Here is a 229,491-nt window from a genome sequence, read left to right on the forward strand (position 1 = left end):
CACAATAACAACCTTGCACTCATCATCAGTAAGACCATGGAGCTGATTGTGCACTTCAGGAAGGGGAAGTCGAGGGAACACGCACCAGTCCTGATTGAGGAATCATCAGTGGAAGGGGTGAGCAGTTTCAAGTTCCTGGGTTTCAACATCTCTGAAGATCTATCCTGGGCCCAACATATCGATGCAGTTACAAAGAAGGTATGGCAGCAGCTATATTTCATGAGGAGTTTGAGGAGATTTTGTACGTCACCAAAGGCCCTGGCAAATTTCTACAGATGTACCATGGAGAGCATTCTAACCGGGTGTGTCACCATCTGGTATCGAGGGGGCCAAGTCACAGGATCAGAAGAAACTGCAGAAAGTTGCAAGCTCACCCAGCTCCATCATGGGCTCGAGCCTCCCAAGTATCGAGGACATCCCAAAAAGGCGGCATCCATCATTAAGGACATCCATCACCCAGGACATGCCATCTTTCCACTGCTACCTTCAGAGAGGTGGTAGATGAGCCTGACGACAGACACTTTTAGGAACAACTTCTTCCCCTCCGCCATTAGATTTCTGAACAGACAAAGAACCAACCCATGAACAATAAATTTCACAACTTACTCAGTGATATTGAACCTGATTCTGTATTAATTGTTGCAATCTGTTAATTGGCCGCAAGGACGGCACATAACGCCCATCTCCATTGCCCTTGTGAAAGCGGTGTTGAGCTGCCTCTTCGAGCATTGCAGATCCTCTTGTGGAAGTCCTCCTGTAGTGCTATTGGGACTTAAGCCCTGCAATGTTAAAGAATTGACAATATATCTCCAAGTCAAAATGCTGTTGTGAATTGGAGGGAAACCTGCAGGTGATGGTGTTCCTGTGCAACTTGGCTTTCTTGATTGAACGGATTTGCAAGTTTGGGAGTTGCTGCTTGAGTCGTCTGGGCAATCAGCTGCAATGCATTTTCTCTATCCTGCATTCTGCAGCCTCTGTGCACCAATGGTGGAAGCTGTAGTTATTTCATCAAAATAGTAAAACACTCATTGGATGTTTTATCATTGAGCAATAAAACTGCTTGAGGTAGGAACAAAATAAAACAATATAAACTATTTAAAGCAACTATATTTCTTTCTTCCATAATAATGATTAACATTTTATATATTTAGACCTTGCAAATATAACCTATGAAACAATCGACAAAGATTGGAAGGGCATGGAATTCCCCAATAAAATTATGACGGGAATATTCCAGACTCCCTTATCCTGAGAGTCATTCAATTAGGCCATGATTGATCTGTATATCAATCTTTGTACCAGAACATTTGATACGCAACAAATATCTGTCAATTCCTCTCCATTCAGATCCATAGCTTTCCTGCAGAGAAAATTCCAGATTTCTAAAATTATAACAGGAAATGTTGGAAACCCTCATTGGGTCAGGGAGTGCCTGCAGAAAGAAAAATAGTTATTGGTTTATGTTTTAGGTCTGGGACCCTTTGTCAGAACTATTCTGATGAAAAGTCCTGGACCTGAAACATAAACTCTTTTTAACATAAACTCCTCAATACCCAGAGCCTGGACTGACACCAGCTTACTGCCCTCTACTGTGCCTATTGTCCTGTTTATTATTTATTGTCATGCCTGCACTGTTTTGTGCACTTTATGCAGTCCTGGGTAGGTCTGTAGTCTAGTGTGGTTTTTTTTTTTCTGTGTTGTTTTCAAATAGTTCAGTGTAGTTTTTGTACTGTTTCATGTAGCACCGTGGTCCTGAAAAACATTGTCTCATTTTTACTGCATACTGTACCAGCAGTTATGGTTGAAATGACAATAAAAGTGACTTGACTTGACTTCTTTCCACAGATGCTGAATGACCTCTGCTTGTTCAACTGCATCTGTCACAGTATGCTATAATGTGCTATTCTCAACATTGCAAACTCCAGATACACTTTGAGGAACCTCCTTCCAGAACATATCTGTTATATTCACAAGGATGGTTCTTAGCTTCCTGATACTTGTCTCTTACCCACAATGCATTTTCTATTCCACTTGCATTCTTACTTCTCAGTCTTTTGCTCCTTACTCAGTTTCAGTGAAACCCAACATAAGCTCAAGGCACAGCATCACATCTTCCCAAAGGGGTTCAACATTATATTAAACATCCAATCAGTCAACCTTTCCAACTTGAATCAGAACTGGCCTGGTCTATGAAAGGTCATCAATAAGTAGAACTTTCCTCTCTCCACAGCTGCTGCCTGACCTGTTGAGTATTTCCAGTCTTTTCATTGATTTCAGATTGCCAATACCTTAAGCATTTTGTACCCTAAACACCAGTATTTTTTTTAAAGTTTTCTCTACTCTGTTATCATCTGTGAATCGCAGGCATTTGGCACCCACTTTCGGCAGACACAGCCTTCTTTTGTGATTTCAATATCTTTTGGCCTCCAACGACAAACTATCTGCTGGAGGAACACAATGGGTTGAGCAACATCTATGGGGGAGGGGTTGTCAGCATTTGTGTTGGAACCCTGTATTAGAATGACATCACAAGGAGCCCAAAACTCATTGAGGTGTGTGTGCAGGGCTGCAAAGATGAGGACTCTGGTGAGTACAAACTGCTCGGCATCAAAGATAGCGAGGTTGTTTGTGGGTAATGGTGAAAACCCAGCAGGGTTTGGCTTTGGGCAAGGGTTAGAAATGGGAAGAGGGGCTTGGGAAGGGAAGTGGTGAGGGGAGGGTGAAGGGGGAGGTGTATTGTGGAGGCTGGGGGTGGGGTAAAAGTTCAGAGGGTCAGGAGCCACAGTGAGAACAGTGGTGGGGGAAGGAGACAACACACAAATCACAAACCACACACCCCAATAGTTTCTTTATTTTTGCTGGCCATTTCAACCATAATAACTTAGAAACAGTCCTGCCTAAATTCTATCAGCGCATTGACGATGCTACCAGACATGAGAACACATTGGACTTGGTTTATACCAACATCATTGGTGCATACAAAGCTGCTCCGCATTCCCACCGTGGACTGTCTGACCACTTACCTGTTATGCTAATTCCTGCATATGAGCCCCGATTAAATGCGTCAGACCAGTTCAAAGGCAGATAAAGACCTGGCTAGAAGGAAGCAACCTCAGCGTTACAGGTCTGTTTGAAAAAATGGACTGGAACTTGTTCATGGAGATGGCCACCTATGACCATCACATTAACGTCAATGAATATGAGAGATCTATGACAGGCTACATAGAGAAGTGCTTTGAGGACATCAACATTATTAAACACATCTACATGGGGGCAAATATGGAGCCATTGCTGACAGCAGAGGTATAGACATGGCTGAGAAATCGGAATGCTGCCTTCAGTTCGGTGGGGTAAGACAGCTGTCTCGGCAAGAGCAGAACCTTCCCATCCCATCAGGAAGGCGAAATGGGATTATTCACAGAGAATATGCAGCCATTTCTGTGACATCAGAGACAGGAGATGCACGCGGCAGGGCATTCAGACCACAACAGACTGCAAGCCCATCCTGTGCGTCAATTACAGTGACGCTTCTCTTCCTGATGGGCTGAATGTCCTTATGCTAGGTTTGAGGTACCGAGGCCCCCTTTTCCCATGAGGCGCAGGCACTCTGTCTGGCCATAGCTGATGTGAGGGAGACCCTAGGTAGAGTCAACCCACATAAAGCTGTGGGGCCTGATAATGTATCTGGCCGAGTGCTGAGGGACTGTGCAGCCCAGTTAACTGAGGTTCTAACAGACATCTTCAACATCTCTCTGGAACAGCCCACTGTCTCCCCAGGTTTCAAGGCAGCCATCATTGTCCTGGTGCCAAAGACGGTGACAGTAACCTCCCTCAAAGACCATCGTCCAGTGGGACAGACTCCAACAAAAATGAAGTACTTTGAATGGCCAGTTATGGATCACTTTAAACCCCATCTTCCTGCTACTTTGGACTTGTGGCAGGAAGCAATGATTGGGAATAAAAGGAGACCTTTCTGGTTGCCCAGTGACTAGTGGTGTTCCACAGGGGTCTGTTTTGGAACCAATTCTTTTCACTTTATATGTAAATGATTTGGATGATGGAATTTACGGCTTTGTGACAAAATTTACAGACGATATAAAGATAGGTGGAGGTATGGGTAGTTTTGAGGGAATAGGGAGGCTACAGAGGTCTTAAACAGATTAGGAGAATGGGCACAGAAGTGGCAGATGGAATACAGTATTGGGAAGTGTATGGACATGTGTGTAATGTTGAGACTTTGTAAAGCACTAGTGAGGCCTCACTTGGAGTATTGTGAGCAGTTTTGGGCCCCTTATCTTAGAAAGGATGTGCTGGAACTGAAGAGGGTTCAAAGGAGGTTCAGAAAAATGATTCCAGGATTGAATGGCTTGTCATATGAAGAGGGTTTGATGGCTCTGAGCCTGTATTCACTGGAATTTAGAGGAATGAGAGGTGACCTGATTGCAACCTATGATGAAAGGCCTTGATAGAGTGGATGTGGAGAGGATGTTTCCTATGGTGGGAGAGCCCAAGACCAAAGGACAGAGCCTCAGAATAGAGGGGTGTCCTTTTTGAATGGAGATGAGAAGGAATTTCTTTAACCAGTGAGTGGTGAATCTGTGGAATTTGTTGCCACAGGCAGCTGTGGAGACCAAGTCTGTATGTATATTTAAGGCAGAGGTTGATAGATTCTTGATTGGTCGGTGGATGAAGGGATACAGGGTGGAGAGAGGCAGGAGATTGGGGTGAAAGGAAAAATGGATCAGCCATGATGAAAGGGCGGAGCAGACTCGATGGGCTGAATGGCCTAATTCTGCTACTATATCTCATGGTGTTATGGTTTTCTCAGGTCATGTATCAGCCAAAATTAGTCCCATAATGATGTCATAGCCTCTACACTCCACTCCACCTGGAAAACGGTGCTTTATGTGCCAGGATGCTGGTTATTGACTTCAGCTGGGCATTTAGTATGATCATCCCTCAGAAGCTGGTGGGTAAACTGTCCTCGAAGGATCTCAACACCTTCCTCTGACATTGGATCCTCAACTTCCTGACAGAAAAGCCACAGCCAGTGTGTGTTGGCAGAAATGTCTCCAGCTCCATCACACTGAGCATTGGCGCTCCCCAGGGCCATGAGCTCAGCCTGCTGCTGACACGTGACTGCCCTGCTAAATCCAGTTCAGACCAAATCATCAACAGTGGTTGTCCTCATTCACACTGATGACGAGACAGCGTACGGAAAGGAGTTAGAGCAGCTAGTAGAACGATGCAAGGCCAACAACTTGAGTCTCAGTGAGGACAAGACCAAAGAGATGATTGTGGACTTTAGGGAGGTGCTGGCTGACCATTCCTCACTGTACATACACAGCTCCCCCGTGGAGAGGGTTTGGAGCACCAAGTTTCTGTGAGTGCACACAACAGGTGATCTCACCTGGTCCGTCAACACCACCTCCTTGGTGAAGAAAGCACAGCAACATCTCCACTTCTTAAGGAGATTAAGGAGAGTGAGGCTCTTCCCTCCGTCCCCCTTTTAAAAAATCGCAGCACCATCGAGAGTGTCCTGACCAGCTGCATCACTGTCTGGTACAGGAATCGGAAGGCATCTGGTCACAAGTCCGTGTCTTTCTCACCCATTAGAGGTATTTATCAGGAGCACTGTGTACGCAGGGCCACTGCATTGTCAATGGTTCCTCCCACCTGTCCAACAATCTCTTTGACCCCTTTCTATTGGGCAGGAGGTACCGTAGCATTGGGACAAGAGCTGTTAGAATGAGAAACAGCTTTTTACCCTGGGCCAAAAGACTGCTGAACTCCCCGCCACCACCCAGGTCTCATCACGCACGATGCGCCAGTAGTTTTATACTGTTTACGTTTAAACTTGTATTGTATATGCACCTTATTATTTGTTAATTCATTTGTGGTGATGTTACGTGTGTGAGTTATATGTACTGTGTTGTGTACCTTGGTCTGGAGCAACGTTGTTTCGTTTGGTCGTATACAGGTGTATGGTTGAATGAAAGTACTCTGAATTTGAACTTGAACCTAGGGAGAAAGGACCCTTGGAGTGCTGTGAGCTTGAGGCTGGGAGGTAAATCTTTGTGGTAGCAATGGAGCTTCAAAAGCCTGAAATCAGATGGCTTTTGGCCCCCGTCCTATCAAAGCCATTTATTTGTTCCCTCCACACTCACCACCCCTGCATACAACATATTCAGTTTATAACTTTGACACACAAGAGACTGCAAATAATCAGAATCGAGTTTATTATCACTATCTTTTATGATGTGAAAAGAAACATCCTGGCCCACTGAGTTCCTCCAGCAGTTTGATTTGGTCCAGTTTTTAACATTTCTTTGTGTCTTATCGACCTGAAACATTAACTCTGCTTCTCCTGCCTTTAGGTGTTGCTTGACCGGCGGAGTATAGACAGCATCCTCTGATTTTACTCCAGACAGCAGTCTATCAGCCTGAGACACTGCAATTGCCACCAGCCCCGTATTGAGCTACCGCAGTGATCAATTGAAATCCATCCAAATGAGAGGTAACAGCCATTGTTAGAGCTGGGAGGGAGATTGGCTGGTGATGGGGGTGAGCAGTGGAATGAGCGAGGGCACCTCCTAGATGTAGTTTGTCCAGCAGACCTGGTTGGAAAATTGTCATAAAGGGAACATGCAAGGTTGATTTGTTCATAATATGCCAAGATAGAAAGTTTCAATTTTAGTTAGGGTCATGAGATTAATACTCTTTAATCTGATTTGTGTACATCATTCTTCCACAACCACTGAATGAAATGTATCGACAAAGTAACTTGAGAGACTTCGGCAAGATTGAACAAGGCATGGTCCAGTGATCTTTGTCCATGTAATGTTTATTGACTGAATGTGTTTGAAAGCAGATACAGTACATTGTGGAGGTCTTCCTTTGTTCAATACATCCAAAGTCTAGAGACACCTTGACATTCCCCTTCAACTAGGAAATCAAACTGCTGCAGTAATAAGATGTGTGATTCAGCAAGTGTGTAATATCTCATCAGCTTGGTCATTACCAGTTGCCCACTTGAGTCAACATACTTCCTTACTCCCTTTTATTATTCTGACAATAGATTCCTTCAGCTAATGCAGAGGAGGCTGATGGCCCTTTGTGAGAGTTTTCTGGAACAGACGAAAGAATTATGTGGCGATCAAGAGATGAATGCTTTCCGAAGGCTATGAGCCATAATGTTTAAAATGAATCAAAACAATTAGATAGGTAGGCAATGTTCTTGCTGAAGTTTTGCTGAGCGCATATTCTGAGGTTTTTCATTTTGTACACATAAGTGGATTCCTTCCTCAGGAATAAAATATTTCAATCAAATAGCACCCCCCCCCCCTTCTTGATTCTATCTTCAGCTCTTCAGCAAGTGAAGATGTGGATATAGGGTGATTACTACCTTACAGTCTGAAAATTGACTCCAGAGGTGGCTGAGGGTGTTTTCATTAAAAGCATTCTGTACACCAGTAAAGGTCAAGGTTTTGACCTTCTGGGATTTACAATACTGTTTTTGCCATTGTGTTCAATGCGGCAGCATTGATTTGCCAGGATTTTGAAAAAGCACAAAGTACCTGGCAGATACCTAAGAAATTCCACTCAATTGAATGCTGGACCTCAATAGCATAAATAGTCCAAATGCTAGAAAGTTCAGGATTTTAGTAACCTTGACCTTCATGAGCAATTTTATCCAGGCACTGGGGTGGGAGTGGGGGGGGGCGGGGGTGACATAACTGTAGCTCTGCCCACAGGAATTTACAGATCTCTGGTCTTACTTAGAAAGCCTTAGCTTTCAGTCACACTACTCTGTGGAGAGATGGAGAGAAGAGGATAGTGTTCTGGACACAATAAAGGATGTTGGTAGGCAGACATGTGTTCTACTTTCCTTCCTCCCTCAGTGTCCCCAACAAGTCTTCCCTATCTATAACGCCCTACCTGCTGCAACTCATTCAACGCAAAAAAAAGGATCTAGTGTTTCCTGGGGTAAATGATGAATGAATAAACTCTTGTCAGACTTCCAGCTGGATTTAGGTATCCATTTTAACCGACGTTTCAATGAGAAACTCTGCCATCTTCGTCAGGGATGATGTCTGGGCACGTCTAGTCCGGTGGTATTTATACCCCCATCGTCCATTCCTCCTGATTGATTAGTCCTCATCCAATCTGGTTTCTGCTGTCCCACCTGGTTTACAATAGATTTCCAGTTCTTACATGGAGCAAGGCCTTCATCTTTGTTAAAATTCTTTTCCTCTAGTTTGATTTCAGTTGCTTCCTTCACCATTCAATGCACACAACAGTATCACTCCAGAGCTCCCTCAAGAAGTAAGTAATAAGTGAGAAGGGACACCAGATCTTCCCTAAAGTCACTCTGTGACCTTGCTGCACCCTTCCGAATTACCAGAGTGTTCTTCAGTAGAATACAAAAATATCAGATGGGTGAGTAGCCCTTTAAATAGCTCTGCTACAGTAAATGGAGCACTGTGAAAACTTGCTGAGTGGCTGGCCATCCCTAAAGCAGAAAAAGTGACCCAATTTTATCTGGCATTGCTCAAACTAAGCATTTCACGAGTGATATCAGAACTTGAAGCACATCCTATGTGTAAGTCGTCAGCAGAAATGCAACTAGAAGCGTTAAATTTCACAAAATACATGACGCTCACGTATGAACAGGGTTTATACAATTTGCTCATAGAAATTCAATAAAACGCAGCACCATAAGATTCAATTTCTAGACAGATGTCTGCAGAAAATTTGGATAAATGATTTTCTATCCCTTCACTTAAGTCATCTCTAAATACAGTGATGCCCAAGTGGAGGGTCCTATGGGAAAACCAGCACTTACATCTGCAAGTTAGTCATTTCTGCCAAGTCCTTCTGGGTGAGTACCAAACAAAATAGGTACTCAATTAGTACGAAGGATCTAAACGTGTGTCCATTCATACACATCCTTGTGGGAAAATTATACAGTGCTGGCTGCCATATCTTTGCATTGAGGCACTTTGACAAAAGGTTTTAAGCATGTCATCGATTATCTATTTTACGGTATGTATTTAGGCAGTAATGCATTCAAAATTAATAACATCTGCTATGTATGTTGTCATAATAGCTTAGATTTTATGATCAATGTTATCTTAAATAGATTTCTGTCAGTGCTAATATATCTATGGAAAGATCCATTGTGATGGAAGTAACATTGTACTTTTTGAGGTGAAGTTACAAGGAAAAGTCAGGAAATTGCACCTGGGTGGCTTTGGGGCATCATAATTAACCTTAGACACATAAATCAGAGTCAGGGAGCAGATACCACCTCTCCTCCTCACTACTGGCTGAATAGGCTACTGAGACTGTTATGGGTCATCTATGAACAGGGGTTGATGCTTGAGCAAGGTACTGGTGGGCGAATAATGCTGCTGGCCTCTAAACCAGTGAAGGATAAACAGAGTACATTTTTGCAAGTCAAAGAGATGTAATTGTAGGGCAACACCTAAAGCCAAAGTCTCCAAAAGCACGATCTGAAAATAAGTCAACTCCGTATGTACAATAGTCTGTTTTGGAAAATGGAAGTAAAACTAGACAGCTGACTTATCATACACACACAATGTCAAGGTTACTTGACCTTTCTGAAGGCAAACAGTTACAATATTATGGATAGATAATGGGCAAAGCAACTTTTTTCAGAGTTTTGGGGGTCCTGGGTAGGGTGCATCAGTGAACTTTCTGGAAGACTGGGAGAAACTTAATATTAATATTGACAATCCTGAAGCATCCATCTTAGAAGGAGCTCTTTGAGTTTGACACTCAGAGAAGGCTACAACCAATCGAACACAGCTTGGCCAGTTCATCTTATATGGGCAGTATTTAAACCCAAGGTGCAATTTTTAGTAAAATAAGGGATAAGCGAGAACTTATTTGAACTGAGTTATACAAGACTCTGACTGGAGTATCTTTTTGCGGCCTATCAGTTGTCAACTCATACGGATAAAATGTCAATAAGGGGTTGGGGGGAAATCTGGAGTATCGAGTTGATACAAAAAATGTATTGTTTTCTTAGGAACATTGAGCTTGCTTGATTTGCTTAACATAAAAGAGTAATTAAACATTATTTATTTTAGAAGGTAATAAATATACATGTGATAGCTCAAAATTTATGAAAACAGATTGTATGATGATGAAAGAATTTTTTTTTTCAGTGGTGAATGAGACTTTTATGATAATAAAATCTCCATTCTGACCTGTTGAATGGTGAAAGGCCTTGATAGAGTGGATGTGGAGAGGCTATTTCCTATGGTGGGAGAATCTGAGACCAGAAGACACAGCCTCAGAATAAAGGGGCGTCCTTTTAGAATGGAGATGAGGAGGAATTTTCTTTAGCCGGAGAGTGGGGAATCTGTGGAATTTTTTGCTACAGGTGGCTGTGGAGGTCATGTCATCAGGTATATTTAAGGTAAAGGTTGATAGATTCTTGATTGGTCAGGGCATGAGGGATACGGGGAGAAGACAGGAGATTGGGTCTGAAAGGAAAAATGGATCAGCCATGATGAAATGGCGGAGCAGACTTGATGAGCTAAGTGGCCTAACTCTGCTCCTATGTCTTATGGCCTTATAAGCACTCTGTAATTTTCTTTAGAATCTGCAAATTGAATACAATACAAATTGTGGTAACTAAAAAGAAAAAATTATAATAAATAAGTGAACAATTAAATTAACCAGTTTTCTGGATTAATAATTTACTTAAACTGATATTTGTTCAATCTCTTTACACTGTCCAGCTGACAGCTCCTTCTACAGTGACCTTTATTTAAATAAAATTATGTAAAAACAAAATGGAATAAATACAATATCTTACCATGTTTTAGTTCTTCATCATTAATTTCAGTTTTTGCAAGGGCTCTGATGCTGATGAGGAAATGCACTTACTAAGTTTTTAGAGGCATTTTTCTTTTGTGTTCTACATCATGACATCGCTGAGGTGCGTATTCACAAATAAATCATCTGAAGAATTAAATTATAAATTAGAATAAAAATCGAAAATGCTAGAGGCAAACAGCAGTGGAAAGAGAAATATAGTTAACATTTCAGGTCAGAGAACTTTTGTCATAACTGGAAAGGGGGGTAAACATGGTACTGCTATTATAAGTTCAATTGAATGTAGTGGGAGGAATGGATAGGACAGAGGAAATATCTTCGATGAAGTGAGAACGTAATTTAATAGACATTTGGTGGTGATTATGTTTCTTTGTCTGTGTTATATGTTGCTTATGGCATGGCTATGAGGCATACACAGCAGGTCAGATTATACCTATGGAGAGAGAAAACTGAGCCAAAGCACAGATGGATAACTAACAGGTGAAATAGTCAGTTCTGATAGAGACCGAAATATTGAGATAGCTAAATTAGGAGAATTCATTACCGAGTCTGGAAAACTGCAACATGCCAGACGAAAGATGACAGGTTGGTCTTTAAACTTGTTTTGGAGCTCATTGCAACAATATAGGAAGCCATAGATATAAAAGTCAGAGTGGGAGTGGGATGGAGAATTAAAGAGTTCTGAAATTTATCTAGCAAAAGTTAGAAGCACACAAAAGTCCTGAAAGTTTCAGGAGAAAAACAATGGTCATTGTTTCTGGTCGATGACTGTTCATCAGAATTAAGAGTTAGTTTATCTGACTGAAAAATGTGTAAAAAAAAAGAAATGAAATTAGTTGCATTAATTTATCTGATTGAAGAATGTTAAAAAAAATGAAATTATTTGCATTTTGTTTTCCAACTCTGAAGGAAGGTTTGTACGAGTAGTAGTTTTATGCATAGAAAACATTTCAAAATTCTGCAGAGTATCTCTAACATCAGAACAGTGCAAAATGCCTAACCTAGCCAAAGAACTAGGTCACTTCAACTAAGCAGCAACAGTCAAGAGTTTGTACTACGTTATATAATAGGTGGTAATATGCTGGGAATAGATAACTCCTATTACATCATTTAGAATGTGTATAATGTCATTCCAATTAATATATTGAAAATTTAAGAACAAGGGTTGAATAATCTTTAAAAATACTTGACATGGTTTCATTCTCATTCCATCAGCAATAAGTGATGCTATTTCCATAAGTCTGTTGCCGCCAAATGAAGTTATGATGAATGTTAGTAATATTACACAGTGGCATGCAATGCAGAATACTCATTTTTGCTGCAGGATATTTATGGTTTTCTTGTTCGTTTTTAAGGATCAGATTTTGCGGTTTTGATAGTAAGTCAGACTGCTCTGCTAATTTTGTTTATGGATGGTTACATTTCTATAAAGAGTAGATTTTTTTTCAAAATTGAAGTCTCTTTAATTCTGAATATCTCATGACATTTATTCTGAGATTTTTAAAAATATGTTATCTTTATAATTTGCATTGAGACATTTTCAGCATAGGAAGCACTCTTTAAGTACCTGTTACTAGGAAGTGCTACTTGTCAGATCAGAAACCTAGATTTTTCTCAACTCAAAGTACTTGAGTTAATATCTGAACCTGCCCCTGGAAACGTGATGGAAGATATTTTTCATTTGGCCTTGCCAAATATTGATGTTGGCCATTGTGAGTTCACAATTTATTGCTGAAATTCTGGTGCATAATATGAGAAAAGTAAAACCACACTCCTCCTGAAAGTGCAACATTTACAATGGATACATGAGAAGATAATATGGGATATTCTGAGTATCCTCCGACCTAGTCTATACGGTCACATTTGGAAATGATGGTTTCCCTGCAAGAATAATGTAATTCTCATAAATGTATCCATCTGTACTATATTTACCTTGGGACAACATTTATTTCTAGATATTTTGAGCTGATTTTTCTCTGGACTTCTGCTCCTTCTCCACAAGCACTTTACCAGAAGGAACATTATTTATATGCACATGTGACTTTTCCATCTAACTGGTGGTGGTAAAGTTGCCTGAAGGCATTGTTCAAGGGATGAAGTCCAAGTATCGCGCAGGATCTGGAGAAAGGTCAGCACACCAACTCACCGTGGTTGTTGAAACTCATCAATTGGTGAAGTGATTCCGTTTGGAGATAAGGAGGATATAACCTCCTCCACCACCCCTCCCAACCCAGTGGAAAGGTAGGTTCAGATATGGTGGATGTACACTTTTGTTGAAACTCAAACCTGAATACAAACGGCTTCAAACATGTCAGTTTTGATTCTACAGAAGGGTGGCACGGGTACAAGTAAACACTCCCGAGAGATAGGCTACTTCTTTAACTATTTTGATGAGGCTGCTCTTTATTTCTCATACACACTTGAGAAAAACTAACCCAACAGATCCCAACCTGGAGTAGGCGACCTCTGCAGAGGGGTTGTGGAGGGGTTGTGGTTGGACACCAATGATGGCCTAATAGTACAATGCAATTGAGCTCCATGAAAAATACTGGCAATATATTTAGCATGCTAACTGTCTCAGCCACAGGACTGCAGGCACTCTTGGACAATCCAACTCCAGGCATTTCTGAGGTTGCGTATATATTTTACTAAGAGTGAGCAAGTGGGGCTTTCTTCTAAAAGTGTTGGGAATTTCCGAGCTAAGTAGAGTCCACTGCTGTTTGGTGGAAGTAAATATCTTTCCAAAACTGCTTTGCGCTCTGAAAGGAATAGGATTGTTTCCACACATCCCCCTCCCATCACAACACAGTTCCTAAAACTAACCTGCTTCCCTCAGCATGTTGCCCTTTCACCCCACAATATGACCAAGATCCCTTATGGTTACTAAGAAGCCATAGAATCCAGATCTTCTGGTTGACGACACACCCTGACAGTGATCTTCTGCTGCTCCCACACTATCTCTGATCGTCCACTCTGCAATATGCTCCCGCTAACACCGCCAGTCTCCGCATACTTTGTTCCAGCAAAACAAGTATTATACCAATTAGACTGGCATCTGGACAAGCATCTGCTTTAAAAGAACACACACAACGTTGCCACATGTAAGGTAAAGTTTGGGGCAAAGACTCTGATAACCTATTGCAATCCACGTTTATTTGTTAACTGTGTTTAAAAAGATAAATACAAACTTTTCAATCTAATGCACAGTTACGTTGGTGTCATTTCTTCACCAAAACAGTATGAGTCAAGGTAGATTAACCTTTAGAAAACTCATCTCCTTGCCATTGAGTTTTGTAGAACAAAAGCCAGGCAACATCTAGTGTGTGCAATGCATCCTGCCAGGAAATACCTATAACATAAAGATGATAAATATTTCTTCAATCTGTGATTTCTTCATGTGAATTTGGAGATACATATTTTGGTTGGTATTACATCAAAGCACCAAGTAGTGTAATTCCAGCAATGATGAAGTCTGTCAGAATGGTCATGTAAGAAGAAGGCAGCTCTGTTGCAAATATTAATTTAATGTTGATCATTGCATGAGAGAGGAATCTCAGATCCTATTATCATATAAGACCCTCTGTTGGTTGGGTTCGACCATGGATGTTCTGTCCTGGCTGTCTGTGTGGAAATCAATACGCAAGCCTGGGCAGTACCACCTGGAGAACAAGCTGTTGCTCCACCTCTCCACACAGCTGGCGAATCCAAAGCAATGGCAGAAGTCGACAGAGTTTGGCACCAATGGCGCCGCAGGAGCTACCAGTCAGCGTTGAACTCAATGTAGGACCCCTATAGCCACTCCAGCTTCAGGATTTACTCCCAAAACCTTCCCCATGAGTGGGTATTGCTGCAAAGCAGCGAAGTTTTGAGATCAGAGTTTTCCTTCTTCTAGGTGAGTTGCCAATTACCGCTGATGAGCTCTGTCTGCCCAAAGCGACTAGTTTTAAGGCACCAGTAACCTGCCTTTGCCCCTTCTCCTGTCAGTAGAATTGGTTCCATTGGGTTTAGTAAGTATGCCACACATGAAGGGCAGGAGCTGGACTTGGTTGTCAGAGGCTATTTGAAACGCACGCCATTGGGAGCATTGAATCGATACTGGGAGCTTATCCCCACTATGATCCCACCCTGGCTATGACAGCCTCAGGAACATATTCTAATATCATTAAAGGAAAATAGAAATATTCATAATTACTGCAAATTTACTGAAGACTGCTTGCATAATGTTGATAAAATATTATAAATTATACTGCACAACAATTTTTTTAATGTGTTGCTTCCTCAAAATTTTATTTTGTTTATGACAGACCACTTGAAGTTGAATGCAAATATCATTTCAGGCTACTTGTATCATGCAGGAATTTGGAGAAATAAGAGATTAACTTTTATTGAATATAAGTTGTTTAATTGCATAACCGTGTTGACAGTTTGCAATAGTTCAATTAAGCTAAAGATGTTTTGTTGATGATTTTCATTTGTACTCATTGTCTGAGGCTTCTTGCTTAAGTGTTGAACAACAATCAACCAGCATTGATGGATTCCAATTGCCCTGATACCATTTCTCCATGACCAGAACTTCCACCATTTTCATTAATGACAGTGCCAAGATTTGCAGGGAGGAATTCTAAATGAGAATGCAGAAAATGAATGTTTAGTGACATTTTGCACTTAATAGTTTTGCATGCTTGGACCATGTTGTCAACCAGCTGCACGTAGTTTGGTGCTCTGTAGTTGCCAAGAAAATTTCAACAACATCCTTGAATGCCTTCCATGTGATTTTCTCCAGTCCCACTAGAAGTTCTTCCAATTGCCCATCTGCTTGATTGTGGACAAAAAAAAAAGCCTTCCTTAATCTTGGTATCATTTATTTTAGGAAATATCTGACTCAAATATCCAAATCCTTCATGGAAATTTTTGTGTCTGGTGACCACTGATTTAACCCTTGCAGTCTTGAACCTTGCAGCCTTTGACAAACTCACATCTCTGACCAGCTCATTTAACTCATATTAAGTAATCAGACACTCAACATAAAAGGTTCAAAATCTGCATCAGAATCAGTGTCATTTTCCATTCCTGGGCTGTCATCATAGCATCTTTGTCAGTCTCCTCTAGACTCCATGTCTTTTGTGATTTTGGTACTGGAAGACTATTGTCATGCATCGCAGGTCTCATGGCTGATGGGAGATTGTGGCATTCAGTGGATTTTAGCAAAGGACCGAGACTCACAGGTCAGACAGAAGTAGTAGTCTGTCACATGATCCTTCTGCTCTTGCCGTATAATTGGGAGAGTAAATGGCATTGACTTCCGAGTACCTCTAAGCCAAGTTCTAAGGTCAATAGTGCATGTTGCGCAACAAATGTGAGGAGACTAGGGTTTGTCTTGGTCGCTAATTTTATACCAAAGTAGGGCTTAAGTTTCTTAATAAGATGAGTCATGCTCCATCTTTAAAATTTAAGTGTATACTCACCACTGATATAACAGAAATACCATGTGTGTTGCAACATTTTGCTATCACAATTACTCCTGAAAATACTATTGTAATGAGTACAATATGCTACGTGCGCAGAGTATGCGCATCAACGTGATTGCAAATTGAGATACATGTGAACGCAGCACATAGAACGGTTTGTGCATGATGCTTTTATAGCCTTTCTAAAACCTGTCCTGCCATGCAGCATTCACCCTGCCTGAGCATGCCCAGAGATGCCTAGACAAGATAGAAAACTTTTCAGCTTGCATTGTGGGCAACATTTTAATTGATTTGAATTATGAATTGAAATAACAAACATAGGTGACTTCAAAAAAATGGTCCGTGATAGGGAAATGTCATGGTGATTTTCATGATCATCAGCCCAAAATCCATAAGATACACCCAGAAGTATTCAGGAAGCAACATCTTTATTGTCAGGTGTTACTTTAGAATTTAGACAGGATTTGACAAAAAGATAAGTTTTCCAAAGCTGAGAAGATCATATAATCACAGGTTTATACATTTGTCTAGCAGGTGTAGGTGATTCACTTTTGTGTAAATGGTTGTCCACTTAAAAAAAACAGACACTAATGGTGAACTCGAACAAACATGTAAGGTAAGAGCCCAAAAGCTAATAGAGGCCAAAGTGGAAATTAATTAATTAATCACCAAAGTGAGGTACTGTATATTTTCTATTTTTATTTTAATTATATATAGGACTATCTGGATGGTTTCGATTAATTCAGTAGAAACTATTTTCAAGAGATACTGATACTGATACTGGTATTGGGGACACAGAGTGTAAATGTGAGCCAGTTTGTTTGATCTAGTAATTAATTACTCAAGGAAATCTGATGAGACATCTATTGGTTGAAGATAAGCAAACAGTATGTGAGAGAGAAACATTAAGCACTGGATATGCCTAACACTCCAGATCTCCATTATGTGTGATCAATTTTGAGTAACAGTTCTGTATCCAGAGAGCCCTCAGGCTGAAATGCAAATGAAACTTTTCACCATTTCCTTAATTTAATGAGTCAAACTTATTGCTATGTCCCTGTAGTGAGGGATAGTATTGTGATTATAAAATGCTCACTTCAATGGCTCTATAAGAAGATGACGGATATAATCCTGAAATTACTCATTATTTTAGGCTCAGAAGCCTAGCACAATAGAAAGTTAAATATTGATTTAACATCTCATTATTTACTGATTTATTTAATTACACCTTATTTAATTGCTTTTGTGCAAATTGCTTGCAATAAATATTTCATGGTGAGGTTGAAATGGTTACCAGCTTGTCTAATTCTACTTTGAGAGATCAGGAGCACATGGTGGGCAATGAATGTTATATTTGGTGTAACCCTGCTGTGAAAGAACAAGCAGGTTGCTCTGAATGCGTTCAATCCCCATTCACACTAGACATTAGATTAAGTTATACATCGTGGAAGTAGACCCTTCGGCCCGACTCAGCCGGGCATACTAGGTTGCTTATCTGAGCCAGTCCCACCTGTCTGTATTTGACCCATGTCCCTTTCAGCCTTTCCTACCCATGAATCCATCCAAATACTTTTTAAACATTGTATTTGTATTCACCTCTACCACTTCTATTGGCAGCTTGTACCACATACCCACCATCCTCAGTGAGAAAAACTCACTCCTCAATTCCCTTTTAACTTTTTTGCCTCTCACCGTAAACCTACATCCACTAATTTTTGACTCCCCAACCATGGAAATAAAGTCTGTGACCGTCTACCATATCACTCCTACATTTCAGGGTAAAAGGCCCCAAACCTGTTGAGGTCTCCTTATAACTCATGCACTCCAAATCCAGCAACAATCTTGTGAATATTTTCGGCGCATTTTCCATCCTCGTGACCTCCTCGACTGTGAGTTCATGTGAGGTATACTCTGGATAGTGCTTTTTGCCAGGAGTGTGAGTACAGTTTGTGTGGAAGTTGCCTGAAATATAACAAATTCTCCTTTGTATCTCGACATGTTCTCTGCCTTGCTTTGTGATTTAAGTTAGCAAGGTCTTATTTCATTCTAGTTTCTGAGGCCGAGGAAATTTGACATATCTCTGTCAAGCTTGAAGAATTTTTGTTGATGCACTCACTGCCTACGTAAAGCATATTCAAACACCCCACCCACCTTCTTCCAACGGGCAGAAGATCAAAAGCCTCGGAACCATATATGATTAGGTTAAAGTACAGTTCCTATGTCACTGTTATAAGACTATCAAATAGTTTCTTAGTACAATAAATTGGACTTTTGACCTCACAATGATCTTATTAGGACCTTGCAGCTTTATTGTTTACCTGCAAAGCTCTTTCTCTGTAACTATTATACTTCATTCTACTATTATTCTTCATTGCCATTGTTAAATGTTAATGCAATGTGTAATGACCTGTACACGATGCAAGAAAAGCTCTTCACTGTATCTCAGTAAATGTACATGTGACAATAATAACTCAATTTCGATTCCAGTTGCTGAAGATGCTTCAATGTGCGGAACCTCTGCCAAATTGTCTTGACCAACTTATCAGTGGTGAGCAAACGGTGTTCAGATGGTGACTCCTGTGGCGATTGTGAGTTTATTCAGAGATGGAAACACCACTGGAGTGACTTCCTCTGGATTTCTCTCATTAAATTTAACACTTCAGGTAGAAACTCACAGGACGGGTAACACCATCAGTCTTTGGTAATATTGACTTAAAGTTTAATTTACAGTAAATTCATCTGAGTACTACTAGGAATACTAAGTATTGATCTGTTTTAAATTTGCTTTCCAGGGGAGAATCTAATAAATTGGTATTTTTGTCAATTTCATTGAAGTGTTTAACCTTTCATACAGCTTCTATTATCCCATTTTCTAACTGAGGAAGGAATTATTTTCAGGGGCTGCTTATGAGGAGCTGATGAGAACTGGCAGAGCACACCGAATCTTCCTGTACATTAGCATGAATAATTAAGATTGTGCAGTCATCTGTGAATATCCCTCATTCTGACTTTATAGTGAAAGACAGATCATTGATGAAGCAGGTAAAGATGGTTGGGTCCGGAACAATGGCTTGAGGAACTTCTGGTATGATGCCCATGATTGACCACTAACACCCACATGCATCTTTGTGCAATGCACTGTATGACTCTAACAACTGGGGTGTTTTCCCCATTTTCTTCAAATTTACTAGGGCTCTTGATGACACATTTTGTCAAGGGTTAACAATCTCATCACAGCTCTTCTGGATTCAGTTCTTTGGTGCTTGTTAAACCAAGGCTGGTTCTAATTGGTCTTGAAGAAACCCAAACTGAGCATTGGCTTTTTGGAGGGAAAGTGCCTTTTAACATCCATCTCATTTAATTTCCCTTGCAATGATCCTTTGAAAAACTTCTTTATGCCAACAAAAGGAGTGATGAACGCGGTGCTCATTAACACAAGAGATTCTGCTGATGTCGGAACACACACAACATGCTGGAGGAGCTCAGCAAGCCAGGCAGCGTCCATGGAGCAGAATAAACTGTCAATGTTTTGGTCTAGAACCTTCATCAGGACTGGAGAGGAAAGGAGCAGAAGACAGAATAAAAGGGTGGGGGAAAGGGAAGGAGTACAAGCTGGCTGGTGGTAGGTGGAGCCAGGTGAGGGGCATTGTGTCTGTACAATGAAATTAAATAAAAGCACGCACGAGGGAGGTAGCTTAAACTGGTGTGTTCACATTGCAATGAGACAGAGAAAGATAGAACAATACACCTGCATAGACAACAGCGCATGCACAGGCATCACATCAATACATAGTACTAAGGGGGGGGGGGTCATTGCTGTAAAAGAAGTAGATCCATACATTACACTTCCTCCCCCTTTAGATTAATGTAACATAAAACTGTATATGTACAAAACATTCAATTTCCCTTCCATGGACCCATATTCCGAAAAAACATGCTTTCACAATAACAGTCCACAACTAACTTCATAGTTCCAAAAGTTAAGTCTTTTGGGTGGTGCTCTGTGTTTTTCAGGATAGCGCTTTTGGACCGCTGGACAGGCATTAAGTTTGGTAGGTGTCTTGTGTAAGGTAACGTTCTCGGTTTCCATTATCACATTGCTGTCAGTGACATGATCATTAAGAGGTAAGTCCGGTGACTGTATGTGTCCATCTTGTTGGATGCAGTCAACTCAGGTGTGTTCTTTGGTTGAGCATCCAGTATCTGGTCTCCATACGTCGCCATTCTGATCTCCAACATCCACTGTGCACATCAGTGGTCCAGTTCTTGTAACTATCCTACTGGGTGTCCAATTGTTTTCCTGGTTCTTAAGCACTAGGACTTCCTGTCCAATCTCGAAGCTCCTTGCTGCTTCACTTGCCAACTGGCTGAACTGTTTATTCTGCAATTTCCTCCGTAGATTTGGTATCAGGAGGTCAATGTGAGATCTCAGATTCCTGTTCATGAACAGCATTGCAGGGGTTTGATTTGTTAGCACAGGAACAGAGTTCTGATACACTAAAAGGAAACCTTGTGTTGTGTTGTAGAGAAATGTCCCTCTTGTCCATCACATTAATGGACTTCTTGAAGGTTTGGATAAACCTTTCAGCTAACCCATTTGCTGCTGGGTGGTGAGGAGCTGACTTGAAATGTCTGATGTCATTATTCTTCATGAGCAGCCGGAATTCTTCTGACATGTATTGTGGTCCGTTGTCTCTCACAATTGGTTCTGGTAGGCCGTTTCTGGCAAAAATAGATCTTGAGGTGGAGACAGTCCTTGCTGAGGTGGTTGACTTCTTTGGTATAACTTCCGGCCACTTTGAATGAGCATCCATAGTAATCAGATACATGGAGTCCATGAATAGCCCAGCAAAGTCAATATGTACTCTTAGCCAATGTGACAACTGTTACGAAACCAGTAACTGGTTTCACTTACCAGCAAAGATAGATATGTCAGTTGAAGTCCAATGGTACTATTTTCAAAAGTTTTATTAATAAAGGGGCACAAAAATTAAGGTTAATACAAACATTCAGATAACATGCGTCAATACTCAATCTAAAACGCAGGTACATTAATAATCACTCAGAAATAAGCTCTTTCGTTGTCTAGGGTATAATACTGAGTCCAATTGGAAATATAAAGAGTCACTCTGAAGTCTGCAGGCTTTTCCCTTTTGGTTTCACGTGTTGGAGAGAGAGAGAGATAAAACGGAAAAACTTGCCCAAAAACATCCGTGGAATCAGGGGAGCGATCTTCCCCGTTGTTAGTTAAAAGCGATCTTCCGTTGGTTCCAGCCACAAACCCCGCATTCGGAATTTAACGCACGTGGCTTACTTCAAAATGGCTTCCCGTTCCCACGGGAAGCGGTATCGTGCTTCTTGGTGTCTCCTTGGTGCGTCTGAGGGTCGTCCTCTTTCAGACCCTTCTTTATACTGCCTCACGGGATCTCAGGTGTCAATCAGGTTGCAGGTGAGGCAATCTCTCTCTCAACCAGCCCACTTTGCCCGAGGGCTTTACAATGTCCCTGCGAGTTGGCACGTCTGCAGTTCCCAGGTGTCTCCTGAGAACAATGCCACAGTCGCCAGCTTTTGTCCCAGTGGAATGCGGTATCCAGCACGTTGCTGTCTTTCCATTTCCTGTGTCCATTCAGCCTGTCTCTCTCTCTCTCTTGCTCTCTCTCTCTCTCGGGTCATTGACCCCCCTTTTACTAGGGCTCTTGCAATTCTCACAAAGGAGGGGGCTGGTATCATAACACAACAATCACTCCCATGGCTGTAATGATACCTGTGAGGGTGCATTTTGAACTTTTTGGCATCCCAAACAGCTTTTGGCCAAGTCTTCAATTTACTTATCTGTTCCCAAACACCACACGTAGCTCCAGGCAAGATTCTTCATCTTGACTCTACCCAGGTGTCCTTCATGCAGATTTTCTAACACTCTGGTGCACATTTTAGAGGGAACCACAACAAGAGATCCACACATCAGTGTTCTGAAACATTTCAACAGTTCGTCTTGTCTTGCTGAGAATCCTGGAAACATAGTTGGCCATCTTTGCATAGTGATTTCATAGACTTTTGACAACATTGGGTCACACGACCGTGGTGGGTGTCATCAGCAAGAACGACGAGTCAGCTTACAGAGAGGAGGTGCAGCGGCTAACAGACTGGTGCAGAGCCAACAACCTTTCTCTGAATATGAACAAAACAAAATAGATGGTTGTTGACTTCAGGAGGGCACGGAGCGACCACTCCCCACTGAACATCGACAGTTCCTCAGTAGAGATTGTTAACAGCACCAGTTCAGTCTAGTTTTTGTACTGTGTCATGTAACACCATGGTCCTGAAAAACGTTGTCTCATTTTTACTATGTACTGTACCAGCAGTTATGGTCGAAATGACCATAAAAGTGATGACTTGATTCCTTGTTTTTCTTTGTATTTCTGAATTTGTTACTGGCAACTGGTCCACCAGTGTGGCGTGGCGTGGAACACTTCTGCTGGGTCACAGTCTGAAGGTTTTTCTTCTTCAGTTGCCAACAGTGGAAGCCGTGACAGGTCATCAGTGTTGCTTATTGTTTAGTACCCTTGAACTCTTTGTCATAAGAACAATAAAAACATAGGAACAATGCCCAAAGTTGTAAATGGGTAGCAGTCATCAATGGAATTCCCTTCCTGGGATTGTAAATGGACACTAGGGGCTGGTGATCTGTTACCAGCATAAAATTTAGTCTGTAGAGGCAGTGGTGGAACATTGTTATTTCCCATACTAGACTAAAGGCTTCTTTGTCGATCTGTGCGTAGTTGCGTTCTGCATTTATCAGTGATCTTGAAGCAAATACAATCAGGTTTTCAGATCCATCTTTCATAGTGTTTGACAAAATGGCTCCAATGCCATAAGGGGACACATCACATGCCAGTCTGATTGGCAGAGAAGGGTCATAATGGGTGAGCAGTTCATCAAATTTTATTAGTCTCTTTGTTTCCTTAAATGTTTTTTCACTTCTTTCTGACCATTCCCACTGTCTGTAAGAGTGCGTTCAATGGGTGCAGCACTGTAGGAATGTTCAGGAGGAACTGGTGGTAGTAGTTTACAAGACCCAGGTTGCAACACATTTTCCATTTCGGATGCCTGTAGCACTGCTTCAATCTTCTCTTGTGACATATGTAAGCCATACTTGTCAATGACATGTCCACAGTGTGAGATTTCATTCCTGAAAAACTCATTTTTCTCTCTCTCTGTGCAGACCTTACTCATGCAGCCTCTCACACTGAGAGATTTGGCTGGGTGTCAGTCCAGTTTGATTTTTCTCAACCATTCACATCCAAAAAGTGCTGTTCCTCCACTTTTCAATATATAAAACTCTAATTGTTGTGTTTGGCCTACATACGTCACATTTACTTTCAGTTTGCCTTTGGGAGACAGTTATTCACCTGTGTAAGTCTTTAGCATCATTGAGGCGTTTTCTAGTGGTAGCTTAGAAAACAGTCTGTTGTAGTCAGTCACTGGAATTATGGACAAAGCTGACCCTGTATCCAGTTTTATACTGGACACATTTATTGTGATCCAGATGATTTTGTGATTTGATTCAGTTATTCTATGCAGTTCTAGGCATGAACAGTTCACCTTTGTCAGACTCTATGTTGTCTGATTCTGTTTTACATTCGGTTACTTTATGCATTTACTTAGTTTTGTGTTTGAGAATTTTCACTTGGTTGTGCTTTTTGTCTGCCTTGCACTCTCTCTATGTGACCTTGTCTGTCACACTTACTGCAAACTTTTTCTTTGAACCAACAGTCATTTGTATCATGGGAGGATTTGCCACATCAATAGCTTCCTGCACCACTCAAGTACATTTTGTGCATTTTATATTCTAACCTCCTTTTCTGTAGTTCTGCTACATCCTTTGCTGCAGTCTCTAATGAAATTGCAATGGTCAATGCCTGTTCTAAAGTTAGGCCACTTTCTGCCAGTTGCCTCATTTGAGTGCTTTGACTATGCATGCCACATACAAACCTGACCCTTAATGCATCAATAAGTCCATCTCTAAAGTCACTGGGAAACTTTGTGCAGTTCTGCAATACATTCAAAGTGCTTTCATCTTTTGACTGGTCCCTTTTGTAAAATCTAAGTCTCTCAGCTATTGACAGCAGTTTAGGGTTCAAGAAATTTTATAAAATTGTAGCACATTTCACTGGACATCTTGCTTGTTGGTTTTGCAGAGGTTACTAGATTGCATAAGAAACTGTACCTCCTTGTACCCATTAAGTTAAGAACTGTAGGGGCTTTCTTTTGTTCCTCCATGTTGTTCGCGTTACAATACAGTTCAACCCTTTTAATATACAACTTCATTCGCCCTATCAAATTCATCAACTTTTCTGGCTAAAGCCATCGCCACGTTATTTTCACTTTAAATTCAGCGCGTCTTTCACTGTTACACACCAGTCCTTCGGCTTTCTCATGCTGTTTAATTCTCACTGTTTCATCCCGTAACTGTTGGTGCAGTTCATGATATTTTCGTACTCGTTGCCAATTCGTCATGTCTGTGCAAAACTACATCTCAATGAAATAAAATCACGCATGCGAGAAATGACTTTAACTGGTGTATTCACATTGCAACAAGAGAGAGAGAGAACGATGTGCATGCACAGACAACAGTTCAATACATAGAGCTAAGTGAGGGGCATTGCTCTAAAAGGAATAGATCAGTACATTTCAAGGGAGAAGGTGGGTTGGTGGGGAAGGGGGGATGAAGTAAGAAGCTGGGAGGAGATAGGTGGAAGGGTAAAGAAGAAGGAAAGGACAGTGGACAATGAAATAAAGAGAAAGAGGAGGGAAACCAGAGTGTTCTTCACCCTCCCTCCTTCTTTCTTTTACCATTCCCCAAACTGGCTCCCCCCTCTTCTCTTTTTTATCCCTATCTCATCCCTCTCATTCCTCTTCACAGGAAGCTTCTGTCCCCTTCCTTTCCGATCTCGATGAAGGGCTTCAGCCCAAAACATCAATGTTCCTCTCCAGTGATGCTGCCTGATTTATTGAGTTCCTCCAGCACTTTGCGTGCGTTGAACATGAAGTTCAGTGGATGTGAGACACAACCTTCTTATCTACTCATCTGTTACTCTGGTCTGGAACTGCTAATATCTCTGGCTTGTAGTCTTCAACTCTTTGGTTACTGTAAAACCTTTGTAAATATACCCAGAACAAGATTTTTATCACCAATTAAATCTTCCCTCTCTAACTATAATGCTAAAATGAATTTCTTTTCGTAATTTTCTGTAAATATACATAGTTCTGGACTTTCCATAATCTTTTAGGCATTGTGTGTTTCTCCCATTATTTTCGGCAGAGGAAATTGATTACATTGCAGTATCAAGACCAATGTAAGCCATAGTGAGCTGACTCACACTCACGGCTGGCCAGGAGTTCAGCAGTGCCTCGAAACAGTCCAAACTCCCACGCCCGCACACACAACCTCCTGCCCCATCCCTAGGCTCGTCCTGTAAAAGTTGGGTTTAGCTATTTTTTGCTTGTTTTTTTCACTGTACATTTGATTAATTTAAAGTTATGTAGCATTTTTACATTCATTACTTTATTAATTTTGCTTTACCAATACTTCAATCACTTTTGATAATGAGCAACGTTAAAGGAAATTAAACATGCTTTGACAGTGTCAGCCATCAGGACAGAGCTGGGGCAGGATCCTAGAATGCACCACCTACCCTCAACACCAATCCAAAAACATTAATGAACTCATCTTCGGTCAGCATCTTCTTCAAAATTTAGTGCATGATTAGATTTAGTACAATCTTTATGGCAAGGATTATGGTCTGAATCAATTGGACCCGCATTCACTCATCCCATTACCTACAACCCTCTCTCTGTCTCTTGATCAAGTGGACTATCTTCTTCTCCATCTTGCATTTGCACCGTTTCCTCCTGCTAGCACTAATGACACACTGTTCTCAGTCTCACAGCTATACCCGTGTTGTAACAGTTCTTCCTGTACTTGTACTGTTTGCAACACTCTTTCACAATCTCCTGTACTTCAAAGTAATCACCAGACTTTGACAACTTTTCCTTTATGTTTGAAACAGCTGTTAAGATAGTTTTCAAATTACTAAAATATGGTGGGTTCACGGATAGAATATAGAGTGCCACAATTTATAATTAACTTTTCTGAGCAATGAAACAAAATGTATTGAGTAGCTGTTTATCTGATTAAGGAGAGAAGCGAGTGGGAAGAACAAAGATGGTGCCATACTGATCATTCACTGGTACGTCAAGAAGTTTCCTCAATATAATAAATGATTTCATATTTATTAAATATTTGCACGAAGGAGTTTCACATTAATGTGATCTTACGTGACCTAGGAATTTTGCGCAGAAAATTCATAAATATAATTGGTTTCAATAATTGACAAAGTTAACTAAAGCTTTCATACCTTTGAAAAGCAGCAAACAAGAGCACTGGTACAAACCAGAGTGAGTTACCTGAAGTTGTTGAATCCAGTATTGAGTTCAAAAGGCTGCAAAGTGCTCACACAGAAGATGTGCTCTTTCTCAAGGTTAATTTGGGCCTCATTATAACAGTGCAGGAGATAACACAGAGACAGGTAAAAATGGAAATAGGATGGTGAATTAATGTCACAAGTAATGGAAGCTCAGGGTCTCCTCTGTAGATGAACACATTATGTTCTGTAGATGAATCAGCCAATCTGTGTTTAATTTCTCCAGCTGTGAAGAGACCATATTGCATCACTAAACGTAGTACACAACGTCAGAAGAAAGTGTATCATTGTTTCTCCTGAAATGACTATTTGGGTTCCTGTATGTTGAGAAGGGAAGAGATAAAATTTGGGCTCATACAGCCCTGGATATAGACCATTATTTAGTGACACATTTATGAATTACCTTTGATTGGAAAATTTTCTGAGATGCTTTATAGGAGTGAAAGAGAAAACAAGCTACAGGAATATCATGGAGAAATAAATTAGGAGGGTTGACCAAAAGTGTTTGATAATCTCTTCAAAGTTGATGAGAGCAGCAACTGAAGTGTGCAAGGTGGCACCTGCTCTGATGTTTAAAGATCCTAACACCAGTGGACTTGCTCAAAGGACAGATAGCTGCACAAAACGTTTGGTGGAGATTGCAGATGGAAATAAAAGCTTGTCAGCAACTGAAAAGATTGAATTGATATTAAACTGTGGAATAATTTGATGGACAACACAAATAGGTTGAACTGAGTAAAATAGATGAAGACTCGTGCAGACCCACAATGAATAGAGTGAGTGTTTAGGATAATGGGGGGAGGGGAGTGGGAGATTGGGGTTGTTGGTAAGTGGTATTCTGTTGTTGATAATATTATGTGTAGGACAAACTGGAGTTAATGTGGAGCATATTGTACTTCTGATAGGTTTGGGATGTAGAGCTATCTGAGTAAGGGACTAGGTGTCCTACATATACAGAAACAACTAAACCTAGTGACACCATATCACTTGCCCCTTATAAGATTAATCACCTTTTCTTGCAGAAATTCAGACTTTGATTCACCTGCAAGTCTCATGAGGGAAGATAGTTTCCATTTTAAACCCAACTTTTTTAAAAACATATACGCCTTGCAATGTATGATGAAAATTATAAAATCTGACAAGGAATTAGAACACAGAACATAAAACAGTACAGCATAGTACAGGCCCTTCAGCCCACAACATAGTGCCAACCCTTTAGCCTACTCTAAGATCAATCTAACCCTTTCTTCTCCATTTTTCTTTTATCCATGTTCCCATCTAAGAGTTTCTAAAATGTCCATAATGTATTTACCTCTACCACCATCCCTGGCCACGTGTTCCATTCTCTCACCAGTCTGTGTGGGAAAAACCTTCCTCCCACATCTCTCCCCCTGCCATACCTTCCGCAAATCACCTTAACATTATGCCCTCTCATATTAGCTACTCCACCCAGGATAAAGTCTCTTTCCATTCTTTCCATGCCTCTTGCAATCTCATACAGCTCTATCAGCCACCTCTCAATCTCCTTTACCCCAAAGAGAAAAGCCTTAGCTAACTGAACTTACCTTCATAAGAAGTGCTCTCTAATCCAGGCAGTATCCTGATACATCTCCTTTGCATCCCCTCTAAAGCTTCCACATCCTCGCTGTAATGAGGGAACCAGAACTGAACACAACACTCTAAATATGTTCTAACCAGTATTTTTTTGAGCTGCAACAATACCTCTTGGCTTTGGAACTCAATCCCCTGACTAATGAAGACCAACACGCTATACACCTTCTTAACCACCCTATCAACTCGCATGTCAGATTTGAGGGATCTGTGAACACGGACCTCAAGCTTCCTCAGTTCCTCCACATTGTTAAGAATCTGCCCATTAGCCCTATGTTCTGTCTTCAAGTTCAACCTTTCAAAATGAATCGCCTCACATTTTTCCAGTCTGAACTCCATCTGTCATTTCTCAACCCAAGTCTGCATCCTATCAATGCCCTTTTGTAACCTATGAAAACTTTCTACACTATTCACAACACCACCACACTTCGTGTCAGCTGCAAACTTACTAACCCACCCTTCCAGTTCCTCACCCAAGTCATTTATAAAAATCACAATGAGCAGGGCTTGCAAAACGGATCCGTACGGAACACCATTGGTCACTGAGCTCCAGACTTTCCATTTACTACCTCCCTCTGCCTTCCATGGGCAAGCTAATTCTGGAAACATGCAGACAAATTTCTCTGGATCTCATGCCTCCTGACTTTTTGAATGAGCCTACCATGAGGAACCTTCTCAAACACCTTCCTAAAATCCATATTCAACACATCCGTGAGTCTACCTTCATCAATTTGTTTTGCCACCTCCTCAAAAAATTCAATCAAGTTTATAAAGCATGACCTTCCCCTCACAAAGTCATGCTAATGATCTCTAATCAGATTATGTTTCTCCAAATGCTTGTTAATCCTGTCTCTAAGAATCGTCTCCAATAGTTTGCCCAGCACTAACGTGAGACACTCTGTTCTATAATTGCCAGGATTATCTCTATTACTTTTCTTGAACAAAGGAATAACATTTGCCACCCTCTAGTCATCCTGCACTATTCCTGTGGCCAGTGCGGATGCAAAGATTATCACTGAAGGTGCAACAATCTCTTACGTTGCTTCCTATAGTAACCTGGGGTTTATCCCATCTGTCCCCGAAAACTTATCTATCCTTAACGTTTTTCAAAAATTCCTGCAAATCCTTTTTCTTAATGTTGACATGTTCCATCAGATGAGCCTGTTTTCTGCTGTCTTCAGATTCGTCAATGTCCCCCTCACTGCTGAATACTGAAGTAAAGTACTCAATAAGGGCCTCCCTACCTCCTCTGACTTGAAACGAAGAGCTCCGGCAACTGGAAGTACATTAGATATACATAGCCTGCTTTGAAAAGTAACTGAGAAACAGAATATACAGTAGTTTTCAAGAAAGAATTTATCTGAGGGCTATTGTTGAACAGAATTTACCCGGGAAATTTATATATCTGTGGTTGATACTAGGTTTTAGAACTAGAATACCTGACAATTAAGTAATCAATGAAGAATGACAGGGATGGAAAAAGTCATTGGAGTCTAGACTCTACATGTTGATTTACTGAGACAGTCGGCTAGGAAATTAATTGGGCCTACCTGCTTATGCACTCTGAGAGCAGTGATCAAATCTTGAATCAGCACAGTATCTTCCAGGCCTTAAAACTCATTTACAGAGATCCAGAAGAAAAAGATTATCAAGCTGAAACGTTAATTATGTTGCAAACACGAGGAAATCTGCAGATGCTGGAAATTCAAACAACACACACAAAATGCTGGTGGAACACAATAGGCCAGGCAGCGTCTATAAGGAGAATCACCGTTCCAGCTCTTTGCTTCATCCCACCCCCTCCGGTCTTCTCCTATCATTTCGCATTTCCCCTCCCCCCACTACTTTCAAATCTTTTAGTATCTTTCCTTTCAGTTAGTCCTGACGAAGGGTCTCAGCCCGAAACGTCGACAGCGCTTCTCCCTATAGATGCTGCCTGGCCTGCTGTGTTCCACCAGCATTTTGTGTGTGATGTTAATTACATTTCTCTGTTCACAGATAATTCATGACCTGCCTTGGATTTCTAGCAATTTGTTTATATCTAATTTTAATTTGCATGCGGGTCCTGGCTGGGTATCATTGTAAATAATTAATTTTAAGTTGTCTGTGATGCCAGCAGTAGGTTTCCATTGATCTCTGGGAGTTGAGGACGATGACTATAAGAACAAAATGAATTAACATGAGTGATGAGTAGAGGAGGTGGGTAACAAGTAAGCAAGGAGATAATAACAAAGTAGAATGAAAGAAGCAGTTCATTTTCAAATAGCGCTCAAAGGAGACAACCCATGAACCTGCTGTTTCAAATTCATATAGCAAAGGTGCATACAGATCAAATGTTGGCCATTTTGTCAAATTGCCCTGATTAGGAGGCATTAGCCATCTTATTTAATGTACCAAGGGGCTAATGCTTATTTCAGGTCTGGAGTCTGAACACCATTGATGGTAATTGTAAACAGTGCGCTCCTAGCATTGATAGGCATGCCATTTCCTTTGTTTTGGATATTTTGACATCTTGAAAGTGGCAGAACAACATTAGGTTTCAAGGTCATTATGCTCGATGTTGCATAAAACCCGAGACTATATGATCGCTAATGATTTTTTTCTGTTTCAATATCACCATTCCCCTTATATGAACCAGACTCCACCCTTAAACGCTGGGATAGGGGATGTGCTGGAGTGTTTCCTGGCAGATATGGAAGAGGGTTTTGAGACTGAGTTGGTATTTGTAAGGCAGCCTAGTAGAGCGCAAATAAATCAAAAAGAACATCAAAGAATTCTGTCAGATTTAGTTCTGTTAGCACTATGGCAAGAGAATGTTGATTGACATGCCAAACATTTTAATTCCCATTTCCATTCCTGTTCTAACGTGTCAAACCATGGTCTCCTCTTGTGTAGCGATGAGGCCCCCCTCAGGGTGGCAGTGCAACGTCTTGTATTCTGACTCGGTACCCTCCAACCCGATGGCATGAATATCGATTTCCCCTTCCACTGAACAAATGTTAACCCCCCCAAGACCTTTTACTTCTTCTCACCTGTCTATTACTTCTATCCTCCTTCCCTTTCTCCTATGGTTCACTCTCCTCTCCTATCAGATTCTTTTATTCTCCAGGCCTTGCCCTATCCCACCCACCTGGCTTCACCCATCACCTTCCAGCTAGTCTCCTTCCCCTTCCCCCACCTTTTTATTCTGGCAGCTTCATTCACAGTCCTGAAGAAGGTTCTCAGCCCAAAATGTCAACTGCTTATTCCTCTCCATAGATGCTGCCTGGCCTGTGGCATTCCTCCAGCATTTCGTGTGTGTTGCTTTGAATTTCCCACATCTGCAGACTTTCTTGTGTTTTTGACTGACATGCACCTCAAGTGCTCACTAAGCAATGTGTTGAATTACATTGTCAAGGACCATTCCATGGCCATTAATGTTGAATGAATTATGATTCAATGATTATCAATATTATGATCTACAAAAGGATGTAAGGGAAAAACTGAAATAATAAAATACCAAAGTTTTAAAAAATCATAAATTGGTTCATGGGATAGCAATTCTAAGCAAGAAAACTTATGTTTTTTAGGACCAGATAAATTGTTCTGTGATAATTCCAAGTTAATACCTCCTGAAAATTCTGTTACTTCTTTGTTTGACAAGGTTTTAATGTCTCATTGGTGTTTACAGAAGCATACTTCATGATTATTTGAACTTCACACCAAATAACTCATTTTGTTAAAGATTCTGCCACTTCTCATTTTGTGAATACTCATCTGGGTAATTTTTGATCTATTTAGGCATAATAACTAATTGAACAAATTGAAAATCAACAAGTGTGGTCTTGGACTATGACCCCAATTCAACAGAATAAATTTACCCCATTTTATCAGTGTCACAGAGAAAATAAAAACTCTATCAGAATGATCAGACTGGTAATTTACTACATTTTCTATCAAATACATTCACACTAAGTCAGAAGTTTCTTGACAAGCCTGTGCATGAAACATGCATTTGATTTGGGAAAACCTGCTCAGAACTCATCCACTGTAAGTAAACTACAGGAGAGTTTTTTCTTTTTCCTTGTCTTAGAGCACTCAACCTCAGACTAGTACCACAGTTCAATAGTTCCACAGTTCAATAGTTCCATTTAATATCAGAGAAATGTACACCATCCACACCAAAAATTATTCTTCTTTGCGGATATGTGCATTAATCTGTAAATAATAGGCAAATATTTTGCAACAGACGTCAGCCAAATAGAATAGACCAGCATTGCAATTAAAGAAAAGGGCTGGGCCAGTTTAAATTGATAGTTAACAAAGTTTGGATGAAATGAAATGTTTGACATCCTTTAGAACATAGGGGAGATGAGGACTCTATCTGAGGAGAAAGAAAACTTCGGTCTAGGATCCCAATTGAGAAGTTAGTGTCCAAACTGTGAAGACTCATCAGTTGAAATCTGAAGCATCTTATGCTGAAAGATTAATTTTCTACCCAAGTTACTGAAGACAATCTCCATTCTACATGTTGACACATTCCTGCAATTTCTGAGTGAAATTGTTATCTGAAGAAGCTGTTAAATTATGGAAAAGGACACTTGAGTGATAATCGTTAAAGAAGCCTTCCATCCCTTGGTCCTGCTGCTTTCAATACAAGAGGGATGATTGCTGAAATCCTCAAATGAAGCATAAAGGCAGATTCTGAAATTTTGTGCTGTTCTATATGCATGTTGAAACATATAAAGTGAATATTTAAAGTCAGGAGGTGAAGAGATTAAAAACCTTGTAAACTTACTTTTAATGCAAATATAAAGCAGTTTAGTATAAAGAAATTCATTGTCAGTTTCATGGCTTCATTAATCCTGAGAGCAATTGATTAAAACAGAAAATATTAAAAGCCATGCTTCAATAATCCAGATGTGTATTGATCAATCTTAAAAGCAACAGTAGAATGAAAGGAGTTCTGGAGGGAATATCAGCTGACTAATGCTCCAAGTTACAATAAGATGCAACTCCTGTGTTGTGCTTTGAATCAGAGGTGGTACTTGCAGGTCCAATCGTACCTGAATTTCCTGGGGATAGTGAGTGAGAATACACTATCAAAGGAATCCATAGGGTTTGCTTCCTTTTAAATTTAAGGAAGAAATATTGGCGGATTCCTTTACAGGATGGCCACCTACCTTTGCTGTGTTTTAGTACTGGCTCTTTTCAGGAAACCTATAGATTGGACCCGGTAAATTTCCCTCAAGTTCAAAAATCCCTCTTGTTCCTCAAGGTTAAAAGAGTGAAACAAATAATTTATCCTGTAACTGTGAATGAGTGATCTTACTAAACAAACACATTACATTCTCCTGCTGCACGAGCAGTCCTCCAGTGAATGCGGTGGCAGCAACCCTCTACCTTTCTGGCCATTGGCACTGTGCCATTATCTTCCAGGACTCATAATGTTCAAAATTCAGACAAGTACTAATGGACAAGGGCAGCTTTTACTGTAATTATTAAAATTGCGCACACAAAGTTAATAAAAAAAACAGATTGTGTGGGTAATATAGAACTTCGGCATAAGTGTCTCACTCACAGAGGCAATCAGATTTGTGTAATTTTGATGCAGAGTTACCTTTATGCCCAAGAGCCTGTGAGTGGCACAGAACACTCATTCTGAGGCAAGTCTTCGTAAGGTAGGCAAGGCATCTCTATTGTGACTTAAAGAAGAGCATTCTGAGGTGGTGTCTGAGCATGGGCCTTCCTGCTGGCAAGTCACCATTAAGATCATTATAAATCAATGGTTTTAAACATCCACATTTCCACCACCACTACTCTACAGATCTCCTCCATTTACCTATCACAGTAATGGCATAAAAATAAATACATTAGCGATCAATATTAAACATGTTGTTTAATTTTGAGTCCTAATATATTTTTCATGACACTACTGTAGTGGCAGAAACTAATTTAGAATCAAAACAATTGCTGCTAGCTTGTGACCACCACGGTGTTGTTATACCTCCGTGACACACCCTCAGCTCCAATGAAATGATTGTTCCAAAGAGTCCAATTCTTAACTTCAATCCTTTACTAGCAATTAGCAAACATACAATCTTGAAGCAATATTAAGTGGTCAGAAAAGATGTGACCTCTGCCAGTCCCAATCTACAAACAGCCACGAAATAAGCAAGAGGATGTAATTTATTTCCTTCACTTTTACCTCATCCCACTCATGTGACTGGTTACCATAATAAGCATAATAAACTTCTCAGCACAGAATACAGAGCAGAAAGAGAACAGATACATGGGTCCCACAACTACTGTGATAGGTAAATGGTCTTTTATTTACAAAGACCAAGCAGTCAAGCCAATGGAGCTCTGAGGCTTCAACGTGAAATGGATCAGGTGAGAGGCATCAAACCACAGAATAGGTGCTTATCATGTCCAGCGCTTATATATGGAAGTACACTACACTTTGCACTCAATGATTCTTTTAATAAATAGTTCTTTTTCAAATTAATCAACTGACTACTGATTTTTGTCTTGGAAATTCTTAAATGTTTTCTTGTAAGTCAAATCTGGTGACCAGCTTCCCACTCACCTGCAGAAGAGACAGTCTCTGTACTATCTTCTGAATAACCATGTTCAGCACAATCATTCTCTTGAGACATGATGTCTTCTGTAATTTAAACAGGTGTTGACCTTTTGGAGGACTAAGCATCACACCATTGTTAAGGAATCTGCTTCAGATAATGAGGCACAATCTAACACATCATTTAAATGTGATTGTACTTTGACCCAGTCATGTACATCTCGCACTGGAACTGTGTAATCCATGTGCATGCCCCTACTTTGTCAACAACCCGGATATCACTCAGAGCCTTAAAGGGTGATGACAGTCTCATTTTTTCACATGCTTGGTTCATTTTGTGAGGGCTTTTCAACATTTGGTCATGATCATTGACCTGAATTTCCAATAATTTCTGACCTACCAAAGTTCAACGAACTGGCCTACAATTACTCATTTTACCACTTCCTCCCTGCTATAGGGTTCATATATCTATTGAGATGCAGTGCGGAATAGGCTCTTCTGGCCTTGCAATCCCCGATTTAACCCTAGCCTCCTCACAAGAGAAATTACAATGACCAATTAACCTATCACTGGTACATCTTTGGTGTGCGGAAGGAAACCAGGGCACCCAGACTAAACCCACGCATCACAGGGAGAATGGTTAAACTCCTTACAGACAACGGTGGGAATTGAACCCCGGGTCACTGGCACTGTAAAGTGTTGTGCTAACCACTACCCTACTGTGCAACCCTCTGGGTACCATTGCTTTTGTGAAGAGGGTTAGAAGGTGCTGGACTTGTTGCAGTTTTCTATCTCACTTCTTTAGGAAGCCTGGGATATATTTCATTTGGGCTTTATCCACTTCCTCAGTTTTCACATTACTTTACTTGTTCCTAACAATGCTCACAGTTTCCACAACTATACGTTGTTCTTTATGTAATTAAATAATTTTTTTTTTGATTTTACATGTAAGTACTTTTTCAGCTCCCATTTGGTTTTTAACATCCCCTTATAATGTTTCCCAAAGTCAGAGGCATCGGTGCAGATGGAACCCCACCAAAAGGTGTGAGTTCTTTCTCCTTGTGTGGGTATTTTTTAAAAAACTGTTTCCAGTGTGCAGGCGCGGGAAGCATCAGAGGCATCGATGACAGTGGAAGGCAGGCAGAGCACCACCGAACGCTGTGAGTTCTTTCCTTGCATGGGGGCTTTTCTTATTTTGTAAACCATAAAACAGAGATAGGGTCCAGCGGAGTGGCCATCCTTGGAGTGGGGGCTCGAGTCAACGTGGGAACTTAGAAGCTTTGACTTGAGAGGCTTCGATGAGAAGAGTCTGAGGCTGAGAAAACAGGTAAGAAGGCAGGTTTTTCCTTGCGTTATTGCTGATTTGGTCTTGGTTGCCCATAATACAGTGCACAATGGAATGCTCCTCCTGTAGGATGTGGGAATTCATGGACCCTGATGGTCTCCCTGGTGGTCACACCTGTGGGAAGTGCAGCCATCTTGGTCTCCTGAAAGGCCACATTAAGGAGCTGGAGCTGGAGTTGGATTAACTTGGGATCATCCAGGAAGCAGAGCAATCGATAGGTAAGACTTTCGAGCAGGTGGTTACACCCAGAGTGCAGAATTCAGGGAGTAGATGGGTGAAGGGGGGAAAGTCAGTGCAGGGTCCCCCTGTGGCCATTCCCCTCAGCAACAGGTATACCCCTTTGGATATGGCTGAGGAGGAGGACCTATCTGGGCAAGGCGGCAGTGGCCAGACCAATAGCACTGTGACCGGCTCTGAACCTCAAAGGGTAGGGTGAAGTCAGGCGGAGCAAAAGTCAAAGGGGACTCAATAGTTAGGAAGACAGATAGGAGATTCTTTGGCAGCAAAACAGACACCAAGATAGTGTGTTGCCTCCCAGGTGCTAGGGTCCAGGATGTCTCTGTGGATGTAAAATATTCTTGAAGGGGAGGGTGAGCAGCCAGAGATCGTGGTGCACGTTTGTACCAACAACATAGGCAGGAGAGGGGTAGAGGTTCTACGCAGTAAGTTTAGGGAGTTACGAAGGAGGCTGATGAGCAGGACCTCCAAGGTGGTAATCTCTGGATTACTCCCAGTGCCTCAAGCTAGTGAAGGTCAGAACAGGAAGGTAGTGCCGATGAATGAGTGGCTGAGGAGATGGTGCAGGGGGCAGGGTTTCAAGTTCTTGGATCATTGGAACCTTTTCTGGGGAAGGGGTGACCTGTACAAGTAGGATGGGTTGCATCTGAACTGGAGGGTAATGGGAGGGAGGTTTGCTAATGCTACTGGGGAGGATTTAAACCAGATTTGCAGGAGGGGCAGGAGCCAAAGTGAAGAGGCAGAGGATGGGAGGGCTGGCACACAAGTAGAGACAGCTTGTAGGGAGTTTGTAAGGAAGGACAAACAGATGATAGAGCAAAGATACATGCAGCCAGATCGTTTGAGATGTGTCTATTTTAATGCAAGGAGTATCATAAACAAGGTGGATGAACTTAGAGTGTGGATCAATATGTGGACTTGGACGTCTCAGGGGCAGGAATGGTTGCTGAGTGTGCTGGGCTTTAGATGTTTCAAAAAGGACAGGGAGGGAGGCAAAAGAAGTGGGGGCATGACATTGCTAATTTAGGGTAGTGTCACGGCTGTAGAAAAAGAGGAAGTCATGGAGGAATTGTCTACTGAGCCAGTGTGGGTGGAAGTCAGAAACAAGAATGGGACAAAAACTCAACTAGGTGTTTTTTATAGACCTCCCAATGGTAACAGGGACATTGAGGAGCAGATAGGGAGGAACAGTGCAATAATAATAGGGTTGTTGTGAGGGGTGATTTTAACTTTCCTAATACTGACTGGTATTTCCTTACAATAAGGGATTTAGATGGGGTGGAGTTTGTTAGGTGTGTTCAGGAAGATTTCCTGATGCAATATGTAGATAAGCTAACTAAAGGAGAGGCTGTAGTTGAACTGGTATTGGAAAATGAACCTGGTCAGGTCTCAGATATCTTTGGTGGGAACGCAATTTGGAGGTAGTGATCATAACTCTATCTCCTTTACCATACTGCTGGAGAGGGGTAGGAGCATACAATTTGGGAAAACATTTAATTGGGGAAGGGGGAAATATAATGCTATTAGGCAGAAGCTATGGAGTATAAACTGGGAGCAGATGTTCTCAGGGAAATGCACGGTGGAAATGTGGCAAACGTTCAGGGTACATTTGCATGGTGTTCTGCATAGGTATGTTCTGTTGAGGCAGGAAAAGGAGGTTAGGGTAAAAGAACCATGGTGTACAAAGGATGTAGAAAATCTAGTTAAGAAGAAAAGAAAAACCTATGAAAGGTTCAAGAAACTAGGTTCTGTTAGAGCTCTAGAAAATTACAAGGTTACAAGGAAGGAGCTTAAGAATGAATTTAGGAGAGCTAGAAGAGGCCATGAGAAGGCCCTGGTGAACAGGATTAAGGAAAACCCCAAGGCATTCTACAAGTATGTGAAGAGCAAGAGGATGAGCTGTGTGAGAATAGACCAATCAGGTATGACAGTGGAAATGTGTGCATGGAGTCGGAGGAGGTAGTGGAGATAATGAATACTTTGCTTCAGTGTTCACCAGGGAAAAGGACTTTGGCAATTGTGGGGATGACTTACAGTGGACTGAAATGCTTGAGCATATAGACATTAAGAAAGAGGATGTGCTGGAGCTTGTGAAAAGCATTAAGTTAGATACCGACACCAGATGAGATATACCCCAGGCTACTGTGGGAAGCGAGAGAAGAGATTTCTGAGCCTCTGGCGATGATCTTTGCACCATCAATAGTGATGGGAGAAGTACCGGAGGATTGGAGGGCTGCAAATGTTGTTCCCTTGTTCAAGAAAGGGAGTAGAGATAACCCAGGAAATTATAGACCAGTGAGTCTTACTTCCGTATTGGGCAAGTTATGATTGCATAACTTTTCCCCAGTTTCTTTAGCTAAAGATACCCTGGTTGGTGGGTTAAATAGCAACTTTAAATTTCCCTTTATGTGGGTGGGTAGTAAGGGAGGATTTTATGGAGACGTGAGAGCCAAAGTGGGATTAGTGTGGATGGTGCTTAAAGGTCAGCATGTGGACCAAAGAGCCTGTTTCAGTGCGTCAGGTCTGGATTCAGTATATGCCAGTGCTGTACAGAAGGAATGTTTAGAGTGTTGATTGGGGTGTCAGTTTAGTGGGTTGTTATATCCTCAGAACATTCATTCTCTTGACTATTGTTGGAGCTGCATTGAGGGGAATTCTGTTCCTGATTTGTGAGCTTTAGTAGTCAAGTTGTGAGCCAGTTACCAGAAGGTGGATAGCTTCTGGTTTCTTCTATGGTTGTTTTAGTTGAGAACCCAGAATGTTCATAATAAGAGACTTGGTAATTTTCCTCACTGTGGGTAGGTTGAGCAGGATGTCAGCCTCTCTCACATTTGAGACCATCTTTACCCAGCACTTGTGTGCAGTGAATGTAACTTACCTATGGTTGTACACTGTCTAAATGTTACCACTCTGGCCTACAGATTGTGCTGTGGAAATCCTGCACTAACACTATTAGGTTCAATGATGGGCCTCCGGTAACACAACTATTTTCCTCTGAGCGAGCCACCATTCCAGCTGTAAAGGGTTCTCAAGCGTTGCCTCTGGGTCATGGGCCATCTGCTTCTACTCTACTGAGCTTTCAGGTGCCTCATGAAGGCAACGTTGGAGTGCAGACTGGCGTGCAGGTGGGGCAGATGACTGATGGGGTGAATGGGTGCGGGGGCTGCATGAGACTTTGGGCTCTTTCTGCCGCTTTTTCAGGGCTGAGCATTTGCTCGACTGTTGAAAGCACCTTTGTCGTCTTCCTGGTTATTGACAGCAGGTTGGGTGGAAATGAGTTAGAATTTTCATGCTCATTGTGGATGGAGTTGCCTGTGGAATTCAATCAGAATCAGAATCAGGTTTATTATCTTCAGCATATGTCGTGAAATTTGTAAACTTAGCAGCAGCAGTTCAATGCAATACATTATATAGACAAAGAAAAAAATGCTAATAAATAAATGAATGACTCAATTACAGTATATGTATAATGAATAGATTAAAAATCATGCAAAAACAGAAATAATATATATTTAAAAAGTGAGGTAGTGTTCACGGGTTCAATTCCATTTGGGAATTGGATGGCAGAGGGGAAGAAGCTGTTCCTGAGTCACTGAGTGTGTGCCTTCAGGCTTCTGTACCTCCTACCTGATAGTAACAGTGAGAAAAGGGCATGCCCTGGGTGCTGGGGGTCCTTAATGATGGATGCTGCCTTTCTGAGAAACCACTCCCTGAAGATGTCCTGGGTACTTTGTAGGCTAGTACCCAAGATGGAGCTGACTAAATTTACGACCCTATGCAGCTTCTTTCAGACCTTTGCAATAGCCACCCCCCCCCCCCCCCCCCGTCAGAATGCTCTCCATGGTACATCTATAGAAGGTTTGGAGTGTTTTTGTTGATATATCAAATCTCTTCAAACTCTTAATGAAGTATAGACACTGTCTTGCCTTCTTTGTAGCTACATCAATATGTTGGGACCAGGTTAGGTTGGCAGAGATCTTGACACCCAGGAACTTGAAACTGCTCACTCTCTCCACTTCTGATCCCTCTATGAAGATTGGTATGTGTTCCTTCGTCTTACCCTTCCTCTTGGATCTTTACTAGTGGGAGAGGTATGGCTATTTCTAGAACAGGTTTTCAGTGTTTTGTCCAGCATATCATCCAGTCCTGGATGCTTAGCTGTATCCAGCGTTGCCAGCATTTCCTCATATCATGTGGAGTTGACTGGAATTTGATAGTGATGGTGGGGAACTTGGGAAAAAATTACATACAGTATGCATATGCTATGAGTTAATAAATGCTAATATTATATTACTCTTAGATTTATCTTCAGAGGAACTGAAGGCCTTAGTTAAACAGACCACGGATACAAGGCATAGTGTTTATTAATGAGCAACTTTGACCTTAAAGGTTTTTACTGTTTTCATCCCAGAAGAAGCCATGCATCCGTTCTCTCTCTGCTTTGTATTCTATGTTATGCATTTGTTATGGTAACAGGTCACGTAAGTGGGGGAGCAGTAAGAGCGACGGAATTAAGTTATGTATTCGTTCTTTGCTCGTTGCATTTTTGTTTAGCTGGGGACCAATTGATGTTGTATCTTTTGTTGACCGCTCAATTATACTTAATTTCTCTTAACTTCCATTGCATCAAGATGGTACATTTGCTAATTGTAATAAAGGATCAAATACATATCTTCAACTTTTGGAACCACCATTATTGGAGCTGAGGGCACATCATGCAAGGATAACAAATCCATGGGGGTCACCGGCAGCGGCAATTTGGTTTGGTTAGAATTAGCTGCTACAATCCCTTTTTGAATCTTTTATTGGTGTCTCATCATGTGCATAATATAGAGATAAATTGGCCCTTTAAACAAATTTTCTCACACAAAATGCTGGATGAACTCAGCAGGCCAGGCAGCATCTATGGAAAAAGGCATAAAAAAGCAAAAATGCTTTTTTCCCGAAGATGCGGCCTGGCCTGCTGAGTTACCCCAGCATTTTGTGTGAGTTGCTCAGATTTCCAGCATCTCCAGATTTTCCCTTGTGAAACAAATTTTCTCCTTTGTTTTATGTTTTGTCTGTTATTTTCAGTTTTACTGTTGGTGGTCACGGCATATTGTTGCCTATTTTACTTCCAAGTAATTTGTTTCATTCATTGTCGAGTTTTCTTTTCCAAAAACCTGATATGTACTGAGCAAGCTGGATTTCATTTGAATGATTCCTAGAGGCTTTACTTTTTCCATTCAGTATCAAGTTTGGTCTCTTACCAGAAAGTCTCATTTCTGCATGTCGCAACTGTCTAGAATTCCTCCAATGAAGACAGCTGCACAATGGCTCTCTGACTGCATCCTCAAAATGCATCCTCTCGCCTGCATCCATTGTTCCTGACTTCTATAGACTGCTTTTTATCTTATACAAGCAAAACTGAAGAGAACTGTTTTTCTTCCATATCTACTTTTCGAGGCTGATCACAGAAGTCTGGTCCAATGTTATTTAAGAAATAAACCCCCATTTAATTTTTAGTTATTTCTGCAGTTTTGAGGGATGTTTCTCTTTTAAAAAAATAATTTTCTCTGTTTCATGATTATGATACCTTGTAATTATTAGTCTTATATTGAATCACACAGAATAACTGTTTGGGAAATGTAGCAGAAACAAAATAAATTTACTTTCTTCGATGTAGTGCAATATATAACTTCTGCAAAGATTAAAATGGTAATATTGACAGAAAGCATATGCTAAGACAAAGGTTGGGTGATCTGTTTCCATGTACCTGCCCCAGGTTAACAGCAGAATACATAAGAGGAAATTGATTTCACACAATAGCATTCTAAGATATTGTGTCAGTTGGTCCTTACGTTATTTTCTTTTGACATTAAATCTACAAAACAGAAACAGCTGTAATTTATATTTCCGACACTATGTCTTTTTTTTCTCACCTTGGCTTGCAGTCACTATAACACTCTCTTTTAGGGCACGTCAAACCTCCTTATAAGAGCATTACTTTTATTTATTGCAATGCGTAGAAAGTTGTGTATTGTTACCAAAGAACTTATGATTATATTTGTTGATCGGCCACTGGTTATGTTAGAGATTTCCCTGTCAGGCAAGGCTCATAGTCCAGGAGAAATAGTTCCTCTGTGTACTCTTTAACAAATACTTTAAAGCTGTAGAAATCTTCCCTACACAAGATGTGCTGATTAAGAAGAGAGTGATTAACACTCGTTACTGAACTTAGTGCATCTGAGAGGTAGGATTTCATCTGAGTTATTGTGAAACTGATCATTCGCTTTGAGCTGGTATGTTTTATTTACAGATGAATGCATAATCAATAATAATTAGTATTCCAATACTTCCACCTGCTAATTGATATTGGTTTTCCATCCATTGAAAGGCATCTGCTCACTCAAATACAGCTTGACCACGAACACCACCTCACTATCCCCTTTTGTTCCATTATTTATTAATTTTTGTAATTTATCATAATTTTATGTGTTTGCACTCCACTGCGGCTGTAAAAGAACACACTTCACATAACCTAAGTCGGTTATAATAAATTTCATTCTGATTCTGCCATAGGCATCCATGGTGCATGTAGATCAGCTGGCTACAAGACTGGGAATGCAGGTCATGGAGCATCGCTCCCATTTCACTGGACCAATATATTTGTGTAGACAGGGTTGAGAGGAAAAGTCTGCGGCAGGGTCTTAAAAAGGTATACTGCGCTTAAATGAGAGCGAGGCGGCAAGAGTATAAAAGAAATCAACCCAAGCAACAAGTCTTCCAGACATGTGCAATTCCATGACATCACTTGTTTTATTGTAATCTATGGACATCATGCCACTACAGCACTTTAAAATGATTTTTATCCTTTGTAGTGCAGGATAAGGTTATCCATAGAAGCCATCTGACCCCCCCCACCCCCATAAGGTGGAAATCACAAAGGCTGACCAGCTGGGGGAAGGAAGTCCTCCTCTTCCTGACCATTACCTTGCCACAACCAAGGGTGTCACGTTTCAGGCAATTGTGCAACTTTCCAGTCAGCCTCTTCGCACATTTCATCCTTCATAGCAATGAATGGTTCTATCTCTGTACATTTTTCCGCAGTACACCAGTAGTACATGCATATGCCGTAATGATGCTGTTTTTGTTTTAAATGCTTTAGTCACTCACACTTTACAGGAAGAAGAAGGACGCCCAAAAATGGGCAAAGATCACCACTGCACCACCCCACCCCACCTAACACCAATTCAGACAGTGGTGCCAAGACAGTTGAAGAGACTACATTAGAGACATAGGTTCCATGTGAAGAGATATCTGCAATTTGCACTTATAATTAAGGTTAAGGGATAGGAGAAACTAGTATTCCAGGTGCCAGGCAGCAGATGAGTTCTATCCCAAAGAAACTGGATGAGGATTAAAATACAGAAACTCATGGGCAAAACTCTGTTGGATACAGTACATGTTGATTGTTTTTGTTCCATTGTTCATCCTATCTAACAGCATGGAAGAGAGGTCTAATGTGGTACACCATCTCAAATCCTTCACAAGGGTTTCTACAGAGTCAGCTATATATCCTTTTCATTTGGGAAGTGGTACACACCTCAGTATTCGAGGGTGTGTGACTGATGGAGCAGTGTGATTGAAGGAGCTATCCAATCTCCTCATGCCTCAGAGGACCCTCGTTCTAATACCTCAGAGCTTTTCTCAGTCAAACCAGGGACAGCCTGTTGATGTTCATCAGCATAGTGAAGCACTTTTATCAGCAAGGAGTAGACCGCTGACATCTGGGGGTTCACCTGTTGTCGCAGATCTTGAGCCAGTGACTGCAGCAGTTGCACATCTGACAATTTTTAGCCTAGCATTCTTATCAAGAAGAAATACCTAATTTTGTTTTGCATTCTGTACTCCTGAAGGTTCTTGTAAATTTGACCATAATTTGACATGCAACCTAAATCTATAAGAATCCACCTTTCATAAAAACCCACCCTAATTATAACCAGATCCTTTCTACCCACATTAAGAAAATGGCTGGATCTGGTTCCCGCGAGCTACTGGATTTCCAGCTTTCATACATCTGTTTGGTCCAGCAGAGGTAATCTGTAAGTTTACATAAATTATTTTAAAACTTACAAGAAAGTTCACTGGGATGGGGTTAATTACAGCTCTTTTTTTTACCTTCAGTAAGATAAAAATAAGTATTTATTTTTTGTTTGTTCACGTTCCCAGACTCCTACATCTAAGCATATAGATATAACTCACATTCCTGTTCCGACACGTTGGTCCATAGCTTCCTCTTGAGATGAAGCCATCCTCAACGTGGAGAAGCAACACCTCATATTCTGTCTGGCTAGCCTCCAATGTGATGGCATGAACATTGATTTCTCCTTCCAGTAGAAAAATCCCCCCTCCCCTTTTCTTCGATTCTTCACTCTGGTCTCTTACCTCTTCTCTACCTACTTATCACCTCACCTGCTGCCCCTCCTCCTCCCCTTTCTCCTGTGGTCCACTCTGCTCTCCTATCAGATTTCTACATCTCCAGCCCTTTACCTTTGCCACCTGCCTGGCTTCACCTATCACCTTCTAGTTATCCTTCTTCCCCTCTCCCCACCTTTTTTATTCTGGCGTCTTCCCCTTCCTTTCCAGTGCTGAAGAAAGGTCTCAGCCCGAAACATCGACTGTTTATTTGTTTCTATGGTTGCTGCCTGACCTGCTGAATTCCTCCAGCATTTTGTGTGTGCGTTGCATCAGCATAACCTTGCCTATTACCTTCTATTTACCAGCAGATAACTTATCACATATATTTCATTGTAGAAGCTGTTATACAATCATTCATCTCTTATCTTTGCCCATCAGTGGTTGAAGCCCATGTTCATATCTTTATTATCTTCAGCTTTTTCTGTCTTCTCGATTGCCTCTCATCCTTCACACTATAGAAACTTCAGCACACCTGAAGTTCTGCTCCTCTCGTCCCAAGTTGCACAAAGACCTACTCACCTAATCTTGCATCTATTTATTTCATTTGGCTCTGACTTTGATCTACTGGATATGCCTTTGATAGCAACACGAACCTCATTGATGTGCTTCACATAGAAACTACTGCTCATGACATTCTTCTGCATACTTTTTTTAATCACACATCTTACTATTTTTCTTGCCCCTGCTAAAGTAGCTGAAAAAGAACGCATACAAATGAATAAGTTATTAAATAACATTGGCATAACTTTTTCTGGGATATGACAACAACATACCTAAATAGTATTTTTAATATAGGCAAGTGCCCCAAGGCATTTCACAGTTTGGGAGTCAGGTGTATGCAAAGAAACACAACGAAAGTAATTTGAAGCTGTAAAACAGCATTGCACCTTTCTACTTTGAGAATTAGAATGCAGTGTAGTTGGTTCTAACACCGTAAAAATACAGAGCAATAATGGTAATTCAATTGTAGTACACTCATAACAAAAATATTTGCAGTAGTTCTCTTCTAACTTTGATACAGAAGTGTTTTTAAGTTTATTCAATTTCTCTTAAGTAAATAAAGGTCAGTTTTATGTCTTAATCTTTATCATTCTCAGAATCAGAATCAGAATCAGACTTTAATCGCCAAGTACCTATGCACATACAAGGAATTTACTTACGGCAGATGTTGTCTCTCTGCTCATAACAATAATAATGATAAATATAAATGAAAATATAGATTATACATACAGGTAGTGCAATCCAAGTAATAGTTAGCCGACAGTTAACCGGCAGTTAACTGTTCAGCAAAGTGACCGCAGTAGGAAAAAACTTCTCCAATGCCTATTAGTCTTAGTCTGGAGGGATCTGAAGCGCCTACCAGACGGAAGCAGATCAAACAGTCCATGCGCAGGATGGGAGGAGTCCTTTATGGTGTTCCCCGCCCTCTTCTTCAACCTGGAAGATTCTAAAGATCAGGTTTTAACTTCATAAATATACAAATAAAATTATGTTTTGTCAAACATTTGTCATTCAATGAATATTCACCTTTATTCTCTGCCAGACAATGTGAAGTGCCTATTAATGAGCAAGATCAGCTTCGTTCTTCCAAGGAGGTAAGGCAGTTTGAAGGGTAACTCACGAACAGGCAGCATTGAAGATCAGGATGCTCTTCCTTAGTGCAAACTACAATTCTTTCTTTAGCAGTTCCACCAGAAATTAATCTGAGTAACTGATGGTTCATCTCCTAATTGTTTGTAATGTTGTCAATGGAGACTGGTTGCTATACTTGTCAACACAACAATGACCTCTCAAACCAAATCATAAATCATGATTCACATGTTTAAATTATGTTGCAACAGGACATATATCCAAATATTTTCAGAACTGTTTGTGGCTGTATGATGCATCTTCTGTGCACAGGAAAATGTAAAAATGTAACTTATAATGGACCTGGCACTTGAGAAAGTACAACTTGTACTGTCATATACATAATCCAAGTTCTTTATTCTCCTAAAGCAGGTGAGTTTATATAAATGCTCACAACATTTCCAACAAGCTAATCTCCAAAACATTCCTTTTTTACATCTGAAACAGCCTCCCAAATCTTCATTATACAGTATATTTTTACATTGTCTCAGTATGTTTTGCTTAATCCTGATTATATAACACAGATAGATACAGTAACTGAAGAACATAAAAACTGGGAGATGAGCAAAAGTTAAAACCTTACTAACAGCAGTTCCTTTCATGCTTCAATGAATACAGCAACCGTCTTTGTGATCTCTTCCACTGTCTGCGGAAGAATATATATCTATGAACATTCATTTTTTTCTGCAGTGAAAGGCAGAAATCATGAAGAGTTACTGGAAGTAATTTGGAAAATGTGTAGCTTCGGTGGTTGATGATTGGGTCAAGTTGTTCTCCGATCTTGGCAATTTACTTGCAAACAATTCATCACCATGTAAAGGGACATCATCAGCGTGACAAAGCACTTGCAACTAAATTGCCAAGATTGGAAAACATTTCAACCCAACCACAAAGGGTTACTTTTGTACCAATAATGCTGGTTGCAAGAAAATAATACAAAGGACAATAAGTAAGTGGGCAAGAAATTAGCAAATGGAATACAGTATGGAAAAAAATAGCATTTTCCACGTTAAAGGGAAGAAAGAAATAATAAAATACTACTTGAAAAGACGGCGACAGACTGTTGCTGTACAAAGAGGGTACTAGTTAGCATCCAGGTAAAGCAGGAGCTAACGGCATGTTGACTCATGTTGCTGAATACGGAGTCTAAAAATAGAAAAGTTTTGATGCAACCTGGATAACTCCAGGCATGATAACAGCCTGAATCCTGAAGAATATTGTGACACTTTGTTCTGGATCCAGTACTCTCCCTGGTTCTGCTGCTCCCTGTACTTATTTTCTGGCTACGTAGGAAAGGCCTCACTACTCCCCCACACCTGACGTGCATCTGCTGAAATGGACAGAGCTTTGAACAGAAGTTTAGCTTCAGGCCCCATCTTCTGAGTCACCAACCGCAGAAGGTCCTGACGGACATTGGTAGCTCACTGACTTCCTAACAGTTTATAAGTGTCTCCCGGAATCAGCAACACTGGAAAAAATATTTCGATAATTGTAAACAATGAAGTGTATTAAGATGCTTTAAAATAAAACTACTTAAATGAGTTAAAATCACATTGAAATGCTAAAAAATAATTTGAAACATTCAAATGAAACACACACAATAGCTGGAGGAGCTGAACAGGCCAGCCAGCATCTATGAAAATGAAAATGTAGACAATACTTTGGGCCGAGACCCTTCATCAGGACTGGAAAGGAAGGGGGAAGATGCCAGAATTAAAGTGCTGGGTGCAGGGGAACAATGACAAGCCAGGAGGTGATAGGTGAAGCTTGGTGGGTGGGAAGGTAAAGAGCAAAGAAGAGGAATCTGATAGGAGGTGAGAGTGGACCGCAGGAGACAGGGAAGGAGGAGGGGTACCAGGCGAAGGTGAGAGGAAGGTAAAGGGAAGAGGTAAGAGGCCAGAGTAGGGTGAGAGGAAAAGAAAAAAGAGAAAAAATAATTACCGGAAGGAGAAATTGATGTTCATTCATCAGATTGAAGGCTCTCTGGATGGAGTATAAAGTGTTGCTCCTGCACCCTGAGAGTGGACTCGTTGTGGCAGAAGGGGAGACCATGGACCAACATATCAGAACTGGAATGGGGATAGGAATTAAAATGGCTGGGCACCATGAAAATCAGCTTTTGGCGGATGGAGTGGAGGTGCTCGACAAAGCTGTGTTCCAATATACGTTGAGTCTCGCCAGTGTAGAGGAGGTAGCGTCAGGAGTAGAACGAGCAATGACCAAAGACTCTACAGAGGATATGCAATTTAAGTGGTTCTTATGTCTGTCTGTCTCTGTGGTGAACTAGATATACCTGTCTGACTGCTCCTGTGGCTCCTCCCACAGACCCCTGTATAAAGGCGACTGTGGGCTGCTGCTCTCCCTCATTTTCCCCAGGATGTAGTGCTGTTTATTCTTCCAGTCAATAAAAGCCAATATCTCACTTCCTAAGTCTCAGCGTGAGTTATTGATGGTGCATCAGTCTCACAGTCTCAGGTGAATTGAGGACCTTCCCACTGGTTCTGCCAAATCTGGCAAGGTCATACTTCGAGGGAACCAAAGGCCACACACGTTTTCCAGCTTGAGCCATAGAATGGGATGTAAAGTAGAGTAGACTTCTCCCTTCTCCAGTTAGGTTTGTAATTGTGAACGAGAAGGGACCGGACAATTATATAATATTCCCTATGGGCTGGGTTGTGTATTTAATATTTCAGTAATATTTGAGTAATATTATAAATATGTTGTTTGATTAAGTATTCTTTGTTGGCTAATTAATTAATTACAGGTTATATGTAAAAGTACATGAATGGCACACGATATTACGCCAACATGTCATAAGTGCTCACCTCACGTGAAGTAAAAATGAAATTTATACACATCTCTCAGGCTCCCTTGTTTTTCTTTCAATTGATATTTATGTTTTGGAGTTACAAAACATTACAGTGGTGAGGGGTGTGTTTAAAATGAACCAGAGATAACTACCTAGCTGTTGAAGTACAGTGAGACGTTTGAGTTTTAAAAAAGGCAGAAAATGGATGAATTCACAGGTTCATAAACCACGAGTACCAGGTGATAACAATCATAAATTTTTTTAAAAGACCAGAAATGGCTGCAACACACACAAAATGCTGGTGGAACACAGCAGGCCAGGCAGCATCTATAGGAAGAAGTACAGTTGACGTTTTGGGCTGAGACCCTTCATCAGGACTAACTGAAAGAAAAGATAGTAAGAGATTTGAAAGTGGGAGGGCGAAATCCGAAATGATAGGAGAAGACAGGAAGGGGAGGGTTGAAGCTAAGAGCTGGAAAGTTAATTGGCAAAAGGGATACAAAGCTGGAGAAGGGAAAGGATCATGGGATGGGAGGCCTAGGGAGAAAGAAAAGGGTAGGGGAGCACCAGAGGGAGGTGGAGAGTTGAATTTCCAGCATCTGCAGATTTGCTCACGTTTGCGTCCGGAAATGGCTGGATACTTTGGAAAAACAGATGCATTTAATTGCACAAAAGAAGTGGACATTATATCCTGAGTGAATTGAGCTGCATTCTGAAGCAAGTGAAATAGCCAATGAAAAGTGAGTGCCAGTTTTGCTGAGTGTATCGTGTGGGAAAGCAGAGGGTTCGCTTAGAAGTTTAACTGCTCCAACTGCACCAGCCAAAATGGACTTTGCTGATATTGTGAAAGCAATGCAAGAACATTTAGAACCAAACCATTGTTGATTGCAGAATGCTTTATGTTTCATAAGTAGAATCAAAAGGAAGGGGAGTCCATTTCAGTGTCCATTTCAGGATTGAAAAGATTGATTCTATTTAAAAAAGCAGCTGAAATCACTGTATCAATGGAAACAGCAGACACAATTGAGGTGCAGTCAGGAATGGAAGTGAGCATGAACAAAATGCAACATCTAAACAGAAGTTGGTTAGGCCAAACAGATTACACTACTGTTATGGCAGGGGCTCACATATGGCAGACCGATGCAGATTTAAAGATGAATCTTGCAGAAAATGCAACAAAGTGGGACAAAAGCAAAGAACATGTTGGGTAGACAAAAATAGATTGAGTTCACGGGGAAGACAAAAACATTAAATATCAAGTGGTAGCTTCAAACAGAACACCAATCCATATACTGTTGCTGAAAATTCTGGTAATGATGAGAGTGACACAGGACTGGGTAGTTATGTTCCCTCTAAGCTGTGTGCGTGTGCACACACACGTTGTTCAACCGGTGCACAAAGGAAATTCATGTGCGCACAAAAGGTTAGTTACCTAAAATAATGTAGTAATTAATCATTATACTTATTGAAAATAATCTTTTAGCTAAATGTTTCTGTTAACTAGTTAGTCAGTTTTTCAAATACCACAATGCATGACACTAAGTTACGTCACCTCACCTTTCCAGTTCCGGTTTGTACAGCTGCATCATGGCGGCAGCCATCTTTGGCGGACAGTGTTCATATCGCAAAGTTTACAAAGATCTGTTTCAAATCCTGTAGATAGCTTACTAAGTTTTTATTGAAAAAATATTGATTCACTATGTCGAATTCAAAGGAAGCGAAGGGCGTGAAGCGCAAAAGAACGGCAAATTTGTTTAAAGTTGAATGGCTTAATAAAATAGTAGAAACTACCACACCTAAAGCTCATGAGGTCATGAACGTTCAGCTACAAGAAATATTTATGTATGATTCGGAAAATGGAGTTATCTGTTTGTATTGTCGTGATGCGAAAGTTGCTGGAGAATTTGCTAGTGGAAAGAAATGGGATGATATTTGAAAACATGACTTTTTGAAGCATCAATTGGCAAGTAAATCACATTTGAATGGTGTATAAAAGCTCAGGCAACAGAACCCGTCATTACCTGTTAGAGGAGTGCTACGCATGTTACGGTTGAGTGCAGATGAGCAAGAGCAAAAACAATCAAACCCAAAGATCAAAGAATGGGTAAATGCCAAAGACAGGAGAGAGAAAAAATACCTGAGTGACTTAAGTATGTATATTATTTTGTTGTTATTCTTTGCAGTTTTATGTCAAATGTTTTGTAAACCTACATAAACTGGGCCATGTGTGCATTCAGTGCGCACATACTTTTGTCACAGGAAAAAAAATTGTAGAACATAAGATTTTTGCATACACTGACTACTAAAAATTAGAGGGAACATTGCTGAGTAGCCTTGAGATTTACAATGTAAACACTAACAATAGACAAGCAATATGACTTACACCGGATGTGAATGGCAAATTAAATAAAATGGAATTGGACACTGGCTTAGCTGCTTCAATTATTCCACAAAATGAGTTTGAATGGAATTTCAAAGATACTGAAATGAAGCCTGCAGATACCCAACTAAGAATTTACATTGGAGAACAGATAATTCCTAGTGGAATGACATTTGTAACAGTGAAATACAACAACCAACAAGCCACTTTAGGCTTGTATGTGATAAAAAAAAAAACAGGAGGACCAGCATTGTGGGGATGTGATTAGTTGAGACAACTACAACTTGATTGGAGATCCATCATCATTTGCATGTCACATCTCCTGGGTTAATTGAAAGTGAATTACGAAAGGTACTGGATGATGCCACAGCAGTGTTCAAGGATGACATTGGAAAACTCAAACATATCAAGGGTAAAGTAGTATTAAGTGCAAATGCTGCACTCAAGTTTTACAAAGCCCACCGGTTCCTTATACCATCTGTGATAAAGTAGCCAGTAAGGTAGATCACATGGAGGCTGAAGTCATTCTTTCCAAGGTTGAGTGGATCCCATGGACAACATCAGTAGCCCTAGACAGCAAGAAAAATGGATCTGTTAGAATCTGTGGCGATTGTAAGGCCACCATCAAGCCAGTACCAAAAGTAGATCATCACACTCTGCCCAGGATAGAGGATATCTCTGCAAACCTTTCTGGAGGAAACAAACTTAGTTGAGGCCTATCTGCAGATGGTGATGGAAGAAGAGTCTGAAGTGCTTTTCACCATAAACACTAGTATGTTCACTATAATAGGCTTTCTTTTAGAGTAGCATCTGTACCTGCACTCTGGCAGAAAGCTGTGGACCAGGAGCTGCAAGGCTGCCCAGGCGCTCAGTGTTACCTGGATGACATCAAGGATGACGAGGGACATCCCCAAAATCTCAGGACAGCACTAAACATTTTTGAAGATTGTGAGCTCAGAGCACAACGTAACAAGTGTGAATTCTTTAAACCAAGCATCACTTACTGTGTTCACACTATTAATGCATAAGGATTACACAAGTGTGCTGAAAAAATTCAAGCAGTGGTGGATGACCCAAAGCCAAATGATGTGTCACGGTGTGGTCCTTTTTAGGATTTGTCAATTACTACATCGATTCTTGCAAACCTGGTGTGGTGAACTACATATACCTGTCTGGACATGCCCCCCCCCCCCCCCTCCTGACTGCTCCTGTGGCTCCTCCCACAGACTCCGGTATAAAGGTGATTGGAGGCACAGACCCTTCCTCAGTCTCCAGGATGTTGTGTGGTGGTCACTTGCTGCTTGTGCTTTCTTCCAGCCAATAAAAGCCTACCTTAACTCAACTCACGTCTCCGAGAGTTATTGATGGTGCATCACCTGGCTACTGTGCTCCACTCGTTGAACTCATTACTATGGATCAGGAAAACTTCTGCACAGATTGAGAGAGAGGCCTTGAGTCTGGTTTGGGGTGTAAAACATTTCAACTAGTACGTATGGGAGAGAGTTTACCCTCATTACTGACCATCAACCACTAGTGTCCATCTTCAATCCACAGAAGGGTGTTCCACTGACAGCAGCAGCACAAATGCAGAGGTGGGCTCTGTCTCTTGGTGAACACAACTACAAGTTTGAACTCAAGAGGTTAACTAACTGTGGAAATAATGATGGATTGTTCTGTTTACCTTTGTAAAAGGAAATATCTGAAAAACTTACAAAAAAAGGCACTCCACTTGACATATTCTCTCTAACACAAATTGAAAGCCTCCCTATTATGGCAGAGGTGATCCAAAGGTAAATCAGAAAAGATCCCACACAGTCTCAGGTCTACGTGGCCATCCAAAGTGGCTGGAATGTGGTGCAGAAATTCCACTTCCCCTATTTTTCCATTTTTAGCTGTGGCAGGATGAACTTGCCCTTGACAGGGGTTGCCTTACGTGGGGATTGAGAGTTGTACTATCCAAGCTGAGGGCTAAAGTGTTGTAGGAACTACATGCTGGCCATCTAGGCTTGGTCAAAATGAAAGTGTTGGCTCAAAGCTTTGTTTGGTGGCCTGGGTTGGATCAGCAGATTGGGCAGCTTGCCACGTATTGTTTGGGATACTCACACATCCAGAAGAAAGGTGTCCAGAGCTGTCAGAACCACTTCCTGCAGTCCCAGAGTCAACTCCCATAACCACCGTGGAAGAGACCACAGAACCTTGTATATAATGTTGAGATACATTCTCTATTGAGTTGGAGTTTGTAGCTAAGCTGGGAGGGGTGTCGTGTATTTAATACTTCAATAATATTTGAGAAATAGTGTAAATATGTTGTTTGATTAAGCATTCTTTGTTGTTTAGATAATTCATTAGCCGTTACATGAAAAATTACATGAATGGCATAAGTCATTACACCACCATGTCATAAGTGTGTTCACCTCACTAAAAGTAAAAATAAAGTTTACATGCATATCTTGGGCTCCCTTGTTTTTCTTTCAATTAGTTTGTATGTTTTGCAGTTAGAAAACATAACAGGCTAACACTTGGAATACTGACCCACTTAGCAAACCTTACATACTTGACCTTAGTCCGAGGAGCAATGTGTTGTGCTTATTCAGTACATTGTTCTCTTTTTAATGAGGTTCTCCTTGTGTGGATGTCTTGTGCTTTCGAGCTTTCAGGTATATAGTCATCTATTACTTTGGCAACACATCCTTATCAATAACTTTGAAATGCTTAATCCTTGATACTAAATCCTACTGAATGTCTATGGTAGAGGCACTCAGACAGGCACCTGAATAGGCAGGGGATTGATGGATATAGACCACATGCAGACAGACGTGCAGTTTAAATTGGCATCCTGGTTGGCACAGAAACTACAGGCCAAAGGGCCTTCCTGGGCTACACTGCTCAGTGTTCTATGTTCATACAATTAATCTCTTACCACAAGGTGGCACTTGATGGTTCAACATCTCTTGCAACCTTATATGGGCAAGTGTTTTGGTTTCAACATTTGATATACAGCGCACAGTTCTAGACATAATATGTCCATACAAATTTACATTTATCAGTGTCCATGCCACTTAAACCATAAACCGTTGTGCAGTCAACATAAGTTTCTAATCCAACAAGCTATTTACTCCAGCATAACTTCTGCCAATAGTTTTGGTCAGCCAGCCGTTCTCATATCTCGTCACCACTTGTTGCTTGCAGTAAGGTTAGGCTGTAGAGTTCTTGTTCTGCAGCAGAAGTTGTGGCACGTTCTCTGTCAGTTCTTCATTGACTTTGGTCTCTTCAATTGACTGTCTTCCTTAGATGAGGTTGCTCCCTGCCACCTTCCTTGTTTTTGCCTCAAATTGTAAGCCATGATAATTTTCTGATTACCGTAGCTTTCTGCATCTTTGTTGTGTTACAATCAAACTCTTACCACATCTCCTGGTTTAAACAGTGACATCTCTTTAGCTGTCCTATTCTAGTTGGAAACTTGTTTATTTTTCTTTCATTCCTCTTGTAATTCCAGCCAGAATTTTAGGCTTCGGCAACTTTGCCCTGCTGTTCTGGTTCAGTGATTCCTCAGTCCCTAGGTTGGACCAGAGCCGAACACTGCCACTACCATGTATCTAGACACCAAAACGTAGAGATTCTCTGGTACCTGATTTACCACTCAGAGTGTATTTCTGGGCACAAGAGTGGCAGCTGAAATAGCTCCAGAACAATTTATAATGTTACTTCATTGTATGAAGATACATTCCCTGTGGTGTTGACTGGTAAGTGGGAGCTTCATTATAAAAAACAAAGGCTCTGCCAGTATTATTCAAATTGGTAAATTTGTAAATTAGTTTATTACTGTCACATGTACAGAGGAATATCTTGTATACCGTTCATACAAATCAATTCATTACAACAGTGCATTGAGGTCATGCAAGATAAAGTAACAGAGTGTAGGATAAGGTGTTACAATTACAGAGAAAGTACCATGCAGATAGACATTAAGGTGTAAGGTCATATTGAGGTGGACTGTGAGGTCAAGCGTCTACCTTATGTATTAGGAAACCATTCAATAGTTTTATAACAGTGGGACAGAAGCTGTCCTTGAGCCTGGTGGCTTGGGTAGAATTATTTTTCAGACTTCTAGATCTTGTATTTATTAAACTGAGAGTATTATTTATTAAACAGTGGACATACGGTGAGACATTATACAAAATGAAAAAAAGTATTCATGAACATCAGAGAACAGCAGTAGGAAAAGGAAATGAACTGAAGAGGCTACAGGTAGATTGGGGGAGTAGTGATTGGGAGGAATAGTGATTGAGGGGAGTAGTGATGGGGGAGTAGTGATTGAGAGGAGTAGTGATGGGGGAATAGTGATTGTGGAGTAGTGGTGGGGAATAGTGATTGAGGGGTGTAGTGATGGGGGAGTAGTGATGGGGAGTAGTGATGGGGGAGTAGTGATGGGGAGTAGTGTTGGAGGGAGTAGTGATGGGGGAGTAGTGATGGGGAGTAGTGTTGGAGGGAGTAGTGATGGGGAGTAGTGATTGAGGGGTGTAGTGATGGGGGAGGGGTGTATGGGTGGTGATGATCTGGGCTCTGGATCATCCTGCTGGGAAGATGGGCCAGAACATGGTCCTTTGTTTCAGAAGTAATCTGTGGTTAATCACCTTGCCCGCTTATTCCTCCTTTACACCATTTCTCTGCAGCTAAAGATCCTGTCATCCACAATTCTACACTGAGGAAATGTACCTTCCATTTGGGTCATTCTCAGAAAATATTTTCATTCCTCCATGATCTTTATTATGCCTTCCACCAAAATTCATGACATCACAAAGGCAGTGGTGAACTATGGCGATGTTCTATGGGCTGCGGACAATATTTCTAAATATATCTCTTTTGAATTACTTTCTCTGCCATCTGTAGCATGCAATTTCCCTCAAAGCAATGAACTTTTAAATCAACTTAATGAACTACAAATTTCATGATCATTTGAAGGTCTCAGCAGACCAGACAGTTACGTCACCTTTAAGCGGATGAAGGTTCGTCACTGTGGCTGGAAGCAAGGCAGGAGGGAGGGATTTCAAAGCTAGGCTGAAACACAGATGGATGAGACCACCTCTACCCGGCATCTTGTTTGCAAATGTGCAATCAGAGAACAAAATTGAGGACCTGAGGGGAAGATTACATCTCAGGAGGGAAATGAGGGACTGTTGTATTCTATGTCTGAGCGAGACTCGGCTGTTTCCTAGCATGGCAGATCCTGCAGTCAGACACGGAGATTTCTTGATTTTCCGTATGGATCAAACTGCTGATTAGGAAAAGGCAAAAGATGGGGGTGAGTGCTTCATGATACACTTTCAGTGGTACTCCGATGTGGCAGTTTTGTCAAACTTGTTTTCCCCTGACCTTGAACACCTAACAGTCAAATGCCGTCCGTTCTCTTTACCAAGGGAGTTATCCTCCATTATCCTGACTGCAGTTTACATACTACCTGTGGCCAACTATAATCAATCACTTAAGGTACTACATAATGCCATCTCTAAACAAGAAACTACCAGGCTTGTTTGAAGAAAAACCTGCTCAATCACTGTTAGCATATAACCTGTAGCACCAACCAGAGGTCCCAACATACTAGACCACTGTTATACTAAGATAAGAAATGCCTTCCGTTCAATTCCCAGACCGAATTTTGATAAATTGGATCACTTGCCTGTCCTTCTCCTATCCACATGCAGGCCAAAGAGAAAAGCTCAGGAAATTAGAACAACAAAGAGGTGGTCACAGGAGGCAGAGGACCATCTTTGGGATTGCTTTGATTCATCTGTGGATCTGAGTGAATGAACCACCTCATAAGCGTGGGTGCTGTTGCGTTGTGGTTCTGATTTTCACCTGCTCCCCCTTCCTCAAATCCCAGAATATCACATTATTCTGGCCATAACTTCCAGAAAGCAACTTCATTTAAGCACTGGCAAATTCCTTGCAGATGCACTGGTGTTATTGATGGCCTACATCATGCTGTATATCTCCTTATTTCCTTTATCTACTGCTTACCTCGATCTACTGTTGTTTCAATCAGTTGTTTGACTATCCATCGAAGATATCAATTACAATTTTATACCCAATATCTAAGCTTTGAACTTGGTTTTGAATTTGTGGTCCATAGTGGAATTTATTACTCTTGGATTCTTCATATAGTAGACAAGGATGGGTTTCAGCATGAGGTTTACTGAAGCATTACCCCACTGTCCACTGCTGGCAGAAATGTTTTTGACAACCTTAAAAGCGGAAGGATCTGTATTTCTTCTCTGGTGAAGGATCATTCTCGTTCTTTTCCAAATTGGTCCACCTCTTCTACAAAGAAGATGGTGACTTTGAGAGCATGGGACTGCCTGCTATTCAGCACTACTGTAAGTCAGAGCACCCACTGCAATGAATGTCTCTATCATTGATTCCTTATTCCTCGGAGAGTAGAGATATTCTCACCTTTCACTGGGATCATAAGCTGGCCTAAAAGACATTTGGTGGTGCGTTTAGTCTTCCAACCACCTACATAAAAGGGGCAACAATTCTTATTATTATTTTGCTCAAGTATAACAGGCATTTTCTGTGAACATTATGCATCCAAAACTAAGCATTTTTATAACTTTGATTGTTTTGCATGCTTTGATTGTTCAGGAGATTGTGGTGAGACTGTAAGGGCCGCGTGGAAAGGGTCACATTAACAGGCTTACTATTGGATTAGTTGAAGTCCCTGTTAGGACATCATGGGCATTTGGATTTAAGTGCTAATGTTAAGCAAGGGGATTAACATGGCTTGTTGTGAAACATTGTATTAAATATTATCTATGATCAAAGTTTTTTATGAATGAAATATATTTTAAAATAAAAATGAACTGAGTTTAATCGTAAAAGTTCTCTGCATCATTGAGAATTAACTATTGCTAAATATAAAGCTTGGTAATGGAATCCACAGATCTTCTTTACTGGTGTTGCTATCCTTCACTGGACTTCTCTAGATTTGTTGGTAGGCAGTTCATAAAACAGAAACTTGGGCCTGTTTTTTTTCCTCACGACAATGAACTGTTTTGTTTCAAGCGTGGTCCTCCAACAGACATATACATACAGAAAACACGGGGGTTAGGGTGCTCATTGGTTGGAGCTGGAAGCAGTCAGGATCTGGCGGGAAGCAGTGCGCTGGTGGGGAAGACAGCAGCGGATGCATTGTGACTGCATGTCACGTGTTGGGAGGAAGGCAGAACCTTATCTAAATCACACAAGGAATTTGAAAAAAAAGCTGCAGCTGTGTTTTACTGAGCTGAAGACTCACAACATTGCATGAAGTATTAACTTTTTATTAATTGTGGTAATTTGAAAAAGGTAGTTGCAGTTTTTTTACTCTGGAAGTTGGAGTGGCTTTAACTCAACATATAGGCTTAGAAGTTCCAGATCACTGAAACGGGTACGTTAGAGTGCTCATGAATGCCTTGAGCATTCCACTTGTTGTGAATGCCTGAGAGACAACGCCCACAGGACATGCAAAACAAGCCAGCACCAAGTAGATAATGATCCTACCAGTCATCTTCAATATGAGTGATAAATAGGCGACTGCAAGGTACTTTGGTGCAGGCTCCAATTGAAATCCCTGGTCTCGCTGGTGGGAAGCCAGTGGAAGTATCATTTTGCTACTTTTACACCTTGAAATTTTAGAGGGCAACAAAATCGACAAGGTGACAGAAGACAACAGTTGATACATTGTAACTGTATGTCACTATCAATGACCTCATTCACTCTAGAGAACTCCCAACCACTACCACCAAACCTAGAGTTCTCACGTCTACCTCCTACCCAAGATCACAAACCGGACTGTCCAGGCAGGCCTACTGTTTCTGCCTGCTCCGTCCTACTGAACTTGTGTCTTCAAATCTCAATTCTATTCCATCCCCCTTGGCTCAGTCCCTTTCCACCTACATCCACGACACTTCTCATGTCCTCGATCTCCTCGGAAACCTTCAATTCCCTGGTCCTGACCGCCTCACGTCCCTACAACTACTCCCCATCAGGAAGGCCTCAAAGCCCTCAACTTATTTCTTGACAGAAGAACCAACCAATCCCCTCTCCTCCGCCTGGCAGAACTGGTCCTCACCCTGAACAATTTTCCCTTTGGCTCCTCTCACTTTCTCCAACTCGAGGGGTAGCCACGGGCACTCGCATGGGCCCAAGCTATGCCTCTCTTTGTTGACTATGTAGAAAACTATGTTCAAAGCCTGCCCCATTTATACTCTCCAGCTCTTCCTCGATGACTGCTTTGGTGCTGCTTCATACACCCATTCTAAGCTCGTCAATTTCATCAACTTTGCCTTCAATTTCCACCCTTCCCTCAAATTCTCTTGAGCCATCTTTGATGCCTCCCTCCCCTTTCTTGATTTCTCTGTCTCCCTCTCCGGAACCAAACTGTCAACCGACATCGTTTATAACCCTATTGATACCTATCGTTATCTGGACTATACCTTCCCCCACCCTACCTCCTGTAAAAATCCTGTTTTCTTTTTTCAGTTTCTTCTGCCTCTATTCTCTGGAAGCAGCTCTCCTCTCTAGGATATCAAAGATGTCCTTCTTCTTTAAAAAATGATGTTTCCCTCCCCCTACTATTGATGCTGCCTTCTCCTCCATTTCCCAAACATCTGTACTCATCCCATCTTCCCGCCACCATAGAAGTGATAGAGACCCTCTTGTCCTTACCTACCACCCCATCAGCCGCTGCATCCAACACCTTATCCTCCACAGGGATCACTCCCTCTGCAATTCCCTTGTCTATTCATTCCTCCCCACTAATCTCCCTCCTGGCACTTATTCCTGTAAGTGCCCTAAGTGCTACACCTGCCCATTCACCTTCTCCCTCACCTCCATTCAGGGCCCCGAACAGTTCTTCCAGGTGAGGCAACACTTTCCCTGAGAATCTGTTGGGGTCATTCATTGTGTCCGGTGATCCTGATGTGGCCTCCTCTACAATGGAGAATCCCATCACAAATTGGGGGACTGCTTTGTCGAGCACCTCCACTCCATCTGCCACAGGCAGGAATTTCCGGAGGCCAAACATTTTAATTCGGATTCCCATTCCCATTCTGATGTACCAATCCATGGTCTCCTCTTGTGCCAAAATGGGCCCACCTTCAGGGTGGTGGAGCAACACCTTATATTCTGTATGGGTATCCTCCAACCTGATGGCATGAATACATATTGATTTCTTTTTCCAGTGAACAAAATTCCTCCCCCCTTCCTTTATTCCCCACTCTGACCTTTTATTTCTTCTCACCTGCCTATTGCTTTCCCCCATGTGCCCTCCTCCTTCCCTTTCTCCTATTGTCCAGATTTCTTCTTCTCCAGTCCTTGAGCTTTCCCATCCACCTGGCTTCACTTATCGCCTTCTGGCCAGCCTCTTCCCCCTCCCCACACCATTTAATTCAGACAGCCCTTCCTCTCCCCCCCCCACTTTCCCTCTCAGTCCTGAAGTAGGGTCTCAGCCTGAAAATTAAGTGTTTACTCTTTCCCATAGGTGCTCCTTGACCTGCTGCACTCCTCCAGCGTTTTGTGTGTGTTGGGAATGAAGCCAAATCCAAGTTGCACAAAGAATCTCTAAAAAGCTGCCCATTCTCCAATAGCTGAGGAATTTTTACATCTTTTAGAGAATGTACTATTTAAAATGAACGTGTCTTGACGTGTTAACAAAAAAATGTAGATGACATTGTACAAGGGTTACAATCTCCTGTTTAAAATTCAATTGCTATTATCATAATTGTGGTGCCAGATAGCTAAATGCTGACACCATGAACTCCACTAAGATTTCAAGACATATTTTGGAATGAGTTTAAAAAAAAGGAGAATATCATGATTCAGAAAGAAAGGATTATCAATTTGCAGTGGCATTAAATACAGTAGTCAAGGGAGACATCTTCACCCTCTTCACAAAAGTCATTGGTCTTCACTCTCCTGAACTTTGGAGGTCACAGATGGACAGTTTTTTAGTTGCTAGAGAAATATTAGATAATATTCAGTAGAATGTCACCAACATGTGTCACCAACAGGAAAAGATATTAAGGATATTGAATTCACAATCTGCCCTTTGGTACTTTTTGATGTACAAAACTGAATATGCATTATTCTGGCAATTCAGCCAGCAGCAGTAGTGTCATCAACAAACTTAAATATAGGATTGGAGCTGTGCTTAGCCTCACAGTCATAAGTGTGAAATGAGTGGGGGGGGGGGGCAAGGTGATTTTGGAGCAGAGGTTCTACCAATCCAAACTGACTGGGGCCTGTAAGTGAGGAAATCAAGGTTCCAGTTGCAGAAGGAGGTAAAGAAATCTAGGTCTTAGGTCTTGTTGATTAGTTTTGAGAGGATGGTACTGTTGAATGCTGAGCTGTAGTCAATGAAGAGCATCCTGCTGATTGGATCTGCACTGTCCAGATGTTCTAGGCTCATTCATTGCATGACTCCTAGACCGACAATCTCTACCAAAACCCACTTCATTTCTCATGAAGCTGTATCAGATTAAAGATCCACCCCTTTTACCACTTGGCTTTGTGTTATCCAAACAGTCGTCGCAGTGTTGGCTGCATTTCACTTGCACCTCTTTCAATTCGGTTCACTGTAACTTAGTGCTCAGCATACGCTGGAGAAACCAAATGCAGATTGGGTGACTACTTTGCAGAACATTAACAATTTACCTCAAAGAGTAGTCCTGACCACTTCGTTGCTCCATCCCACTTCCACTCTAATCTTTCTGTCTTTGACCTCTTCGTACCAACAAATCGCAACTTGCACTTGGGCAAGTTATATTCTCACAAAGTAATTATGGCCCTGTGGTAAACTATGTGTATACCTGTCTGGACATGCCCCTCTGCTGACTGCTCCTGTGGCTCCTCCCACAGACCCCTGTATAAAGGCGATTGGAGGCACTGCTCCTCCCTCAGTCTCCAAGATGTCGTGGTCACTTCTGCTGCTAGTAAAAGCCTATCATTCGCCTCCCGTCTCCGAGAGTTATTGACGGTGCATCAGGCCCTCAGGACTCAACAATGAATCACCAACTCCAGATAACCACTCTTTCTGTATATAAGCAAATGGGCTGGTTTTACTCAAATTAGTTGCCTTTAGGGAGTCCCTAGCAGAGATATTTAAAATGTCCTTAGCCACGGGTGAAGCGCCAGAGGCTTGGCGGATAGCTAATTTTGTTCCATTGTTTAAGAAAAACTCTAAGAGTAAGTCAAGAAACTTTAGGCTAGGAATTTGACCTCAGTAGTGGATAAATTATTGGAAGGCATTCTAAGGGACTGGATATATATGTATTTGGATAGACTGGGAATGATTAGGGATAGTCTTCATGGTTTTGTGTGAGGTAGGTCATGTTTAACCAATTTTATAGAGTTTTTCTGAGGAAAGCTGATGAAGGCAAGGCAGTGGATGTTGTCTACATGGACTTTAGCAAAGCCTTTGACAAGGTCCTCCATTGGAGGTTTGTCAAGAAGGTTCAGTAACTTGGCATTCAAGATGAGGTAGTAAATTGGATTAGACATTGGCGTTGTGGGGGAAGCCAGAGAGTGGTAGTAGCTGGTTGCCTGTCCAACTGGAGGCCTGTGATTAGTGGAGTGCTGCAGGATTCAGTGCTGGGTCAGTTGTTGTTTGCCATCTGTATCAACGACCTGGATGATAATGTGGTAAACTAGATTAATACATTTGTGGATGTAGAGGACAGAAAGGAAGATTCTCAAAGATGCAGTGAGATCTGAAGCAGCTAGAAAAATGGGCTGGAAAATGGCAGATAATATTTAACACAGACAAATGTGAGGTGTTGCACTTTGGCAAGACAAATCAGTATCAGACTGACATGGTGAGGAGTTTGGTTAGAATAAGGGGATCTGGGAATACAGATTAATAATTCCTTCAAGGTGGTGTCACAAGTTGATAGAGTCATAAAGAGAGCTTTTGGGACATTGGCCTTCATAAGTCAATGTATTGTCATTTTGAAGTTGTATAAGACAATGGTGAGGCCTACTTTGGAGTGTTGAGTGCAGTTTTGGTCATTTACCTATAAGAAAGATGTAAATGAGATTGAAAGAGTGCTGAGAAAATTTATAGAGATGTTGCCAAAACTTGAGGATTTGAATTCTAGGGAAAGGTTGAATATGTTAGGACTTTATTCCTTGGAGGTGAGATTGGTAGAGGGGTAAAGATAGGGTAACTGCAAGCAGGCTTTTTCCACTGAGGTTGGGTAAGACTAGAACTAGAAGCCATAGGTTAAGGGTGAAAGGCGAAATGTGTAAGGGGAACATGAGGGGGAATTTCTTCTCTCAGAAGGTGGTGAGATTGTGGAATAAGCTGCCAGCAGATGTGGTGGATGCAATTTGAACATTTAGGAGAAGTTTGGATAGGTACATGGATGGGAGGGCTATGGTACAGGTGCAGGTTGATGGGACTTGGCCAATTACTAGTTTGGCATTGACTAGATGGGCCAAAGGGCCTGTTTCTGTGCTGTAGTGTTCGATGAGTTCATGACTTTAAAATATAATAACATCCTATAATGTGAACTCAATTTCTTTCCCTCTCTCGATGCTGAAGACCTGCTGAGTATTTACAACTTTCTTTTTTATGTCAAACTTTGAGACACTGCAATTTCAGCTTTCTCTTTACCCTTTACTTTAGTTCGCATTTCATATCTTCTCAAAAATGCAATTAACAGGACTTCACCTCTCAGCTGATTCCTTTGTCTTCTTACGCAGTTCCTTAGCACCGAGGATCACTTGCTTCCGCTTAGTTTTGTGTTCTGAGGTGACTGATGAGGCAGATTTTCCAATGTTGGGCAAAGTGAGCTTGGTGGGCTGGCAGGTGGATGGTACACTTCTGTTGTTTACCCAGAGCTTACGTAAGACCTTTAGACATAGAAGCAGAATTAGGCCATTCAGCCCATCAAGTCTGCTCCTCTATTCCATCATGGCTGATTTTTTTATCCCTCTCAACCCCATTCTACTGCCTTCTCCCCATAACCTTTCATGCCCTTACTGCTCAAAAACCTATCAGCCTCCTCTTTAAATATACCCAATGATTGGCCTCCACAGCTGTCTGTGGCAATGAGACTCCCCCACTATAGTAAAATCCTCTCCACGCACACTCTATGCAGGCCTATCAATATTCAATAGGTTTAAATGAGAGCTCCCTTCATTCTTCTGAACTCCAGTGAATAGAAGCCCAGAGCAAGCAAACATGCATTAACACTTTCATTCCTGGGATCATTCTTGTCAACCTCCTTCTGGATCATCTCCGTGGCAGCACGTCCTTTCTTAGATAAGGGGGACCAAAAGTGTTCATTATACTCCAGGTGTGGTCTGACCAATGCTAAAGTGTGCTACTAATACCAACAACATAATCTCAAATGCTTGCTCTCTGTTTTGAGCAATCACGAGTCAGAGACTTCCAGGAATTACAGGGAATGCTGCAATTTTAAAGGAGTTTTGAGACTCATTATGATCTTTTCCTGCTTTTCACCTGAATGCCTGATAACATATTATGGAGACAGTTCTCCATGGAGTGTCTGATTTCAGACATGTAACTGAAGTAGCCTGTCCAATGGAATTGAATGTAATTAGTACTGGAGACATTGTCCTGGAAGAAGACACTGACATTGACTCACTTATGCTGTTAATGGACTTAGAGAATTTTGTGGAGTTAACATTGTTCCTTTTCCACACTTTGAAAGCTTGCTGTAGATAATCCAGGTTTCAGAAGGTCTCTGCTGCCAGGAACAGCAAGCATTTTATAACAGACTTGGGGCCCTTTGCTTCAAACAATCAAAAGTTTTGCTATCACACTGCAAGAGACAGTGAATACCATTGCTGATGTCTACGTTTTCTGGGAGGTAGCTCCTAAATTCTGGAAATTGGTCCATATTTCCGAGGGCCACATCATGCGTACATCTTTACTCTGCAAAGCTGTGAACAGCAGGAAAAGCTCAGTTGAGGACTATTGTGTAACGTATATTGTGTAAGATGCATTATCTTGTATGCTTTAGTGAACATGTCATTTATGATGTGACTGGCTCCCAAATGCATGACACACAAGCATTTCCTGTTTACTGCAGCTCCACCTCTGAGGTTGGGTGACATTGGCTCTGGAGCAGAGATTATGTAGGTGGAGCAGTTTCATATCAGTTCCTGAAAGTGAGCTCTCTTCCACTGGAAACCTTGTTGCAAGTGAGATGAGGTGTAGCCCTAGAGGAAGAGAGATTGAAAAATGTGTTGGAACGACACAGTCTTCCTTTATATGTGTCTGGAATTATATTGAACCTGTTGAGAAATTGCTTGTTGGGATCATATGTATTCCAGTTTAAGGTAGCGCTGCTGAAGGTGTGCGTCAGGTCACTGGTATTCTAAAGGCAAAAAAACCCCAACTTAAAACATTATTAGTAACACTTCTTCTGAAGTAAATTGTGGTAAACTATCACCGCAAACAATGAAGAGGCAAGTGGGAAGGTGAAGCTGATTGGAGGGATGGGCTGGGCTGGTAGCATTGCAAAGCTGATGCGTAGCGTGTTTGGGGCGGGGTCACAGATGCAGTTGAAGTGAGCGATTCGGAGAGGTTGAGAATGGCTTCGGGCTGGGCAGCGGGTTCTAGGCCCAGAGCATATTGCTGCGCCGGGGCCCGGGTCCTATTGCAAGGCACGATCTGCTGTCTGGACAACTTAAACACTGGTGCAGATAGACTGGAAAGGCAGGGTGTCGGGATCGGAAGCGAGGGTCAGGCTGATTTTGCTCGCTATCCCACGATGTTGCTCCATGGCACTGAGGCTGTGAGACTGCCCCGGCTGCTGTGCTTCATGCCTGCAAGCTTCGCGGCGACTTGCCCCTCTAATATGATGAACTGAGACCAAGGCTTTGGGCCTACTCCAGGGATTCGGATATAAGGACCTAATTCGATTCGGAATACTGTTGCTTACTTCTACTATTTGTACAATTTGTGTTATTTTCTTTCTCTGCACTTTGGGTGTTGGTCTTTCTTTTGCAAATTGGGTTCTTTCCAGTTTCTTGCTTTGTGGCTGCCTGTAAGCAAGGTTGTATAATTTATGCATTTTTCAATGATAAATATACTGTGAATTGTATCATAAAGTAGATGTGTAATGGGGTTGAATTTCTGCCAGTAGCCAAATTTGAGGAGGATGTTCCATAGACCCTCATTTAGAGTCTAAGGTTTTAGTGAAGTAAGAAAACCCCACTATGTACAGAAGAAAATCTGCAGATGCTGGAAATCCAAAGCAACACCCACAAAATGCTGGAGGAACTCAGCAGGTCAGGCAGCATAAATGGAAATGAATAAACAGTTTACGTTTTGGGATGAGACCCTTCTTCAGGGACTTTAAAGCACCACGTATTGTTGTTGGTGGTTTGCCTCTGCAGTTATCATGTCCACTGTGCCTCAAGTGGAAGGAGTCTATTTCTGTGATCCAGTAAGCACCATCGTCACCAATTGTCATTCGCTTTCTTTTGATCTCCACCCTTTATGAAAGGTCATACCAACAAAAGGAAATATTTGCCTGGGACAAAGTGCGGCAAAAATTCCTCAAATAATTTTTGGAATTGCAGGTATGTCAAACAATGCGAGATACAGTGGGCTGTTGTCACTATTCTCCAGAGTTCGGGAAAAAGAGAGAGGACTTCACTGAACTTTCTCAAGTATAGGTGGGGGAAGCACGTTTCCCAAATTGACGGATGGAGAATTATGGTTCACATTTTCAAAATAAGAGGCAAAATTATCTACGCTGAATGCTTTGGATCTGACAAAATGATTTAATTCAAAATTGAATTTGATAAACTTTTGGTTAGCAGCGGTACAGTAGACATGGGATCGGGCAAGAAAGTGAATGGTGTATAGGTCGAATGGTTTATTGTTGCTTCTATTTCTTTCGCACTCCAGCCTGCTCTACTAAGTACTGCTACCCCTCCCACTATATTTACGAAGAAGAAGCCAGTCTGGAAGAAAACAGAGCCGATTACAATCTAATTTCTTTTAACTAATTCTACACTTTCATTCCGCGAAATTTCTCTACAATGCACACTGGGTTCTGTAGTCCTGCGTCACCTGACGGCTGCGCAGTTGTCTGAGAGGCCAGACTACATCACCCAGAATCCTCCACGTCAAAACAGATGAAGGTAGTGTGGTGTGGTCTTCTACGGAGAATAGTCGATTTGGATGTTTGTCCTGCAGTGCGAGGTTGACGTTCAGGTTCTCAGGGCTGTCTCCCCGTTTATGCAACCATGTTTATGTTCGAAACGTGAGGCTGCAACTTGAAATGGAGAGAGGCAGTGGCGTTGGCAAAGGCTGCGAGGCCGTGGAGCGCAGTAGCGCCTCTAGTCCCGGCGAAGTTCAGCTGGACGGATTCCTAGGGAGCCAAGGTCTTTTCCGAAAGCGTATTGCTAAGGATGGCTCCTGCCTTTTTAGAGCTGTTGCTGAACAGGTATGGAGCACACTTAATAAAATAAAAGCGTCTGGCAATCATAATGCATGTCTTAAAATTTCGGTAGGTTAATAATTGCGTAAGTGCAAACCGGAAGAAAATATTACTTGGATTTCTTTGGAAACACTGCTTATTTTGTTTGCTCTGTGGAAACAAATGTAATGCATTTACTTCACTTAAAGACAATTTTATTTTTTTAACTGGGTAGTTATATTTGTTAACTTTCCAATGCTGGATAAAAGCCTATCAAAAATCTAGAGCCTGAATTGTTTAGCACTTTCACGACCAGAACATTCACTAAAGGGCTGTGACATAGAGTATATCAGTGGGTATACCGTACTTTAAAAGTATGTCCTGCACGCTTTGTGGTGTAGCTTGCAGTGCGGGCAAGGGCTTTGAGTATCTGGGATTTTGGTTAGTAGTGGAAAAAGATCGCAAAGGAGCAGAAAAACGAACCTTGGAGAAGAGGACAAAAGAGAACATTAAATTTGACTTTAAAAGTTTTAATTACAACAGACTGCTGGCCAAAACAAGACTCAACAGTTGCCCTCTTCCTCTATTCTCCACTGTGGCCTTTTACCTCTTCTTCACCTGTTTATCAGCACCCCCCCCCCCCCCCCCCCGTAAGTTGGAGTGGAAGGAATCTGATAGGAGAGGAGAGTGGACCATAGGAGAAAGAGAAGGGGACCCAGGGGTGAAGAGAGGGCAAGGGGAGTGGTGGGGGGGGGGGAAGAATAATTCTTTTACCTGATGAAGGAAGCGATGTCCATGCCATTAGGTTGGAGACTACCAAGACGGAATACAAGGTGTTGTTCCTCCACGCTGAGTGTGACTTCACCTTGGTACACCATGGACCAACGTGTCAGAGTGGGAATGGGAATTGTATGTCTGGTGATTCAACTCCATCAGACCTGTGCTGTGCAGAGCATGGAGATCACTGATGGCAGGGAAAGGTGTTTTACAGAATATTGGATACGTATGTGATGAATTGTGCAATGTGCAGTCTGCGGAGGGCATCTTATTTGAATATACCAGCTGTGCACGTGTACCAGTGCAGTCCAAATTAATGAGTAGCAATATAGAAAGCTTCATGATTAAGTCTGGAGGTGAGAGTTTGCAGCCTGTTTGCACTAGTCTGTAGGCCAGAGTCAGTTATAGTGTTGTTCACCAGCATCTCATCAAATGATTCTTTGTCCCTTTTGCTGTCAGGTCTAATGTGACTTGTTCACATTGGGTGTGCATCAAGGACTGGGTGGAGTGCACTGCTGATGTGCAATAGAAACCAGGAACGCAAGAACGAGTTTCCTTTTAATTGTGGAAATGAACTTGCTCTCAGAATAGATGTATGTGACACTCAAGTCAACCCTTGCCCAGTAACTGCACTTTTGCTATCACCCATTCATCTGTAGGTCCAAAATGGAACGTACACTTTGGGATGCAGTAAACATGTATCCAGAGAATGGGTGCATTTATCATTCCCCTACTCACTCATTAACTCTCCTATCACCCCCCCAACCCCAACCCATATGGTTCTTTGTATGGTCCCATCAACCCGTGCTGGACATATCAAACATCACCCTCTGAGTTTCAAAAAGAAACTGCATTGTTTAACTATGTTTCAGCAGTCTCACTGGAAATTAGAGAACCTTTTTACTGAAAGATCTTTCAGTACATATTCCTCTAATTCCAACTCTTAAATTACACTCGCTGGTGCTTAAATTGTTTGTTTGAAAGAAGGAACAAACTCATTAGAATAAAAGGGAAAAACTGGTTAGAGTGCACCAATATTAGGAAGTGGATTTTCAAATTACTGGTTCACAATGGAGTTCAAATGTATAGAGTTTCCTTATAATTAAGTTTATATTTTTTCTACCATCAATAACAAGTATGACTATATTAGCAATAAATGCACTGGAGAATTTATACATTATTGCTCCCCTGCTTATGGCTTTCTGCCAGTCAGACCATTTTGAATTGTGGCATTTCTGTTTGACAACATTTTTTATGTATTTGTGTGAGGATTGATCATCTGTTATCCAATTACTATTGTGTATTTAATATTCCAGTAATTGTATATTTATGACCAATTTAGCTTTCTTGTTTATTTAAATAATTTATTTTTGAAACTCAGAGGGTGATGTTTGGTATGTCCAGCACAGCTTGATGTGACCATACAAAGAACTCCCCATCAGGATGAGGACCACATGGGGTTCGGGGCAGGAGGGGGTAGGGGAAAGATAAATGGATCCATTCTCTGGATATATGTTTATTGTATCCCAAATAAATACATGAATTGCATACATCATCACTTTACCACTTGATATGTGCACACATCGCTGAAGTAAAAGAACAAATAGGAATCTCATCTCTCGACTCTCCTGTTTCCTTTGAATTAGTTTAATGTTTTGAAGTTACAAAACCTAACAGTGGCAACAAGGTATTTTTAAATGAACCCGAGATGAGTACTGACCTGTTGAAGTGTAGCAAGATGTTCAAGCTTTTTAAAAAAGGCAGTGAAGAAGAGCAACATAAATAAATAACAGTGCAGAGACAAGTTGAGCTTTTTTTAAAAGGCAGAATGCGGAAGAATTCACAGGTTCATAAACAGTGAGCACTGGGTGATAATAATCATTAAAAATGCAGAAGTGGTTGGCTACATTGGAAAGATTGCAGCATTTGATTACATAACAGATAACTGGATTTTATATATTGAACGGGTTTAATAGTATTTTGAAGTCAATGAAATAGCCAATGAGAAATGAGTACCAATTTTGCTGAGCGTGCTGGGTTTAAAGATATACTGTTTTCTTCAAAGTTTAACTGCTCCAACCAAACAAGCTGAAATGAGCTTTGCTGATATTGCAAGAGTAATGTAGGAACATTTAGAGCCAAAACCATTGAGAAATTGTTTACCTTGTGGAATCTTACATAGAACATCAAAATCTACAGCACATTACAGGCACTTCGGCCCACAATGTTGTGCTGACCATGTAACCTACTCTAGAAGCTGCCTAGAATATCCAGCGTGCATAGCTCTATTTCTCTAAGCTCCATGTACTTATCCAAAAGGCTCTTAAAAGACCCTATTGTATCTGCTTACATCGCTGCTGCCGGCAGTGCATTCCATGCACCCACCACTCTCTGTGTGGAAAAACTTACCCCTGACATCCCCTCGGTACCTATTTCCAAGCACCTTAGAACTATGCCCCCTCGTGTTGGCCATTTCAGCCCTGGGAAAAAGCCTCTGGCTATCCACACGATCAATGCCCCTCATCATTTACACCTCTATCAGGTTACCTCTCATCCTCTTTGGCTCCAAGGAGAAAAGGCCAAGTTCACTCAACGTATTTTCCTAAGTTACGCCCTCCAATCCAGGTCAGGCAACATCCTTGTAAATCTCCTCTGCACTTTCTCTATAGTATCCACAACCTTCCTGTAGTGAGGTGACCAGAACTAAACACAGTACTCCAAGTGGGGTATGACCAAGGCCTGTATACCTGTAACAAAACAAGAAAACATTTAAAAACAGCTCCCATTTGAAGCAAAACTTGCACTTAAAAGTACAGTTGAAATTGCTGTAGCAATGGAAATAGCAGACAGACACAGTTGAGTTGCAGTCAGGAATGAAAGTGAGAGTGAACAAAATTGCAACATCTGGACAGAAACCAGCCTTACCGTTGTGGCAGGGGTTTACCTACGTCAGACCAGTGAAGGTTCAAAGGTGAAACTTGCAGAAAATGTAACAAGTAGGACATGTACAAAGAGTATATTGAGCCGACAAAGATAAATGGACTTCACAGAGAAGAGAAAAAGATTAAAAAGTCAAGTTGCAGTTTCAAAAAGAGCACTAATCTGCATGCTGTTGATGGAAAAAGTTGATAATGATGAGAGTGATACAGGACCGGCCAGCCTTGAGATTTACAATGTGAAAAGTAACAATAGACAAGCAATGTGGCTTGCACTAGAAGTGAACGAGCAAGTAAATTAAAATGGTATTGGTCACTGACTTGTATATTCAGTCATTCTGCAAAATGAGTTTGAATGGCATTTCAAAGATACTAAACTGAAGTCTGCAGATATCCAAGTAAGAACTTTTTTTTGGAGAAAAGATAACTCCTGTGGGAATGACATTAGTAACAGTGAAATACAACAACCAACAAGCCATGTTGAGCTTGAACGTGGTTACAATCAGAAAGACTAGCATTGTGGGGTGAGATAACTACAACTTGGTTGGAGATCCATCCACCATTTGCAAGCCACATCTCCTGCACTGAAGCCAACTGAAAGTGAATTATGAAAGGTACTGGATGAAGCCACAACTGTCTCCATGCCGAACACCATGAACAGTTGCCCAACAGAGGACAAACAGATGTTGGTGGTTCTGGCATATTGGACAAAGGAAGGACCACGCTGCTCAGAGGAAGTGAGAAAATGATTAAAAACAGTATCCAACAACAACAGTTTTGTAGGTAACATAATTGAGGAAGCCTCTAATATGCTAATCAGGCAGTTGCTTGTAAAATGTGGCTTGGTTTTAAACTGGAATAGAGATTGAGGAGCTTCAGGAAAGTTGCAAGCATTCGTCTTTTGTGACTATAAAGAACCAGAATCTACTCTGTGTACATTAACATTATTGCATGAAGTTCAAGTGAAAACCAAAAACCTGCTTGTAAAAGTAGATGCAAAGACCAAAGCTCAGTTGGATGAATGGAAAGCCAGAAAGAAAGAAGTGAATGGAGGTACATAAACAGAGGATTTGTCAGATGATGCTGTGTATCAGGAAACCAAGAGGAGAGATCAGATCAGAAACGGAGCAATAGGAGGATTAATACGCAAATACTTAAGTGAACTAAATGCACCTTCCCAAGGTCAAGATGCACAAACTAGAAAGAAGAACAAGAGCAGAAATGAGAAAGAAAGAAACTGGGACCTGGCAAGAAGCAAGGATCGAAGTAGGTCCAGAGAGAAAAGCCAAGAAAAGGGATAGAAAGGTGTCCAGAGCTGTCAGAACCGCTTCCTGCAGTTTGAGTCAACTCCGACAACCACCATGCAGAGGCGGATCCAGAACCAGGGATTGTTTCACAACCACAAGTCTGTCCTGCCAAGCAGAGTGATCCCCTTTGTCAGGAAAGACGTTATCCCAGAAGGGTAAGAAATCCTCCACAGTGATTAAATCTTCAGGCCTGAATGGGATATTTAAAATTTTGCAATACTGCCTGTATGTTAGCTGTATTATATAGTATATTGTGTATGTGGTTGAGATGCATTCTCTATTGAGTTGGAGTTTGTAGCTAAGCAGAAAGTAGTGTTGTGTATTTAATATTTCTGTAATATTTGAGTAATCTTTTGTGTGGGTGTATTTTATATATATAATTGTTAGTTTTAAATAATTCATTATAGGTTATATGTATAAATGCATATATTGCTACCACGTGATACGTGCACACCTCACTAAAGGGCAAACCTAGACTCTTATCTCTTGGTTTTGTTTTCCTTTGAATGAGTTAAATGTTGAAAACATAACTATCTCATCCAGTTCTTCAGAAAAACAATGTAAGTTTTAATATCCATATTTATCTTATCAAAGCTTCCTTTTGAACAGACTGTGTTTGAAAGGAGTTTCAAAAGGTTCAAAGGTTCTTTTATCATCAAAGTATACAACTCTGAAATTTTTCTTTCTTCCTTCAACTCTGAAAGCTGAGTCCTCTTTTACAGCAAACATCCTGGAATCCATGGATCCCATTTCTTTCCAATTCTCAGCAAAGTCCCATGATCAGTTACCATACAATGGGTATATTTTCATGCATCAACTATGGGTAAACTTAATATACCCCACAAAAATGGGTCAGATTTAAATTCCTGCACACAGCCATGATCAAAAACCATGGCTTCTTGACAATCACAACTTGAGTTCCTCAGCTTTCGTTTTCAAGCTGAACTGACACGTGATAACATAAATTCTGCTACTCTGTCTTAGGTTTTCATTTTACTAGAAGTGAAACTGAAACCAAATTTCCAAACTACTAGCAAAGAACATAGCCAGGATACAGTAGTTAGTACGTATCCAAAAATTAAATCCTTAAACAATAGTGATTGTTAATTTTAACTTGGTTAACTTCAGCAATTAGTCTTTTACTTGTGTTTGCATGTTAGTTCTTAAGTTCTTAACTGATTTTGTAATATTGAGACCAACAGCCAGTCTGAAAATACTCTGATCATCCAGACCAAACAGTGTCTCTCCTCTGATTTGTAACTTTGACCTTGATCAATATATCTCATTGTACTGTTAACCATTACACTGTCTGGAATGGCAGACCAGAAACGTTTACTGCTATATTTACTGTGTATTTAGTAATGTTATGTCTTCCATACAAAGCAAAAGATGTATTTTGCATTGATTTACATTTTGCTTCCTCTGAACATCTGAATTGTATTCTTGATCTACAGCCACTTTTCTCTCTAAGCTGCATTGGTGCATGACTGTGCAGAAGCTGAAATGCCCCCCCTTCTCTCCCCCCCCCCCCCATATATAGACTTTGTGGCCGTGAAGCTGGAATTTTCTTTTATATTACGCTAATATACAAACCCCATTTCCAGAAAAGTTGGGATATTTTCCAAAATGCAATAAAAACAAAAATCTGTGATATGTTAATTCACATGAACCTTTATTTAACTGACAAAAGTACAAAGAAAAGATTTTCAATAGTTTTACTGACCAACTTAATTGTATTTTGTAAATGTACACAAATTTAGAATTTGATGGCTGCAACACACTCAACAAAAGTTGGGACAGAGTTAAAATAAGATTGAGAAGCGCACAGAATATTCAAGTAACACCGGTTTGGAAGACTCCACATTAAGCAGGCTAATTGGTAGCAGGTGAGGTATCATGACTGGGTATAAAAGTAGCGTCCATCAAAGGCTCAGTCTTTGCAAGCAAGGATGGGGTTTTTGCCAAAATTCGTGAGAGAATTGTTAGTCAGTTCAAAAGGAACATTTCCCAATGCAAGATTGCAGAGAATTTAGGTCTTTCAACATATACAGTACATAATATTGTGAAAAGATTCAGAGAATTCAGAGACATCTCAGTGCGTAAAGGGTGAGGTCGGAAACCGCTGTTGAATGCGTGTGATCTTCGAGCCCTCAGGCGGCACTGCCTAAGAAACCGTCATGCTACTGTGACAATTATAGCCACCTGGGCTCGGGAGTACTTCGGAAAACCATTGTCACTTAACATAGTCCGTCACTGCATCCAGAAATGCAACTTGAAACTGTATTACTCAAGGAGGAAGCCATACATCAACTCTATGCAGAAACGCCGGCGAGTTCTCTGGGCCTGAGCTCACCTCAGATGGACCGAAAGACTGTGGAACCGTGTGCTGTGGTCAGATGAGTCCACATTTCAGCTAGTTTTCGGAAAAAACGTGCGTCGAGTTCTCCGTGCCAAAGATGAAAATGACCATCCTGATTATTATCAGCGAAAGGTGCAAAAGCCAGCATCTGTGATGGTATGGGGATGCATCAGTGCCCACGGCATGGGTGAGTTGCATGTATGTAAAGGTACCATTGACTCTGAGGTGTATATTAGGATTTTATAGAGACATATGTTGCCATCAAGGCGACGTCTCTTCCCGGGACGTCCATGCTTATTTCAGCAGGATAATGCCAGACCACATTCTGCACAGGCTACAACAGCGTGGCTTTGTAGACACAGAGTGCGTGTGCTTGACTGGCCTGCTGCCAGTCCAGATCTATCTCCTATAGAAAATGTATGGTGCATCATGAAGTGGAGAATCAGACAACGGAGACCACGGACTGTTGAGCAGCTGAAGTCTTGTATCAAGCAAGAATGGACAAAATTTCCAATTGCAAATCTACTACAATTAGTATCCTCAGTTCCAAAACAATTAAAAAGTGTTATTAAAAGGAAAGGTGATTTAATACAATGGTAAACATGCCTCTGTCCCAACTTTTGTTGAGTGTGTTGCAGCCATCAAATTCTAAATTTGTGTATGTTTACAAAATACAATTAAGTTGGTTAGTAAAACTATTGAAAATCTTTTCTTTGTACTTTTGTCAGTTAAATAAAGGTTCATGTGAATTAACATATCACAGATATTTGTTTTTATTGTATTTTGGAAAATATCCCAACTTTTCTGGAAATGGGGTTTGTAATTTTGAAATTATGCTCATTGTGAAATACCCCGTAATTATTTATGTGTTAATGAATGTAATCCATATATTTTCTAAATAATATACATACCCCAACCTTTGCTTTGAACTACTTTGGTGCATCAACGTATTTATATTGTCAGTGTTTCAAGTTTTAACACTGTTACAAATTGTAACAATCAACACAGAATGGAAGTTGGTAGCTCATTGTTAGTAAAGTGCTGGCCCGCAGTTTATCGTTTGTAAAGTGCAATGCAGTTTTCAGGCAGTGTTTTTAAAAAAAAAATTTTTTTAAAATTCCTGCTCTGAGCAATGGTTATTCCACCCATTGCTGTTTAAAAACAACACTAAAGGGAATGTTGTACTATTACTGTTTTATAGCCAGTTTGTGACCTGGAGTGGACTTGAACATGCCAACACCATACTTTTGAGCTTCAATTCTTACCCTCTGGTCCTGCAGTTGTGCTCCTGAACCTCTGCACTTGCTCCTTGTATTCCTTCCACTTGGCCAGTGCCTTTGCCCACCCTCCCCGGCTCAACAATGCCCTTGCTACATCACAGTACCCTATCCGATCATGAGTAATCACAGTGACATCCTGGAATCCATGGATCCCGTTTCATTCCACTTCTCAGCAAAGGCAGACACTTCCATGGAAATGCATCAATGCGTTGGCATAGTCTTGATCAGTCGGGGGAGGGGGGGGCGGTAGAGAAGGTTCTTGACCTCAAACCTGGCTTATACCTAGTAGTTTAGCAGACAGCAGTAATCCTTGCCCTCCTACAGATATATTTCTAAGAACTGGACAATGGACTTAAGAACTTTTTAAAAGCTATTATTAATGCTTTTTGAGATGGTGATTTAGATGCATATCATATTTTTTTACTGAGTTAAGTATTGTATGTAATTAGTTTTGCTACAACAAGTGTATGGGACATTGGAAAAAAAGTTGAATTTCCCCATGGGGATGAATAAAGTATCTATCTATCTATCTATCTATCTATCTATCTATCTATCTATCTATCTATCTATCTATCTATCTATCTATCTATCTATCTATCTATCTATCTATCTATCTATCTATCTATCTATCTATCTATCTATCTATCTATCTATCTATCTATCTATCTACTTCTGGTCACTGGAAGGAAGGCAGTGCTATCTCTGCTAAATCTTGCATTGTCAGTGTTGAGAGATAGCTTTATTGGCCTTGTTTGTCGCATGTACATTGAAACATACAGTGACCCGTGTCATTTGCGGCAACAGCCAACACAGTCTGAGGATGTGCTGGGGGTGTCCAGCAAGTGTTTCCACGCTTCTGCGCCAACACAGCATATCCACATCTCACTACCCTTAACCCGTGCATCTGTGGGATGTGAGGGGGAACTGCAGCACCTGGATGGAACCCACATGGTCATGGGGAGAACATTCACACTGCTTCCAGACAAAGGCAGGAATTGAACTGTAAAGCGATATGCTGGCCACTACGCTACTGTGTCCTCCTCCTAGGCTCTTCTTGTCTTCTTATAGGCTAACATTCTCAACACATCCTAATTACATCTCAGTTAGCTGCATTGCTCAGGGCTATACTTGTTCCCTGTCTGACAGGAGGCTCCTGTTTTTATGGGGAGAGACCATCAAGAGACGTTGTGTACAAAGCCTTCTTGGAAAAAGGGAACATTTCCACAAGCTTGAGAATCTCTTTTCCTTGACTACTCAATGAACTGGGAATTATTTGCATGGTATCGTACAGTCTGCATAAGTGGAATAATACATGAACTGTTCATCTTCTCTGCCACGCATCTCTTTGGCTGAATCTGTGTCCAAATTACCAGTTCACACATTGTCATTAGCAGCTGTCTCAGAACCCGCAGAACTAAACTGGAAGCAAGACATCGCTAGTGTAGAAGGATTATCTGAGGAAGAGAAGATGGTGCAGCCACTTTTCTTTGGCACTGTTTCACTGACTTCCCCGATGGCATCAGATAGAGTAAATGGATGTGGGGATATGAGCCATCAGATAGGGTAAATGGGAGGAGTAGGTTTATGAGCCATCAGATAGGGTAAACGGGAGGTGTAGGGATATGAACTATTGAAAAATAGCCAAGGAATTAGTTTTGTCTTCCCCAATGGATTAAAATCAAGTAATGTCTTCTGTAATTCATTTGATCACTGTTTTCAAGGCATAGTTTGTCCAATACTTTGTGGATGCAGAGAAATGTATATAGAAAGGTTGCTTCTGATTAAACTTACGAATGTACTCGATGCCTTTTGACAGGGGTTCTGGGTGGTTTGCTGTCCCCAGATCCCTCAGATAATGGGAAAGTTCTGTGGCATAAAAAAGGCAGGTAACCCCTGCTTTGGGCAATATGATTACAAAATATGTGCACGTTTCTTTAGTTTATTGCATGTTTGCTTGTTTAACTTTGTTTTCAATAACTAGGGGATTTGTTTGTCTAGTGCAGAATTTCAAATGAATGGAATGTCTTTGCAAAAAATGCAGGGGAATTGCAGTTTGTGCAGCTTGTTGGATTGCATTTCCAAGGCCTAGTGTGCCACTGCTTATGCTGAATGTTTAGTGCAGGGGACGTGGATCTTCGATTGTGCACTACTGTGTAGAAGAAGATGGTGCCAGCAAACAATGCCACCGAGGGTGACATCCAGCAGATGGTTCACAAAACTACTTCTTTTGCACCTTTTTCTTTCAAATGTGGTCCTGCTACGATTGGAGCCTGTGATCGACATTTTAGTGGTGTGTTTTCAGGCAGATTGAGTGATTTTTATAAATGACCTGGATGAGGAAGTGGAGGGATGGGTTAGTAAGTTTGCTGATGACACAAAGGTTGAAGGTGTTGTGGATAGTGTGGAGGGCTGTCAAAGGTTACAGCGGGACATTGATGGGATGCAAAACTGGGCTGAGAAGTGGCAGATGGTGTTCAACCCAGAAAAATGTGAAGTGGTTCATTTTGGTAGGTCAAATATGATGGCAGAATGTAGTATTAATGGTAAGACTCTTGGCAGTGTGGAGGATCAGAGGGATCTTGGGGTCCGAGTTCATAGAACACGCAAAGCTGCTGCACAGGTTGACTCTGTGGTTAAGAAGGCATACAGTGTTTTAACCTTCATCAATCGTGGGATTGAGTTCAAGAGCCCAGATGTAACAGCTATATAGGACCCTGGTCAGACCCCACGGAGTACTGTGCTCAGTTCTGGTCACCTCACTACAGGAAGGATGTGGAAGCCATAGAAAGGGTGCAGAGGAGATTTACAAAGATGTTGCCTGGATTGGGGAGCATAGGTTGAGTGAACTCGGCCTTTTCTCCTTAGAGTGACGAAGGATGTGGGGTGACCTGATTGAGGTGTATAAAGTGATGAGTGGCTTTAATTGTGTGGATAGTCAGAGGCTTTTTTCCCAAGGGTGAAATGGCTAACACAAGAGGGCACAGTTTTAAGATGCTTGGAAGAAGGTACAGAGGAGATGTCAGGGGTAAGATTTTTATGGAGAGAGTGGTGAGTGCGCGGAATGGGCTGCCTGTGACTGTGGTGGAGCCAGATATGATAGGGTCTTTTAAGAGTCTCCTGGACAGGTACATGGAGCTCAGAAAAATAGAGGGCTATGTGTAACCCTAGGTAATTTCTAAGGTGAGGACATGTTCGGCACAACTTTGTGGGCCGAAGAGCCTGTATTGTGCTGTAGATTTTCTATGTTTCTATCTGGCAGTTTGCTGTCTCTGAGGGTGTTCTGTGAGGCTTTGAGTGGAGTGTGCAGCCTCGAGGCCAACAATCCTGGAGACGGGGCTTGATTGCCGATTGAAGCGCCGAGGAAGATTGAAATCATCGAGGCGAGTATGGAAAACAAGTGGGTGTTCAGCGCCATCTACCAGCCTCTTGCTCACTGCTGCCGGAGAAAGGTTTCTGTGTGTGACAGTCTCTCTTTCTCCCTTGATTGTGCCGGATACCTGGGTCTTGGGCAAGATTTAATCAATGTAGTTTGTAGATTGGTCTCAGTAGTTCATGTTATGATGTGCTTGTGGTTTCTGATCGCTGTTGTTTATCTTGTTGCTATTTTGGTCGATTTTGAATCAGGGCACCCTGCAGATAATGAGCACTGAGTTAAACTGAATATGCCTTTCGATTTTTGTGTTTGATAATTCTGTGATTTCCGTATTTTGTTTTGGTTGCCTTTTGTGCAATTCGGTGTGTGTGTGTGTGTACTGAATGTACTTTGAGTCTCTGAAAGATTCTCAGTAAAATTTCAATCGTTTGCACGATTCAGAAACATTGTTGGGCACTTGCGCTTTTCATAACATCCATCCACTGCAATTAGTATTCAACGGGCAGTTCAGTCACTCTGTTGCGTGGTGTGCCGCGCTGAATTTTGACAGTACTGTAGGACACTCGGCAGTACAACCAGGAATTTTCCAGGTAAAGCGGCGCTCTTCAAAACTTTTAGCATCTCCTGTGTGGATATCTGAAATGAATCATTTAGTAGCTGTGCTCTGCTGGTGTATGTTGTATGGAATTCAGTGGTGTGGTGTGGAGTGGAGCCTCCTACAGTTTCCTGCTCAGCCCATTTACCGAATAGTATTGTACAGTTGGAGGAAGAAGCATTAAATTTTACTTTTAGCAATGTGCACTAAAATAGATTTTAATTATTATGGAAAGCAGACTTCAATTGTTTAACTTTGAATGCTTTTAAATATTTCTGAGGTTTAGTGGTAGTTCAAACCTTTGACAGATGACTAAGCTGGGATGAAGACTCAGAGTGGAGTAAAAGTTTCCAGAGGAGTTTCATGGATGGGCTTTTCTCTTGTCCATCCAAGTTGTCTCATTACATTGCTCAACGCCTGCCTTGAGGACCAGAGCCTTGCCACTCAACTTCAGAGTGGCCAGGAACAACACAATTGACCTGCAGGGTATTTGATAAGTTTGTGGAAATGGAGAATGTGGGTGGTGAATACAGCCAGTGGGTCCTGCTTACTCATGTCCAGATGTGAGACTTTGGGCAAGATCCTCTGTGATTTCTCTAATGCCTATTTTCCTGGGTACTTCAGTAGTAGCCACACTGACCGTGCTACCGTGCTGGATGTTGGAGGCAAGAGCAGTCGTGTCCTGGCATCTCATCAGTAGAGGAGAAGGACTTGTGCCTGGCAATCCTGGGTCCCCAGCTCCGTATCATTTCAACTGGCCGAGTGCCTGCACTTGCCTGGGTGGATGGCTGTTCAAATATCTCACTCAACTGTATAAATTTCCAGCTCTAAGTATTTCGGAATAGTTGCTTCCTTAGTTACACATGCTAGAGTTTACTTGTGCATATATAACTAAACTTAATTTCTGTGATTTATGTCACTGAATACCTATTTGTATCTGTTTTACGAAAGCTAATGAGTATTGTTTTGTGTCTGTAGGAGGTAGGGTTGTGTGTGTTTGGGGGGAGGGGTTTACTTCAGGTAGTTTAGAAATGACAGCGATGACCTGAATTTGTTGAGTATTTGTGATACCTGAATTTGGAGCTTTTACTCCACTCAAAGCTTTGCTTACTGGTCCAGTCTTTTAGTTGAGAAGTTAAACTGAACTCTCAGGTGGGTTAAAATCCAACAGCACCACAGTGAACTCCAGTTTGTTGTGACATATCGGGCCGGGTACATTTTGGTCAAACCTAGTGGCTGCCCCAATTAACCGAAGTTTCATTGAAGTGGTTGAAACATAAAAAGGACAAACTACCTTTTAACTAAGTAACAAATTATGTACTTAAGTAAAATGAGGACATTAACAGTACTATAAAACTGTACAGGTCCACAATCCCTTATCTGAAATTCTGAAATCCAAAAAGCTCCAAAAACCGAAGTTTTTCGCCAACAGCTGACGTCACTTAGGTGTGACGTGGCAGCACTAGCAGAGGCTGCCAGACGTCAGTGGTGGCTCAGCGCGTGTACTGGTTACACGTGCATTTGCTGTTCGCTGATATTTTGTGTTCACTGTTGACTTTGTGTTTAACTTCACTATGTAAATGTCAAAAAGAGCTGCAGATACCCCTATGGGTAACAATGAGAAAAAGAGAAGGAAGCATGTATCATTATCAATAACACAGAAAGTGGAGTTATTGCAGAAGCTTGATCGTGGTGTGTCTGTGCAGTGCCTTACTGAAGAATATGGTAAAACAAGTTACTGAAGTTTAAAGACAAGTTACTGAAGTTTTATAGTGACAGTGACGTTCTACGTTTATTCCAATAAGTCATTTACCATGTGTTTGATTCGGTTCATTGGAAGCTGTGTATTTTTATGTTTTATTGAATGTTTTTGTTGGAAATAAAAAAAAATTCTTGTCATTATTCCCTAAACAATATAGTATAACAACTATTTATATAGCATTGACATTGATTTGGTATTATAAGTAATCTAGAGGTGACAAAGTATACAGGAGGATGTGCGTAGTTCTGGAGCTCCACCGGGTCCTAAAGTCCACCCGCACTGAGACAGGTTAAATAAGGGACTTGATCATAGGTGTTTTTTGGTATCCGCGGGGAAGGGGGGGGGGGTGTCACGGAACCAATAAGGAGGGATTCTGAAATCCGAAAAATTCTGAATTCCAAAATGCAACTGGTCCCAAGGATTTTGGGTAAGGTATTGAGGACCTGTAGCTCCTAATGGTTATCCATGGCGGAATTTAGCCAGTGTGTACACTGCCGTGTTCTTTTGATTGACTGTAAATGAACAATATCAGTGCAGGTAGTGGACTATCTTCATACAACGCTTTTGACGATTGCATCTTCCAAATCTTCATCTTCATTGTAACAGTGATTGTCAATTGTCAATGATTGATGATTGTCAATACCTTCATGCTCTTAGTTATTCTTAACTTGTTGAAATAGTGAATCTGTTTCATTTTCACTCCCGGCTGTTTTTGCTATCTTCAAGCCTAAATGCTTGGAACCGCAGTGAGTAAAACGGTACTGAATTGTCTTGCTGTTTATTTCTCACCAACTATCAGAGACAAAAATAGCAGATTTTTGATGCAAACGCTTAACTGACACTAAGAACTGTTCGCTCAAAAGCAGTGTTGTGTCTAACGGCTACGCAAGTGCACGTGATTAACGCTAGTTAGAAATTGTTTGGCAGTAGTCTCCTCTCTCACTTAAATGGCATAGTCTTCAAAGGGAATCCCGGTTTTTTGTTGAGTAGATTTTGTTTTTTTAAGAGTTGTCCCAAATAAGTAGTGGCCATATTAACTGATGGCCCAATTAACCGGAGTGCTGATAAAGGGTCTCATCCTGCATGATTAAAAATCGCTGTAGAAATTGAAGAACTTTTTTGAACATTTTGCTTAGTGATGTAGGAAATTAAAGATTAAATTGTGCTGGCAGCTAATATCAGAACACATTTAATTGTGTAAATAATTGGAATTATTTTGGTACCTCTCTTTCTTCAGGTCTTCCACACACAATCAAAACACCTTGAAGTGAGAAGAGCTTGTGTTTCTTACCTGAGGAGGAACCGTGAACAGTTTGAAGCAGTATGTTTTCTCTTTGATTTTAAGTGGTTAATTAAAAAAAATAATGATGTTGGGTATGCTGACTAGGTGAACTGAAAATATTTATTGTTTAAGGCTTTTAATATTTATTTTCTTGAGCTAGTTATTGGGTAAACGGCAGGTGCTGGGTTATCTTTTTCTGTCACTTAGGAAGCATCTCTCCTTTACAACGGTTTGACACAATGCGTTGTCTTTTTGCAGCATCACAATCTGTTATATACAGGAACATGCACCTTGTCAGGAAGTGTTTATCCACATGGAAATTTACCCATTGGAAATTAGAAGCATTTTCACACAGAAAATTCAGACCGGGGAAATTAAAAAATTTTAAGTCTGAGATTGTTATTTTTGTTGAGTGTGGATATTAAGTGCGTCACATTATGGGCATATCGATCGATGTATATAAGCTATCTAGTGTATCTATAGTTTATTATAATAGTGTTCTTTATCTTATTGTATTTTTGTGCTGCATTGGATCCTGCATTACAATCATTTCATTCTCCTTTACACTTGTGTACTGGAAATGACATTAAACAATCTTGAACATGCTGATATGATGCTGATGAAGGTCAGTCAATAGCTAATTCAATAATAAAACAAGTTAAAGGACATAATGACCTATTCTCCTCTCTGACAGGAGGCAGTATGTGAAGACTAGGCAAGCAAATCTCCACAAGCTGCTCACTCAGCACTGGTGCACCACAGGGGTGTGTTCTTTGCCCTCTCCTTTTTTCTTCATACACCAATGACTTTGTCTCCATTCATCCATCAGTTAAACTGATAAAGTTCACAGGTGACACCATTGCCATTAGATTAATCACCAGAGGTGACAAATCCAAGTACCACCAGGAAATAAACCAGGTAGTGCCCTGGTACAATCACATCAACTTGGAGCAGAATGCCCTCAAAACCATGGGGGTGTGTTTCAACTGCAAGAAAAATGTGTCTCCTTTATCATCAAAATTCTACAGTTTAATTTTCACTGTTTCAACTTTCAGGTACCTGACTATCATTATTTCACAGGACCTCATCTGGGAGAACCATATCTCCTCCATTAACAAAAACCAGGCAGAGGATGTACTGCTTGTGGCAATTGTTAAAATTCCAGTACATACTGGTGCAATTCTACACTGCCATCATCGAGAGCCTCCTCACATTAGCCATTTCTATCTGGTTTGGTGCAGCATTCTCAGACAATGTACAGAAACTGCAGCAAACTGTCATGTCACCAGAAAGTGGCATTGGCTGCAGTCTAGCATCGCTGCAGGACTTGCATGTGTTAAGAGCAAAGAAGCAGAAAGGATAAGTCATTGTGAGCACCCTGCAAACTGCTTCTTCCAAAAGTTCCCTTCTGGAAATTGTTATAAGGCTATTAAAACAAAAATTTCATGCCATCTTAAAAGTTTCTTCCTCCAAATTGTTAATGTGATCAACCATTCTAGTTAGCCCACCCCACCCCGCTCTATCTATTACCTATGTCAAGGCACTGCACTTTAATCCACATTTTATAATGCTGTTTACATTATAAATATATCTGCTATTGATACACATTTTATTCCATTTCTGTACATTAACATTGGAACTTTATATGATTTTGTCTAATTGTTATTAGAACAACGCACCACAGCAAGTTTCTAGAATGTAAATATATATGGCAAATAAGGTTGATCCTTCATGGTTGTGTGTTTTGTAAGATTTTATTTTTCTGTCATTGTTGCAGTTCATTGAAGGATCATTTGATGAATATTTAAAGCAACTTGAAAAGCCACAGGTATGGAATTGGAATTTTATAAATATTCTTTATACTTCTACAAAAATAATACCTGAGGCAGTAGTGCCCAGTATACAAAATGATTTCTGGAAATTTTAAGAGTGGGGAGAGAGGGAATACGTGTTTTTGCTTTGGAATCTAAATAATACTTGAAAACTATTATATTTCAATGGTTTTCAATGCTGCTAAAATTCAAATTGAGTATCTATTATATAGTTTCACTGAATTAATAGGTAATTATCTTAGAGGAGACCATAACTGAATTAGAAGTAATATCTTCAAAGATGCACCATGGTCAAGCTATGTTCAGTTATTTTGCATATTTCCATTTGTTGTGGAGGCTATTTCTTATAATTATTCACTGGTCTATCCGAGGCTTGATCTCCACTTTTGTGCCAGTTCCCCATCACTCTAAATTCCCAGATTTTTCCAAAAATGTAGCTTTTCTTTGTAAATACCTTCAAAAATCCAGCCTCCTCAACCCAATGGGATATAAAATTTCATAGATTCACCACCACCCTCAGAGAGAAGGCATTTCTACGCACTTAAATTTTAAGTAACTATTCTCTGATCTTGCAACTATGTCCCTCAAGTTCACGTCTAAATAGGACTGGCCCTCATTCTTCCAAAGCGCAAGTGGCACATACATTGTAATTGCCTGCTAACTTATTTTGCAGTTTGTGCACACGAGCACCTTGGCAGCCCTTTACACAATTGTATGCAGAATGATCAAAGATCATTGAGCTGGGTACTCTTTGTCTTTTGTGACCCTGTATTTTTAAACCAACCTTCAGGCCTTTCTGCCATCACTGTTCTGTAACCTGGAGCAGTCTGAGTGCTGGTTTGCCTCACATGGTGGATCCTGACCCCCCTTGACTGGAGGGCCCCGGTTATGTTTTTGTAGCTTATTCTGTCAAACACTATCGAACAGCTTTGAAACTCTGTCCCATCCCTGCAGAATTTTAGCTGTTCAGTGTTTAAGCTACATGGGTTACCTGGGCCTCTGTACCTTCCTCTGTAACTGAAAGACTTTCTCATTGGAAGACCACAGTCAATGCTGATCAGAAATAACATTTCCTCCTCACTGACAATCAATGCCTCAAGGATGTGTGCTTCGCTCACTGCTCTGCTCTCTCTATAGCCTTGATTGAGTGGCTAGGTGCAGCTTAAAGGAGGCATATAGACATGAGATAGATCAAAGTGAATTTATTATCAAAATATGTACACATATGTAACTATATTCCTCATCCCATTCCCTCTTCTTCAATTCCCCACCCTGGCTTCCCTCTTACCTCTTCTGCCCGTGTGCCTGTCACCTCCTCCACCCCTTTCTCCTGTTGGATCTCTGTTTATTTTCTGATCCTTAGGGTTCTTCCGGGAGTCGGAAATGTTGAACAATCGTAAATCCAAGATTTCCGTTTATTTTAGAGTACAAACAAACATACAATACTAAGCAAACTAAATAACATATTGATGCAATTACAAAGAAAACATGCCATTGGCTGTATTTCATTTGGAGTTTGAGGAGATTTGATATGTCACCAAAGATCCTAACAAATTGCCAACAGATGTACCATGGAGGGCTGAAAAAAGTTGCAACCTCAACCAGTTCCATCATGGACCCTGACCTCCAAACTATTGAGAACATCTTTGAAAGGCTGTGACTCAAGAAGACAGCATCCACGATGTAGGGCCCTCCCCATCCAGTTCATGGTCTCTTTTCATTACTACCATCAGCGAGGAAGTACTGGGAACAGACACTCAGATCTTCTGTCTTCCTTGTTGTAACTTATAGTAATTTGTATTACACTGAACTGCTGGCACAAAATAACAAATCTCACAACATATGTTAGTGATAATAAACCTGATTCTCATTAGGATAAGAAAACTGGCACAGTTCCAGTTTGTGGTGCAATTGGCTAAATTGGAATTATATATTCAATGTTATTTAAATGTGACAGTTTTTAAAAAATCTGATTATGTATCTTTGTTATTGCAGGAATGGGTTGGACAAGTAGAAATCAGTGCTCTTTCACTCATGTTCAAGTAAGACCATCATGGATATTTAAGTTACTACTTGGAAAATCATCATTAGAAATAACATTATGCTTTAAAGTACATCATAAAAAATAATGTCTAAACAGAACAAGGACCTGTTTCACTTTTTTTTTAAAAAAAGAGTATCTAATGATGTGATTTATTTTTCACCCTCAAGAGTTGGCTGGATTACTTGTGGAGATTGAAACATCTTCATCTTATTGACCAAGAGAGCTAACATTAATATTATCTTTGTGCTGAATACCAAAAGCCCCTTGAAACATTAGGTTTATATGTAAATAAAAATAAGAAACATATGTTCAACATAGTGGCTGTGTTAGTGGAAATGCTATTTGTCTCATGAACAGGGAAAAGGAAGAATTATTGAACAAATGGTAAAATGTGAAAAGTAGCTTCCAATATGTGTATGCTACAAATTTTAAATATATGGCCAATTCTTCAGTCTGAGATTATTTCTCACTTCTCCAGCTTTTGTATTATGACACATAATTTTATTTGAAATAACTTAAAATGTTTGGCTCTGTAAAATTGCTTACAACACTATTATAGGCAGCTCTAATGACAACCCTTTCAGTCAAATAATGAAACCTTCAGTTTCCAAGGTACTTTATTGAAGTACCAACTTACTACCCTTGCATGTACTGGTGACTTAACGTGCATCATTACATTTAACTTCGATTGCAAAGCTGGGCTAGTATTTGCACACTGATGAACTGGTGAAGCTCACGGCAAGAGGTTTCCCTGACTCCCAGTACCAAATGTAAGCTGTTACTACTTACTAATGGTTGGTCTCTATAATTGTTGCTCCTGCTATCTTCAATCCTTTTATACAATTTCTTCCAAAACCTCTCTTCTTCTGTCCAGTCCGGTTACTACCGTTGCTTTACAAGTATATTTATGGGGTTTACTACTTCCTCCACTCAGCACCAGTCCCATATAGTTGTCGGTCATACAGAAGCTGAAAAGCAGGACCTCTAGGGCAGTAATCTCGGGATTGCTGCCTGTGCCAAGTGCTAACAAGTGCAAGAGTAGCATGATCAGGCGTATTAATGCGTGGCTGAGAGACTGGTGTAGGGGACAGGGTTTCAGGTTCCTGGATCATTGGGGCATCTTCTGGGGAATTTATGACCTGTAACAAAAATGACGGGTAATACCTGAACTCAAAGGGGTCCAATATCCTAGCAGGCAGGTTTAATAGAGCTGTTAGAGAGGGTTTAAACTAATTTGGCAGGGGGTTGGGAACTGGAGTGATGTTGAAATTCAGCTACAGATTGGCAAGTGTGATGTTGTGGCCATCTCTGAAACATGGGTAAAGGATAGCTGCCATTGGGAGCTGAACGTCCAAGGATATACGGTGTATTGGAAAGATGGGTTAGTAGGCAGAGGGGGTGGTGTGGCCCTATGTATAAGAAATAATATCAAATCATTAGAAAGGGATGATATAGGATCAGAGGCTGTAGAGTCTATATGGGTTGAGTTAAGAAACAGCCAGGGTAAAAGGACCCTAATGGCAGTTGTATACAGGCCTCCAAACAGCAGCCGGGATGTGGATTACAAATTAACAGCAGCAGATAGAAAAGGCATGTCAGAAGGGCAATGTCATGATAATCGTTGGGGATTTTAACATGAAAGTGGATTCGGAAAACCAGGACAGTACTGAGAGAATTTGTCGAATGTCTAAGGGATGGCTTTTTAGAACAGCTTCTTGTTAAGCCCACTAGGGGATCGGCTGTGCTGGATTGGGTGCTGTGCGATGATCCAGAGGTGATAAGAGTTTAAGGTTAAGGAAACCTTAGGGGACAGTGAACACAATATGATCGAGTTCACTTTGAAATTTGAGAAGGAGGAACTAAATTCCACTGTGTGAAATTTCAGTGGAAAAAGGGAAATTACAGTGACATGAGAGAGGAACTGGCCAAGGTGTTCTGGAAAGGGACACTAGCAGGAAGGACAGCAGAGCACCAATGGCTGGAGTTTCTGCGAAAAATGAGGGAAATGCAAGACAGATATATTCCAAATAATAAATTTTTGAATGGAAGAAGGACACTACCATAGCTGACAAGTTAAGTCAGAGCCAAAGTAAAAGCAAAAGAGAGGGCATACAACAAAGCCAAAGTCAGTAGAAAGATAGAGGAATGAGAAGCTTTTAAGAACTTGCAGAAGGAAACTAAGAAGGTCAATAGGAAGGAAAAGATGAATTATGAAAGGAAGCTGGTAACTAATATCGAAGATACTAAAAGCTTTTTTTTTAAGTATATAAAGGGTAAAAGAGAGTTGAAGGTAGATATAGGACCAATACAAAATGATTTTGGAGATATTGTAATGAGAGATGCAGAGATGACAGAGGAACTGAATGCATATTTTGCATCAGTCTTTACAGTGGAAGACGTCTGCAGTATACCAGACATTCAAGAGTGTCAGGGAAGTGAAGTTTGTGTAGTGAAAATTACGACTGAGAAGGTGCTTAGGAAACAATGGTCTGAGGGTGGATAAAACTCTTGGACCAGATGGAATGCACCCTTGGGTTCTGAAATAAGTAGCTGGAAAGATTGTGGAGGCATCAACAAAGATCTTTCAAGAATTGATAAATTCTGGCATTGTACTGGATGACTGAAAAATTGCAAATGTTACTCTGCTATTTAAGAAGTGTGGGAGGCAGCAGAAAGGAAACTATAAACCTGTTGGCCTGCCATCAGTGGTTGGGAAGTTGTTGGAATTGATTGTTAGGGATGAGATTACGGTATACCTGGAGGCACATGACAAGATAGGCTAAAACTAGCAAGGTTTCCTGAAAGGAAAACCTTGCCTGACTAACCTACTGCAATTTTTTGAGGAAATTACAAGCAAGGTAGACAAAGGAAATGTGGTAGATATGGTGTAGTTGGATTATCAAAAGGCCTTTGACAAGGTGCCACACATAAGGCTGCTTAGCAAGATAAGAGCCCATGGAATTACAGGGGATTTACTAGCATGGGTGGGGCATTGGCTGAACGGCAGAAAACAGAGAGTGGGAATAAAGGGATCCTATTCTGGCTGGCTGCTGGTTACTAGCCGGGCAGACTATTATTTAGATGGGGACAGAATTCAAAATGCAAAGATGCAAAGGGATTTGGAAGTCCTTGTGTAGGATACCCTCCAGGTTGAGCTAGTGGTGAACAAGGCAAATGCAATGTTGGCATTCAGTTCTAGAGGTATAGAATATAAGAGCATGGATGTGATGCTGAGGCTCTATAAAGCACTCGTGAGACCACACTTGGAGTATGGTGTTCAGTTTTAGGCGCCTTATTTTAGAAAGGATATACTGACATTGGAGAGGGTGCAGAGAAGATTCACGAGAATGGTTCCAGGAATGAAAGGGTTACTGTATGAGGAGCATCTGGCAGCTCTTTGGCTGTATTCCCTAGAGTTCAAGAGAATGTGGGGGAATCTCATAGAAACATTCGTAATGTTAAGTACAAGCCATCAAAATCTGTCTTGAGCTGGGGTTCCCAACCTTTTTTTATGCCATGGACCAATACCATTAAACAAGTGGTCCTTGGACCTCAGTTTGGGAACCCTTGGTCTTGAATTTATTTGGGATAAGGAGGAGCATCCTGACCCTACATCACGTAGAATATTGGAAACCCGGGCTTTACATGATTTGTTCAGAGTGTATGTTTCTAGCTCTGGTTTCCTGGCAGTTTTGCAAAGCCACTTTGTCATCATTGTTTTTTTAAAATTTTTATTAGTTTTTTTTTATACATTTTCTACATAACTACAGATAAAAAAAACCCCCTAGATCGAAATGAAGAACACTGATACAGTGCGAAAATAAACGTACAATAATAATATGATACAAAGAAAGATAATTGAGAAAGCACCCAAATTGAGGACATGTAAAATTAGTATCCTCCCCAAGCCCCGCAACAAAAAAAAACTCCAGACCAACCACAACACAGTATAGGGAATATAAATCAGGACAATCAAACCCCCAAAACTGTAAATACACTTAGCAACAGAAGATATTAATGCCTACTACCAACAAAAAAAGGAGCTGAAAGCAAGGGACCGAAAAAAAAACCCTAGCCAAGAGGAAGGTTATGAAAGTACTCAATAAAAGGTCCCCAGACCTTATGGAACTTTAAATCCGAATTAAGAACTGAATAATGAATTTTTTCAAGGTCTAAGCAGGCCATAATATCGTTAAGCCATTGAGCATGCGTGGGCGGGGCAACATCTCTCCATCTAAGGAGGATTAAACGTCTAGCCAGGAGAGAGGCAAAAGATAATATTCGACACTTAGTCGAACTCAGACGTAAATCTGTCTCGCCCCAGAAACCGAACAAAGCAATTAAAGGGTTAGGTTCTAGGTGGTGATTCAGAATATACGATAACGTTATGAAGACCTCTTTCCAAAATTTCTCCAAGCTAGGACAAAACCAGTACATATGAATGAGAGAGGCCTCGCCCCTTTTACATTTATCACAAAGCGGACTAATGTTAGGGTAAAATCGAGATAATCTAGATTTAGACATATGGGCTCTATGAACAATCTTAAACTGTAAAAGGCAATGGCGAGCACAAAGAGAGGTTGAATTAACCGATTTGAGAATCGAGTCCCAAGTCTCATCAGATAGGGAGGTATTTAGATCGTGCTCCCATGCCATTATAATTTTATCCACAGGGGCACATCATAAGGCTGCTAATTTATCACGAATAAATGATATTAAACCTTTACCTAGTGGATTAATAGAAAGAAATAAGTCCATAACATTTTTCTCAGGCATTTCAGGGAAGTTAGGAATTAAAGGAGTAATAAAGTGTCTAATTTGGAGATATCTAAAAAAATGAGCATTGGGCAGATTGAACTTAGCAGAGAGCTGTTGAAAAGAAGCGAAGCGATTATCAATAAAAAGATCTTCAAAATGTCTAATGCCCTTCCTATACCAAACATGGAGTGCTGAGTCATACGTAGTAGGTAAAAAAAGTGATTATGTAAGATAGGGCTAGAAAGGGAAAAACCATGGAAACCATAAAATTTCCTAAACTGAGCCCATATACGCAGAGTCTGTCTAACAAGAGGATTAACTATTAATCTGGACAAACTACTAGGGAGTACAGAGCCAAGAAGTGCAGAGATAGATAATTCTTTAGTGGAGCTCAACTCCATTGCCGCCCAATTAGGGCACTCGGGTTGGCCATGGAAAAAAGACCAAAAGGTAACACAGCGTATATTGGCTGCCCAATAGTATAAACGAAAGTTAGGTAAAGCCATGCCACCCTCTTTTTTAGATTTTTGGAGATAAGCTTTATTAATTCTAGAGCGCTTGTTCTTCCACAGATATGACAAAATAATAGAGTCTAAGGAATCAAAAAAAGATTTAGGAATGAAAATTGGGATTGATTGAAATAAATATAAAAGTTTAGGGAGAACATACATTTTAACAACATTAATAACGACCTACCAAAGACATAGAAAGAGGTGACCATTGTAACAGACTCTGTTTAATAGTATATGAAAGATTGGCAAAATTTTGACGAAAGAGATCTTTAAACTTCCTTGTAACTGTAATCCCAAGATAAGTAAATTGATTATGAACTACTTTAAAAGGGAGATCACTAAATGTTAATTCTTGTGCTTCTTTATTAATTGGGAAAAGTTTGCTCTTATGTAGATTGAGTTTATATCCAGAGAGCTGGCTAAACTGGTCAAGAAGTGAAAACATTGGAGGTAAGGGTGTAGACGGATTTGAGAGAAAAAGTAATAAGTCATCAGCATAAAGAGAAACTTTATGCTCAACACCCCCTCTCCAAATCCCAGTCAGTTCAGGACAATTTCGAAATGCTATTGCCAAAGGTTCTATAGCCAAATCAAAGAGAAAGGGACTTAAAGGGCATCCCTGATGGGTGCCACTTTTGAGGTTAAATAACTGGGATTTCTGAAAATTAGTTAAAACAGAGGCAGTAGGACACAAATGCAGCAATTTGATCCAAGAGATAAAACTTTGACCGAAGTCAAATTTTTCTAAAACTGCAAAAAGGTAGTTCCACTGTATACGATCAAATGCTTTCTCCACATCGAGGGAAATAACACATTCAGGAATCCCAGTTGAAGGTGAATATAAAATGTTAAATAAGCGCCGCATGTTAAAAAAAGGGAGACAGTTTTTAATAAATCCAGTTTGATCATCAGAAATAATAGAGGGAATAACAGTTTCTAATCTATAAGCCAAAACTTTGGCCAAGATTTTAACATCAACATTAAGCAAAGAGATCGGCCTATACGAGGAACACTCTGTTGGGTCTTTACCCTTTTTTAATAAAAGAATAATAGATGCCTCATTAAAAGAGGGTGGCAATTTACCGTAATTAAACGAGTCAGATAATACTGAGAGTAACTGAGGAGAGAGAAGTGAAGAGAATGATTTATAAAATTCTACGGGGAACCCATCAGGTCCAGGAGATTTCCCTGAAGACAATGCAGAAATTGCAAAAGATATTTCTTCTGATGATATAGGCGCATTCAGTTTGGCTTTAAAATCAGATGAAAGCGAAGGAATACTCAGATTATTTAAAAAATGATCAACAGAGATATTGTCATTCAAAGATTCAGAGGAATAAAGTCGAGAATAGAAATTTTTAAATGCGTCATTGATTTCTAAGTGATCTGATGTAAAGTCTCCATTCCCCTTCCGGATCTTTGTAATATGTTGTTTGGCTTTGGAACGCCTCAGCTGATTGGCTAGAAATTTACCAGATTTGTCGCCATGGATATAAAAGCGACTCTTATTTTCAAGAAGTTGGCGTTCGACAGGTTGAGTAGACAGAAGATTAAATTTAGTTTGAAGTTCTGCACGCTTCTTGTATAGTTGAGGATTCTAGTTTGAGCATACAGTTGATCCAAATCTTTGATCTGATTAATGAGGTCTAATCGATCTGCACAGGACTTTCTATTAAGATTTGCTGTATAGGAGATTATTTGGCCCCTCAAATATGCTTTCATGGCATCCCAGACAGTCAGGGATGACATTTCAGGTGATGTATTGGTGTTAAAATAAAAGGTTATCTGATCCTTAATAAATTTTAGAAAATCATCATCCGATAATAAAGTCGAATCAAACCGCCAGTGTTTATTCCTCTGAGGGAGACCAGGAAAATTTAAAGACAGAGTGATTGGGGCATGGTCAGAAATCAGTATACTCTGATAATCACAAGAATAGACAAATGGAATGAGTTGATTATCGAGTAAGAAGTAGTCAATTCTAGTAAAGGTATGGTGAACATGTGGAAAAAAAAGAATAATCTCTCTCAGTAGGATGGAGGAAACGCCATATATCAGAGATACCATAATTAGAGAGAAACGATTGAATAGCTAAGGCAGATTTAGTAGGTGGTCTAGCAACAGAGGACGATCGATCCAAATTAGGATCTAACCAACAATTGAAATCACCACCCAGTATAAGAGAGTATGAGTTTAAGTCTGGTAGTGAGGAGAAAAAATGTTCAATAAAATTAACATCATCAAAATTGGGGGCATACAGGTTTGCTAGTACAACTTTAGTATTATATAGTTTACCAGAAACAATAATAAAACGGCCATTTGTATCAGATATCTTATTATGGAGTTCAAAAGGAATATTTGAGTTAATAAGGATGGAGACCCCCCCTAGCTTTGGCGGCAAAGGATGAATGAAAATGCTGACCCGCCCACTTTGACAGAAGTCGGGAGTTATCAAAACAACGAATATGAGTTTCTTGAAGGAAAGCAATGTCAACTTTGAGTTGTTTAATATGTGAGAAGACCTTCCTTCTTTTAACAGGGTGATTCAATCCCTTTACATTCCAGCTCACAAATTTAAGTGTATTAACCATTATCAATTGTTAGTGCGTAGAAGGCAGCAGGCATATAAAAAATCAAGCAGTACAGTAACAGTCTGGGAGCAAAAATGTAAACATAGATTCGTAGAATCAAAACAGAAACATGTCCTGAGTAACAAAGGAAAGCAAAGGAAACAGTGAGTAGTGTTGGAACTGGAGAATCCACCCCATCCTCGCAACCCAAAACTAGACGGCTACCAAAAAAAGCAGCTAGCTCTACCAAAAAAATTAACCCAAGTACGACTTCCAGTTCTGTGTCGTTAACAACAGTTCCGTATAAATACTATAGCAAATGGTAACTAGTTTATGCACTAGAAAACATAATAACAAATAGGAACAACTTCAGCAGAAGTATAAGACTTAATACAAAGAAAATCAAAAGAAAACCAAAACTAACCTACCCACGAAAAATTATAGAAGATCAAAAGAAAAAAAAGGGGAGGGAGAAAAGAGGGAAATTATAGATTCGAAGAGAGTACTTATCAACCATTTACAGGAAAAAAAAAGGCAAAACTTAAACTATGAATCAACCAACAGGGAGGCCTTCAATAAAAACTCCAAACCTCCAAAACAAGTTAAAGTCAATTGTAGATCTCTATAGATAAAGTTATACAAGAATAAAGTAGATTACACAAGTACAATCTAAATGTCCGTAGGGAAACATTAAACTTGGATTATCTATTTAGAAAAAACGCACCAGGTCCAGGGAGAGATTGTCTACAGCCCTTAGAGTTTCAATAGATATTGTCTGACTTATTCAAGTACAGTCTGAGTCCAGAAAAAATAGCTTTACTACGAGAGGTACTTATCCGCCATTTTAGAAGGTCAGACCGGGTTCCTAAGAAGACGGGATGGCCGGAAGACTTCCAACAAATGCCTCAGCATCCTTCACTGATTTAAACCACTTATATTCTCCAGTTGTAAGCGTAATTCGAAGGTCGGTTATGTTCCAAAGGGAGGGTCTGAGACCACGATCAAAAAGCACTTTCATTACACCTTTAAACTCAGCACGCATCTTCAGAACCTGGGGGGCAAAATCCTCCACAAAACGAATGACTGTATTTTGAAAAGCAAAAGTACCTCTGCGGCATGCCTCCATAATCAAACGGTTTTTCACCTGGTATTGATGAAAGCACAAAATTACCGGCCGTGGGCGGGAACCCAGAATTGCACGGGGAACGTAGATCCTGTGTGCCCTTTCAAGCTCAGGTGGAGTCGGGAGAAATTCTTTCCCAAAAATCTCACAGAGAAAGTCGGAAATAAATTTCACGGGTGAGCCCTGTTCGGTGGCCTCTGGCAAACCAAGAATTCGTAGATTACAACGTCTGCTCCGGTTTTCAAGATCCACCATTTTGGAAAAAAGTTTACAATTCTGCTGCTCTAGGCTGGAGCAGAGGGTTTCCAGATATTGGACACGGCGTTTTAAATCTTCAGAAGTTGAGTCGATGCGAGATAAATATTCAGCATGTTCGTCCACTCTAGCATTGATCCGATCCAATTTGACATCCAGCTGGTTGAAAGTAGTTCTAAATTCCTTTAAAATATCTTGTCGATGCTGTTCCAAAGCAGCGAAAATGTCAGCCGGCAAATCCGTAGAAGTTTCCTTTTTCTCGGTTTTAGTACTTTTGTTGGACATTATAAGATAGATGTGTTCGCAGGCAAGTAAAAGAAACCTAATAAAATACCTAAGGTTTAAGAATGGAGACATATAGTGCAAAGGTAGGGAGAATGACGGAGCAAAAGTTCGGAGCAGCTAAACAGTCGCCATCTTACCGGAAGTCGGGTCATCATTGTTTTTCCAGCCCAGTCAGATCACTTTAATCCCTAATCTACATTCATCCGTTTATTATTTCACAAAATGTAAGCATCACTGACACTTAGCATTTATGGCCCCTCACCTTCCTTGTCTTTGATTTGCAGAGTGGTACTGTGTCAAATTCTTAAAGTGCTCTGGTCCCTCTGAACTACTTCTCAGTGTTATTACCGTAATTGGGTAGTATCAGGATTTGGGCATAGCATTGATGGAGGTATATTTTCAGATCAGGGTGCTTTAAGTGTGCATGCTGCAGCCAATAGTAGACGAAGCAGATTTATAGAATGGTATCAATCAAGTGGGCTTCATTTGTCTTTGATGGAGTTGAGCTCTGATAATGGAGCTACATTCAGCAAGGGAAATGGAGATTATCACATTCCATTCCTGACACACATTTTACTGGTGGAAAGTCTTGGATGAAGTCGGGAAATGAATCGCTTACTATGGCCGACGTTGCCACTGAGCTGCTGTTTCAGTTGTGACACTCTGTGCCTGTTTACTTGAGTTCCTGATCAGCAGAGATCAGGATATTGCTGAGGAGGATTTTGTACTGGTAGTCCTGTTACAAGTCAAAAGTTGCTAGTTAGAGGCTCCTTGTTGGAGCTGATTCTTATTTTGTGCTTGTCCAGCATGTTATTTCATGTCGATTGGTTCTTGCCTGAATGCAGACCAACTTTTTTTTTGAATGTTATAACTTTCTAAGGAGTTATGAATGGAATGGGACATTGTTTACTAAGGATTGCATTCTCATTTCAGAAATGATGGAGGGTAGGTCATTAATGTGGACTGGGTAATTATTAGCTAGACAGGATTTGTTCTGGTTTAGGAATGTACCTGGTAAATGTTCTCTCTATTGAGAAGATACCAGTGTTTTAAACTGTACTGGGCCAGCTGGGCTGGAGGCCTGGATAGTTCTGGAATGCAAGTCTTCAACATTATTGCTGTGATATGATTTGGCTCACCCCCCACTGATTTCCATGTCCAATGCTTTAAAATACCCTGTTGTATGTCATTGAATTTGCAGAGGAGCATCTTCTGCAATGGTGGAGACCTCTGGAAGAAACTGATACAGGTTTTCTACTCAATACTTCTGGCTGAAACTAAAGCATCTGCTAGACTTATCAGCCTCTGGGTGTTTGTAAATGTTTCAGTTTTGTCTTCGTGAACCTTTACTGAGCTGACAGTGAGATGAGAATTCTTGAAACGGGTTTATTCTGTTAGCTGTTAATTGTCCATCATCATTCAAAACCAGCAACACTACAGACCTTTGATTAAGCCCCTAGATTAAGGAATAGCTATGTCCTTTCTATTGCACAAAATTCTGGAGGACACAGGTCAGCCATCATCTGTGGAGAGGAATAAACAGTTGACGTTTTGGCTGATGAAGGTTCTCAGCCCAAAACATTTACTGTTTGTTCCTCTCCATAGATGTGTCTCCGCGTTTTTTTTGTGCATTGCTCTGGATTTCCAGCATCTGCAGAACCTCTAGTGTTTATGCCTTTGTATTATTTGCTGCTTTAGCTCTTTACCACGTTCTTGCATTGCAGTTTCACCAAGTCTTTGCCTCACTTTTAAGCAAGTCCCATGTTGCACCAGGCATGCTCTTCTACACTCATGGAACCAGAGTTACTGTCTTGGTTAGATGTACATGTGAGATGTAAAATTGATCATGAGTTTACAAATTGTGGCTGAATATGTAGTTCAGTGGTTAATGGCCCACAGCTCCCTCTGGATGTCTGCTTTTGAGTGAGTACGTTTGTTCTGATTCTATCCACAGTTTGGTGATGCATAACATCTCCAACAAAATGTTAAAAAGGAAATTGCGTACACTTGTGCTACCTCATGGATAATCTACAAGAGGTAGAAGATGAGATCAAGTATCTTTGTCCTATTTATTGATTTGTTCAGCGCATGCTGCAGATCTGGTTTGACTGCTTTGTTCTTCAGGATAGAGCCAGCTCATTCAGTAGTGCTGTCACACTTAATGACAGCCACTTGATTTGCACCATGTTCTACTTTTTACTTTCTTTGTGTTTCTTACACCAAGTGGGAATGTTGATTTGTCAGCTCAGCAAAGACATTAGATACTAATCAGTGCCTAGATCAATACTGTATGGTCTGTCTGTTTATTATCGCTGTGTCTTTACACAACAGTTTTGATGCAGCTGAATGGATTATGAGGTTATTTTGGTGTATTTGAGGTTGTGTGGGTAGACTGGTTAAGGGCAGAAATTTCTTTCGAAAAGCAGATAGGTTTTTAATGATAATTGAACAGTTTCTTGTACATCACAGTTTAGACTAATATTGAAAAAAAATTCTGATTATTTAATTGTAATTAAGTTCTTCATATCTGTGGTGGAATTTGAACTTGTGTTTGGATTGTTTATTCAGGCCTCTGGGTTACATTTCCATTTATTTTTTTATTGTATACTGTACAGAATAGGCCCTTTGAGCTGATTCACCCATCAACCCCTGACTTAACCCTAGCCTAATCATGGAACTATTTAAAATGTTCCATTTACTAACTGGTGCATCTTTGGACTGTGGAAAGAAACAGGAACACCCTGAGAAAACCCAAGCTTTCCATGGGGAGGACATACAGGATCCTTACAGATGATGTCACAGTCAAACTCCAATGTCTCAAGCTGTAATAGTGTCATGCTAACTGCTGTACTACTGTGGCAACCTTGTATAACCCCACGTGGCATTGTTGTTTATTTTTTTTTGTGTATACAAATAAATGATCCCAGATATTTTTGAAAAGAGTATTTTAAAAAAAATATTGCATTTGTTGCTTGCAACAGTGGTGGGGAGATTAAAATGATATTTCTGTGAACATCCAGAGTAATCCTGGTAGGCCATCAACCCTCGTGACCTCACATAAAGGCCGAGGTTCTAATAAGATGTGAGGGACATGTGGAGCAGCTTTCTCATTACAGTGTGGACGAAGGTGAAATATAGGTTTGCTGAACGCTAATTCAAAACAAAGACATAAACTTTAACATTCAGAACATAAATTTTAAGTTGGACATTAAAGGCCAGTTTTAGATATTTTAAATTCTGAACTATTGGGAACTTCTCGGGGTAGTGAGGGCATTTTTAAAGAGGGGCTGAATTCTTTCAAATTGACATCTTTGATATAATGCAATCTATAGAACTCAATGTTTTTAGACTTGTCTTTGTTTTGACCAACATACTGCATTAGTATGTTTAGGGTTTACTGAGTGATGATGGAGAGGGCTGGCTATGCTGGCACCTAGTATTGTCCGTTTTTAAATGGCAGGCAAGGATTTTAGTTTAGTAAACATCTCCCACGTTCAATTAATAAAAATCACTTGTACCCTATATAACATTTGGAGGAATAACAGTTTTTCTGTTTAGAGTTTCTTTCCAGTTTACTTATTCCTTCAGTGTTAGAATTGGGGCAAAAATATTATTTTTCATTTTTGTATCAAATTAATACTTCAGTGTATTGGGTGTGTGATATTGCAGTCACTTATAGAGGGCTATCAGCATGAAAATTGAATGCCACCTTGAATGTCAGAAATTGAAATTCCTTCTTTCCTGTTATTTGCAAAGGTGCAGTCAGATGACATTCTTTGTACTCAGCGTGTGTTTTTCGGTTTATTAGGCCACTTTATTCAGATTCCTCCTATTCTGAACCGTAAACATCGATCACAAGTCGAAATCCTTCAGAGGTGCATCCACTTCCATTTGACCAGTACCTCGTTGGAACAGAATTTGGTGGTGCTTCAAAAATGTTGTCATTTCTTAGTGTGAGCAAAGGTTTATTTTGGGGAACACTCGCATAAGCCTCCTTTGAACCCCACCAATGATTTTCTGACTGCTGAGGTTTCATCAGCATTCGGTATGAGTAATTTGTCCCCTGCCCATGATCTTTGAGACCTTCGATCTAAATTGGTGTTGTGGGGCTGCCAGAAAGCAAGGGAAGAATAAAGTGTACATATTCAATTATTTACATAAATGCAGAGAAGTCTGCAGGTGCTGGAAATCCAAAGCAACACACACAAAATGCTGGAGGAACTCAGCAGGCTAGGGACATTTATGGAAATGTATAAGCAGTCGAGCTTTTGGGCTGCAGCCCTTCTTTGGGACTGGTGGGGATGTGCCAGAATAGAAAAGTGGGGTGGGGGGGGGGGGGGGGGGTTCAGAATAATCCCTGCACACGGCCAAGTGCTGCAGCTGCCCAGACACCATATCTCTCTCACCTCCATTCAGGGCCCCAGCCAGTCTCTCCAGGTATTGCAGCATTTTGCTTGTGTGCCTACTGTATCCAGTGCTCCGGGTGCAGCTTCCTCTACATTGGTGAGGCCTGTTGTAAATTGGGGGACTGCATCGTCGAGCACCTCCGCTCTTTCTGCCAGAAGTGGAACTTCCCGGTGGCCAAACATTTTAATTCCAACTCCCATTCCCATTCTGACATGTCAGTCTATGGCGTCCTCTTGTGCCAAGGTGAGGTCTCCCTTGGTGGAGTAGCAACACCCTGTATTCTGTCTGGGTAGCCTCCAACCTGTGATGGGATGAATATCGATTACTCCTGGCAAAAAATCCCCCTCTATTCTCCACTCTGACCTTTTACCTCGTCTCACTTGCTTATCACTCCCCTTCCCCCCGTCCACTCTTCCTTCCCTTTCTCCTATGGTCTACTCTCATCTCCTCTCAGATTCAATCTTCTCCAGCCCTTGACCTTTCCCACCCACCTGGCTTCACCTATCGCTTTCTAGCTATCCTCCTTCCCCTCCTCCCACCTTTTTATTCTGGTGTCTTTCCCCCTTCCTTCTCAGTCCTGAAGAATGGTCTTGGCCTGAAACCATTCTGTAGATGCTTCCTGAATTGCTGAGTTCCTCCAGCATTTTGGCTGTGTGTTGCTTGCAGTTCTCCATCTCCCTCTGGTGCTTCCCCTCCCCCCCTCCCCCCCCCCCCAATCTTTCTCCTGAGGCCTCCCATCCCATGATCCTTTCCCTTCTCCAGCTCTGTATCACTTTTGCCAATCACCTTTCCAGCTCTTAGCTTCATCCCACCCCCTCCTGTCTTCTATCATTTTGCATTTCCCCCTCCCCCCAATACTTTCAAATCTCTTACTATCTTTCCTTTCGGTTAGTCCTGACGAAGGGTCTCGGCCCGAAACGTCGACAGCGCTTCTCCTTATAGATGCTGCCTGGCCTGCTGTGTTCCATCAGCATTTTGTGTGTGTTGTTTAAGTATTTCTTGTTGGTTTTATTAATGTTTTAATGATTTAATCATTTTTGATCTCAAATGTTTCTGGATGGCACAGAAATATGCAACAAGGAAACTTTCACGAGGAAATCTGCAGATGCTGGAAATTCAAACAACACACACAAAATGCTGGTGGAACACAGCAGGCCAGGCAGCATCTATTGGGAGAAGCACTGTCCACGTTAGACCTGATGGAGGGTCTCGGCCCGAAACGTCGACAGTGCTTCTCCTTATCGATGCTGCCTGGCCTGCTGTGTTCCATCAGCATTTTGTGTGTGTAACAAGGAAATTTTGCCAACTTAACAAAACTGAGTGCAGGGATTTTGTTGTCTGCCGAAGGCTACCAGAGGTGTTTCTTGGGTAGTGCTTGACTTGTTTTACCACATTAGCCTGCCAGGTGCTCAGGGCTTTTTTGGCACTGATGGCTATGAGGCTGAGCTACATCTCCTCTTGGGACAATGAGGATGGTCTTCAGGATGTGGCGAAAGTGAGACTGTGGATTTGGGAACCAGGAGTATGTTGTGGCAGTGGGTACCACTCAGGAAAATTCAGGCCGTTGTTTCGGTGAACAAGTAACTTAGCTGTAAATGCAACTAGATGATACTGTCTTTCATTGCACTCTCTAATAAACCTTGTAGAGGTGATTTAGGAAATTGGGTTTCTTTTGTTATGTGGTGATGACATTCAGTATGTATAATTGAAGTTCCATTGTGCAGGTGAAATTGCGTGCTTTTTTAGTTCATACTTGACTGCATTTTCAGATGTTTTGGATCAAGTTTCTGCTGGAGTCCTCCCTGCCCCCCCCCCCCCCCCCCCACCTCATCTCTTTACCTCTCTACAGTGCTGCTCAAATGGATACTTGAAGGCTGGCCTGGTGCTTGAAGGACCTACTTCAGTGTTCTGCCTGTCAAACATAGACAACACCTTTGGTCTCTTTCCTCAAGCCTCCATGTATTAAAAAAATAACTGATTACTGTTTTCTGAAATAACTTGCATTATCTTACCTGAGTAAACGTACTGAGTATTCTATTCAATTGGGGAGGGGTTGATGACTGTATTTTACAGAATTCCCTGGTGGAAGTCTGTAGGTTTGATTAAAAGTGAAGGATGTGCAGTCGAAGTGAAAGTATGTACCCGCACTTTGAGTTATAATTAGATTATCTAGAATAACCTTCTTACAACAAGACCATTATTTTAATTCTCTCAGTATTGGCAGGTTGATAATCCTGGGGGTGGGGGGAGAAAACTTTGCTGTCATATGTATTGGGATGTGCGCCAGAGTAATTTAGGCTCACAGCTTTGCAGATTTTGTTGTATGAGTGTGCTTGCATTGCATCCTGTAAATGGCTCTGACAGATGATTTGGATTGAGACAGCATAATAGACATATGCTGAATCCTACTCCGACGTGTCCTCCAAGGGGCAATTTTTCTTCCAGAATCAATGCCCTGTCCATTTTCCTCCCATTCATCATTTCTCAGAAAGCCACTGAGACTTCTGCTATGCTAATATTAATGATTTTACACAACAACTTCAGAATATTTGCTTTGGGAATATCATTCAGTTTTTCAAATGACTATTCTAAGTCATATTTGGCTGAAGCTTGTCTTGCCAAATTGTAATTCATATGCAGCAGTTTACCACTGACAAGATTTTTAATGCTGGTTCTTGGATCTGAATATCTGATGTTATATTGTGTCCTAGTTGGCTAACTTGCTGCAATTCAAGAAGCAGTTTTAGGGGTTTCAAGTTCATTTAACTGTTTGTATCGTACCTGAAGCAATTAGGGCAGTGATGGCAATTGCCTGTCGAGTTGTGTAGAAAGACAGAATGCAGCAGTGGTTCATTGATTGGTCCAGACATTTAACTTGTATTTTTTTTCAACTTCTCAGGCGGGATTTTATAATTTACCAGGAACCAAATAGACCTCCTGCCCATGTTACTGAAAATGGTTTTCCTGACACGGTAAGTTAAAACATCATTTAAAGTGACTTTAAAAAAAAAAAGTATAACAGAGCCATTGCATAAGGCATCTTGAATTGTGAAGCCTCAAGGTTGAGACATTGAAACAGATGAAGTATTCGTTTATCCTTGTTAACCTTTAAGGACATATAATACAGTGGTCCCTAACCACCGGGTGGCGAGGAAACGATACGATTTGTCCATATGAAACGATATGAGTCATTCCCTGTCATGCCCACTGTTGAACTTGAACACACGTGAGGTGATAAGTCACCTAAACGCAGTGATACCCTCGCACCAGGGATTACTGGTTGGCCTTGCGCGGCTGGCGGGAAGTGCAGTTGGTACTGGCCTGGAGCGCGGACAGATGGGCGCCGCCTCTAAAAGCTACCTCGCTGCGATCTACTGAAAGTCATCCCTCGAGCCAAACTTCTGTCAGCCAATAGATCCTACCTACCTACAAGGGGGGGCGGGCGCGCGCCCTGTCGCACTCCTCCTCGCTCTCCGGACTGTGACTGCCGCGGCTCCGGCCTGGGGACCTCCGGCCCTTACCTTGTCCTTTCACCCCACCCACGACCAGCCGCACCTGGCCTGACGGCGGGCGGGCGGGAGGCTAGAATTTGGGCCTGGAGGCTGTCGAATGAGGCAATGAAAACTGCTTCAGCACCTTAAGTCCAAGCGCCCTGCACTTAAAGACAAACCTGTTGAGTTTTTTGAGCTGAAAAGATGTGAGCAAGTGGGACAGAAGCAAGTGCTAAGAGCCACGACAACTAAATTGGAGTATAGACTGGACAAAAGGAACCTGCTTTGAGTATTGCTCTCTCCCATCACCCCTTGTTGGGACCATCTTTTTGCAGGGAAACAAGCCCAGGGCTCCCACCGATTCAGCGATATTGGTGTGTTGCAATGATTTTATATTGTCATACGAGGAAAATATGCGCAGTGTGTTTAATATTAAATTTGCCAGATGAACCCTTTTAGAAATGAATTTGAGTGTATTAGCCACTTATAATTGTCTTATCACCTATATTCCGGTCGTGATTAACACCCCCCACCGTCGGCTGGTCTGCAAGAATATTGTCAATATTAAATTGGTCCGCGGTGCAAAAAAGGTTGGTGAACCCCTGATATAATATAAAGAACGGTAAGTAAGTTCATCACAGTGTCTTACTAAATAGTTACTACTCGGTTATCATTATCGAAACACAAACAGATGCTGGAAATCCGAACAGCACACACAAAATGCTGGAGCAACTCAGCAGGCAGGCAGCATCGACTGGAAATAAGTACTAAAGTCCTGCCAAAGGGTTTTGGGTGGAAACGTCAACCGTACTTTTTTCCATAGATGGAACTGGCTTGCTGAGTTTCTCCAGCATTTTGTGTGTGTTTATCATTATCATTATTATTTTATCATTTATCATTTTTTAAAATAATTTTATCATTATTAGTTTATCATTATTGAAACATTTTGGTCATTATTTTCTTGTTCGTGCGAGCTTGCCTTGTGCAAATTGGCAGCTGAGTAGTTCCTGTATTGTAACACTAGTGTTGTTTCAAATGCACTTGCTTAGCTGTAAAGCATTGTGGAAAATCCTGAAGTAATGAAGAATGCAAAATGCATGTAAGTCTGTTCTTTTCAAGTGATTTAGTATTTATGAGTTAGGGTTAGAACTGCAGGGATAGAAACCTTATTCCTTAATTTTAGGGCCTCTTGTTGTGTTTTGGACTAAAATGTCTATGATCCATACAAATTTAAAAGGAAATGTTGGGAGTAGGTGAGATGGGGCAAGTTCCTTCTCTTTGAAGTATTCTCTCCTCCAATCTAAAGCAAAATATAAACATGTTTAAACAGAAGCGTGCTGCCATACAAGATGTGTCATACTCCTTTAACATGATCCCTGGGTGTGTCCAGGCCTCAGTATTGACGCTGAAGCCCAGGACATCTCATAACATAAAGACTAAACATGGGCAAGGAAGCTGCCTTCTGATCATTATCTGCTGTTCCTTCTCAGCTGATGAAGCGGCACTCCTCCAGAATGAATACTGCTTTGGTGGGGGTTCGGGGGATACTGGGAGTATCAAGACACGGAATCTGATCTGAATAGGGGGTTTAATGTCTAGCATCATTGCTGATCCAGCTGGCTAAATCCTGTAGAATATATAGCTACTTAGAGAGTGACAGTGGGACAATTCAAACTCTAATCTGCCTGTAGAAGGTACATCTGTAAAATAACATCATGGCGCTTGTGGACACAAAGTCTTGTCTTGACATCAAGGACACACTCCATTGCCAAAGCATTACAATTGTGCCAAATGTATTTAGAAGCAGAACAGATCCAGCAACTTAGATCTGTGCCTCTTGTGCTGACAGCAGAAATGTTCATCGTATTGTGTAACTGTTGAAGTATCCCTCACTTCACTATTGCCGTGTAGACTGGGTGGCTAACCTTTTTAGTGAGAATGCAGAATGGCTGGCTGGGAGTGGCCCTAAGCTTTCTGAAAAGTGACTTGCCAAGCTAATGAAGCTGCCTGACAAAACAACTAAGGCAGCAAGCAATGGAGAGAGCGAAATAATCACTGAAACAATGGATTTGGTCAGATTTCTGCATTCCTCTTGCATTTGGCGGTATGCAATTGAATGGATCAAGAAAATCCCATCCCAGTCTTTGGTGTTGGCAAGGCTCAGCACACGAGGCAAGATTGAGGCATTCACAATCTTGTTCTGCAGGCAATGTTAAGTGAATGATCCATCTTCGTTTCCTCTTGAGATTTCCAATATGACAACACTACCCTTACAACAGTTTAATGTCATGTAATCTCAAGCAATGGATCAGGAAAAGGTGTGAGACCAGAACACATCCTGAATGGAACTGGAGTCCTGACCTCCAGAGTTTTCTGCACCTTGAGTCAGGCTGTTCCAGTATATTTATACCATGGGCATCTGGTGCCTAATGAGAAAAACTGCCTAGATATTTCCTGTTCAAATCTGACGTAGCTCATTACAGCCCACCCTTATTTGATCAGTAGCAGAATGTTACTAGCTGTTTGTGCTAGTAAGTGGCAGTTATTTATCAATAACGTACTTACCAGTTACCTACTCGCTGCTCATTTTGAGGGCTACCTGGGTCATTTGTCTCCAGACTTCATCCCGGACATGGGATAAGACATTTGAGACTGGGATGAGAAGAAATTTCTTCATTCAGAGGGTGGTGAACCCATGGAATTCTCTATCACAGGCTTTGGAGGCCATGTTGCTAAATATATATAAGAAGGAGGTAGACAGACTTTTAGACCTAAAAGGAATATGGGAATGAAACATAGCCATGGTCATTTTGAATGGTGGAGCAAACTTGGGGGGGCCAAATGTCATTGACTGTCCCCTTAGTCCTCTGTTGTTTGCTTTGGCTATAGAACCTCTAGCCATAGCACGCCGTAATTCCAAGGATATTACAGGTATCACCCGAGGTAATACTGTTCATAAAATTTCTTTATATGCAGCTGATATTTTACTTTTTATTTCCAACGTGAATGACTCCTTAGCTTCCATTCTTTCTTTATTCTCTCAATTTAGTCGATTCTCAGGTTATAAGTTGAATTTATATAAAAGTGAATTATTTCCTTTAAACAACCTGATACCAATAAACACCAGTTTTCCGTTTAAAATTATGACTAACCAGTTTACTTATCTTGGAATAACTATTACTAAAAATATTAAACATTTGTATAAAGCTAATTTTATTCCGCTACTGAGTTACCTTAAAAGGCTATTCAGTGAATGGTCTCCTCTTTTTTTTTTCCTTGTTAGGCCGTATTAATTCTATTAAAATGAATGTGTTACCTAAATTCTTATATCTTTTCCAAGCATTGCCTATTTTTATTCCAAAGAGTTTTTTCGACTCTTTGGACTCAATTCTCTCCTCTTGCATATGGAATAATAAACAACCCCGGCTGAACAAAGTCTTTCTTCAAAGGAAAAATAAAGATGGTGGTCTAGCTTTGCCTAATTTTAGATTCTATTACTGGGCAACTAATATAAGGAATATCACATTCTGAAAGGGATGACTATCCACCATGGACTTTACTAGAAGCTCAATCGGTTAAAAATGCCTCAATTATTTCTCTTCTTGGATCTTCCTTTACCCTTCAGTAAAATTACTGATAACCCAGTTCTTAAACATTGACTTCTGTGAGACTTGTTACGTCTTGCCAACCAGAGAAATTTTTTCCCCCACTGTCTATTTTAATAACCTGCCAGTCTTCAGTCCAAGTCAATAGATCACCTCCTATGCCATGAGCTCTTATTTTGTGCAATACCCTTTTTGATGTTTCATCTCATCTTATCAAATGCACTGTAGCTGTAATACATCCATTGTTATCTACGATAAAGGTTACTTTCTCAACGAGGTCCACTGAATTGATCAAACGTGCTTTCCCTTTCACAAAACCACATTTACTTTGCCTGATTTATCTTGAATGTTTCTAAATTCACTGCACTAGCGTCTTCTAGAGCATCTAAATCTATAGCATCTAAATGTTCTCCTGACGACAGATCTTGAGGTTGTCGTTTCAAATTGAATAACATATAGAAGCGCCTTTTTATGCATTGATGCTAAGCTTATTTATAGCCATGTTATGTTTCTACATTTAACCTAATGTTTTAAAATGTTAGACCTTAAATTGCCATTTGGATGGTGAGGGAGTAAGTTATTAAGAGAAATGAATCATGACGAAGAATGGGTTTAAACTGGAGTGGAATTAGCGGGTAAGATTTTACTTTTAGCATTAGTTATATACCTACACCTGTAGTTTATCATTTAGTTGTGCCAAATGTCTCAGTCTCAGGTACAATTTCAGGAGATATTCTTTTATTAGTAATTCACGTAGTCATTCCTTCAAGATTGAAAGTACATTTATTATCAAAGTATTTGTGCAGTGTACAACCCTGAGATTCGTCTTCCCTACAGACAGGCAGAAAACAAAGAAAACCATGGAACCCTTGCAAAGAAAAGCATGAAACCCCCAAGGCACAAAAAAAACAAATTGTGCAAATGGCAAAAGAAAGCGATCAAGAGATGGGCATTCGCAGATATTTTCCATAATAGATATTGGCCCTCAATACTAGCCAATTTTGATCTGAAATTGGAACTTTTCAATTCTTGGTATGAATGCTTCCACTACTTGGAAAAATTTCACCTAGCAATTTTTTGCATCTGGAAAATGAACATCAGATTCTTAGACTTGAGCGATATCTGGTATTTCTGATCAGAAGTAATTTTATTTGGGAAGAATGCATTAAACATGTGTTGTAAGGAACACCTCTCATCGTTGATCACTGAAGGGTGACATCCAGGGCAGAGTTGCATGAAGGATCGTGTTTTTAGTTGAACTTAATGATGAAAAAATATTGCCTCTATTAATTAGTTAAGAAAACAGAAAAGAACTTATGTAACATTTTTTAATATATTGGATTTAAAACTGTCATCGAAGTAATTGAATTTTTGAGCTGTTTATGAATTTGAGCTCCTGTTAAATTTTAACTAACCTGGTCAGTTTCAGATGTAGCATAGAAAGTGATGTTTGAAGGTGACAAAAGGAAAGATATCTCACTTTTTTCTTAATTTCCAAATAGATCTCATTGTGCTTTTCAAATGGAAACCATTATGATAGTGTCTATCCTAAGAAATCTATCGATACTGCGGCCCTTTGTCAATGTAAGTACTCTGATTTTTTTTAAAATTTGGGAATAGTTTTATTTTATATAATTGAGAATTGACCATTTTAAGCTGTCAAGACATTAATTCCTAAAAGAAAGTTTTGTGATCTTGAGAAAAATCAGTTTTTCTTGCTTGCATCCCTGCTGCCAGAAAAATGATGGGAGGGTCTAGTCAGTTAAAATGAAATGAGCTTATCAATAAGTTGATGGGTACCTTAGAATCCATAATACTAAAGTAGGTAAGTTTGGTCACCTTTGTATGCCATTTATTATCTTTGCCCCTGTCCCTTGGCCACTGTGCAAATGTGAGTCAAACTTTTTATTTCCCCATCTTATCAATATTTGTTTGCAACTTTCTTTGGGTTTTGCAGAAGAATTAACTAATATTTTGATCTATTGTTGCCCACAAATTAATATCCTCCTCTTTAGGGTTATATATCTGTCTTTGAAATGATCAGTCAAGAGAAGAGGCTTTTGTTCCAGAATTTTATTTCATTCTGTGGTCCAACATATTTCTGAGTATTAGGAAAAAATTACTTTTGCAGTCCACTATTTTCTCTCTTGCAGCCAATTTTATTAACCTGGTTGATGTCCTAGTCATAATCCCTATAGAATCCCCCTGTCCAGATCTTCCTAATTCTGTGTTCACTGCTCTTCCTACCAACTAAGGAAGACTGATGTTTTTCATGCATGATTTGTTTCTTTCTAAATCATGTACTTACAGCGATTAACTTTAACATGTTGATTTATTATGCAAGTAGTTTTCAATTTATTCTTGGATAAATGCTAGGAAATTGTCCCAACCACAATTTCTTGTTTTTATTCTCCATTCACCATTCTTCTACAGATTTACTGAAGTCTGTCATTCTTTGATTTAATCTTCGATTGCGTTCAATCTGGTCCTGGAATTGTCTCGTTGAGTTTCACTAACAGGTCAAATAATTTGACATCTCAGTCTCGACCTCTTCAGGATTCACCTTGTTTCTAACGCTCTTCCCTTTACTAAAGTAACTTATTAGACACTTACAGAATTTTCATAGTTACCTAGACTTGCCAGTCCCTACTTTTATGGTTTCACCTTTTTAGCATTTTTATTGCTCTGGCTGCTTAAAGGTATTTATTTGTTTTTGTTTGAAATTTGAATTGCTTGTAAATTACAAACCCTATTACATCATTGCGGTGGCTCCTTTATAACAAAGGGGAAGCAGATACTTGAAGTTATAACCTTTTGTTCTAGCTGCCACTTCATGCTGCGTGAACTTGGGGGGGGGGGGGGGGGGGGAGGTATCACCAAGAAGTGAACATTCCTTGAATCTACATGGGTTGCCTGCAGCTCTATTATAAGAAAATAGTAAATCCCATTGACAGTGATTACAAGCACTCAATTTTAACTGAGGAGATTCCACATAAAATCAAAAGATATAGGAGCAGAATTAGGCCATTTGACCCATTGAGTCTGCTCTGCAGTTGTGAAAAAGAATTAAACACAATTTTGATGGCTTATGATAAGCCCATTTTGATGCAGTATCAGTTCAAAGGTGGAAGTCCTTGCAGTTAAGTTGAAGTAATAATTTTAATGCCTCGGGATTTAAATTTACCCTGGCATATTGTGAGGATCACTGTAAGAAAACATTTAGATGATATTCTCAAACTGGAAATGAAGTAGAACCAGTTAGGTTTACTTCCCCCCCTCCCCCCACCACCTTTTGCTAAACTTTAATGGGCACAATTCCATAAGAAGCAAGCCCTTTCTCATAACTTTTTAAAGCACTTCATAATGGCTGAACCTTGAGGAAGGGTGGTACAAACAAATTTGTTTTCACCAGATATCTAATATAAGAGTCCTCTAGCAATGGCTTTCTTAAAACAATGGGTAAATGGGGGAGCTTTGCATTTGATCTTTTACTTCTTTTTCCTTCTTCATGCCCTGCACCCTTTCCCAGAATGTATGTGGGTAATCTGAAAGAAACCATAGAACTTCAGCCCAGTGAAGATCAGTTCATTCAGCATAGATTGTGGAATAAGCAATGTAAACTCTTGGGCTGTGTAGCATTTAGTGTGTGGTTACACTTTATTCCATTGCAAATAGGATAAGCCAGGAAATGATACTTCCAGATTTTAAAATTTTCCAAAATGTTATTTTTGGTTTAAAAATAAATCCAGTTGGCTTTCATGTTGGTGCTGTTTTAGAATCTATTTCCAGTGTGACATTTACAGGAACGTCTGTTTGCTTTTGAATGGCCAGCATAGATATACAAGAGCTAAACCACTCCTACAGGGGTTGAAGTTTAGAGTGTAATGTATACCCTAGTGATTCATTATCTGTTCCTGCGAGTTGCGTTGCAGCATCTGCACAAATACTTGGGTTCCCTGAAGAAAGTTTTCAAATATTTTGGTGTTGGATTAAAGAGCAAAGGAAACAATTCTGGGGGAGAGTGGTTAAGAGTCTAGGAAGTCTCCATCCATTCCTTTATCATTGGTAAGAAGATGCTGGATTTTGAAGTATTCTAGGCAGACTTTTCTCCAGTGACATTAAAGAATGAAGCGCCTTTGCAGTGATTATTTTAAAAAAAGATAATTGATTGCTAGATGAAACCACAGTGACGTTACTGGGTCTCGCTTGAAGGGTTTTCAGGACTTCTGTATATGTTTGCATAAATGTAAGTTTAATTTAAACTTCTATTTTGCAGCCATTTTGTATGAAATGTTATATCAGGATGTGCTTAAAGTTGATGTTGAAGCAGTACTATCTTCATTGGATACAAACAGCAAAATAAATGAGGATCATTGTATTTCCAGCAATGATTCCGATTCTGGCACAGAAACAGAATTGCCTAGGTAAGCTGTGAAATTTTTAAAAATTCATGTTGATTACTGGAGTTTTAAACAAGGGAATTCAAGTGAAAGTTATAAATGGGGAAGCAAATATGCAATTCCTGAAAACTGTATCAAAAATGTTAGTTTTGTATCAGATTCGATTACTTACAGCAAATTTTGTCAAAGGACAGCTATATTTAATTTTTTTGAAACATTCTTCAGGCATTCAGCCTTGAAGCTCTCAGTCTGTCACAACCAGTTGATCTGATTTACCCATGAGAACAGTGTACAGTTCCCTAAGCTATCATATTACCTTTGATTCTATAGTTTCTGCAGAGTGCTTAATATGTGGGACAGGTTTCCCATGGTGACAATGGAAGCAGATGGTTTTGATGTGTTTATTTACATAGATAACACAGGGAGAACAGAGTAGAGAACAGGGTAGAGAGTATAGTGTAGTTGGGAGGAACAGGTGATACCAGACAGACCACAAACCTCTTAGTTACTGAGGTCTTCCTAAGGTTAGCCTTAATTTTATCATTGCTAATTAATAGTTTATTTTGCCACTTGGTGTAATTATTCATCGCATGGATAGTAGAAAGGGAGCTGGTCGAACTTCTTTTCTTCCATTTAGTAGTTCCTGTGACTTAAATCCATTACTACAGCTCCGACTCTACTGGGATAAGCCGAGTTCTGAATGTGACACTGCAGATTATACAGTCAGCCCTCCTTATCCACGAGTTCTGCATCCGTTGATTCAACGAACCGCGAATCGAGAAAACTCGGAAGTGCTGTTCCAGCACTTGTTGCTCGAGCATGTACCGACTTTTTTTTCTTGTCATTATTCCTGAAACAATGCAGTATAACAACTATTTTACATAGCATTTACATTGTATCAGGTATTAAGTAATCTAGAGATGATTTAAAGTATACGGGAGGATGTGCATGGGTTATCGTGGATTGGGATCGAAAAAAATCGTAAGTTCTCTTACCAAGTAAGTTGGAACAGGTATTATTTAGCGACAGTTAGTCAAACGTTTGCCTTACTGTATGGTATATATTTTACCTTTCTATGCATATAAAACACTTAAGAATGTATGTTTCAGCGCCGGGCTCGGGAACTGAAGCTCCCGAGTTTGATCCAGTGACAGACCGCTATCGTGTGCACTCTCTATCCGTGCCGGGTTGATGTGGAGAATCAAAAACCCAAAACCTCAAATCCCAATAATTAAACCACTGCGTTGCTTAGTAATAATTGTAACTTTCATTGGGGCAGGGCCTTTCTCACTTTATCCTTTAAAATTGTTCCGATCGTTGACCGACGTAGCCTAACGCTTTTCCAATGACTAATGGCATTTTACCTCTTTCCGATCACTTTATTATTTCCACTTTATTTTCAATTGTGATGGTGATTATTTTCGTGAACAGAAACACTGCGGATTCAGAGCTCGACCGCAGGTCCTAATGTCCATCGCACTGAGACAGGTTAAATAAGGTCTGGGGTTCCGCTGGGTCCTAAGGTCCACCGCACTGAGACAGGTTAAATAAGGTCTGGGGTTCCGCTGGGTCCTAAGGTCCACCGCAAAGAGACAGGTTAAATAAGGGACTTGAACATCTGTGTTTTTTGGTATCCGCAAGGGGTCCCGGAACCAATCCCCCGCAGATAAGGAGGGCCGACTGTACTTAACTTTCCGTTTGTGAAGTATTTCATTGAAATACTTCCTCCAAATATGCCCAAATAACAATTGCACAAACAAGTCAAATTATTTATGCTGGGCTTTTTTCCTGTAAAGGTAGATCCAGGGACAATGGACAACATGCATCTTATAAAGCATTCACAATTGTAGGCCATATCTTGGGTAATGATGAGTCTGAGTTCAGAGAGGAAATTAAGAACCTGGTATCCGCAGGGGGTCCGGGAACCAATCCCCTGCAGATAAGGAGGGCCGACTGTATTTGAATGGTTCAGCTGAAAAAGTGACAGAAAACAATCAAAAGGATTAAGTGGTTAGAGTAGTTGTAGAGGTTGAAACTGGGGAACCAAGGTACCATAGATAAATAAAATCCCCCCTAATCATTGCCATCTATAGCATGACAGAATGGTGTGTTTTGGTAAAGTAGAATTTTTCAAAATTAATTTTAAAAAAAACTTTTTTTCTGAAGGGAATTGTGTATCTATTTGTAGCTGAAAATATTACTTGATATTTACAGCTCATTCCCTTAATGCAGACTTACAGCTCAGGAAAAATTACTAGTTCACACTTACAGGACAATTACCATGGTGATCATTACTTCATCCTTGCTGTAATATGAGCTTTAGTTAAAGAAAGGTGATGACACATTGGGAACTGAGAGCTGCTGAACAACAACCTGGAGAATGATTGAGAGTGATAACTAGGAAGTTAATTGGATTCTTATATTTGTGTCTAGCCATAATCTGATTCTTCTAGTACCTGATTTTAACAGACATGTTTTCAGCTCGTGATCCAATTTCCTGGAAGAGTACAACCTTCAGCTTGGTGATAAAAGTACATGCTTACAATTATTTTTTTCCTTAGTCTTGGATGTCTTTCATGGCACTTTTAGTGGATTTTCTCTAAACTCTTGATAACGTCCTTTTGAAATTTTTAACAGGGGCAATGCTGTTGATGAAAATGATGTGAATGGATTCAAGTCTCAATCATGTAATAAAGTCCAAAAGGTATTCCCTTACAATTATATAAATGTTAATATGTGCTATTGAAATGTAATATCTTGTCTGAAAAACAGCATCTTCAGCTGAAGAGAATTTTTCCACATTACACTGAATATTGACGTAAATCTTGTTCATAAGTCTAATAATGCTTGAACCTTCTGTGATTTGTACAATTTGGGTCAAGCTGACATGTTGGATTATTTTGAAACTCTGTGTTTTTTCACCCCCCCCCTCTCTTTTGCTCATGAATAACTGGCATGTTCAGACATCACTACATTAATAGTCAAATTGTTATGAAATTGGTACTGGTCACTTAATCCTTATTAAGGTTTTTAATATAATGAAGTAAAAATGAAATATTATGGCTTCATTTGTAATCACACAATCATATCATATACAGGTAATTAGTAAGTAATTGTTTGCTTGGAAAGATTTTAAAGCTGTAACTTTAATGCAGATGCTTCAATAAATTAGAGAGGGATATAAATTAGCACAGTATTTGACAGTTGCTGCTATTTTTGGAACATTTCGACTTTGATACAGAGTGATCAAAGGATGTTGTTGACAGTTACATCTGCAGAGTTGCTTTTAGCTTAAATTGACGATCTCTGATTCGTTCTTTGCTCCTCATGGAGAAAGAGCAGCTCCTTGTTTGGTTTTTGTTGTTTGGCCAAGATCAGCTAGTTTGCACAGCCCTATTGATCCTTATCTCTGATCATGTTGCACTAGTACTGTTTGGTGTTTTAATTATAGCTTTGCATCATGAAATATTTTGAGCAATGTTTATACTACGAAGTCGGAAGTAAGGTTTGATTTCCTCACATGATGAGTCCATATTCTTAGCTTCTTGGTTACATGGTGCCAAGGTTAAAAGGCCAAGTGTCGTCTGACACTAAATGGAGAGGTAGAACTTAATGTGCCATTTGCCAGATTTGTCCCTGCACGTTAAATGCGGCTGGCTGGAAAACAGTGTTGCTGCGTTTGTGGGTTGGGAAATGAAGGCAGCACAGTGGAACATCTACCGCGTGGGAAATGGCTGAGGTGGATAATGTTGATGCATTTCAGGAGAATCTAGGTAAATGGAATAAAAGTCAGCATAAATGTAGTTCCTGTGTGGATATACTCTGGAATAAGACTTCTTCCCACTGATATATGACATGAGATTTGTGTAGCAGTACAGTGCAAAGACAAAAATCTATAAATTGCAAAAAGAAATCTTGCACACAAAAGATTAATGAGGTGGTACTGATGGATTCATGCATTGTTCAGAAGTATGATGGCAGAGGGGAAGCAGCTGTTCCTAAATTGTAGAGGGGGAGGGTTGTTCCCAGTGTGGAGCTGGCTGAGTGCACTATCCTGTGCAGCCCTATTGCCATCCTGTGTACTGCAGGCTCCACACCAGGCTGTGATGCAACGAGTCAGAATGCTCTCCACTGTACATCTGTAGAGAATTTGTAGGAGTCTTTGGTGACATAAAAAATCTCCTTAAACTTCTGACAAAGCAGAGCAGCTGATATGCTGCCTTTCTGATTGCATCAATGTGTTAGACCCAGGAGAGATCCCCTGAGGTGTCGATGCTCAGGAGTCTGGAAGGTGCTCACCCTTCCCAGCACTGACCCCCCCCCCCCCAGTGAGGACTGTCGTGTGTTCTCCCGATTCTCCCCCAGTTGATTCATTGGTTTTGCTGACTTCTTGAGTATGAGGTTGTAGTTGCAACACCACTCAAACAGCCAATGCATCTCACTCCTGTAAGCATTGTCATCGTCATACAGGACTCTACCAACCATAGATGGCATTTGAACTGTGTGTAGCCATACAGTCGTAAGGTGTAGTGAGAGTAGAGCGCTAGGCTGAGCATGCACCTTTGAGATGTGACTGTGTTGATAGTCAGTGAGGAGGAGATGTTACTACAGATCTGCCTTAACTGGGCTTCCAATTAGGAAGTCAAGGACTCAGTTACAGAGTTGGGTACAGAAGCCCAAATTTTGCAGCTCATCTGTTATTGTTGAGGGAATGGTGGTGTTGAACACAGAGCTATAATCGTCGGCACTAGCTTGGCGTATATCTTGCGCTTGTTTAGATGTTCCAAAGCAGAGTGGAGAACCAGTGGGATCGTGTTAAGTCATGTTAATCATCAATGTAATCTTAGATAGATAGATAGATACTTTATTCATCCCCATGGGGAAATTCAACATTTTTTTCCAATGTCCCATACACTTATTGTAGCAAAACTAATTACATACAATACCTAACTCAGTAAAAATATGATATGCATCTAAAATCACCCTCTCAAAAAGCATTAATAATAGCTTTTAAAAAAGTTCTTAAGTAGTTTACTTAAATACATTGAGTCCTAACCCCGGCACTTTAACATATCTTACTCCTGGCGGTTGAATTGTAAAGCCGAATGGCATTGGGGAGTATTGATCTCTTCATCCTGTCTGAGGAGCATTGCATCGATAGCAACCTGTCGCTGAAACTGCTTCTCTGTCTCTGGATGGTGCTATGTAGAGGATGTTCAGGGTTTTCCATAATTGACCGTAGCCTACTCAGCGCCCTTCGCTCTGCTACCGATGTTATACTCTCCAGTACTTTGCCCACTACAGAGCCCGCCTTCCTTACCAGCTTATTAAGACATGAGGCGTCCCTCTTCTTAATGCTGCCTCCCCAACACGCCACCACAAAGAAGAGGGCGCTCTCCACAACTGACCTATAGAACATCTTCAGCATCTCACTACAAACATTGAATGACGCCAACCTTCTAAGGAAGTACAGTCGACTCTGTGCCTTCCTGCACAAGACATCTGTGTTGGCAGTCCAGTCTAGCTTCTCGTCTAACTGTACTTGTAGGTCTTAACCTGCTCCACACATTCTCCATTAATGATCACTGGCTCCATATGAGGCCTAATGTGAAGGATATCACACCCTCATTTCCCCCTTCCATTCCCACACTTCTGGTCAATTCTTTTGGGAGTTTCAATTTTAGGAAGATATTTTCTTGGTGTAAAATACCAGGGAATTCAGCTTCCAAATTCCTATTTGTACCATTAATAATGTACTGTGTAATATTTTGCTTCAGTTAAGATGTGGTAAAATGGGCAAATCAGCATTGCTCCAGAAAATTGAAGCAATAGCAATGTAAGCCACAATATTTTGTTTTAGCATGTTTTAAAGTAGAATCAAGATAATATAGAGTACAATTTGCTATTCAGAAATCTGGATGTTTCTGCATTTGGCTCACTGGAATCCTGGTTCCCCCAGTTCCCTTTGGGCTCACTGGGGCCATGGTTCCTGGTGGTTATGGTTAAATCCACCAGGTTCACTAGAAAGTTTATCATTTACCTTATGATGTTACAGAAAAAAAAACAGGATATGGTAGAGTATTCATTTAAATAGTATCCAGAAGATGGAAAAATCTGATAGTCCAGCGCCATTAAGATCCTGCGTGTGCTGATTAATGGAGTTTTGCAGTGTAGCTGCATGCACCCAGGACCCTGGTGTATGAGGGGGAATTGCAGGAATCGGCACCTGATGCATGGTTTAGACCCAAGAATGCCAACGGCTCTTTTCCTCTTGCAGATGCTGCCCAGCCCACTTAGTTCTTCCAACAAATTGTTGCTCCAGATTCCAGTATCAGCCGTCTCCTTTATCTCAAGTGGATTATCAAAACTTTACTGTTCTCTCAGGGTGAAAATTATCTGATGAATCTTTGGCAAACAAGGAAAGTCTGCAGATGCTGGAAATCCGAGCAGCACACACAAAATGCTGCTGAACTCAGCAGGCCAGGCACTCTATGGAAGAGAGTGGAGTCGACGTTTCAGGCCGAGACCTTTCAGCAGGACTGGAGAAAAAAAGCTGAGGAGTAGAGATGAAAGGTGGAGGGATGAAGTAAAGAGCTGGGAAGTTAATTGGTGAAAGATACAAGGCTGGAGAAAGAGGAATCTAATAGGAGAGGACTATTTAATAGTTGCTCTGCAAAGTGGTCTCCCAATCAACTTTGGAATGGGAGGTGGATTTAAAATGGGAGGCCACTGGGAGATCCTCCCTCTGATGCTCCTCCCTCCTTTTCTTTCTTCCATGGCTTTCTGTCCTTTTCTATTAGATTTCTCCTTCTCCAGCCCTGTATCTTTTTCCCCAATCAACTTCCCAGCTCTTAACTTCAGAATCAGAATCAGGCTTATTATCACCGGCACGTGACGTGAAGTTTGTTAACTTAGCAACAGCAGTTCAATGGAATACATAATCACCATCATCTTGTGTTTCTCTCTCCCCTCCCCCCACGTATTCAATAAAGACATGAAAAGTACAATTGCTTGTGCGTTATTAGTTTAGGCAGATTGTGTTTGTCTATTATTGTGACCTAGATGACGATCAGACCACATTTTGAGTAATTAATGTAGAAAACCAGGTAATTACAAAGGGTTCACAATCTTTTTTCTTGTAACTGTAGTTCAGCTAAATCGCAACAAGAATTGGATATAATGCGAGTGTTGAACTGGGAAACTGTATTTGTGTTGCTTGGCCTGCATTGGTTATAATACAATTTCGATTGGGAAGTAACTGCAGTAATCACGCACAGGCTGAGGGTTTGACTGCAGAAGGCCATTGAAGGGATTTACTTTGGAAACTGACAAGTAATAGCTTCCATTGACACTTGTACAACAATCCTCTATGAAACAATATAACATGCAACCTTTAGTATTTTTAACGCAGTAGCAAAGTAAGCTTGTAGCTGTTTAAAAACACCTATATTTTTTGAAAACCCTGCAGGAAAACACTTTTGTTATTTGTGAGTCTGAAAATCTCTTGCCTCTAATGTTTTTTTCCTATTGACACAATTATTTTTATAAAGCAAATTTCTATAATGTGAGATCTTAGAAAGCCACAACTATGACATTATATCACAGCTACCTGTACAGTGAAGTATATCAGTAAACACTAAGTGATATTTTGATGCCCAGGTAAATGATAGGAACTGTTTTACATTATTTCACCATTGAGAATATGTCAAAGTACTTCAGACACTGTTTTATCACTTATTTTCAGAAACAACAAAAGAAAAATGAAAGCGCAGCCCACATCTCCTTCCCTGGCGAGGTCCTCCGAGCTCTCAACCCAAATATTTACAGAAATATTGAATACGAAGTTTGGCAGAAATCGAAACAAGGTAAATGTTTTAAGTTTGCAACCTTTGATTTCAAGTTGGCTCTTTCGCACGTTGTTGCTGTTAAATATTAATATTTAATCTGTACTTTTCAGCACAGCAGAAAAGGGACTACTCCATTGCTGCTGGGATGCAGTATGTTGTAGGGGATAAATGCAAGGTAGGCATTGATGCAGAATATCTAATCTCTGATTTTCAAATTTCTAATTTGTGATCTCTCTTTAATATGTGCAATACCTTTTTTGGCCTCAGTCTTTAAGAATGGATATAGAACAGAAGAACAACAAATAGAGTAAAAGGAATTTTCAAGCCCTAAATCCAAAGCTCAGGAGCCCCAAATATCCCTTGTTAAAACTGCAGGCTTGTACACTAATTTGAAGGCATGGGAATTAGGCTTCCCGCTTAAGTTTGATTAGAATGGACAGGGTGTCTACAGAGGATTATGTAGACTCCTAAAAACATGTCCATTTGGGGAAGGGAATGAGATTAATATGAAGACTCAAATTCTGGCCACAGACAATCCTGCCTTGTTTCCATTATGCTCTTGCAGTTGGGCCACCCTCTAGTCCTGCTTTTCCATCTACTGATTCATAAACCTTCTGTGTTCTTGCATCCTATTTCCTCTCACCAGGTTGTATGCTGGGAGGCAAGAGGCCATAGGTTTTGATGAGTTATTACTCCTAATATACTTTTTTGGATTTATGCTATAAGGATGGTGTTCTAATATATTCCCCCCCCCCTTGCCTTTCCTTCCCCTTTCTTCTTTGTCAGCAGTTAAATTCTCAGGCATAATAATTATTGTTGATACTATAGACAATAGGTGCAGAAGTAGACCATTCGGCCCTTCGAGCCTGCACCACCATTTTGAGATCATGGCTGATCATCTACTATCAATACCTGGTTCCTGCCTTGTCCCCATATCCCATGATTCCCCTATCCATAAGATACCTATCTAGCTCCTTCTTGAAAGTATCCAGAGAATTGGCCTCCGCTATCTTCCGAGGCAGTGCATTCCAGACCCCCACAACTCTCTGGGAGAAGAAGTTTTTCCTTAACTCTGTCCTAAATGACCTACCCCTTATTCTCAAACCATGCCCTCTGGTACTGGACTCTCCCAGCATCTGGAACATATTTCCTGCCTCTATCTTGTCCAATCCCTTAATAATCTTATATGTTTCAATCAGATCCCCTCTCAATCTCCTTAATTCCAGCGTGTACAAGCCCAGTCTCTGTAACCTCTCTGCGTAAGACAGTCCAGACATCCCAGGAATTAACCTCGTGAATCTATGCTGCACTTCCTCTACAACCAGGATGTCCTTCCTTAACCCTGGAGACCAAAACTGTACACAATACTCCAGGTGTGGTCTCACCAGGGCTCTGTACAAATGCAAGAGGATTTCCTTGCTCTTGTACTCAATTCCCTTTGTAATAAAGGCCAACATTCCATTAGCCTTCTTCACTGCCTGCTGCACTTGCTCATTCACCTTCAGTGACTGATGAACAAGGACTCCTAGATCTCTTTGTTTTTCTCCCTTACCTAACTCTACACCGTTCAGATAATAAGCTGCCTTCCTGTTCTTACTCCCAAAGTGGATAACCTCACACTTATTCACATTGAACGTCATCTGCCAAGTATCTGCCCACTCACTCTACCCATTCACTCAGCCTATCCAACTCACCCTGAATTCTCCTAACATCCTCATCACATGTCACACTGCCACCCAGCTTAGTATCATCAGCAAATTTGCTGATGTTATTCTCAATGCCTTCATCTAAATCGTTGACGTAAATTGTAAACAGCTGTGGTCCCAATACCGAGCCCTGTGGCACCCCACTAGTCACCACCTGCCATTCCGAGAAACACCCATTCACCGCTACCCTTTGCTTTCTATCTGCCAACCAGTTTTCTATCCATGTCAATGTCTTCCCCCCGATGCCCTGAGCTTTGATTTTACCCACCAATCTCCTATTTGGGACCTTATCAAATGCCTTCTGAAAATCGAGGTACATTACATCCACTGAATCTCCCCCGTCTAACTTCCTGGTTACATCCTCGAAAAACACCAACAGATTAGTCAAGCATGATTTACCCTTGGTAAATCTATGCTGGCTCGGCCCAATCCTATCACTGCTATCTAGATATGCCACTATTTCATCCTTAATAGTGGACTCTAGCATCTTCCCCACCACCGATGTCAGGCTGACAGGTCGATAGTTCTCTGTTTTCTCCCTCCCTCCTTTCTTAAAAAGTGGGATAACATTAGCCATTCTCCAATCCTCAGGAACTGATCCTGAATCTAAGGAACATTGGAAAATGATTACTAATGCATCCGCAATTTCCAGGGCCACCTCCTTTAGTACCCTAGGATGCAGACCATCTGGACCTGGGGATTTGTCAGCCTTCAGTCCCATCAGTCTACTCATCACCGTTTCCTTCCTAATGTCAATCTGTTTCATTTCCTCTGTTACCCTATGTCCTTGGCCCATCCATACATCTGGGAGATTGCTTGTGTCTTCCTTAGTGAAGACAGATCTAAAGTACTCATTAAATTCTTCTGCCATTTCTCTGTTTCCCATAACAATTTCACCCATTTCATTCTTCAAGGGCCCAACAGTGTTCTTAACTATCTCCTTTCACTTCACATACCTAAAAAAGCTTTTGCTATCTTCCTTTATATTCCTGGCTAGCTTGCGTTCGTACCTCATTTTTTCTCCCCGTATTGCCTTTTTAGTTAAGTTCTGTTGTTCCTTAAAAACTTCCCAATCATCTGTCCTTCCACTCACCTTAGCTCTGTCATACTTCCTTTTTTTTAATGCTATGCAATCTTTGACTTCCTTTGTCAACCACTGTGGCCCCTTTCCCCCCTTTGAATCCTTCCTTCTCTGGGGGATGAACTGATTTTGCACCTTGTGCATTATTCCCAAGAATATCTGCCATTGCTGTTCCACTGTCTTTTCTGCTAGGCTATCCATCCAGTCAACTTTTGCCAGCTCCTCCCTCATAGCTCCATAGCTTCCCCTGTTCAACTGCAACACTGACACCTCCGAGCTGCCCTTATCCTTCTCAAATTGCAGATAAAAACTTACAATATTATGATCACTACCTCCTAATGGCTCCTTTACTGCAAGATCGCTTATCAAATCCTGTTCATTACATAATACTAAATCCAGAATAGTCTTGTCCCTGGTCGGCTCTCGTACAAGCTGCTCCAAGAATGCATCCCGTAGGCACTCTACAAACTCCCTATCCTGTGGTCCAGACCCAACCTGATTCTCCCAGTTCACCTGCATGTTGAAATCCCCCATAACTACTGCTACATTACCTTTGCCACATGCCAATGTTAACTCCCTATTCAACTTGCACCCAATATCCATGCTACTGTTTGGTGGCCTGTAGACAACACCCATTTGGGTCCTTTTGCCCTTGCTGTTCCTCAGTTCTATCCACACAGACTCTACTTCTCCTGACCCTATGTCCCCTCTTGCAAAGGACTGAATGTCCTCAAACTCTTCATAGAATATAGCCACTGTTGTGCCTTCCTTGTAACTGTCCAGGATAGATTCTCAGAGATGCTGAGACTCAGGAACTTGAAATTGCTTACTCTTTCTACCTCTGATTTCTCTGTGGACTGGTGTGTGTTTCCTCATCTTACCCTTTTCTAGCTTCCACGATCAATTCTTTGGTCTTACTGACATTGAGTCTAATGTTATTGCTGTGACACCACTCAACCAGCTGATCTATCGTGCTCCTGCACGCCTTCTCTTCACCATCTGAAATTCTGCCAACAATAATTGTGTTGTCAGCAAATTTATAGATGGCATTTGAACTGTCATGAGTGTAGAGAGAGCTGAGCAGTGGACTATGCACTCAACCTTGAGGTGCGCCAGTGTTGATTATCGGCAAGGTGGAGGTATTATTTCTGATCCACACAGACTCTACTTCTCCTGATCCTATGTCCCCCCTTGCAAAGGACTGAATCTCATTCCTCACCAACAGGGCCACCCCACCCCCTCTGCCCACATTTCTGTCCCTACGATAGCACGTATACCCTTGTACATTCATTTCCCAGGTCTGATCTCCCTGCAGCCATGTCTCCGTTATCCCAACAACATCATAGTTACCCATTCGCACCTGAGCTTCAAGCTCATCTGCCTTATTTCTGACACTTCGTGCATTCAGATATAGAATTTTTAGCCCATTTCTCCTCTCTCTGTTTGAATCTCTGCCTATTGTGCTTAACCCAGCTCCCCGAACTCCCATCGGGCTATACCCCCCTAGAATTCTGTTGTCCTTCCTAAATTTACTTATTCTTTCAACACATTTAACTCCATGTTCCGTCAGACCATCCTTCTGTACATGTGTCCTCCTTATCACTTGTTCCGCCTCACCGTTCTCTACTACACACTTAATATTCCGGAACCGTGTAGTCCCCACCTGTCCTTTATTCTTCCTTTCGCTATCCTCTCTCATATTCTGGATCCCTGCCCCCTGCAAATTTAGTTTAAACCCCCCCCCCCAAGAAGCACTAGCAAACTTCCCTGCAAGAATGTTAGTACCGCTCCAGTTCAGGTGTAAACTATCCCGTCGGAACAGATCCCACCTTCCCTGGAACAGCCCAATTATCTAAAAACCTGAAGCCCTCCCTCCTGCACCACCCTCTCAGCCACGTATTAATCTGTATAATCTTTCTGTTCCTTGCCTCACTCGCACATGGCACAGGTAGCAATCCTGAGATTGTTACCCTGGAGGTCCTGCTCTTCAGCTTTGCACCTAACTCCCTGAACTCCCTACGCAGGACCCCCTCACTCATCCTACCCACGTCATTGGTCCCTGCATGGACCACAACATCTGGATTCTTGCCCTCCCTCTCGAGAATAACCTGCACCCAATCTGAGATGTCTCGGACCCCAGCACCAGGGAAGCAACATACCATCTGAGACTTCCGATCTTCCCCACAAAATCTCCTATCCGCCCCCCTGACTATAGAATCCCCTATCACTACCGCTCTCTTCTCTTCCCTCCTCCCCTTCCTAGTTGAGGGTCCAACCTCAGTGCCAGAGACAGGACCACTGCAACTTGTTCCTGGTAGGTCATCCCCACCAACAGTATCCAAAACGGTATACTTATTTTTGATGGGAACGCCCACAGGGGTGCTCTGCTCTCTCTGTCTGCTCCCCCTGCCTCTCTTGACTGTCACCCATTTGCCTACCTCCTGTCTTTTCGGTGTGACTACCTCCCGATAACTCTTATCTATCTCTGCCTCTGCCTCCCGAATGATCCGTAGTTCATCCAGCTCCTGCTCCAGTTCCCTAACTCGGTCTGATAGGAGCTGCAGCTGGATGCACCTATTGCAGGTGTGGTCATCAGGGACAACTGTGTTGACCCTGACCTCCCACATACTGCATACAGAGCATACCACTGCTCTAACTGTCTCCCCCATTACCTGATCCCAGATTAGTCAGAATAAATGAAAAAAGAACCTACTGACCTTACCTTTTTACTTCAGCAAGCACGTACTCAGGCTCACTGATTTCCTCTCACCGAAGTCCTCTTGCGCCGAAGCCCGCTGAGCCAAAGCCCAGCACTCTGCTCCCACGCACTCCACTGCCCACTCCTGAAAGTGGGCCGCTTTTTAAAGCCCACGCTCACCGCTGACGTCACCCGCGCCTGCGCAGTTTTACCTTCCTCCTCAGGTACTTTCCGGGTAGGTCCGAGGGTCTCGGCCTACCTACAACGGCTGATCCTCCGATCCTCCGATCTCCAGTCTGTCGATCACGAGTACTCCTTACTCCCACTCCGCTGCCCGCACCGACAGGCACTTTGATCAACAAAATGCAGGAAGAAATTATCTTATGGTTTTAAAACTTGTCTGTTGCAAATTAAAGTTACATTAAATGAAGAAATTCTCCTCCCCCTTACTCTTTGTATGAGCTGTAGAAACTTTTCATCTAAAAGGGAGAAATGGAATTGTATAAGGTAACTGTAAATTTGTAGAATGGCCAATTAATAATTGGAAAATTATCATTGGTAACTACTGTGAACTAATGATGCATATTTTTATTCTGTGTTTTTCCTATCACCTCTTTTGAAGGCAGTGAATATAAGAACACAAAAACATTATGTGCAAATCCAGTCAGCTCCTATAGCTTCTGCAAACAGTGTATATTAAACCAACTTGTATTGAACTCTCACTCGTTCTTAAATAGTGTTTCTTCAAGGCATACAGTAACTTGTCTGATTGAGTTGTGCTCTAGGATTTTCAGTGGAGTCTGCTGCCCTCTAGAGGGAATGTAAAGTTAAGTCTTCCCGCACAGGATCAACATGTCCGATGAAGGACTTGTTCATAATTATATTCCTGATATTGCCTAAATCCCACATTCTCATTCAGTTGACATTGTTTAGAACATAGAATAGTACAGCACAGTACAGGCCCTTCTGCCCACAATGTTGTGCAGACCCTCAAACGCTGCTTCCTGTTTAACCCTCTACCTTAAATTCCTCCATATACCTGTCTAGTAGTCTCTTAAATTATTACTGAATTTAAAGTATTACTGAAATCCTTCAGTGGGAGATCTATTTTATGAAACTCTTTATTTTCATCTTATTGCAGAGGCATTCATTACATAAATAATGAAAATTAAAAATATTGATCCTTTACAATCTCTCCACTAGGTCTGTTTGGACGATGGTAAGTGCTATAATGCACACATTGAGACGGTCAGCCCTGACAATGGACCGGTTGGTGTCTACGTCGAAGAACTAGGCGAAAAGTAGGTTCAGCCATTTTAATTTTAAAGATAATTGTGCCTGTCTTTAATTTTTTTTCAGCTTTTAAGAATTTTAGATGACTGCATTTCATAGCAGCATTCTGGCAACAGTGTGACTTTGATGTGAGAGCATAGACTATGCAGAGCGGCTGATGACAGTATGCTAGATAATAGCACAGTGTGTATTCCAACTGATCTACAAGAGGCTTGAAAGAATGCCTCATGTAAACTTGGAGAATGGATGCAAGCCCCTCTTCTTGAGCCTTGAATTTTTTTAATGTAAGATGGGCTAGTAGGGGCTGGAATGAAATATGTTGAGATAAAATAATCATACTGTGAATGGTATTTGTATGTTTTCCCTGATGGCTGTCTTGGTAGTACATTGCCCAATAAAACAGAGTGCTCCTTTTCAGATTGGATCCAAGTACATATCAGATGTTTTGAGTTATGTAATATAGCCAAACGTGATGGGGAATATGGACACTCTGAGAATCCTACCCTAACATAACCCAGTATTTTCAGGATAAGTACTCCATTAAATGCTTGGGAGCAAAGCTAGTTCTGATACACCTTGTTGTCAGTTTTATTTATTTGTTTATTTTAAGTTTGCTTGAGAGTGAACTTGTATCATGCCAACATCTAAATTTTATCATTTAAAAGAAATTGGAATAATTGGAACAGGAAGAGAAATAAGGAGAGAGAAAGAGAGAGGTTTGATTAAACAAAAGTGTGAGTGACAAGAGATCACAAAGGAAGATTTGGGGGGGGGGGGAAGCATAAAAAGTTTGACTTAAAATTTGAACCTTGCCTTGAGGAAAATGAGATAGAACACAGTTCACTTTCTGGACGAGAGTGGTTGATTGACTATCAGGAAACTGTCAATGTAAAAGGATACTTAAGCTACAAAGTTCCAGATTTTATTTTCTGTTGTAAGTTTAATAGGCAATATGCAAATACAGGAACCATGAAAATCATGGGAGGTTAAGATCAGCTGGATTTTTAATGTTACAGAGATGGGGCATAACATTAATACATCTGGTGTATCTTCCTTATCGCAAGTTGCAAGCTGATCTGCACACTAATAACAAGATTGATCATCCAGACATTTTTACTAAATTCTGTCAACTCTGTTTCAAAGTTTACAGAGGCAAATTTGAGAAAATGTGTGCTGTTTATTTCTATTTCTTTGAATTGGGATGGATAAGTTTTGTTGAACTATTATCTCTATTGGAATATTTTTGATGCAAAGGGAATGCTGAGGAGTATGAATCTGTAAAATGTCGCCCTTGCTCCAAGCAATTAAGAAACTGCTGCTGCTGGTTCTCACAGCTGGCCTTTGGTTTTATTAAACTCTACCTGCAGCAAGCAGTAAGATGATACCTGGATGGCATCCAATTTATTGGGTTTGTTCTATTTAACCCTTCTGTTTCTGAAATGAATGAATAATAGCTGTTGTTGGAGATGTTGCTTTAAACTGAATTGAAACCAACAAGATTGAAACTTGCCAGTGTCTGAGCACTCTTTTTAAAAACAGTATCACTTGTTAGAATCTCCCTGTAGAAGTCAAAGCTCTATATGTCTACTTCCACTGGGCGTCATCCCTCTTTGGAACTGTGTTAGTGTGGCCATTACTTTATCTGAAGTTGCTTTGCTCTCTTTCTTTATACTGAGAATATCATGTCTCTGAATTTTACCAATTCTTCCCCTTCCCTAGCAGACACCGAGGAAGCAGATTGTTTTGGTGTGGGGACTGGACTGCTGAGATGTTGGTGTGGTGGCAAATATGAGTGTAGTACGAAGATTTTAAGTCACATAGTGTTGATCCACATTGTCACTGCTTGACCTTCGGTTGATATGTACGAGGGGTGATTGATAAGTTCAAGGAGTCAATTTTAGAAAACTTCGCACATATATTTTTCCCCCTCCCCTAGTGTTGCCGCCATGTCCTCATGAACCTCCTTGAGTGCTAAGCCCTTGAGACCGAGGTAGCGGATGACTGCACCAAGTCCGATGTCCATTTTCTCAGACAGTGCTTACTTGGAACGTTCAATTATCTTAAACAGAAAAACCACAAAAGTTATTAACTTCAAACTTTCTGCATAATCATTCAGAGTTGAACTGCACATGCATGTAATGAGAGCTGTATAACTCGTCTGCTTCTACCTTAGGCCATGAACTTATCAATTACCCCTGCTGTGGACCACTTTCTGGAGGTCCAAGATGCCGACTTCTACAAAGAAGGGATCCGTATGCTCCACAACCGCTGGACTAAGTGTGTAAATGTAGGAGGGGGACTATGTTGAAAAATAAATTAGCTAGGTTTTCTAAAATTGACTCCTATCTTAGGCCATGAACTTATCAATCACCTCTTGTAAAACACGTATGAATAACAGATTGGTGTGAATTCTAGTAGGGGTGAATTATAGTCCAGTGGATTTAATGACAGTAGAAGGAAAGATTGAAGAATATAGAAGTAATATGCATTAAATGGAATTCCATCTGTAACAAAGCATGGGAAAAGAAGAAAAGAATTTTAAGTGTGGCACTAAGATTGACTTCCTATTTGCTAACAATTTAGAAATTAAATGGGAAGAGAAAGGAGAAATAAATTTAAATGAAATCTATGAAGGATGGCTTGATCTTTGTGTATTATCATTATAAACAGACAAAACAAGTCATTAACCCTGGTTCCCAGTACTATTCAGCTCCATCTTCAAATACCTCACAGTACTGTCTGCGACATATAAAAATAGATTCTCAAATTTTCTGTTAATTATTCAATTCAAAACATCTTCCAGAATTGCGTGGAAGAAAAAGCTTTGTCTGTGTGTGTTTGCACAGAATGTCTTCCTTTGTGTGTAACAGCTTGTTCTCATCACCAGTAGGATGTGAATGTTGTGGCCTGCTGTGGCTTGCTCTTCAGAGTTTCTGTCAGAATTCCTTCAAAAGTGAAGTGGTTAGTGCTCCATCTTCTGGGCACGAGACGTTTTATTACAAATGTGGCAGGGCTTAAAATGAATATCACATTTCTCTATAATTCTTCTTCAGAAGCAACAATGTTCCTTGATAGTCACCTTATTTAATGTTTGTATCACTTATATTTATAGAACACTAAGCAATTTTATGTACGAATTGGAAGCTGCATGCATATATTTTATTCTTATTGAGATACAGCATGGAACAGGCCCTTCTTGGCTTAAAGCCATGTTGCCCAGCAGACCTGTGATTTAATCCTAGCCGAATCACAGGACAATTTACAATGACCAATTAAGCTATCAACTGGCTCGTCTTTGGACAGTGGGTCCAAACGCGGTCACAGGGCGAATGTACACACTCCTTGCAGGCTGGAGAGGGAATTGAACCCACGTTGCTGGTACTGTAAAGTGTTGCACTAACCACTACTACACTGTGCCACCCCATTCACACTAGTTATATTTAACTAACAGGTTAATGTGAATGGCACACAAATGCATTTTGTTGAGACTCATAGGCTCAGATTAGATTCAATCAGATCTTTCTCCATGATGTGACTGAAAAATTTGGAAGACTAATTAATTGATTATATTGAAAAAGGAGGCTGTGGAAAAATAAAACAAGTTAAGGTGCAACAAAACATAACATAAGCAGATTTGTTTACATGAGCTCAGTGGTCACTTCATTAGTTACCTCCTATACCTAATAAAGTGGCCACTGAGCATATGTTCATGTTCTTCTGCTGCTGTAGCCCATCTACTTCAAGTTTTGATGTGTTGTGTGTTCAGAGATGCTCTTCTGCACACCATTGTTGTAACATGTGGTTATTTGAGTTACTGTCACCTTCCTGTCAGCTTGAACCAGTCTGGCTATCCTCCTGTGACGTCTCTCATTAACAAGGCATTTTCACCGACAGAACTGCTGCTCACTGGATGTTTTTTGTTTTTCATACCATGCTCTGTAAACTCTAGAGTCTTATTGTGCATGGAAACCCTGGGAGATCAGTTTCTGAGATACTTAAACCACCTGTCTGGCACCAATAACCACTCCATGGTCAAAGTGACTGAGATCACATTTCTTCCCCATTCTGATGTTTGGTTTGAACAACAACTGATCTTCTTGACCATGCCTGCATATTTTTTTATGCATGGCTTTTCTGCCACATGATTGGCTGATTAGGTATTTGCATTAATGAGCAGGTGTACCTAATAAAATGGCCACTGAGTGTACCTAAATATTTCTTACCTTCAGATATAACACTCCTCTTCAGAACCTTAGGCCACTAACGCAAGCTTCTCAAAGGGGAACCTGGAACAGAGTTCAAGGAAAAAGAGCTAAGAAGGCATTGAATGTCCATTCTGGTAAGAAAACATTAGATATTAAATTCCCCTGGAAGAATAGATGTAGGATTCAGAAATTGGCAGTAAAAACATTACTTTTGTTGTAAATTATGTTTAAGAGCTTGTTAAGTGTCGAGGATATTCTTTCCTGTAATATTCAAGTACAGGGCCTCATGGATGATATGTTATTCAGAGGTGTTAACAGAAATTACAAGCATACCATGAAGTGTTTGTCATTTATTGATTTTTACTGCACGTGCTCTGAGTCAGAACAAACTCATTGTGATCGACTGCAAAAGTGGGCAAGGACTGGTGATTGAATTTAGTTCCGACCAGTACAAAATAATTTGTTTTGGGAAAGTGAACCAGACCTGGATGTACACAGGGCCCTGAGAAATGTTGCAGAATGGAGAGATGTTGGGGTTCAAATACACACTTCCCTGAAAGGGGTGAATCAGGTTGACGTGCTTGCCCTCAAAGTTCAGAGTAGATTTATTATCAAAGTTCATCAGCTGAAGCACTAGGTGTAGGAGTTGGGATTTCACATTATAGTAGTGCTGATCGTTGGCTAGGCTGCTCTTGGAGTATTGTGTGCAGTTCTGGCTGCAAGAGAGGATTAAAAAAAAAGATTCACAGATATGATGCCTGGCTTGAGAGCGTGAATTGTATGGGAGGGTGTGGATGGGTGGGATTATCTTTTTTAGAGCAAAGGAGTCTGAGTGGACACCTTACAGTAGTTTGTAAGATTATAAGGGGCATACGTTGGGTAGGTTGTCAGTCTTTTTTTCAGAAGGGTGAAGTCCAAAAGGTTTAAGGTGAGAAGGGAAAGATCTGAGAGGCAAGTTTCCTACGCAGAGGATGATGGTGTATCAAACATCCTGCATGAGGAGGTGATAGATTGTACGATTACAATGTTTATAAGGCATTTTGGCCAGGTACATGGATAGGAGAATTTTTAAAGTTTTTGGACTAAAAGTAGACCAATGGGATTTGCATAAATGGACATCTTTATCACCGTGGATGTTGGGCCGAGGAGTCTGAGTCTAATAATTAAAAACATATATTTGACAGAAGTTGACTTCAGGGGACCGAAGAATCCGGGCAGTTCTGTAAGTAAGCCAAACCGCTTGCAGTCAAACTTACCGCCACGCCTTCATCAAGCAAAGATAGCCAGACAGCAGAGCTCAGGTCAACAACCCAAAGTGTCATCAGCAGAGTACGTGGGGCGACTGGAGGACTTCCCAGAACTCTCAAAGTAAGTGATGCAACATCATTTGTACATCGAGCAGTGTCTTTTAATGACAGTTAATGTGCTAGGAAGAACTCATTACCTAAATCTTGGAATGAGCATTAAGCTTTTCATAGATTCTTGCATCTTGGAAAATACTACAACTTGTGTGTGGAATTTTTCATATTTCTGAATCTTAAAAACTGAATGGAAGAACATTTCAGTAGATTTTGTTCAAGTACTGTGTGGGCTGAGTGCATCTATGGGCTGCCTCTGGCTGTTCCCAGCTTTGGGTTTATAAACTCAGTTTTGATCTGAATGCTGATGTTTGCTTTATTGTGTATGATTTGATATAATTTTTCTCTCTCTGGGCATTGGCTGTTGGTCTTTTTTAAATTGGATTGTTTCGGGTTTCTTGTTTTGTGGCTGCCTGTTGAGCAGATGAATCTCAGGGTTGTATAATGTATACATACTTTGGTAACAAAATGCACTTCGAACTATGAAGTCAAAGGATAAACCAGGCAGCAGCAGTACAACTTATTGAACTTCCTCTAGAAAATTACCGTGTGTCTTTGATTGGAACTAATTTAAATAAAGAGAACATGTTGGCATACAGTTGAAGTCAGAAGTTTACATACACTTAGGTTACAGTCATTAAAACTCATTGTTTAACCACTCCACAGATTTCATATTAGCAAACTATAGTTTTCGCAAGACATTGAGGACATCTACTTTGTGCATGACATGAGTAATTTTTCCAACGATTGTTTACAGACAGATTATTTCACTTTTAATTGACTATATCACAATTCCAGTGGGTCAGAAGGTTACAAACAAAATCAAAAGAAATCAGCCAAGACCTCAGGAAAAAAAATTGTGGATCTCCACAAGTCTGGTTCATCCTTGGAAGCAATTTCCAAACGCCTGAAGGTACCACGTTCATCTGTACAAACAATAGTACGCAAGTATGTATAAACTCCATGGCACCACGCAGCCATCATACCGCTCAGGAAGAAGACGCATTCTGTCTCCTAGAGATGAATGTACTTTGGCGGGAAAAGTGCAAGTCAATCCCAGAACAACAGCAAAGGACCTTGTGAAGATGCTGGAGGAAACAGGTATACAAGTATCTATATCCACAGCAAAACGAGTCCTATATCGACATAACCTGAAAGGTTGCTCAGCAAGGAAGAAGCCACTGCTCCAAAACCACCGTAAAAAAGCCAGACTACGGTTTGCAAGTGCACATGGGGACAAAGATCTTACTTTTTGGAGAAATGTCCTATGGTCTGATGAAACAAAAATTGAACTGTTTGGCCATAATGACTAGCATGTTTGGAGGAAAAAGGGTGAGGCTTGCAAGCCGAAGAAGACCAGCCCAACTATGAAGCATGGGGGTGGCAGCATCATGTTGTGGGGGCGCTTTGCTGCAGGAGGGACTGGTGCACCACAAAATAGATGGCATCATGAAGAAGGAAAATTATGTGGATATATTGAAGAAACGTCGCAAGACATCGGCCAGGAAGTTAAAGCTCGGTCGCAAATGGGTCTTCCAAATGGACAATGACCCCCAAGCATACCTCCAAAGTTGTGACAAAATTGCTTAAGGACAATAAAGTCAAGGAGTGAAGGTATTGGAGTGGCCATCACAAAGCCCTGACTTAAATCCGATAGGAAAATTTGTGGGCAGAACTGAAAAAGCATGTGCGAGCAAGGAGGCCTCCAAACCTGACTCAGTTACACCAGTACTGTCGGGAGGAATGGAACAAAATTCCAGCAACTTACTGTGAGAAGCTTGTGGAAGGTCACCCAAAACATTTGACCTAAGTTAAGCCATTTAAAGGCAACACTACCAAGTACTAACAAAGTGTATGTAAACTTCTGACCCATGGGAATGTGATGAAAGAAATAAAAGCTGAAATAAATCATTGTCTCTACTATTATTCTGACATTTCACATTCTTAAAATAAAGTAGTGATCCTAACTGACCTAACACAGGGAATGTTTTCTAGGATTAAATGTCAGGAATTGCGAAAAACTGAGTTTAAATGTATTTGGCTAAAGGTGTATGTAAACTTCTGACTTCAACTGTATCTGTCAAAGATAGAACATATCGTGCTTGTCCTGTCATACAGTTTACTGTGATGTTTGTTGTAAACCTATCATTGTGATGTGAAAAAGAATGCGTGTTTTACATGATCTTTTGAGATCTTGCTTTATTGCAATCTCATTTGTAGAAAGAGTATTCGAAGTCTAGAATCTGATCAGAGGAATGCAGAATGTATGGGCACTAATACTTCAGTGAAGGCTGAACCAGGGATGAATGAAGCTAAAGTATCAACTAATATTCACCTGCAAGTTGAGAAATCTCTGCCTGCTTTTGATGTGAGTATGATGCAATTTTTTTAATGATTTCAAGGAAACTTCTGTATGCAGACGCAGCAGGCCAAATGGAAACACTGAGCTTCCAAGCTTGAGGAGAAATCATTTTAACACGTTCGACATTCAGGAAAGAATTGTGGTTCTAGGTTAGTTGTGTTAGTTCTCTGCTTAATTTCTGATCCTTGGGGGTTCTTCCAGGAGTCAAAAATGGCGTGCTGTCTTAATTCATAGATATCAGTTTATTTTAAAGTACAAACAAACGTAAAGTACAAAGTAAACTAAATAAAGAGCTGAGAAATGATGCCAAGTGGGGAACTAATGTTAAGGGGTAAGACAAAAGAATAAAAATACTATCGCATTTATGGGTAAGAAATTCCTTAGACAGGATTAAATTAGTTAATAGTCTATATAATTAAAACAGTTACATCACGTGGGTAATGTGCTAATACTCAGCCAATGAAAAATGAGAAAGGTGACAAACCGTTAGTTTAGCTGCTGTACCGCTTTCTGCCAGTGAGTGAAAAGTACATGACTGTTTAAAAAATACAAATCTTATAATAAGTATTATTTAAAGAAAAATTGTGGTTTCCAACAGCTGCTAGTAGTGAAGGTGACGCACCAGCACTCGAAAGTTATTGGAGGTAGAGATGAGATGCTGATCTTTTGAGCAGTGCTCACATCTTCAGAAAGAATTTTAAATTAAGCAATTTGCATGGATTAAGATGAATAAATATACAATGTATTAGCAAAGCTGCTGAAAAAATGTACTTCAATTTAATGGTATTACTAAACCAAATGCTATATTGTTAAATCAGTATTTACTTCCAGTGAAAACGGTGCTTTGTTAGAGAGATGGGGTATGGCATTGAATGGGATAGATCGATAGTGAGTGCATTATATCAGCAACAAAGGAAAAATAAATCACTAATTAATGATTATTAATTCTTAAAACTGGAAAATATGAGTGATTCTGCAGCAATTGCATGGATTGTAAACTTCGTACAAAATGTTGTGGTAAATCACGGGTTTAGATCTTGCTGCCCTATGCAGAGCTGGGATGCAGAAAGCTTGTCTTGCTGGTCTTCTGAACCCTGGGGTTGGTGGCAGTATCTAAACTATGACTGTGCCACAGGCAGTTTAGCGAATAGGTCCTGCTTGGAAATCCTCCTGGTTTTCAGTTGTGGTTGGGGGTGGGGCTTCTTTGTCTTTTGGCAGGTTGTTACGGAATTTAGAAGCTTTTGGATGTTTTTGGTATTCAGAAACATTTACTGCAATACTAATAGCTTCCAAATAAAAATAAAAACAGCTATTTATTCAGAAATAATTAAAGAAATTTTAAACTGAAGCAAAACAATGTTTAAGGGTCTTCCCATGTTAATCTGTGGGTCTAGAATCCCCATTGAAATTAGTGGGGTTTCAGAGCCAATGTCAGGTCATTTTGTAAATCAGAATAGTGATTCCATCAGTGACTTGTTGCGTTCCATGTTGAATACTGCAGTGGAGTATAGTAACAGGTTGTAACCCCCCAGAACTGCCAGGAGGTTCTGGACTTGCACAGTGTGAACACACATCGAAGACTTGTTTTGGTTTGGCTAAACGCCATCTGTGACCTGGTGGTTTGTACCTTCCTGATGTTTTACCCATGTTGCAGTCATTGATGAGGTGTTCAGACGTTCCCTAGGTTCATTGATGTTACAAATTTTAGGGAGTAAAATTGCACAGATTTTTCAGAAATATTATTAAAAAAATTTTTGTCCTGAAGATCATTCCGGAGAAGGCTCCTCACACGAAAGTGGAACAGATAGAGCCCGATCTGCAGTTGGATCAGCAAGCACCATATTCTTCTTCTTCCTCAGCACCAGTAGCAACTCCATCTGAAGTTCCAACATGTTTGCCAAGTCAATCAGCTGGTAATGTGTTAAAGCATATTTACAATCCTTAACTGGCTGGAGATATGTTAATACATTTCACAAATTGTGAATGAAGAGATTTTCCAACAGAAGTTCAAAGGCTGGGAGAGCAATTCAAACTTCACTTAACTAACTGAGAATGTTAGAAAACCATCCAAACTTAGAAATTTAATCTCTTTTAATCTTGAATTATACAAGAAGGTATAATTATATAGTTTACAGCAGGGTTCCATTCCAGGGAACTGCTCATGACCGGAACTGTTTGTAATTCAGAAATGAACAAAAACTGTGTGTGGGTGATAATTGTAGTAACAGCTGTGATGGAGAGAGTGCAGGTACAGAAAGAGTGGCTGCCAGCCAGCCTCACCGGCTCAGTGAGTGAGCAAGTGAGGGGTGTCTGCTCGGTGGTCCAGCTCCGCTTGGCTTGGCTTGGCTTGGCTTGACACCGCTCCTGATCGTTGCAGCTCGGGAGAAGGAGCGGGTAGGGAGAGAAGGCATGCGGAAATGCCCCGACAGTGTGGCAGAAACAGCTGGCAAATCCATCCACATCCAAGCAGCTGGTCTCCCAAGCACTTGTTCATATGCTCGGAGAGTCCATAAATTGGGGTTGGAATCTGGGGAGGGCCTGGATAGTAAATACTCAGTATCAATATATATTTCATAAAAGGATCTATTACTTTTGAGTTATTGTAGATATATTTTCTGGGTTGGAGTGCTTAGATATACTGTATTGCCAAAATTGGAATATTCTAAATGTATTGAGATTAAATAACTTGAATATATAACAAATTCAATAATAGTCAGTGATTTTAATATCAACGTCCAGTGGATTCCAGTTAATTGGGAAACATTGGGACCAGTACATTTTGGTTCAATTAAGCGATTGCCCCAATTATGAAAATAATTTCATGAAAATGGTGAAAAAGATATTTTAATAAAGAGACAAACTAGTGTTTAATTGGGTAACAAATTATATATTTTAATTAAATACAGAACATTACCAAGACCAATGCAGTACTATAAAATTGTATATTAATTTTCATTAGTTATTGCCAGAGAAATTCATCTAGTTTGTGCTGCCGTGTTCTTTTGATTGGCCTTAATCAAATCAGTGCAGGCACCTGGTGCAAATGTCTCTTTAGGATGCCTGCATTCTCCAAATCTTCATTTCCATTAAAATATTTGAGATGATTGTTGATACCTTCAAATTCTTCGTAGTTCCTAACTTACTGAATTAGTGAAATCATTTCATTTTCACTCCAGGCTGTTTGTGGCTCTCCAGGCCTGTGGTGAGCAAAACAGTTCTAAATTGTCTTGTTGCTTATTTCTCACCAATTATCAGTGACAAAATCACTGCTTTTTGAACACGAACATATGTAACTGAGGCTAGTTTAAAAACTGTTTGCCCTAAACATAGTGTAGTGTCTTAACACCTGTGAGTGACGCTAGTTAGAAACTATTTGGCAAGTCTCTTGTCCCAATTAAGTGGCAAAGTCTCAAATAAACAAAGGGAATCCTGGCTATTTTCTCGATTCGTTTTTGTTCTTTAAGAGTGTCCCAAATAAGTGGCTGTCCCAATTAATCAATGGCCCAATTAACAAGATTCCACTGTATTTGTTATTTTCTTGTAGCAAAGTGCAATTTTTCTCTAATTTTTAAAGCTTGGTACTGGAGTATATGTTTACTTAACTTCCTTGTTGAGTCAGATAATTAGCTAATTATTCAATTCCTGTCATTATGTTGGAATGCTGCAAGGATCAATTCTTGGCCCATTATTGTTCTCATTCTGTATGCTCCTTTTAGGTCAGATTATTTCAAAACACAAGGTGAACTACCATAGCTGTGCAGATGACACACAGCTGTATTTGTCCATTACTCCAGCTGACTCTGAGGCTCTAAACCAGGGGTGTCAAACTCATTTTAGGTCACGGGCCAGATTGAGCAAAATGCAGCTTCATGCGGGCCGGATCAGTCGGACGCGTGCGAACGCAGCTTTCGTTGCCTCCGTTTTTTCAGCCTGCTCTCATGTGTCTCAGTCTCTGCTATAACTACAAAGTGTTTCACTTCACAAATTCCGTTTCTTATGAAGAAGACTGCCGAATAAACACTAAAAACCCTGAAAACCTGGTACCTGAATAAACTCAGCATTAGCCATATCATACGCCAGAGGCGCTTCGATTACTGGGGCCAGCTTTAATAGTAATTAGATATTATCTCGCGGGCCAAAGATAATTCCACCGCGGGCCAGATTTGGCCCGCGGGCCTTGATTTTGACATATATGCTCTAAACCCTTACCAGCATTACAGAATGGATGAGTTTGAATTCCCTTAAATTAAGGGGAAAAAAACCCAGAAATTCTGGTAGCAATAATAAGAAGTGTGAATCTTAGAATTAACCTTGATCATCTGGCTTTACAAATCAGCCAGCAGGAAAGAATTCACTGACTCAGCTAAATTTCAGGTCACACATTAACCATATTACTAAAGACTGTATTCTTGCATTTAAGGAACATTGCAAGGGTTAGATTTCTTATAACATCTCAACGTGCAAAAAATTTGATAAACAGTTTTGTTTTTAGCCAATTAGATCACTCTAACGCACTCTTTTCAGGACTGCTAAGAAAGATATAAATTGGCTGCAGCTTGTTCAAAATGCGGGAGCAAGAATCTTAACCAAAAATTGAAAATTCGAGCACATTTCACTGGTTTTTAGCATCATTACACTGTTTGTGTCTTTTAGGATCAACTTTAAAATGTTCTTAATTGTATACAAAGCTCTGAATAATCAAGCTCCTCCATATATTTTTGAGTGTCTATCGTCTTACAACCTAATCATCATCTTGGAACTGCAAATACTGGTTTGCTTAATGTTCCTAGAGCCAAGCATATAAGAACTGATGATGTGGCCATTTGCTCTTATGCCCAAAATTCTGAAGTTATCTGCTGACTGAGGTATACCTGGCTAGTTCTGAGGAACGTTTCAAAACACTTTTAAAAACTTACCTTTTTAAATTTGGCCTACTTAATGCCTATTAATGATTATATTTATATAATTTGGTATATTCAATTAATTTTATTCTATAGAATGTCTTACAAATTTTTTTTTTTTATGACTATTGATTTATCTTTACAATCTATGTAAAGCACTTTAAGTCTGCATCTTAATGTATGAAAGGTGCTATATACATAAAGTTATTATTTGGAACTATGTTTCTGAATTCTGTGATGGATCACAGCCCCTCTGACTAACATTTTAAAAATGTTAAATAATGATAATGGACGTAGTTTCTGTTATTTGACAGAAAATTCATCACAGACAGTCATTCCATCTACAACTTCATCCGCAGTGACTCCCAGTCCAGTGGTATCGCAGGCTCCAATGAGCTCAGTCCAGATGAAGCCACTTGGTTCCCCTTTCCTTGGACCTACTCTGTCACGGATGCCGACAGCTCCGATCCCAGGCACTTTTGATGTATTATACCCTGGGTTTGCTATGAATGAAAGGGGCGAGTACCTCACAAACGCACCTGTGTATTCGTATAACAAAAGTGGAGCAGACCTTCCAGATGGTAAGTGCTGTTTTTTTTAAAATAGCGTATCAACTGCCTGGGAGCAAGATTTACATTTTTAAATGTCAGAGGAGGTATGGGATGAAGTCCTCAAATTAGTTAACTCAACCTCTTTATGTGCCCGCCACTGCCTGCTCCAGTTCAAGGTCGTACACAGGGCTCATATGTCTAAAACTCAATTATCTCTCATCTACCCAGATGTTAATCCCTGTTGCGACAAATGCAGAAGGGGCGAGGCTTCCCTTATTCATATGTACTGGACATCCCCTAGTTTGGAAAAATACTGGAAAGATGTCTTCCAAACTCTATCCCAAGTACTTAATTACAACCCGGAACCCAACCCTTTGATTCCTCTTTTCGGCACCTCCGGAGAAGGGGACATGCGATTGGCCAGGCGCGCAGTTTTGCTCAAGTGAAGGGATGCTGCCCGCCCACCCACGCTCAGTGGCTCAGGGACATCATGTCCAGTCTACACCTTGAGAAGATCCACTACTCAATCCTCAATTCAGAAATAAAGTTCCAAAAGGTGTGGGGACCCTTTCTGAATATTTTCAAAATTTCCAGCCAGACTAAAGGTCTATTCTTTCTCCCTTTCCTCAGTACATAAATCCCTGACCTCCAGCATTTCCTGGTAAAACTCTTCGGACTCAGATTTGTTATCATACAACAGGTTATGTATTAGAAAAATACACCACTTTTATACCACTGCATCTCTGTGGGGACAGAGGTTCTGTTTAACCCTTTCTGCCTATGCATTGATGGCTTGGAGTTGGGGATTGGGAGCAGTGGGGTGACAATGATTTGTACTGTGTGTGCATCTCTTTCATGAATGAGAATTGTACACTTATTACATTTAGTATGCTCTGCACAATTCTTCTTTACACTATGTTCTCCTTATTTAATAAACAATAAAAACATTGTCTAAAAATACAGTATCATATATTTTTAACTTGCAAAATTATTGTGAATTCTTTTCCAGCATATGTCAAGTAATGGCCAAGAGTTTCAAAAGGAAAAATATATTGCAATTAAAAGTAGAAATAGAGTGGATGTTTGAAATGCATATTCAGCCAATCAGTGTCTGAATGGAAGAGTTTTCATAATCTCACACAACAACAAGTTCTGCAGTTAGCAGGTGCCAGGATACAGTTCTTGTTTGCAAACTTAGAAGTGGTCTGATGAAGATTCTCTTGTATGATTTAAAGAATGAAAGTGAGATTTAGTGGGAATGGGTCTCTTTTCTCTGGAGCTTAGAACACAGGATCAGTAGGAGTAAGCATAAACCATCTTATTTATTATAACCATTCAGTAAGATCAGTGCAGATCACTGACTGCCACTCTGTTTTCCTGCTGCTCCTTGCATCTACAGATTTTTTTTTTGTTGATTTTGTTTTTGAACATGTACAATATAAAAGCATTCATAGGACTCCAGAGTGGTGCTTTAATAAATTTAAATAACATTTAAACATTTAGTAAAATGTGCACAGATTTGATGGTCATTTCCATTTCATGAAAAAGTATTTTTTTTTCATTCTTCAAATAGATAAAAGCATTCTACGCTTTTTCTACAACCTTGGTGTTAAGGTAAGCCATCTTATTGTGACTTTACTGTCATTCATAGTAGGAAATTATTAGCCATAGGAAGCATGTTGGCTCTATTGCCTGCTGTTACATTGGCTTTGTGGACTAACCTTAATTCCTGAATATTTAGGTTTTGTTTAATAAGTTGCTTTACACTTTGTGATCATTGTAGTCCTCTGTAGTCTAATTGCTTTTGCATAAAAGGAAACTATCACTGCTACTTTTATGGTCCACCTCTTTAACATGACATTTAACTGTGGTATTAATTCTAATGCATTGCTCATAAATGGCTATTCCTGTGTGTGCGTGGCCATTAAGAGTGGGAAGTTATTCATATGTTGTACTGCTAATCTGCTGCCGTCTATTGTCTACACCCATATTGTCTAAACCCTAATAAATTTAATCGGATAGTAATGAGCAGGAGGACCTTGGACAACTTCCTTGTATGCCTTGGGGAAAGAGGGAATAATGAGTTTCTCACAAAGGGATGTCAGTTTCATGCTGATAGCTTGCAGCATGAAAGTTGCTGTGCAAGGAGTCAGTCATGTTGGTGATCACACTTTTTCACATCAACCACTTTCTTTTCCAGGCTTACAGCTTTCCATGGTGGCCACCGTTTTCCTATCTTTATCCACTGAATCAGGCTTATTTGAAACATTGTGGAATGTATGCTGGGTGTCCTCCTCCGATATTCCATGCAAATCCTCAGTTCCAGGCGATGGCAGGGCAGGTGCGGAATGAGGATGCGGGAGCCCCATTGCCCATGTCAAATACTCAAGAAATCAATGCTGCTAATTGGTCAGATGTCAGTGAAGACACTGGTCATTCAGTAGCTCCACAAGCAGCTACCAGACACCTGCCTCATGAAAACAAATCTGTTCCAGTCTCATCAAACCCTTTACAAGCCCCACAAAATTTTAATCCTCTCTTCCCATGTCATTTTCCTAACTTGATATTGGATGGAACACAGCCTTCTGGATGGGCTGCACCTCCACCCCAGAATTTAATTCCTCAGACTGCACACATGCACCCTTTCAATTTTCATCCTATGTACATGAATGTACAAGGACACGCATATCCATTACAAGTAAATGGTGGGACCTCAGTGTGTCCAACTGAGCAGAAGGTTGGTGCACCACATCAATGTGCACAAATTTCCAACAGCACCGAAAGTCTTAACTTGGATGAATCGGAAAAAGAGCCACTAGAAATCAGCCATGCAGGGAAGGGTGAGCTTTCTCAGACTCAGCTACTTCCAGAAACTGTTAGTAATATCAGAGACTTGCGTCCCTCAAGTGATAAGCAGCAGTCAACTCCTAGTCCGCATAAAGAATATGTAAAGCAACACCCAGTCCTTAAAAGAGAAATAGAGCTAGAGAAAGCAAGCATAATTTCTACTTCTGGGCTTTCTAGTGTGGATCCAAAGAATATCGAGTCACAGAATCTTGCAAGTAATTCAGAGAGTCTGCACACAGAGGCAAAATCCAAAGGTGATTTAGCTTCTCAAAGTATTGATAAATCAAAAGTTGATAGCGTAGAGCAGCAGCCTGTAGCAGTCACCTCCAGGAATCAGAATTCTAGGTATTATAAAATGCCCGGCACCTTGTACAATAAACCTGGACATTTTCACAAACGGACTTCAAGAGACATGAGTGACTACACAAAAGATGATAGTCCCTCAGAAAAGAATGTACTTCAATGTAATCTGCACATCCATAAGCAGGAAGAAAGGGAAATGAGTAGGAAAGATAAACAAGGCAAGCCATGGTCATCAAGAGACACAAATTACTTATATGATAACGACATTGACAGGACCAGTAAAGCAGCCTCAAAGGAAGATCGAAGACCACCTTCTAGAGACAGAATTGTACAGAGATCTGAAATGAATGTAAGTCCTGGTGGGATTGAAAATTTGCAGATAAGAGTTGAAAACCAAAGGTACCATATGAGTGATAATAGACTTCGTGAAAGAACTTCAGCCAATAGGAGGGATGGCGATGGAAGACCATTTCGAAATCCAACAGCTGTGGAAGACACCAGTGGTGTACCATATGAACGGAAACGCAGTAGTTTTAGGAAACAGAGATATAAAGAGAGTGGGAAGTGATAGTTACATAAGAAAATGATAATAGTTTCTATAATTATTAATTTAACACTGGCATAACTAGAAAGATTTTTGAAAGGAGTTAAGAGTTTTCTTTATCAACAGCATTATGTCCAGCACAGACATTGTAGGCCAGAGAGCCTATTCATGTGCTTTACTGTGCTGGGATCTAAATGCCTTCATTACAGGTTGAGACCAATTTCCTGTTGTGCTGTGACTTCTGAAATCATTTGCCATTTTAGTCCCACATCCCAGCCTTTATCGGTCTTGAGTCCAATTGTTGTTTGAAAAATATATGTAATGTGCTTTCATTACCTCCTGTTGTTACTCATCTTAACCTTTAGTTTGATTTAAAAAAAATCCTTGTTCCTTTTGTCACAATGTAAATCTGTATCCTCTTGTTACTGATCTGTTTCCTGCAGAAATTGCTTCCACCTCCACTAAAAAGCTTTGAAATTTTTAAGTTAGATTTCCTTTATTGAAAATAAATATTCCACTAGGATTTGTACTGAGGGACTTGATGGTTATATATAAATAAATTACCATATAGTTTGTGGTAAGTTTATAATACTGGAAGTTGAAGGCATATTTCAATTACAAAGCATTAAATTACAAAGATCATGTGGCAGATGTATTTCAACCCAAGAGAAAGGTGATCTGTATTGTCTGAGAAATAGATCCTGCTAAAGACTTTGATTTGAGGTTCTGGTAAAATACAGCAATAGTCACAATAAATTAAGACTTGGGGAATATTTAACTTTTCTAGCAATAGGCCTGGAATGTAAACAATTCTATCACAGTTGTATATTCTTGTTTATGCCACATCTGAGTTATTCTGTGGAATTCTAGGTGTCAGGTCTCTAGCACAAGTTCACCGGTAAATTAAGGGGTTCATGGGTTTGGACTAAGAAATTAGATTAACTATTGTATTTGCAGGTATAGGCATTAGATAATTTGATAATTATAAAGTATTGATAGACTGGATGTTGGTAGAAGTGTTGAAAGTCAGGCAGCAGAACATCCAGGATGTACAGAGTAGACTTACAAGAAGCGATCAACTATTTCCCACAAAAAAGCAGTTAGTATTTAATGATGAGCTGAGCTTCCCCTCAACAAAGGATATTGTGTTTTCTACAATTCATGTTCCTTGTTTCCTAACCTTTGCTTTCAAATAATATTTCCAGTTCCTTCAATATCACTTCATAGCTGCAAACACTCAATATGGGATCATTCCTCTTAAACAAATCTCCTGCATTGTGCTGACATCTTTCTTAGCACTGCTGTTGAGGCCTAATCCAGTGATACAAAATGTTAGCATGTTTTGTTTCCATGTTCCTGTTTACAGAACCAACGATTTTTTTTGAATTGTTTGAAATCACTGAAAATCAAGGTGAGGCCCTTGTTGCAAGTGTCTAGAGAGGTACTTGCGGTGGTCCCTGAGTGTGTTTGTGGTCTTCTGCTGCTGTAGCCCATTCACTTCAAAACTTGATGTGTGTTCAGTGGTGCTCTTCTGCACACCACTGTTGTAACGTGTTTGAGTTACGGGCGCCTTCCTGTCAGCTTGAACCAGACTAGCCGTTCTCCAACCTCTCCATTAATAAGGCATTGTCGCCTGCAGAACAGCTACTCACTGGATGTCTTTTGTTTTTCCACACCATTTTCTGTAATTTGTAGAGACTTGTGTGTTAGAATCCCAGGAAATAAGCAGTTTCTGAGATACTCAAACTACCCCATCTGAAATGAACAATCATTTATTTCAGTCAAACTGACCTGGATCAAATTTCTTCCCCATTCTGATGTTTGGTCTGACCAACAACTTAATCTCTTGACCAGATCTGCATGCTTTTATGCATTGAGTTAATTGGCTGATTAGATATTTGAATTAATGAGCAGGCGCACATAATAAAAGTGACCACTAGGTGTAAATGGTTGAAGTAGAATTGAAATTAGTCAACTTGGGGAGTATTTCATTATAATGATTCTATCTTACTTTAAGATATGTTTTTTGCAGCTGCCAAGAATATGAATGAACTCTTTTTTTTAGTCTAGAAATATTTCCTTTAGTATTAAAGGGCAATGTTATTTTGTTTAGATTGCAAAATGCAGTAATTCCTAGTAATATAGAGGCACAGGGAATTCATATTCAAGATAACAAATTGAATAGATGTTACCTTATTGCCTCTTTCAAAGCTTAAGTATAACACAGTTTTTCTATATACCACGATTGTAGTTTCAGCAGAATTTTGTTGGCACCTGTTCACTGGAGCTGCAGCAGTGATTGCTTTAATACAGTTTTGCCATTTAGTTTGTTATCATTTCACTCCTACATCCCTTTTTGATGGAAGCTCAAAGGACACCTGCAACACCACTTACTTTGAGTACTGCCTTGTGCCTTTTCATTAGGATGCCAATATCTACCTCAGGACTGCTTAATGTTGCTTATGATTGTCTTGACTCATTACTCACAAACACTGTGGTATTCCATTCATATCTGAATATGACTTCCCAGGCTGAAATATTTCATTACAATTTTATCTGCAAAATGTAGATTACTAGTGGTAGCTGTAGTCCAATTATAAAGACAAAAGTGACATTAAATGTGTGTGGTTACATTTTTAAAAAAAGTAGGCATATGTTCCTTTTAAATGTAGCATGTCTTAGTCTCTGTATCGAGGTTGTAAGCATTTAGGTAATGAGACATTTGTTGTGAGAGAATTTGTCCTCTGGCATTTTAAAACCATAGATTTAAAATTTCAAAGTATCTGTGTATTTTTATTATTGGCCTTCAAATGTCCTGCCACTGCTGAGCGTGACTATTAGTTCAGCCAGACTCACGGCTTGGCCCAACATATCCTTGCTGTCCAGCCCCATGATCTCAAAATTATAACCAAAATATTAGCAGCACAGTAACATCATTTGACCAATCGCATCTGGAGTTTTGGAGACTTATTAGCTTTGGCAGACCCTTGTGCTGCTTCATCCTATAGTTATCTCAATTTGTATGTATTTTATTTTTATGTTTCAAATAACTGTACCCTAACACTACAGGAAACATTCTATTTTAATAAAAAGATGACTATTAACTTTGCAGGGATTATATTGCACTTGTACTTAAATGTGGTTATGAAAATATTTATAATGCATTGATGAGATGGACACAACAGCATAGACTTGTGGACAGACAATATTAATGATTTATTTCAATTTGATGAACAGTTATTAACAAAAACGCTGACAAACTTGTAATAAATGTTAATTGGTCCATGCGTTTGTTGGATTGTTTTCCATTTTGAAATGTGGTGTTAACTACATTCTGCTAAAACATCTTACACGTTTTACCATGCAAACAGGAATGTAATATAATCCAGACTGGACTTTTTAGTTTGCAGATTTCATTGAGCCATATTTTTTGATGGGCATTTCCTATTGATTATGGAAATCTGTCTCATTTTGTATTCCAAGATGGTTGAATTTGTAAAGGGTGTTTTGCATTAATAAAATAACTGCCTTGCAATGCAATACTTGTCTTAATTTTATAAGACAATAAAGTGAAAGGGAGAAAGAACATTGTACAATTAAACATAGACTTACTTACCCAACTGTCTGTCCATGGCATAATTCGGGAAATACAAGCTGTTTCCACAGGAAAAACATCTGATGTGGATACCCAAATTTAAAACTTGAATACATATTTGTTTATTTGTTCCTACAAACAACTACCCATTCTCCACTTTTAGTAATGGTTCTTATTGGTTTTTAAGTGCTTTTGATGCTATTCATTACAATACAGTGAAATATGAGATTTTGTTCTGTGTACTTTCCAACATGCTGACAAAACTGTCTTACGGACACCTGTAAAAACAAGCCATTTGTTAACTGAGGAATGGCCTGTAAGGGTTTTTTATTGGCAGATATAGATTGCTATTGTATTAAAAACAAGCTGCTGTAGATTTTGTAAATGTGATTTCAGGTAATCAACGAGCAAACTTTCTATCATCACAGTAAGTCACCTGCATCTGTTTGCTGGGATTTTTTTTGCATTCTAATTTTGGTTTTGTTTAGTTGTACAGTCGGCTCTCCTTATCCGCGGGGGATTGGTTCCAGGACCCCTCGCAGATATTGTACCAAAATTCACGGATGCTCAAGTCCCTTATTCAACCTGTCTCAATACGGTAGATCTTAGGACCCAGCGGAAACCCAGACCTTATTTAACCTGTCTCAGTGTGGTGGACATTAGGACCCGGCGGCAGAACTCTGAACCTGCAGTGTTTCTGTTCGCGAAAATGATTACGATTGAAAATAAAGTGTAAGTAATAAAGCGATCGGAAAAAGGTAAAACATTGGAAAAGCGTTAGGCTACATCAGTCAACAATCAGAACAATTTTAAAGGATAAAGTGAGAAAGGCTCTGCCCTGATGAAAGCTACAATTATTACTAAGCAACGCAGTGTTTTAATTATTGGGTTTTGGGTTTTTGATCCTCCACATCAACCCGGGATGGTGGAAAGCGTACTTGGGAGCGATCTGTCCCGAGTTGCGAGAGCTTCCGTTCCTGACCCCGGTGCTGAAGCGTATGTTCTTAAGTGTTTTATATGCATAGAAAGGTAAAATATATACTGTATACTAAGACAAACGTTCGACTAACTGACGCTAAATACCGGATGTACCTGTTCCAACATACTTAGTAAGAGAACTTCCGATTTTTTCGATCCTGATCCACGATAACCCATGCACATCCTCCCGTATACTTTAAATCATCTCTAGATTACTTATAATACCTAATACAATATAAATGCTATGTAAAATGGTTGTTGTACTGCATTGTTTAGGGAATAATGACAAGAAAAAAGGTCTGCACATGCTCGAACAAGTGCTGGAAGAGCATTTCCGGGTTTTCGCGGTTGGTTGAATTCGCGCATGCGGAATTCACAGGTAAAGAGGGCTGACTGTACAAATTAAAGAAATGAGGTTTGCATGACAATCAATGGACCTTTTAAACTTTCTTCCACATTACTTATCTCTGAGAATGCAAGTTTGAGAATCTTTGTTCTTTGAGAACCTTTTATTGGTTCAAATACACATGGTAGGTGAGCTTCCATTGGATATTCTGTGGATCTTCCATGTCACTTTCAATGCAGAGTAGGGGAGTGAACTAAATGACCTGACAGTAATTTTGTGCATTATTTCTTGTAGCAGCTCTCACCTGAGTCAATCAGGGTTATTTTTTTTTCGTGATTTTCTTTTACAAATTTAAGTGTGATTGTTTAATTTGAATACCCAAAAGACGTTCATCACCTGGCAATGGAAACCATCTTGATCCTTTTCAAAGGCACTCCAAGTAACCTTGGTTCTAAAACCACCCACCCCCTCCCTTTTAGAAAAAGAACTTATCTAATGTTTTTGATGGGCATAACATCAAATGAATTTTCCTTTACTATTTTCTCCATTGCCTTAATGTTTTTTGAAGAGTAGGTATGGCTTAGAACTTAATGCTCTAGTCTAACCATTGAACTTCTCTATTCAGTTCTCTAGAATTGAACATTGGTGATGTTTACTTTTTAATGTTCTTAGCTTATCAATAGTTTCAAAGATTGTATATTAAACAATGATAATTTTGATTAAGTGGGTTTGTTTTCATACCAAATTGTAATTTGTCAGATCTCCCCCATGTCAAGATTATGTGAATGACTGGTTATATAATCTGAAGTTTATTCCAAAAGGTTTTTATTGCCATGGAGGGGAAGAATTAGACTACAAAACAAAAAATATTAGAGGTTTCCTGGTACTCCTCCACATGGCTTTGCTGACAAGTTTCAAATGCGACAACAGCTCCTACAGATCAAATCTAATGTTTTAAGGGATTGGCTTCTTTTAACACATTTTACATTTATTTGCAACTTGTGATAGTATTGTAAAGCTTACAATGCATCATTATACAAAATTTTAACTGCATTCCCTGCTCAGTTACTATTTGTTCTGAGAGAGGATGAGGTGCATGGATATGTTTTAGGCTGGTATTAAGGCATTATCTCAGATTTACACTCTACAATTTTAACAACTTGGGACCTAAGTTTGCCATGGGAAGGGATGGGGCAGCCATGTATGGGACAAGACTGCTTAACCATAGACAAATGTAGCAACAGAAATTAAAACAAAACTAATTGGAGCTTGATTCCCTCTTCAAGCCCAAGTAAACTCTTCACTTAACAATGAGTCTTTACAAAACTCCAATGTTCCTCAGGAAAATGACTGATATGAAAACGAAGGCAATATTTCAGTGATCAGTAATGTACATTGATTGGAAATGTTTACATGTTATGAAATCAAAGTGAATAGGCATAAATTTACAAAGCAAAGCTCAATGACTTCAAATAAATTGTAATTTAACACTTTAAATACTTTTTGACATGGTCACTGAAATAACACATTTTCTAGGATAAAATTGGCCTGAGGATGCTCATTCCTATTACAGAAAAGTTTAATCCAAAATTTTGATCTTGGTGTTCTCTGGATATTCACTGCAATAGTGTTCTGCTGGAAAGCTTCCTTATCAGTTTAATTTGCAGATATCCCATTCAACTTTGGAACTGCAAATTAACCTCCCTGGATTCGGACAGACCCCAATAGAAGTTCTCTCAAAATACCACTATTAGTTATTTACGAAATGTCTGTTACATAGTCAATGACTAATTCACAGAATACTAATGATGTCTAGTATAACAAGCAGTCAACTAGATGAACATACATGCACACAGACCATTCCCATACTACTATCACCATTTAAATACACCTGCATTACCTAACAACAAAGCAGTATTGGTTTGAAGCCACTTTATGTCTGATTTCCCAACCACAACAATAAGGTGCTTGTGTTCATCCACTTTTCTGATCACAAGGAAAAAGAGAATCATAATTGATTAATTCAAGCAGGCTTGGATATCAAGCAAAAGATCATAAATATTTCCTTCCTGTAATGTATACAAATGTCATAAGATCTTCCTTTGCAGCTGCAGATCTGTCCATACCGTAACTTATTCCACATATGGCAATGTATAACTTGTCAATCAGAACAGGAAACACAGTACACTTAATCTTCATTTTTATAGGATTTAATATTGTTACAGGACGCTTTGAAATAGATTTATTCCTCAAAATTCAATTATTGCCAAAAGAGGTTGATGTAAAAAATAAAAGAATAATTGATGTCTCCATTTTTTAATTACACCACAACCCCTCTGGTTATCTTTTAAAGCACATGGTTGTTTTACTCTTTCTGAGACACTTCCCCCTTGTACACCTCAAACTGGTGTTCCACATTACAGCCAGGAATAAATAAATGTTTCAAGGGGGAAAATGAACAATTAAGAATTATTAGAAAGAACTGCTCTTGATGTTGATTGAGCAGTGAGAGATGTAGACTGTTCATTTTCATTCCATATGTTTCCTGAATATGACAACTGGATTCACCATATGATGGGTCAGTCATCCAAGAAAAAATAATTTCCACTCTTCTTCTGCTCCACATCCTATTAACAAAAAAGTAGTAGGTCACAGGCTTCCCAAACATTTTCCAAATAACACAAAAAATCTCTACTGCAACTAATTATATAAAGATAATTCAAACAGCTGAATCTACTTTAAAAAGAACTGCAGCTGCTCACCTCCCTCAAACTGTGCTTCCTGTAGTTCTCCTGTGAAGGGCTGCTTAGCGTCTGTGCATTACCTCAGTCATATCTACTTCCTTATGGGCAACAGCAAACATGATGCCATTCCTATCACTTAGTTGCATGATACCACTAACACTGATCACCACAAAGAAAGGTAGTATTAATGGATATAAGACTTCCTTCTATCAGAACAAATGTAGGAAACAACACCTTGTGATGCTAACTCTGTGAATTAGTTAATATTCAATCATTTGCAGCACCCTTATTTTCAGAAAGACCTAAATAAAATCGTTTGTATATAATATACACAGACGATCAAACTTGATGGATCTAAGTTTCCCTTAGGTAACATTGTAATTTGTGAGCACATTAGGAACCTTGCACATAAAAGGGACACTGATTTAAATTTTGTAACCATAGTTAACACACACAATTTATGCTTACTTACCTTGATAGAGTTCATTTTATTAATCCTTGGTCTATAATTGTTTGGATCTCTTCGGAATGTGATTTCCAGCTGTGACAAGAATTTATTCATTCCCGCAAGCAGAGTCTGTGGACTAATTGTTTAATGCAATATTTAGTAAACTGAAATACAGATCCAAGTTGAAGCACACGAAATCTGAGAATAATTTTTAACATTATAATCTAATTCTCAAATGCAAAACTGAATTAAAATACTGTTGCAATGCACTGATAATGTCCACAAGTTTTACACAGTATCTTACTTGACTTGTAACAATATTGTTCTAATATAATTTATTGCTCAAGGGATTTATTAATTTTCACCAGAGACCAGCGTTTAACATGCAAAAGAACAAAAGCCACAAAAAAGGAAACTTCTTTCAGTTATTGGAACAGATTGCTAACTTAATATTTTTATTTAAGAAATGTTCATTTTTAATGTCCACAAGTTGAAAAATCTATTTTCAATAAAAGTAACCTCATGAAAGGAGATTAAGAGAAAGGTAATTTAGTCCACACGGCTCAATCCCTTGGATTATTTAGCATTTATAAAGTTGACCTTTTTCTTGTCAGGTTATTCATAATGAACTTTCAATACATTATACATCCATTTGAAAAAAATGGCAGTGTTGAGCTTGCATGGGGCAATATTTCTCCACAAATTTGTTGTAACTTAAAGCTACAGTTACTCAAAATAACAGAATAGAGTACAATTGTATAAGGAAAATAAGTTAAAATTGACAGGATATCCCAACATAATTAAGAAGGATGTCTGGCTTATTTCTACAATACCAGACCTTTGAGTTCAGACTTCCCATATTTATATCAATGTTTTGCACAGGTGAGCGAACAGATTTCAAAGAAAAAGAGGCATTCAGCCCCATTATTAACCACGCTCTGACTTCCAAAATGGATGCAAATAATCATGCTCTCAAAAACATAAAACTTACGGATTAGCAGTTGTACTTTTAGATGGTACTCCATCAAACACAATCACACGGTCAGCCAAATAGGTGGCCATTATAAAGTCATGTTCCACAACAAAGGCAGTCTTCTTGGCATGGAGAATGAAACTAAACAATAATTATAGAGAGAGCACTTGTCACTAATCCAATAAACAATGTTTTTAAGACATCAAGTAACTAATGATTTTATATAGAACAAAGTTAATATAAAAATAAAACATTGTAAATCCAGATATTTGATGGTGACTATATCATAGAAGCTATTTTAATGGAAATTACAGGCACAAAATGTGGAATTTGCCTTGAAAATCTCGAGTTGATTTATGTTTAAGGAATATTTATCAAATAATTTTAATAGAAAGTTACTGATGTAAATATGCTTTAAGTGCCTCAGACATCTTTGAAAACTTAAATGTTTCAATTGCTTTGTACAAACTCCAACTTTGTTAAATCAGCCTGAGATGTTCTAGGATGGTGCCTGAGATTTAATTACAACCGAGCCTTTTTATCTCTCAGAAGCCTCTGAATACAAAAATCTAACGAAACACCACTAACATAACTGTACCATGCCTAGGATGGGAATTCTAGCAGAAAGACTCCCCAACTATGCACAGTTTCTTGCCATGTTCTTCCTCCTCAAAGGCATTTCATTCAACCAAATCTCATTTTCCGCTTGTGTTCAGTCCGTTAAGAACTAACTTCAGCAAAAATATTCTTACTCATTGGTACCACATGAAACCTCTTAATTAGGATAACTGTATTTGTCTGTTTTAATGGTATTTACCATAAAAGTCAAATCTAGTTCAGCAGAACTCCACTGTAATAGTTTTATAATCCTTAAAACATAAAACCATTATTTGCCAAGCTAATTTTGGCTCCAGCCTGTCCCCCACCCTCAGATCTCATGGACTTTGGTTCTCACAATCAGTCTGTCATAACAAAACCTCATTAAAGGCCTTGCAAAAGTCACATATACCATCAAACACCATATTGTCATCAACCTTTCTTGGTGCAAAAAGGGGCCAATCATGTTAACACTCCTTTCTAAATGCAACTACATTCTCTTAAGAAGTGCATGCTATCCTTAGCAAACAGCATCACTAACATTATAGTAATCTCTGAAGTTCAACTGATTTAGAAAGTACATCCCAATGAACTAAGGTGACATTTAAGTTATTGAATAATTGCCCCTAAAAAAAATTACCGTTTTATTACTCTTCCAGCCATGAGACGCTGTTCAGAATCCAGGTAGGCTGATGGTTCATCAATCAGATAGACATCAGCTGGCTTACCCAAGCAAAGCGCCAGTGCCACACGTTGCAATTCACCTCCAGATAGATTCTGAACCTATATGAGATTATGGATTATAAAATTTATGGTGAAAGAAAGAAATCTTGCCATAAATTATGCACTGAGCAAAATCTAATGGAATAGATTCAAGCAAACTTCTTAATGTTGCACAACTACATTACAACACATTGCAAAAGATATTGGATGAAAGTTCACAACAATGATAATACCTCAAATATGCCATGGTGAGGTGCCTATAGGTAGGTGGTTCAGTGCCTATTTCTCACACTGGGTCCAAGCTCACTCTGATACACATGAAGCTGCCTCATGGGCTGTTTTGCCCAAGTTCTGAAGCAAGTCTCAACTATTTGCTTATTTTCTTGATTGGGATAATGACCAATAAAGCAGCACACAAAGAACGTTCCTTACTCCAAGAAACAAAGATACTGAGCAATGTACCCACAATCCCCGATTTTCATAACATAAAAGAATCTCTTTTATGAAGGTCTGTTGCTTAGGAGAGATGCCTTCAGTCTGTTTACTTCACATAAGTATTTATCAATTATTTAAATAAGGTAATTTGCAACCATGACACACTAATGTAGATGCTGGAAATCTGAAACAGAAAAAGAAAATGCTGGACTATATATGAAAAAAGAGAACAGAGTTAAAGCTTGAGCCAGAAACTGTCCTTTTTGACCATGCACTCAATTTCTAGTCTGTATCCTCTCAAACATAATGGCTGCTTGATATCTATCCCCAAGGCTCCCACTGTGGCTATCAGTTCTGTTAATGAAAACAGCATGTCACTGTTTCTTATATTGACAAATGTCTAGGTAAAATGGCATCAGTCACTCACACATACATACGTGATTTAAATATCATTCTTTGATGCAATTTGATTCATTATTCTTTATCAACCTCTAAGGCAGCAAGCATGGCCATGATTTGAACTGGATATTCACATCCCACAAAGCAGGCCGAGCTTGATTGAAGAAGGCCAGGTGATCGGGTTCAGTTTCTATACTTCACAGCGCAGTGAAAGTAGTAATTATAACTGGGCTTGGTGTAACAAAATCTCAAGCTGGTCACCTTATTTCAAGTAAACATACAGCTCTACATCTTTGCTTTCCCTTTAATGAAGCTGATTTCCCATCACTTGTTAGTTTCCAATGCTTATTTTCTTCCTGTTCAGATAATGGGCAAATGACTTTCCATAACAGTATGCACAAGCCACTTTTGAGTAATCAGATAGTTTAAACTTGGCAGAAAACTTTAAAACAGGACTTAGTCCCATTCAACCATCTGAACCTGTTTTACCACTGAATTATATCACAAGTCTCCTGTATTTTAAATCTTTCCACCTGCAATGGTCTATTTCTTTTTGGGAAAAGATTCCAAGCGTGAACCATGTTGTCCAGATTCAATGTCTAACTCTAGTTTAATCTACTCAAGCCTCATCCTGAACTTTGTAGTGGAACTAATTAATTACTTTCGACCCTTCAATCAGATCACCATTTAATCTCATATTCTCAATGAATTACAATCCTAGTTTATACAACCGGTTCCTAATTTAAAACTTAACATCATAATAGTCTCTTATAAAGGGAACAATTTGCTTAAAGTAAATTTAAGTGACTTTATGTTTTATGTGACCTTCAGTGACTTTTTTTTCTACAGCAAAAATAGCCAGAATAACCCTGAAATATAATGTTAATGACAAATGAAAACCCCATCTTGATCATCAGCCATCATCTACAAATTAGACATCCAGTCTGTAATTACCTGCACCTGGCACACATTTAAGTTCTACTCACTCATTACTCCTACCATCTGACGTTATCGCCTACTGGTTACTAAAATTCAAATAACTGAATTACTTTTCTCTTCTTTCATTTCTCCTGAGATATGTAACAACCCCTTCAAACACTTTTTCTGATTCTTCCATTGCACAAAACCATCAGTTATTATACCTTCCAGCTAATCTAGACCAACACCCGGTCTTCACTCAAGATTTAGAATTTATCATTCTGGAAACATTTCTGTCACACCTATCATCTCGTCCATTGGCGGTACATTTTCCCTTCTATTTGCTTGGAACTATCATGTAATCATGCCTCCCCCACATTAAGACCATAAGACATAGAAGTAGAATTAGGACATCCAACCCAATGAGCTTGCTTTGCCATTTCATCATGGCTGATCCATTTTCCTCTCAACTCCATTCTCCTGCCTTCTCTCTGTAACCTTCCACGCAACGACTAATCAACCTCTGCCTTATGTGTACCCAATGACCTGGCCTCCACAGCTGCCTGTATTCTGAGGCTGTGCCCTCTGGTCCTAGACTCCCCCACCACAGGAAAAATTGTATCCACATCCACTCTATCGAGGCTTTTCAATAATTGATAGATTTCAATTAAATCCCCCCTCATTCTTACAAATTCCAACACGCAAAGGCCCAGAGCCATCAATTGCCTCTCATACGGCAAATCTCTCATTCTCGGAGTGACCCTCTCCAATGTCAGCACATCACTTCTTAAATAAGAGCCCAAACCTGACAGTACTCCAAGTGAGTCCTTACTGGTGCCTTATAAAGCCTCAGTATTACATCCTTGCTTTTATATTCTAGCCTTCTCAAAATTAAATGCTAACATTGCATTTGCTTGCATAGCACCACTAGTCACCAACAATCAGAAAAGGCTCTCTTTGTTCCCACTCTACCTCTTGCCAATCAGCCAATCCTCAATCCACGCTGATGTCTTTTCTGTTATATCATGGGCTCTTGTTAAGCAGCCTCATGTGTGGCACCTTGTCAAAGGCCTTCTGAAAATCCAAGTACACAACATCCTCAGATTTTCCTGTCCATCCTGCTTGTTACTTCCTCAAAGAATTCCAACAGATGTGTCATGCAAGATTTTCCCTTAAGGAATCCATGCTGACTTTGCCCTTTTTTTAAAATCATGTGCCTCCAAGTACCCACATCCTTGACAATGGACTCTAACATCTTCCCAACCACTGATCTCAGGCTAACTGGCCTACAATTTCCTTTCTACCACCTCTGCAGTTCTCCAGTCCCCCAGGACCATGCTGTTACTCCACTGATTTGACTTTAGCTTCTCCCTTTCAAACTGCAGAGTGAATTCTATCATATTAGGTTCACTGACTCCTCAGGGTTCCTTTACCTTAAGCTCCCAGGACAAATCCAACTAATTACACAATATCCAATCCAGAATTGATCCCCCAATGGGCTCAACCACAAGCTACTCTAAAAAGGCATCTCATAGGCATTCTACAAATTCTCTCTCTTGGGATCTGGCACCAACCTGATTTTCCCAATGTACCTGCCTCATCACTATCATATTGCCCTTTTGACATGCCTTTTCTATCTCGCGTAATTTATAGCTCACTTCCTGGCCACTGTTCGGAGGCCTGTTTATAACTCCCATCAGGGTCTTTTTATCCTTGTAGTTTCTTAACTGTACCCACAAGGATTCTACATCTTGTGATCCTACATCACCTCTTTCTAAGGATTTGAATTCAATTTTTACCAACAGAGTTACGCCACCTCTTCTGCCGACCTGCCTGTCCTTATGATACAATGTGAATTCTTGGATGTTAAACTCTCAACTATAATCTTTCAGTCACGACTCAGTGATACCCACATCATCTGCCAATCTCTAACTGTGCTACACGATTATCTGCCTTATTCTATATACTGCGTGCATACAAATCTAACACCTTCAATCCTGTATCTGTCATCCTTTTTGACTATGTCTGCTTTTACATTGCAACTCATCCCAGTGACTGCCATCACTCCTACTACACACAGCCTCTGCTTGTAAACCAACACTCTGGTTCCCATTACCCTGCCAAATTAGTTTAAACCCTCCTCTATAGATTTAGCAAACCTCCCTGCAAGGATATTGATCCCCATCAGGTTCAGGTGTAATCCATCCCTTTTGAACAAATCATACCTTTCCCAAGAGAGATCCCAATGATCCAGTCATCTGAAATCGTGCCCTCTGCAGCAAATCCTCAGCCAAATCATTTTATTCTTTCCTTCACTGGCATGTGATACAGGCAGCAATCCTTGTTACCCTGGAGGTCCCGCTTTTTAGCTTTCTACCTAGCTCCCTAATTCTCTCTTCAGGACCTTCTCGGTTTTCCTACTTATGTTAATGGCGCTGATATGTACCAAGACTTGTGGCTGCTCACCTTCCTCTTTAGAATGTCATGGTCTCGATCCGAGTTGACCCCGACCATGGCACCTGGGAGGCAACATACTATTGGGGTGTCTTTACCACATCCACAGAATCCCGAGTCTCCTCTTCTAACTATGGAAGAATTAGAATATCACTACAGCAGTCCTCTGCTCATCCGTTCTCTTCTGAGCCACAGTGCAAGAGACCTGATCGCTGCAGCTCATCCCTGGTAGGTCATCCCCTCAACAGTACCCAAAATAGTATTGAAGGGAACTGCCACAGGGCTACTCTGTACTTTCTTCCAATTTCACTTCCCTCTCCTGACCGTCCCCCATTTTCCTGCCTCCTGCAACTTAGGGGTGATACCTCTCTGTAGCTCCTATCTATCACCTCCTCAGTTTCCTGTATGAGCTGAAGGTCATTGAGCTGCAACTCCAGTTCCTTAACACTTTCTCTGAGGAGCTGCAGCTTGATGATCTTCATCTCATAAGACCAGCTCATTAAGAGAATAATGCTAAAGATCCAATAATAATCAGCTATTTGCTCAAACTGGGCATTTCAGTTGACAGCAATTAGGAGTAAAGTATAATGGGTGGTCTTGATTTAGCAGAGATATTTCCTTCAAGCAATTTTTTACATTAATAATACCAGATGTTACACAAGAAACAATTAAAAAAAGCTGAAGCAGTACCTCTTGATCAATGATGCTTTCAATTTGCAGTGGTTTCATTACATCAGTTACAAATTGTGGATGAGTGTAGGCATCTCTGATCTTTTCATGAAGTAGTTGACGAACAGTTCCCTAATAAGGCAAAGTGCATTTTCTCTTTTACTTTAAAAAAACTAATATTTATTTCGAATATGTCCCCAATAGCTCAATTCAATGCACGTAGTTAAAATGTTATAACAAGATTAACAAACCTACAAGCATTCTATGTATACAGGCAGTCCCCTGGTTACGAACGAGTTCCGTTCCTGAGTCTGTCTTTAAGTCGGATTTGTACATAAGTCGGAACAAGTACATCTGGTACTATTTAGCATCAGTCAAATGTTTGTCTTAGTATATAGGTTTTATTTTACCTTTCTATGCATATAAAACACTTAAGAGATGTTTGTATTCCAATAATTAAACCACTGTGTTGGTTAGTAATAATTGTAGCTTTCATCGGTGCAGGGCCTTTCACATGCTCCATTATTCTCACTTTATCCTTTAAAATTGTTCTGAACATTGACCGACGCTTTTCAATGACTGATGAAGCTGCACCTCTTTCCAAACGCTTAATTACTTCCACTTTATTTTCAATTGTGATCGCTTCCCATCAACAGAACAGAAACACTGTGGGCAGCGGGTCCCGACCTCTGCTGACTCCTGAGGTCTGCTGGGTCCTAAAATCCACCGCACGGAGACAGGTTAAATGGGACAAATGGGGGCTGTGCTGGGTTTGGGTATTTGATCCTCCACAATATTCCACATGGGAATTTAAACTTGAGGTGGCAGTGTTTTTATTTAAAAACGAGGTCAAGTTGCGAGATCGATATCAACCCGGCACGGGAGCTGTCTGTCACTGGACAGAACTCGGGAACCTCCGTTCTCAAGCCCAGCACTGATCTCACTGCGCCACCAGCCGACCAGAACAGGGGTGGGGTGGGCGGGGTCAGGGTGAATCTTGCTAAGAAAAATTTAAGCCAAATACAAAGTTACACACTCAACACAGTGTCAATGGCAACAACTTAAAATGGCGGTTGGCGTTCTCCTTCCTTGGTTCGTAAGTACGAGTTGTCCATAAGTCGGACGTTTGTAACTCGGGGACTACCTGTACTTTCATGTGCAACATGGAAGTACCTTGAGGCACAGAATTGAAAGTTCAGTTTAGATTTGAAGAAGGCAAATACAAGACAGGATAATTTAGAGACATGAGAGGTAACTTCTTTATACAGAAGGCAGTGAGTAGCTGGAATGAGCTGCCAGAGCAAGGGTTCAAGGCCAGTACATGTGCGTTTAAGAGACATTTGGGTAAGTAGAGCTTGGAGGGTTATGGGTAACTGGGACTAGCTGAAGCAGTACCTCTTGTTGGCATGGACCAGTTGGTCTGAAGGGCTATTTCTGTGCTATATTACCCTATTACTGTAGGTATTGAAATACTCAGATAGGATGAACACCAAATTTAAGCCCCTCCACTTCTGTTTCAAGACTTGTAACTGTTTAAAATCTTGCACACATAACTGAGGGGCAATTTTTACAACTGCAAGTCTTTCCAATCCTCCTACAGCAATTCATTTACATCATTTACAGCCAAAAGTTATAATGCTACTTACTTGAGACTTAGGGCTTATCTTCTGTGGCTTGTAGCTGACATTTAGTACAGGCACTGTACCTATTAAAATATTTAATACATTATTTCAGATGTGACAGTGAGTGTTATAATTTGATAGTGCCATTTCCTAAAATTGTATCAATAATGCATTACCCCCTTCATCAGGCTTCAATCTTCCGGCCAACATTCGGATGAATGTCGTCTTCCCTGTACCTATTAAGAAAATAAAATAATCATTCTTTCCTTTACCATAAATTCCAGTTATTTTCCAAAACTCTTAAATTAACTGGTACAGCTAAGAATGTACAGTAAAGCTCTGATTATCTGCCAGTTCTTAGAACTCCTAACAGTTCAGCAGATGATTCGAAATGTGCACCTTGGGTTTCAAACACAAGCTGTATTTACAGTCAGAGCTGATTTTTGGACTATGCTTGTACATTTTCCAATTCCATTACAGTCACCAGATTTACTGGAAAATTTGTGTAATACACAATTTAAAAAAATGTTTACATTATTACCAGGAGTAATATCCAATCCAATATCCATCAAACTCTCCTCATATTAACCCTTTTTTTCCTGGGATTATTCTCGTAACCCTAGCACATCCTTTCTTAGATAAGGGCCGAAAACTGCTCACAGTACTCCAAGTGCGGTCTAACCAATGTCTTAGAAAGCCTCAGCATGACATTCTCGCTTATGTATTCTAGTCCTCTTGAAATTAATGCTAACATTGCATTTGTCTTCCTTACTACCGATTCATCTGCAAGTTAACCTTTAGGACTAATCTTGCACAAGGACTCCCAAGTCTCTTTGCATCTTTGATTTCTGAATTTTTTTTCCCTATTTAGAAACTAACCCACACCTTTTACCAGAGTGAATCACAATGCACTTCCCTACACTATATTCCTTCTGCCACTTCTCCCAATCTAAGTCTCTCTGCAGACACCCTGCTTCTTCAACACTACCTGCCCCTCCACCTATCTTTGTACCATCCATGAGTTTGGCCACAAAACCATCAATTCCTTCATCTAAATCTTTGAAATATAACACAAAAAGAAGTGGTCCTAACACCAATCCCTGTGGAACCTGCAGCAAATCAGAAAAGGCCCCCCTTTATTCCCATTCTTTGTCTCTTGCCAGTCAGCAAATCTTCTTTCCTTGTTAGTACCATTCCTATTATCTTGCTAAGCAGCCTCATATGCAGCACCCTGTCAACGGCCTTTTGAAAATCCAAGTAAACACCATCCAGTGACTCTTCTTTGTCTATCCTGCCTGTTATTTCCTCAAAGAGTTCTAGCAGACTTGCCAGGGGTTGCCAACCTGGGGTCCACAAACCCCCTTGGTTAATAGTATTGGTCCATGGTTGGGAACCCCTGCTCTAATCAAACATGTTAATTAAGAGTGGCATAAAAGTAACGCTTTACAGTGCCACTGATCAGGTTCAATTCCCATCGCTCTCTGTAAGGAGTTTGTACAATCTCCCCGTGACTGTGTGGGTTTCGTCTAGGAGCTCCAGTTTCCTCACACGTTCCAAAAACACACTTGTTAATAAGGATGAGTAAGTAAACATGCTGGAGCTGGAAGCATGGCCACCTGTTCCTGGCATATTCTCAGACTGTATTGGTCATTGACATAAAAAATGCATTTCACTATATATTTCCAAAGTACATGTGACAAGTAAAGCTGATCTTTTTAATATTTAAAAGTTAAAATCTTCCATTTAAAGGTACTCCATTTTTAATACAGAATTACTATTATTGCTAGCATACTATCAACCAGCACCCACCTACCACCCACCCCCATTCACTTGATACTTCGAAGTCCTCATGACTATCCTGATTCTTTATAATAAAACCCTGGTCCCAGCCTGCTCAAGAGGGGCCCATCCCAATGATTCTTAACCGTACAGTTAACGACACTTGTGTATTATGTAGTAGCACCTATTTCTCAAACCACCTCTTCAGCCATGAGTTCAATTTCCCAAGTTAATATTCCTTTCTCCAATTTGCATTGTTCAAACAGTAATAGAAAAAAATGCCTTAGAATGTCTTAATTTATAAATAGGGTTTCCTGATTATTTGTTTTTAATTTCTTATTGCAACATGTGCCTCAACAATTCAATTCTCTTTCCTGCACCACCATGAAAAACTACACAAAAATGAAGGTTCAGAGATGCATATACAGTGGATTCCGGTTAATCGGGCCACATTGGAACCAGCACATTTTGGCCCAATTAGCCGAAGTTTCATGGAAACAGTTAAAAAAGATAAACCACAATTTAATCAAGTAACAAATTATGTATTTAAATAAAAACCAGAACAATTTATAGCACTACCAATTCCACTACAGTACCATAAAACTGTATTAGTTCCCAATCGTTATTGATAGAATTCAACCAATATACAATGCCGTGTTCTTTTGATTGATTGTAAATGAACAAATTCAGTGCAGACCCTTAGTGCAGATAACGGACTGCCTTCATACAATGCCTTTAATGACTGCATCCTCCTAATTTTCATTTTCATTGTAACATTTGAGATGACTGTCAATTCTTTTGTAATGGCTAACATGATGAGGTAGTGAAATCATTTCATTTTCGCTCCCTGCTGTTTCTGGCATCTCCATGCCTGAATGCTTGAAATATTAGTGAACAAAACTGTTCTGAATTGTCTTACTGCTTAGTTCTCACCAACAATCAGTGACAAAAACCATTGCTTTTTGAACACAAAATGTGCAAATGATGCTATTTAAAAATGTTTGTTCTAAGCATGGTGTAGTCTTGGAACAGTCACATAACTGAACATGACTGATGGGAGTTAGAAACAGTCTCTTGTCCCAATTAAGTGGCAAATAAACAAAGGGAATCCCGGCCATTTTCTCAATTAGATTTTGTTCTTTTAGAGTTGTCCCAAATAAGCAGCAGCCCAATAAATCAATGGCCCAATTCACTGTATATGCTAGGTCATTGGTTCTCAACATGGGCCATATGGCCCTCCAGGGGGCCAAACTGGGTTCCATAGGGTCACAAGTAAAAAAACAAGAAACGGGGCCACAGGAGTTTCTGAATAGGCCATGGTAAGTTTACTGTTTTAACAAAATATATAAATTTTTTAAAAATGGGTATAAAATTTAATTGGAACCCTGAATGAGATGAATGGGAAAATATTGCAGATGATGCAAATGAGGCAACAAAACAGTTTAGCGTTGATTGGGGGAGGGGAAGTGACATGTTAATTACCATTCACACCCTGCAGGGCAGCCCGCAGAGCCCTGCTCCACATAACCATATAACAATTACAGCACAGAAACAGGGCATCTCGGCCCTTCTAGTCCGTGCCGAATGCTTACTCTCACCTTGTCCCACCTAACTGCACTCAGCCCATAACCCTCCATTCCTTTCCTGTCCATATACCTATCCAATTTTTTTTAAATGACAAAATCGAACCTGCCACTTCTACTGGAAGCTCGTTCCACACAGCTACCACTCTCTGAGTAAAGAAGTTCCCCCTTGTGTTACCCCTAAACTTCTGCCCCTTAACTACCCTCATAGCAGTGAATATATAGTAAGCACGTGGGTGTGACCCAGCAGGATACCCTGAAGTGTGCACCTCCAGTTAGTGATTATGATTATTTTGTTATAGATAATTACATGTTAATAGGAGAACCATTCACATCCAATTCCAGCCGAAAGACCAAGTAGTAGCCAGGTCTTCCATATCATCTGATTTCAGATGAATCAGATTTTAAAATCTGATTTCCTTATCAGATGGGGATTAATATGGAAAGTGTGGCATGGGCGATGTTGTAGGATATTGTGAGTTTACGCTGGACACATTTTTAGACATTACTACATCAAATGCATGTTAATCCAGTACCTATTTTGAACTATAAATTTTCCATGATTTCAGCATGTGTAATAAAATGCTCACCATTTTCTCCCAACATTACCATGATTTCAGAGTCTGTGAACTCGCCACTGCCAATGTCCAAGTCAAATTCACCCATCTTTTTTTTCATTCTTGGATAATGGTACCGGCACATTTTTTTCACCTCTTCCTCGTTTGCTGTTTCAGCCACTTTGAAAATCAGTGAAGCATCACGGAATCTCAAGTTTTCAGTTGGCACATACCCGTCCAAGAATATGTTGATACCTTTTGAGAGATTTTAGAGATAAATGTTCTTCACATTATTTAGACCATATCTGTTACTGGCTTCATGACCAGAAGTGTAACCGAACCCAATACTACTTTCATAACACAGTATTCTACAATGAATACCTCAACTATATATTCACTGAATCTAGATTATTTTGTTACTGTTGTGTATGACACCTGGCACAATGTAATTCCACTACAGTGGCTTTAACCTAAACAAACTTTACAAACTGCATTGCCATAACTACAGATCTAGGATCAGTTATGTAGTTTTTCCATGTATATTCAAATATTTATTTCAAACTGAAACCCTCAATTTGAACATGCATTATTTTATCAACATGATTTCATATTATTTTATCTTAACAGTAAAATGCTGAAATACTTAAAGGATTTGACAGCTTCCTAATCACGAATGCTTCCAAAACATCTGCTTCAAACTTTTAAAGAAAGTAGTTACGCATTACCCACTTGGTAAGGCAGACTATGTTAAAATATTTACCGTGTCCACACTTCAAAGCTTAAAGTCTCTATATAGTCTACAGGTGCATTTTTTTGTTAAGAGTATTTACAACTTTGTACAAAATAAGGTTTTTAAATGCATTTAAGTTTTACCTTCTCGAACACTGAAAGGCATAGTAACAACGCCATATGCACTTGGCACACCATACAAACAACAAATAAAGTCAGAAAGGTAGTCTAGTACACTCAAATCGTGCTCCACAACGATGATATATCTAAATAAAAAAAGATGAGAAATCACACATCTAGTAAACATTTACTGTAACTTTTAATCACAAGGTCAGCTGGAAATATTAGTCCTAATATCATGAACAAGATTTAACATTGCTTTTAAAAGTAATTTGTTGAATATTCAAAATTAATTGAAGGAAATTAATCTGTGCCACAACTCAAGTTGCACTAAGATATCACACACAAATTTGAATTTCAGTAACTGAAATTTCACTTGCACATGGAAACAAATAGTTATTGTAAAATATGAAAATAAAACTATGAAACTTATAATTCAAGCTATATGAAAACTGAACACCAGAGATTTTAATAATACCTTTGTCAAAAAATTCAAGAAGGACCAAGTCCTTGAAAGTCCCAAGGCTATCCAATCCCTTCTGATGTCAGAATTTGATTGAAATATTGAAAGCTTGGGTTGGCCATCTGGAAGTTTGCTTGATCGCCGAGCTTGGCAAAATGTGTGCAGATGTTTTGGCTTCAATTGAGAAGCCATCGTCAATGCGCAGTTGAGGGTGTTGTCTCCTCAGAATGCTGACTTATATACAATCAACGAATCGCCAGTGATCTCGGGATCTGGACAGCAAATGGACCTCCCTCAAGGCTAGCCAATCAGAATCTTCTATGACAGATCATGACATTTAATCAATATTAATTTGGGCCCCAGAGAAGTATATAAGGTGGCATTAAGGAGGCAACACCCTCAACTGCGCTCTGACGATGGCTTCTCGATTGGAGCCAAAACGTCTGAAAACATTTTGCTAAACTCAGCTATCAACCCAACTTACAACCAGAAGTTGATCCAAATTATGGTTTATTGGTTATGTAACGACCAATATTGTTTGAATTTTTAAGATTTAAATTTGGAAACTTGCAAAAGTAGCCTTTAGTATCATATAACAAGAATAGTTTTAAATTTTACAAGGCCTTAGGATATATAGTTGGCAGCTACACAATTTATGATACGCTCCAATACTTCTTTGTTATGAATGTAATTTAGATGGTCAAAACATTGAAATTAAAAAGAATATCACATCAAAATTTCTTCCCAGATTTCAGAACAAAATGGTAAAAATATAGGTTTAAGGTGGATTTACATGGCAAAAACAATTACTACTCCCCATTTTTAGGGAAATACTGCTAGTTCCCCCATAACTGCTGACATTCCCTACAGTCAGAGAAGCCCTGAAGCTGTAATTAGTTGTTTATCAGTTATTAACCTCATTCAGTGCTGTATTTCTCTATGACTCGTTGACTTTGATAGGGACCAAGATTAGTTTTAGCAAATACAGCCTTTAATTTATTTGCTGAATTGAGGTTTTAATATGGTATTGAGTGTTTCTGAATAGGAAATCTCCACCTCCAATTTAATGTAGTCTTTTTGATGTGCAGGTCCCATAAGGAAAGAAGCTGGATATACACAGAAAGTTCCTAATATTAAAGGCTGATTTATACTTCTGCGTCAAATAAACGTTTTAGGTACGGCGTAGCCACGTAACCTACACTGTACCCTATGCGCACCTCTCCAAAAATGTAACTGCGCGTCACGGCGACGCAGACCCCAACAACTGTGATTGGTCTGCTTGGTAGCATCGCATTTCCTCCTGTCTATAGGCATACTGTGTGTACGCTGATGCGAAATAATGGTTGGAGATGATGAACCAAATCGTCAAATCTACCTGCCGACATCCGAAAATATTTGAAATGCATTTCCTCATCCATGTCTCTCAGTGGCTGGACAAGCACAGAAAATTCACCCTCCTTCTGCCTCAATCCGTTCAATGGTCGTACATACCATCTCCTCCGATGACTTCCCTCTTTTCTGCGTTGCAGTAATTTCAATAAAAGTAACCCTTGTTCAACATTTATTAGCTCCAACTCCTACATACAGTGGCATAGAAACCCCACCGCCAACTAGTGTTTTGGCGGTGAATTGCAGATCGACGCAGACACACCAACACACAAGTATAAATGTTCACAATGGCGCAGGTCACTTACCAAGGCTGCGGCGTAGGCTACTACGCAGAAGTATAAATCAGCCTTAACAAACAAGTCAAACCCTTTCCCACCCCTCCCCCAAAGATAAACAGAAAAAAAACAAGCCAGCTAACTGCTGTCAGTAAATTCTGGTCTAATTTCAAAACTGTTTTGCTCTAAAATAACTATCAACAAAGCTCAGACTAGTGGTTGCATTAGACTTCAAGAGCAGAAATGCAGAAAGATTTTGCACAATAATGCTTTGTGCACTAATAGCACTATTTGGAGTGGGAAATGTAATCGGAGTTCTTTCATTTCTTCCATCTTGTTGATAAGAATGTGTGCGCCAGTCTGTACTCTCTTTCATGTAAAATCTGAAATACGTTACAAATGACGAGTTTGGACTTATGTACTGAAATTTTCCATGCAAAGCACATTTTTTATGGCTTCTAACACTTACACTATATTAGTGAGTACTAGTAACATTTTGAATGTGATCTGAAAGTATATTAATGTGAGTCCCTCCTCTTTCATACCATTGTAGTTGTCAGACCACCTTTATAGTTTTACATAGTCAATTCAAGGTGTGGCAAAAATGTAGTAAATTGTCTAATGTGCAATGCTAATATTCAAGTAGCACTGTACATATATTTATTATAAGAGTAAAAAGTTATTTACTAAAAACATAGGTGCAAAAAAACTGATATTATAAATAACTATGGCTATTAGATTCACAGAGCAGCACAATTCTAGAAAGAATCAATATTTGGCAAAATCAAACATATACCATAAGCTTACCTATCTGGATTTATAAGGGAGCGAATAGTAATGGCAGCCTTCAAACGCTGTTTAACGTCTAAGTAACTGGAGGGCTCATCGAACATAAAACTGTTTAAAAAAAAGTTTGTTGCTGAAATATATAGTTAAAAAACAAAAGCAAAGTTGAAGCAGATAAACTATTATGATTACAATAATAAACACAAGATGCAGTAACATCAGTTTTCTGTAACTTTACCAAAGAACTAAGAGAGTTGACTATTAAACTGCAACATGAATGTTAGTGTGTTGTAATTCTGGATAATAGATCCGGTTAATAATTATTCATTTTGCAGGACAGCAATCAACTTTCTAAAAAGAACTAGATCAAAGGAAGTAAAAAAAAATGAAGGCACATGATCATTTTGACTCGGTTGATTGTGTGGTGAACGAAACTGAGATTGGCAGAAGGGAGTGGGGGAAGGAATACCAGCAAACTATAAAGTTTTTTTTATTTAAGAACATGTACATTAGACTTTAGTACATTTACTCTCCTGTATCATGCATGTACAACTGCATCAAGTGGTCATATTTCCAATGCCCAGTGCTGCAAAATGCCCAAAATTGAGACAGGAACCTCCTCTACTTTTGGATCATTCACCCCACTAAAAGGGAACAAAAGTATGTGGGTATCCTTCCATTTAGGCTTGATGGACGTTGATGGAACATCCGTCAAGTGTTGCCAACCAAGAGTCAAAATCCAACAAAACATCACCCAGACAGCTACTTTTTGTAAATTCCTGTTCTGCAATTGTCAATGTTGTGATATCAAACATAGTGCAAAACTTAATGTGAAATTTAACATCAGCAATAATAACATGACTTCTTTAATCAACAGTATTTGATTATGGATATATGTGTATCACATACAAGTGCTTTTACATCCAGAGGACTGGAAAAACCAATCGATTTTTAAAAATAAAAGTTACTGAATGTAATGCACCTGTCAAATAATCATCATCCAGATACTCAAGGACTGTAATTCTTGGTCAAAAGTCAATTATTTCATAAAGACGGTCCTAGAATACATGAATAAGAATAATTGTATAGCTGGACTTTCTCATAAGATAGCTGTACACCATTAGGATAAAGATCGCACACTTGAAATATTCATTTCTAAAATCTCTTGCACCAGTTGTAATAAATATCAACTAGTAATGTGATTCTGCTCACAGAACAAAATGAGTTCATCACCTCTGTAAAATTCTACTAGCCACAATGTTAAGGGCTCTAAAAACACTACTGTATTACAATCTTTTGAATGTATTTATTTTCAAATAAATTGGGAACTACAATTAATTTAGAAATGGCATTGCATATTTTCATTGCTTCCTGTAATTTTGGTTACCAGCAAACATTCCCACATCCCCCCCATGATGTGTCACAGAGTCAGAGATAACTACCGCACAGACACAAGCCCTTTGGCCCATCTACTAAGCACTAAACTACTTAAACTGCCAACTCCCATTAACCTGCACCCAGACCATAGCCCTCCATACCCCTTCCCTCTATGTACCTTTTCACCTTTCATCCTTGACCCATGACCTCTAGTTGTAGTCCCACTGAACTGGAAAAAGCCTGCTTGCATTTACCCCATCTATAATTTTGCATACCTCTATCAAATCTCCCCTCAATTTTCTATGATCTGGAGAATAAAGTTCCAGCCTATTCAATCTTACCTTATGCCTCAGGCCCTCCCGTCCCGGTAACATTCTTGAAAATGTTCTGTACTCTTTGAATCCTATTTGCATCTTTCCTGTAGGTGAGTGCCCAAAACAGCACACAATACTCCAAATTAGGCCTCACCAACGTCTTACACAACTTCAACATAACATCCCAACTTCTCCTATTCAAAATTTTGTTCTATGAAGGCCAATGAGCCCAAAGCTTTCTTTACAACATTGTTTACTTGTGACACCACTTTCAAAGAATTATGAACCTGCATTCCCAGATCCCCTTGTTCTCATCCCTCAGTGCACTATTGCTCACTGTGTAAAACCTACATCGGTTGGTTCTACCCAAGTGCAACACCACATACTTGTGTGGATTAAATTCCATTCTTCAGTCCATCTTCCCAGCTGGTCCAGACCGCACTGTCCACTATACCCCCAATCTTGGCGTTACCTGCAAATTTGCTGATCTAGTTAACCATATCATCACCCAGATCATTGATATAGATGACAAACAACAACAGACCCAGCAGAGATCCCTCTGGCATTCCACAGGTCACGGCCTCCAGTAAGAGAGGCAACCAGCTACTACCTCTCTCTGGCTTCTCCTGCATAGCCAATGTCTAATCCACTTCACTACCTCATCTTGAAAGCAAAGTGACTAAACCTTTTTGATCAATTCCCATGCCGGACCTTGCCAAATATCTTACTAAAGTCCATGTAGACAACATCCACTGCATTGCCTTCATCAACTTCCCTGGTAGCTTCCTTGGATTGTTTAGACATGATCTTCCACACACAAACCCATGCTGACCATCCTTAATCAAACCATCTATCCAAATATTCATATACCTAGTTCCTTAGACTACATTACAATAACTTTCCCACTACTGATGACAGGCTTATGGATCTACAATTTCCTAGTGTATTTTTAGAGCCTTTCTTAAACAGTGAAACAGCATTATCTATCCTCCAAAACTCCGATCTCACCTGTCACTAAGGGTGAAGGGTCCAAGGGAAACCTTGTCAGGCCCTGGGGTATTTGTCCACCCTGATTTGCCTCAAGACAGCAAACATCTCCTCCTCCATAATCTGTATTGGGTCCATAATCTCACTGCTGCTTTGCCTCACTTCAATAGACCATGTCCATCTCCCGAGTAAATACAGATAGAAAAAAATTCATTTAAGATCTCACCCATCTCTTTTGGCTCCATGCATAGATTACAATTTTGATCTTCTAAAATATCAATTTTGTGACTTGCCATCCTTTTGCGAACTTATCTGCAGAAGCCCTTAGGATTCTCCTCCACCCTGTTGCTAAAGTAACCTCATGCCATTTTTTAAACTCTTCCTGATTTCTTTAAGTGTTCTCTTGTATTTCCTATACTCATTTGTCCGTACCTGTCTATCTCTGATATGCATCTCCTTTTTTTCTTAACTTGGGCCTTCTTATCTTTTGAAGACCTGTTATCCTTTATCCTTCCTGAAGGGTTTCAACCTGAAACTTTGACGTACTCTTTTCCATAGATGCTGCCTGGCCTGCTGAATTCCTCCAGCATTTTGTGTGTGTTTATTCTTTATCCTTGCCTTTTATTCTCACAGATACTTACAAGCTTTGTACTCTCAAATTTTCACATATGAAGGCTCCCACTTACCAAATAGGAAGCAGCCTGTCTCAATCCACACTTGCAAATACCACACTATCTGATGCCATCAAAATTAGTTTTTCTCCAATTTAGAATCTGAACTTGAAGACCAAACCTATCCTTTTCTGTAATTACCTTGAAGCTAATGGCTTTATGACCACTAGATGCAAAGTATTTCCTACACAAACTTCTGTCATCTGTCCTGTCTCATTCCCTAATAGTTGATCACATATTGCACACTTGCTTGTTGGAACTTCTATGTACTGATTAAGGAAACTTTCCTGAACGTTTGACAAACTCTAGTCCTTTTATGGTATGGAAGCCCCAATCAATGTGGAAAGTTAAAATCACCTACTATCACAATCTTAAGTTTGCAACAATTTGCGATTTTTCTACAAATATGTTCCTCTAAATCCTGTGGACTGTTGGGTAGTCTATAATATAGCCCTATTAACGTGGTCATACCTTTTCTTCAGTTCCACCCATAAAGCCTCACTAGTTGAGTTCTCCAGTCTATACTGACTGAGCACTGATGTGAATTTTCCACATCTAGTAACGCCCCCTTTAATCCCTCACACTCTAGCACGACTAAAACAATAGAACCCCAGAATATTAAGCTGCCAGTTCTGTTCCTCCTAAAACCAAGTCGTTAATGGCTACAATATCATAATTTCATGTTCTGATCCATACTCTGAGCTCATCTGCCTTTCCTACAATATTTCTTGCATTGAAATATACGCAAATCAGTACATTTGTCCCACCATGCTTAACCTTTCGTTTCTTGACATTGAACATTCAAAAATGTTTGTGGAAATTGAACATAAACTGTAACATTTAATTGCAAGCATGCCTAATCTCTTTGTGGAGGTATATTAAAGCTACCAACAGAAGATATTGATATATAGATATTGCATGTAAAATATATTCAGTGGTTCTTTATCAAGTACACCAGTTTAAATGCAAATATCTAATCAGCCAATCACATGTCAGCAACTCAATGCATAAAAGCATGTAGACATGTTCAAGAGGTTCAGTGGTTGTTCAGGCCAAATATCAGTATGGGGGGAAAAAACATGTCTTTGACCGTGGAATTATTGTTGATGCCTGACAGGGTAGTTTGAGTATCTCAGAAATTGCTGATCTCCTGGGATTTTTCTAGTGTTTACAGAGAATGGTGTGAAAAACAAAAAAAAAATCCCGTGAGCAGCAGTTCTATGGGTGAAAATGCTCTGTTAATGAGATAGGTTAAAGGAGAATGGGTAGACCGGTTCAAGCTTATAGGACAGTGATAGTAACTCCAATAACCATGCATTATAACGTTAGTGTGCAGAAGAGCATCTCGGAATGCACATAGGATCGAATCTCGAAGACCACACTGGGTGCCACTCCTGCACCTAATAAAGTGGACAATGATTGTATACGAATTGTTAATAATGAAACTTATTCTTTCAGAAACTTACATGTCTGCTTTCTGAATGCACACTACTGCACATGCAAATCTTTGGAGCTCTCCTCCAGAAAGATCTTCAACATTCCTCTCTTTCAAGTGAGTCAGATCTGTGTGAGAGAGTTATGGTCTATTAATCACAAAAATTACCATTATGAGAAAGCAATGTGCCTATTTTTTGTTTGGGCTTACTGATGAAGATTTAACGTAAATCTGTGTCTTTTTACATCCTTGGGTACCTCAATATGCCAAATTAAGTATTTTTTATCCATTATTACGATGAATGGAAAGGTAGCAGTCAACCTATACAAGTAAAATGTGACCTTATTCAACATTTTCATATGAGTTAAATTGTCTTTTCCTAAACCTCACTTTTATTATCCTTAATTATTTGGATGGAGGTTCGGAGTTATTGGCACTACTGTATATATCTGACATTATGCAATGGCCCATGTTGGTTAGTGTTTTTTTTTCTTCTCTTTTTTTTTTGGGTTTTTTTTTCTTTTTATTTCTTTTGTTCATAAGTACTATGAGTTTGGGAGGTTATATATATTGATTATTATATATTTGAATGTCTACTTAAACTATTAACTATGTACTCTCAAACTCTTTGTATTCATGTTTCATTTATGTTTGCTTAAAAATTAATAAAAAGATTTTAAAAGAAAAGAAAGAAAATGTGACCATGTCAAAACTAATGACAACCAACTGCCCTCCTTCAAATGATTAATAATCTTCAATGATATTTGGATGACTAGGGAATAGAATACATACTGGATAGAAAACTTTGATTTTCATCTCTTATATTATATCAACAACAGTATCATTAAATAACTGACAAAGCCCGGAAGAAATCTGCTGTTGGACGAGGGCTGCTATAGATGTTGAGAACTAACAAGCAGATTTATCACTGTTCCCTAATGGGTACGGACTCATCTCATTTCAGAAGACACCTTTCACAATACTATGTGATATTGTCACTGTGCCAATAGGGCCAGATTCAGTACAGATATACAAGCTTCAAACTGGGAACATGAGAAATAATCTCATTGCCATGATCTGTAACCTTTGTCCTAAATGTTACAATTAAGCATAGGGGCCACCACTAGCTAAACAGGAATATCAGTAGCAACACCACTCACCGCCTGTATCTAAAAAGCAAGGTGACAAGCTTTTGGAGAAGCTAATAAACAACAATTGAGGAATGCAGAGTCAAGCAATCCAACCAATGTTTCAGATCAAAGTTCTACCATCCCAACTCAGACAGATGGTGGGCAATTAAGTAGGTCAGTATGAAAGGGCAAACATTAACAATGCTTCAGAAACTTCCCATGCAAAAGAACTTGTAAATTGGCCACTTGAGCCTAACTCTATATTCAGTAAGATCATGGCTGATCTGAAACTTCCAGTCAGCTTTGCCTCCTAATCTCTGTAACCCAGTGGTCCCCAACCACCAGGCCTCAAAGCAAGTGTTACCGGGCCACGAGGAAACAATATGATTTGGTGATATGGGTCAGCTGCACCTTTCCTCATTCCCTGTCACGCCCTCTGTTGAGCTTGAACGCACACGAGGTCATTACCCACGCCGGAGGTCATTGGTCGGTATGAGTAAAAAAAAACACGTCGCTTGAGAGTTTCTTTGGAAGAGGACATAAAAGGTCTAACGATGATAATAACGCAGAGGCAGCTGAGGCAGAGACCGCAAAAAAACCTTCCTTCAATAGAAAATACGAGTCATACATAAAATATGGCTTTATTGCAACCGGTGACTCCCACGCTCCAAGCCCTCTGTGTGTGATATGTGGAGACAAGCTGTCTAATGAGGCAATGAAGCCCTCAAAATTGCTTTGGTACCTTGAGTCCAAGCACCCTGCACTTAAAGACAAACCCATTGAGTTTTTTGAGCAGAAAAAACGTGAGCAAGCCGGACAGAAGCAAGTGCTGAGAGCCACCACCTCCACAAATGCTGCTGCTCTGAGAGCATTGTACTTAGTGGCTAGCCGTATTGCTAAGGCTAAGAAGCCTTTCACTGTTGGTGAAGAATTGATTCTGCCTGCTGCTAAGGACATGTGCCATGAACTGTTGGGAGAAGCTGCAGCTAACAAGATGGCACAGGTTTCTCTTTCAGCTACCACAGTTTCAAGGAGAATCGATGACATAGCAGTGGACATCGAAGCACAGCTGTTGGAACGGCTTAACGAGTCACCATGGTATGCCATCCAGATCGACGAATCTACCGATGTCGACAATAAGGCAATGCTGCTGGTTTATGTGCGTTTTATATTTCAAAACGATGTGCACGAGGATATGTTGTGTGCACTGCCACCTAACACAACTGGGGCAGAACTATTCAAGTCTTTGAATGACTACATTCCTGGCAAACTGGACTGGTCATTCTGTGTTGGAATATACACAGACGGGGCTGCAGCTATAACTGAACGACTGTCTGGTTTCATTACCCGAGTCAAAGAAGTTGCTCCTGAATGCCAGCCTACACACTGTGTCATACACAGGGAAGTGCTGGTTAGCCAAAAAATGTCACCTGATCTTAACAGCTTATTGAGTGATGTTGTTGAAGTTATCAATCACATCAAAGCAAAAGCCCTTAACTCACGTCTGTTTGAGCAGCTTTGCGAGGAAATGGATGTAGAGCACAAACGCCTTCTCTTACACACTGAAGTCAGGTGGTTATCACAGGGGAGAGCCCTGGCCAGGGTTTTTGAGTTAAGAGAACTGCTACAGAGATTTCTTTCAGGAAAAAAGTCACCACTGGCAGCACACTTCAGTGACAAGGAGTGGATAGCAAAACTCGCTTTATCTGTGTGACATCTTCAACCTGCTAAATGAACTCAAATTGTCACTTCAGGGGAGAATGACAACTGTCTTCAAGTTGGCAGATAAAGTGTCTGCTTTCAAAGCCAAACTGGAACTGTGGGGACAGTGAATGGATAGGGGCATATTTGACATGCTCCCAACATTAGCTGGGATTTTGGGAGAGACTGAGGCTGCACTGTCTTTCTCACAGCTGGTGCGCAATCACCTAACTTCGCTGTCGACAGAATTCAAGCATTACTTCCCAACTGCAAATGACCCAAGACGTGCAAAGGAATGGGTCCGTGACCCATTTGTGAATGTCTCCGGTGAATCATCCACGTCAGCGCGGGAAGCAGATCAACTCCTCGAGCTTGCAAATGATGGTGGGCTGAAAAGTATGTTTGACATAATATCTCTGCTGGCATTCTGGATCAAAGTCAAGGCTGAATATCCTGAGATAGCCATGAAAGCACTGAAAACGTTGCAAATGTTGCTTCCATTTCCAACATCATATCTTTTCAAAGCAGGATTTTCTGCAATGAATGCAACGAAAACTAAATTATAGAATAGACTGGACATAAGGAACCCATTTCCGAGTATCGCTGTCTCCCATCACCCCTCGATGGGACCATCTTGTTGCAGGGAAACAAGCACAGGGCCCCCACTGATTCACCAATATTGGTGTGTTGCAATGATTTTATATGTTCATATGAGGAAAATATGCACTGTGTTTAATATCCAAACATTACTTAAAATGTTATGATGCTATTGAGTTATAAGTGACTTACAATGGACTTATCACTATATTCATGGGAGGAAAATACGTGCTGTGTTTAATATTAAATTCGTTAGAAACAAAATTGAATGTATTATTAGCCACTTATAAGTGACTTACAGTTTCACCTATATTCAGGTCGTGATTAACACTGCTCCACCCCCACACCCGGGTCGGCCGATCCACAAGAATATTGTCAATATTAACCGGGCCGCAGTGCAAAAAAGGTTGGGGACCCCTGCTGTAATCCCTTAATGGCTAGCTCAATGTTCATTGGTTTAAGCCTTAATATATTCAACACCTGCAGCCCTCTTCAGTTGAAAATTTCAAAAACTTGTTACTCTCCAATATAAATTTCTGCTCATCTCACACCCCTTACCCCATCCGTGTGTTAGAAATCTACCTCTAATTTCAAAGATCTAGGCAAGTTGATAGCTATTGCATGAACAGAATAGAACAAACCAATGATATTGGGATTTGACATTTCAGCTGCTGTTAAAACTTGTACTCCAAAATTAGCTACAACTCCAACAAAGCTGCTCCAGTGCAATTACAACTCTAGCATCCAAGGAAAAATAGTCTTGAACTGACAAGTCCATGGAGAGCAGTACAGATACAATCCTGCCAATTATTGTTACACATTCAATTCTCAGATCTTTAGTGCAATGCAAGATATGAACAATTAACTTTTATCACACACTGGTTTTCTAATAACAAACTGCAATGTTCAGTTAGAATTCTACAAGGTTTACTTGGCTCCAAAATCTATTACAGCCTTGGTCCTTGTAAGGGTGACAAGCTAAATTCTGGAAAGTTAACATACGGCATGAACAACTGTTCTCAAATGTAAAGCAGTATGCAAGACATTTAGAGCACTAGCAAATCCAGTCAAAGAAAATCTGTAGGACACAGATATGGAAATTCCTTGGGTCAGGTCTTAGCTGCTTGCTAGTGACCCTACCCTTATAAGATTAGAAATTATAGCATTGGTTAAGGACTGGACATTTTTCAGTTCTATTTGCCCACAATTAGCTGATTTTGGATACATTCAGCTTTGGTATAAAAATATCCCAGCACCGATAGAATATGTAGAACACACAAGCAATGACCAGCGTCAACAATAAAAAATCTTACCAGATCCCCATGTGATTTAATTACATTGCCTTTATTAAATCCCAATCATTAACCGTCAGCGTTAGAGGATGAATATTCTACAGTACCCAAAGCCTTTCCACTACCAGAATGATTAAACTTAGGGATCTGGTGCTATAGTCTCCAGCTGCCTGAACAAATGCAGCCCCGATGATGCTCAAGATTGACAATGCCCAGGAGAAACCAGCTCACTTTGAGAAACCAGGACCTGGGTGTACGGTGCATCCCTGGCCGTCCCAGGACAGTTCATACCAGCCCCGAGGGGGCAAGAGGAAGAACCCGCAGCAGCCCTGGACAGACTATGCGAAAGGCTCGGCAACCTGGCCCCCATGCTGACTTCACAGCACAGACGGACCCCAACCCAGGTACCCAAAGACCTGCAGGACTGTAAGTTTGTGTTTGTATGAAGGGGCGGACACCGGGCACCGCTACAGCAGCCGTACGAGGGGCCGTTCAAGGTGACCAACAACAATGGGTCCACGTACGTTCTGGACATTGGGGGGAAAGAGGAGGTTTTCACGGAGGACCGACTCAAACCAGCCCTTGTGGACTTAGCGCAGCCGGTCGAGGTTCAGGCACCGTGGCGCAGTGGCAGACCTCCCAAACAGAGGCTGATCCAGACTGTGCACATTGGGGGGGGTGTATCGCCGGTTCTTGGGGGGGGGGGTTATGTGGTGACCCACTTTCTGCGCAGGCGAACCGGCTCACAAATAGCCAGCGCGGGGCGAGACTTTGGTAATGCACCTCTGATGTCATTTCCGCCCGGAGAGGGCGGGCGCTAGGGATTAAATGCCAGTGCCGCGAAGTTTGAATAAACTAGTCTCGAAACGACTTACCGACTGCGTGTCGTCTCTAGCTCTGTATGTAGTACATCGCTACAGTATTTCCCGACCCTGGAAACCCTTGCTCTCTAGACTTGTTATCAACTTATTTTTCGAATGGAATTTATGGATGGACAATTAAAAACTCAATAAATCCCTACCATTAATGCCCAAATCCGCCAAATGTACTTAACAAGGACAAATGGCACCCAAAAATATTTTGATATTTTAATGCATTGTGAATTAAACACTAATCTGGTAAAATCAAAGTATTTCAGAATGTTTAGCTTCAGTCTTCTTACCCAGATGTTCACAAATTATATCCTGTGTTTTGGTCTCATCTTTTCTGTCCAAAATAGAACCCACAGTGCCCTGGAAAAACAAAGTAAGAATGCAGCATCTGTAAGAAGCTTTTATTAAAGATCCATATGAATGGTTTTGCATTATTTCATTACATCTTAACAGTGTGCAATTTTCTTGACTAACACTGAATCTAGTGGACACAATGAAAAATTACACTTTGATCTCTGTCTTTAATCAGGAGGCAGCTGATGTTGTTTGTTTTGATACCATCATCTTATCTGCCAGATTTGGTGTCAACCAGGAAAACCACTGCACACTCTGCAACTCACTCTCTAGATTTACCAATGCCAAGGGTTAAATAGGAGTGGGGTTGAGAATTGAATTGTATTTGGCTCCCCAAATGCTATGAGGGAAAGAAGCAAGTTCTATGGGACAAGAAGACATTGAAAAAATGGGTCTCTAGGGCAGTCCTGTTTTGGAGGAGAAAGTACTATCATCTCTCATACACTCAATTTCTGTGAGTAGAAGTAATTTCACCAAGCCATAACAACACCAATATTGCCAAAAGGGTTACCCAATGATGTGTGGTTCATTGTTTGTAAATAAAGCATTGCCAAGTTCAGATGTGTGCAATGTAAAATAAACTTAGCAACTTAGCATGCTTGATTTCGCCTTTTTCCAAATCTAAAGAAAGATTTTGACATGGAATTTCAACTCCGATTTTCACCCATCAATGCTGCTCTGCTTGCTGGATGCTTTAAACTTCTAACTGTGCTCGACTTCCCAGTGTTTGTATTTATATGCTGTACTTATCATTTCAGGCTTAGTCGGCTGAAAACTGAATTTAGAAGAAGATGCATCACAATTACCTCTATTCAACAACATAACTAAATAGAGCTTTTGTTGAAAAAATAGAAGAGCACAGTGAAACACAAGGTAAATTCTGTACTATATATTGATGCAACATCCATTGGGCAATTATCATACCTGAATACTGTATTTGGCTGAGTTAACGCCACAACACTACTAAGAATCTTTTAAAGGTTACAATGTCTTTGAAATGAATTAATTATTTTATGATCTTCAAAATATATTACATCAAATAGGTGGTTTTGTTTTAAATTTTAACACACATTCAGTACAATTTCAAAAGTGCACAGGCCAAGCAATACAGACACATGTGATTGCTGAAGTATTATATTACATCAAAAGTTACCTTTACTGCTTTTGGAATCTGGTCCACATACTGGGGCTTGATTATAGCCTTTAGATCATCCTCTAAGATCTTTGTAAAGTAGTTCTGCAGTTCAGACCCTCGGAAATAAGTCAAAATTTCCTGCCAGTCAGGAGGATCCTATCAGAAAAACCACATGAATGGCAAGACTTGTAGAGCATCAGGAAAATAAAGCACAAGTGAAATTCACTCTGCTACCTATTTTATCAAAAATGTAAGAAACTTACTAATCCTCTGGCATTTTATCTTAGGTATAAGGGGCTCTCCCATCGCTTCCCTGAAAGTCTTTAAAATACAATCCATCTCTGAGGTGCTTCACCCTAGACGTTTGATTGATTTAACACATCTACTTTATATCTCAATAATTGTATTATCATTCAATTTATTTCAATATTTGTTGGATCTATCATGATGACAGAGCAACAATGGTGAAAATTTGTTGTTACATTCATTTAACAAAACTAGGACAGAATAAATCTAGGACTGCAAAGGCACTTAAACATTTTGAAATATGAAGCTTCAGAAATATCACTACCCCCCTCTAAAATGTACAGTTGTGCATGTTTTTCTTGCCCCGAGCAACCAGTAATTCTTAAAATGTAGAACAGTTATTTCAATGCACTTTTTAAATTACAGCTTGCACTATGGATAATGCCATAGATCCAGGGTCACAAGTTCAATTCCAAGCTAGCAATATGTCTGACTGGAAACTGCATTTTTTCTGTAGCTGAGTGGTTTTTCTCTCAAAAAGACAAAAATGTAGTCAAAAGTATAGCCTTTAGGTAAATGGAAAAAAATAAAGTATGAAATGGAGGGTATCTCAGAAATCTTACAAGGCTACAAGAAAATAAGAGGTGGAATGAAACAAAATTCCCAAGAACCAGGATAGACCTGTTGAACCTTCTGTGTAGGAGGGGGAGGGGAGAGATATAAACTAGGTGAAATCCATTATATTCAGATCAGTGAAACAGAATCAACAAAACTGTTTCATTTTATAAAAACAAGTCACTTGGACCAATTCTAAAAATTGTTAGCAATAGTAACTGATAACTGCAAAAAATAATAGAGAAAACTCACATCATATTTCCCCAGGTTAGGCTTCTGCTTTCCTGCTAGAATCTTCAGAGCTGTAGATTTTCCAATACCATTAGTTCCCACCAAGCCTAAAACTTCACCAGGGCGAGGAATAGGCAATCTAATAATGAGATTATTTGCAATCTGTGAAAATTCACACAACTATGAAAACACTGGTCCAGATGCTAGCCCCACTCTAATCCATATCCACAATCAACTGCACTTATACTTACTAGGTCTGGGGGTAAAAGGCCACCTCACTGGATAGAGGCATTCTTGTGCAGCAGCACATTCCCAACAACAACAGGAACTTCAGTGAAGTGATATGGTGACTTCACTGAAGTCCCTGCCCCTTCTCCATCATCCCCAACCAGAAATGCCCCAAATTCAGCTTTGCTGGCAATAAGACCTGAGAGATTTTAATAGGTTTCAATTGTCTGAATTCAGCAACAATAAAATATAAAATTACAAATTTCCAACTGAATACAAATACCTTAAAGTGTTTTGATTTGTTTGAAGTGCCTGTAGATTACATACTCATCAAGGTTAATAATGAACTATACAAATTTTTCATATAATGGTACGCTATAATTGAGCTGCAATGGGAATGAATCTACATTGAAATGAAGTTTAATTTTTTTTCAAACAATTAAGGTGGCTTACTACACAAGACAGCTGCAATCAGTGCAATTTTGATCAAGGAAGAGGAAAATAATTTTCAGCAAACAATCAACATGCTGTGACATTTGATTTTCTTTTAGCAGCATGGACTACTTATAAACTCAAAATTATTAAAATTTGAATGTAATGTTATTCCTCTCTAAACACGTTTTAACCATTTGAGAAACATGGAGAAACACGTACTGATTGAAACATACACATACATACACAAAGTTTTACATACACCATTTATTATTTGATGTTGTCTAAAACTACCAAGTAGCTTACAAAGTATTAATTTTTCTCCTGCATTGTTCCATTACCTGTGCAGCTTGAAGGAGTTTGCACAGTATCTATGTGTTGTCTCTTTGGCTAAATTGCTTGGCAGATTAACAATTGACAAAGCTCCAAAAGGGCATTTCTGAAACAGAAAATATTGATAAAAGGTCAAAATCACTTCATCTACTATTGATTACTGGCAACATAACCAATACAAGTGTATTTTATCTACTAAAAATGCCTATAGGTTATTATGGGTTTGGTTGAAGCAATGGACGTTCAATCTCGGCATTGACAAATACTGGTTGGAAAATTTTGTGGACAAGAACGCACAAAAGTTGCGGTGACTTGCATACTTTACAATAATCTAAAAGGAACCTTTATACTTAAAAAGAGGATTTCTGAAGTTCATTTCTGAAATGCTCCACTTGAGCATTTACCAGATGGTATTTTGTACTCTGTGATAGCAATGTAGATGTGTAAGCCACATTTAATTATCTCAGTGGCTAAAGTGGTAAAAAGTCAGTCAGCACAAATCATTCTGGCAAAAATAATTGAGGACCAATGCAGGTGCAACAAGCCACAGAGTGAAGAAAGTAATTTGCTTGGGGTACCAATCAATAATTCCTACAGGATAACCAATGAAAAGGCAACAGATTCAACTGTGATGCTCAATGCTATTAGTCTGTACATTCATTGTCCAATGATTACCTTACAGAGATTGTTGACTGACAATAGAAATTCACCCAGGAATGAATAAAATCCAGGGGGTAAGTCAAACCAGACTCTGCTTTTCCCTGCGTTCTTCTAACTGATAAGCTGCACAACATAACAATTGCCAATTGCAAATAATGTGACATCCAAGTACCAGAGGTGATAAGAAGCACAGAATCCTTAAGCAGTAAATTTATCTTAGAGATAAGCAAAATATAACATATGGAGATGAATAATGCTCCTTGTGCTAAATGCTATGAACCCATAATAAATGTCACGTTTAAGCGCTGAAAGTAAAATTCAGAAGTAACTTTGGATAACATTAAACAACAAGATTTTCAAAATAGCATAGAGGCCATGTGTTGGATCAAAGTTGGAAAAACCTGTAAGGCTGATTACCTTAATGCAAATACCACAACCGATGCAGAGAGTTTCTGAAATCCAGGCTATCTTGCTCTGGGCAGTAACTTCGATACAAAGCTTTCCTGTGAGAAAGAAAAACACTCTTTGAATGCTATCACTTAAACTGATCAGAAAGACACTTAATGGATATTTCCACATCTCTGTACTGAACATCTACAAACATATCATGGCTTCACGAAAAGTCACCATCAGCATAATTCTGTGGTAAGATGAAAGCAAAAACGAAAATACCAGAAATCTAATCTGTAAGATGGAAACCCTGGAGATGCTGCACAGCTAAGTGAGCACCGGTATAGAAAATGAATCACAAAATGCTTACAGCTTGGAAGGAGATCATGTCCAATGAGACCTCTGCAAAACAGCAATTGGCTACTTTAGGTAGGTGGCCCCAAAAATTAGGGGGCGTTACTGGATACGAGAAAGAATAGGTAACAGAAAAATAAGTAGTGGAATGGTTTGCTGAAAGCAAATGTACAATTGATGGACCAAATTGTTTCTTCCTGTGTGATAACAAATTATACAGAACAAATTAAATATTGTCAAGTAATTATATTGATTGAGAACTGAATTATGTAAACTACTCAGCAACATTTTACGTCCAAATCATTTCATCAGGCATCCTAAGACTGAATAAACACAAAATCTTTATTCACAGGATTGCTTCGTAATTGTCTAAAGTAACTGAAACAAGAGCATTTTTTTCTTAATATTAATGCACTGAGTTATATCTAAGGACAGGTATTCTCAACAGTAAATTCACTCTTTTTAACATTTTGCCAGCTTTTTTTAATGTTAAAAAAATACCCATGTTGATCATATTAAGTGTATTAAGCTAAATCCTACAAAATGACTATTTATCTTCTAATGTAATACATGAATAAGTTAAAGACAAAATTACTTACCCATTCGAACAACCGGACAACTCTTCTTGCACTCCTGACGGCATTTCTTAGGCTTGCACTTATCATGGCTAACAATAGCAATTCTGGTGAGTTTATCTGCCATTCTGTACCGTTCAGTTTATTCTGTGGCAAAAAAAAAATTATGCTGTATAGTGCCATGTGTGACTCAAGGACTGCAGAAAGAAATTTCCTTTAATAAGGTCTATTTAAGCGCAAGAACAAACTTAATAAACAGCGCTGCACACTATCAACCATCTACTGAACTTAAAACTATCAATTTTCAAATTTTACAGAACGTGTAAAAAAGATTAAATTTGATAAGGCATTTTGAAGAATGAGTGCAAGACACAGTCCTTTTAGACAAGGGATAAACACATCTTAACTTTCACTTCAGTATTAATTGAGTTTTACACATTTTAATATAGGCATATGGAGTACATATTTTTTGAAATTGCAACATCTAAGGCAACTACATTCAATTTCAAATTATCACTCTATAATTTCATTTGCCCTGCTTGACAATTCCATTCACATTGACATGTCACTAAGTGAATACACAGGTTATTACTATTACACTTTAATAAACGATTAAAAGCAATAGCTCAAAATGTTATCAGCACCATTTTTGATTATTGTGTGTTTAAATAAATGAAAGATCCAATAAAGTTATCAGTGGTTTCCATTTTAGCTAAAAAAAAATAACAAAATGAAACAATATCCAAAAGAATCAGATTTTGTGATTTAAAAAAAGTTCAAGAGCAAACCCGATTTCAAATTATCACTTCCTTCTGGCAGAAGTGAAGGAAAGCTTTCTCTGCTCACTGACTTCATTTTTATCAAAACAAACTATCTTAACGGTCTGACAATCGATCTTCAGTTCTGACAGTCTTCCACCTGAGACATTGTTTCTCCTTCCGTAGATGCTGTCGGACCTGTTGACTGTTTCCAGATTTTTTTCCCTAGAGAATCCCCTCCATCGGTAGTACTATTTTTTACAAGACACAACGTTAGCAATTTTGTAGATTTAAATATTTAGTTAAATTGTTAGGAAATTTGCAAATCCGACCTTGAGTTTCTAGAACGATGGATCTTCTGACAGGTTAAACGTTAAACTCCCTATCGTTTTCATCAAAAATGATTCTGCACTGTCAAAAGTTTATTTGTGTATCTTTCATAATAGAGGACATTCAAGCTTGCAAACGGCAATGTCCGGTTGAAACACGCTGAAAGGGCAAATTAACTTTAATTTAGGGGGATTTGGTTGAGTCGGCGGGAGACATACCGTTTAAACAGAAATCATCGGCTGAATGACTGTTTTGTTCTAAGCACAGCCCCATCCCTCTACTTTCCATATTGATGTTGCTAACTATCCATATTGGAACATCAACAGGCACCGCTGCGGCCTAGTGGGGCCAATTGGGCCGCGGCCTGGTTAACGCTGCAAGTTGCAGCAGCTCACTCACTTTCTCACGAACTCTCGCCCCGCCCGACGACACCTGGCAGCACCCACTATCACCCCAATTACCTGGCCTGGCCTGGCCTAGCCGGCCCTGATAGAGCAATTGCCTAGGTCTAACTTCTTATGAGGATAGTCTCCACGCCGACCATTCAGCTCCGCTGGCACGTTCCCTGGAGCCGCAGAAAACGCCGGGGAAGATGGCGCCCGACACGCATGCGCAGGGCCCACTCTACCAGCTCACCCGCCGAGGCACGCAAACGTAGTGACGTTTCGTACGCGAACCCCGAAGCCTTCCCCTTGCGCATGCGCCGCTCGCCTTCCGCTGTTAACGACGGGCAGGCGCGGTGGATGTCCGAAGCGGCAGTTTGTGACTCTCGGTTCGCACTCGCGCGTCCTTATCTAGCGGGAAGCACCTGTTGACCGAGCCCTGAATTCGCGTCAGTCACTGAGCAGGGCTCGAGAGGCGTGATTTCATGTGGTGTACTCGTCACCCCGGTTGTTCCCGCGCCGTTGTGCCGTTCGGCACCGTTACCGCTGCCACCTCCGGGTAAGCGTAAAGCTGTGTTCGCTGAACCCAGGGTATCCGCCTCCCCCTTATCATCAACGGGTTAACATCTGGCGGTACTCAGCAGGTCGGGCAGCATCCGTGGAAACGAACAGTCAGGACTTCGTGACGAAGGGTCTCGGCCCGAAACGTTGACTGCTCGTTTCCACGGATGCTGCCCGACCTGCTGAGTTCCTCCAGCGTGTTACTTTGACCCCAGCATCTGCAGAGTATTTTGTGCATTTAGGCAGTTCTGTGTGCTAATTGTGTTTTTGTGTATCCTTTCGTCTCCTGAGTATAGGCAATGAGGTTACAGTTGTGCCAAACATTAGGATTCACTGTCAGGCTTATTATCACTGATATATGTCTGTATTTTGTTTTATAGCAGCAGTATAATGCAAGACATAAACGCATCCTTCATACAAACTCTTCTCCCTCCTGTCATCTGGCAAGAGGTACGAAGCATTCGGGCTCTCACGACCGGACTGTCCAACAGTTTCTTCCCCCAAGTCATCAGACTCCTCAATACCCAGAGTCTAGACTGACATCTACATCATTTATTATTATATTGAAATTTGTCCTCTACTTGTGCCTATTGTCTTGTCTATTGTACTGCCCTGCACTGTTTTGTGCACTTTATGTAGTCCTGTGTAGGACTAGTCTAGTGTAGTTTTTGTGTTGTTTTACATAGTCTTGTGTAGCCTTGAGTTGTCTCACATAGTCTAGAGTAGTTTTGTATTGTTTCATGTAGCACTATGGTCCCGGAGGAATGTTGTTTTTACTGTGTACTGTACCAGCAGTTTATGGTCAAAATGATAATAAAAAGCAACTTGACTGAACATTACTTTAAGTTACAAAAGTAAATAAGTGGTGTAAAAAGATGAAAAACGTAGGTTTCATTGATCTTTCAGAAGTCTGATGGGGGGGGGGGGAGAGTCAGTTCCTATAAGGTGTGGCTTTTCACTCTCCTGAACCAATACCCGAATGGTAGTAATGTGGAAAGGGCATGTCTTGGAAGTTGAGGGTCTTTAATGATGGATGCTGCCTTCTTGAGACATCGCCTCTTGAAGATATCCTCGTTGGCAGGGAGGGGGGAGGGCTGTATCTTTGATGAAACTGGTGAGTCTTCATCACAGTTGTCTGTTTGGCTAAAAGTACTACTGTGTACAATGATAGATCTAGACTGGACAAATATGTACACTACTGGAAATTACCACATGATTGTTAGTGATGATTAGCAACACTTGATTATGGATAATACGCTTTGTGTTGAACTATAAAATGTATAGCACAGAATTTTTTTTTAAAACAGTATCTTTCATACTATGTTTAAATGTCCAACATGTCACTTCTACAGTCTTAATATGCTGGGTAAACCCTACATCTGCAAGAAAATTTGGTAACCTACATCACACCTTGATTTCAAAATTGGTTTGATGTTATGAGTTCTTAAAGCAAACCTTTCACTTGAGTAATACCTTTCCCAATTTAGCTTACCTTAGGTGTGGAAAAAGTACTTTTTAAAGTAATATAGCATTAGCCACATGGTATATGGCATGCTTTTCTCACAAGGCATGTGATAACAAAATACTCAAGGAACATAACAGCAGGCATAGGCCACCCTGCCATTCAAACTGATCTATGCTGATCTCAATTGCTCTTCTGTGCCATATCCTCATAACCCTAAATTTATGAATCTTTCAAATACTTACTATCTGGACTTCACCACTTCCTGGGTGGAGAATTCCAGAGATTTAATACCCTCTAAGAAATCTCGATGAACCTCAGTTAAATGACTAGTCTCTTATTTTGTAACTATGACCCCTTGTCCATGACCATCCCACTAATGAAAACATCTAGCACCTACTCTCTCAAGCCTGCTTTGGAACTTGTATGTTTGAGTGAGATCACCTCTCATACTTCTGAACCCCAAGAAATACAGACTCAAGCTGTCTGGGCTTTACTGATGGAACATCCTCTTCATCCTCGGGTTAGCCTAGCCCTTTGGACTGCCTCTAAGGCAACTAGATCCTTTGTTTTTAGGTCAGGATACCAATACTGCAGTTTTCCAGGTATGGCCTCACCACAACCTGCACAAGTGTAACAAAACCAAATAATTTAAAATTGCAACCAAATCTTGCATAAATATTCACTTGCCACAGGATTTTTTTAATGATGTGAAAGGAGTGAACTTGGTGGCAAAGGAATTTCATTGTTAAATTGGAAACAAATGTATAAATAACATGCATTAGTCATACATGCAAAGGCAGTTTCATTGCATATTTACATTGTTAATGACTTACAATTACAGTCGGCCCTCCTTATCCGTGAGGGATTGGTTCTGGGATCTCTCGCAGACACCAAAAAACGCAGATGCTCAAGTCCCTTATTCAACCTGTCTCAATGCAGTGGACCTTAGGATCCAACGGAACCGCAGACCTTATTTAACCTGACTCAATGCGATGGACGTTAGGACCTGCGGTCGAGCTCTGAATCTGCAGTGTTTCTGTTCATGAAAGTAATCATGATCACAATTGAAAATAAAGTGGAAATAATAAAGCGATCGAAAGAGGTGAAACACCATCGGTCATTGAAAAAGCATTAGGCTACAGTCGGTCAATGATCAGAACAATTTTAAAGGATAAAGTGAGAAAGGCCCTGCCCCGATGAAAGTTACAATTATTACTAAGCAACGCAGTGGTTTAATTATTGGGTTTTGGGTTTTTGTTCCTCCACATCAACCCGGCACAGATGGAGAGCGCGCTCGGAAGTGGTCCGTCACTGGATCGAACTTGGGGACTTACCAAGCCCGGCACTGAAACATACATTCTTAAGTGTTTTATATGCATAGAAAGGTAAAATATATACTACATACCAAGACAAATGTTTGACTGATGCTAAATAATACCGGATGTACCTGTTCAGACTTACACAGTAAGGGAACTTCCGATTTTTTTAATGATCCCGATCCACGGTAACCTACGCACATCCTCCCATATACTTTAAATCATCTCTAGATTACTTATAATACAATGTAAATGCTATGTAAAATAGTTGTTATACTGCATTGTTTTGGGAATAATGACAAGAAAAAAAAGTCTATACATGCTCAAACAACAAGTGCTGGAAGAGCACTTCCAGGTTTTCTCAATTTGCGGTTGGTTGAATTCGCGCATGCGGAGCTCACGGATAAGGAGGGCCGACTGTATTTAGGCCTTTAAACAAGGCATACTGTTTAAATGTGCTTCAGAAGTGTGTTATCAAATGGCAGTTATGAACCAGTCACTTGTACTAGGACTAAAAACAAACAAAATAGAGAATCATATTTTGAGGGTGTATGTGAGAGAGAAAGCTGGTAAATTAAGGGTGTGCATAAGGCCAATACTGAAAGTGTGCAGAGCTCAGAGTTTTATGATTTGACATAATTAAAGAAAGATGGTGGTTTCATTTGTCCATTTTGATAAACAAACTGTAAACTTTGAAGCCTTGAGTTAATGTTGGTTAATGAAATCGGGACTGATATGTGAATGGGACGTGGTGCGAATTGGGCAAAGTTTGTCAGAGTTTTGAAAGAGTTTTCTACTTTTAGTATTGTGTAGCTGTCAACAGTGAGTAAAACTGTCAATGGCACTTCTGTATATTTAACATTAAATGTGGTTAAAGTGTGGTAATGTTTGCACTTTGTTACGGAACTCTACTTTTTTGGAAAACAAGCTTTATATGAAATTTATATGAATTTGTATAGCTTGTAGTCTAAAGTGCTTTCTATTCAACTGCAGTTTTGTCTTGCATTGAACACACGAGTGTGAAACAATTTCAACTTTTGCATTAGAATTTTCTTTCTAATTGTTAATGCACAGATCCAAGCATGTCATATTTTAAAGTCACTCTAGAGAAGGGTATAACTGAAGTTTTTTTTTCACTTTATGGGATTATGGTTATCAGTTACAAGGCCAATGTTTATTGCTCATTTCTAATTCTTGAAGGGGAAGACAATGAGTCACTCTCAGTGATAAAGATGAACCACTCCATTCCTATCAGTGAAGGCTAGAGTTTCTCAGAAATTATACTTGGTGACCTTTTATTCCCTCAAGTTGAGCTGATCCATGTTTGGAGGGGAGCCTTTAAATTGCAATGTTTTTAATGTCACGTCATTTTGGAGGCAATTGTGGGGTTTGCTGAGTAACTGCTGAGAATTTGTAGTCTCAATGTGATGAATGTTTAGGGCAATGGTAAGAGTGCTGATCAGGTGGGACGCTTTGCCTTGTATGGCTTCAAGCTGCCGGAGTGTTGCATTTTGGGAGCTACACTTGTCCAGGCAAGTTGTGTGCATATGGTGGAAAGGCTCTGGAGTGTCAGATGGTGATTTACCTGGTGTACAGTACTCTTGCAGCCTTAGTTGCTGATCCAGTTGAGCTTCTTGTCAATGCAGATCTGAAGAATGTTCATGATTTTTCACCTCAATGGCCACCCTGTTGAATGTCATGGGTAGTTAGTTAACATCCCTCTTGTTAGACAAGGTTATTGCTGGATGTCTTGACCAATAAAATGTCCCCTTCACCATCAGTTCACTGGAACTCACAAATGAACATCAGGACCTCATGGCTGGCAGTGAGTGGGATCCTCACTGTCAGGTCCTTCCTGTACAAATGACATTATCATCCTTAATGCACGCTGCCTTTGGAATAGCTGTCGTGGAAAAGATGGTCACCCACCTCTTTGTAGGCTCTGGATTTGCAAAGAGGGTGTGTGGACAGATACAAGTGTCCATGAAACCAGTTCATCTACAGCAGCTGCATAATAGAAGACTGCTCTCTGGGTTGTTCCTGGGGACACACTAAGACAGACATCAAGGTCACCAAGTCGGTGAAAGGAGCCCCTCGATCTTGCAGCAGAGTATGACTTTTCTAAAGGAATGAATCAGACTGGCATAGTCCAGACTGCAGGAGTCTATTCTAAGGATGTACTGAAACATGGTGTACCAATGCAGAGTCATCATATAGGCTCCTCCATTGCCACACCGCATTGAGACAGGTTGAATAAGGGACTTGAGCATCTGCGTTTTTTGGTATCCGCGAGGGGTTTCAGAACCAATCCCTCGCGGATAAGGAGGGCTGACTGTAATATGATACAAAGATGGCTATGTTAATGGGTTGTATCTTGCAACTTTAGGAAGTTATTAGTAAATATATATTTTGATATCAACATTTAGTCTTAATAGTCATTTTCAGGACTCTTCATCTTGCATTCTTGATATTTATTGCTTATTATGTTCTTTTGTTCTTGCACATTGCACTTGTCCTGTTGGGTATGGTCTTTGATTGATTCTATTATGGTTCTTGGGTTTACTCAGTATGCCCACAAGGAGACAAATCTTATGGTGACATTACAGTATGTACCTTGATAATAAATTTACTTTGAACTTGGTGAAATTTTATTATATCCATAATTTTAGTATAATAAGTTATGATATGTCCATTTCTGTCTTAGTGTTAGACATCATGTGGTGATGTTATTGTGTTTTTTTGTAGATTGAAACCTCTGAAGAACCTTTCTCCAGAAATTATGCTAAAAAGAAGTTTTGTATGTTTGCTATTCATTTAAATTTCACCTTCCTTAATTTATTGCTATTTCAAGTTCAGTTTTAAAATGTTAATTTAAAATTGACAACATTTACTTTAGGGTTGCTAAATGCAAATAAAGAGCACCTTATTATCAAATGATATGTACATGTGTATTGATGGTGACAAATATTCTGCAGCACAGATATATCTAGCTGCCTGCCCTTGGTCCGTGCTTTTTCTTCTGATGTGGCCTCAGAGATAATCTTCCTCTAAGAGCCCAGCTTTCATATGGCAGATTGCAGTGTGGATCTGCCTCTAGTGAAATACTGGTTACTCCTTAGAAAGGCATTGGCAGCTAGTAAGGCTGTGCCCTCAGCTCTCAGCATGTAACTTACAAACATTCAAAATCATCTGGGATCTTTTGAAAGAAAACCAGTTTTAAAAAAGTTAAAATTAGTTAAATAGTGAAAATGATGAAGACATGCATAATTTTCTCTAGCAGCCATTTCTTCACTTCATTTTCATGGAATAATTGCTCTAGTATGAGGCCATTTTCACAAGATGTTCACTGGGGCACTGCTGAGACAGTTGGCAGTTTGGAAAGGACAGATGGTACTGACTGAAGCCTGCTCTTGACTCTAGTACCCAGATGAGAAACTGATAGGTAGGGTAGTACAAGCTTTTGGGGAGGACGTGCAACCTTTAGTGAAAATATCATTAGCACTTAAAACTACAACAGGTGCATTTCTTGTCCACATTGAATGTAAATGCGTTTTCTGAAACATTACTTTGTTTTTAACAACTACAACTGTAATCATATAATCTGTTGCAGATCAACAGTAGTTAGGAAGAATGACCACTCCAAGTAAGACACCCCCTGGAGATGACCCAAAGCAGCTGGAACGAACTGGTACAGTGCGAGAGATTGGTTCACAGGCTGTCTGGTCCTTGTCTTCATGTAAACCAGGTAAGCCCTGAATATTGCTTGTGTAATCATTTGACTTTGCTTTAGTTTCTTGCTCCTAATTGTACATAAAATAAAATGAAGTACTATATAATGTGGTATTCCATTCTACGAGATAGCCCCAAGTGTTCCAGTTATCAATAGGCAACACAGTTGAAAATGTGTAAGTGGTCATGAATAACAAACTAAAACTTTGGTTTTAAACTGCAACTAGAATCCTGTTAACTTTGTTGTTCTGGAAATCTTTCTTTCCTCAAAAATATTAAAGAATTCATCAAAAAATAAGAACAAATATGCACTACAGCACCATATTTGCATGTTAACAACTTTATCCTTTCAAATCGAATGTGTCCTGATTTGGATGATAAATAGCAGGTTCTGCATCAAATATGAAAGTGTTGGTAATTGCTAGCTTATTATACTGAAATTCACAGTATGAATGTCAGGGTATGTATATGTGCCCAAGGGCATATATATTTTGCACTGTACTGTCTTTGTCAAAGTGGAGCAGAGAGCGAGTTTATAAATATAGCAGGAGCAAAAGATGTTGGGAATGGTGAGGATCGGGTGCCACAGGAGGAGTCTGGGACAGGTGGTAGAAAAGGAGTGTGGGGTGGGGTGGGGGGGGGAGAAATGGTACAGGTGCAGACAAGCCCAGTCCTGAGTCATCAGGCAAGGTCATTTGATTCCAAGCAATTGGTCATTATAGAATATCTCTTTGGTGCTTCCCGCCTCTCTCCCCAGTTCTGTTGCTACTCTCCCTAGGAGTGTGCGTCCTGCAAAGATCACACAAAGACCATAAGGTGCAATACTGAAGGAGGTAAAAAAGGACCCAAGAGCATCAACAAAAGACCTGCAGAACTCTCTAGAACTTGCTGAATTCTCTCCATGTGTCCACTATAAGAAAAACACTGAACAATGGTGTTCATGGAAGGACACCACGGAGGAAACCACTGGTCTCCCAAAAAAAACCATTGCTGCACGTCTCAAGTTTGCAGAAGAATGCCTGGATGTTCCACAACGCTTTTGGGACAATGTTCTGTGGACAGATGAGACAAAAGTTGAATATTTTGGGAGAAATGCACATTGCTATGTTTGGAGGAAAAGGGGCACTGCACACCAATGCCAAAATCTCATCCCAGCTGTGAAGCAGGGTGGAAAGAGCATCATGGTTTGGGGCTGCTTTGCATCCTCAGGGCCTGGACAGCTTACAATTGTGGAGTGAACAATGAATTCAAAATTGTATCAAGACATTTTACAGCTTTCACTTGAAGCTCTATAGAAGTTTGATGATGCAATAAGACAAAGATCTGAAACACGGAAGTAAATCAACAACTGAATGGGTTAAAAAGAAGAAAATTTGTGTTTTGGAATGGCCAGGACAGAGTCCAGACCTTAACCCAATTGAGATGCTGTGGGAAGACCTGAAGAGAGCTGTTTTATGCAAGGTATCCCTGAAATATTGATGAATTGACACAGTTTTGTATGAGAAATGGTCCAAAATTCCTCCTCGTCATTGTGCAAGTCTGATGAGCAGCTACTCGAAAGGTTTAGTAGAAGTTATTGCTGCTAAAGGAGTTACTAAATAGAAGGGTTCACATACTTTTTCCAGCCTGGAATGTGAACAATTAAACAATATATTCAATAAAGGCATGGAAAGTACAATTGTGTTTTTCTATTATTGTGATTTAGATGAAGATCAGACCACATTTTATGAGTAATTAATGCAGAAAACCAGGTAATTGCAAAGGGTTCAGAAACTTTTTCTTGCAACTGTATGTGTGCTTTATATTGAGACTAATGTTGAGACTCTATATTCAATTTGGATTAACACTGGATTTGACCCTAGTATGTGAAATTTAATTTAAAAAACATGCAGGTTGTAAATCCAGTATGATATACGGGTATCATAAACCTGGCACTATCAGATCAGATATTTGATATTGAGTATTTGTGTTTTGTATTGGAATTGCTGAAATAAACTTCAGTTAACTCTCCAGCTAACTTTTCTATCAGGTTTTAATCATGTACAGCCCTTCGCTGCCTCCACCTTTCACTTCCCAACCCCTATCACTATCTCCATCTGCTTATCACTCTTGCTCACCTGGATCCACCTATCACTTGCCGGGCATTTCTTCAGCCTTTCCCCTCACTTCTTTATACTAGTTACCTCCCTTCTATTTTTCAATCCAATGTAAGATCTCAACGCAAATCACTTTGTATTTATTTTCCTCCTGTCCTGTTGTGTTACTCTAGCAGTTTGCTTTTTGTTCTAACATCTTTGTTGATTCTCCCCCATTTCCCCTGTTTTAGTGCTTTATGCAAATGTGATTGGTCTAACATTTGTTCTGCCTGCATAAAAGATAATCATTTTTCTATATATTGGAACTCAGTTATGTTCACAGATCCCTCACTGACAAAACTCCTCATTTCAGGATGCCTCTGATCAAGGATTTGCTTGAGTTCTTTTTCTAGAGATGTTAGATCATGCTTGATTTATGTGGCCATTTTGACCTTTTGCTTCACTGCAGCTGTAAATGGGCAGCTGTTATACCAAGGAGAGCAGGTTATGAAAGCTTATGTTGTCAAAGGCCTTTCCAGCTCTTTCTGAATGTCTGTGCCGATAGGTTCTCCTATGAACTGCTGGCATAGGGTAAATACAATTTAGCTGGTTGGGCTTGGGTATCTTCAGGGTTGGAATTAAATCATGCCAAAGATGTAATTTTACCTTCTTTAATCAATGGAAGCAGAGTTCAGTTTGAAACTGTTGGATGCTAACAGGTAGGAGAGAGGAGGAGGAGGAGCAAAGTGACATAATCAGAGTATAATATCCAATCAAAAAGTGTAGTTTGATTAAATATTTCCTGCAGATATTCTGCAGTCTTCTTTTGAACACGTTACATATTGTGTGTTTGCAAGGCAATATAATTTCTACCGCTGTTTTTAAGATGCCATCACAATTTTGAAATTGACTTTAGTTCAAAATGCTTGAATGATTAAGCAGTTACTCATTAAATCTAGATTTGTTAAATAGTGGGTTGTCTGAACACGATTTTGACTAAAATTGAATGTGAAATTCTATTTTTAACATACATTGTTCTGCTAGTGAATTCCTGTATCAATAACCTGTAATGCTGAAAATTTCATCTGGGTAAGTGCAAATATTCAAGGTAAAGAACATAATTTAAGGTATTGCAGCTAAATCTAAAGTTTAAAGTTTAATTTTGTATTTATGAGCAATAATAATACTCATTTGACTCAACAATTAGGAATACAGTGAAATTTGATTGCTTTATTAGGATTTGGTGTGGATCAGTTACGTGATGATAACCTGGAAACATACTGGCAGTCAGATGGATCTCAGCCTCATCTTGTAAACATTCAATTCAGGTATGACAATACAGCAAAATATTGGTTCAGCTGATTAGAAATATTGAAAATGCCTGTTCCAGTTAGCATAATGTACATTACGCCATTTCTTTTTTTTCCTCTTCAATGTCATATTGTTTGCTTATAGCATCTTATAGCCACTGTATTGGCACTCAAGAAAATAAAAGCACGTTTCATTTTATGTTCCAACATTTGGCAGCATTTAATGAGATTTTTCTGAACTGGTTGGCGATGCTTCTAGAAGAGGAAAGATAAGAGAGCCAGTCCCCGAAATATGTGAATGGCATAGAGAATGATGGAACAAAAAAAAAGGCAGTGGATATTGGCAGCCTTGCTGCATGTCAGGTGAATAACATGAGTGAGAACTAAACTGAAGTAAGCAAGGTGACTGGGGAGGTTAAAGGAAAAACAGATGCGCAAAAGGAGAAAGTAAGTTTGCAAATGATTTGCAGGTAGGTGAGGGGCAAAGAGTATGCTCTATGCATAGAACTACAAAGTAAGAATAGTCTACGTTTTGGCATTCCTTTGGAATTGCTCAAGGTTTATGGATTCTGAGATGACTGATGAGACTTGTGTGGGAGCCCAGACTCACCATACCAATTAAGCCAGAAATGTCTGATGGGATGGGTAGGTGGTGAGGTGGTCTCCCTCTTCCGCTTTTTATGCTAGCTTCTGTTGTAATGTTCTCAGTACCAATCCAACTTGCTGTCTCAGTCATAGGGCCAATGGGGATGGAGTACTTCTTTTGCTGAGAGACTCAGACTATTCTTGAGCTTTTTCCTCCGTCCACCTGCCATTCATGACCAGTGTCAGAGTTAAGAGTAGAATATTTATGTATCTGTCTTTAATCAGATAAATTAGTACTATCAAAATCTGTTGGAAACTGGATGTAATATCTCAATTTTTACCCAATCTACAAATTATATTAAAAGGTTGGTTATGTTTTATGGCATATAAATCCGGAATAAATGCTTCCCAATTTGTGAGGGACATGGGAAATGGAAATTGCAAAAGATCTTGCCTTCATTCCAAAATATATGGACATGTCTCACAACTATGTGCTGGTTGTTTAATCTGTTAGTAATGCTTTGAGAAACATTCATCAGGAGAAAATCAAATTTAAGTAACTAATAAAAATTAAAGGAGAAGCAACACAGATCTGATAAAGGCAAACCATGCTGATTAATATTATTCAATTTAGTAATGTGACAATAAAGGAGGCAAGTAAAAGGGTTTCAGTAATGTCAATGTAATTTTTAAAGTGTCAAATCCCACCCAAAAGCTGGTTAGCAAAATACAAGGACAGGAAGTAGAGAGTCAGTGTCTTAATGGCAGAAAGTTATGAGTCACAAGACCATAAGATATAGGTGCAGAATTAGGCCATATGGCCCATCAAGTCTGCTCTGCCATTCAATCAAGGTTGATCCTTTTTTATCCCCTCCTCTGTCCCATTCCCTAGCCTTCTCCCTGAAACCTTTGGTGCCATATTTAAGCAAGAACCTACCAAGCTCTGCCTTAACTATACCCAACGACCTGGTCACCACAGCTTCCACAAGTTCACCACCCTCTGGCTAAAGAAATTTCCCTGCAACTGTTTTCAATGGACGCCCGTCTATCCTGAGGCTGTGTTCTCTTGTCCTGAACTCCCCCACCATGGGGAGGTCATTTTATATAACTGACAGGATAAGTAGTATCTTTGTTAACATAGTTTCTTATAGAAACATAGAAAATAGGTGCAAGGAGTAGGCCATTCGGCCCTTTGAGCCTGCACCACCATTCAGTATGATCATGGCTGATCATCCAACTCAGAACCCTGTACCTGCTTTTTCTCCATACCCCCTGATCCCTTTAGCCACAAGGGCCATATCCAACTTCCTCTAAAATATAGCCAATGAACTGGCCTCAACTGTTTCCTGTGGCAGAGAATTCCACAGATTCACCACTCTCTGTGTGAAGAAGTTTTTCCTCATCTTGGACCCAAAAGGCTTCCCCTTTATCCTTAAACTGTGACCCCTCGTTCTGGACTTCCCCAACATCGGAAACAATCTTCCTGCATCTAGCCTGTCCAATCCCTTTAGAATTTTATACGTTTCAATAAGATCCCCCCTCAATCTTCTAAATTCCAGTGAGTATAAGCCTAGTTGATCCAGTCTTTCTTCATATGAAAGTCCTGCCATCCCAGGAATCAATCTGGTGAACCTTCTTTGTACTCCCTCTATGGCAAGAATGTCTTTCCTCAGATTAGGGGACCAAAACTGCACACAATACTTTAGGTGCGGTCTCACCAAGGCCTTGTACAACTGCAGTAGAATCTCCCTGCTCCTGTACTCAAATCCTTTTGCTATGAATGCCAACATACCATTTGCCTTTTTCACCACCTGCTGTACCTGCATGCCCAGGTACATGCCCACCTTCAATGACTTCAATGACACGCAGGTTTCGTTGCACCTCCCCTTTTCCTATCGGCCACCATTCAGATAATAATCTGTTTTCCTGTTCTTGCAACCAAAGTGGATAACCTTACATTTATCCACATTAAATTGCATCTGCCATGAATTTGCCCACTCACCTAACCTATCCAAGTCACCCTGCATCCTCTTAGCATCCTCCTCACAGCTAACACCGCCGCCCAGCTTCGTGTCATCCGCAAACTTGGAGATGCCGCATTTAATTCCCTCGTCTAAATCATTAATATATATTGTAAACAACTGGGGTCCCAGCACTGAGCCTTGCGGTACCCCACTAGTCACTGCCTGCCATTCTGAAAAGGTCCCGTTTACTCCCACTCTTTGCTTCCTGTCTGCCAACCAATTCTCTATCCACATCAATACCATACCCCCAATACAGTGTGCTTTAAGTTTGCGCACTAATCTCCTGTGTGGGACCTTGTCAAAAGCCTTTTGAAAATCTAAATATACCACATCCACTGGCTCTCCCCTATCCACTCTACTAGTTACATCTTCAAAAAATTCTATAAGGTTCGTCAGACATGATTTTCCTTTCACAAATCCACATACAAGTGTACAGGCTAATATTTCAAACATTGCAGCTAACACCTGCAAATTTGCAGTTTTGATAAGTAATGAGGATCATAATAGAAGACAGTGGGAGGACACAATCTCATACTTGACTAGTTCCTTGATACCATATTGAGTGAATTGCATTGCTTAAAGGTTGGATTCTTTAATGAAGATTGTTGGAAAGATCTGAATTAAATTGTTCTCCGAACTTCTGGATAAATATGGTTCTAAATACCTCAGCCTTTGGCACTTTTACCAGGCTTGGTCATGCAAGATGGAGATCATCTAATGACCTCTTTAACTTGTTAACTAATAAATTAACTAAAGGTCATAAGAATGTACTTATAATCTAGAATGTCAGTTGTGGAATCACTTAGCTCACACACTGACTATGAACAAAATTTCACATGCTGGTTTTTCTGTTTAGCATGTGTATAATCCTGTGCTACATGTTCACAAGATTGGTATCAAAGCTGGGTGCAGCTCTTGCCATGCTCTTCTTACCTTATTGAATGATTGTTGCTTCTATTTAGATAGCTATGATAGGGTGGGCTATATTAGGCTATTGAGATTTATTTTTCCAGCCCACCGTATAGAACAGAGATTCCCAACTTAGGGTCCACAGCCCTCTTGGTTAATGGTAAAGGTCCATGACATAAAAAAGGTTGGAAACCCCTGGTGTAGAAGTTCAATAGTGAAATTACAGTAAGTTGTGGTACATTTGTGTGATTTTTATATTTTAATATAATGCATCAGAGCTGATTTAATAAAAATGTTGTAGCTGCCCTTGATCAGTTTTTGACCTGTATGTATTTGATTATTGGTTACTGAGAATAAATTGTTCTCATAGACGAAAAACAACTGTGAAAACCTTGTGTATTTATGCTGACTACAAATCTGATGAAAGCTATACACCAAGCAAGGTCTCCGTCAGAGTGGGAAACAACTTTCATGATCTTAAAGAAATGCGGGTATGTTTACTATATTGCTGCTCATGATGTTGGCTTTGATATTTAAGTCCTTCTCATCTTTCAGGGCATTCCAGACTAATAATTTAGAAACAAATGTATTTTTTTGCCTGTATGGCCCTCATGTTTGTATACAAATGCAACTAGAACAAAGGTTGAGATTTTGCACGTAGCTGTGAGAATAGTAGAGCAGTGCTAGTGGGAGATCTAAATGTTCCTGCTGTCAGCTGAGCCACCCAGAATGCAAAGGGCTTGCATGGAGTGGAATTTGGGTAGTGCTTCAAAGACAGTTTCCTCATGAGGAACATACTCAGGAAGGAGCAATACAGCATCTCTTCTTAGAGAACAAGGTGGACCAGGTAACTTAGGTGGAGGTTGGGGTGCACTTTGGGTCCAGTGACCACAATTCTGTTAGTTTTAAATCACATATGAAAAAAAGATAGAACAGGTCCGCTAGTAAAACTCTTGAACCAGAAGAGGGCCAACTTTGAGGGCATTGGGCAGAATCTAACTGGAGTCGACTGGGTGACTTTATGTAAAGGCAAAGGAATAGTTGACAAGTGGGAGGCTTTTAAAAGGGTCATATCGAGAGTGCAGAGGCAGCAGGTAGGGTGAAGGGTAGTTCAAGGAATCCTGATTGATACGAGATATTGAGGCATTGATAATGAAAAAGGAAGCATACATTGTTATTAGACAGCGGCATATGAATGAATCTCTCGATGAATATAAAATGTTTAAGAGCAAGCTTAAGAGGAAAATCAGGAGGGCAGAAAGAGGGTACGAGATGGACTTGGCAGGCAGGGTTACAGATAATCCAAGAGGTTCTTCAGTTAAGGTAACAGTAAAAGAGTGACTAGACAGAGACCAAGTTTTCTTAAAGACCACCAGGGCTGCAGAGATTGTGGAGATTTTTTTGTCTATTTCTTCACGATGTTTACAAAGGAGAATATCATTGATGCCAAAGTAGTATGAGGGTAATATACAGTTAGGTCCTGGAACATATGCATATTATGATGATGGAGGTATTTGCAGTTTTGAACTTTATTAAAGTCAGGTTTGACCAAATGTATTCCCTGACCTTTTGGGAGGTCAGGGAAGAAATTGCAGAGGCCCTTGTAGAGATATTTGCTTCATTGTTAGCCTCTAGTAAAATCCCAAAAGGCTGGAGGGTAGCTAATGTTGTTCCATTGTTAAGAAGGTTAGTAAGGACAAGTCAAGAAGCTACAGTTTGTTGAGCCAAACTTCAGTTGTAGCAGTTACTAAGGGTCAAGATCGACCATCACTTGGATGGTCAAAGTCTGATCAGCAATAGAAAGTGTGGTTTTGTGCACTGGAAATTATGTCTGTGAGATCTTCTGGAGTTTGTTTTTTGAAGTGGTAACTAAGGGGATAGATAAAAGCAGGGCAATGGATGATGTTTATTTGGACTTCAGATGGACTTTGACAAGATTTTTCATGGCAGGCTGATCTGGAATGTTAAATCACATGTGGTTTAGAGGGAGAGTGCAGTAAATTCAGAATTGGCTCTTTTAGGAAGCAGAGGATAATGATTGAAGGTTGGTTTTCCGACTGGAGGTCTGGGTCAGTGTTGGGACTTCTTATTCGTCATGTATGTAAATAATTTGGATGTAAATGTACAGTGCCTATAAAAAGTATTCACCTCCTTTCATGTTTTATTGTTTTACAATGAATCATACTGTGATTTAATTTGGCTTTTTTGACATTAATCAACAGAACAGACTTATGTCAAAGTGAAAACAAATTTCTACATATTGGTCTAAATTATTAGTTACTAAACACAAAATAATTGATTGTGTAATTACTCACCCCCTTCAAGCCAGTATTTAGTAGATGCACCTTTGGCAGCAACTATAGCCTTGTTTCTGTGGATAGCTGTGAACATCTGGACACTCCAATTTTTCCCCCATTCTTTACAAAACTGCTCAAGCTCTATCAGATTGCTTGGGGATTGTAGGCGAACAGCCTTTTCAAGTCCAGCCACAGATTATCAATTGGATTGAGATCTGGACTCTGACTTAGCCACTCCAGGACATTTACTCTGTAGTCTTTAAGCCATTTCAGTGTAGCTTTGGCTTTATGCTTGGGGTCATTGTCTTGCTGGAAAACAAATCTCCCAAGTCGCAGTTCTCTCACAGATTGCATCAGATTTTCCTCCAGGATTTCTCTCTATCTTGCTATATTCATTTTACCCTCTACCCTCACAAGCCTTCCAGGGCTTGCTGCAGTGAAGCATCCCCACCACCATACTTCACAGTAGGGAAGGTGTGTTTTTGATAGTGTGCAGTGTTTGGCTTATACCAACCATAGCATTTAGTCTGATGGTCAAAAAGCTTAATTCAGACCAGAGAACCATCTTCCAGCTGGCTTCAGAGTCTCCCATATGCCTTCTGGCAAACACTAGCTGAGATTTCATGTGAGTTTTTCATCTGTTCTTTCTATTTGCCACTCTCCCATAAAGCTGCGGCTGAAGTACCCGGGCAGCAGTTATATGCACTGTCTCTTCCATCTCAGCCACTGTAGTTTGCAACTCTTCCAGAGTTGTCATAGGTCTCTTGGTGACCTCCCTCACTAGTCCCCTTCTTACACAGTCACTCAGTTTTTGAGGATAGCCTCCTCAGACAGATTTCCAACTGTGCCATATCCTTTCCACTTCTTCATGATTGACTTAACTGTAGTCCAAGGGATATTCAGTGACTTGTGCTTTTCAATAAACTTTTCACAGAGTTGCTTGGAGTGTTCTTTTGACTTCATGATGTAGTTTTTGCCAGGATACTGACTCCCCAGTAATTGGACCTTCCAGATACAGGTGTATTTTTACAATCAATTTAAACACTGTGACTGCACACAGGTGATCTCCATTTAACTAATTATGTGAGTTCTAAACCCAGTCTGCTGCACCAGTGACGATTTGGTGTATCATATTAAAAGGGGTGAATACTAATGCAATCAATTATTGTGTTTTATATTTGGAATTCATTTAGATCACTTTGTAGAGATCTGTTTTCACTATGACATGAAAGAGTCTTTTTCTGTTGATCAGTGTCAAAAAAAAGCCAAATTAAATCCACTGTGATTCAATGTTGTAAAACTTGAAAACATCCGGGGGGGGGAGGGGGAATACCTTTTATAGGCACTGTACATGAAATGATTAGCAAGTTTGCTGATTATACTAAATCATGGGGTCTTATTGATAATGAAGTGGGTTAAAATGAATTAAAAAGATCTTGATCAATTAGGAAAATAATTTTCAATGTAGATGAGTGTGAGGGGCTGCATTTTGGACATTTAAACCAGAGTTTGGCCTAAGTGAATGACAGGGTACTGATGAGTGTTGTGGAACAGAAAGACCTAGCAGTACATGTGCACAGTTCGCTGTAAGCTGCCGTAGAAGCGGACAGAGTGGTGGTGAAGGTATTTAGCATGCTGGCCTTCAGTCAGGGCATCACATTTAGAAGTAGGGATATTATGTTGCAGTTGTACAAGTCATTGGTGAGACTGCACTTGGAGTATTGTGTTCAGTGTTATTAATCCTGTTATAGGAAAGACACTGTCTAGCTGGACAGAGTGCAGAAGAGATTTATGAGGATGCTGCCTGGACTAAAGAGTCTGAGTTATCGGGAAAGGTGGGCCACACTATCTTTATTTCTTGAAGTACAGGATAGTGAGGGGTGACTTCGGAAGCCAATAAAATTGAGTGGAATGGATAAGGTGGACAGTCATGGTCTTTTCCCCAGTATTGCGGAGACTAAAGCTGGAGGGCACAATTACAAGAAAAAATGGGAAAGATTTAAAAGAGACCTGAGAGTTAACTTCTTACACCAAGGGTAGTGAATATTTGAAATGAGCTGCCAGAGGAAGTGTTCAAGGAAGGTACAATTGCAACTTCTAAGAAGTATTTGGATAGTACGTGGTGGGGAGGGGCTTGGAGGGTTATGGGCTGAATGCAGGCAACTGTGATTAGCAGGAGGATACTGAGGTTGGAATGAACCAGTTGGGCCAAGGGCTGTGTTTCCATGCTGTGTAACTCTGTGATTAACACGTTTAAAATAGTGTTCCTTTTAATATAATTTAATTTAGGACTTGCCCACTTATGAGGTAATGGGCCTGAAAGACAGTTTTAAAACATAAGAGAACAAGAGAAGAGCACAAATCGAATTACATTGCCTATTTGTCTAACACTATGGTCTGTAATATCTAATTTGTATTTTCCTGCATTGTGCTTTCTATGGCTAAAACACCATACATTTATCATCTGTACCTCTGGTAAGGCTGCTTTTTCGCCTGATACCTGGAGGTGTAAAACAAGTATCAGTTGATATACAGTACCTTTCTAGTTCCTGTTTGATGAAGCAATATATGGATCGATTGCCTTCCCAGAGGATGATTCTGTTGTGCACCTGGAATGGGAAAGCTTGTGTGACAAGCACCTCAAGCCTGCTCCAACATTCGATATGATCACGGCTAATCTACACCGGTCTTAACTCCTCTTCATTGCAGTTTCTCATGACCCTTAATTTCGGGATTCTACAAATATTTACTTCTTTCCACCTTCAATATCTGCAATGATTTGGCATCTGGCACCCTAAGGAGTAGAGAATTCCAGAGATTCACTCTTCTGAGAAGAAATTTCTGTTCACCTCAATTTTTGGCATAAGACATAGGCAAATTGCTCTAAACTTCACTCATCTGCGGTCTCTCTCCATTTAGATATCTCATCTGCCTTTTGATTACTCTTCCCGAAGTGCATGAACTCATACTTACCCACTTTAAACTCCATTTGTCACGTTTTTGCACCTAACATTTTGAGTGATAATGAAATTCAATGCTGCTTCTTTTCCACTTGCCTGAATGGTTGAAAAGCTTCTAAATGGTGCAACTTCTTTATCCTTGAATATTAAAATAATCTGTTAATTAGAGATAATATAGAGCAGGAGTGTCAAACTCATTTTAGGTCACGGGCCGGATTGAGCAAAATGCAGCTTCATGCGGGCCGGATCAGTCGGACGCGTGCGAACGCAGCTTTCGTTGCCTCCGTTTTTTCAGCCTGCTCTCATGTGTCTCAGTCTCTGCTATAACTATAAAGTGTTTCACTTTACAAATTCCGTTTCTTATGAAGAAGACTGCCGAATAAACACTAAAAACCCTGAAAACCTGGTACCTGAATAAACTCAGCATTAGCCATATCATACGCCATAGGCGCTTCGATTACTGGGGCCAGCTTTAATAGTAATTAGATATTATCTCGCGGGCCAAAGATAATTCCACCGCGGGCCTTGAGTTTGACATATATGATATAGAGACTGTTGATAAAGTAATTATATAGAAACAGAGAAACATAGAAAACCTACAGTATACTACAGGCACTTTGGACCACGAAGCTGTGCCGATCATATCCTTAGAAATTAGCTAGGGTTACCCATAGCCCTCTATTTTTCTGAGCTCCATGTACCTGTCCAGGAGTCTCTTAAAAGACCCTATTGTATCCGCCTCCACCACCAGCACCGGCAGCCCATTCCACTCACTCACTACTCTCTCTGTGTTTTTAAAAAAAAAATTTACCCCTGACATCTCCTCTGTACCTACTTCCAAGCACTTTAAAACAGTGCCCTCTCATGCCAGCCGTTTCAGCGCTAGGAAAGAAGACTCTGACTATCCACACTATCAATGCGTCTCATCATCTTATACACCTCTATCAGGTCACCTCTCATCCTCCGTTGCTCCAAGGAGAAAAGACCGAGTTCACTCAACCTATTCTCATAAGGCATGCTTCCCAAGCCAAGCAACATCCTTGTAAATCTCCTCTGCACCCTTTCTATGGTTTCCACCCTTCCTGTAGTGAGGTGACTGGAACTGAGCATAATACTCTGAGTGGGGTCTGACCAGGGTCCTATACAGCTGCAACATTACCTCTTGGCTCCTAAACTCAATCCCACGATTGATGACACCAATGCACCATGTGCCTCCTTAACCACGAGTCAAACTGCACTTCAGCTTTGAGTGTCCTGTTGACTCAGATCCCAAGATCCCTCTGATCCTCCACACTGCCAAGAGTCTTACCACTAATACTATATTCTGCCATCATATTTGACCTACCAAAATGAACCACTTCACACTTATCTGGGTTGAACTCCATTTGCCACTTCTCAGCCCAGTTTTGCATCCTGTCAATGTCCTGTTGCAACCTCTGACAGCCCTCTACACTATCCACAACATCCCCAACCTTTGTGTCATCAGCAAATTTACTAACCCATCCCTCCACTTACTCATTCAGGTCATTTATAAAAATCATGAACAGCAGTAGTGGTCCCAGAACAGATCCCTGAGGCACACCACTGGTCACTGACCTTCCATGCAGAATATGACCCGCCTACAACCACGCTTTGCCTTCTGTGAGCAAGCCAATTCTGGTTCCACAAAGCAATGTCTCCTTGGATCCCATGCCTCCTTATTTTCTCAATAAGCCTTGCATGGTGTACCTTGTCAGATACCTTGCTGAAATCCATATACACTACATCTACTGCTCTACCTTCAATGCGTTTAGTCATATCCTCAAAAAGTTCAATCAGGCTCATAATGCACGACCTGCCTTTCACAAATCCATGCTGACTATTCCTAATCATATTATGCCTCTCCAAATGTTCATAAATCCTGCCTCTCAGGATCTTCTCCATCAACTTACCAACCACTGAGGTAAGACTCACTGGTCTATAATTTCCTGGGCTATCTCTACTCCCTTTCTTGAATAATGGAACAACATCCGTAACCCTCCAATCCTCCAGAACCTTTCCCGTCCCCATTGATGATGCAAAGATCATAACCCTAGAGGCTCAGCAATCTCCTCCCTGGCCTCCCACAGTAGCCTGGGGTACATCTTGTCCAGCCCTGGTAACCTATTGAACTTGATGCTTTCCAAAAGCACCAGCACATCCTCTTTCTTAATATCTACATATTCAAACTTTTTGGTCCGCTGTAAGTCATCCCTACAATCGCCAAGATCCTTTTCCATAGTGAATACTGAAGCAAAGTATTCATTAAGTACCTCTGCTGTCTCCTCCGGTTCAATACACACTTTTCCACTGTCACACTTGATTGGTCCTATTCTCTTGTGTCTTATCCTCTCGCTGTTCACATACTTGTAGAATGCCTTGGGTTTTCCTTAATCTGGTCTGCCAAGCCCTTCTCATGGCCCCTTCTGACTCTCCTAATTTCTTTCTTAAGCTCCTTCCTGCTAGCCTTATAATCTTCTAGATTTCTATCATTACCTAGTTTTTCGAACCTTTCGTAAGCTCTTCTTTTCTTCTTGATGAGATTTACAACAGCCTTTGTACACCACAGTTCCTGTACCCTACCATCCTTTCCCTCTCTTATTGGGACGTACCTATGCAGAACTCCACTCAATTATCCCCTGAACATTTGCTACACTTTTCCATACATTTCCCTAAGAACATCAGTTCCCAATTTATGTTTCCAAGTGCCTGCCTGATAGCCTCATATTTCCCCTCAGTCCAATTAAACACTTTCCTAACCTGTCTGTTCCTATCCCTCTCCAATGCTATGATAAAGGAGATAGAATTGTGATCACTATCTCCAAGATACTCTCCCACTGAGATACCTGACACGTGACCATGTTCATTTCCCAATACCAGATCAAGTACAGCCTCTCCTCTTGTAGGCTTGTCAACATATTGTGTCAAGAAACCTTCCTGAACACACCTTACAAACTCCATCCCATCTAAATGCCTTGCTCTAGGGAGATGCATATCAATATTTGGGAAATTAAAATCTCCCACCATGATAACCCTGTTATTATTACACTTTTCCAGAATCTGTCTCCCTATCTGCTCCTTGATATCCCTGTTTCTATTGGGTGGTCTATATAAAATACCCAGTAGAGTTATTGACCCCTTCCTGTTCCTAACTTCCACCCGCAGAGACTCTGTTGACAATCCCTCCATATCTTCCTTCATTTCTGCAGCTGTGACACTATCTCTGATTAACAGTGCCATGCCCCACCTGTTTTGCCTCCCTCCCTGTCCTTTCTGAAACATCTAAAGCCTGGCACTCGAAGTAACCATTCCTGTCCTGAGCCATTCAAGTCTCCGTAATGGCCACAACATCATCTCCAAGTACTGATCCACGCTCTAAGCTCATCCGCTTTGTTCATAATACTCCTTGCATTAAAATAGACACATCGCAAACCATCTGCATGTGTCCCTTCTCTATCACCTGCTTATCCTCCCTCTCACACTGTCTCCAAGATTTCTCTTATTTGTGAGCCAGCTGCCTCTTCCTCCGTCTCTTCAGTTTGGTTCCCACCCCCGCCCCAGCAATCCTAGTTTTAACTCTCTGCAATAGCCTTAGCAAACCTCCCTGCCAGGATATTGGTCCCCCTGGGATTCAAGTGCAACCGTTTTTTTTTTTGTACAGGTCACTCCTGCCCCAAAAGAGGTCCCAATGATCCAGAAATCTGAATCCCTGCCCCCTGCTCCAATCCCTCAGCCACGCATTTATCCTCCGCCTCACTGTATTCCTATACTCACTGTCATATAGAGAAATCATCGTAAGAAAATAATTTAAAGAAAATTCTTGATTTCAAATGCAGTAATTTAAAATATTGCCATTAACTCAGTATTGCAGATTCCATCCTGAGTTCAATTACATGTTTATGTTCATTGTGTGATCCCTATAATAAAGTAGTTGCTTTGAAATTTTTAATTTTTTTTGACAAAAATTAGCTTTCTATTCCTAGTTAGCAGATGATCAAATAACTTCAGAAGGAACCTGGTAGAATGCTGCCAAGGAGGTTTTTACAATTGTGTCATTTCTGTTTTTTGTATATTTGTTCCATGTTTTGTACACCAAACAGATGGCCCATTTGATTTTTCTTGTTTGTTCAGACAGCGACTACAGGTTGAGTACCTCTGATCCAAAATTCTGAAATCCAAATTTTTTTGAGTGCTGAAGTGGCATCACAAATGGAAAATTCCTTAAGTACTAGGAAGGTTTCAGGCGATGTGCAGATCTCTGTGCACCACAGAGAGTTTTGATAAGTGACCTCACATACGTAATGAACAGAAGTTAATGAAAAATAGAACAATGAAAATCTCAATTAGTGGATTTGTCGATGTTGGAGTGAACATTTTGCTGGTCATGAAACAAGCAAAGATCTACCATGATAATCTGAAAACTGAAGGTAATTCTAAATATTCAACAGGCTGGTTGCAGAAATTTAAAAAAAATGCATGGCATTAAATTTTTAAAGATTTATGGTGATAGCGTGTCAGCTGACCAGGAAGCAGAGAGAAATTCATTGTGTTTGCCAAGATTAACACTGAAGAAAATCTAACACACTGAATGGCTGCATCAATACATACTGTTTGTGTGATAAGCAGGTGTAAGACAAAGATAGCTTATCGGTGGCACATAAATTCAGAGTTGGAAATCATAGTGATCCCGAACTATCACATTATATATTCCAAAATCCAAAACACTTACAGCCCAGCTATTTTGGATAAGAGGTACTCAGCCTGTATCATCAAAATGCACATTCACTGATACTTGTGTTAAGGCTGCTTGTGGAGTGTACTTGGCAAAGTATGTGTAAAGCTGGACCTTTAACTGCTCTGATTCAGCTCTGGTCTTTAGATCACCTACCATTGCAGTGTTATATCCACCCAGAAGAGCGATTACTTTCTGTCTAAGCTTACTAGTGGTTGTGATGAAACTACTGAAAATGGGCCTCACATTTGCCAATGAAATGGCAAAGAAAATTATGAATGTGCAAGTGGCTGCAATTGGAGAAGTACAAGGATTGAGGGTTGTGAGGTTGGATGAGGTTTGGGGATGAAATCTGCAAGGATTTGAACAAATTGAGAATTTGGAATGTTATCACAGGTTATAAAGACAAAGCTTTTTAAAATGAACCATGTAAAAATTGTTGGATCCTATCATTTGACATGATGATTAATCGTGGTTTTTTTAGTCAGAAAAAAACTAAGAAATAACGAGATTTTTAAAGAAGGTATAACATATTAGTAATGTAAAGCTGAATTTTATAAACTATTAGAGTTGACAAAGGTAAGAATCCATGAAAAACTTAACAGTGCGTGGAAGTCATTCAGCCCATTAAGTCTGTGACAGTTGTATGCATTAGTAATTGTCTTGTTGCATTCTCCTGTGCCTTCCTATAGCCATGCAGTTTTCCCCCTTTATCCAGTTCCTGTTTGAACACCATGATTGATGTGTCTCTGCTTTATTTCATATTAGTTTTGATTCATTTGTTAATCCTCTTCATCTCATCTACTTAACATTCATGACTCCTCACTTTGTGACTTCTTAAAAATCAGCCTTTTCCCTCCCATGGCAGAGAGACTTCCCAGGTAGGTAAGCTAAAGCAAGAGCAGATGTGGCAAACGTTATGGAAGTTGAATTATAGTCTTTTTGCAGTGGCAGAAAATAAATCAAAGAACTGTGTCCAGACTCAGACAGGATACCCAGAAAAAAACAGGTTAAGACTGTGGTCAAAGCACAGGATTGGAAATGGTGATAAACCTATTAAATTTCTTGGTTTCAGTCCTTGAAATCTTTGAAATTATGGCATGTTCATAAATGTATGTTACCTAAAAGCAACTTTTTAGCACAAGTCACAGTGGAGGGAGCAGAGCAGGGTAGTGTCAAGGAATATATGGATAATGGCTCTTTCTCATTACCTAATATTACTTGGGGACCTCTTGCAGACGCTGAGAAACGGGAAAAGCAGAGCTCAATGAAGTTAACGCGTGAGAAAAGGCACAGAAGCTATTCCTGTCGTTAAAATATTCTTTATTAGGTTGTACAATTGTGGTATCACCTATGTTTTGTGTTTCACTGTATATAAAATTAATAATTTATCAAATTGAAAGTGTCCTTTAATTTAAATCTAGTGTATATCCACCAGGTGTCACTGTACTACAGAAATTCTTTTGCTTAAATTAGACAATATATAAAATCTGAATTCATACTAATCTGAGGTTTACTTTGTAATGTTCTTTTTTGTGGGAAGATGGTCATACAGGTTTCCCCCGCTATTCGAAGGTAGAACGTTCCTATAAAATGATTTGTAAGCCGGAATGTCATAAAATGAGGAAGCAATTACCATTTATTTATGTGGGAAAAATTTGTGAGCATTCGCAGACCTAAAAAATAACCTACCAAATCATGTCAAATAACAATAAAACCTAAAATAACAGTAACATATAGTAAAAGCAGGAATGATCTGATAAATACACAGCCTATATAAAGTAGGAATACTTTTCTGCAATTATTACAGTACTGTCAACAGCAGTGAAAATCTCACGTGAGTGCGCTCGGCAGAAAGACTCTGTGCAAGCGCTCTCAGCAGAAGCACTCTTTCCAGTAACTTTGAAGCTATGAAGCTGCCAAATCATACCAAATAACATGTAAAAATACACAGCCTGTATAAAGTAGAAATAATGTACGTCAAGTGTAGTTTAACTTACTGGAATCGGGAAGACAGTGAGCACACTGATGATGGTGTGTTAGGCTGATTCGTCAGAGATTGGGGTGGTGGGAGGTAGAGGAGACTGGGGTGTCATCTCATCGTCGTCTGTTTCCATCAGGGCAGGCAGGTCACCTTCTTCTGTGTCTGCCTGTCTCGATTTCGAAGGTCGAGGTTCGTCGTCTGCTGTGGCTGATGTGGAAGGCTTGAAAAACGACAGTTTCCTGACTGCTTAGCCTCGCACATTTTTCCATCATACAGTTCTTTGTAAGCACTCAAACCATCCTGCAAATATGCCCTAAACCTATGTACCCTTTCAAAATTAAAGTCATACTTTTCTGCAAACATTGCAGCGTTGTCAATCGCAGTGAAAATCTCACGCAATTGCTTCACGTTCAGTTCCTGGACGACTTCACTTTCGGGCCATTCGCTACTGCGTTTGGTTTCAATTGTTATATTTTCCTCTTCATCTGTCATTTCTTGGTCATGGGATGCCAAAACCTCTTCAACATCATCTTCGTCAACTTCCACAAGCCCTTAGTCAAACTCACTATATCCTTACTTTATTCACCACGATTGAAATGCTTTATTATGTCTAGTTTTACGCTAAGTGTAACACCCTTACATGCTCTTTTAGAGTTTCCCGATACCTTAGAATTCATCACTAATGCTTAAGCAATGCTGGCTAGAATGCATTTCCGGGGGAGTGCGCGCACTGCCTTTTTTGGTAACAGTGAAAACACCTTCTGTTAGCGAAAACAAGTAACTAATGTAGGTCTTTCATAACAGCGAGGTGTCGTAAAGTGAACGTTCGATAAACGGGGGACACCTGTATTGGGCATGAAGTATCATTTGTGCAAAAACATTTATTTTCAGTAATCAATGTCTGGAATTAATGATAATATCTAATAGATGGGGACACTAATTTTGGATTGATTCACTATATGGTATATACCTGTTATAGCAGCTTGGGTGATGGAAGGTCACCTTTATGGAACTCAAATCACTGCAAGAGACTTTGTGATGCAGAATAAAAATTTGCTTTTATAGAGTGTATGTGGTGGAGGGGAAGATAATAAACACGAAGTGTATACAGAAAATTGGATGAGTTTCCCAAGCACAATAATCACAGTTTGCCATTTCACACTGGAATGCCACTTAAGGAGATTTGCTTTGGAAACTGACAAGGCAATCTTTGCTACTGATTCCTAAACATTCTAGTTAATCAAGCACCCCTTTCTCTTACGCTGAAAATACAATTTTCTGCCTTTAGATATGTACCGATAAGGGTATTAATGATGAGAGAAATTGTTCCTATAGGAATGCATCTCCAGTTATTACAAAAGGGAGGTAAAAAGGGTTTGTGTTAATGCAATATGGATGGTTTAATTGAAATGCAACCCCTTTGTAATGTGGGGTGTGGGGGGATGGTGCACTGTACCTCATTCACTGACTTAAAGTCAGATACACATTGTTGATTAGCCATGGTTATTTATGCCTACAGTGAGAGCTAAGTTTCATATGTTCATTTGTAATTGATCATTTTAGAATTTAAAATGATATATATTTATCAGTTAGCTGTGTGCTGTCATAAAAATTAGTTTAAAGTGTTTGATATACAGAGCATTAATACATAGGAACAGAATTGGGTTATTTGGCTTATCAAGTCTGCTCTGCATTCAATCATGGCTGGTTTATTTTCCTTCTCAATCCCATTCCCTAATTCCTTTGACACCCTTACTAATCAAGAATGTGTCAACCTCCACATTAAATATACCCAATCATTTCAGAATCAGAATCTGGTTTATTATCACCTGCATGTGTCGTGAAATTTGTTAACTTAGCAGTTAATGCAATACATAATATAGAAGAAAATAAATAAATCACAATATATATTGAATAGATTAAAGATCATGCAGAAACAGAAATAATATAAAAAAAGTGAGGTGGTGGTCATGGGTTCAATGTCCATTTAGGAATCGGATGGCAGAGGAGAAGTAGCTGTTCCTGAATCGCTGAGTGTGTGGCTTCCGGCTTCTGCACCTCCTACCTGATGGTAACAATGAGAAAAGGGCATGCACTGGTTGCTGGAGGTCCTTAATAATGGATGCTGTGAGACACCGCTCTTTGAAGATGTCCTGGGTACTTTGTAGGCTAGTACCCAAGATGGAGCTGAGTAAATTTATGACCCAGTGCAGCTTCTTCTAGTCTGGTGCAGGAGCCCCCCTCCCATACCAGACAGTGATGCAACCTGTCAGAATGCTCTCTGTGGTACATCTGTAGAAGTTTTTAAGTGTTTCTGTGGACATACCAAATCTCTTCAAATTCCTAATGAAGTTCTGTCACTGTCTTGCCTTCTTTATAGCTGCATCGATATGTTGGAACCAGGTAAGATCCTCAAAGATCTTGACACCCGGGAACTTGAAACTGCTCTCTCTCGCCACTTCTGATCCCTCTGAGGATTGGTATGTGTTCCTTCGTCTTACCCTTCCTGAAGTCCACAAGTAGCTCTTTTATCTCGTGTTGAGTGCAAGGGCGTTGCTGTGACATCACTCCACTAGTTGGTATATCTCACTCCTGTACGCCCTCTCGTCTCTGAAACAGAGATCACAGGGTCAGCGGGTGCAGCAGGAATCTTCACAGCTGCAGTTATATTCCCCACAATTCGCTACCCTCTGGCTAAAAAGTTCCCACTTGTCTCTGTTCTAAAGAGAAGTCTTTCTATTCTGAGGTTGTGCACTCTGGTCCTAACTTTTCCAATATTGGAAACATCCTGTCCATGTCCACTAAAGCCAGGCCTTTCGATATTTAGTAGGTTTCAATGGGATCCTGCATCATCTAAATACCAGCAAGTACAGGTCCAGAGCTATTAAACACACTATACATTAACCCTTTCATTCCCAGGATCACTCTCATAAACCATCTCTGCTGCTCTCCAGAACCAGCATATCCTTTCTTAGATACGGGGCCCAAGGCTACAAACAGTATTCCAAATGTGTACCAAGTTACTGGGAGTTCACATCATGGATGACCTCACCTGGTCCCTTAATATCACTTCCATGAAAAAGAAGGCACAGGAGCGCTGCCACTTCCTAAGAAAATTGAAGCAAGCAAGGCTCCCACCCTCCTTAAGTGCATTTTACAGAAGCACCATTGAGAGCATCCTGACAAGTTGCATCTCCATCTGGTATGGGAGCAGACGAGCATTGGACCGGAAGTCTCTACAAAGGGCTGAGAACAGCTGAGAGGATTATGGGGGTCTCCCTACCATCCATCTGGGACATCTATCAGGAGCACTGTATTCGCAGGGCCCTTGGTATTACTAAGGATCCCACTCATCCATCCAGCATCCTTTTTGACTTTCTATCATCAGGCAGGAGACTACAATGCATTAAAAACAAGAACAGTCAGGATGAGAAACAGTGTCTTCCCTCAGGCCATTAGGCTTCTGAACTCCCAGCCACGTCATATTCGAAGTGTCACTGGTTAATCTGAACTGTACCTTACAATATTTAATATTAATGCACTTTAGTGTGTTATTTATGTGTGATTCATCTGTAAATCTTATTCTTCATAGGTTATCGTGTGTTGTGTGTTTTACACCCTGGTTCAAAGAATCGTCGTCTCGTTTCTACATACATTATGTATGTTATATACACCTGTAGTAAATGACAATGCTGTAAACTTCACTTGACTTGACTTGAAATGTGGTCTGATCGCTTTAAAGCCTTTTATATTTAAGTCCTCTCAGGTTGCATTGCTTCTGCTCTTCTTATTGCCAGCTCAGTCTGCAAGTTAACAGTAAATCTTGCACTAGACTCACAAGACCTTTTGCACATCCAATTTCTGACTTTGATCCCTGTTTATAGTGCTTTTATTTTTTCTACCAAAGTGCACTTCCCCGCACTATTCCATCTGCCACATTTTTGGAGACTCCCTGCTTCCTCACCACTACCTGCCCGTTCACCTATCTTTGCTTTATACACAAACTTGGCCTCAGACCCATCATTGAGATCATATATGAAAAGTAGCAGACCCAACACTGACTCGTACAGAGCACCACTAATCACTGGCAGCCAACCAGAATAGGCCACTTTATTCCTTCTGCCTCCTGCCAGTCAGCCAATCTTTATCCATGTTTGTATCTTTTTTGTAATATCATGGGCTCTTACTTTGTTTAGCAGGCTCATGTGCAGCACCTTATAAAAACCATTCTGAAAACCCAAGTAAACAAGGTAATTGACTCTCCTTATCTATCATGCTTGTTATTTTCTCAAGGAATTCTGACAGATCTGTCAGGCAAGACTTCTCCTTAAGGAAACCATGCTAACTTAGCCCTATTTTATCATGTGCCTCTAAGTCCCTCAAAACCTTATCCTTAACCTTGTGTAGATCACATCTACAAGGAGCTCTGTCACAGGATAGCAGCATCCATCATCAAGGACCCCCAGCACCCAGGACATGGTCTATTCTCACTGCATAGGAGCCTTAGGACCCACACCACCAAATTCAGGAGCAGTTATTATCCCTCAATCAGCAGGGTGTATAAATTCACTCTACTTCATTCGTCCCATCACTGAAATGTTCCCATTTCTAATCCAGGATAGTATCACATCTGTAGAAAGGGAGCACATTGTGGAAGGATCATTTATTGAGTCAGTGGGTGTTAATAAGAAACAGGAAAGGAGCAATCACTCTAATGGGAATATTCTATATTCTATAGAACTACCCCCCAATGGTAACAGATCAGGAGTCATATTTTGGAAAGATGCAAAAATAACATGGCTGTTGTCATGGGGGACTTCAACTTCCCTGATATTGATTGGCATTTCATCAGTAAAAAAAAGTTTAGATGGTGTGGAATTTGTTAGGTGTGTCTGCAAAGTGTTCCTGACACAGTATGTAGACAGGCTGGCTAGAGGAGAGACCCTTCTAGACCCTACTTGGCAATAAACCTGGTCAGATCACAGATCTCTCAGTGGACGAGCATTTTGGAGAGTGTGATCACAACTACCGTAGATGTCGGATTATAAGCCGCTACTTTTTCCCCACATTTTGAACAGCTTTGAACACTGCGGCCTTTACTACGGTGCGGCTAATGCATGATTTTTTTTCATGCCGCCAAAAACATTTTGCCTCGTAACAGTAGACCAATAAAATTGATGAGTAGTTCACAGAGGTCCAATGAAATTGTACGATAAATCAAGCGCACTTTCACAATTAAATTATTGTAAATCAGTCATTTGTACTCACCCTCATCAACATGGAAAACACTCGAAGAAAAGCATTGTGCTGCCTTTATGGCAGTTATTTAGTTTATAATATTTTCGCTTAGTAATTCATTTGTTAGTTAAAGTTAGAAGTGTTTTAACTATATTTGTTTTCTGTACTACATCCCGGGATGCTATGACGTCACACCCGGTTTCGCCGCGTCTTGTGGGAAAAATACCGGTTTGCGATAAACGGGAAGGCGGGGGGGGCGAGCGCATTACGCGAGCGGCGGAGCCAAAACGCTGCTTTTAAGTTAAAAGCGATCAATAACTTTTCCTGGTAGGCTGCAGTATATATATATTTTACCAGTCGTTAGGAGATATTGGAATGTTGTTCAGTAAAAAAGTATACGCAACGTATATTTAAAAGTAGCCGCGTTACAGGCACGGTTCGAAAAAAAGCATTTGCAATATGTATTTGTTTATGTTACCATATGGATTTAATTAAAAGTTAAAAAATCCTCACGTGTAATATCTTTCTGTGTAAATATCTCATATTACAACGTGGGACACCTGCGGCCGAAAATCTGGTGCGGCCTAAAATCCGGTGCGGCCTAAAATCCAGTGCGGCTTGTACAAGTACAAAATTGATTTTATTTCTAAAATTAGAGCCAGCGGCTTTTAATCAGGTGCGCTCTGTAGTGCGAAATCTACGGTACATGTCCTTTACTATAGCCATGGGCAAAGATTGGAGCAGACTATTTAATTGGGGAGGGGGAATTAAGATATTAGGTAGGAACTTGCGAACGTAAATTGGGAACAAGCGTACACAGGAAAATGCACAACAGAATTGTGGAGGTTGTTTAGGGAACACTTGCATGGCATTCTGTTTAGGTTTTCTGACTGAAACAGGGAAAGATTGATAGGCTGAAGGAATCCATGGTTGATCAGAGATGTGGAACATCTAGTTAAGGAGAAAGAGACACACTTAAGGTTTGGAAAGCAAGGATCAGACAGGGCTCTAGAGAGTTAAAAGATAGTCAAGAAGGAGGTTAAGCTAGAAGGCTTTGCTAAGTAGGATTAAGGAAAGCCCCAAGGTGTCTTACATGTATGTGAAGAACAAGAGGATGATTGGAGTGAGGGTAAGACTGATCAGGATACAAGTAGAAATGGGTAACTGGAGTCAGAGAAGGTAGGGGTGGCTCTTTATTAATGCTTCATTAAGAATTCACCAGCGAGAGGGACATTGACGAATGTGTGGTCAATGTAGAACAGGCTGATATGCTTGAACGTGCTGATGTTAAGAAAGAGGATATAGTAGAACTTAAGAAAATCATTAAAATAGATGTCTCCCAGATTGGATGGGATATACCTCAAGTTATGGGAAGCAAGGGAAGAAATTGCTGTACTTTTGATGACAATCTTTGCGGCCTAACTTACACCACAGAAGTAATACCAGATTGTTGGAGAATGGCAGATGTCATTCCATTGTTCAAGAAAGGTAATAGATATACTCCTGGGAATTATAGACCAGTGAGTCTTGTGCCTGAGATGGGCAAACTATTCAAGAGGCCTAATTTATGAGCATTTGCAGAAGCATAATGTGATTGGGGATAGTGAAGCTTTGTGACATGACTTTGTGAGGAGCATTTCATGCCTCACAAGCCTGATTAAATTCAAGGAAGTGACAAAACACATTTGATATGGTGTATGTGGATTTTAGTAAGGCATTTGACAAGTTTCCCTATGGTTGACTCATTCAGAAAGTCAGGAGGCATGGGATCCAGGGAAATTTGCTGATGTTGGTTCAGAATTGGCTTTTCCACAAAAAGATAGAGCGTGGAAATAGATGGAGTGGATTCTGCCTGGAGGTCAGTGACCATCAGTGCTCCACAAGGATCTGAACTGAGACTCTTACTGGTTTTGATTTTTGTAAATTACTTGGGTGAGTAGGCGGAAGGATGGGATAGTAAGTTTTCAGATAATACGAAGGTTCAGATAACTCAAAGGTTGGTGGTGTTTTGGATAGTGTAGAAGATTGTCATAGGTTACAATGGGAGTTCAGTGCAGAAAAGTGTGGTGAATCACTTTGGAAGGTCAAACTTGAAGGTAGAGTACAGGATTAATGGGAGGATTTTTAAATGTGGATGAACAGAAGGATTTTGGGTTCATGTCCACTGATCCCTCAGAATTACAGTGCAAGTTGATAGTGTTAAGAAGGTTTATGGTGCATGGGCCTGTACTAGTCAAGGGATTGAGTTCAAGAGCCACGAGGTAATGTTGCAGCTCAGAAAAACTGGTTAGACCACACTTGGAGTTGTGTTCAGTTGTAGTCACATTATTATAGGAAGGATGTTGAAGCTTTTTAGAAGGTCAGAGATGATTTACCAGGGTGCTGCCTGGATTAGAGAGCATGTCTTATTAGTTGTGTGGGTTAGGGCTTTTTGCAGAGGAGGAGGATGAGAGGTAACTTGATAGAAGTGTACAAGACAGAGTGGATAGCCAGAGACTTCTTCCCAGGGTGGGAATGGGTAATACAAGGGGCCATTTAAGAGACTCTTACAAAGGCACATGGATGAAAGAAAAATGTAGTACTATGTGGCATGGAAGGGTTAGACTAATCTTGGAATATGTTAAAAGGTCAGCACAACATCATGGGCTGAGCAGCCTGCACTGTGCTGCCCTGTTCTATGTTCTGATGGATATTCAAATTGTACATGAAATGTATTGTAATGAAAAATGTCATTGCTGCACTATTTTATGAGTTATATTAGATTTCAGTGGTTGCTCCCCTTATGCTTTCCTAATTTTCTGTTCAGCCACTCTTGCATATTGGGAATAATTGACTATTGCTACCTGTGCAATTATGCTCCAGAAAGTAATTCACTTTCAAGGTACAAGAAGGGAATTTTGCTTGTGACCCATCAAGTATTCTCTTCAAAGTTGTATGCTATAATATGTGTTGGGTTACATTGCTTTCATTTCAGAAATGAGCATCTAGTAGCAGAAACACAATGTGGGAAACTTGAGTAATTTGCATTAAGCATTTTCTGTTACCTGAGAGATGAACAATATACCTTGGTTCCTCCATAAATTAAATATTAAAAATGTGGACTTAAAAAGGTCACAGGATTTATTTGTTCAATGGTTTTTACATTTGTTTTATGCTTCTGTTACACATAATTATGCTCTTCAATATGTTGGAAAAAGAAAAAACAAGTCCCAGACATTTAAAATGATTGCATTCTTTAGTTATTTTGTGGAATCCAGTTTAAGGTGGCACTGGTGAAGCACAGCAACAACTTGCTGGTGGCAAATTCAACTATAAATTATTGTATTAAACACACTTCTACTCGATACAATACTCTTTTGGAGTTGAGCTTGTAATCGCCTGTATGATCAAGCATATTTGCAATGTGAACTGAATTCTTGCAAGTGAAGCCAGTTGTGGTGTGGCGTGTATGGGATGAAACGAGGTGGCAGGTCCTAGGCCCAAGAGTGGTGAATGAGCCAATGTTTGGCCACTGCAGTAGTGGACTTGTAGGTGATTTGATGTGGCAGAACCAAGGTGAGCGGAGGTGAGGCAGAGTTGAAGCAGTGGGGCCCAGGCCTGGGTCCAAGAATGAGGAAGACTGGAAAATTGCAGCAGTCATTCCACTTTTGAAGAAGGGAGAGAGCCAGAAAAAGGAAACTATAGGCCAGTTAGTCTGACCCCTGGTTGGGAAGATGTTGGAGTTGATTATTGAGGCACATGGTAAAATAGGCCATAGCATGGTTTCCTCAAGAAAATCTTGTCAGGCAAATCTATTGGAATTCTTTGAGGAAATAACAAGCAGGATAGACAAAGGATAATCAGTTGATGTTGTGTACTTGGATTTTCAGAAGGCCCTTGACAAGGTGCCACACATGAGGCTGCTCTACAAGCTCTGAGCCCATGGTTACAGGAATGATTCTAGCAGTGGCTGATTGGCAGGAACAGAATGGGAATAAAGGGAGCATTTTCTGGCTCCACAGGTGTCTATGTTGGGAACAACTTTTACATTAGATGTCAATGGTTTGAATGATAGAATTGATGCTTTTGTTGCAAAGTTTGAAGATAGGCGGAGCGACAGTAGTTTTGAGGAAGCAGAGAGGCTACAGAAGGGCTAAGACAGATTAGGAGCATTGGCAAAGAAATGGCAGGTGGAATAGTGTCGGGAAGTGTGTGGTTATGCACTTTGTTAGAAGAAATGAAAATGACTATTTTTAAAATGGAGAAAAAATACAAAAAACTGAGGTGCAAAGGGACCTAGGAATCCTTGTGCAGGGTTTCCTAAAGGTTAATTTGTAGGTTAAGTTTGGTAAGGAAGGGAAATGCAATGTTAGCATTCATTTCAAGGGGACTGGAAGATAAAAGCAAAAATGTAATGTTGAAACTTTATAAAGCCCTGGTGAGGCCTCACTTAGAGTATTGTGAGCAGGTTTGTGCCCCTTATCTTAGAGAGGATGAGCTGGAGAGGGTTCAAAGAAGGTTCATGAAAATGATTCCAGGATTAAATGGTTTGTCATAGGAAGAATGTTTAATGGCTTTGGGCCTGTATCCACTAGAATTCAGCAGAATGAGGGGCGACCTCATTGAAACCTATCGAAAGGTGAAAGGATAGAGTGGAAATGGAGAGGATATTCATGTGGTGGGAGATTCTAAGACCAGAGGGCACAGCCTCAAACTAGAGGGATGTCCTTTGAGAACAGAGATAATGAGGAATTTCTTTAGACAGGGTGGTGATCTGTGGAATTCTTTGCCACAGGTAGCTGTGGAGGTTAAGTATTTATATATATATATATTTAAGGTAGAGGTTGATAGATTCTTGATTGGTCAGGGCATGAAGGGATACAGGGAGAAGGCAGGAGAGTGGGTTGAGAGGAAAATTGAATCAGCCATGATGAAGTGACAGAGCAGACTTCATGGGCCAAATGGCTTAATTCTGCTCCTCTATATTATGGCCTTATGCTCTTTGCCTGTGAAGCTGTATTGATTGTTTAACATCATTAAGTAATTGCTCTTTGATCTTGTTTATTTTCTCTTTCCTTTCCTGTGTCATTTCTTTGGCAAAGTTGTCACTATACAGATATGCACTTGAAGGAAAGAACTGATGAACTGTGTGATTCTAGAAGATGAGGATTACAATGTAAATTGAAAGCGTACATATCTTTAGATTTCTTGAGATTGTCTCTGGTGATCTTTTCTTGTTTCCCCCTTATTGCTGTGACATATATCCTATAATCCAACCCAACATATGATCTAATATCTGACATAAATAGGTCCAGTCGTATAGGCAGACTACCTGTAGTGAGAGCGATGAAGTTATGGTCAAGTGAGGCAAACAAGGATTTACAGGACTGCTTTGAATTAGTGGACTGGACAGCATTCAGGTATTCACCTTCAGATCTGAATGAACATGTCATAGCTATCACTGATTTCATCAAGACACGTTTGGATGAGTTTGTGCCTTCGAGAACATACCGAGTTGCCCCAAACCAGAAGCCCAGGATGAACTTGAAGATTTGCAGTCTGCTGAGGGCTAGATCTGTGACCTTCAAGGCTGGTATCTAGAATCCTACAAGAAGTCCATGTATGGCCTACAGAAAGCCATTGTGAGTGTGAAAAGGCAACTCCAAGTGAAGCTAGGGACAGAATTGGATGCACACCAGCTGTGGCAGGTTTCTTGTGCCATTTTTTCCTATAGGGTGAAACATAACAGCATAAATGGCAGTGATGCTCAACTCCCCAATGTGCACTTTTATGCACACTTTGAAAGGAAGAATTGCACTACACCTGTGTGAATCCCCAGAGCATCTAGCGACCCTATAATCTCTGTCTTGGAGGTCAATGTCCAAACATCCTTCAAGTGGGTAAACCCTCCCAAGTTTTCAGACCCTGATGGGTCTACCTGGCCAGGATCTGAACACAAGGACTTGTAACTGATGCAATTTGCCTACCACAGCATACACTATCTCACTGGTTCTCCACTCTGCTTTGGAGCACTTAGACAACCACAAGACATACATCAGGCTACTTCTTATCAATTACAACTTGGCATTCAATACCACCATTTCCTTGGTACTAATAACCAAGCTTGGAAACCTGGGCCTCTGTACTTCCCTAGCAGCTGGATACTCTTTCCTTGTTGGAAGACTACAGTCAGTGCAGATAGGTAATAACATATTATCCTTGTACACTATCAACACAGGTGCACCTCAAGGATGTGTGCATAGCCCATTGCTCTACTGCCTCTATACTCATGACTGTGTGACTAAGCACAGCTGAAAATTTACTAATGACATCATTATTGGCAGAATCTCAGATGAAGAGTCTTACAGGGATGAATTAGATCAGCTGGTTCAGTGGTGTAGCAATAACCTAGCATTTAACATCAGTGAGTCCAAGGAACTGATTGTGGACACCTTTAACATCAGTGAGTCCAAGGAACTGATTGTGGACACCAGGAAAAGGAAGTTGGGAGAACACCAGTTCTTAGTGAGGCATCAAAGTGGAAAGAGCAGCTTGAAATTCCTGGACATTACCATTTCAGAGTATTTATTCTGGGCCCAACACATTAGTGCAATCATGTAAACGGCACATCATTTCTATTTTGTTAGGAGTTTGAGATTTGGTTTTTCACTACTCGTACTAATTTCTATAGCTGTACAATGAGAGCATTCTGATTAGTTGCATTACAGACGGTGTGGAGTCTCCAATGCACGGAATTGCAAGAGGGTTACAAACTCAACCAGCTCCAAGGTCACCACCCTCCCCATCATCGAAGACTCTTGAAGAAGTGTCTTAAGAAGGAGACATCCATTGTCAAGGACCCTCACCTGTATCCTCATTTTTACCATCAGTAATGAGGTAAAGGAACCTGAAAACCATGCTCACAATTTAGGAACAGCTTCTTCCCTCTAGCCTTTGGATTTCTGAACAGTCCATGAATACCATCTTGTTATTCCTTTTTACAATACTATTTATTTTGTCTTTGCACAGCACTGCTGCCATGAAACAAATTTCATGCCTTATTTCAGTGATAATAAGTCTGATTCTGATCCTAAAAGCTTTTATTTGTCCTTTGGATTGAATCATTGTATGGCTATAAGGTGATTGCAGCAGACTTCATATGAGTCGCATGTGTTTTTTTTAACTTGTAAAATAAGAGCATCTGTAAACTTGTAATCTTATTTTCACATCGTTTATTCTTTGAAGTATATTCTCCCAATTCTCTGTAGTTACTGAAGTACATGCTCATTTTAAATGTACTTACCAGTAAAATTTACTGTTTCGGGGTCTGTTCAGCTGCTCTTAGTGAAATGAAATGAGAATAAAGGGAACTAGCTGGCTGTAGCACTGGTTGTGACCAGTTGCGTTTCTGAGCATTGAATACTGTATCCACAAGCTGTGGGAACTTCTGGTAGGTTTTCTTAAATCATCAAATGTGTTCCACAAGTGGTGATATAAAGAATATAGTATACTCAGCAGTTTTGTTTTTAAAGTGCTTTTAGTCATGAATCTTCAACAGCAGCTGAATTCGCAATTGATCCATCAACAGAGTAGATTCATTGTAGAAAGCTTTTTTTTGCATTTTCAACTAAATGAAGTGTCGTAAATATGTGAATGGGTGTTAAAGGATTTAGTAGGTTTTTATCTTAATGCATGTGTTGGAAAGCTGTTTCTTCAGCAATGTGGGTGGCAGGTTATGCTAATTTATAATGGGTTGTTATAGGCTGTCTACAGTTTCAAAATAGGCGTTCAACCACTTGGAAAATGTTACTATTGTCTCCATTTTGTGAACTCAATCCATTCTGAATTCCCAAATGACCTTAGAAAACGATGTAATCATATATACCTAAACTTTCACGTTTGTTGTGTATAATCTACTTTCAGACAAGTAAGAAGTTTTAATCTTAAAAATAAGTTGCAGATTTTACTTTGAAGCTCACTTTAATGCCAATGGAAATACATTAAACTGATACCCAGTACTCAATGTTTGTATTCAATTTATGAACAGAAACTTGGCTGTTTTACATTAATATTAAAACTGGCTTAAAGAATGATATGTAAATGTAATCAATTGCTTAAAAAGTTTGCCAAGAAAATCTTCCTGTAGTAAAACAGTGCATGGGCAATTCATTATGGTTGAAAGTCTATTTGGCTTTATACAGCCAAGTTAAATAATTTTAATTCAACACAATGAATATGTTTTGGTTACAAGCTGTTAGAATGGTCAGCTTAAATACCCTCTAGCAGTACTCTGATATTCAAGTAAAATATACATGGTGTACTTTTGTTCATCTTTCCTAATGGAAAAGTGAAGTTTTATTCAATATTTTTGTTGAAGTCATCCAGGATATTGAAACAGTAATTTTAACATGTTTGAGTTCACATAATACTTCCATTTTTATTTGTGCAGGTGCAAGATTTTTGTTCCATCATAGCATTCTCTTTTTCCTTCCTTTCCCTCCATACCTCATCCATAACCACTTCCTCTATTTCACTTTATCCTGAGATCTTTGGTTGTTCAGGATTTGAGCATAAGACAGTCTTGTGACGGCCAGCTTCTCATTTGTTTATTGCCCCAGTACCAATCAGTCAATGTGACATACCGGTAACTCTGAGGCAAGACTACTATTATTATGAGTTAGAGTTCTAATTTGGAGCTAGCTTAAAATCTAGGCTGATGCCCCTGGAGAAATGCTCAATTGTGAAAGAATCTGTGGAAGAGATGGACTTTGTAGGAAGCTAGGGAAGACATTGCAGAGATCTCTGCAGAGATGTTTTGAATCATCTTTAACTGCAGGTGAAGTTCCAAAAGACTGGAGAGTGTTATTATACTGTTACTTAGGAAGGAAATAAAAACAAGACAGTAAACTATAGGCCAGTGTGCCTGACATCAGTGTTGAACAAGTTACTGGAGGCGTTTCTGAGATCTACCAGCATTGGATAGGTAAGGACTAATTGGGGATAGTCAGCAAAGCTTTGTGTATGGGGAAATTGTCGCTCTCAAATCTGATAGTTTTTTTTTGAAAAGGTAACCAAGCGTTTTGATGATGGGAGAGTGGTGGACAATGTCGATATAGACCTTAGCAAAGCCTTTGACAAGGTTCTGTATGGAAGGCAAGGCTGGAAGGTTATATTGCATGGGATCCAAGGAGATCAGTCTAATTGAATACATAATTGGCTTGATGTTGGGAAGCAGAGTGATGACGGAATGTTATTTTTCAGACTGGAAGCCTGAGACTACTGGTGTGCCCATTGTTGTTCATCATTTAAATAAATGACTACAGTGGGTGGAATTTGTGACTAAGTTTACATTATTTCCTGATTTCCAGTTAGTTTCAGCCATTCCCTGAATTCCAGCTGGTAAGGTACACAAATGGAATTTAATGTAATATAATTAAAAATCTCCCTCACATTGTAATCATAAAAGAAAAACACAGATACTAGTTTTTAGTAAAAACAGAAGATGTTGTAAATACTAAGGGGTCAGACAGCAACTGTGCGGGGTGGGGAGAGAGCAGTTAGCTGTCTTGGCAAATGATTTTTCAGAATAAATTTCTTTGCTGCTCTTGATCTTTAAAAAAGAACAAAGGGAGGTTTGCATTTTATAATGCAGGTTATGGTCTCAGCCTGCAACAAGTGTTTCACAGCCAGTAAACTACTTTTGAATGTAGAAATTGCAGCTTTTAATTTTTTTACATAGCAAAAACCTGCAACCAAATGTTTGTCATTGGTCAGATATTCTGTTTTTGTAATACCGGTTGAGGGGGTAAATCCTGGCCACAATACCATGGCTAGCCATCTTGCATTATAGTGTCTTGTAATTTTTTAAAATTGACCTGAGAGGGCACAGGTGGCTCCAGATCACCTTTGGTGCAATACCAGGATGGGTATCTGAGATCTTTATGTTCAACTCACTGGCTTGAGGCATTATTCCATAATCTTCTGACTCAAAGGCACATTTCGATAGTTGTGCCTAATACATGTGATGCCAATTTTGGATCTCCTACATTTTGAAGCAAAGATGTAGTTGTATCATTTTAATCTTGTATTGTGAGTAGTCTTTTTCTTACGTTTCTATCTGCTACATTTTAGTTTTTGTAAAATAAATTGTATGTAGCTTCCACTATATTTTAAGGTCTGTGGCTGATGAACTTAAACTACAATAATGCATAATGGAACTACTTACAGATTTAAAAATTGAGTAGTTCTAAGGTCATATTCTCATTGCACTTATTTGTTTTCATATGCTGTTAGCATACTGGAGTTATTTTGTCTATGCTTGCAATAAGATGGAAACAGTGTTTAAACTCTTGTTTCTAATTTAACTACAGCAATTGGAACTGGTGGAGCCCAGCGGCTGGATTCACGTTCCACTCACTGATATCAACAAGAAGCCAATCCGTACGTTTATGATACAGATTGCTGTACTAGCCAATCATCAGAATGGAAGAGACACACACATGAGGCAGATTAAAGTCTACACGCCAGTGGAAGAAAGTTCAATTGGTAAATTTCCTAGATGTACCACTATAGACTTCATGATGTATCGCTGCATCAGATGATTGAACATTAAATCAAATGTTTTGTGAACATTCTCTGATGATTACATCAGTAGTCTCTTTTTCTTAATCAGCAATAGTCTTTTTTTATCATGAAAATGTTCTATATTGAATGGATGCAAAATAAAAATAATTTATCAAACCACGCACTTTGAGAATTATTTGTCTGCTGCCTTCACAGTATATTGCGTATAAAGCTAAGGAGAGAGTTAAATACCTTCTCAAAAATCTCCCAAGCCAGAAGCTTTCTTCAGGGTTTTTAAATGAGAAAACTTTGTGAAACTGCAGAAACTTAAGTAAAACACATGTTAGATTCAATACAGAATTATTGCAAGCCTGAATATACTAATATTATTGATTATTCTCACGATCAGTGTTAAACAAGGTAATACATACATGCAACATTTTATAGCTATGCTGTGGATGAGAGTGAACGTGTGGTGGAATGATAGCAGTGAATGATAAACTTCACAGTTCCTTCAAATTACATCTTCTAAATGTTTACTGATGTTAAAGCTTGAGACTCTCAAATATTTAATGGCAAATAATGAATGGATAGAGATGGATAATCTTCTACCACGTTTGCTCAAAGTCAAAATCCAAATTAACCCCACAGGAAATGATGTAAAAAGCAGCTTGTGACCAGGAAGTGCTGTTTGTACAAAACAAACAGCGCCTCCAAAGGCCGAACATTGTGCACCTGATAACCATGATGTCAAACTTATCTACTGAAACTAAAAGTCAAATGATCATTTCATTAAGTCTTTGGCAAAAAAGGATAGTCTCAGAA

The 229,491-nt window shown here is 40.0% G+C and overlaps 3 protein-coding genes across 9 annotated transcripts; 2 read left to right on the forward strand and 1 right to left on the reverse strand.

Moving 5' to 3' along the window:
• The first annotated feature begins 67,993 nt into the window (after positions 1 to 67,993).
• On the forward strand, positions 67,994 to 148,474 carry otud4 (OTU deubiquitinase 4). Of its 2 annotated transcripts, none has more exons than XM_073042954.1 (18): positions 67,994 to 68,317; positions 83,917 to 84,000; positions 85,739 to 85,789; positions 87,789 to 87,835; positions 104,647 to 104,719; positions 110,346 to 110,427; positions 113,120 to 113,267; positions 115,881 to 115,947; positions 120,988 to 121,108; positions 121,201 to 121,265; positions 127,779 to 127,876; positions 132,098 to 132,207; positions 133,258 to 133,441; positions 135,652 to 135,799; positions 137,559 to 137,706; positions 141,009 to 141,275; positions 142,819 to 142,859; positions 143,446 to 148,474. In XM_073042954.1, exons 1-18 carry the CDS (start codon positions 68,153 to 68,155, stop codon positions 144,961 to 144,963), a joined length of 3,417 nt encoding a protein of 1,138 aa, XP_072899055.1. In that variant the 5' UTR covers positions 67,994 to 68,152; the 3' UTR covers positions 144,964 to 148,474. The 2 variants fall into 2 exon arrangements, with proteins under 2 accessions (XP_072899055.1, XP_072899056.1); XM_073042955.1 differs by having other exon boundaries at positions 141,054 to 141,275.
• A 3,578-nt stretch (positions 148,475 to 152,052) lies between these two features.
• abce1 (ATP-binding cassette, sub-family E (OABP), member 1) lies at positions 152,053 to 187,156 on the reverse strand. Of its 3 annotated transcripts, none has more exons than XM_073042956.1 (18): positions 187,000 to 187,156; positions 185,475 to 185,597; positions 184,549 to 184,634; positions 183,480 to 183,577; positions 182,500 to 182,617; positions 181,405 to 181,542; positions 180,188 to 180,257; positions 174,337 to 174,433; positions 169,543 to 169,632; positions 166,633 to 166,754; positions 165,793 to 166,014; positions 162,017 to 162,076; positions 161,865 to 161,923; positions 160,240 to 160,350; positions 155,261 to 155,403; positions 154,042 to 154,164; positions 153,075 to 153,186; positions 152,053 to 152,485 (listed from the first exon to the last, which is right to left on the reverse strand). In XM_073042956.1, exons 2-18 carry the CDS (start codon positions 185,575 to 185,577, stop codon positions 152,438 to 152,440), a joined length of 1,800 nt encoding a protein of 599 aa, XP_072899057.1. In that variant the 5' UTR covers positions 185,578 to 185,597; positions 187,000 to 187,156; the 3' UTR covers positions 152,053 to 152,437. The 3 variants fall into 3 exon arrangements, with proteins under 3 accessions (XP_072899057.1, XP_072899059.1, XP_072899058.1); XM_073042958.1 differs by having other exon boundaries at positions 185,475 to 185,578; positions 187,000 to 187,149; XM_073042957.1 differs by lacking the exon at positions 187,000 to 187,156 and adding an exon at positions 186,757 to 186,931.
• A 110-nt stretch (positions 187,157 to 187,266) lies between these two features.
• Positions 187,267 to 228,846, forward strand: anapc10 (anaphase promoting complex subunit 10). Of its 4 annotated transcripts, XM_073042960.1 has the most exons (7): positions 187,267 to 187,480; positions 187,863 to 187,932; positions 193,009 to 193,060; positions 193,874 to 194,008; positions 197,305 to 197,395; positions 201,266 to 201,386; positions 228,474 to 228,846. In XM_073042960.1, exons 4-7 carry the CDS (start codon positions 193,894 to 193,896, stop codon positions 228,702 to 228,704), a joined length of 558 nt encoding a protein of 185 aa, XP_072899061.1. In that variant the 5' UTR covers positions 187,267 to 187,480; positions 187,863 to 187,932; positions 193,009 to 193,060; positions 193,874 to 193,893; the 3' UTR covers positions 228,705 to 228,846. The 4 variants fall into 4 exon arrangements, with proteins under 4 accessions (XP_072899061.1, XP_072899063.1, XP_072899064.1 ...); XM_073042962.1 differs by lacking the exon at positions 193,009 to 193,060; XM_073042963.1 differs by lacking the exon at positions 187,863 to 187,932.
• Positions 228,847 to 229,491: the final 645 nt, after the last annotated feature.

The sequence above is a fragment of the Hemitrygon akajei genome, chromosome 4, assembly GCF_048418815.1.
Source record: "Hemitrygon akajei chromosome 4, sHemAka1.3, whole genome shotgun sequence".
NCBI classification, from domain to species: domain Eukaryota; kingdom Metazoa; phylum Chordata; class Chondrichthyes; order Myliobatiformes; family Dasyatidae; genus Hemitrygon; species Hemitrygon akajei.

Bases quoted from the DNA above. Each gene is read 5' to 3' on its own strand.
- abce1 (XM_073042956.1), bottom strand. From the start codon at position 185,577: ATGGCAGATAAACTCACCAGAATTGCTATTGTTAGCCATGATAAGTGC. The intron at 162,077-165,792 runs GTGAGCATTTTA...TTTTCTTAATAG, and splicing joins GGTAATGTTGGGAGAAAATG to GTACAGGGAAGACGACATTC. The intron at 154,165-155,260 runs GTAATTTTTTTT...ATTATTGTTTAG, and splicing joins GCTGGAAGAGTAATAAAACG to TTTCATTCTCCATGCCAAGA.
- otud4 (XM_073042954.1), top strand. From the start codon at position 68,153: ATGGAGAGAGGCAGTGGCGTTGGCAAAGGCTGCGAGGCCGTGGAGCGC. The intron at 121,266-127,778 runs GTAGGCATTGAT...TCTCTCCACTAG, and splicing joins TTGTAGGGGATAAATGCAAG to GTCTGTTTGGACGATGGTAA. The intron at 137,707-141,008 runs GTAATGTGTTAA...GTTATTTGACAG, and splicing joins TTTGCCAAGTCAATCAGCTG to AAAATTCATCACAGACAGTC.
- anapc10 (XM_073042960.1), top strand. From the start codon at position 193,894: ATGACCACTCCAAGTAAGACACCCCCTGGAGATGACCCAAAGCAGCTG. The intron at 194,009-197,304 runs GTAAGCCCTGAA...TTGCTTTATTAG, and splicing joins CTTGTCTTCATGTAAACCAG to GATTTGGTGTGGATCAGTTA. The intron at 201,387-228,473 runs GTATGTTTACTA...ATTTAACTACAG, and splicing joins ATGATCTTAAAGAAATGCGG to CAATTGGAACTGGTGGAGCC.